The sequence below is a fragment of the Sabethes cyaneus genome, chromosome 2 (genome assembly GCF_943734655.1).
Source record: "Sabethes cyaneus chromosome 2, idSabCyanKW18_F2, whole genome shotgun sequence".
NCBI lineage: Eukaryota > Metazoa > Arthropoda > Insecta > Diptera > Culicidae > Sabethes > Sabethes cyaneus.
Window position 1 is genome coordinate 119,663,470 of NC_071354.1, and position 288,358 is coordinate 119,951,827.

General features: G+C 38.7%; 6 protein-coding genes and 1 pseudogene across 13 annotated transcripts in view; 2 read left to right on the forward strand and 5 right to left on the reverse strand.

Moving 5' to 3' along the window:
- Positions 1-7,045: 7,045 nt before the first annotated feature.
- Positions 7,046-99,632, reverse strand: LOC128738986 (uncharacterized). 4 transcript variants are annotated; one of them, XR_008412135.1, is made up of 4 exons: positions 99,530-99,632; positions 77,888-81,299; positions 7,477-7,678; positions 7,046-7,114 (listed from the first exon to the last, which is right to left on the reverse strand). XR_008412135.1 is itself a non-coding variant. In XM_053834511.1 (4 exons), exons 2-4 carry the CDS (start codon positions 81,258-81,260, stop codon positions 8,012-8,014), a joined length of 5,082 nt encoding a protein of 1,693 aa, XP_053690486.1. In that variant the 5' UTR covers positions 81,261-81,299; positions 99,530-99,632; the 3' UTR covers positions 7,800-8,011. The 4 variants fall into 4 exon arrangements, 3 of the variants coding, with proteins under 3 accessions (XP_053690486.1, XP_053690488.1, XP_053690489.1); XM_053834511.1 differs by lacking the exons at positions 7,046-7,114; positions 7,477-7,678 and adding exons at positions 7,800-8,965; positions 9,019-9,773; XM_053834513.1 differs by lacking the exons at positions 7,046-7,114; positions 7,477-7,678 and adding exons at positions 9,143-9,254; positions 9,526-9,773.
- Positions 99,633-108,397: 8,765 nt separating this feature from the next.
- On the reverse strand, positions 108,398-114,316 carry LOC128735940 (uncharacterized). Its single transcript, XM_053830421.1, has one exon. The coding sequence runs from the start codon at positions 114,314-114,316 to the stop codon at positions 108,398-108,400; it is 5,919 nt and encodes a 1,972-aa protein (XP_053686396.1).
- Positions 114,317-115,022: 706 nt separating this feature from the next.
- On the reverse strand, positions 115,023-120,941 carry LOC128735941 (uncharacterized). Its single transcript, XM_053830422.1, has one exon. The coding sequence runs from the start codon at positions 120,939-120,941 to the stop codon at positions 115,023-115,025; it is 5,919 nt and encodes a 1,972-aa protein (XP_053686397.1).
- A 20,974-nt stretch (positions 120,942-141,915) lies between these two features.
- The window catches only part of LOC128734284 (plexin-B), a 748,132-nt gene continuing 601,689 nt past the window's right edge, over positions 141,916-288,358 (forward strand). For 3 of the 5 annotated variants that reach the window (XM_053828388.1, XM_053828384.1, XM_053828389.1), the window contains exons 1-2: positions 142,125-142,376; positions 253,610-254,493. In XM_053828388.1, coding sequence (XP_053684363.1) covers positions 253,648-254,493 — 846 coding nt within the window. In that variant the 5' untranslated portion in view covers positions 142,125-142,376; positions 253,610-253,647. The other 2 variants (XM_053828386.1, XM_053828387.1) reach the window with 2 other exon arrangements.
- LOC128735942 (uncharacterized protein K02A2.6-like) lies at positions 172,494-173,546 on the reverse strand. Its single transcript, XM_053830423.1, has one exon. The coding sequence runs from the start codon at positions 173,544-173,546 to the stop codon at positions 172,494-172,496; it is 1,053 nt and encodes a 350-aa protein (XP_053686398.1).
- Positions 177,685-178,048, forward strand: LOC128734285 (histone H2A-like; annotated as a pseudogene).
- LOC128735943 (uncharacterized) lies at positions 215,792-221,119 on the reverse strand. Its single transcript, XM_053830424.1, has one exon. It carries the CDS (start codon positions 221,117-221,119, stop codon positions 215,792-215,794), a length of 5,328 nt encoding a protein of 1,775 aa, XP_053686399.1.

Genomic DNA, 288,358 nt, shown 5'->3' on the forward strand with positions numbered 1-288,358 from the left:
ATCCAATTCAAGTCACTTCTGGTGTCCCTCATGGCACTCATTTGGGACCTCTTCTTTTTATTTTGTATGTGAACGACATTTCCTTCATTCTCAAGAAACTTAAAGTGCTAATATATGCCGATGACATGAAGCTCTTTTTGGAAATAAGAAATGAAGAAGACACGTATTCTACATATGGTACACGTATTCTACACGTATTCTACATATGGTGTAAAAAAAGCCTATTAGAACTATAAATGTAAAATCCAATATCATTTACCAGATAAAAAACTACACCATTAGGAAATTAAACAGTAGAAAAATGTGAAAAAGTTAGGGATTTAGGAATTATCTTAGACTCCGAGCATTATAACCATTATAATGCAATAATATACAAGGCAAATAGCATGCTAGGTTTTATTAAACGTTTTAGCTACAATTTTTTGGATCCATACACAATCAAAATATTATACATTGCCTATGTGAGGTCAATACTGGAATACTGCAACATTGTATGGTCACCTTTTTCCATCACGCACGAAGAGAGAATAGAACCAGTACAAAAACAGTAAATTAGGTTGGATAACATTTCCTCTTCCATCATACGAAGCACGCTGCATGCTTACAATCATTAAAAGAGCGTCGTAAATATGCAATGGTCTTATTTGTAAACGATATCGTTTCGCAACATATTGACTCAGCAATACTTTTATCAAAACTGAACTTTTATACATCTACTCGGCAACTTCGTAATCGAAATTTATTTGCCATAAGCTATTATCGCACAAATTATGCAAAATTCGGTCCATTAAATCATATGATAGCCTCGTACATACTGCGAAACTATTGACTTTACAATGTCTCGGTATAGAATTAAACATTACTTTCAGTCAACACGTAATCGTAACGCGTAGCAAACGATACAAAAGAATATGAACAGGGTGCTCCACCTTTTATGTCGGTATGAAAACATTGAAAAACTTTAAGAAAAAACAACCGATTTCCCAACCATTTTTATTTGGTTTGGTTCCTTAGAATTTTCTTGGTTTAGTTTTTGAAAACAATTACAGTGACCATCTTTATTAAAAATTACAAATTGATTCCTTTTTTCCGCGTTTTTCATTACCTTTTTGAGCATTTCGGGTGTTATAGCGTCGATTTCCGTACGAATATTTGCCTTGAGCTCGTCAATAGTTTGGCGCTGGTTGGAGTAAACCTTGCTTTTCAGATAACCCCACAAAAAGAAGTCCGGGGGGGTTAAATCAGGTGATCTGGGTGGCCAAACAATATCGCCTCTTTTTGACACAAGACGGAAATTTTCGTTGGAGAAATTGAATTGTTGAATTCGCAGTGTGGCATGGTGCACCATCCTGTTGAAACCAGTAACCTTCTAGACCTTTTTCGCGCATTCGTGGGCAGACATAATGAGCCAACATGCACGATATCAATTTCCATCGACAGTTTCACGAAACTGTTGGGTCCTGAGCAACACTCTCCCTCACTGCTTAAACCAGTTCATTGGAACGTCTTGATCTTTGATGAATGGCATGTTGATGATCTCCTACTGTCCCGTGCTCAAAAAAATTCGACACGAAACGACGAATAGAATTATCAGATGGTGCCTTTTTGCCGCGATATTTTTTCCGATATACACGTTGAGTTAACACAATGGAACGACTATTTTCGATGTAAAGTGTCACTATTTCAGCGCGTTCTTTCGGTGTGAAGCGATACATGGCGAAAATCGTACTGAAATGGCGTTTCCAAAACATATCTAATGAAAGAAATCGGTTGGTAAATGTGAAAGTTTTACAGCGTTTACATACCGACATAAAAGGTGGAGCACCCTGTACACTTTTTAATCTTCATTTAATTATAAGACTTTTATATGAGAAAATTGTATATATTATACTAGTCTACATCGGTTGACGAAATAAATAAATATACCTAGATAAATGTACCCGCTTGTCAAAACAGACTCGGTAACCTTGCGGCTACGGAGCCCCCACAAGACACACATATGCCAAAACTGTCTCCGAAAAACAAGCGATAGAAAAGGAGCGTTTCGCACACACAGACTTTGCTCAGTAGGTCGAACTCTATCGGTTGATATATGTGACTCGGTTCTCCGGGCCTCGGATCAACTTCGTGATCAATTTAAACCTTTGCTGTAGTATAACCCTTACCTGCGCGTTCTTTACTACTCGCTAGTGCGATCCGTAATTGAATATGCAGCTGTGGTGTGGAGCCCTTATACAGGTTATTAGGCGTCCAGTTCGGAAGCCATCCTGCGCAAATTCGTTCGATACGCGCTTATAAATATCTTCCATGGAAAAGCACATATAATATAATATAATATAATATAATATATAATACTAGCTGACCCGACAAACTTCGTATTGCCACAAATTAACCTGTGTTGTACATAAATCATGAATCTCGGATGATCTTTGTCACTATCTCGAGTTTTGCAAGCCCCCCAGTGGGCGGCGCTTCCGACGGCGGGTCACCGGCAACACTCGCGACCGGCTCGTCCTGAATGATCTAGTGTTACTATAGATAGTTTTTGTGGTCTTGTTATTGATTAATGTTTTATGGAAGAGTCTCGAATTTCTCGAGTTGGATTAGTTTTTGAGTTTCGCAAAAATTTCTGTTTTATTTGTATGAGAGTCCATATCCCCCTACCACAGGGGTGAGAGGTCTCTAACTATCATAAAATAAATTCAAGACTCAAAAATCTCCTACATGCTAAATTTGGTTCCATTTGCTTGATTAGTACTCAAATTATAAGGAAATTTGTATTTCATTTGTATGGGAGCCCACCCTCTTAAAAGGGAAAGGGGTCGTAATACACCACAGAAAAAAAATTCTGCCATCTAAAACTCTCACATGCCAAATTTGGTTCCATTTGCTTGATTAGTTCTAAAGTTATGAGCAAATTTGTATTTCGTTTGAATGGGAGCCCCCCCCCCCCCTCCTAAAAAGGTAAGAAGTCCTAATTCATAATGGGAAAAATGGTTGCCTCCAAAAACACCCGCATGCCAAATATGGTTCCATTTGCTTGATTAGTTCTCGAATTATGAGGAAATTTGTATTTCATTTGTGTAGAAGCCCCTCCTCTTGAAGTGTGGAAGGATCCTAATTCACCGTAGAAAATATTTTTGCCTCCAAAAACCTCCACATGCCGAATTTGGTTCTATTTGCTTGATTAGTTCTCGAGTTATGGGGAAATTTGTATTTCATTTGTATTGGAGCCCCCCCTCCTAATGTGGGAAGAGGTCCTAATTCATCACAGAAAAAATTCTTGCCTCCAAAAACACCTACACGCCAAATTTGGTTCCATTTGCTGGATTAGTTCTCGAGTTATGAGGAAATTTGTATTTCGTTTGTATAGGACCCCCCCTCCTAAAGTGGGGAGGGGTCCCAATTCATCATTGAAAAAAAAATTGTCTCCAAAAACACACATATGCCAAATTTGGTTCAATTCGCTTGATTAGTTCTCGAGTTATGAGGATTTGTATTTCATTTGTACAGGAGCCCCTCCTCTTAAAGTGGGGAGGGGTCCTAATTCACCATAGAAAATTTTCTTGCTCTCGAAAACCTTCACATGCCAAATTTGGTTGCATTTGCTTGATTAGTTCTCGAGTTGTGAGGAAATTTGTATGGAAGCCCCCCCTCTTAAAGGGGAGAGGAGTTATAATTCCTCTTATAAAGAGGGGAGGGGTCTCAATTCACCATAGAATAAATTCTTGTCACCAAAAAAAACACCCACATGCCAAATGTTGTTCTATTTGCTTGATTAGTTCTCGAGTTAGGAGGAAATTTGTATTTCATTTGTACAGGAGCCCCCCCTCTTAGAGTGGGGAGGGGTCCTAATTCACCGTAGAAAATTTTCCTGGCCCCAAAAACCTCTACATGCAAATTTTCACGCCGATTGGTTCAGTAGTTTTTGATTCTATAAGGAACACAGGACAGACAGACAGACAGACAGACAGACAGAAATCCTTCTTTATAGGTATAGATTCCGTATCAATACCGCTGTCGTTTGTTGCATATGGACACTTTGCAAAGAAAACAGAAAATTAAAAGGGTCCTCTTCATTAGGAAGGTTTTAGTAGGCAAATTAGATTGCCCGGCGATCCTGGTTCAAATCAACATCGGTGCCATCCCAAGTTTTCTATGAAACAGAGAAAATGAACAGTTGCTGCTTTCAAAAGCCTTTAGTTAAGTTAGTTAGTAGAGTTTTTATTCATGTAGACAACAGCGTCAGATGAATCATTGAACAAATATAAATATAACAAAGATGAAAAAATAGGTCCTATTCTCACAGTCACCTCACGCGCCCTTGTCTTCCAGCAAAGTACGTTAAAAGCAAGGTAATGTATTCGCGGTTATTTTCATGTATTGATGAGAAATACATTCTTCTGGTCGCGGTCGCATTCCATTGGTTTGTTAGATGGCTTTTGTAGACGTTTGACTGATTGTTTCTGAAGCTTCTTGCATTTTAAATTACGGTTCAGTGCGCTTATCCTTATATACGTGCGCAATTGGACGAAATATTTAATTAGATCTTCGGGCACATCAGGATGTCTACGCTTGATTTTGGCAATATACCTCTTTGTTCATCGATTCCTCCTTATATTGATCCACTTCAATGTGCATCTCTCGAACTTTGATGCGCCATAACGAACTAAGTGTATCGAACGTTTTTGCTTCATCACATGGCTCAATCAACGATGCAACGATGTCAGAATCAAAGATCTCACTTTCATCACTTTAATTCGACGGTCACTCCGAGTGGATTCAGAGCTACTTCCAGGTTTCGTTCCCCGAAGAAAAATCTGGTACAAACTTTCATTATCGCCGGTCACCAAATCTCTCCTTCTCTTCACACGTTCCGGGTATCGAATGCTCAGTATAGCCTAAAATATTGATGTTTTTGTTAAGGTATTTTAAAATATGTACCGTCATCCGGGGATACTTGCAACACCGGGGTTACTTGCAACACTTTTGCGCATCGCGCTTTTGACAGCTCTAACGCATTTGTTGGTTAACATAACCATTTGTAGTCAATGGGGTTTTATAGAAGGGACGTTTACCTATTGTTTAGTTAGGTTTAATCCATTATATAATTGATTTGCTTGTTTTTATACGACTGGAAAGTAATTTCATTTTCAGAGTAGAAAAAATAGATGCGCAAAGTTGCGTCAGTGCATTGACATGAAATTATTTTTTATCGTTTGGTTCCTGTACACAATTAGTACATCATATAAGATAACAAACAGCAACTTTGATCTTTATTTATATTTTGAACTTGGGGAAGTGACGATGAATTCGTGATGTTACTTCCAATATGGCACGGCTTGCAGCACTTGTAAAATAGATAATTAGAGTAATAGACAGTATGTAAACAGTATGTTTGCATCTGTACGATGTTATTTTGTCTACTGCCACCTCCAGATAAATTAAAATTGTGAAAAATTCCACGTGCCTTGAAACGGCAATTTGAAGTTCGCCGACATGTTGAATTTTCTCCGAATATCTTTAAAAATCAGAGGGGTTGTGTACAAGACACGACCGTATATATAGGTGACGCAGGACTACGTAAGTCTCTTCGTAGTGATAGTAGCATATATTCATGCTTGTAATCATTCGATTCTTCATGTATATGCATGCTATATGCAACATATATACATGCTACTTGCGTTGTATGTAACATTTATCAAAATAGTAACATTGCATACGTTCAATTCTCAAAAGATTGTGCATTTGAAAACAATATAACAAAATCAAGAACACAAACTATTACTTTCCTGCTAGCTTACTGAAATTAAAGATTGTTTTTATTATCCATGGTTTCCCACGTTGAAAGGATTTTACCAATTCAATCCTATTTTATCAACAGCACATCTTTTCACTGCACTTCTAATGAAACGGCAAGCATGCGTATTCATACAGAGCCGTATTATAACCGAACACTACAGCTGTAGCACATTTTTCCAACACAGATATCAAATTCGCCTAGGTTTAATCGTCACGCAGTAAAGAATTTGCGATCTGTTTGGACAACAAACTTGTGTCATTTTTTCTGGCACACTTCCCTAACACAGACATCAGATTGGAATAGGTTTAATCGCGTTCGTAAGAAATCTGTTGGCACGAGGGGGCTTTGTCACTCTCTCTGGCGTACTTCCCAAGCAAGGACATTAAAATGGTATAGGATTAGATCATCGTAAAGAATCTTCCAACCAATCACGAAGCGAGAATTCTGGTAAAACATAGGCTCATTATTTTCAATTTTTCAATAGTTCAACATCAAGAATCCATTCTTTTCTTTATTTGGGTCAATTCTTAGAAGATTTTCCGATCGATTGGTGTAAGAATATTGAAAATCGATCGGAAAACTTCTGAGCTATTAGCACTCAAAACCTTTCATTTTTCGTGACGCTCACATTTTTTGATTTTTTGGAATGACACCCAATCTCAAAACTTGCCGTAAGACGTAGTCCTACGTCAAAAAACGATAGACAAAATTCGGAAACAAAACATGCCTCCAGTATCACTTGTTTTACTAGAAATATACTCAAAATATCTTAAAATGCTCATTCGCGGTTTGAAATCAAATTTAAAATCATAAGAAACGCAAAATCAAGAAAGTGTTGCAAGTAACCCCGTTTACTGGGTAACTTGCAACATCCCTATTTTCGGTTCATTCTACAGGCTCATTTAGTTGATATTTTTTCTCATAATGATAAATCAAAAGTACTGACCACTACACAAGTTTTGACTACTTACACTTGGATTTAAACGGTACACTTCGAAAGTTATACCAAGTTAAAGTTCAAAAGTGTTGCAAGTATCCCCGGATGACGGTATATAATTTTGCATACCTCCAGCTCGAAGACGCCGATGTGATGCCTGATCGACAACTACAAAGCAATCCGGTGAAAAGTGCCGGGAACAAATACAAAAAATTCTACGTGTCCGTAGTAACTTGTTGTCCCAAAAACTTCAACCATTTGATATTCAGTTCTTTTTTGGTCGGGAACCGATGAAAAGAAATCCTCTGCAGATCGTTTATTCCTTGGAATTATTTTGCTACGGCAACATTGGAACATGGCACTTCGACATGTTGCTAAAAGTAAACAACGAGAGGTAAATATTCAGCAAAAATACAACGAATATACTTACAATCCCAAGTAACATTTTTGTTGTATAACAGCTTATTAAACTATGCAGCTGATTCCCGTGGAACAAGTGCTTGATAAGCTAATGTACAACAAAAATGTTACTTGGGATGTGACGAACAAGACCTCCGCTATTGAAAGCACAAGTAGTAATTTTGCCACACGTTAATCACAGTTTCGCTATTTTTAACTACGTAAAACAGTTCAAAATTCGATCCGATTGCGAAAACTCATACGAATCCGGCAAATTTTCATAACTAACTAAGGTTGTATTAGTGAGTTTGTGTTTGACAGAAGAAATATAATTTACCATGCTTTTAAGGTACCTTGGTAAACGTCAGCGACAGCATGTCCGGGGCTCAAAATTTGTCAGCGGGCGCAAATCAGACTGCTGGCAGTTGAGTGAAACGCAGTGCTGACATTCTATCTCATTTTCGCACACACGAGATGTTGGCGGTGAAAACATGGTTGTCTGCCGATGGGGTGGTCAGAATCGTAAATTGTATTCTCACCTAAAAAAAGATGAGGTGAGTTGTGAATAGGGCCCGATATCTATACAGTGCAGAGTGCGTGGTATATGAATTCTTTCCTCTCTAAATGTAAAACCCAGGTTCCATTAAACTTATTATGCATTAATCGTTTAACAATAATGACAATATTAGCATTTTACATAATAATTTTTACATTTTATTGCACGATGGATAAATTTCACTACTATGATACTGAACCTGAATCTCGTTTTTGTGTTTATTCTCTTAACGTTGGTTTATTCTTTGGCAAAAACTATATAAAGTTATTGTGATGCTTTAACCATTAGCCTAACAGATATGATACAATACGATAAATTACACGCATAACTTTTGCAAATATAGACACAAAGCCCTGTGTATCAGCTCATACTGTTCAGAATTTTGAACCATTCCTCCTCTTTGTAGTCTCAAGTTACATACAATTCCAAGTATGTCGACGCAGACTTGTCTGCTTTTTTTCCAAATCGGAGGCAGATGTTGCTCATCTTCGACTGTAGATGTAAACAACATTGAATTTTCTTCTAAACAATTATTTGAATTTTCATGGTCTGTCTTGCTGCTATTAAACGAATGTCGCATTTGACTCAATCCATTCAGAATAGCGAGAAGACAACCAGTTCTCCCGATTCCAGCCGAACAATGTATAACTGGTAAAGTGCAAATTCTGTTCGAAGTGATATTTGTAACATTACTAAAATCTTTTGAACAATCTCGATCGAGTATATCTAAACTCATATCCAGTAAAACATCTATATCGTCCGGTGAGCGATGATCTGGCCAATCTGGAAACCAATAGTGATACACCATAAAAATATTCCGATGCTCTGTCATTTCGCTTTTTTGTTGAGCCCCATAAATTACTAATAGTTTGCGCATAGTATATCCATTTTTGCGGCAAATTCCTAAATTGGTAATTATAAAATAATTTTCGAAAATAGTGGGCTTGAAAACAGTAGTTTCCAAGTTGGCCAAAGTCTCCTCAACTATGCTCACGTAACTACTCGAAGGATGTTCAGTGTCACATGTCGTTCCTCTGCTGAATAATAAACTCTCATTGCATTGCAAAGGAAAATATATCGCACACTTTTGCCTATTATTTTCGACAAGATCTGTAAGCATAACTATTTTTTGTTCAACTTCTAATCCCTTTAGGCAATGTTGTTTGGCCGTATTCATGATATTTTGATGTACCATCAACCAGAACTCGTATATCGTGTTATTCATCGGACCTTGAGTTGCAATATACTTATTATTGGTATAATCCGGTCCCTGAAATAGCATAAATTGAGCAATACTTTTAACATACGATAAATTTAAAATACCTTTATTAGATTGGCATTAATGTAGGGCTCACTTGTCATTCCAGACTCTGCTGCAAGTATAAACCTGGTATTTTCGTTGGGCAAAATAGTTCTATAACGATTTTTTGGTTGCGATCCGAAAACCATCGGTTTTTCTTGGTGGTTAGTTGGCAGATCCCAAAACTCTTGATGAATTTTAAGAATCATTTTCCTTTGTTCTTCGTCTGCCAGCTCGTGACCATGATCATCTACTGGTTCTGAAACGATACACCCTGTCGAATTATCTGCTTCTTGATTCTGTGCATTGCGGGCCAAGCAATGATTCGATTTTACTTCTAGCGACGCATTTCCGTTTCTCGTTTTATCAGATCTATAATAGCTCTTTTCAAATATACAATGAAGATTTTGTATATAGTTTTCTGAAAGTAGATTCGATGCGTTTTGAAGAAACTGGATGTTGGCAAGGTATATTTTAAAATCTTCACTTGTAGTTTGAGGACTGAGCGGTTTAGTTGTAATTTTTCGTACATTGGTATTACTAATACTCATCGTATTAACAGCCTCTACTAAAGAATCTACACAGCTACAGCAACAATAATTACAGCATGTAAATTGTGTGAGGTTATTCGCTGATGCAGTAGAAACAACCGTAGATTTAAATTTAAAATTATTTTTGCAGGGTACGTTCACTTTGTCTGACACAGTTGCCTTTCCGGCCATACAGGCACAATCTATTTTATGAAAAGCGTAGTGCTTCTTCACATTTTCTGCAGAACCTGTGGATGAAATCAAAATAACCCTTATTGGGAAATTAGGTAAAACTAAATTAAAAACAATCTTATTAAAAATATATTTTTTTGTGATACTCTTAAAGAAAAAAAAAATTCACCTAGCGGATAATTACAAAATATAATTATTATTCTCTAAATATAACATAGTTATTCAAATTATTTATTAACGCAAATACTCCACAAATACGTATTTCAACTGTTACTTAGTGCTTTGGTAATTTGAGTGAAGCAGCATTGGTGTCTTTACAGAGTGTCTACTCAATTTCGAAAAAATAACTCTGAGTTTTCCAGGTTTGGACAAAAAATCCAACTCAAATTACGTTTACCCATTGTGTTATTCAAGAAACAGTTCCAGCAAACAATATACAGATATTTTTAAAATATGCGAGTCGCTCTTCAGCTGCGAACAGCACGAGACGCATATCTGGTCGTTCGTAGTGGCGAATATTGTACGGCAACGTTTTAGCGCTTGTACCGGCTATTTTAACACTGACGAACTGACGTGACACGGACGTTTCATTTTTGACTCACAAGATCTTTACTTGCTTTACAAGCGAGCGTTCACTTATGTCAAACAGCAGAGCGATGTTCAAAAGTAAAGGAGACGGTTGTACGACTTTTTCCTGAAAACTGTTTTCTCGAAAATGATTTTCCCGAATGACATTTGCTCGAGTGTATTATTTCCCCGAAAAATATTTACCCGAAGAACACCATCCCCGAACAGACTATTTCGCCGAATTATTTTTCACCGAACTGACTATTTTCCCGAATTATTTCTCTCCGAACGGACTATTTTCCCGAAGTGTTTTACCCTGAATCAACATTTTCCCGATTTGGGGTCTATTCTGCGAGGCAAGTGAGGTGAAAAGTTAAATTTCGGTGAGCATTTATTTCCGTGTTTTGCAAATCGAGTGACATGCCGCCCATGCCGCGAAAGGTCCATGTGAAAACTTCAATGTTATCCCATTCGACTCGATTAACGCCGAACGAAACGCGAGTGGCGAAGCAAAGCCTAGATGCTACATTACGTTATCGAAACTTGACCTTCTGTTTTTATATGACAGACTTCGCAGCCAGCTATTAGAGTACAGGGCAATTGCAGGGCTAGTTGAAACGCGAGTGGCAGCAAATTTTAATTTGTCGTGTCACGTCACTCGCCTCGCAGAATAAGGCCCGTTGATAAGAATATTTTTAATGTGTTCAAAGTTATTCTCGCGCGTTTTATAAGGATATCTAATAATAAAGGAAACCAAAAGCATATCGTGAAATCCGAATTTGACAACATACATTTTTAGGTGTGTTAGCAAAAATGAACCGATGAGTGTCGTTCATTATAAGAAGGTGGCATAATGGCAAATGTTTCGTAGATGATTCAGGGCGAGACGGCCGTAGGCCGCGAGTGTTCGCCGGCTACCCGCCGTCGGAAGCGCCGGCCACTGCGGGGGGCAGCCCCCCCGCAGAAATCCCCTCTATCTAGGGGCATGCGTTTTCCTAGGTTTACTGACTAGTAGGGGTTATCTCTTAGTAGAGTCCGAACGAGCGGCAGCGAGTAAGGACAGCATATACCCGACCATTGCCTAGGTCGAATTACTCCATTTCATAAACTTTAAAAGATTTTTAGGAAACTATAATGTGATAACCCAACTTATACGATCATGGAATAGTTGTCGACCAACATTTGAAAAGGGCGGATAAGCCAACTGTCAAACAGAACTAGTGAGTTTTTTTTGCAGGAGCAGCATAGGAAAATGAACTCTCACTCGTTCTGTTTGACAGTTGGCTTATCCGCCCTTTTCAAATGTTGGTCGACAGTTTTTTTCTTACACATGAGATATTATTCCACAGAAAAACGGACATAACATTCACTGTCCCGTTCTTGTTCGTTTGAACAGTAATTTAATATTTAGTGTGGGTTAGGAATGTCTCCGTATTCGTTAAAGTGGTGCTTTTTAACGAAAGAAGAGAAGGCCACTTATTAACTTATTAATAATTGCATGTTAGAGGGATATTCCATTTTTAAGTTGATATTTTGGAATGTCGATCACAAATGGTGCTAGTATTAATACTAAATGAATCGTTTGTTTGAGAAACCCCACAAACGCCATTTTTAGGAAAATTGACTTTTTAACAGTTTTCGAATCCTTGAGGATATCTACACCTTCCCTCAAATTTCCAGACAAAGTTAGTTCCACGAACCCCTTTTAATTGGGGTTGCGAATATCCGTTTGTTTGAGAAACCCCAAATATCCATGTTTCCGATAATCACCTAGAGCGGCGCTGCGATAGGTATAAAATTATCATTCAATATCTACGTGCAATGTTGTAAGTAGTATTCGCAACACAATTTAATAGTATAAAAATGTCTTCGGAATCGACAAATTACGAGTTGGAGATAGTCAAAAAGAAGAAAGATAGTGTTCGGCGGACTACAGAATACAAGGCGATAACTTTCACCTTTCGTATAAGAACGGCGTATAAAATCGAAAAGAAAAGGATGTTTTAACTGTAAAAGTTAGAGCTGATTGCAAATGCAGATAATCTTGGATTAGTTGGTCGACAAGATAAACGTAAATAAACCGTTCTTGTAATCTAGATACAGTAAAAACTGTTGCAATCGCGTTCCAGAAATCGACAGACTAAACTATCCATGCGTTTCTCACAAAAGCAGTAACCCTCCATTTACTATACAATGTTAATAATAGTTAATCTTTTTTGTTAACTCGTTGCTTTTCCTAATGTGAGTAAACCGTCGAGCACTCCCGAGTAACTGTAAAATCAATAGTTTATCCGTTCGAAGTATTTAAGGTGCTGTTCACGTATCTCCATTTCCTTTTGGTATAACGTAATTTGAGAACAGACCCTTGTTCTCAGATTTTGTTCCATAATCATAGTACGGTTGTTCTCCAAGATTATTTTATTTTCTGGTTATATCTTTAATTACTACTAGCAAAGTATCTAGGTATTCTATTCGATGTGAATTCGTGTTACTCTGGTCCATTTATGCAATTCAAAAACCGCTGTTATTCCATTTACCTTTTATTTTTTAATAGGTAAATGAAAACCATGATAAAAATTTCTATTAAAAAAATATAAAACTTTTTCTAAAACTTGTATTATTCTACTTCAATTTTTTTTATAAATAATATTTAGCGCCCCTCCCCTCTTCTTCTTCTTAGCGGTACGTACTTTTTTAACAGCCACAGTGATATATGGTAACAAATTACATACTATGATCATGAAAAGATCATAAGTCTGACTAGAAACGGCCTAAAACTATGTAAGTGCACCATCAATTTCTCGTTTGTTTGAGAAACCCCAAATATCCATTAAATGTAAAGCCTTCTAATTTTAGTTAGAATCATTGTTTTGATCAAAAGATAAGTCTACATAATGTATTTTAGATATTAGCATAGAACCTCATACCAAAAAATATAGGGGTTGGTTCAAAATTTTGAGAAAATCAGTTTTTTGTTGTTTTCCAACCATAGTGTCGAGTGGACTTGTGGGGTTTCTCAAACAAACGATTCAAATGTGCGTGACATTTTTTATCGAATTTTCTTCAAAGAGTTATGTCTGTTTGTGATTATACTAAGGGACCTGGCAATTATACTAAGGAAAAAAGGTCAAAGGCCGAAGTATTCAATTCAACCTCCCGTTGCAAACAATCCGGATACTGTCAGCAATTCAGATATTTTAGGATACATCAAATATCAATGGTCAATTTCAACAGTTTGCAAGAAATTATTTTGAAAAAAATAGTGGTATTTTTTGGCAGTTTATTTAGCGGCATTTTAATTTAATGGAAGCTAATGAAAGCGCTAACACATTTAAAACCTGGCCAACGCACTACTCGCTGGCTAAAATGTCTCGTATTAGCGGTACCCGCCTCTGTAATTACGGAAATCGTAAATTCAACTAGAAATCATATTTCTTCCCGAGCAGGAGCGAAGAGCAAAATAATACAAAAACAATATCAAACTATGGTATATTTTGTTATTGAATAGATATGGAGATACATTGATAACACTTTTTGTTGTTGAGTAGATATTTAAAACAGTGGTTGTAAGATGAGTATAATAACTGATTTTGTTATCATATCTTATTTTGGCCTTAAAATGACATTCGATATGTTTCATACAATATTTTTATTGATTAAAGAAATTTTAGATTATAAATATTTGATAAAAGGATTTTTTAATATCTCATATACTACTTTATTTGTTATTTAATATCTTAATAATACTAAAATATGTTATTCTAAACTCTGAATACAGTCATGTTATTGCTTTGTTATTCAAATAACACAAGTGGTTATTCTTTTAGCCTTAAAGGAGTAAAATTTTGATATTATTTTTTGTTATTTTACCAACTATGTCAGCCAAAACAAGACCGAATTTTGATATGAGTTATTCGACTTCCAATTGTAAGGAGGATTCTTGTAGGGTCTCCAAATACCCAGCTTTAGCGCCAGACGATCACTCGTCTGCCGGGATTACGGATCAGTTTGCCCAGGCTAGCACGTTTTCCTAACCCTACGTCAGAATCCCCTCCAAAACTGCAATTCCCGAACTCCAAAGTACCAAATCCTTTCGCTTCCTGATTTCTTCGAATAATTCGAAATTCGAATAAATTACTAAATTCTTTACTTTTCACCTCCTCTTTCTATTTCGAAAATTTCAACCGTTTCGTTTAAACCAAACTAAATTGCAGCGAAAAGTAACTATTTCCACCAATCTCTGTTTCCGGGCAAATTAGCGAATTTAAATTTAATTTTGTTTAATTTCCCTTTTTATTTTCCGATCTCCCTTTTCTCTCCTAGCTTCTTCTACCTCTCTGAGATACTATCAGTGGATCTCCCGGAGCGAACTCGCTTGCCAACGGGATCGATCGGGCTGATAATATCTCCAAGGGTCGTTTGTGACGTCACTATTTTCCTAACCACTCTTTCTCGCGTGAGTCGTCCTATCGTGTATTCTCCCACCCTACTGAACAATTTTACTCCCTACTAATGTCAATGTTGGGGGGGGGGACGCCCAGTGAGCGACACGAGGCTGCGAGATGGTGGCGTAACCTCGGCTCTGCTGGGGGCCACGGCAAACGGTAGCGACAAAAACGAGCAGCGATAGCAACCGCGTGGTACAACAGCAACGGGTTGGCTGCTTCACACGTTCAAGATCGGGACTGCAATTCCGCGTGAGCCGAGCGGATCGCACTGGCGGTTGGAGTCTTTCCCCACGTAGATCACTCGTAATCCTGACAACCACCTTAAGGGCGAGTGGTGCTTACGAGGTCGAGATCTTTTCCACAACCGATGACAACCGCTCTCTGAATGCACCTATAGAAGTACGCAACCTCAAAGCGATAGGTGCACCCAGGGGATCCGCCGAGTCCACCGATCGAACCAGATTCGTCCAGCGACGAATCGTGTTTCTCCTGACGAATTCCCAATGCACGGGACTGCTCACGTGGTCGCTGCGAACTGAGAATTTTGGTTAGCACACAACACATAAACCAACATGACATAACCCATTTACCTTTTGTCTTGGCTTATAAAGCCCACTATTGTCCCGACTCACGACTTAGCTTTATCTATATTACCTATTACGAAATTCAACTAATTAAAATTCTTTGGCATCCAATAATTAAAATTCCCTAACTTACTCGCTACTATTTTAGTTAAGCACTTGACTCACGACTTTATCTTTAATAAATTAAACTCAGCGAATTCTGGAAAATTTAAACCAAAATTTAATTTAATCCAACCAATATCACATCACTTTTCCTACTTTAAATGATTTAACGAGGAGTTGCACTTCGCTACACTTTATTTTGACTTGTTAACATCTCGACGGTCTAAGTGGGAAAGAACCGCCTTGATGTTACCCAGACTCATCTAGCCTGTAAGTTTTCTTATTCCTGATCTTGTTCTTATTTTTATTTCTTATCCTAGATTGTGTTTCCGGTTTCTTGAAAACCCATTCTTATTTCTAGTTTTCTGTCATCCATAGGTGACTGTAATCCCCTACACGAAAGAATTTCCACCCATAACCCTCAATCGTCAGTTGATAGTTCTTTCTATTGGTTCGAGCACTGGTGGCATACTTAAAGGCTAATGTCCATATGTACTAACGTTACTTATGTAATGACTCATTACACAATAACACATTTTGATATCATTTTGTTATTCGCTCCTGCTCGGGTTGTTTGACAATGACAATATATTTTATGCTTGTGTTAGTAATTGAGAAGACTGTAACAATCGGTTTTTTAAACATCCGGAATCGTTTTGGAACTGTTAAAATCAGACAGGATGTTTATGAAAATTACCCGGCATAAAGAGAATAATTTATCCAGACCCGTAGGCGAGCACAATTTACCTCTATAACGGTTCATTTTGCATTGGCTGCCGATCGTGATAACAGCAACAGAGGTGGCACGCGTCGCGCTACGGTATATCGATAAACCTATTCAGCATTGTGGTGGAAGGATAGAATCTCGAGCATAATCAATCAATGAGCTGCACGACGGTCTAATAATCTGCAGACCGCAGAGCTACGACAATCTTATATGGTCTTCAAATCGGTGCAGCATGTCCTGGCAAAATTAAAAAGATCAGCTGTAAAAGCTTTTTTTAATCGTGTTATAGGGTAGAAGTGCCAAATATAGTTATAGCACCAATCATGGTAATACACGAGAGCCTATTGATCTTTTAACATAGATAACATGCTGTTCTTAATTCCTAAATACATTTTTAGACATGAACAAACTCTCCTGCACCAATTTATCGGATTACTTTTAGGGTGGACTTGTTCTTTATGTGAAAAAACATAGTTTAAAAATTTCATGTCACTGTGATGCTTGTTTCTTAGCGATTCGGTAAGGTACACGTAATCGTAATTAAGACATTTTTGACATATAAACTACATTTTCTGAAAATAAAACCGCATGGGGGAATTAATTGCTACTTTCTTAACGTAGTCAAAGAAAAATTAACACGATTTTAACCAAGAATAGTTGATTTTATGTATTACCATGATTGGTAACATTTCATAACGGCGCGCCAATCATCGTAGTAGGCGATGCCCTATCATCGTAGCATATGAAATCTGTCTTTCTCATTGTTGTCACTTTTGGTAATAGTGCATTTTTCACAGTGTGTGATTCAAAACTAATTTGTTTGATTAGCTTTTGCTGTCAATAAAATATCAGGTATGAACAAAAAATAGCCGCATATTACCTAAATTCCTATATTCACAATATTTGATTTACATTCTACAGCAGCGTTTCCCAAATGGGGGTTCGCGAACCCCCGGGGGTACGCCAAAAATTTAGTTCGTTGCAGAATGGTATAGGGAATTCCGCCAAGGGGTTCGCGAAGCAAAATAGGTTGGGAACCGCTGTTCTACAGTATGGCTCCACAGCTAAAGCAAATTTCCCGCAAACATTACTACGAAGAAGATATTGCCCGTTGTATCGAGGTCATCGATTCCAGGATGACGGTTTACGCAGGTTGCAAACAGTTTGGGATTCCGATGTCCACTATCGTTTACAGGAGAAGTGGACATTGGAAACAAAAGTGCAATCCGGGACCATCCCCTGTGCTTTCAAAACAAGAAGAGCAGCAAATTGTGAACTGGTTGAACGGTATGCAGGATCGGGGTTTCCCTGTTTCCCGACATGCACTTCTGTTCAAAGTGAGTGAATACCTAATATCAAATGAGCGGATCACACCGTTCCGTAATAATCGGACAGGTAAATACATTAATAAGCAACTAATTCGATGTGGGACCAGCAGGGATCATGAGAGAGCACGTTGAAAAATTGTTTGAGGTAAACGGTGCTCGCGTATTACAGTCGTACTTCTGATTAATCAAAATTCTCATCATGATCATTCTACTGATCCCGAAAAGTTTCTAAACATCATACAAGCATACTAAATATGTTATTCATTTTTAGGACGCAGATGGATGGCTGGTTTTATGCGCCGCAATCCCGGATTTTCTATCCGCACACCAGAAGCGGTATCCTTAGCGAACGGTCGGTGTAACCTAGGAACCGTTTCTAATTATTTTTAATAATAAAATTAAAATGATGTATTTTTCATTACTCATTTTCGTCTATTTTAAATTATTAATCGATTTTGATTGATTAATTAGTCTTCGGTGTTCCAGTATACTACCACAATTGGTTCACATATAACGAAATGTCAGAAACACTACTACTATAATGGGTACATTGCAATGATATTTTCAAATCAGTTTTTTGATACCTTTTATCGAAAAATCATCAAATTTGGATCCTGATTTCTTTTCTACTGATCCCAAAGTACTGGAATACATATAGGTATTATACGTTTTGAGTCATAATTTGTCTTAATACGTATATTTTTCTTAATAGATGACATATCTCCACCATATTTGGTACATCTACTCCAGAACCACTCGCGTCTGTCGGCCTACTCAATTGTTAGATATATGTTGTCCTTACTCGCTGCCGGTCGTTCAGCACCACTAAGGCATAACTCCTAGACTCCTACTAGTCAGTACTATAGCCCCTCGCAGGGGCCGGCGCTTTCGATAGCGGGTCGCCGGTGAACACTCACAGCCTGCGGCTGGCTCATCCTGAATCTTCAAGGAAACGTTAGGTGTACCGTAAAACGGGGTAGCATTGATCAGTTCAGGAAAGTTGGCAGAAGTTGTTAATTTCACTTATTTATGAGATTGGTTTAACTGATCAATGTTATCCAGGTGATCAATGTTACCCCGTTTTACGGTATTAGAAATTTACAAATCAATTTCTATCAACGGTCCTCATGACGATTCAGAAGGTCCTGTTACAAATACAAAAACTAGCTGTAAAAGTTTTATTCTGAGACATCAAAGTTCATCAAAGTGGCATTTTTTTGGTTACAGGACGAGAGAAATGCCGAACAAAGTACTAGGAGCGAACTTCCACCAACACACATAGAAGGAACTTCAACCAATACACGTCTAGTCAGACAGGAAGAAGATAATACAACAAATTGAGTCTTGAACACTTGAAACTGATTTTCGTAAAGGTTTGTGGGGAACTGGCATTCGAGAAACTGGTTTTCGGGAAACTACTACTTTCCATAAACTGTATTTCGAGTAACTAGTGCTTTCGGGAAAACTGCTTTTCGGGAATTTAGTACATTCGAGGAACTAGTATATTCGGGAGAATATTTTTCGGGGAAACCTCATTCGGGGAAACTGTTTTCGGGAAAACGGGTTTCGGGGAAAAGTCGTACAATCAAAGGAGACAGATTTATGCAAAATTCAGTTTATTTCGCCGAAAATCTGTATGAATATCGGAAATAATTCGGTAATTCTTTGTGTATTGCAGAAACAAAGGATAAAGTAATTTTTATAAAGGATTTTATTAATTCAGTGTGTTTTTTATTTTGTCGTGTCGGTCACACATAGTTAGTGAATGACATTCTGCCAAACCTGTTCTCTACTTTTCCAAGATACAGCAATTGTGCAGATGGTGTTACTGTTTAAGGGGACATAAACGACTGAAAATTTTGAAGAAATCAATTTTTTTATTTCAGATTTTCAAACTTTTTATGTACCTTTTTCTCAGGAACTACACAACGTATTGGAACAAACTTTTTTTTTGTTTTGTTGGTAGCAGCTTGGCAAAGACTTCTATAACTTTTGAGGTTTGCAAAGGAAACACAGCCTGAGAAAAACGAAAAAGAAGAAGAAAAGATGGCTGAAAAAATAAAATTCTGTCTTTTTTTTTCTTTTTTCTCTGGCTGTGTTACATTTACAAACCTCAAAAGTTATAGAAGAGTTTGCCAAGCTACTACCAACAAAACAAAAAAAAAGTTTGTTCCAATAGGGGAGAGCAGTCAACAGTGAGACAACAGGAACAGTGAGTCAACGGGAATAGCTACGTCATAAAACATTCAAGATCCATGATATTTTCATGCAAAGTCAAGTTTGTGAACCTACATTGCATAATGTAGTTTCAGAAAAATTTGTTGATTTTTTAACATATTTTGCAACAAAAATTAGTTTTGGGAGGGTCAAAGTAAATTTTTTTTGAGTGGTTTTAACCCAAAGGGTCATTCACCAAAAGTAAATTTTGTTGCAATCATTTTCAAGTGATTTTCAACAACAAAATACATATTAAATTAAAACTAAAATTACTGCATGACATCACATACTAATAAGAGTAAATATTCAAAAAAAAATATGACAATCGAATTGTTTGCTAACTCCGCTAGTTCACTATTTTTCATAAAACATTCCTATTGGCAACTGTGAGACACTGAGTCGTGGGTAACACAGAGACATAGCTTTTGCCATGCAAATTTTTTTGAAATTTTTTTTTGTGTTCAATTGCAAATCAATCCATAGGAATTGACTGTAAATGAATTCTGAAGTGTAAGTTAACAGTTAGATGTCCAGGACTTGTCCTTTATATGAGCATAAATGTATGTGTGAAAATAATCGGAATTTTCAATCATGCTCATAGTAATGTATGCTTTATAGACACAATAAACAACAGGACACAATAAACATGTTCTTTATTACCCAAAAATATGGTTTAAATCGATTTGAAAGAGGTGTCGCAGTATGCAATACTCGTTGTCTCACTCTTCCCACCTATTGGTTAACAGTGAGACAAAAATACACCTCCACGTTTGTGGTTGTAACTAATTTAACTTATAATCAAAACGACTGAAACTTTTTTTCAGGTAACTAGAAGGATATACCTTTCAAATAGATTGAAGAGCGCGTTGGTAGCTATCATCAAAAAAAATTTAAAATTTTTGGAAAAAAGTGTCTCACGGTAGACGTTTCTCCCCTACGTTGTGTAGTTTCTGAGAAAAAGGTACATAAAGTTTGAAAATCGTGGTTTTCCAGGAGCGGCGTTTTATTCCGCCGAAGTTGTTCCACGCCGCACTAGAATGCTTATGTGTATGATCGTTTTTCGGCCACTTCCCTTCATTACAAATTTAGTATCAAAATAAGCAGACAAGACTGCAGAATCAAAATCTGAAATAAGAAAATAAAGATTTTTTTCAAAATTTTTGGTCGTTTACGTCCCCTTAACGTATGTTGATTCAAATTTTCGGACGCAAGCTTTTTAAGGAAAATGTATGTAAATGTATGTAGAATGTCATGTCGGTTCGTCGGTGATTTTAATTCGCGAAAGCAAGTTTTTTCCGCTCATGGTCAGATAGCGACAAACACGGAGCGTTTACGTTTGGATTTCAATAGCCAGATAAAGGAATATCGAATATCTATACTTAGAGCACAGACAAACAGACATAACTCTTGGAAGAATAATCAACAAAAATTATCGTACCTCACATTTAGCCTGAACACTAACACCATCTATGATCGACATTCCCAAATATCAAATAGCAACATGGATATCCTTCGAAGTAGCAAGTATTTTTTATGGGGAATTCCTTTTCTCTCATCAAAAAGCGCCACCAAAACGGAGACATTTCCAACTAAGCCCAAATTTGAAATGACGGTTTAATCGGTACGAAGAATGAAAAACGAGTGTTATGTCTGTTTGTCTGTGCTTAGGGTTTAATTCTAATTCCCGTCGTAGTAAGTAAAGTCACTCTAATTTTCATCATTTCTTCGATGGATTTAATGAATTCACCAAAAGTTCTTGTGCTGATTTGACAAAAACACACCTTCCGATCCGTGCACTTTGGATTCACTAAAAAGCGATTATCAAAACATTTTATTGAAATTACGCAATTGACTTTATTTCTTAAATTCGTCGTACTGTTTTAAAATCCGTCTATCAAAATTTTTCATCGTCCGAACTAAAGATCACAACAATGTTTGTGAAATTAGTGCGCATGTATTTGTGCAGGACGGCATGACAAATATTATTCTGCAAAAATTTCTGCAGGTCATGCAAGTTTTCCCGGCTGCAAAATAACGACAATGCGTTGCACGAGTCATTTGCATTTTATGAATGTCAGAAATTGAAACGATTAGTAGACATTTTCTTCTTCGTCGCACGAAAAAACGTAGGAAATTTGGCTGGCAGAAATTTTTTAATGAAAAAAATCATTTAAATAGATCTTAGCTCACTTTGATTGATCGCGTATGATAGACAGCAAACTAAAATATCAGGGAATAACTAATTTTGCATTGTGTGTCTAATATTTTTAATAATTTGTATTGGATAGAACGGGAATAGGCAATTACGACGAAGCAGCAGCATACCCTATATAATAATACCCACCATTGGCCTACCCAACCCAGTAGCAGCGTACTCAAGTAAGTTGTCTGCAAAGAAACCGAACGAAACAGCAACAAAGGTCGTACGAGACACACAGCGAAGATCGCGCAACCCTGGACACCAAAGTTTGATAGGCGTCGCGGCACGCTGGAAACCAAATAGGGGGACCCGGGGCAAGATGGGCACCCCTCCGTTTCACAGCTGCGAAACAACTTTTGGTTAAAAAACTCCCACAAACTATTAAGGCTGTGAACCATTTCGCGAAATTTTTAACTTTTTAGTTAAAATTTGACAGTTCGATGGTTATTTCTCCTCGAGTGGTTAAAATCAGTTCAGAATGCGAACCATTTCATATTTGATAGATTGATAGTTGTTTTACACAATGGGGCTGGCAAATGAGTGAACATGTGCAAATATATCACCTCTGTTTTCTAACTCCCATCTCTACCTCCACGAGGTGCCGGCTGGGGTACGGTAGCCAAAGTTGCGCACCTGGTGGTACGCAACCTTGGTTGTCGTATGCAGACAGAGAAGGTGGGACACTCGCCGTGTGGTTTCCGGCTACCTAATCATGCAGTTCGGCGCAGGTTTTTTCGGAGGGCGCGGCTGCGGGGTGTGGGCACACCGGAAAGTTATTTTCTCAGCTGGCTTAGCACAGAGAGAGAGAGAGACTCTTAATCGGTCTGTTTTACACAATCTGCAGTTACGCCCTTTGGCGGATGGTGCCGAATTGTATGTTTTGGCAAAAATTGAGCCACGGCACTTGATCCTGCCGGGAGTCGGCAAATCAGGAGCCCCTAAGTCAAGGTCTACTCCGTGCCGATGACTGAATGTCTGGAGGGGTGAAAACATGCCTGTCGCGAACGGAGTGCTTTGGGCATCTTCCCCTTACTGTGCCATGCGGGGCTCTGGTACGGTCGATCTTTGTTGTCCCTTGCGTTTCGTGGTAGTCCTGCCCGATTTCCCTTATGGGTTTTACGCCAAGTGCGTTCTGGCCAACATAATTTGCTTCGCTTACAATTTGCTGTCTGATCTGTGTTGGAGATTGTTTGTGCATATACTCCGCTAGTCAAATAGTTAGAGTCGCACAAATAAACCATCAACACAAACGGGCAGCAAATTTGTATTTATGCGAAAAACTTTTTAATGGCTCTGTCACCATCGTATTGGTTCAGGAGCCATATTTTCGCAAGGGGTACTTTCATTCGACGGATATTGGAAACCAGAACTTTGCTGTTTTCAGCAAAACTGGTATGACAAATCCTCGTTTGATGCCCAGGGCATGCATATTGTTGCATAGGTCAATAAGTGCATGCCTTATCTTTGAGTTGACTACTCGAAATATTTGTGCAGTCACAGTAGAACTCGTCGAGGATGATGTCCATAGGCGCTATGTCTACTGTTATGCATACTCACCACACGATGAACCGTCTCCCAGCGATGATTTCAGAAATGTGGTGAGATACTGCCAATCTAATGGGCTTCCGCTCATTGTAGGCAGTGATGCCAATGCCCATCACATTATTTGGGGCAGCTCGGATATCAATCTGAGAGGCTCTGATTTGATGGAATATTTGAGTAGTGCCAACCTTGGAATACTCAACATTGGCAATTGTCCAACTTTCATACGAGCTGGTAGAGAGGAAGTGTTAGATATAACACTCTGCTCTAACAGGATCAGTTATGAGTTGGCACAATGGCATGTTTCAAATGAGACACCAATATCTGATCATTGCTTTATATATTTTGATCATTTGGGTGTCTCCTTGAACGCTGCAACCTTTCGCAATCCGAGATTTTCTGACTGGGAACTCTTTGAGGAGGAACTAGCAACGAAATTTCAAGGATTCGAACCGACGATTGAGTCATCGATCGACTTGGATGTGGCTGTAGATGTCACAACATCTTTTATTGCGGAAGCTTTTGAAGTAGCTTGTCCGCTAAAAACTATTAAAACGACTAGGGGAACACCATGGTGGAACTCTCATCTCGCGGAACTAAAGAAACGATGCAGGAGAGCCTGGAATAGACGTCGGAGGGATGGCGTGGAGCCTTTCAAGCAGGCCCGGAAAGCCTATGCAAAGGCTCTACGATCTTCAGCACGCACGAGCTGGCACAGGTTCTGTAGCAACGTTTCGTTTCGGCGAGGCAAGTCGACTTAATAAAATACTGTCAAAATCGAATGATTATCAGGTTAATAACATTCGGAGTTCGAACGGTGAATACTGTTCGAATGACAATGAAATCCTGGAATATCTCTTTTATAGTCACTTTCCGGGCTGTGTGGAACCTGAAGTTCGAAACGATCCAGAAATCGTTTTAGGTGGCTTAGACTCATGGGCTTTTGCTCGGAGACTTGTCACAACTGAAGCGATTGAGTGGGCCGTGAATAGCTTCTCTCCATACAAATCTCCAGGAACATATTGAATATACCCTATTCTACTGCAGAAAGGATTTAAGTACTTCAAACACATTCTGAGAAGGATGTTTGTGTGTAGTATTGCTATTGGGTACATCCCAACTCAATGGCGTGAAATAACCGTTAAGTTTATTCCTAAAGGTGGACGCGCGACATACGAGCAAGCAAAAATTTTTAGACCAATCAGTCTAATGTCTTTCTTGCTTAAATCACTTGAGCGGATTGTTGATCACCACATCCGCGAAACAAGCTTAGTTGAAGTAACCGTAACCGATTGCTTTTTTCGTCCTTACGGCAAGCAAGCATTTGGAAGCAAAGTGTTTGTGGATGTCCACAAGGTGGCGTTCTCTCGCCTCTTTTATGGAACCTTGTGGCGGATGGCCTACTGAGGAAACTCAATGGTCTAGGCTATCCGTCATATGGTTTTGCGGATGACTATCTCATCCTAGTAGTTGGAAAGTGCATAAGCACATTATTTGACTTAATGCAGCAGGCACTACGCGTCGTGGAAACGTGGTGCCGAGAAACTGCACTTTCGGTAAATCCGAGCAAAACATCTATCGTCTTATTTTCAAGACGTAGAAATACCAATTGAGCTCGCGCTCTGCGCTTTTACGATTCGGATGTTGATGTTGTGAACGAAGTGAACGTGGGGTTGATTCTCAACTCCAAGCTTGACTGGTCCACAAATATTGATTTCTGAATTAAAAAAGCGTGCATGGCCTTTGGGCAATGTAGACGAGCAATTGGCAACTCTTGGGGGCTTAAACCCAAATACATACACTGGTTATACACGGTCGTTGTCAGACCAATACTGGCTTATGGTTGTCTTGTATGGTGGCAGAGAGGGGAAGTTGTGACTGTCCAGACAAAGCTAAACCATCTTCAAAGGATGTGTTTAATGGCAATGTCTGGTGCATTTACTACAACTCCTACTGCCGCCCTAGAAGCTATTTTCAATATTAAACCTCTACACTTCCACCTGAAGCAAGAGGCACTAATATGTGCTTATCGACTACACGCGATTGGCCTTTGGCAGTCTGTGGACGGTTCCACTGGTCATACTCGATTGTGGTCGCAAATTGTTGCTGAGGACAAGTTTGCCCTTGCTCCTAGCGATGTAACGCTCATGCGTACTTTTCCGTATAGGACTTTCTCACGTGACTTTCCTCCTAGAGAGGATTGGATGTCAGGCTACATGGAAAGGAAAATTTCCGACTATGTGGTCTGTTATACCGATGGTTCCTTGTACGAAGGTCGCGCGGGTGCTGGTGTTTACTGCCGTGAGCTGGAATTGGAGAAATCCTATTCGTTGTGTAGTTACTGCACCGTTTTTCAAGCTGAAATCTTTGCAATTATGTGCGGAGCTCAGTTTGCACTTCAGAAAGAACTGATAGGCAAGATTATCTACTTCTGTTCTGACAGTCAAGCCGCTATAAAAGCCCTTTGTGCGGTAAATTCTAAATCTAAAACAGTCATCCCCTGCCACACCCAATTAGAAGAACTAAGCAATCTAAATGCCGTTTATCTGGTTTGGGTTCCTGGCCATTCTGGTATAACCGGAAATGAATGGGCTGATGAACTAGCAAGATCTGGAGCAGAAAAGTCGGTTTTCGGACCGGAAGCTTTACCAATTGCGGCATGCTGCATAAAACAAAAGATTCGATCTTGGTTTTCATCTGAACATGTACGTTATTGGGAAAATCTTGAAACATGTCGTCAAACGCAAAGTTTCATTGTTAAGCCTTGTGAGAAGGTTGCGAAATTTCTTTTGCAACACTCAAAGGTAAATTGCAGTATTCTTGTCAGATCACTGACTGGTCACTGCAGACTAAATTATCATATGGCTACGATTCAGCGAGCTGAATCGTTTCATTGTAATTTATGTGAATCCGACTACGGTACATCATATCACGTAATTTGCAACTGTCCTGCAGTACACAATTGCGTCATAGGACCTTTGGATCCTACGTCTTAAATGAATCGGATTTTAGGAAACTAAAATTACGAGACATTTTGATGTTTCTTACCGAAAGCGGTATTGAGCTATAAGCTCTTATTTATCATGAGTATACCCCCCAGGGGGTGTACTTTTGATAAGTTAACTACCAAGGATTGCAGTATTCCCTCGGGGGTACAAAAATCTCTCGGTATATATATGTTTGTGTTTGTCCAAATTCTTGATCCACCCCTTCCTATTCCTCCTGTTTTCCTTCCCGTCCTCATCAGGTAAATGATGACACGGGCAAGATGGGCAAGGCACAAATCTTCCACATGATTGTGAGGAACGTGCTGCTCGAGCCAAAGATGCTGATTCCTGATACCTGATATTTCTCCTCGAGTGGTTAAAATCAGTTCAGAATGCGAACCATTTTATATTTGATAGATTGATAGTTGTTTTACACAATGAGAGCATATATAAGGTGAGGATGAAGATATGTTTCTATAACAGCGGATTCATTTATTCAGTCCAGGTTGGAATTGGATGAATTTTTGGTGTTCATTTGCTCCTTGATAGGTAAAATTTATCTCATTTCACTTCGGGTTGAATAAACATATTTGTTATATATGAAACATCCATACATTGCATTGGTGAAAAAAAATTCAAGGAAAAATCAGTGAAACACATCGAAGCTCTTTCTTCACCTGTGGCATGTCTCATTGGCTCTTGGAACTTGGTTAGAACTAACCATGCTCCCGAGCAGGATTATTTTCGAAAAACTATCGTACTGTCAAACTTTAACCAAAAAGTTAGAAATTTCGCGAAATGGTTCACAGCCTAAATTGTACCAAAACGAAGTAACGTTTTAGCGTTGAACATAAAATATCATGTGCTTGTTTGAAAAATTCCATAAAATAAATTATCGTTCTGACAGCCTTAATTTCTTATAACATTTTGCCATCAGGAAATCAGCATCTGAGTGAATTAAGAGATGCTCATTTATAAATTACAGTGATTTTACGATTGAACAACATGTACTTTCCCAATTGAATCGTTTAAAAGTATTTTCTAGTGATTCTTTCATATTTTAGGCCATTGCAAATCATTTTAAAAGTTTTTGTCACCACCCCGCCCCTTGGAAATTGGCTTGAAAAATCGGGGGGCAAAAAAATCATTTGTAGGATATGAATGTACTAGTTGAGTACATTCATGCTTCCAGCATGAAATACAAATGGGAATTCAAACGGCGGAATTTCCGAAAATCGGTCAAAAAAATTTTCTTTCGTTTTTGTCTTTTTGACTTTCTACTGTATATATATAGTAAGTATAAAGGTATAGAAATCACTCGGAAAACCGGAAATGGAAAGAGGGTCCTGCGGGCCGAATGTCATATACCATTCGACTCAGTTTTGAAAACTGAGCATTTTCTCTCCGTGTGTGTGTGTGTGTGTGTGTGTGTGTGAGTGTGTGTGTGCGTGTGTGTGTGTGTGTGTGTGTGTGTGTGTGTGTGTATGTGAAGCTTTCAATCTCACTCACTTTTCTCGGAGATGGCTGGACCGATTTTAATGTTCTTAGTGTCAAATGAAAGGTCTAAGTGCCCCATAGGTCGCTATTGAATTTCATACTGATCGGACTTTTAGTTCAAAAGTTATGTATAGAAATACGAAAAATATGGGGCTTCATTATCTCATAGGTCCCTTAACCGATTTGAACCAAATTGATTGCATATGAAAGAGGAGCCTTGCAACCCCTTAATTTCCAAATTTCATGACGATTGGACTTGTAGTTTGAAAGTTCAATTGTAGTTTGTTAATTCAATGTAAAACATCACACGATTTATTATCATTTGAAAATTACTGTTGAGATCTATCAAACGAAACCGAGTTATTGAAAATCGGACGGTTCATTCAAAAGTTATTCAAACTTTAACACTTAAGCACCGTATATTAAACCGTTAAAACGTGTAAAATCAAAACATATCAATCAAATGCTGATTGTATTTAATGTGTGTGATGTATGTGTGTATGTATGTATGTATGTGTGTATGCATGTATGTATGTATGTGTGTATGTATGTATGTATATATATGTATGTATGTATGTATGTGTGTATGTATGTGTATGTGTGTTTGTGATAACAATTTGTGATTGTAATTCGCATTGAAATTCAAGCAAAGTGTGAAACATGTCAATTGTCTGAAGTTTTTGAAGCCTCTTAATGGAATGTGGAATACGAACTCTGAAATTGAAGAAAAGAAAAAACTTTTTCCGACTAAATACCACTATTTACAATTTATTCGCGACAGAAACGTATACACTTCGAAATAAGACACAGATGAAGCCTGCACGTTGTAGGCGAACTACGTATCTGTCGCAAATAAATATTAAATACAGTAGCATTTCGAATTTGGCAACAAATGCGTGTCGCCAATGTTGCCAAAATCGAAACCGTGCCAAAATCGAGACCCTTTATGATATGACCAAATTGAATGTAAATGCATTAGTCGAAACATTTTATAACCGCAAACTTTTTTTCATGAACACACTTAGGGCAATATTTTTTCGTCATTTAAAGTAATGCGGAAACTGACTGATATTTAAGCATACTTTTGGAAGTAAAATATTTTGTGTTGCCAAAAACGGATACTTTTGTTGCCAAAACCGAACCATGCCAAATTCGAAATCCCACTGTAGTGGGATTCAATCGAAAAAAGTTTTTTCTTTTCTTTAATTTCAGATTTCGATTGTTATTTTCTTCACTTGCTGCAACTCGCAATTAGACAAGAAAAACAAAAAGCGAAGAAAAGCAGTTAATTTAAGCATTTAGATATAGTGGTGTATAGGATTTAATATACTAATGGATTGATTTTTCCAAATAAACTTATATAAATTGCAAACAATTTTTGCGCGTCAATAGATGCTGTTTCCAATCAATAGATACTAGAGCTTAGAAATTTTATATAAAAATAGGAGGAAAACATTGTACGGTAGTAATTTTGTACGATTTGTTTCCGTTAGTGACACTTTAAAAGACAAAAATCTAATGTCATGTATCATATTTTAATAAATAAATCGAATTGACAAGCACTGGAAATCATATCGATCATATTTCCCATTCTCAAGCATGTTTATGGCACAGCTTTTGCACTATTCGACCTCTGCTTGTTTTCCTTACCCTCTAACCCCTTGTAAAAACGATGCGATCAAGCTAATGACTAACTTTTCATGAAAGTACATTCAAAAGAAGCTTAAGTTTTGATTTTCATTTCAGCTAAGAAATAGTTCCATTTTTCTTTTTCATATCTAATGCTCTATTCAGTTATTTTTTCTAATTCAGATATATTGCAAAATTGAAGCCAAGCAAACTAATACTAAAAATTTGAGATCAACCATTTTGTAGATATCCTTTTTCTTCAAAAGCGAAATATAATAATTTTCCTGAACTCTTGTTTTTCAAAGATGCTAACTTTTGAACACATGGTATTAATATCAAAATATCAAAAAATCTGCTACGAACACATATTTCATATTGTCAAGTTTCGTATGTGGCTCTAAAGCCCGAATGTTAAGGCCGTCTGTAGACCCGTTAGAGGGGTAATTTCTAATTTTATATATACCTATATGCATTCAAGTCTGCAAAAATTATATTTTGTGTTGTATGTTTCTATAAATCACGTAAATATTATAAAACTAAATACGGTGCTCATCAAGTAACATAAATGACGCTTACAAGTATTTCAGCACCCAAGGAAAGAAATGGTTGGTAAACGGCTGGAAAATGCGGAATATAGACCCCATAGTGGTCGTTAGCCTCTTATCCAGCAACTCCGATCCCGACCTCCTCGTGGTACCAGCCGGAATACGAGCAACCTTAGCGGAGATCGGGTAACCAACCCCGGTGGAAACTAGGGTCGTATACTAACCGGGAAGGAGGTATAGTGAGTCTCGGCACTATGAGATGGCAGCCCCATCGCGAGACTCGGTAGTGTTGCCCCAGTACGGCTACACACCTAAATTAAACACAAACTAACAACATTCAAGCATATACGGAGCGGAATATTCGGCATCGACCTAGGCGACGGAATAAGGACGACGAATGGAGACTCGGGACTTGAAACTGCAGATCGCTAAATTTCGCAGGTTGCGAGCGGGTGCTGATTGAACAACTGGAACCCCGCAAACTCGGCTTCGTAGCTCTGCAGGAAATCTGTCGCAAAGGAGAGAAGATATGGAAGATCCGTGGCGGAAAGGCCCAGTTTTACCAGAGCGGTGGCGCTACCAACGAACTGGGAACGGGCTTTGTAGTGCTGGGCGGAATGCAGGATCGCGTGATTGATTGGAAGGCGATGAACGAGAGAATGTGTGTATTGAGGATAAAGGGCCGTTTCTTCAATTATAGCATCATTAACGTGCACTGCCCGCACGAATGTAGACCCGACGATGAGAAGGAAGCGTTCTACGCGAGGCTGGAGGCAACGTACGACAGCTGCTCGTCACGGGACATCAAGATCGTCATCGGGGATATGAACGCCCAGGTCGGTAGGGAAGAAATGTATAGACCGGTGGTAGGGCCCCATAGCCTGCATACCGACACAAACGATAACGGCCAACGATGTATAAACTTCGCAGCTTCCCGAGGCCTGGTGATCCGAAGCACCTTTTTCCCGCGCAAGGATATCCACAAAGCCACCTGGAGATCACCTGACCAACGTACAATGAACCAAATTGACTACGTTCTCATAGAGGGCCGGTTCTTCTCTAACATCACGAACATACGCTCCCGGCGGGGTGCGGATATTGATTCTGACCATTACCTAGTAGCAGTATATGTGCGCTCAAAGCTGTCCACCGTATACCGGACACGTCAAAGCCGCCTTCCTCGGCTGAACATCAGGCAGCTAGATAACCCACAAGCTGCCGAGAACTACGCGCGAGTACTGAATGAGGGACTGCCTTCTTCCGAGGAGTTAGGTGCTTCAAACCTCGAAGACGGTTGGGGCAGAATACGCTCGGCCATCGGAGAGGCCCTAGGTATTGAGCCTCGGAGTACACAAAACGATTGGTTTGATGGGGAATGCCAACAAGCGGTGGAGAAAAAAAATGCTTGGAAAAATTATCTAAGTATTGCCACTAGAGAGAACATGGCCAAGTACCGACGAGCTAGGAACCAGTTGACCACGATCCTGAGGAGAAAAAAGCGCCAAAAGGAGGACAGAGATCGTGAAGAATTAGAGCAACTGTTCCAAGCTAATGACACGCGCAAGTTTTATGAGAAGGTGAACCAAACTCGGAAGGGCTACACACCATGGGCGTAGCGACGGGGGGGGGGGGGGTTTGGGGGTTCAAACCCCCCCAGGAGAAAATTTGTTATACACTTTCAAGCTTGAAATTTCACAGCCAGCTGTTGTTTAAAGTATAGGAAAATGTACGGGGCTGATTGTACGTCCCCGTCGGCGTCGTGAACTTAGAGCCGGGGTGGTTTGTGCTGTTTTAAGCCCCATTTAATGCGATCTTGAGTTACTCGTCGTCCATTTCCCAGGTATCTCTGAAGTCGCAGTTTTTACTTAAAAAATAAAAAATGTCGCTTTAGACCTGGACGAGCCATCTCGCACGTTGAGTCGCTATGTGCCGGTGTCGGTGGGGTTGTTTTATAGAACCGTTTTCCTTACGACGTGACTAGTTCACTGTACTTTACTCCAAATGTACGTTGGTAATCTTCCCGAGCAGTGTATGTTGCCTTTGATTCATGCACCTCCGCTACTCTTGGCTTTCAGCTTGCACTTCGTCAAATGCCGTCCGCAAAGGCGCGTAAGTCCTCCGTGAGCATGGTCTATCGGTCTAATAGGGGGTTTGTACATTGTCAGGTTCCTAAGGTGGCTTATGCCTCTTAATCGCAGCGTTTGGCGAAGCTCAAAGTAGGCCCGTTGTCCTGCTTGAATATGCCGCTGGATCTCCTTATTTGTGTTGTTATCCGCGGCTACCAGCGATCTCACATACACGAGCTCATCTTCGACTTCTGGATCGTCGCCGTCAACGATTACCGTCCGCGAAAAAAGCACGTTCGTCTCATTTGATCCGCGTTAAATCAGACCAGACTAAATCGCAAAATTTAAAAGAATGAGTTAATGACAGCAAACGTTCAAGAATTTTCTAAGCTACATTTTACTCTAATAAGACTACATAAATGTTGCAAACAGTCAGTGTTATGAGATGATTTCGAACAATTGATAGTTACAAACCATACAGAGCAGCAAATTTTGAACGCGTTTTTCTCGAAATAAGATTTTTGTCACTTGGCTCGGTCTGACTTAACAGCGACCATTTGAGCTATTATCATTCATGTATTTGGTCTTCGACACGTTGATTTAAAGCTCAATCCTGCAAGGCTCCGCCTTCAGTCTAGCACAGATGGTCGGTGTTAAGTCAGACCGAACCAAGTGACAAAAATTTGATTTCGTGAAAAACGAAGTCAAAGTTTGCTGCTGCTGTGTAGTTGAAAGCTATCGATCGTTCGAAACCATTTCATATCTCTGGCTGTTTGCAACATTTGTTTGATCTTATTAGAGTAAAATGTAGCTTACGAAATTCTTAATCGTTTGCTGTCATTACCTTATTATTTTAAATTTTGCGACTTGGTCCGGTCTGATTTAACACCGACCAGATGGCCTTCGTCGTGGCAAAGTTTCTGTAACCTGCTTAGCCACCTGGCAAAGTCATCTGCTTAGCCAAGAAGTTTGATACATTTACTAAGAATCAAACCTCTCTTTTCGAAATCTGATCGTCGGATCACCTTACGAGCGATGTCGAGAATCATACAGCATAAGTTGTTCTTCAGCACTCTCGCTGCGTCTTGAAGAGACTCAGTTCTATGGATTTTAACAGCCTCTTCCAGCCGAGATTCGAACATACAACGTACCTCAATGCCGGCTGGGAAGCCATAACTTTAACTCTGTTATTTCAATTTGATTTTTTGTCTGATGAGCAAAGCAAAGCCGTGGGATTAAACGTCCTTTCTAAGACTTGATCCCTCTTCATCGACAGACTTCGCAGTCGGCTACTACAGTACAGGACAGTTACCGGGCTAGTACAAAAATCCTACTGACTCTATCTAGCAGCACCGCCTAGCCGAGATTCGAACATGCGACGACTGATTTGTTGACCCAGCATCGTACCTCGAAACCAACTAGGCGGCATTTGTCTGATGCAGAACACTCAATTTCAACCAAAATAGTTTTTAACTGAAAATAATACTCCATTTCCTGAATAAGCTGCTTACGGTTAGGCTATGTCAGATTTGTTTTGGTAAAACCCCCCCCACCAAGGAACTTTTCTGGCTACGCCCATGCTACACACCGAAACCTGACATGTGTAGGGACGAGGGAGGGAATCTAATTACAAACGAGCGCGAGGTGGTCGACAAGTGGAAGCAGTTCTTCGATGAACACCTCAATGGTGAAGTCGCAGAAGGAGGCGGAACGGAAATTAACCTAGGAGCGCCCATGGAAGATAGTGATGTCCTAGCACCTGATCTCCAAGAAGTCAAACGAGAAATCAGGCTGCTGAAGACCAATAAAGCCGCTGGGAAGGACCGCCTACCGGCAGAGCTTTATAAACATGGCGGAGAAACGCTAGCAAAGGCTCTACACTGGGTTATTTCGAGGATTTGGGAGGAGTAAAAGCTACCGGAGGAATGGATGGAAGGAGTGGTTTGTCCCATCTACAAAAAGGGTGATCGGCTAGACTGCTGCAACTATCGTGGTATTACTCTGGTAAACGCCGCCTACAAGTTACTCTCCCAGATCCTGTTACGCCGGCTGTCACCGATAGCACAAGGTTTCGTAGGGAATTATCAGGCGGGTTTCATGGGGGCTCGCGCAACTACGGACCAAATTTTTACTATCCGACAGATCTTGCAGAAATGTCGGGAGTACAACGTGCCCACGCATCACATCTTTATTGATTTCAAAGCAGCATACGATACAGTCGATCGAGACAAGCTATGGCAGATAATGCACGAATACGGTTTCCCGGACAAACTGACGCGGCTAATCAGAGCTACATTGGATCGAGTGATGTGTTTCGTACGCATCTCTGGGACACTCTCGAGTCCCTTCGAGACGCGACGAGGGTTGAGACCAGGTGACGGTCTATCCTGCATGCTGTTCAACATCGCTCTTGAGGGGGTGATCCGACGCGCGGGCATAGAAACGAGAGGCACGATTTTTACCAAGAGTAGCCAACTTCTAGGCTTTGCAGATGACTTCGATATCATTGCCAGGAACTTTGCGACGGCGGAGGCAATCTACGCCAGACTGAAAGCGGAGTCTAGGAGAATTGGGCTAAAAATAAATGCGTCGAAGACCAAATACATGAAAGGAAGAGGCTTAAAGGAAACAAATGCGCGCCTCCCACGGACGGTAACCGTTGACGGCGACGAACTAGAAGTGGTAGAGGAGTTCGTGTATTTGGGATCGCTGGTGACCGCGGACAGCAACACTAGTAAGGAGATCCAGCGGCGCATCCAAGCGGGAAATCGGGCCTACTTGGCCCTTCGTAAAACGCTACGATCAGGAAGCATACGCCGCCGCACGAAGCTAACAATGTACAAAACCGTTAATAGACCGGTAGTTCTTTATGGACTTGAAGCCGTGACGCTGCTTACGGAGGACATACGCGCCCTTGCCGTGTTTGAGCGGAAAGTGCTGCGGACGATATTTGGCGGAGTACAAACTGAAAGCGGAGAGTGGCGGAGGCGTATGAATCACGAGCTACAGGCACTGCTTGGGGAGACTCCCATCGTACATCTAGCGAAAGTTAGCAGGCTTCGGTGGGCCGGACACGTCGTAAGGATGACGGACGACAGTGCGACGAAAAGTCCTCTTCAACAACCCCACCGGCACCAGAAACAGGGGGGCTCAACGTGCACGATGGCTCGACCAGGTCGAAAGCGATCTGCGACTTCTGAGACGACTAGGAAATTGGCGACGAGTGGCCCAAGACCGAGTTGAATGGAGACGAGTGCTTGAAACAGCACGAGCCACCCCGGCTCTATGCTGCTGAAGAAGAAGAAGGAAAGAAAATATAATAAATTATTGTACGCAGTGACGTAGCCAGGATTTTCGTTTGGGGAGGGGGGGGGTCAAGCCATTTTTTTTATTACAGATTTTAAACCTAAGAGGTTCACTCGCCTCTGGAGGAAGGCCAAGTTATTATGGAGAAAACTATTTGTTTAACCCCTAGACATGAGATGATCACCAATCGCTATTTTGTCGAATGCTGATGTTTTTTGATATGCGACACGACATGTTTTACTGATGCTGAAATGTCCCGTTACGGGAACCGGTACCGGATTTATAGTGTCCTCCCGGATCCGGATGGCGCGCACCATGGCTCCTAACTGCGGCAAAGTAACTGATATGTCCACAGTCGATGATATGTTTACAAAATTCAACAGATTTCAAACAAATTTTAGATATTTGGCAACTTTATTTAAAAAAGCTATATCTCGGTCCCCCAAGGAACTCCGGAATAACTCTGGGACCATATGACATATGGCCATTATCTATAGATATTATGAAAATAGAAAATATTTTCGGCAAAATTCCCAAATTTGGTGAAAAAATATTGAAAAATAAAAAATTATGGCCGTTTTAGTAAATTTTGCGGTGTTAAAAATGATGTAGACCTTAGAGGGGTTAAGCAATATATTTAATGCTTATACATATTACAGAATTTTCTTTCGAATTAATTAATTAATTAATTAATTTAACTAAGTATTCATGTAACACAAGTAACTTTATAATGGTTTTCAAAAGTTTGTGTACAATTTGATTTCTGCTAATTAGTTTGCTGTTGAAAAGAATGTTTACAGGATTTTTAAAGACTGCATAGCTTCGGGCACTCTCGCATCGAGCCTACTTTTCCCTCCGCAAGACGCTTCGATCAAGGAGCATACGCCGCACAAAGCTGGCGATGTACAAAGCGCTAATTAGACCGGCAGACCGTAGTCCTATTCTTCAGCTGACGAATTTCGCACGCAGTTGTCATTTGTAGGCACTCCGAGGTTAACTTCCGTTGCGTCTCCTATTGCTATATCGCTATATATTGAGGTGCTCCTCGAAATACTGCTTTAATCTGTCGACCACCTCGCGCTCGTTTGTGATTAAATCCCCTCCCTCGTCCGTACACACGTCACGTTTAGGTGTGTAGCCCTTACGAGTTTGGTTCACCTTATTGTAAATCTTGCCCGTGTCATTAGCCCAGAATAGTTGTTCCAGTTTCTCAAAATCTCTGTGCTCCTTTTGGCGCTTTTTCCTCCTTAGGATCATGGTCAACTCATTCCGCGCTCGTCGATACTTGGCCAAATTCTCTCTCGTGGATATGCTTAGACAGTTTTTCCAAGCTCTTTTTTCCTCTCTATCGTTTGTTGGCATTCCCTGAAAACCCATTTCGTGCACTCGAGATTTCCTGTCCTAGCACCGCGGTTGCGGCCTCATTGACGGCCGAGCGTTTCATCCGTTTTCGAGGGTCGGAGTATCTAGCTACACAGAAGAAGGCAGATTCATCCAGCACACGCGCGTAGTTTTCGGCAATTGGCGAGTTGTTTAGCTGCCGAATATTTAACCGAGGAGGGCGGATTGTCGAGAGGTGCACGTGTACTGCTATTAGGTATCCTCAACACGTAGATCCTCTCGTTTGATCACTTTTCAGTCCATTACGCGATCCTGTATTTTGCCCAACACTAGGAAGCGCGTTCCCAGCTCGTTGGTCGCACCACCGCTCTGGTAAAATTGGGCTTTGCCGCCACGGATGCTCCACACTTTCTCGCCTTTTTCTACAGATCTCCTGCAGTGCCACGATGCCAAACTTTCGGGGTTCTAACTGATAGAGCATCACCCAATAACGGAGAGCTAAATAGTTGAGAATTTTCAAAGGCTATGAGAGATACAAAACGATGTCGGTTATATTGTTATTCAAAGGCGCACTTATCAAAAATATACTTGTGCTACAGCTTTAGCTTGCTGTATTGTTATTCTGCATTGATTTTTTTTAATGTAAGCCAAAATATTTCGTGAGGGGGGGGGCAAGGCCCCCCTGGCTACGTGGCTGATTGTACGCAATACGTTGTGAATTTGACTGGCAAATAAGGATTTTCAGGAATACAGAACGGATATTTAAAAATATAGTCAAGTTAATTATAGATGTTCCTGAGAAATTATATAGTGATTCTTGTGGCAGTAGAAAGGCTAGGTCACGCCGCTAGATGGAATGTTTCGGGTTTTTTCGTAGATTATTGCATGGAAATTAACAACGTATATGTTAAAAGCAAGAATAGATTTGGTTTTCATGTTTAAACCTTAAATAAAAATGCCTAAAATCCATATTTTTTTTGCTCGATTAAAAAATTCTCTTTGTTTTTTTTTCGCCCCCCCTTCAGTGACCCAACACCGGAGGGACAAAAGCTTTTTAAAATATTTGTAATGGCCTTATAACCTTTTGAAAATATTCCGTTTTGCCGTGGTAAAATGAGCACCATTTCCCGGGGCAAGATGGGCACTCTTTAATATTCAACATAGCTTGCAAAAATAAAAAATAACTCTCAAATTCAATTATTTTTATTGCCATAAACATTTTCGGGACAAAAACGGTTAATGAATAACTATCTTCCAGCTGTCATTGATGATCATAATGAAATATTATTTCATTAGAAAAAACGAAAGCAACGCACAAAACTATGACATGTAGGTTGATATCTCAAAATGCTTAAGCAGACAGTGAATATCAATCGAATGAGGTCGTTTAAGACCAGATTCAGCCAGAAACAAGAGAAAGTTAATATTTATTTTGAAACGATGATTCTACAATTGATGAAGGGACGGTAAGGGAAAGTAATGAAGAAGGATTTTTTCGGGAATGAAGGGGAAGGGTGGAAAGGAAGGTTGTGGTTCAAAGGTACACGGGTACCAGTGAGCGACACGCCCTGGCAGGTGTTGTGGGTTCAAATCCGGTTATAATCTCTGATTACAGCTTGGTTCGACCCATGCACCTTCCAGCATTGGACAAAAGATAGGAGTCACAACGACAACTTGTTAACCATAGCTACCTATTACCCCCCCCCCCTTCCTTTCCACCCTTCCCCTTCATTCCCGAAAAAATCCTTCTTCATTACTTTCCCTTACCGTCCCTTCATCAATTGTAGAATCATCGTTTCAAAATAAATATTAATATATGCCTGACCGCATTTCAAGGTCATGACTAAAGTCACGAGTTTGGTCAAGAGAAAGTGATAATCCATCACATCCTTGAAATTAAAAGTGCTCGTATGTGGTGACTCCCTTGGAGATTTGGCATTCAAGCTAGCAAAATGGAAAAGTTCTCATTTATTCGATAAAAAGCAGGACTGGCTTAGCAAATTTTATAAATAGCACAAGCAACTTTAGCCTCGAGTCTCTTAACAAACTTCAATCCCTAAAACTCGATAATTTAAAGTGAGAAACTACTCGAGTTGTTTAAAAATGTCAGCTCCATTACCAGCATTTTTTACTAATACGACGCTTTTGGAACTTATGTGTAGTAATTGACCCTAGAGCGTTTTCGAAAAATGCGAAAAAATCATCGAAATTCTAATCAAATCACACCAGGTTTTGGTTGTATTAAAAGATCTAGGGTAATTGATCTTGAATGGACCTATTTAGCGCTTTTTAACACCACCACTCGCACTCCTGCTCAATTTCCTCGTCATTCATAAATAATATGTGGTGATGATACTATTTGTTGGAAAGTACCACCTTTTTTCTACACTATCAGTACTTTAAAAATGTATAATTGATGAAACTTTTATTAAATATATCGTTTTTTGCCAAAGCCTTTTTTTGATCTTGAATGGACCCAACATGATCTTGAATTGGACCTATTTTTGATTTTGAAATGGACCTAAATTTGGATTGTCACAGTTTCTTCGATGTAAATGAACAAAATAATAACAAAGAATTTTTTTAATAGTACAACTATACTACTGTTATTTATTAATAGGACACAAGGTTGAACAGCTTTTACCTTTCTTATACTCTGTTAGAAAGGTATGAAAGTCGGTTGAAAAATTTGAATCGGTCACAGTCACCGAGGGTCTTGTTTTTATGTCAGCCCAACAATTGAACAATGTTTCAGTGACTTGATATGCGTTGTGTATGTATCTGTGTGTGACATTTGTATATTGGGAATTTATTATTACCTGTTGTTCAGATATGGTTGAAACGATTTCCACGTCATAAAAAAATTATGTCGCCTATTAGTTTCAAAAATTTAAACCATTCATTAAAAATATGTTATATAACTTGTATTAAACGTAGTTTAACAAGTACAGTGGGGTTCGAGTTTTTATTTAGTGACTACATATTTCGAAAGGTCAGACTTTTACTGACGTAGGACTACGTCTTACTGCAAATCATCTAAAGGTATGCGACAGCCCCAGTCGAACATTTTGAATATAAAACCGTTGCAATCGTGAAAAAATCGTTAATTAGTGGTAATTATTCAATTTTTGACACATTTATATGCAATTTTTTCAGTTGAAAAATGGTCTAGATTTTGCCACGGTTTCGATTTTGGCAACATAGGCGACACGCATTTGTTGTCAAATCCGAAATCATCTGGGTCTCTCAGAGTCACTCAATTCCGGTGGACAAGGAGGTATTAATTTTGTCACAAGTCAGAGGGGAGAGGTGCTTAAAGAAAACTTTACATCCCCCAAGACAAAAATCAGAGGGGTTGTGTATAAGATACGACCACGGATGACGTAGTACAACGTTAGTCCGGTTGCATGATTTTGAATATTTTACTAAACTGATTTTTAATCTATCTGTCAATCGACCAAAAGGTGATGTGAAGTCAACCTGCTTACTTATCGACGGAATATAAGGCCTTTGCAAAATATTTTTTAAGTTTTTGTCACCCCCCCCCCCCCCCCCTTTGGGAAGCCTAAAAAAATTGGAGGATATGAGTATAAAATCAATTGTCCGTGGACTCTACAGCCTGAAAAACTCGAAAAATGACTGTACTTAACACTTCTAGCACGAAACAGAAATGGAAATTCGAATTCGGAGTTTCCGAAAATCGTCCAAAAAAAATTCTCTCGTTTTTGTCTTCTTTTCGTACATTTTCGCATTGAAAATAATAACGTATATATTAAAAGCAAGAACAGATTTGGTTTTCACGCTTAAACTTTAAATAAAAATGCTTCAAACCCATGTTCACTTTGCCCCCCCTCCCCCTTTAGTGGCCCAACACCGGAAGGACAAAAACTTTATAAAATATTTGTAATGGCCTAATTTTACTTTATTCTGAGCCTCATAATTATTTTAACTAAACTAGAAAATTATCAAATACAATATTATTTTTTTAGGCATATCCAGTTTGAAAATGGTCCAGATATTGATCCAAATTTTATATTTTTTGCACCATATCATTATCCAGGCCTTTACCTAATTTCTAAATCCTCCATTGACGCACAGATGATTTTATTGCCAAACCGGGTAATTTTGTAGGACGGTTGGGCATCACAAAGTTTCACGAGGGTGAGGAAGTTGGCGTTCTTAACCATCAAAAGTGGCTGCTTCTTGTTACTCAGACGAGTCTGATTTTGTGACTACAGGATCCGGTTGAATTTTATCGGCCTTAGGGTTTTCGGTCAGCGCGCTAAAGGTGTTTTGAAGCTTTGGTATATGCTTGATTAACGTGTTTAAACTATTTCTCATCTGAGTTTTGTCAAAACTTAAACTTACAGCAAAACTTTTTGCTGTATTTATATGGAAAATACAGGACGTTTTTTTTAGAATGGGATTTGACTACTTTGTCCATTAATTTGAACTTTTGTAGTAGGCTGGACGTTATTTGTCCATGAAAGTAGTACAGGACGTTATTTGTCCATGAAAAAAATTTTGATTCCAACCATTTTTACGATGTTGCCTGTAGATAGTTAAGCAGGGATAACCACTTTAAATAGAGTTTGGAATATTAACTTCGAATTCTCAATTTGAAGTTCCAATATTAAAGTTTCCTATACAATAAAGCTATATATAAATTTTCAGAATTGTATTCTCAAATAACTTGTTTCATTCTTCTGTGCATTACTTTTAATGATACAAGAATTGTCCCGTTTAGCATAATTTGGGAATTTTTTTACATAGGGCGAATAAATTGGGAAAATTTTGCTCTACTTATATAGATTACTTATATAGATTATATAGATTACACTTTTGCTTCGTGCTAAAACAAGTACGTAAAATCCCCTACGGCCCTACGGCTCCTTGAAGATAGTCGTTCAAAAAAACCATGAATTGCGGTACCATGGATTGGCACTGGGGGGCTTATCCGAATTGAAAAATTCCAAAACGACATGAAAAAACATTAAATTATCTCGTGTTTGATCCATCCTTTTTTAGAATTCGAACACATAACAAAATGGCGGACATTGAAACATAAAAGTATGGTTTTTAAGCGAAAAAAATGACTTTAAACATTTCTAAAAAATACAAAAATTACAATATCAAGAAAAGGATGGGTCAAACACTAGATAATTTTGTTGGCTTTCAAACAAAAAAAGAATCATAAGAATTGCTTGAGCCGTTATTGAGATATTTATGGTACCGACTTTCAAAACCTGGTTTCGAGAAAAATGACGTTGAAGTTTTTACTCGTTGTTTAATCGCTCCAGACATGCGCGGTACACATAGCTGTAACTTTGTCAATATTTGGAATTCATGCAAACGACTTCAAACACATATGGTCAAAATGTTAAGCTTTCGAAATAATCAATAAAAAAATTTAGGTTTTAAAAAATTGAAAAGGTACTATGCCCCCTTAACAGAAAGCAGGTAGTATCCGTCTTATCTTTTGATCCATCTTATCTTTTAATCAATGATGGTTAAAATTTTTGTGCAATACTGAGAATAAATTAAGTTTATATTGTTTTAAGCATAAAATGACATATGTTAGCTAAATAATTAGGAGGACTTTTTAGTTTCAAAACTAGAGGCTACAGTGTACAAACACTATGAAGCAACTACGAAAAAGGATGAGTGATAGTTAGTTTTATCAACATAATTAAGTTTTTATTTAGGCTATAAATCAAGCCTACTTTCAATATCCCGTGCTTATAGATTAATTATAAACGGAGATACTATAGTGACAACAAGCAGTTTTATGGAATGTACAACGGCGTGTTCGTTAGGCAATGGCAATGATAGCTACCGCCAGTGATGTCTCGGAGCGCAAAACTAGGTCCATTCTAAAATCAATACTAGGTCCATTCAAGATCAAAAAAGGGGGTTAACATTTTTAAGGAATTTGAAGATTTTACTGGTTTTACTGAACTTTTAAATACCTAAATTGAAATTACACATATTTTAGCATCATTTTAAGAGTATTGTTTTATTTCAAACCAGAAGGGTTCCGGATAGTAACAGTTTGAAAATACTCTATGGTGACTACCAAAACGCTGAAAAACAGCTACTTTTAAATAAGCGGCAATAAAGTGGTTTTGGCTATAATTTTAATTTAATTTTAGTATATTTACGTTCAGAAAAGATTAAAGATAAACATAAAAGCTAAATACAGTACAAAGACTTGATAATTATATCCTAAAATTCTTATTTAAAAATAGGTCCATTCAAGATCAGAATTTGACTAGGTCCATTTCAAAATCATTTACCCTACTGTTCCTCGAAAACTGTGGCCGTGAATGGACGCGAAAATTTTCGTGTCTGATTGTGCTCTTAAATTTATACTTTTATTTTATAAAAAAAAAGAAGAAAATAACATCTAAAACTAAACATCTATAGTATATAAAGTGTGAATAGCAATAGTGGTGTGGAAAAGCGTGAATTTATAAGAAAAAGGAATAGTTGTGGGTTTGGACGATAAGAATGTGAAGGCTGAAGGGAGTAAAGGAGTTTTGCTATCAACGATTACGAATTGGATACGGATTGGCGTTTGAAAAGGTGTTTAGTAAGTGAATGGAATCTGGTGTTTCTGGTATGTATAAAGTGGTTGGAGCGGCATAGTAAAATCTTGTGAAAACGAGAGCGATTTACTGGATAGAGGAGATGATTCCATGAAGGCCGAATACAGAAATCAATGTGACCCTAATTTTTGTCGCAACAGGAGCGAGGGACGACTTTTGTGATTACATATAGCAATCACGTGGCGTTGATAGCCATTGTCTTGCGCTAAAGTTATTTATTGTTCATTAATTTTTGTTAAGGTTCAAACATGAATCGCCGATTTCTGGAGATCCAGATGCGATTTTTATGCTTAAAGCAACAGATATGTACACCAAAATTTATCATTGTGTTCTGACAGACGCAAAGAACACAATAAAAATATCTCGTGAACATATCTTTTATTTTGTTTTGAGCATGGAAACTGCGTTTGAGGTTCCAGAAATCGGCGATTCGTGTTTGAACCTTAAACTATTCGCTAGTTTCAATTAGAGTTGTCCAAAAATCATTCTTGTCAAACAGAAATAAATAAGTAATGGCATAGTGATTAAAATCATTGTTATCATATTTAAGAAGAATTGTTGTTTCCTTTTTGTTTTTATTCTTTACTTGTTCTCAGTCTTTCAAAAGTTTAGAGAATATTACTGCCAAACTAGATCGGATTTTGAAAAAGTTTTAGAGTATGTAAAATTCAGATTACTTAACTTTTTCTAATTTCAGATGATAATACATTTACAAGAGCGAATACAGGCGCAATAACCTAGGTTTTAACCCAGGGCAAGTAAGGAAATGTACATGTCCCATCCTCGAGGGTCCGGAGTATTATATAAACTTTACTAGCTAAATACTCCCAACGAATATATTACAAATAATCAGAGGCGGTTGGTACGAGACGTCCCCGTTTCTTCTTCCCCTGTTGATTTGGAAACGCATCTGTGTATGAATAATTTATTCACACAAGATTCATTTTATACAATCGTCTTTGCGGTAATACTTCACAGTTGGCCTGGCCGATTTAACATTTATAATATATCTCAGATATATTACAAATGTCAATACAGACAAGAAAATAATTTAAAATATTTCTATGAGTAGAAATAATTAAAATTATTTCCAGGAATCCTTTATTGTGGCTGTGTTGGTATTAATAAGAATAAGAAGAATAAGAATAAGTATTAAAAGATTTACTCTTCCTCTTTCTAATAATGCCAAAATACATCAAAATTTCTTCTTCTTTTAAAAAAAGTGATCGAAAACTGATTGTAATATAGTGTGTCTGCGCGCGTATACTCAGTACACCAGCGCGACCATTAATGTAACTTTTTCCTTTCAGAAAAGCAGTCGCGTCGTGTATTGAGTACACGGCGGGCAATAGCTCAAGTCTGTGAAGAGATAGAAGGTTGCGACTTTCGACAAAGTTAAGACACATCTGGTGACATACAACAAAGTTCGGAACTGATTCGCTAGATGGCGCTAATAATGAAGAAATTAAAATCATTTAGGAATATTTTAGAACAGTAATGAGCTGGAAGGTTGCTTTTTACTACAAAGTTGTTTGTAAAGCCAAGACGCATTTGGTAATGAACACTGAAGTTTGGAACTAGTCCGCTAGATGGAGTATACGGTGAAATTTAATTCATTTGGCGATATTTCCGAACCATGACAAGATAGAAAGTTGATGTTTTCGAAAAAGTTATTTATCAGGTCAAGATACTTCCGATGAGGGTGAATAAAATTCGGAATTAAGTCAGGTGGAGATGATGAGAAAATCAAATTCTTTTCGGAATATTGCGGAACCATGATGACATAGAACACTGCTGTTCGCTACAAAGTGGTTTCTGTAGTCGAAACACGTTCGATAACGCATCATTATCTTTTTCACCATTGATTGCGTTGTGAATTTCAGCCAATCAAGAGCTATTTTTATGGATTCCTGACAAAAGCAATTGATACGTTTTACTTCAACTTTGATCAAAAAACAAGATGAAGCGCAGCGCACAGACTGATCAAAATTCTTTTGACGAATCAATTTCGTCGTCTACATCGTCTAGCCTGAAAGACCACCAGGAAAAGATTCCTGGAAACCCGTGCTGCGTTTCATTCACATTGTTCAAAAATATTTTAGAGAGTGTTTGAGTCCCTATTCTTCCCAGGGTCGCTCATAGGTTTATTCGAAAATCTGGCAAACGCGAATAAATGTCTGGCAAAAATCTGGCGATCAATTTGACCGATGGGGACTTTTTCGGGAAACGTCTTGCCAGTTTTGTTCAACGCAGATACAAAACGTTGTCTGAAATTAGGAGTAGTCATCACTTTGCAGAACGGAGAAACAGAAATCTGGCAAAAATCTGGGACATTACCAAATATCTGAAAGATTTTGTACTTTGTCTGGCATGCAATAAAAAATCTGGTAAAATAAAGATTTATCAGCAGAGCAAAACCATGGGTATGAACATCCTTCAGAACTTGACCCTTCTTTATCGATAGACTTCGCTGCCGGTTATTAGAGTACAGGAAAATCACGGGGCTAGTGCAAATATCCCATTAACTCTGTAGCGGCACCGCCCAGTCGAGACTCAAACATACGACGACTGGCTTGTTGGGCCAGCATCGTACTCCGGAACTAACTTGCCGGGAAGGCTTAATGGCAACGTTGATGCTTGCAATTATTAACGTGTGCGTGATGATAAAACCAAAACTATTTGTTTTGCTAACGCGACAACATGACTGAAGTGCACTCTCTTGATACTCATTTGTATACAGCTTGCTTTTTTCATTGGACTCGAATACTATACTCTTTACTTGTATTACGGAAATAACACTATATGATATAAGTGACCGTAATAGGAATATTATAGGATTGTTAGGAATCTAATGCAAATTTTTCATTCTCATTATCATAGCAGGAAATAAAACAAACAAATGCTCGTTTTTTATTGTTTTATGCTAAGTGCCAACATAATTCTAACATTCTAATGTTTAAAGCATTACCTCAACATACCATAGCAAACTTCCCTAATAACATACTCATTATAAAACTGTACACCTGATTGTTATATAACTAATATGAGTCATTAATAAATTGATATAAATAAAAGTATCGTAAGTGTGCTACTTGGGTAAGTTGAATAAGTATCATGTATCTCTAGGTGAGATATGTGCATTATTCAGTTTGTCAACATTGTCGATGATTCACAAACTCTGTTTTGGGAAAATCGCCAAGAGAATACTATTTACAAACATTTTGGTGTTCTTTTCCAGACAGGATAAGCCATTTTACCGTTTATTCGACATAAGCTGAGATATCGCAAAAAGAAATATGATTTTACCAACTACGACATCTAACGGGACAGTTCCGAATTTAACCGATCATTTTCAAATTCGTCTTGTCTAGACACTCAACTTTGTCAAAACCGCAACCTTCTATCGTATCATGGTCATGAGATATCATCATAAGATTATAATTTGATCACGTGCGCCACCTAGTGAGACAGTTTCAAACTTTGTTATGCGTTACCAAATGTGTCTTGTTCGAACAAATAACTTTGTAGAACACAGTAACATTCTATCTAGTCACGACTCTAAGATATTCAAAAAAATCAATATGCTCGTGATAAGCGCCATCTATCGTATCAGTTTCGAATTTTGTTGTCCGCAGTCAGATTGATCTCGTTCAGTTCAGATAAACAATTTTGCCAAAGACAGCAACCTTCTATCTCTTCTCAGTCCCGAGATATTGGAGATTCTAGTATCGAGATTCTAGAATCATTTATTTTGGTCGCCATTTACGCCATCTAGCGAATCAGTTCTCAAACTTTATTGTTTGTTTCCAGAAGCGTCTTAAATGGATAAACAACTTTGTCGAAAACCGCAACCTTCTATCTCATGCCAGTCCTGAGTTAGGATTATTCGCCGTGTACTCAGTACACGACGCGACCGCTTACGTAACTTTTTTTAACGTGACTGCTCTAGGGTTAAGGCTTTTCTAAAAAATAGGAATGAAACTTTAAGCAAAAAACTCATTTGGTGCTCATCTTGCCCCGGTATGTTTTAGACGAGTGAAAAAACAACTATTTTCTAAGCACATTTTTTTCAATATAGTTTTAAATATTTTAAATCAAAACCGTTCAGCAACGGTCGAAAGAAAAATCGAGCTTTTCATAACAATAACTTAAGCTGAGCTTAGGGTGCTCATCTTGCCCCGGATTTCCCTATTGGTGAAGTATTCAACGTGTTAGCATTACACATATTTTTTCTTGCTTTTTTAAGTGTTGTCTTTTTATTTTATTTATTTTTTGAATTATTTTTTTATTGACCATTGCTTATTGACTCCCCCTTGTATACGAGTTCACTTCTGTATTCTGCGGGAAAGCTTGTTGCTCCCGCTCAAAATGAAGCACTCGAATGTTGATTTGATCAACGATGTTGACTCTAACGGTCTCTAACTCTAACTGGCTCTGCAATTGTCCTGCACTCTAACAGCTGGCTCTTATAAAAACAGAAGGTCAAGTTTCGATAACGGAATGTAGAACCTAGGCTTTGCTTTTGTTGACTCTAACGGTTAGGAAATGGAAAAGGAATTCCGAGAATTCCCGACTCTCGGCCTTTCCCAACTTCCTGCACCTACTCCACCGCCATCGCAACCCCCTCTAAATCAAAGGAAGAAAGCTTACCCAGATGGATCCAATGGACCGTTTGTTGTCTACTTCCGGCGCTTAAGTAAACCATTGAACATTATTCAAATCTGCAAGGACCTGGCAAAACATTTTCGGACGTAACCGTCATTACGAAGGTGAGACCGAATAAATTGCGAGTTGTCGTGAGGAGCTTGAACCTGTGGTGACCACCCTAGGGTACAACCTTGACAGAACGGTTGCTAGGCTCAGCGCTCTGAGTTCGATAAAAAAAAGTCAGTTTTAGTTTGACTGTCGAACGGTACACATCGCGTTGTTTAGTTTATCCGTATATCACGGCTTCCTGATTATTTTAACTAATTTACAGTATATAACAGTGGCGACGAGTGAGTAAATTCGAAGAAATCGCGTGTGAGTTTTGTTTATTCGACAGTGCAGTGGTGCTGAACTTTCCAGAGATTTGGAGTTTTATCACGGCGCTAAGTTTACCAGTGAATTGCATTTCCCCAGCAGTTGTGTTTGGCTGGAAGAAGTTTCTGCTAAATGAAAAGCAATTACAAAGATAAAACTGTTTGCCCCACCGTTTGTTTGCGCGGAGTGCTGTTTACGAAAAAAAAGCGGTAATTTGGTTTTCCGCAAGTGCGATAATTTTTTCGTTTGCGTTGGTTTGGTTTGTTTGTTTACGATCTGGTTTGAGCCAACGATCACATAAGTTTTTGCATGGCTTTAACCCATTTCCTCCCAGAGTTGCGAAAACGCAACGCACTTTCATTCGATTCTCTGTTTAAGATACCAACTTGGATCCTGAGAAGAAAGAAAGATTGGAAAAAAATCTAATCGACCTGTTTTTGCTCAAAGGTCAGATGTTACATGTAACATAATTACAGCTGTGACAAAACAACAGGTTTTGCTATTTTTCAGACAGTTAAGGAAAAATGCTCATATAACTCGATTCTACCTCTATTTAGGTCTGACCTATTAATCAATGTTAGTAAGAATTGGTTGCTTGCCAAAAAACACTTTGTTTCATAATTTTGATTACTTTTGTAATTTTATGAAAGGTTCTAAGCCTTGCGTTGCGAAAACGCAACGCTAGGAAGAAACGATATTCAAAATTTGCAACGGGAACGTTTGTTTTCGTTCGTTCGCTGTAGATGTTTCATTTGAAGTCGTTGCTTTTTAGTAAACAAATGAATGTAAATCTTATCTTTCTTGTTCAAAATATCCCGGAAACATTATAAAAATCCCAAGTTTGATTTAACGGTAAAAAAAGTATGAAATATTTATATGCATAATAATGAAGGTATGCAAAAACGGTATACCCTTTAACGCCCAGCGTTGCGTTTGCGCAACGTAGCGTTGCGGAACACAGGGTCAAAATTAAAAATGACAGCGGCTTTTTCTTAGTTGACCTAAAAGAGAATTTTCCTGAAAGTTTCAACTTTCTATCCCTGTTGGGAAAAGTGTGGGGCTTAATGGGTTAATTGAGTTTAGAATTTGTTTTAGTTTGTATGCGATAAAGTGCATTTGTGATCCTTTTCAATTGTTTAGCGCACAGAAGAAAGCGCTTCATTTTGTTTTTACCATGATTAGTTTGGAAGAATAGCCATTTTGTATTTGCCAAAAGTTTAGGTTGCACTAATAGGTATGAAATATCAAACCGCAGCATTTTAGTTTCGCTGACAAGTTTCGTTTGATGCACATTGATACCATTCAACGACGGTACGGTAGTTTTCATTTGTTTGTATTTTGCACTACCAACAGTTTTACCCAGCAAACGGTGGTTGATCGTTCCCGCACAACACGGAATACGAAGACTACAAGGTATACAGCCCTAAGGGTTGTACGAAAGGGTGACGTAGGATTATATCAGATCATTAGATCAAAGACTAATGTAAACTGCATTTCTGGCAATATTCAGATACAATTCCTCATTGAATACAGTGGCGGTTTTGAAAATGCGTGGACGGGGGTTCATAAGTACAACGCCTGCAAGCATTGAGACATAGAGATTTGTTTTAAAAATCACTTGTGTGTATCATAAAGGTTGAAATAGTAATGAATTACCAGCCCACAGATTATTGTATTAAATATGATAGTATCATATGTTTCATGATGATAGACATATTGACATGTTTCAATAATTTTACTTTAACTGGCTTGTAGTCTTTAAAAGGGCCTTTGGTTACAAATAACATTAAAGCACGTTCATCGCTAATATGACGTGCCATTCGAATGTCCTCTTTTGACATGAATGGCAACAGGCACGTAAGTTAGCGGCGTCGATTCACTGTCTCTTGCTCCGAGAAGGTTTTACTAGTTTACTTTCACAGCTTACTGCTTGTTACATAGCAGAAAATATGCCACATGCGCAAAAATTTCTTTTTTTTGTATGAATCCTTATCCTCCTACCACAGGGGTGAGGGGTCTCAAACCATCATAAAATAAATTGATGCCTCCATAAACCCCCACTTGCAAAACTTGGTAACATTTGCTTGGTTAGTTCTACAGTTATAAGGAAATTTGCATTTCATTTGTATGGGAGCCACGTCTCTTTTTTAAGCCAAGTGTCCACTATAGAGTTTTTCAGGTAGAGCTAGAGAAAAATCTCATGTAGAGTTAGGTAGAGTAGTGTATACACTCTGTAGAGCTCACTGGTAGAGCTCTACAGCAACTCTATAGGAGAGTTCTCTATTACAAAAAACTCTAAAGTGTATACACGTTCGTTTTGTGTTTTGTAGAGCTCTACATATACTCTACACTTTATCTAACCTGCTAGATAGAGCTGTAGAGAACTCGGTGGAGAACGATTTCGTTTTTGAAACTATTTCGCAATATGACGCCATATTGGAAATGGAAATGGAAATTTAATTGAAAATTATATTCTTCTTTGAAATTAGAAGAAAACGGCCTTTCAGTATCCGGAAAAGAATTTTTCATTCAGAAAGGCCTTTCTTTTGATATAATTGATGGTTGGGGTGGTTCTAATTTTCGCAATGATTGTATAACAATTCCCGGAAAACGATTCCCCAGAAAATAAAACGCCGAAGCTTTTTTCCTAGAAAACCAAACCCCGGAAAGCACCAATAACCAGAAAACCATTGACCGGAAAGCATTAATCCCCAGAAAACTAATATCCAGAATGTACTAATTTCCAGAATACTATTCTCCAGAAGGAACTAATCGCCAGAATACTATTTTCCAGAAACAATTATATATTCCTGAAGACGAAATAACAGTTACAGTAAGCGCGCCTAATTCTGCGCACCCCGCATTTAAGTTAAAACTTTCCAATTTCCGATGAATTTTTATCTTATTTAACGCAAAATATGTATACATTTTGTTCTTAATTAGAGAATATTTCAATTTTTATTTAAAATATGCGATGCGCACAATTGGGAGCAAGGCGAAGGATTTTAACGTTCTTAGTTTTTCTGAAACTCTGGTTTTCGAATAAAATTTCTTTTTAAATGACTGTTAACAAATTCCCAATAATCAGTTAAGTCGTAAAGCAGTATCTTGTGAGTTATGGAATACAGTACCACCCCGCTAATCCGACAAATTCATGGCCGGATTATCGAATTTTGACTCGATAATCCGGCAGTCAAACTAATGTCAGTGGGGTACTGAAAGGTCGTGTTGTTTACACCCAGACGTAAACAACTCTGGAAATTTCCGAATTTTTTTTCGCAGATACGAAATTAAGGTTGTGTTGTACTGAGAAATGCTCAATTTATTTTATAAAATGCTTTTAAATTCTTGTTTAGCTTAGAATTGCGCAAGAACATTAATCTTTAGAGAAGAGTGATGAAAAATGGAGCTCCTGGCAAAATTGAACGCAGTTATAAGGAGCGCCATTTACCCTTTCCATTTAGTTGGAATGAGTAACATCTTGACTCAAATAAAAATCCCCAATGAGGGCAGTGTTCGGTTGAATGAAGCTAAGTACAATGCTTTTTAATTCGTCATCCGGACTAGCGAATCGTCGGATTATTGGGTGTCAGATTAGAGGTATACTGTAGAGTAATACGGGTTATTGGATTTAACTATTACAGTTGGAAAATTTAAACAGTATGTCATAGAAACCTCCCAGTTGGCTTCGAGGTACCGTGACCGCACATAATTGCGATCAGCTCCTAATTCCGATCACTCAACCTAAATGGTCAATTTTTAGAAAATTGAGCCAAAACCTGTAGTAAATGAGCACGCTTATTTATTGTGCTATGTGTTTATGTGTCAGTTGTTGAAAAATGACTGCCTTTGGGGCACCATGCACTTCAAAATAAATTAAATTCGACAGGCAGAAGCAAAAAACGCCCTCAAAATGTATTTTCTTAGCCGAAGTGCTAAGCGCACGATCAAATTTGCTAAGATCATAGCAACGTGAAAACATATTACCTTCTTCGGCATTCTATGATAACTAATAGATACAAGCATATATAATCGTTCTGTATCAAATTTGGCTGAAAAAATGCTGAATTTGCGGAATTTATTCCATTAAAGTAATTGATCGGAATTATGAACATCATTTTTTTTCTACTTCTAATTCCGATCACTATATCAAAGTTATAAACTGGCAAAATGCAAGCTAACGAAGTTACTATTTGGATTTTGGGATTGATTGCAACATGATAACATGGTAGGATTATCGAAATTTTTGACGTAGGACTACGTCTTACGTCATCTACGTCATAGGTGTCAACCAAAATTTGGAGTTAAGCCACCGTCACGAAAGAATGAAAGATTTTGAACGCTAATAGCTCTTCCAATTTCAAACGGATTTTGATCATAAACGATGCAGCAGTTGTATGGCTTTCTTGAAAAGATTGTTTGCCAATCGCTAAATAGTGAAAATTAACGAAAGCTTTCAAGCTAAAAATTTTCCATACATTTTCCGTACGATGGTCTTGCTTCCCAGGCACGGACGACCATTACACATACCAAGCTTGTGGCTTGTGCTGATTAGCATAAGCAAGCATAAGCATAGGCACAAGCATAGGATTCCGCCCGTGTGCTGCTACTCCGTTATTGACCAGGACCGATGAAAATTACAAAATGATGGCTGGAAAAAGCATGACAGCACACAGTCCCTGCGTGCTGATCAATACAAACGCCGGCCACGTCCGAATGCGGGTCCTGGTGGGATGGGAAGGAATGTTAGTCCAATACTTGTTGCTAATAAAGACCAGGGAATCCTCTGCATCTTCACAAGCATCAAGCTTATTTATCAAGCAGCAGCAGCCACAAGCTGCTGATTCAAGACAAAGAAGCAAAATAAACTTGCGTGTTTTTTGCTTACTGCAAAGCACAGTATAGCCTAGGTGCTACATTCTGATTTGGAATTTTGACCTGTTTTTATACGACTTCGTAGCGTGTAAGAATACGGGACAATTGTGCTAGAAATCCTTTGACTCTTTCAGTCGAGATTCGAACATGTGACGTCTAGCTTCCTGATCAGATGATTTTAGCAAAAATCTTACAGAATTGTTGCTCAAGTTGATATTTCTATCAAACTTTGTAATAAACGTTTCTACCTTTGTCACATTTGGTTATACAGCAAGACAGAATACTGATTTTTGTTACTCATATGGATATAAACTAGATAAAATTATATCATAATTTGATATATTTGTGATATGCCTTAAGCATATTTTGTTACAATTTTAGTTATTTCAACTGCTAACGAGACCAAGTTTATAACAAAACGCAAAGGAGACTTTGTTATAAAATACTTACTATCTAGAACTCATCCTGTTATAAATTTGATATATTCATTTGATCGGGTTATTAAACCAGTGGCTGCTGGTCAACTGAAAGGCTCAGACGTTTTGCTTTTCTAACGCTGCAAACAAGCGACAGCGCACTTATGCACTATCTTATTAATGCGTGTTCTTTTAATATAACAATAACATATTATATTGAAGACTTAAGTTTTCTCCTAGAACTTTGTTAATAACTAGATGCGTAAGGCAAATTTCTATACCGAAATACTCCGATTATGGCACTGGTAAAAATATTCGTTTTTGATATCACAAAATAGCTCACCTGCCATAAAAACGGTACAGCAAGATAATATTATTATTATATTGTTTGTTTTTTCTCACTTTACGCTACACATATACCAATATGGTGTAAAAAGTTTTCTTTAATATTCGAGGTTTCTTCGCGAAAACCAGCCTCACGTAGTTCTACACCAACTACGCGGTCATGTCTGGAACACAACCTTTCTGATTTGATTTTTTACTATTATTTATGATCAAAGCTTTATGAAAACGTCGAAGTGACCCAATTTTATTGTAATTGTAACAGTTGAACAAAGATAAAAGAAGAGGAAAGTTTTATAATCCGCTTGTCGATCTTTTGAGTACACAAATTTTATGAATATTAAGCTAATGGTAATAATGATCATTAACGCAAGCAGAAGACGACTGGTAGGGGGATTGTCGTCAAACTACATAAAAGCAATACATTTCAGATCCATTTTGTACGAGTTGACAAAAGTTTTTTGCTTTAACAGCTCATTATGACGTGGTCGGAATTAGATACACCTGTGATCGGAATTAGAATCACCCCTTATAATTGATGATCGGAATTAGGTGCACTGATGCATCATACTATGATGCATTTTTTTAACTTTCGGTAAATAATTTAGGTATTTTAGTATTTTTCCATGAAACATAATTGAAAATACTTGCTAAAGACATATACAGTATTAATAAATATCAAAGCTATATTTTTCAGTAGGGACTCAAAGATGACTCATACCTTAGGTGATCGGAATTAGGTGCTTTCACGGTACGACGCTGGCCTAATAGACCAAATCATCATACCGTCAATTGACAGATACTGGCGCCCTTGTTTACATTTTTGAAAATTTTCCTTTTCGTTTATAGCGAATGTAACGTGTGTTTTAACATTTTACAGGCATAATGGTGTTTTAAATTTAGTCCTAATGCTGTTTAAACAACAAACTTGCCGTTTAACAGCTGAAACTTTTTTGGACTCTGCGGTCTGTTTGTAAACAAGGGCGCCAGTATCTGCCAGATGACGTCACCTTGATTTGGTCTATAAGCCAGTCATCGTATCTTCGAATCTCGACTGGGAGATGCTGTTAGAGCCAATAGGATCGTAGCAACTGGCCCTGCAATTGTCATGCACTCTAACAGCTGGCAGCGAAGTCTGTCGTATAAAAAACAGAAGGTCAAGTTTTGATAACGGAATGTAGCACCTAGGCTTTGCTTTATCATAGAAACTATTCACAACTTTCGGCCTACTCAATTATTGGGTAATTATATGCTGTCCTTACTCGCTACCGCTCATTCGGATTCAACTAAGGGATGACTCCTACTAGTCAGTAAACCTAGAAAAACGCATGCACCTAAATAGAGGTGATTTCTGCGGGGGGGCTGCCTCCCCGCAGTGGCCGGCGCTTCCGACGGCGGGTCGCCGCGAACACTCGCGGCCTGCGGCCGTCTCGCCCTGAATCACGATAAAATGGGGGCCACATCTTGTAATAAGTGTAACTCATTTGCGAAAAAAGAAGTGTAATTTACTTACTCGTTACGGGTTACTCGTAAAATATTTCTCTGGATATTGGTTCTTTCTTGTCAATAGCTTTCTGGCAAATGGTACTTTCTGGGAATCGGTTTTCTGGAATTCAATACTTTCTAGGAATTGGTTTTCTGGAATTTAGTACTTTCTGTGCATTGGTTTTCTGGAGAAAGATTCTTTCTGGGGAAAATCCAGTCGAGCAGGCGAGTCAAGCCGTCGAATCAAGCAGTCGAGTCAAGCAAATGAGGCGAGCAGTCGAGCCGACCAGTTGCATCAAGCGGTTCAGTCAAGTAGTCCAGTCGAGTAGTTAAATCGAGTAGTGTAGTCGAGAAGTTGAATCGAGCAGCCGGGTCGAGCAATTGAGCCGAGTAGCCGATTCGAATAGTCGAATCGAGCAGTTGAATCGAGGTTCAGTCGAACAGTTGAGCCGAGTAGTCCAGTCGAGCAGTTGAGTCGAGTAGTCCAGTCGAGCAGTTAAATCAAGCTGTCCAATCGAGCAGTCGAACCGAACAGTCCAACCAAGCAGTTTAATCGACCAGTTCAGTCCAGTAGTTGAATCAAGCTGACCAGTCGTGCAGTTAAGTCGAGAAGTTTAATCGAGTAGCCTAGTTGAGAAGTTAAATCGAGCAGTTGAGTCGAGCAGTATTATTGGAGAGTCCAGTCAAGCAGTTCAATCGACCAGTTCAGCCGAGCAGTCAAGTCGATCAGTCCAATCGAGCAGTCGAATTCAACAGTCCAGTTGAGCAGTTCTGTCGAGCAATCAAATCGAGCAGTGTAGTCGACCAATCCAGCCGAACAACCTAGTCGACCAGATGAGCAATCGAGCAGTCCAGCAGTCGACCAGTAAGGTGACTGAGAATAGAGCCCATGCTACGAAAGCATGACGTCCTGTCAAGTTTTGCGTAGTTTTGCAATCATTGTGTAAATTACAACCACCCTACCTCTCAATTATTACCAAAAAAACGGCCTATCATAATGCAAAATTACTTTCCTGGATAATAAAAAGCTGCCTCATATAATTTCACTTAAAAATAAAATATTCACTTGAATTTCCATTTGGCCTGTGAATGTGCTATATTTCTGACATTTATCTTATGCACACTTTGCTGTACATACGTAGGTACACAATTTGTTCGCAGCAGTTGCATCAGAAAAATATGGCGTCATGTTGCGAAATCGGTTCAAAAGCGAAATTATTCTCTACAGCTCTATCTAGCAGGTTAGATAGAGCGTAGAGCTCTACCAAACGCTATGTTGACATAGTGTTTGGTTGAACTCTACGCTCTACAGTTTCCCCAGTGGACACACCCCATAGAGTGCGTGGTAGAGCTCTACATAGAATTTCTCTACGGCTTCTCTAGGTAGAGTGGTAAAGTGGTAGAGATGCCTTATAGTGTATACACAGCTGGTAGAGTCTCTACGCTCTACGCTTTTTACTCTACCAAAATAACTCTATAGTGGTTGGTAATTAGGTTGATTTGTCTATTTTGGATAGGCTTTACGCGTACTTTATTTTGGTCACTTCTATTTGATTTTGCCGTAAATGTCCAAAATAACGTACGCGCAACGTCTGCTTAAAATAGATAAATCACTCTACGGGGCTTGTACAACGATCCTACTGATTTTGGCAGCACCATCCAGTCGATATTCGAACATACGACGACTGGTGTCCACCTTTCATATAATGTGTCCGTTTTTCTGTACAATGTCTAAAAAATATGATTACTAGGTAATGTTTTTGATGTTAAAGTATAAGTTTTGAACAAAATTTAGAAGTAGTATGGCTATATCAAATTGTGTAGATATTGAATTTTAATCTCGAGGTGCCCGTCTTTACCGCACATTCCTTAATATTCTGTTTCTGTTTCTGTTTGCAGCACGAGGTGGGGCAGTTAGAGCCAAGTCTGTCCAGAGCTGAGATAAGGTGGTTGTGATAATGATAAAAGAATCCTTGCGGATAACGCTAGCGCCATAATGCGTTGGTGATTATGGATTAATGAGGCGGAAGAAGAGTGACAGAACTTGGCTCGTTATAATTGTATACTTGGTCAATATAGAATAAGATGGCTTGTACTTATCTTGTTTTCTCCTTCCTTTGTTTGTTTCCTCGTCTTGCTCGACCCTTTCTTACTTCGAGTTTATTCACGGCACCACGGCGTCGTCATCCATCGTTGTCCCCAGTGTAGTTATCTGTGGCTGATCTCTTGCCGCCCCTCACGGCAACATTATTGTTGCCGTGAGAAGAAGCGATAGAGATCAGGCAGAAAAGAAAAGAAAAGTGGAAATTTTTAGTCAACATGTTGATTGCAATTTTCGGGTTAGTAATATCACGAGAATTCTATGTCTGTCCATCACCTATGCTGCCCATGGATGCATAGTTGACGCAAAAACCAAAATGACCAAAATGTACTTTTTCGGTCCTACGCACTCCCAACCATGCTGCTCACATGCCCAACACCCAAACAACATATGTTTGTTCGAAAACACTCGAGAAATTCAGAAAAATTGAGCTACTCTGCTATTGGTTTCACGTAATGCTAATGGTTGACGTGATTCCCTGCATAATCAATCAGCACAGCAACCTATTTGTTTTTGTAGCTTTACGCCAAGTTATGTGAATAATCGTTCAAAAAAACAGTCTGTTTATTCGCATAAACTGGCGTTCGCATTTTTCAAACACAATAAATGAGGAATGAATCATAACCCATCATGAATGAATCACCCCATCAGTCCTGTCTCGATTAATAACCTCTACTAAATTGACAGATTATTCGATTGAAAAAGTTCATAGCAAAGATTATATGGCTTTAAACGTTTTTCACGACAAAAATGCGTTTTCTCAACAATCATAGTGCTGGTCGCTACGTCGACCATGCATCCATGGGCAGTATGCTACTACCAACTAACTACTCGCTAGGATGGCCGCTACTCATCTCTCCAACTACCCATGTCATCACGGTTGACCCAGCGCTGTTCAACCACCTATGCTCATTAAAAGCCACAGCCGCTTCTTTATCTACCATCTTTGCAGTATTGTAGCTGTTGGCGTAAATTTTCGAATATTTTGTGCGGAATATTATTTTTGGAAGCTCCTGGTTCCTCTAACCCAGTCCTGCCGTTTCCCGCAAGTATTCAGCTAAGTCGTCCCGGAACTGTGGCTAGATGTGGATCAGGAGTCTTCCAACTTGCTTCCTCTGGCAAGTATACTCGAGAATCAGTTCATTCGCTGTCTGATGTCAATCCAATTCACAGCACTGCGGGCAACGTTTATGTCAGCGTAGACAGCTCCGTCTCAGCCCGGCCTTCTACTGAGGCGAGGATAACGCAGCCTAACGACGGCGACGGGGGCTCCTCCAGCTCCGCTAATGGACAGCATTCTTCCGACACATTCGTAATTATCGAGGAAAATGGTACTCCGACCCCAAGTCGCAAACAAGATGTCCTAGTCTTCTCTCAAAACGCCGGTGGAATGAATTCCGATATTGAAGACTACCGACTAGTCGTATCGGATTGCTGCTATGATATTATTGTCATTTGCGAAACGTGGCTTAACTCTCAGACGATTTCCATGCAAGTCTTTGGTTCCGAGTACGAAGTTTTCCGTTGCGATCGAAACCCTAACAACAGCCGCAAATCCACTGGCGGTGGTGCTCTGATAGCTGTTCGACGTGGATTGAAAGCAAGAGCAATTGAGAAGGACTCATGGAACTGCGTAGAACAGGTTTGGACGGCCATCAAGCTGAGTGATCGCTTCCTCTTTTTGTGTGCCTTATACATCCCACCTGATCGTGTCCGGGACAACGATCTAATTGACGCTCATTTCCAGTCAGTTTACTCAGTTATGATGGACGCTACGCCGCTCGATGAGATAGTTATTTTGGGCGACTTCAATTTGCCAGATATATCGTGGAAACCTGCCCATAGCGGTTTCCTCTACCCTGATTCTGAAAATTCTACGATCCATGCCGGTGCAATTAATCTTCTTGACAACTATAGTGCTGCAATGCTTCATCAAGTTAATCATGTCGTCAATGAGAACAACCGTTCGTTAGACCTCTGCTTCGTGAGCGCACAGGACAAGGCCCCATTCATCTCAGCGGCTCCATGTCCGTTAATCAAGAGAGTTCCACACCATCCTCCTCTGATCGTCTGTATAGAAGATAAACTCCTTCAGGACTTCGATGAATGTCCAGTTGCTATCTCATATAATTTCCGTAAAGCTGACCAACAAAGCATCAATGATTTGTTGTCTAGTATTGACTGGGCAAACACACTAGATCCCGATGACGTCGAAGCCGCTGCGCAGACCTTCACTCATGTCCTGATATATGCTATTGATCGACACGTACCCAAAAGTAGTCTCCGCAGTACATCTCATCCCTCTTGGCACACGAATGAGCTACGCAGGCTGAAGTCATACAAAAGAGCAGCATTAAGACGATTCACGAAATTTCGTACACTTTCACTAAAACTCCACTATACGAGGATAAACAATTTATACAGGCAAGTCAGTCGCCAATGCTTTTCGCAGTATCAACGCAGTATTCAACGAAGATTGAAGCATCACCCGAAGTCTTTCTGGAATTACGTAAACGAGCAACGCAAAGAGTCCGGGCTCCCATCATCAATGGAATACAACGGGGAAGTTGCTGCCACTCCTCAGGATACATGCCGTTTCTTTTCCAGGAAGTTTGCAAGTGTTTTCTCCAACGAGGTATTGAGCGCGGACCGTATTGCCCTAGCAGCCAACAACGTTCCAATATATGGTCAAACGCTGGGTGCCATCGACATCAATGTTGAGATGATTTCAAAGGCTGCGAACATGCTCAAGTTGTCCTTTAACCCTGGACCCGATGGACTACCTTCCGTATTCCTGAAGAGACACATAGACTGCTTACTGACACCGTTGCTTCGTTTATTTCGAATGTCCATTTCCAGTGGGATTTTCCCGTCGTGTTGGAAATTTGCACATATGTTCCCTGTACACAAAAAAGGAAGTAAACGAGATGTAGACAACTATCGAGGCATCACATCGTTGAGCGCAGTCTCGAAACTATTCGAGCTGGTGGTCATGGAACCTCTGCTTTCCCACTGTAAGCAATATCTAAGTGCTGATCAACATGGCTTCACATTCCAGCGTTCTACCACTACTAATCTGCTGTGTCTTACATCATACATAACGGAGGGTATGGCACAACGAGCGCAAACAGATGTTTTGTACACAGACCTGTCGGCAGCCTTTGACAAGATAAACCACGCCATCACAATTGCCAAACTACATAGACTGGGTGTTAGCGGTAACCTTTTGCAATGGTTTCAGTCGTATCTCACTGACCGACAGCTGGTGGTTGCCGTTGGAGATTGTCGATCCGATAGCTATCCAGCTTCATCAGGTATACCTCAAGGAAGCCATCTAGGTCCTCTGATTTTTCTGCTCTATTTCAACGACGTTAATTTGGTCATTAAGGGCCCACGACTCTCGTATGCAGATGATCTTAAAATGTACATCCGGATCCGCTCGACTGACGACTGTCACTTTCTTCAAAATCAACTCGAGGCCTTTGCCACTTGGTGCGACGTGAACTGTATGATAGTGAACCCGGAGAAGTGCTCAGCAATCACATTTTCCCGTAAGAAAGATCCGATCCTGTTTCGTTATACGCTCGAGGGCACAGTAATTGAACGTGTTTCGCATATTAAAGACTTGGACGTTGTCTTAGATTCGCAGTTAACGTACAAGCATCATATCTCGTATGTTGTCGCTAAAGCCTCAAGGTCCTTAGGCTTTATCTTTAGGATCGCGAAAACTTTTTCTGACATATACTGCCTCAAATCGCTATACTGTTCGCTGGTGCGGTCAGTTCTGGAATACTGTTCGTCTGTTTGGAACCCTAACTACAACAACAGCGCTGAAAGAATCGAGTCCGTTCAGCGTCGATTTCTTAGATTCGCCTTGCGAAAATTGCCATGGAGAAACCCGTTCCGTCTTCCCAGCTATGAAAGCCGCTGTCAACTGATCGATCTAGAACCTCTCCGTGTTCGTCGGGCTAGCTCCAGAGCACTGTTTATCGCGGATAGCTTACAAGGGAGAATTGACTGCCCCGCGCTGCTGGAACAAATTAACATAAATGTTCAACCACGAGCGTTGCGGAACAATGCAATGTTGAGATTGCCACCTCGTCGCACTAACTACAGTATGAACGGCGCTATCGGCGGTCTACAGCGGGCCTTTAATCAAGTATCGTCGTTATTCGACTTTCATCTGCCACGACGGATACTACAGGGCAGTTTCATTCGCTTTTTTCGGGAGAGGTAAACCTCGAAGATACAGTTATTTTAAAATCTGTTTGTATACGTTTGATAGAATCTTACTCAATTCGACTTGACTATTTTTATGTTAACCTGACAATCATTGGGGCCAAATCGAGCCCGTTGATTAATAATAATAAATAAATAAATAGAATTAAGAGCGCTCAGAACTATCGAAAAACTACTTGAACTTCCGAAAAATAGAGCAGATGCGATATAATGGGGACTGGTACTCGCTCGTATTATTCCCGGTGGCATTAATTGCATATTTGTAGCGGTCAACCGATTTGTCGGTATGCTCTTCAGACCGTGGTCAAATTGAAGCAATTCTGTAACTAAGAAAGGATGAGGTGGATCATGTAGAACTTCACTTGGAGATATGTATATATGCCGTGTTAAGTCTTAAGTGCTAGCTGTCACTAAAGCAAGACTTAATAATATGTTAACGAAGTTGCTAATTCTGTAAGGATGGTATTGAATCGAAAAAATCCTCATACCATGGCCATATATTATGTACTACGACCATATTTTAGGAAGTGGGAATGATAGTATATTGAGGACAGCCCTTCACTATCGCTTGAATCAGCCAGAGAATCGAATACCTGTTTTTACTTGAAGAACTATACTTTAAAAAGATTTAGTTGGAAATGGAATTCCAGTTGAAGTCTGCCAGGATTGGGCAATGGACAGAACAAAATATATATCGAGGCTATAAAGCTTTTCGAGAGATCCACTAAGTCCGACCGCGACGACAGCAGCAAGAATGGAGAGGAGCAGGCCGCCGGTGAGTTGCCACCGTCCGACTTGATGCACTCTCCGACAGAGGCTCATCAGCATTAGGAGGGCCCTTGGGAGATAAACAGCGTCATTCCTGATCATTTTATGTTGTTAGTTGAATACCGTTAACGCGGTTAGTCACAAGACATGCAAATCATTCTAATAAAGGAGGGAAATAGGAATCTAATAATTATAATTAATTACAGACCGGAGGTAGTATATTTTAAAAGGTTGTACCTTAAACTACTGGACAATAAACAATAAACAATAAACAATACATCCAAAACAATACAATAGAGGTGACAGTAACAGCAACGATAGCAATATTAGTAATAATAGTAAAAACTTAGGAAACTGACACAGGAAACACAGCTACTAATTATAACTTCCTGCCCATTAATAATTGTAGTTTGGCAGCATAGGTATAAGAAGAAATTCCGACTCATCATAGAACACTCAAACATATATTCATTCGTACCTATACACCCATGCACACTCATACATGCATACACATGTATACATGTACGTGTGTGTGTATATTTTTCAGTGCTGTGCTGTCCATAATCGCATAACAGCCACAAATTCTATGGCAATCTCATAGAAAATGTCTCGATTACGCAAATAAAGACATCACATCGTTTTTGAACACTCGTTCGTTCTAACTAGCGATAAATTTTAATTTTCATGAGTAAGTCAAAATCTCATGAATGGTGGGTAGGATTTGGTTTCAGTTTTCTAGAGAAATTTCATCTAGGGAACTGAGTAAGCCCTCCCGGTGCTTCGGCCCAAACGGATTGAATTTAAAATCAAATCCGTTCGATTTCACTCCATTCCGCTTTACGAGCCACATGCTACACATAAAGCTAAATTATGCAATGCTATACTACATACTACACATATATCTAACTTAAACTATATTACATTCTACATGCGGAATTAAATTTAGGAGTCTGCCGAAGTGCGCGACAAACCACCTACCCATGGGAGGGCTTTACCGCACATTCCTTAATATTACAATATATTATTATATTGTAATCATATTTATACATACTTATAGTAAATACATATTTACTTGCATTCGGTCATCAAAATAATAGATTTGTTATCGTCGATAAAGATTAGTTGTAACATGACACTTATCACAATAAGTGCTTTTTCATTCAATTACTTTTTGCGTTAAACAAAACGTTACGGGACACCATTTTGAAGCACCTATTTTATTTTACATATAAATGCTTATCAAAAGTCAAGCACAACGCGATTTTGATTGTACATATATGATTAAAGAAAATCTATAGTTTCAAAAAATTCGGATTTAAATTCTCTGGTATATGGAAATAAATGCAAAATTTTCGTTACGGGACACCATTATAAAAGTACCTGTTTTTAAAGGCCGCTTATCTGGAAAATGCTTTCATTTTTCAAAAAACTCTGTATGAACAAAATGTTACCCTAGTAATGAAACATGTTTTGACGATATACAGTTTTAAATTATTTTGGCTTAAAACTATTGACAGAGAATTAATTGTAGCCTTGCCTAAATGATGAAAAATCTATATTGTTAACCTCCCACTTGTAAGGTGCATTTTAGCATGAATTGTCAATAAACAATATGACAAATCACGATTTTTGTAAGCTTTATAGTATGTTTGAGCATACTACATACAAATATTTTTAATATTACTACTTTCAAAATTTGCTCTCATGGGATAGATGCGCTTGGAATGTGTCTTCAGTGAACAAATCTTGAACGAAAACAATTTTCAAGTGGCTTGGAAATTATTGGAAGAGCGATTTGAAAATAAAAGGACAATAATCGACATTCACGTAGGCGGCCTCCTTAATCTGCGAAAAATACATAGAGAGAGTGCTTCAGAGCTTCGACAATTAGTAGAAGAGTGCAGTCGACATGTCGATGCTCTAGAGTTCCATGATCAGCCGATGCAGGGCATGTCAGAGCAGCTGGTAATATTGCTCTTACATCCAAGTTAGATAAATCGACAATAGGCCATTGGGAAGACACGATTAAACCAAAGCAACTTCCAAACTACAAGCAAACAATAGAGTTTTTGCAAAATCGGTGCTTTGTGTTGGAACGCTGCGAAGCATATATAATGCAAGCAGGCAGAGTGACATGAATAAGCAAAAGGGACCTCTCTCAATCTCTCGCACACCTCAAAGTAAATTGATATATATCAGGTATGTGACCATCGAGGGTTGCATTAGTGTGTGTAGAAAGAAGAAGAAATAGTTCTGAAATATGGTGGAATTTGCATGAAAATTAAAACTAAATTAATTGTAATTAATGAATGCAGCTATATTATTCCAGAGAAATATTTGAACATTTACAATGAAATGTAAGGAATATATTTTAAAGTCATTTGCACTTGTAGCCTTCTTTATTATGCGTAAAAAATTTGAGACCATGGGTGACTAACTATTTCGATGTGCAATTGAAAAATGAATTAATGTTTCTAATACTTCACGATCAATACGGTATACGGTTGCTTAAATTAAAACACGTTCCATCCAACATTTTGCTTGCATGATGCTCTTGAATATCTGCCTTTGATGTCTTCTTTTAAAAAATAGTTTTATTCGAATAGATGCTTGTACTACTGCTTGAAAATCCTTAAGTTGAAGTCACTGTTCCAAGATGATACCTTTTTATCATAAATTTACCCGTCTCAACACTACGTAGAAAACCATAAAAAGTAATCTTAGATTGCTACAAAATGGTCTTAGAAGATAATTACCACTTTAAAAGCTTACCAGAAATCAGACGAAAAATATCGCGGGCGGATAACAATGTTGCGCATGCTGCTTATTGAAAAATCATGTCCGAGCATTTTAAAAAAATTCTTTTTTGTTTTACTACTTGTAGGAAAGCGATATAACGACATTTCTTTGAGACATCTTGATACCGTTTTGACGAAAAAATTTCCGCTTGCAATTTGGAATGTTGCACTTCATTGTATTCATGAAAATACATACTAGAAATAATGTTCTAAGCATAAACATAAAAATTGTGAGAAAAAAAATAGACAAATCTTGCGTATCCAACGATTTTTTTGAAAAATTAACTAATTTTCCATACAAAATGCTCGAAATCTCGAGACTAGTGTAGATGTGTTAGTGCAAAGTGTATATGACAGCTCGCATTGTCATATACCTGGTATATATCAATTTACTTTGCGCACACCTATTGTCAAGGTTCATGCTGCGCTGCAAACATCTGAACAAGTGTGTGTTATTTGTGCTGAATTCCATAACGTAAATAAGTGCAACGTTTTCTAACAAATGATAGTATTAGAAAAAACCCGAATTAATCCACCTAGCGGTGTGACCTAGCCTTTCTACTGCCGCAATAATGATTTTTTTATTTCTCAGGAACATCTATAATTAACTTGAGTATATTTTTAAATATCCGTTTCTTATATTTCAAACTCCATATCCAAAAAAAACTGAATTTGAAAAAATAACTGAGTAGAGCATTAGATATGAAAAACAAAAAGAGAAATGGGACTTTTTCTTAGTTGGCGCTCTTTCAGTTAATTATTTTTGCATGAAAATCAAAACTTGAGCTTCTTTTTGATAAACTTTAATGAAAAAATAGTCATTAGCTTGATCGTATCGTTTATACGTTAGATGTTTTAGGAAACGATGAGATCAAATAAACAAAAGCGGCGCCGTACACATGCTTGAGGATTGCGAATATGATCAATATTATTTCTGGCGCTTGTTATTTTTGCTGTTATGAGTGGACTCATATTCATTTATTTATTAAAACATGATACATGATACATGACTATTATCTTTTAAAGTGCCACTAACGAAAACAAATCTTACAGAGTTATTAGTAACCTTTTCTTCCTTTTCATATAAAATTTCTAAGCTCTAGCACCTATTGATTGGAAAAGCATCTATTGATGCGCAAAATTTGTTTGAAATTGGTATAAATTTATTTGGGAAAATCAACTCATTAGTATTTTCAATCCTATACACCGCTATATCTCTATGCTTGAATCAAATACTTTTCTTCGCTTTTTGCTTTGCTCGTCCGATTGCGAGTAACAGCAAGTAAAGAAAATGACAATTGAAATGTTTCATACTCTTCTTGTATTTCTATGCAAATTTTAAAATTTCAAATCGCATATACATACATACACGCATGCGTGCATACATACACATACATAACACATACATTGAATACAATCGACCCTTGATTCATTTATTTCGTTTTATACATTTGAACGATTTAATATACGGCGCTTAAGTGTTAAAGTTTGAATAACTTTTGAATAAATCGTCCGGTTTCCAGTAACTTGACAAAACTTGGTTTCGTTTGATAGATCTCAACAGTAACTTTCAAATGATAATAAATTGTAGGATGTTTCCTTTGAATTAATGCTTATATGTAACAAAAAGCAGTTTTAAATACATTTTTGCCACATTTCTTTATGTAACTTTCAAACCACAAACCCATTCGTCATGAAATCTTGAATTTAAGGTTCTGAAAGACTCCCCTTTCACATGCATTCAATTTTGTTCAAATCGGTTAAGGGACCTATGAGATAATGAAGTCCCATATTTTTCGTATTTTTATACATAACTTTTGAACTAAAAGTCCGATCAGTATGAAATTAAATAGCGAACAATGGGACACCTAGACCTTTCATTTGACACTAAGATCATTAAAATCGGTCCAGCCATCTCCGAGAAATGTTGGCTCAATCAAAAGCGTTCCACACACACACATACGCACACACAGAAAATGCTCAGTTTTCGAAACTGAGTCGAATGGTATATGACACTCGTCCCGCTAGGCTTTCTTTCGATTTTCAGTTTTTCGAGTGATTCCTATACCTTTATACTATATTTTCATATTTTCATATAGTAGAAAGGCAAAACGGCAGCTGTGAAAGATAAACAGCTTTGTTTTAACTGCTTGAGACGCGGACACCAAGTAGGACAATGCAAGGCGCAGCGAAGCAGCGCAGAAAGTGGAAGCAAACAATCAGCTCTCTTCATCGAATTTAACTACCCCTCCTACCGTCACCGTAGTGATGTCCCATGATGTTGGAAACAAACAAGTGATTTTGTCGACAGCTAGGTATAGTAAATGCAAAGAATATGCATGGAGCATATTATCCTTGTCGAGTATTGCTAGATACAGGCTCTCAATCTAATTTTCTCTCTGAGCATATGGCAAATATTCTCCAGCAAAGCCATTCGAGTTTCCGTTATTGGCATTAATAATGAAAAGCTTGTCGCTACGCTGCAAAACATAGCAGAAATCACATCGAATTACGAAAAATCATACTTTATACCTAGGACTAACGGTTTGGGCGTAATTACTTTTGTCCACCTAGATTTGGGTTTCATCCCACGGTACGCCAGGTTATTAAGAATTGCGTTCAATGCTTTCGTATGCACCCTCCAGAAGTCACTCAGTTCATGGGCGAACTGCCTGCTTGTCGAGTAAACCCTTCTCCAGTTTTTAGCAAGACCGGTGTTGATTATGCGGGGCCCTTCCTCATCCGACAAGGTTTACGTCGTCCCACAAAGGTAAAAACATAGGTGGCTCTTTTTATATGTATGAGCACCAAGGCCATACATCTCGAATTAGTTTCGGATCTCAGCAGCGAAGCGTTTGTGGCGACACTACAACGATTTGTGGGTCGGTGAGGTTATTCGGAGCAAATGATGTCAGACAACGCAACATACTTCCGTGGAGCTCATTCCCAGTTACATGAGCTTTATGAATTGTTCCTGTCTCAGCAAGCAAATGAAACTATCAACCGTTTTTGTTCTTCAAGGGAAATCTATTGGTCCTTCATACCACCTAGATCCCCGAATTTCGGGAAGATTTGGGAGGCTGGAATAAAGACAGCTAAATCTAATCTGAAAATCATTTTATGTAATGCGTTTTTAAGTTACGAGGAAATGAACACTGTATTAGTACAAATCGAAGCCGTGTTAAATACGAGACCGCTAACTCAACTTTCTACGGATGCAAATGATCTCGGTGCCCTGACTCCCGGGTGGCAATACCTGCAGAAGCTGAAGCAAGACTCTTGGTCGGCAGAATACCTTAGCCAATTGCAGCCAAGAAGTAAGTGGTACAAAAACAAATTAATCATCCGTCCTGGAATGTTGGTGGTTCTCAAGGAGGACAACATCGCTCCACAGCAGCGGCGTTTGGGCCGTATAACTGAAGTACACGAAGGTTGAACTGAAGTACGGGCGGTAAAGGTGAGAACTGCTAACGGAGAAGTTTGCCGTGGAGTGAGTAAGATTTCTATTTTACCGATCGAAGATAATGAAATCAATTGACAGTCATGTCAACTGGGGGGAGGATGTTAAGAAGTTTGGAGTGCCCCTCGTGTTATTTCTATTTTTGAAAATATTCCTTTCTATATTTCTTGTTACCAACCTTGTCATAAAGAGAATAAAGGTTTGCATTATGCAGAACACCCGAGAAATATTCTGATTCTCAAAGCTTACTAAACGGTGACTATAATCAAACAAAAAAAAACATTGACACTCTAGTTATAAGAAGAGATGTTTCGAGAGCGACATTTGCTGCTAAACTACTGAAGGGAGAAATTGATGTACCGGAAATTTTGTCGATGTTGAATGCGAATAGTGCGCCTAAACCTCTCAGATAACGATTTCTTTTGACCCACATTCCTTCGTACCATGTATGGTACCGTCATCCGGGGATACTTGCAACACCGGGGTTACTTACAACACTTCTGCGCATCGCGCTTTTGACAGCTCTAACGCATTTGTTTGTTAACATAACCATTTGTACCTAATGCCATTTTAAAGAAGGGGCGTTTACCTAATGTTTAGTTAGGTTTAATCTATTACATACTTGTTTTGCTTGTTTTTATACGATTGGAAAATAATTTCACTTTCAGAGCAGGAAAAATGGCTGTGCAAAGTTGCGTCAGTTCATTGACATGGAATTATTTTTTATTGTTTGGTTCCTGTACACAATAAGTGCATCATATAAGCTAACAAATAGCAACTTTGAGCTTTGTTTATATTTTGAACTTGGAGAAGAAACGATGAATTCGTGTTGTTACTTCCAATACGGCGCGGCTTGCAGCACTTGTTGAAAGGAAAATTATCGTAATAGACAGTATGTACAAAGTAAGTTTGCATCTGTACGATGTTACTTTGTCTACCACCATCACTAGCAAAATTAAAATTTTGAAAAATTCCACGTGCCTTGAAACGGCAATTTGGAGTTCGCCGACATGCTGCATTTTCACCGAATATCTTTAAAAAGGCGATAGACGAAATTGGGAAACAAAAAACGCCTCCAGTATCTCTTGTTTTACTATAAATACATTCAAAATATCTAAAAATAGTCATTCGCGGTTTGAAATCAGATATAAAATCATAAGAAACGCAAAATCAGAAAAGTGTTGCAAGTAACCCCGTTTACTGGGTAACTTGCAACACCCCTATTTTCGGTTCATTCTACAGATTCATTTAGTTTATATTTTTTCTCATAATCATAAATCAAAAGTACTAACCACTATACAAGTTTTGGCTACTTACACTTGGATCTAAACGGTATACTTCGAAAGTTATACTAAGTCAAAGTTCAAAAGTGTTGCAAGTATCCCCGAATGACGGTAATCATAAGCCGATGGAAGCGATATGGCGTATTTTTAATTCTGTTTACCATCTGTTTGATTGTACGTACCCATCTGACCAATTTAAATAAGGAATTCGTGAGAGTGACATATTAGGTTAAGCTTGTGATTGTTTATCTAGCTAGGTATATTTGTATTATGTAAAATGTAATGTTAATGAGTTTTTATGCCGATTTAAGAATGGACCTTTTGTCAACTCAAATAGGGTTTTCCACTAACATCCGTGTCAATTGAAGTTAGAGAAATAAAATAAAATTAAAATAAAATGATATGTTCCGGCATAACTACAGAACGTCATCAAACGTCGTTTGTCAAACACATGTTTTGCCTTTCTACTATATGAAAATATAGTATAAAGGTATAGCAATCACTCGAAAAATCGAAAATCGAATGAAAGCCTAGCGGGATGAATGTCATATACCATTCGACTCATTTTCGAAAACTGAGCATTTTCTGTGTGTGTGTGTGTGTGTGTGTGTGTGTGTGTGTATGTGTGTGTGTGTGTGTGTGTGTGTGTGTGTGTGTGTGTGTGTGTGTGTGTGTGTGTGTGTGTGTGTGTGTGTGTGTGTGTGTGTGTGTGTGTGTATGTGTGTGTGTGTGTGTGGAACGCTTTTGATTGAGCCAACATTTCACGATTTTAATGATCCTAGTGTCAAATGAAAGGTCTGGGTGTCCCATTGTTCGCTATTCAATTTCATACTGATCGGACTTTTAGTTCAAAAGTTATGTATAAAAATACGAAAAATATGGGACATCATTATCTCATAGGTCCCTTAACCGATTTGAACAAAATTGATTGCATATGAAAGGGGGGTCTTTCAAAACCTTAACTTCAAGATTTCATGACGAATAGGCTTGTGGTTTGAAAGTTACATAAAGAAATGTGGAAAAAATGTATTTAAAACTGCTTTTTGTTACAAATAAGCATTAATTCAAAGGGAAACATCCTACAATTTATTTATTATCATTTGAAAGTTACTGTTGAAATCTATCAAACGAAACCAAGTTACTGAAAATCGGACGATTTATTCAAAAGTTATTCAAATTTTAACACTTAAGCGCCGTATATTAAACCGTTAAAATGTATAAAATCGAAATAAATCAATCAAGGGTCGATTGTATTCAATGTATGTGCTGTGCATGTGTATGTATGCATACATGCGTGTATGTATTTGTTTATTTGTTTATTTGTATAAAAAATATCAACAGGCCTACTGGCCCTACTGATACACTTAACCTAGAATCTACGTGCTAGTGCCAGGAAACGAGTTTTCAGTACCTCGCGGCTGATGTTTAAGTCGAAGCTATGTGTGAATCGATTGAAATGGCGTTGCAGACCGATGATTGTGCTAAATGTGCTATAGTTGGTTCGCCGATGCGGTACACGCAGAAATGGACCGTTGCGTAGAACACGACTTTGGACGTATATGTTGAGGTTCGCGAGTAGACATGGGCAATCCACTCTCGAGGTCAGCATGTCGGCGACTGCCATTGCTCTGATCACGTCGCGACGAGTGGTCAACGGGTCAAGATCGATGAGTCTGCAGCGTTGTTCATAGCAGGGCAGCTGAAAGGGGTCGTTCCAGGGCAATCTTCGAAGTGCAAAACGTATGAATCGGCGCTGCACTGACTCGATTCGGTCAACTCCATTTTGGTAGTACGGACTCCACACAGGAGCACAGTACTCAAGGTTGGACCGGACAAGAGCACAGTAGAGAGCTTTGAGGCAGTAGATGTCGTTGAAGTTCTTGGCGATCCGCATGATAAATCCCAGATTCCTGCAGGCCTTATCGACAATATATGCGATGTGCTGTTTGAAGTCGAGCTTAGAGTCAAGCAGTATTCCCAAGTCCTTAACACAATTTTCGCGGCGTAGATGCACGTCTGATAGAATGTAGTCGAAAACGAGAGGGTTCAATTTCCTTGAGAATGTAATTATTTCACATTTGTCGGAATTTAGCAGCATGCGGTTGTCTGTGCACCATTTTGCAAAAATCAGCAGCTGCTCTTGCAGGAACGCGGCGTCGGACGGACTATCGACTTTAGCATACAGCTTCAGATCGTCGGCAAAAGAGAGTCGCGGGCATTTAAGCAGGAAGTTGACATCGTTGAAGTAGATGAGGAAAACCAAAGGTCCGAGATGGCTACCTTGTGGAATTCCAGAACTAGCAATGAAAGGTCTGGAGGTGAACCCGTCGATACTAACTTCTAGGTGGCGATCGGAGAGGTAGGAATTAAACCATCGTAGCAACGAGCCTCCGATTCCGAGTTTGTCCAGTTTGGCGATGGCGATTCGATGGTTCAATTTGTCGAAAGCAGCGGAAAGGTCCGTGTAAATAACGTCCGTCTGCGACCGGTCGTCGAAACTTTTTATCACGTCGGACGTAAGAGTTAGAAGATTGGTTGTCGTGGACCGCTGGGGCATAAAGCCGTGTTGATCGTCTACGACATATTGCTTAAAGAATGCAAATACAGGTGCATACACAACAAGCTCGAACAGTTTTGATATTGAGTTTAGTGCAGAGATGCCGCGATAGTTATTCACATTTCTCCTATTCCCCTTTTTATGAACAGGAAACATGTATGCCGATTTCCATATTGTTGGGAAGACACCTGTACTGATTGATAAACTGAACAGGTGGCTCATCGGAGCAGCCAAGGCGTTGATACACTGTTTCAGCAGAACAGACGGAATACCATCCGGTCCAGAAGAACGAGAGGATTTTAGCTTCGCGGCGGCTGATATGACCATCGCGTCGTCGATGGAAAGGTGAGTTAAGCAATTGCTAAGTACGGGGACGCACTGGATGGCTGCGGAAATTTCTTCTCTTGTCAATCTTTCGTCAGTAAATACGCTGGAGAATTTCCGCGCGAATAGTTGGGAAATCTGTTCTGTGTTACTGGCAGTTTCACTACCCAGGAACATTACCGAAGGAAGCCCGTTGTCCTTCCGCTGTTCGTTGACGTGCTTCCAAAAGGATTTGGGATTCCTTTTCAGTCTACGTTCGATGTTGCTCAGGTAATTCCGGAAACAGGAGCGACTCAATCGTTTGTAACGCGTGTTGATCGACAAGTAGTGGTTACGGAGTGGCAACGTTCGATATTTTGAAAATTTCTTGAGAGCGGTCTTTCTCTCGGATTTCAGACGTCGTAACATAGCGTTTACCCAGGGTATCTGCTTCAGAGCGGGCATGGTTCTTTTTGGGACATGTCGATCGATAGCGTAGTTCAGGATGTTGGAGAAAGTCATTGCGGCAGAATTAACATCATCCTTGTCCAAAACTGCATCCCAATTGATGCTAGTCAGGGTTCTTTGGATTTCCCTGAAGTCCGCACGGGCGAAATCATAGTAGACGATCGGTGGTGCACTAGTCGCGTCAAGACGTATTTGTTGACGGATAGTAACCAGCAAGGGTGGATGATGTGGAACGTCCTTAACTAGAGGGGAAGGAGCCATCGCTATTTCGGGAGCCTGAACTTGCACACTAGCAAAGCATAAATCGAGAAAGCGACCGTTTTCGTTGGCAATGTTGTTAACTTGTTGCATGGTGGCAGTGCTGTAGCAGTCGAGTAACTCGTTAGTGAGTGGGGATAGAGACGACGAGCTAGAGTCAACGTATATGAAACCATTGCCTCGTCCGCGCCACTTTAACCCAGGCAGGTTGAAATCGCCCATAACTATTATCTCGTCTACTGGAGACGCCATTGAAGCTATTGCAGTAACTGAATTCATGTGAGCATTCAAAATAACGGTATCGCGGATGCGATCAGGAGGCAGATACAGTGCACACAAGAATAACCTCCGGTCTGCAAGCTTTACCGTCACCCACACTTGCTCGACGGGCAGCCAGTTGTCATTTTCGACGATAGACGCTTTGAACTGGTGATGGACTGCTATCGAGACGCCACCTCCTGTGCTTTTGCGACTATTGTGTATGCTGCGGTCGCAACGGAACACCTCATAATTAGGCCCAAATATCTGCCGAGAGCACGTACGATTGTCAAGCCAGGTTTCGGTCAATACGATTATCTCGTACGGACTGTCGGAGCAGGCGAGCAGATAGTCAACAGCACTCGTGTTCATGCCACCCACATTTTGGTAGTAGCAGTGAATATGTTGGGGTTCTGTGCGGTTGTACGGTTCCTGGTTGCGAAGCGAAGGATTGCCTGGCAGGGGGTTTTGGACGCCCCGTCCGCTGCTCCCGCACGCAGGACCGGGACGGCTGCTGGTCGCTGGCTGGAATGGCTCGACTGCGGCAGGGAGGTCGGGGGCGTCCATGGTGCCAACAACAGTGCATCCCGGTGTTCCGGTGTAAGTTGTTTGACTAAAACTGGCAGGAGCGTCGAGCCGGCGGAAATCTGCTGGCTGAACTTCGAGGATCGGTAAGCCGGTAGTTGAAGAACTGGAAACGTAAACTGCATCAGCAGAGAAATAGCGGTTCAGCGTGATATACTTGCCGAGGGTGGGTGCGGGGGGGTTGGGGGCTTCCATGATGCTGTACTCGATGCATTCCGGTATCGCCTGAATTTCAGCAACTAGGCGTCTGAAGTCGACGGCTCTAAAGGGGCTGGAGAGTCCAGCGCCATCGGAGTCACGGATAAGGTGTCGACAGCAGAGTTACCGGGTGGTTTAACGGCTGGAGTTGCAGGCGGAGCGGTGGGAATAGGGGGAAGCCATACCGCTGAATTCGAACGAGCGTCGTCGAATTCCCTAAAAGCGATTCCTTGTGGCCAACAGTCGGGGGTCAAGGCCGCAGCTTTGTATTTCAAGGGAATGCCAACCTTGAAGGACACGAAATTTAGCGACTGGAGGTCAGTACCCTTTTTTACTAAGGGAACAACTCGAATGGCATCCCGAATCTGTATGAAAGTATGTATGTATGTATATATGTATGCGTGTGTGTATGTATGTATATGCGATTTGCATAGAAATACAAGAAGAGTGAGAAACATTTCAATTGTCATTTTCTTTACTTGCTGTTACTCGCAACCGGACGAGCGAAGCAAAAAGCGAAGAAAAGTATTTGATTTAATCATATAGGTATAGTGGTGTATAGTATTGAAAATACTAATGAGTTGATTTTCCCATATAAATTTATACCAATTTCAAACAAATTTTGCGCCTCAATAGATGCTTTTTCAATCAATAGATACTAGAGCTTAGAAATTTTATATGAAAAAGAGGAAGAAAGGTTACTAATAATTCTGTACGATTTACGAATACGAATAAGGCCATTACAAATATTTTATAAAGTTTTTGTCCTTCTGGTGTTCGGACACTGAAGGGGGGGGGGGGGGTAGCGAAAAAAAACAAAGTGAATTTTTTAATCGAGCAAAAAAAAAGATTTTAAAAATTTTTATTTATGGTTTAAACTTGAAAACCGAATCTATTCTTGCTTATAATATATATGTTATTATTTTCTATGCAAAAATATACGAAAAAAGACAAAAACGAAGGAAATTTTTTTTGGACCATTTTCGGAAATTCCATTGTTCGAATTTCCATTTCTGTTTCGTGCTAGAAGCGTTAATTCAACTCGGAGACTCATTTTTTGAGTTTTTCCAATTTTGCCAATTTCCAAGGGGGGAGGGGGTGACAAAAACTTTAAATATGGTTTGCAATGGCCTAAATATGGGTCCACCCATACCAGCAAAAATAACAAGCGCCGAAAATTATATCGATTATATTTTCCATCCTCAAGCATGTTTATGGCGCTGCTTTTGTTTCTTTGATCTCATCGTTTCCTAAAACATCTAACGGGCAATATCGCATAAACGATACGATCAACCTAATGACTATTTTTTCATTAAAGTTTATTCAAAAGAAGCTCAAGTTTTGATTTTTATGCTAAAATAATTAACTGAAAGAGCGCCAACTAAGAAAAAGTCCAATTTCTCTTTTTCGTTTTTCATATCTAATGCTCTACTCAGTTATTTTTTCAAATTCAGATATTATCTTTTTTCTTATATTTAAAAATGTTAAGTTAATTATAGATGTTCCTGAGAAATTAAAAAATAATTATTGCGACAGTAGAAAGGCTAGGTCACACCGCTAGGTGGATTAATTCGGGTTTTTGACATAAAAGCACAGAGGAGAGGAAGGTTCAAATGGGAAAAGGGGTGCGCTTCTCTTGCATTTACAACGATAGCAGGCCATAGGCGGAAACAATATTTGGCTGGATTTGTGTCTATTTCTACACTGAGAAAACTTTTCGTATAGTTTCTATGTGTCCAACATATAGATTTTTGCAATGTGCCCAGTAAATGATCTTTATTTGCCAAGCAGTTATCATTTATGTGCAAGCGGAAAATTAGCACATACTATTCATATGCGTATAATTTTTATGTGTATTTCTGGAAGGATCGTGTTTATATGCGGCTCATGATAATCATATGGATTTTCATATGGAAAGTTACTATTAGTTATGTGCAGAATATTTTGAGTGTAGAGATTACCGAGACCCGAGCAGGAGCGAAAAGCAAAATAATATAAAAACAATATCAAACTGTGTTATAATGGTATATTTTGTTATTGAATAGATATGGAGAAACATTGATAACACATTTTGTTATTGAGTAGATATTTAAAACAGTGGTTGTAAGATGAGTTTAATAACTGATTTTGTTATCATATCTTATTTTGGCCTTAAAATGACATTCGATATACCTAAATCATACAATTTTTTTATTGATTAAAGAGGTTTTAGATTATAAATATTCTATAAAATGATTTTTTTAAATCTCATATACTACTACTGCATTTGTTATTCAATACCTTAATAATACTAAAATATGTTATTCTACACTCTGAATACAGTCATGTTATTGCTTTGTTATTCAAATAACACGAGCAGTTATTCTTTTGGCCTTAAAGGAATAAAATTTTGATATTATTTTTTGTTATTTTACCAACTATGTCAGCCAAAACAAGACCAAATTTTGATATGAGTTATTCGATTTCCAATAACATATTTTGATATTATTTTGCTCTTCGCTCCTGCTCGTGGAGGAAGACAGATTTACAAGAGGTTGTGGACAAAAAAAGGGGAACTAACAAAAGGAAGTAGACACATTCAGATGAAGCAAGCAAGTTTCTTGCATTAGGAGAATTTTTGTGACAATAACAGATGTTCAACTAACTAACAAAGGGGCCCCGAGTAAGATCGGGCTATCGGCTAGTAGCGCCATAAATAAAATTGATAAAACTATACTCTATAAACTATACTCTGAAATTGACCCTTCCACTACGTTTCTGAATTCCGTTTCGCTAAGAAGCTGAATATAGTTAAATAAGCATCTACAGGGCAAATAATCGAAAATGAAGCCTGCAAGAAGTACAGTTATGCCAAAAAAGCATACGGATAAAGCGCACCGCAGGGTTATTAAAGAAGGAATTCATAATAATCTATTGTGGTAATTATTTTTCAACAAAAAGGTCACATAAAGTCATATAGATTGATTTTTTTTACAAGGGGACATTTCCTATGGAATATCATCCGGAAGTTCACGGACAATCGTGGCAAATCCCATATTTATTTGTAGGTACTATACTTACCACAACAATTATCTGTAGGTTCTTTGTGAAATATTTGTAGATTGTTCGCATTTGTTTCTCTTTGTTGACAGCAATAACCAGCTCGCGAATCTGTTATATCATTAAGACCATCAGTACTAAGAAATTTTCTCCTTCCGCCGTACTGCTGACATTTTGGGGTAAGATGCGATTCATTCAATGTATTAGCTAATGACCAATGTTCACAGTTAATATTTTCATGATGTTCAGTTGCTTCCAGCATAAGCTGCCCGTTTTTCGAATGATAAGTTGAAATGCTGTTTAAACTGCATATTGAACCCGGCAGATTACTATTTGACTTTGATAGTTCACGGTTCTGTACGTTGAATAATGCTAAATTACTATTTGAGTTGCGGCGTTCTAGTAATCCTTTTTTGGCAGGACGAAAATTTTGTTGGTTCTGAATATTCAACGAGCCCTGACTAGTGTAATGATTTAGACTACTGCTTGAGCCTTTCAAATTTAATATTAGGCTTGTATTTGAACCACGTCTTTGCAATAAATTTTTTTTTGACTGAGATGTCTGCACGCTTGATAAGTTACTGCCATGCATTTGTTGGGGCTGTTGCTGGAGATTGAATGAAGACCCTACTAAACTCAGCCGAGAGCCTTTATAATTTCCTAAACTATAATTGGAAGCAGAAAGTCGCTTAGATAGATTGTCACTTACAGCAATGATATCTAGATTAAGCGTGAGACTATGGTTTGAGCCCCTCCTTTGTAGTATACTTGATCGACTTTTGCTGAGTGCTTGAAGATATGGTTTTTCAAGAGTGTTTGAATCTGCGAAACTTCGAACAGGACAAATTTCTGGCAGAGTTTTAAGATTTACGTTAGACAAATCTTGCTCTCTTCGTTGGCTTATGTCGGATGATAATGTTTTTGTACTACTTGTTTTGTGTCCTATATCTACTGAGTTGGAAAAAACATCAAATATTTCCTCGGAACTTTTTATTTGTTGTTGAAAACCGCAGAACAAGTACTTTTCAGCTGCTGGGCTATTGTTTATGTTAAGCGAACCATCATCATTATTGAACAAGTTCGATTTAAATTTTCCGCTGTGTTGATGCAGGCGATAAAATTGGCGTTTCGGAGTCGTAGGTACTGACAGCGAGAATGTACGTGTCAATGACGTACGAGAGTTCAATGCGCGAGCTGTTTTGTGTTCCTCTTTATCCGGAAACTTATAGGTAATATCCTGTGGCTGCACGTAACTTACAGAACGAGCTGAATCTAAAGAGCACGCTTTTTGGCGAGTGTGTTTTAGTGGCGGTATTTTTGATGTTTGTAGTTCAAAGTGTTGTTTTATGCGCCTGTCAGTATAAACTTTAGTAGTCGTTTGGGATTGTCCATCGTATTTTTCGATTTCGTCGTCATTATCGTTATCATCCTCGTCATCGTCGTCATAATCATAGTATTCGACATAAAATTCGTTGAGTTTGCAGTCATTGTCCGTGATCAATGTGTCATCTCTATCATTAAGATCTAGAGTCAGATTAAATATATTTCGTTTTTTGCCTAATACTTGGTCATTATCATCCCTAGTGCCTAATATTTTAAGCTGAACTTGCGATTCATTCTGAGATGAGTGAGACTGATTGGCAACTATTTCAACTAATTCTTCAACTGGGATGCTTTTGGTGAAATTTTCCTCTACCAAGCGAGCTCCTTCTGAATCAAGTGAAATTGATTTTAACCGACTTCGTCTATCAACGCGGTTTGTAAAAAAAGCATTATTAGTGCTAGGCGTGGGTGTTGTGATATTCGAATCTTTTTTTGTTTCAGTCAGAGTTGAACGGTCATAAGAATTATGTACAAGTTTTGCACTTCTATCATATACATCTATAGTTGGATATGGCAACAGAGCTAGAGGATTTATAGATGATTCCTCTGGAGAAATACTCATGATTATGTTAGAAGTTATTTCTACCTCGTTTTCTTTTTCAATTGAATTTTGATTGACGACTTGTTCTTTGATCGGCGGAGTAAATATATCTACTTCAGGAAAACGGAAATAGGAATTTTCGATTTTGCTATTATCGTTGATTCTGTACAGTTGTGAAGATTCGTCATGTTGAACGGGTTTTGGTAGAAGTATGAATTCTCTTGGTACACCAAAGGCATTGGTAACATTCGGTGTTAATGCAGTTTTAACCGACGCAATAGCAAGATTTTTTGTAAGATTAGAAGATATATCATGAATATTGCGCGAGTTTTCTTCGTTAGCGAAAACAATAAATGACTGTGACAACACTGTTCTGAAGCAATCATCATTTACTTGACTTCTATTTTCATCGTTAGTAGACAAATTTATGTGTCTTCTATCACGATCAAATGCGGATTTTTTTTTTTTGTCATTTGAAGCGGGCAATTCGTTTCTGACATTTTCAACGTTTTTATCATTAAATGGCTTCCTTTGTAATAAACAAGTATTTCGTATTATAGACGACGATTCTAATGTGAATATCTCCGAAATTTCTGGTTTGCTTAGATTCTCGTTTTGTGAAGGTTGAATACTATTTGCACTACCTTGCCCAAAAGTAATTTTACAAATAGGATCCACGTTTGATTCCCGGTAACGTTTGATTGCTCCATATTTGTGTGGCTCATGAGAGAAAAATTGATCGTTATAACACAGTTCATTTGCTGATGGTAATGTTGAATTAGGATGTGTCAATGAAGAAGATGTAGTGTCAGCAACAGATAAATTGAACTGCTTTTTATCACATATTCGGTATTGACGATGAAGTTTCTCAAATGAAGAGCTGTTGTGAATAGCATCTGCGGATGATGTCCTTTTTATATCTTTCAAATAATATGTAGATGGTTTCTCATGCTCAATACTGCTTTCTTTTTCATCTACTGTCAAATAGCTACGTTGAATTCCATGAACATGTCCTCCATCTGTCAAATGAGGGAATTTATTATCCATTTTCTCGAACTTATATGTTGATCGAGTTTCAATCGTAATTGTTTTATCTTTGATTAAGAGTTTGCGATAGCGCTTTAGACTATTCTTAAGTAACAGTAGAAGTAATGCTACGACAATTCCAAACACAACTACTGTAAGAAGCAGAATAAGAAATGTAACTTCACGACAAGTATTTTTGAAGAAAGCACTTTGAATTAACAAATTGTAATTTTTTTCCTGTTTACAACTCCGATATGCAGAGCCTAAATAATGCTGGTTTTGATTTACACATGATGATATTCCTGAGCTTGATTTGGATTCAACCGAGATATGATCAAACTGGTTTACTTGTTTCTGGGAAAATAATGATAACGAGTTTGAGTTGAGATTCATGCGACTTGAATATGATGATTGCTTGCTGATTTTAGTAGCATCCGATGCCATTGTAATCTCCTATAGTCCCAAATATTGAATATTAGGCATCTGAAAAAATAGAGAACATTGTTATTGACAATTTTACAGTTTTATTAACTTTATTTAGATATGAGTACCGTGCCGTATCGAAATCCGTACACCTAAGAGCTAGACAATTTTAAATGGTCAATAAATGGTCAAAATTATGATATTGTAATAAGCAATTCGTCATGTTTTCTTTTGACAGTATAATGCTTATTTTAACGTTATTTGGAATAACAGGAAGCTAAAATTAATCCTAGTTATAAAAAATCGAGATCAAAATGTGCAGCTCTTGATTCAAAATCCGTACACTTTTTTATGCCTGATTCAAAATCCGTACACCTGTGACTCAAAATCCGTACACCATGTTAATCAAAGTCCGCATAATTTTGAATCTAAATCCGTGTAAGCTTGATCGAAATGAGTTTAAAGTTTGAAGCTAAGTTGTTTTTCTTTATTTGACTAATTGCTTTATAAAATATGCTTTTCTCGATAATTGACGCATTGTATTTTAGTCCTGCTCATCTGAGAGTCGTTCACACGCACAGTAGGAACACTACAAGGAATCAATCTTTTTGTTTTTAAGCCAAATTATGGGTAATTGTTCATTTTCGGTCGGAAAGTTAAAATATCAGGTTTGGTACTGATTAAATATTGCCTCTATCCATCCCACTTGTAACAAAACCTCGTTTGTGTTAAATGTTCTTATTCTTACATTCTTTTCCTTATGCCTCAGGAAATATTAGGCTTAGAAACAAACTTTTTTAACATTTTAGAGTAAATTAACTTCACTTATAAACAATATATAACATTTTTTACCTTTGTTATACTATAACAAAGGTTTAAAAATTGGTCGAAAAACACGAAATTGATCCGAGGCCCGGAGGGCCAAGTCACATATACCAATCGATAGGGTTCGACGATTTGAGCAATGTCTGTGTGTGTGTGTGTGTATGTATGTAATGATTTTTTCTATCGCCTGTTTCTCAGAGATGGCTGAACCGAATCGTTCGCTATTACTTTTGTTTGAAAGGTATTATTGTCTAGTAGATCACTATTGAGTTGTTTCGTGATACGACGTTTCGTTTAAAAGTTATAAGCAAAAATGTGAAAAATACGTGACACGGGTTTCTCCGGAACTACATGACCGATTTCAACGATCTTAGTATCAAATGAAAGCCCTTATTAAAGCTAAATTGTTCAGGATTTTTTTATTGAAAACAAACTAGTAGTTTAGAAGTTAGCCTTAAAAAACCTGTTTTGACAAGGTAATAATTATCGCCTGTTTCTTAGAGATGGCCAAGCCGATTTATGCGCTATTAGTCTCATTTGAAAGATAATATATCCTAATAGATCACTAAAGTTATGAGCAACGGTTGTATGACATTTGCCCGAAAACCATCCCCCAGAATTTTTTTGCCAGAATGCAATTTGCCCGAAAACCATTCCCCAGAAAGTATCATTTCCCAGAAAAAATTTTCCCAGAATGTACTATTCCCCAGAAAGATTTTTCCCAGAATGTACCATTCGCCAGAAAACCATTCCCCAGAATAGATTATTCTCCGAAAAATTTAATAAATGGAACCACTTTTCGCATTTTGGTGAAAATCATCTTGCGGAATATATCAATCTGCAGAAGAGTCGTACGACTTTTCCTCGAAAACAATTTTCTATTTTCCAGAGTATAGTATTTTCCCAAAAAACCTTTATGCGTAGTACAAAGCAAAGCCTTAGATTACAAACTTTATAAGACTTGACCGTTCCTTATCGACAGATTCCGCAATCGGTAATTGGGGTACAGAATAATTACGGATCTAGTGTAACGATCCTACTGTCTATATAGCAGCGTTACGCGTAGTACAACCCTCCCGAATAGACTGTTCCATCTCTTTGCCCCGTTTTCCCGATATTTTCTTTTCCGAAATTATATTTTTCCTGAAAACTTTTCTCGAATAATATCATACATTAATAAGAATATATTCTTAAGGTTAACATTGACCGTCATAAAAACAATTCAAAGTTAATCTTTTGCGTATAAGCAGGATATGGGATAACGAAGGAAAGAAAAAAGCATTTTTCAAAATCGGCTGCTTATGGTATATGGTTTATTATGGTATTTATTTGCATTGGTTAGCGGGACATTGGATTTTACGTGGCCATACATAAAAGAAAATCAGCCTTATTCTTGTTTTCGTTCGAATGACATTCGTTCGAAAGTTAAGCCGATTCTTATTCTTGTTTTCGTTCGAATCAATTCGAACGTTCGAACGCCCCTTCCTTTTGCTCATTCGAATATGAGCTTCCCGATTCGTTCGAAAAAACTATTCGTACGAATGCAGGATACGGTCGTAAACATGAATAAAGGTGAATATATTACTTGCACTACAAATCCTTTTTTCTTTCCCTTAAATGCAAATAAGTTATGCTCATTACAAGGTGTGAGTTATTTACCGTCTTAGTAGCCAGTGTTTCCTAGATGATTCAGGGCGAGACGGCCGTAGGCCGCGAGTGTTCGCCGGCGACCCGCCGTCGGAAGCGCCGGCCACTGCGGGGGGGCAGCCCCCCCGCAGAGATCACCTCAATTTAGGTGCAAGCATTTTCCTAGGTTTACTGACTAGTAGGGGCTATCCCTTAGTTGAGTCCGAACGAGCGATAGCGAGTAAGGACTGCATATACTCAATAAGTAGGCCGAACATGCTGTCGTAGTTTCCGAACACTAATAGTTAAACGCAAATTACTACAAGCTGATTTTAGGGAAACACAAGACAGCAAGAAACATTTTTGTTTCAAGTATTTATCATACACCTGATCCATGTATCCAGCTTTTTACGAGCCATAATGGCGGACATGTTCGTAACATTTGAACGGCATTTTTGACATTTCAGTAATACATCACACGTCTTGTTTCCGCATATTCACGGTAAAACTAAAGGAACTTGCGGAAACAATGTACTCTTCTTCGGAAGTTTCCTTCTTACTCCATACCATATCACGTATGGAGCCTTAATCCCAAAACGGTCATTGGCTTTATAAACCACGTAGTACCAAATTGGGGCACAGGATTACAACTATCCCGCTCAACTCCATCAATGGCTATGAGCGGTACGTAAACTGTGTACAGCAATCGGGGCCTGCCATAAAAGACGATAATTAAGACTGTCGCAGTGGCCTTTTAACCCAATGCCCTTGACATACAAAAAAAGAGTCAAGAATCAATAAAACGCTTCATTGTTTCAAATTTCTCGTAAGCTCATGCAAATACATGTATTTTGGGGTATGGTCCATTCTGGTGAAGTTTCCTTGGAGACAGAGTATAATTTTCTGGGAAATGGTCCATTCTGGGGAATGGTTTTCTGGGAAATGGTTCATTCTGGGGAATGGTTTTCTGGGAAATGGTTCGTTCTGGGGAAGGGTTTTCTGGGAACTGGTTCATTCTGGCAAAAAATTTCTGGCAAATAATTTTCTGGCAAGTGGTTTTCGGGCAAATGTCATACAATCATGAGCAACCGTATACACCACACCAAAATTAACAATAATTTAGAATTATTTTAAGAAGAAAATTTACCTAATTTCAATTATTTTAATATCAAACGAGAGGTTTTCACACTACGAATATATATGCAAAATTTCATAAGAATTGGTTTTACCGGTCAAAAGATATTAACCCTCGAACACTCGCGCCAACTTTTGTAATACAGTTACTCGCGCGCAAAATAGTCCCAAACCAAAGAAAACGTGTGCAAGGGAGTTTTGACTGGGAAAACTTGGTTTTAAGTTTATTAAACCATTGTAAGAGTTTCTTGAAATTGAAAGCTCTATCGTCTGGTAGAATTTAAATTTTGATTAATCCCCCTAAAAGTGAAATAAAAAATCAGAGGGGTTGTGTACAAGACACGACCGCATATATAGGTGACGCAGGACTACGTAAGTCTCTTTGTAGTGATAGTAGCATGTATTCATGCTTGTAATCATTCGATTCTTCATGTATACATGCTATATGCAACATATATACATGCTATATGCGTTGTATGTAACATTTATCAAAGTAGTAACATTACATACGTTCAATTCTCAAAAGATTGTGCATTTGAAAACAATTTAACAAAATCAAAAACAAAAACTATTGCTTTCCTGCTACCTTACTGAAATTAAAGATTGTTTTTATTACCCATGGTTCCCCACGTTGAAGGGATTTTACCAATTCAATCCTATTTTATCAACCGCACATCTTTTCAATACACTGCTAATGAAACGGTAAGCATGCGTATTCACGGGAAACTTGCAGTCATTGACTTTTCGTCGGAAAGCCCAATTTCGGAAGCAGTTTTTCGGCCCAAAAGCGGGATTGTGTTTATAAAAATGTATATACTGCATTCTAGTCTCTCAGCGTCATGCAAGCTATTCGAAATAATTGTAAGCTCTGTTATTCTCTCTCATACGAAAAGTTATATCTCGGTTGATCAACATGGATTTATGCCAGGACGATCCGTTTGCACTAACCTTATGGATTTTACGTCGACTTGTATCTCGCACATGGAACAGAAGGCCCAAGTCGATGTAGTGTACACCGATTTAAAGGCAGCTTTTGACCGTATTGACCATCGAATACTTTTACGAAAACTTTCTCGACTTGGTGCATCACAAAACTTTACTGAGTGGTTAAGTTCCTACTTATGCGGACGAACTCTACGTGTACAGCTCAATTCCTGTTTATCCACCCCATTTTCAAATAAATCGGGCGTACCACAAGGCAGCAATATGGGCCCATTGCTTTTCTCGCTGTACTTCAATGACATCGCTTTGCTTCTGGGTGACGGTTGTAAGTTAGTGTACGCAGACGATCTGAAATTGTATCTTGTTGTACGGTCAATTGAAGATTGTCTTAATTTGCAAAAGCTGCTGGATATTTTCGTGAATTGGTGTTGCAAGAACTGGCTGATCGTTAGTATTTCAAAATGTCAGGTTATGACTTTCCATCGCATTGCTAACCCTGTTATTTTCGAATACAACATTGATGGTCAAGCACTTGAAAGGGTTGAACATGTCAATGATCTTGGCGTTATTCTCGATGCCAAACTTAATTTTAATCTAAATCGCTCGGCTATTATCTCCAAAGCAACTCGGCAGCTCGGCTTTATTTCGAAAATTGGACGAGATTTCAAGGAACCATACTGCTTGAAGGCTTTGTACTGTTCCCTGGTGAGACCTCTATTGGAAAACGCGTGTCCTATCTGGACTCCATATCAACTAACCTGGAATTTACGAATTGAACGAGTGCAGAAGAGGTTCATTCGTCTTGCATTACGTAATCTTTCCTGGCGAGATCCCGTGAACCTGCCTCCGTATCCTGATCGCTGTCGCCTTATTGGGCTTGACACATTAGAACGCCGTAGGAAAATTCAGCAAGCCATATTTATTGCCAAAATATTGAATGGAGAAATTGATTCAACGAACATTCTTTCAACGTTGAACTTCCGTGCTCCTCAGCGTTCTCTCCGCTCTGCTGGACTGCTACAACCTCTATCGCACCGTACAACTTTCGGATTCAATGAACCTATGTCAGCGTGTATTCGAACGTTTTCTTTAGTGGAGCACATGTATGAATTCGGAGAACCATCGCACAAATTCTTCCAAAAGATTTCTAATTTTAGTATTTTATAAGTGACCATGATTTTTTGTATTTAGTTTAAGTTAGTTACTCACTTGACAATTAATGTTTATTTATTATGTAGTATGTGATGTGAATTGTAATTATGTATTTTTGTGAAGATGATGGGGTTTTTATGCCTACGTGAGGATGGCCTCAGCTTGGCTTTTCCCCATCCAACCATTGCTCCATGTAGACCTATTAGGTCGGATGGATAGAAAATTAATAAACAAATAAATAAATAAATAAATTCTTCTTGCCAATCTGAACATAGCGAATATATTTTCATAAACCGAATTTTTGTTTCAAACAAAAAAACTGCTTTTGAAATTAACAGAATCGATGATGACTAATTTCACCTTCATACAGAGTCGTATTATAACCGAACATTACAGCTGTAGCACATTTTTCCAACACAGATATCAAATTCGCTGAGGTTTAATCGTCTCGCAGTAAAGAATTTGCGATCTCGGGACAACGAACTTGTGTCACTTTTTCTGGCACACTTCCCTAACACAGACATCAAATTGGACTAGGTTTGATCGCGTTCTTAAGAAATCTGTTGGCACGAGGGGGCTTTGTCACTCTTTCTGGCGTACTTCCCATGCAAGGACATCAAAATGGTCTAGGTTTAACCGCGGTGTTAAGAAATCTTGTTGAAATAAGGAAACTTGGTCACTTGTTTTGGTTTACTTCCCAAGCACAGATATCAAATTGGTATAGGTTTAGATCATCGCAAAGAATCTTCCAACCAATCACGAAGCGAGAATTCTGGTAAAACATAGGCTCATTATTTCCAATTTTTCAATAGTTCAACATCGAGAATCCATACTTTTCTTCATTTGGGTCAATTCTTAGAAGATTTTCCGATCGATTGGTGTAAGAATATTCAAAATCGATCGGAAAACGGCTGAGCTATTAGCGCTCAAAACCTTTCATTTTTCGTGACGCTCGCATTTTTCGATTTTTTGGAATGACACCCTATCTCAAAACTTGCCGTAAGACGTAGTCCTACGTCAAAATTTATTTTTCTTCAGTGTCAATATAATACATTGATGTGTTCTGCAAAGTTATAGAACATATTATTACAAGAAATTTGTTGAAGACTGTAACGTTCTATCTCTGCAGCGAAGATAGAAAAATCTTATTTATTGTATATGAATTTGTAAAATCAGTTTTTCTATTTTTGCTCTTTTTGTAATTGTTGTATAACTTTTATATGTACTACAAAATTGTACAAATAATAAAAATACACAACTTTGCTGAAAATAGTATACATGTATGTTTGCTTGTTTAGGAACTGTAGAACTTTGATTACAAAGAATGCCCCAATTTTGACTCCGAATTACTCGACTACCAGCAGACGGATACATTTTAAACATTTTACATTTGCTGATAGTTTTGCTGCATACATTTCCCAACAGTTTAAATTATTAATGCATTGAATAATTATGACATTTTGCGCACAATAAGTTTGTTGAAGAATATACGTTAGTTAAACAACGTTTTGTAACTTTATAACAATATGGCGTTGGAAAATCTACACGTGTTGTATCAAATACAACAGCGTGAGTAACCGAAGGTTAATAAAAATTGATGAAAATTATACAAGAAAACTCTACTGATGTGATTCAAATAGAATAGCCACGAATAGCATTACAGGAAACTATGCATAGTTCAAAAACCTATAAACTAGACCTTTACTAAACAATGTATATGTTAAAGAATAAGATTTCCTCTTACAACTTACTTTTATTTGCACTTACTCAGATTAATAACAACAGATTAATAATAACTTACTTATCCTTACTCAGCAATTTCATGAAAAAAGGATCTATCAAAATTTAAAAGTGTTCTTATTTTGATCAAATTTTGTAAACTTATTCAATTTTCAAAAATTTTATGTAAACCAACGCACTGCGTAACGATAACCAATAGATGAATTATGTTCCGAAGCCGTGTCTATTTCTATCTCAAATAGCAAGTAAGACCGTATAACAAAGGTTCCTTTCACCACTAGGTGGATTAAATCGGGTTTTCTTGATTTTTGTTGCAAATTATACGGAAAGCTGAAAAATTGCAGAGACTCTGGTATTTCGAGAGTACCAATTCAATATAGTAGCTCTTATCGTAGTGACCGGAACTTAAACTATCTCGATGCTTTTATTAAAGGATTATCCACCATGTATTATCGTAATTGCCATCTTCCAGTTTATCGGCATATATTTAGCTTTAGTTATTTCCATTTTGTTTGGCAAAACATAGAATAGAGTTGGATCACTAAGGATACTGCACAGGTGTACGGATTTAGATTCAACTAGTAAAACTGTTTCTGTTTCTGTTTGCAGCACAAGGTGGGGCAGTTAGAGCCAAGTCTGTCCAGGGCTGAGATAAGGTGGTTGTGATAATGATAAAAGAATCCGTGCGGATTACGCTAGCGCCATAATGTGTTGGTGATTATGGATTAATGGGCGGAAGAAGAGTGACAGAACTTGGCTCGATATAATTGTGTGCTTGGTCAATATAGCATAAGATGGCTTGTACTTATCTTGTTTTCTCCTTCCTTTGTTTGTTTCCTCGTCTTGTTCGTAGTCGATCTTAATTAAGCCTAAAGTAGGCTCCACGCCGGCCGTCCTCTCCATCGTTGTCACCAGTGCAATCATCTGTGGCTGATCTCTTGCCTCCCCTCACGACAACATTGTTGCCGTGAGAAGAAGCGATAGAGATCAGGCAGAGAAAGAAAAGAAAAGAAAAGAGAAGAAGAAATTTTTAGTCAACATGTTGATCGCAATTTTCGAGTTAGTAATATCACGAGAATTCTATGTCTGTCCATCACCAATGCTACTACCGACTAACTACTCGCTAGGCTGTACGCTACTCATCTCCCAAATACCCATGTCATCACGATTGACCCAGCGCTGTTCAACAACCTATGCTCATTAAAAGCCACAGCCGCCTCTTTATCTACCATCTTTGCAGTATTGTAGCTGATGGCGTAAATTTTCGAATATTTTGTGCGGAATATTATTCAAGAGCAATATTATCGCTCAGAACTATCGAAAAACTACTTGAACTTCCGAAAAATAGAGCAGATGCGATATAATGAGGACTGGTACTCGCTCGTATTATTCCCGGTGGCATTAATTGCATATTTGTAGCGGTAGTCAACCGATTTGTCGGTATGCTCGTCAGACCGTGGTCAATTGAAATGATTCTGTAACTAAGAAGGGATGAGGTGGATCAAAAAGAACTTCACTTGGAGATATGTATATATGCCGTGTTAAGTCTTAAGTGCAAGCTGTCACTGAAGCAAGACTTAATAAGATGTTAACGACGTTGATAATTCTGTGAGGATGGCATTGAATCGAAAAAAAAAAATTCTCATACCATGGCCATATATTATGTACTATGACCCCATTTTAGGAAGTGGGAATGATGGTATATTGAGGACAGCCCTTCGCTATCGCTTGAATCAGCCAGAGAATCGAATACCTGTTTTTACTTGAAGAAGTTTTAACTCTAAAAAGATTTAGTTAGAAATGGAATTTCAGTTGAAGTCTGCCAGCATTGTGCAATGGACAGAACAAAATATATATCGAGGCTATAAAGCTTTTCGAGAGATCCACTAAGTCCGACCGCGACGACAACCGCAAGAATGGAGAGGAACAGGCCGCCGGTGAGTTGCCACCGTTCGACTTGATGGACTCTCCGACAGAGGCTCATCAGCATTAGGAGGGCCCTTGGGAGACAAACAGCGTCATTCATGATCATTTTATGTTGTTAGTTGAATACCGTTAACGCGGTTAGTCACAAGACATGCAAATCATTCTAATAAGGAGGGAAATAAGAAAAAAAAATTATAATTAATTACATCCAAAACAATACAATAGAGGTGACAGTAACAGTAACGATAGCAATATTAGTAATAATAGTAATAACATAGGAAACTGACACAGGAAACACAGCTACTGACTATAACTTCCTGCCCATTAATAATTGTAGTTTGGCTGCATAGGTATAAAAAGAATTTCCGACTCATCATAGAACACTCAAACATATATTCATTCGTACCTATACACCCATACACACTCATACATGCATACACATGTATACATGTACGTGTGTGTATATTTTTCAGTGCTGTGTTGTCCATAATCGCATAACAGCCACAAATTCTATGGCAATCTCATAGAAAATGTCTCGAATACGCAAATAAAGACATCGCATCATTTTTGAACACTCGTTCGTTCTAACTAGCGATAAATTTTAATTTTCATGAGAAGTCAAAATCTCATGAATGGTGGGTAGGATTTGGTTCAGTTTTCTAGAGAAATTTCTGTGCATACCAGCAATTCATCTAGGGAACTGAGTAAGCCCTCCCGGTGCTTCGGCCCAAACGGATTGAATTTAAAATCAAATCCGTTCGATTTCGCTCCATTCCGCTTTACGAGACACATGCTACAGGTAAAGGTAAATTATGCAATACTACATACTACACATATATTCAACTTAAACTATATTACATTCTACATGCGGAACTAAGATTTTTAGATCGTTTAGCCGAAGTACGCGTCAAACCACCTACCCATGGGAGGGATTTAGATTCAACTAGTAAAACTGAATCAAAATCCGTACAGTACTAATTATGATGAATAAATATTATTTCAATGCCATAATGAATGAATAACGATAAACACCTTTAGTTCAAATTGATTTTCGGGATTTTAAATAGGAAAATCATTTCAAGTACGCTTTACACTTCATTTTATTGGAAGTTATTTTCTTAGCAAATTGCTAACAACACAACCAATTTAGAGGGAAATCTGATAGGCATTAACGTTTTAATTTTTATTACTTGTATTTTATGGCCTACTACCTATATTTTGACATTGACGTAATGCTAATAAACCACGGGTCTAGGCCTATTATTAATATTTTGCATTTAGACTTTTTAATACATACAATCAAGCAAATTATATTAGACGTACGGATTAGGAAGCTGTACGGATTTCGATACCGCATGGTAATAAAATTCCTAGAAGTTAAGTTAGACTAAGCCATTTTAAGGATTTATGAAAAATACAAGAACTACTTTTAAGGCGGGTATAAAATGGGGAAGGCAAACGAGAAAGCGACTAACATAGTTCTCATCATCCCAAGGTCCTACCTAGCGCCTCCACGCGGCCATACCCGGTAATATTCTATTGAGTAGCTAAGCTATAGGACGTGCCTATCTGAACTGAGACTTTGGGCAAACGACATAGCCACACGGTCTTGTTAGCAGGTAAACTTAATGGGCCCTATTCTCACAGTCACCTCACCCTCCTCACTTCTCTCACGCCCCCTATTCTGGCAGTCAACTTCACCTCACCTAACAGCTCCCCATTTGATTTGTACAGTTATCCAGGTGAGCGGAGTCACCTAGGTGACTCAGAGAATCGCAAATAGTGCTCTCACTTAAAAAATTGATTGATAAAAAATTTATTTGTTTCGTTTTAGCTCATCAAGCACCACCTATTGTACAGTGGAAACTGTACGTAACAAATTTAAACTCAAATGACGCTGTTATGGCAGAAAAATCATTTATCACTGTAGTAAGAACCCACCCAGATACAAATAGCCTAATACAGTATAGTAGCACAATAGCATTATCACTCTATCGTTCTATATAGAGGACAAGCAATAGGCTTTTTCTATATGCTCGACCTGCCTCCGCTGCATTCTACAGTAGCGGAGGAGATCAGTTACAGTTATCACTCGAATGCGATCAGTCGCAATAAACTGTGCCGCTATAGTGCCAATCGAATATAGGTGTTTCTTTCAAGTACCTTTCCGCGTGTGCTTAACTTTAGTGATCATCACCCCCGAACACCGAATGCATCCGAGGACACATTTCCAACCCGTGCATTTAGATTTTGGTCCTTCGAGCCGGATGTGCCTCTGTGCCGGTGTTCGGGGTGATCGTGTGTGCAAATCGCGCGATAAAATGAACAATTGCAACAATGGTGATAAGAATAAAGTGAGCACGTGGCAGAGTGCATGACTAGGCATTGTTGAATTCGACATTGTTGTCGAATCAATAATCGGGACAACCGATGTCACCAATCGGAAGGCCAGAACTAGATTGCACCTACACCGGGTGGCCTAGAATGGATTGTTCCTGCATGCGAGCATCTACGAATCATAAGGAAAGTAATTCGTTGCATGTAGGATGGATTCTCGTTGCATGTGGAGATACATGTGGTTTGTTGAATAGCTTCAGTGGTGACAAAATGGCGCTGTAGAATAATGAATAAAATTTGCAAGCTAATTGTGTTTCTATCGATTGTGGATTGGTCCCTCGGTTAATTAGTCGTCGGTCTTGTTCTGCTGGCTTATGATTCAGTCGAATTTTCAATTTTCAAGGGACCTTGCTGCTGTCAATTTGGGTTGTCTGTCAAGCTTGTCTCGTGACGCGTGAATCGTAAGGTAAAATCTGTTATCCGTGATTAAGTGTTCAGTAACTAAAGTGAATTAAATCGCAGTGCAAACGAACTCAATTAAAAATCTAATACTTTTGACAATAAGTGTGAAAATGGTGAACGATTTAAAAACCCTCCTGAAACAGGAGAAATTCTGTTTCTGTTTCTGTTTGCAGCACGAGGTGGGGCAGTTAGAGCCAAGTCTGTCCAGGGCTGAGATAAGGTGGTTGTGATAATGATAAAAGAATCCCTGCGGATAACACTAGCGCCATAATGCGTTGGTGATTATGGATTAATGAGGAAGAGTGACAGAACTTGGCTCGTTATAATTGTGTACTTGGTGAATATAGAATAAGATGGCTTGTACTTATCTTGTTTTCTCCTTCCTTTGTTTGTTTCCTCGTCTTGTTCGTAGTCGATCTTACTTAAGCCTAAAGTAGGCTCCACGCCGTCCTCTCCATCGTTGTCACCAGTGCTGTCATCTGTGGCTGATCTCTTGCCTCCCCTCACGACAACATTGTTGCCGTGAGAAGAAGCGATAGAGATCAGGCAGAGAAAGAAAAGAAAAGAAAAGAAGAAATTTTTAGTCAACATGTTGATCGCAATTTTCGAGTTAGTAATATCACGAGAATTCTGTCTGTCCATCACCTATGCTACCGACTAACTACTCGCTAGGATGGACGCTACTCATCTTCCAAATACCCATGTCATCACGATTGACCCAGCGCTGTTCGTCAACCTATGCTCATTAAAAGCCACAGCCGCCTCTTTATCTACCATTTTTGCAGTATTGTAGCTGTTGGCGTAAATTTTCGAATATTTTGTGCGGAATATTATTCAAGAGCAATATTATCACTCAGAACTATCGAAAAACTACTTGAACTTCCGAAAAATAGAGCAGATGCGATTTAATGGGGATTGGTACTCGCTCGTATTATTCCCGGAGGCATTAATTGCATATTTGTAGCGGTAGTCAACCGATTTGTCGGTATGCTCTTCAGACCGTGGTCAATTGAAATGATTCTGTAACTAAGAAAGTATGAGGTGGATCAAGTAGAACTTCACTTGGAGATATGTATATATGCCGTGTTAAGTCTTAAGTGCAAGCTGTCACTGAAGCAAGACTTAATAAGATGTTAACGACGTTGATAACTCTGTGAGGATGGTATTGAATCGAATAAAATCCTCATACCATGGCCATATATTATGTACTATGACCATATTTTAGGAAGTGGGAATGATGGTATATTGAAGACAGCCCTTCGCTATCGCTTGAATCAGCCAGAGAATCGAATACCTGTTTTTACTTGAAGAGCTATACTCTAAAAAGATTTAGTTAGAAATGGAATTCCAGTTGAAGTCTGCCAGGATTGGGCAATGGACAGAACAAAATATATATCGAGACTATAAAGCTTTTCGAGAGATCCACTGTACTGAGTCCGACCGCGACGACAGCAGCAAGAATGGAGAGGAGCAGGCCGCCGGTGAGTTGCTACCGTCCGACTTTATGCACTCTCCGACAGAGGCTCGTCAGCATTAGGAGGGCCCTTGGGAAACAAACAGCGTCATTCATGATCATTTTATGTTGTTAGTTGAATACCGTTAACGCTATTAGTCACAAGACATGCAAATCATTCTGATAAAGAAGGGAAATAAGAAAATAATAATTGTAATTAATTACATCCAAAACAATACAATAGAGGTGACAGTAACAGCAACGATAGCAATATTAGTAATAATAGTAATAACATAGGAAACTGACATAGGAAACACAGCTACTGACTATAACTTCCTGCCCATTAATAATTGTAGTTTGGCAGCATAGGTATAAGAAGAATTTCCGACTCATCATAGAACACTCAAACATATATTCATTCGTACCTATACACCCATGCACACTCATACATGCATACACATGTATACATGTACGTGTGTGTATATTTTTCAGTGCTGTGCTGTCCATAATCGCATAACAGCCACAAATTCTATGGCAATCTCATAGAAAATGTCTCGATTACGCAAATAAAGACATCACATCATTTTTGAACACTCGTTCGTTCTAACTAGCGATAAATTTTAATTTTCATGAGTAAGTCAAAATCTCATGAATGGTGGGTAGGATTTGGTTTCAGTTTTCTAGAGAAATTTCTGTGCATACCAGCACCAGGGAACTGAGTAAGCCCTCCCGGTGCTTCGGCCCAAACGGATTGAATTTAAAGTCAAATCCGTTCGATTTCGCTCCATTCCGCTTTACGAGACACATGCTACACATAAAGCTAAATTATGCAATACTATACTACATACTACACATATATCTAACTATACTATACTAACTATATTACATTCTACATGCGGAATTAAGTTTAGGATTGTGCCGAAGTGCGCGACAAACCACCTACCCATGGGAGGGAAAAACCCTCCTGAAACAGGAGAAATGAGTACAAAATACACTGGCCGGTGTCAGCGAGTTCGTGGATAATTATACATACGACTCTAACGATGAAATTGTAAATGTAAATTCCGCCAATATGTTTGCCATCTTAATTCATGAATGTGTGCTAGCCCTTTCGCTGCTGATGTTTTCTCTGGTGGTTAATTCTGTCTCGCTCTCTAGTTCGTTGTATGAAATGCCAGCTGTGGAAGAATTAAGCAAAATGCTCACAGCTGAATTTGGTTCACATCGCATAGCAACAGAGACATCGCGTATAATAGCGAGAGAAATTCATATGTAAGTTCGGCGCTTCTGATCAAGGTTGAAATTTCATTGTGCTTGAAATCTCATTGAGTTTTTTGCTGCTAGGAATTTGTCAACACTGCCGGAGGCTGTTCTTGTATGCACTGTATTTGCCTGCTGATCGCATCCGCGACCCCGTAATCTTGAATGCTCATAAGAACTCAGTTAATGCAATAGCTTCAATGCCGTCTTCAGTAGACGAGATAATCGTTATGGGCGATTTCAACCTGCCTGGGTTAGTGGCGCGGACAAGGCAATGTACGTTAGTTTCATGTACGTTGACTCTAGCTCGCCGTCTCTATCTCCAATCACTACACGGACCTTTCCGCTTCTTTCAACGAATTGAACCATCGAATCGCCATCGCCAAACTGGACAAACTCGGAATCTGAGACTCGTTGCTACGATGGTTTAATTCATACCTCTCCGACCGCCACCTAGAAGTTAGCATCGACGGTTTTACCTCCAGGCCTTTCACTGCTAACTCTGGAATTTCACAAGGTAGCCATCTCAGTTTTCCTCGTCTACTTCAACGATATCAACTCCAGGAAATTAAACCCTCTCGTCTTCGACTACATGCTATCAGACGTGCCTCTACGCCGCGAAAACTGTGTCAAGGACCTAAGAATACAGCTTGACTCTAAGCTTGAACTCGCAGTGTAAAATGTACCCAACAAGGAAAAAAAGCTTGACTTCAAACAGCACATCGCATTTCTTGTCGGCAAGGCCTGCAGGAATTTGGGATTTATCATGCGGATGCGTGCAACGCAGATTCATACGTTTTGCTCTTCGGAGTTTGCCCTGGAACGACCCCTTTCAGCTGCCTTGCTATGAACAACGCTGCAGACACATCGATCTCGACTAGGGTTAGGACGATATCGATAAATCCGATAATATCTATATTATCGCACGTATTTTATCGATACGATACTCGATACGCAGCGTCAGAAATATATCGGATATCGATAATAAATTTCGTATGCTGTGAATGAGAGTTATACTTTGTAGGCGAAGGAAAATGAACTCTCATTCCTTTTGCTTAAATTTGCATCTTAGAGAAGTAACCGAGAAATAATGGTTGATTTGGCAATGCTTTCTATTTAAGCCATTGTTAAAGAGTTATACTCGTTAACTAAAAAATCAAATGTCGGAGGTTTGGTGTCGTACTTTGTTAGAACAAGATTTACGACGTAGAATCGGTGCATGTTCTTTTGAAAGGTAACACAGTAAATTTTTAGATTTAGATTTAGATAAACAGTTAGATAAAAAACAACTCGGAGACCCGGAAATGTTGACTACCTTCTACAAACTCGAAGCTCCTGCTTCCGTGTATGTCGTAAAACTTGCTGCAATTCAATACTCTCTTGAGATCATCGAAACTATGCGCGCAGACCACTACTTCACCTTCACAGATAGTCTCAGTGCCATTGAGGCTCTGCGATAGAAGAAGATGGTAAAGCACTCCCCGTATTGCCTGGGGAAAATACGGGAGCTTTTGAGTGCTTTAACTGATAAAAAAATTTAAGATTAGCTTAGCCTGGATCCCTTCTCATTGCTCCATACCGGGTAATGAGAAGGCTGATTCTTTAGCTAAGGTAGGTGCGATTGATGGCATTATTTACGATAGACCAATTGCTCATAACGAATTTTACAGTACCTTGCGTCAGAGGTCGCTCATTAGTTGGCAATCTTCATGGGATACAGATGAGTTGGGACGTTGGCTACATTCCATCACTCCTAAGGTATCGAAGAAAGCATGGTTCAAGGGATTGAAAGTGGGTAGAGATTTGATTCGCGTGATGTCTAGACTTATGTCCAATCACTACACGCATCTCTTTCGTATTGGGCTTGTAGAGAGTAACCGTTGTGTTCGTGGCGATGGCTTCCACGACATCGAGCATGTTGTTTGGTCGTTTGCCGAATTCTGTGATGCTAGGTCTATGCTAACTGATTCCCTTCGGGCCCGAGGAAGACGAGCTAACGTCCCCGTACGAGATATTCTTGGTAGCCGAGATCTCCAGTATATGAGCCTCATATACCAGTTTCTGAAAAATATCGACGTAAAGGTTTTAAACGCTTTCTTTAATTCGCAGACCGCCTATCCTACCTTGATGAGCTTGTGTACTGACGATATGGTCCGTAAGCAGAAAGTACAAGAACAACTACTCAGCACCGATACCACATGATACCGTTGCACAAGACCATTGAAAAAAGAGAAGAAAAAAAAGTTGCACAAAAAAATGCTCCAAACAATGCTGTTTATAAAGCCTACTAACCCCAGCAAATCGGGCGTAACCAAGGTTAGTCAACTCACCTTGGGCGTAACGATCACACCTGCTAGCAAAATATTAGACAGTACAGTGGTATTTTTAAGAATACTGTAATAAGAAAAGTGACATACGGCTCCTCTAAGCTTCCGCACCTGAACCTAATCGAATAAAAAAAAGTCGTTAATGGCCGGACAGGCTCCTATGCCCGGACACTGGCGATTTCTCAGAAACAAAATATTATAAAAATATTTGGAAAAAATGAAATTATAGTACTTTAAAGCTACTATGGTTCTATTTTTTCCAAATAATTTTATTATTTCTTGCTATTGAAAAATCGTTGCTGTCCGGCCATACACTTCCCCCTACGAATTCAATACTCAAAACTCAACAAGATTTGTTTAAAATTAAATTGCAACGAAACTAAAAGAGATAGGCGTTTCACGTCTTAGAACGAAATGTAACGGTACAAAAGCAATCAAATTTATCATGCTTTTTAAGGAGAAATTTGGTGAAAACACAATGAGAAACTTATTTCAAGCTTCTGAAAAGTTACTAAATTTCATTGAATAAAAAGTTTAAGGACAATTTTCAGTACAAAATTTTCTCAGCATGCGAATTATATCAACAGAATTGAGCTCACAAACTACATACTTTTAGCTTTGGAACTGATTTGAAACAGAGTGAACCGAAAACTAAAAACTAACACAACACAATTTCGCTTATTTTCTGACATTGTAAAAACTTTTTTAAACCGATTTTCAATCTTCTGTACGATTACTCTAATTGAAGAGATTCACTTAAAAGTCAGTTCACTTAGTCAGTTGCTTTATATTAGGTATAGTGCAATATTCTCATCCCTCAATGTTTCTTTAATCCTCGATCATACAGGTCGAGTTTGTAAATGCATCTGGCGATATTACATTTCGAATGTATGTCGACATTCAGTAGAAATTTTTCAAGTGCTGTAAATTTTGGTTTTTAGCATATGAACTCGCCAAATGTCGAGATTTTTACGCATAAAAAACTACACTAACGCTGAACAAAGTTGTTAACTGAGTGGTTAACGTATATCCAATAAGTTACAATTACACTAAAAATACTAAATTCTGCACTGTAAAATCATAATTGTGCATGAGTTTTAACATACCTTAGACGTTACAGCTATCATTTTTTTTACTTTGATTTCATTTCAAACTTATCTATTCAAAATCATTCATTTTACCGCACTTGGCTATCATATGAATACTATTATTTTGTTTATTTACACGAAGAAAACATTAAGCACTAATCAAATTTCGTAAATATGTAACCAACCTTTTATTTAACACCATTGTTTCAATGTGATATATACGGGTGTGGCAATGTTGGTTAAGTGGTGTTAGCACAGAGAACAGACATCCATTCAGGAAAATTTTTTCGGAAGTCCTTGGATAAAATTTCAAATTAAAATCACCTAATATGGTAGCGACACCACCACTATAGTTTCCCAACTAAATGATTCATTTGATTTGCACACTGACAACCTTTGGCTCCTTTGGCGCTAGTATATCTGGACTATATGCGTTATGCTACCACAGGGAACAGACATCCAAGCGAAAGGTCCCTACTTGGATAAAACTTATGTCAAATTAGTTGGGAAACTATAGTGATGATGTCGCTGAAGGCGCATGAAATTCTACACTAAACTCACAACAGCTAGCTTCTGGCGCTAGCATAACGCTTATTGTCCATATATACTAGCGCCAGAGGAGCCAAAGGTTGTCAGTGTGCAAATCAAAAGAATCATTTAGTTGGGAAACTATAGTGGTGGTGACGCTAGCATATTAGGTGATTTTAATTGGAAATTTTATCCAAGAATTCCCAAAAAATTTGTTCCTGAATGGATGTCTGTTCTCTGTGGTAATACTTTTTCTTACCTTTATTATCCATTTTTATCATTCCCACTGTCGTTAATTCAGTAAAATATTACTTTTAAAGTTGAGCTCCATATAGGCACATTATTAAACAGTATTAAACAGAAAATGTATGTAGAAACAAATTTAATGGGATTAATATTTTGGATAGAGCGTCTAATAACGAAAATTAAAGACCAACAAAAACAAATCTTAGACTTACTACTAGGAAAAAGTAAAACACAAGTCATATCCTCAATTTTGGGACCAACTTTTATTGAAACATATCTCCACAGAGAACAGACATCCATTCAGGAACAAATTTTTTGGGAATTCTTGGATAAAATTTCCAATTAAAATCACCTAATATGCTAGCGTCACCACCACTATAGTTTCCCAACTAAATGATTCTTTTGATTTGCACACTGACAACCTTTGGCTCCTCTGGCGCTAGTATATATGGACAATAAGCGTTATGCTAGCGCCAGAAGCTAGCTGTTGTGAGTTTAGTGTAGAATTTTATGCGCCTTTAGCGACATCATCACTATAGTTTCCCTACTAATTTGACATAAGTTTTATCCAAGTAGGGACCTTTCGCTTGGATGTCTGTTCTCTGTGATATCTCGACGAAAAAATTTTAGACTTACCAGATGACTTAAATATTCCAAATGGCACAAATGGCGGTATAGACGCTGCAATAATACAGCTCATTGATTTCGACTTCTCTTTAAACCAGAAGTTTGGAATTAAAATTGTATTCAAGGTGGCACTAGTTAAAAGACCCAGGTAACCAATAAGCATTAACATAGGCAGTAAATCAATCGTTTATTAGCATCCCTGGCGTTTTATACTGCAGGTTGCGGTTTATCAGCTTTCTGGCTGCATAACTGTTGTAAATTGGCATCCACAATTCTATTTAAATTCTCCTTGTCGGTAACAAGCTGCAAATAAGCATTGTCAGCACTATAAGAGGGTTAGCAATAAAGTAGCCGCTTATTTTGCCAAAATAGCATTTAAGTAGCATTTAAGGCAACTTAAATGCTTATTGGCTTGCATTTAAATTGCATTAGAAATGCTTATTGGTTACCTGGGGAGAACCACTTACAACCAGACGGGTGATAATAGAGCCGCAGGTGAACAGGTCAATTGTCACAATGGTAGAAATAAATAAAGATACAATCCTGAACATAAAGGATTCAAATTGGGGTTACATACTAAGCTACGATGAATGGAACAGATGTACAAAACTGGGAGATATAAAAGTATGCAATTCACCAGCTAAAGAAGAAAATCTCAGGGACAGCGATGAATGCTTGGCAAACATAATCGTTAGGAACAATACAAGTAACTGCAAGATAAAAAGCTTCAAGACTAAGCATGATCTATGGTTCTCGACAGGGGACCGAAAAATTTGGAAATATATAAGCCCACAGACAATCGTTGTAAATATCTCACAAGGAAATAATTCAACAAGTATTAAAGTAACCGGAAACGGGGAATTTCAGTTTAAACCAAATATGAGTATCCAGATGGAAAGCGTAAAATTAAGCTATTTTAATGAATTTAAAAAACCCAAAACTATATTAGAAATACGAAGCAAACTTGGGGAATTTAATAGTAGAAGAAGGGAAGGAAGACTCACTCCCCATTGTTAACTTATCGGAGAAAGGGTATTCCAACAGAAGGATCAAAATAATAGTCTCGCTTATTTTTAAAATTAATGTTGAAAATAAAAATTATTTTTAGAAATTTTGAGAATAAGTAAACTTTACATAATTTTGAGCGCTAATAAAATGACAGATGGTAGCTGAAACACAGAGAACAGACATCCAAGCGAAAGGTCCCTACTTGGATAAAACTTATTTATTTATTTATTTTATTTTTATTCATATTTTGTAACTTAAGACCTACGTCTTTTTCATGTTACATTGATAATATTGTAGTAGAACAGGCGTCACATAAAACCAACACATGGTAACGAATTTCTTGACCAAAAACTAAATTTCTAAATTATACTTAATCCAAAAAACCAATCAATTGAAATGCTCTATACACCCTCTCTTAAATGCCGCGTAAGACTCAACCACAGAGAACAGACATCCATTCAGGAACAAATTTTTCGGGAATTCTTGGATAAAATTTTAAATTAAAATCACCTAATATGCTAGCGTCACCACCACTATAGTTTCCCAACTAAATGATTCATTTGGTTTGCACACTGACAACCTTTGGCTCCTCTGGCGCTAGTATATATGGACTATATGCATTATGCTAGCGCCAGAAGTTAGCTGTTGTGATTTTAGTGTAGAATTTCATGCGCCTTTAGCGACACCATCACTATAGTTTCCCAACTAATTTGACATAAGTTTTATCCAAGTGGGGACCTTTCGCTTGGATCCCAAGTAACAATTTCAATTTTAAGGTGCACTTGAAGAGGTTTCCAGCATTTGCTGCTTAAAACCGATCTCAAAACTTGTAATTCTACAAAACTGCGATAAAACAGCCATAAAACCCTTATAAGGCGAGGGAGGCCCACACTAAAGAAGGTTCTCAAGAAAATTTCCAAAGATCCTTTTAAAACTTGTAATTCTTATCGATATCTATTTATAATGACTTCTAAGAGTCGCTTGAAACAAAAAGAAAACCGCCACAAGTGTTGATGATTTTATGGTTGCCTCTTCAAAGAACACTTGCAAGACATCATACACTTTTCACAGCCTTAAATGTTTTAAATTGACCAAGAGCTATAAGCTATAAGCATTCACAGATATTGCTATTTCGAAATGGGTATAAATGAAAATTGAAAATAAAAATGGTAATAAAAGCAGCTGCTTTGTTGCCATAAATGAGAAATTTTTGATGCCACGCTCGATTTGTCGGTGTTTTGTGACATGAAAGTTAGAAAATTTTAACGCGCGAGTTATTTTTGCTAGATTATTGAAAAATTAAATTAATAAAAAAAATTAATGATTTCATGAAGAAGTTGATAGCTACCAAATTTTTAACTAATTGTGGCAAAAAGGCTTTTATATGTCTAAACATTTATTTAAAAAGATAAGATCACTAATGGTATTGCACAATACCATCTTTATAAGCCCCCATATGCCATTGCCTACAATTTCAAAAGTAATCAAAATAGCCCTGTTCGCCATTTTTTCAATGGTTTTATCCAAATCAACCCGAAAGCGCTTATTAGACTAACATTTCTTGCACAAGACAAAGAAATTTTTTCCAAGAGCGCGATAAGTTCATCAATACTTATTGTATTCTTGAAGAAGACACGTTGCGCTTGAATAAGAATTGTTTGAATTACTTGAGGGCACCAAGTTTTTGCAAGGTAACGATTCTAGTATAAACAAAGAAAACATCAACGAAGTACCGACGTAACGTGTTTTTGTGCTGTTTGGACTGCACGTCAGTTCCAAGCGTTTAATTTACAATCGGTACAACTGTTTTTAAAAATTATGCTAGAACTGCTTCAGTGCCTTCAAACATTTTCCACACAAAGACATCTGACTTCTGATCTGATACGAAAAGCTCTAGAGAAAACCCGCACCGCCTCTGGCAAATGCATCATTACCGGCACTGTCCTTCCCCAGTTCAGTTAGGCCTGAGATCTTTATTGTTTTGTGACTTCGCTATCTGTTCATATGAAAGAGTTTTCAAAATATTACACAGATTTTCGCTTAATTTTCGTTTAAAAGATCTGTATTCTTCAATTTTCTCCAGGTTCAGACGCCCATTTTGACAGATTAGTTGTTTACGTTAGAATGTTCTTATTCAAGCGTATAATTTCTCTTTTAAGAATATACGATTTTAAGAGAGTTTTATGGCAGTATTGTTAAGATAAACGAATCTTGCAGAAGAATATCATAAGTTTTTGTCAAAACTATTGTTAAGTTTTAAAGAGCGTCGTTTATAAGCAAAAAGGAAGTATCCTTTAAAACCTCTTATAAGGTGAATTACACTTGTTGATAATTTAGTTTTATGGGTGATTCTTCAAGTCTCCTTCAGTCATACTTCAGAAATGTTAGTCAAATAAGATAAAATTCACTTGAGGAAAAACATTATAAAACCTAACAGACTTTGAAATGCTCTGATAAAACTACTATAAGAAATGAATAAGACCAATTTGCTATTGGATTGTTACTTGGGATGTCTGTTCTCTGTGACTCGACTTTAGTTAGATTGTTTGGTAAATAATTCCAATGTACTACACCTCGCACGAAAAATGAATTCCCGTACTTAGACGTTCGGTGTCTTGGCAAAATATATTTAATAGACCGATTGCTTTGCGTCATTTGTAATTTACTATATAAATATCCGGGTTGTTTTGTTTTCGAGAGGCTATGTAAAAATAAGCAACAACGCAGCTTGCTTAAGTTCATTATTGGACATCCTATAAGTAGATGTTGTAGATGTGAAACATGGGAAAATCTATTTAAATTAAACACAAAACGCACACATGAATTTAATGCAACTTTTAATTTATTGAAAATGGACAAGGATATATCATCAAGAATGAAATCACAAGCCAAAAAATGGGGAAGAATAAGGCTCTTGAATATTTTTAATTTAATATCGGTTTTGAGAAACGATGCAGAGGTATACAGTGAACGCAAGCAAGCATAAATTTTTCCACATCTCGATAATACATATTTATCCCATCCAAAATTCGATTGGATGCAAATGCCTAGGCTCGTTGCATTGTCTACAAACTCGACAATATTATTGCCTAGAAGCAAAGATGGTTTTAGGCTATGATAATGAGCATTATTAGAAATAAAAATAGCTTTTGTTTTAGTGCAGTTTAATGCCAAAATTGAAATTTTATCCAAGAATTCCCAAAAAATTTGTTCCTGAATGGATGTCTTTCTCTGTGGCTGAAATTCGGAGTAAAAGTAGTAAATTCAAAATTTTAAAGTCGTAAACGAAATCGAAACATATATATTGAACACATCAATGGAAATAGCAGTACGAAATCTGTGAAAGAAATAGTACAAGCAAATTCAAAGCTTTATCCAGGTTGTTGAACGAACCGTATACCTATACGTAGGGTGTTCTGGTAGTAGGCGAAATTAAGTACCTCGTTTTTAAAGCGGGGTACGCTGCTGAAAAGAAAACAGCTCAAGAAAAAATCTTGTTATTTACCGAAGAAATTTTGACAACTCCAATGCAAGCAACCACCTGTCATTTTTTCTTATGGTAATAATTGCGCCGGATATTATTCCGTACGGAAAAGTGACGTTTTAATTCACTTGCGTGTAAACCAACGTCATCTGGACGTGAAATAATATTTCTTATGAGGTGCGTACTGCTTAATACCCTAGACAGACATACAATTGTACCAGCGTTGTACGTGTACAGCGTTGTACATGTACAACGGAAGGGTGACAGACATACTGCTGTACGTTGTACGTGGTTGTGCTCATCACCGATAATCTCTAATTGCATGGTCTAAGCGTTGGTTTTTGTTCCTATTCACGAAATGTTAACACAAATTTCAAGATGCCGAGCGTTTAGCGTTAAATCTTTGCCAAAATCTTGCAAAATAATAATTAATTTAAAATTCTGCCTAGTTTTTGTTATCACAACTACCAGTCATTGGCGCTGCGCGCAGTAAAAATCGAGCAGTTGTAGCCATGTCAAATTAGTTGGGAAACTATAGTGATGATGTCGCTGAAGGCGCATAAAATTCTACACTAAACTCACAACAGCTAGCTTCTGGCGCTAGCATAACGCTTATTGTCCATATATACTAGCGCCAGAGGAGCCAAAGGTTGTCAGTGTGCAAATCAAAAGAATCATTTAGTTGGGAAACTATAGTGGTGGTGACGCTAGCATATTAGGTGATTTTAATTTAAAATTTTATCCAAGAATTCCCAAAAAATTTGTTCCTGAATGGATGTCTGTTCTCTGTGGTTTAGTATGTTTCTAAAATTGTTCATTAGCTGCATACAGCGGCAGGCTGGTTCATTGCGCGCGTAGTTAGTTCGACGGTGGTTACAGTGAAGGGCCTTGGTCTCCACAGAACTACTGTACTCTGGTTAGCAGTTATCCTGGATTTCAAATAATCACTGTCGTATCGTCATCTCTGCGAATGGAGCTCAGCACTAGCTGTTTTTGATAAATATCTGTCTTACAATTTTCATTCCCAAGGAGCAAAACGGCAGCAGTTAAAAGAGCAGGTGTGGAATAAGAGTTGCGTGGTAGCATCCGGTGCTGAATAAGCGAATTTGCTGAAGTACGTGTTGTTTAAACGTTATATCCCACATTTTTCCTAGCTTCTAATCAACATCTACATGTTGTTATTTAAGTGTGGAACGAGAATCGAATAGGCATTGTGCAAACGTATCAGCAGCACAGCTAAGAGCAGGTGTGGAATACCGGTCGCTTAAAAGCTACCGCATCAGCTAAGAGCAATTGTGGAAAAAAAATTAGAATAAGAGTGGAATAAGCATTGTGCAAACGTTTCAGCAGTATTACAGAAAGCACGTGTGGAATAGTAGTGGAATAAGGATGGAATAAACGTGGCGCAAACGTATCAGCAGCATTGCTGACAGGATGTGCAGAATAAAAGTGGGATAAATGTTGCGCAAACGAATCAGCAGCATTGCTGAGAGCAACTGTGGAATAGTGATGGAATAAGGGTCGAATGAAAGTTGCGCAAACGTATCTGCTGCATTGTTGAGAGCAAGTGTGAAATATGTGTCGATTAATCGTCGTACAAACGTATCAGTAGCACCACCAAGAGCTGGTGTGGAATAAATAGTGCTTGATGGCAGCCAATAACACCAATAACTTGAATGACACTTTATACTTTACACTTTATAATTTATATAAATAAATTTATATTAGGTACACTTTATTTCTTTTTTTTATAGATTAAGAATAGAAAAAAATTGCATTACCACTTTTAGCAGAGACAAGTCTTTGCTGGTCGTGGCAATCCTTTTATTTGTTGTTGTCTGGACGGTATGTATCTTCTCCCTCGGCGTGTCGTTATCCCTCGTCCAAGGTAACCAGCTCTGCTTGACGCTTTGCGAGTTACTCACAATAGATTTGCTCAGCGAGATGAATTGCGTCGGGCTAAAGCCACCAGAATTGTTATGGTCGGGTGGCATAGTGGCGATTCCACCGCTGCTGGTAGCGCCGTACCGTAATCGCGTGACCAGCTCCCGCTGCCGGTGCGCAAAAAACCCACTTCTGCTCTTGCCATCAACTGCTGCTTTTTGTTTTTTAGATGAAAAAAACTAAATCCGATCCAATGACAAATATACGTAGCGTTTAGCTCAGGAAGCAGTACTCTCTGCGTAAACTAATGACGGGGTGACAAAAGTACTATTCCTCTGCGGTACTGGCACGAACCACTTCTGCTGTTAACTAATCACTACTGCTGCTAACTAATAACATCACTGCTAACTAACTGAACAATCGCACACAATGTTCGCAGCTACTGTGTTCGGATTTACCTTGAAGAAAATGCACCACGTTTCCTTAGCAGCTTCAAAAGCAGCTTAAACTGCAATCAATATTTATTTTAATAATTTGGATATTAAATCAAATTTGTTTCACTTACAATTAATAGTTTTTTTCCTACGACCTCGTACTACAAAACGGTTGGCGAGTTTTCCGAAACGCTTTTTAATCTAAACATAGTTAAATTTTTTCTCTTCTTTAGCTTTAGATATTCACATTAATAATATATTGTATTAATATACCTTTGCTTTGGATGGCGGCTTAACTGCGCGCACCCTTTATGTAATAGATTCTACGAGCGAAACAGTTTAATTCAATCGAAGATAGCTACTTGCACTTTAACCTGAAATTTGCACATTCTTTTTTATTTAACTAGCCTAAGAGATAGTTAGATGAATAATTTACCGCACAGATACGTAATCAATACCGTTATTATTTTGCGGACGAACTTCGATAAAATTATTTGCTTCACTAGTATTTTAATTTAGGAATAAATTATACCTAATCGGAGAACAAATGAATCTAAACTTTTCAACAGATCTTTTGTTTATACTTTCGTTATGCTACACTAAAGGCTGTCAGCTTATCAAATCATCACTATCTGCTGGATCGGCGCTCTTCGCTAAGGGCATGTATACCGGTTTTCAGCACACCCCAGCCCGTAACTTCGGTTCCGGTCCATCACCGGAAGTGCCGGATTTACCAGAAATTTCGATAACCGCTAAATTAGCCACAGCTCTCTTGAAAACACCTTTAGCCGTTCGAACTTCTACCTGCCGTATTCTGCCATCGCCGCTCAAACAAACTTGTTCGACGATTCCCCGGATCCACTGCTTCCGGTGTTTTCCATCGACGATAAATACCAAATCTCCTACCTCCATTTGTTTTCGGTCTTCGATCCACTTTGGTCGTTTATTCAACGTTGGCAAGTACTCTTTAACCCAGCGCTCCCACATCTTATCAGCCAAATGCTGCGATTGCTTATACGCGTTCCGCAGAGCCTCTGCGAAGTCCGTAGAACCGTCCACGACCAGGTCCGCCCCCTTTACAGCACCACGAAGGAAATGATTTGGTGTAATTGCCTCGGATTTTTCCGAGTCCTGAGGCAGATAAACCAAAGGACGAGAATTGATCATGTCTTTTGCTTCAGACAACGATGTCAGTAGGACCTCGTCCGTCAACTTTCGACCGTCTTCCAGCGTCCGCAATATCTCCTTCACCGATCGCACCATGCGTTCCCAAATACCGCCCATGTGCGGGGTACCTGGGGGAATAAAGTTCCACTTCATCGTTGGACTGGTAACGGTTTCTGCGCATTCATATTCGACTCGTTGCATTTTCTCCCATTCATTTTTCGCTCCTTTGAAATTTGTGCCATTATCGGAGAAAATTTCATCCGGCACTCCCCTGTCGGTCATGAACCGCCGGATCGCCATTTGGCACGATTGCGTTGTCAAACTGTGCACTACTTCAAGGTGGACTGCGCGCACCACTAAACAGGTGAAAAGCGCCACCCATCTTTTTTCACATCGCCGACCTACGGATACTTCCACGGGTCCCAGGTAGTCCACGCCTACCGAACTGAACGGGCGAAGTCGTGGCGTCACGCGTTGTACAGGCAGAGGCGCCATCATAGGTACTTGTGGTTGACAACGGTTAACTCGACACCACATACAACATTTCGCTACCTTCGCTATCGCCGACCTCAGCTTGGGGATGTGGAATCGCTGGCGCAGTTCATTGAACACTGTCTCTCGATTACCATGGCCGAGCTTTTCATGGTAAAAGAGAATCAGTTTATCGGTCACCGCGTGATTTTTAGGCAGTATAACGGGGTGTTTAACGTCGAAAGAAGCACAGTCCGCATACTGCAATCTACCACCAACGCGCATAACATTTTCAGTGTCAAGAATTGGACACAGCTTGTAGACGGGGCTGGTTTTAACAATTCGATCAGGAGTTTGTTCCGGTTTTCTGTCCCGGTTTCTTTCGAGCGTCCTCACTTCCTCCGGGAATACATCGTGTTGAGCCTGCCTCCATAAGATAGTTTCTGCCGCATGTAACTCGTCCTGCTGAAGAGGTTGCTGATAGAACTTTGGCTTAGCTTTGAGCAGACGTTCCTGGGCCGGAGACGCCATGGACACTACAATTGGTTGACCCGCCTTCTTCCTACGACAGTTTGCAATAAATCTGAGCACACTAGCCGTGATTCGAAGAAGTCGAACCCAACGATACGTAGAATCGACGTTGACCACGGAAAACGAATGAACTGTATCGTGATATAGTAAACAGGCACGCATTTCTTCCTCGGTATCGACATCCGGTAACGTTCTGATCGGCCATCGAGTCTCGGGCTCCAACAAAAAATCTGGTCCCTTGAACCAGGGACTATTTGATTCTAACGGCGGTCCCTGTCCCCACTTTGTCAATACATCGGCAATGTTTAATTTCGTTGGGACCCAGCGCCAGTCGGAAACGTTCGTATTTTCCCGTATTTCACCAATACGAAACGCCACAAACTGTTTGAATTTGAATTGGTCGGAGCGGATCCAACTAAGTACCGTCTGTGAATCTGTCCAGAGAAACTGTTTGCCAATAGGAAGAGAGTGGTTGGCTTTGGCGGTACACGACAGTCGGGAACCTAAAACTGCCGCCATTAACTCAAGCCGTGGAACCGACTGTCGTTTCAACGGAGCGACTTTATTACGAGACATTATCAGACGACACGTTACCCTTTCATTCACTACGACCCTCAGGTAGGCAACGCAACCATACGCCTGCTCGCTTGCATCCATAAAAATGTGCAGTTGAAGAGAGTCGATATTGGAGGAATGATGATCGCCCAGATAGCATCGTGGAATACGAACGTTCTCTACTTGCGACAAAAGACTAGTCCAGCGTTCCCATTTTTGTAGCGATTCAGCATCCACTTCTTCATCCCAACTACAACCTGCACGCCAAAGATCCTGGATGAGCATTTTCCCGTGGATGGTAAATGGAGCAAGAAGCCCCAGCGGATCAAAAAAACCCATCACGCAACTTAGCACCAGTCGTTTAGTTGGTCGTTCACTGCCATCAAAATATGGCTTAAGATGGGGACGATGGTCAGTAGCGAAAGAGAAATTATCTTGCCGTGGGTTCCATATAATTCCAAGAACCCGTTCATTTTCTGTAGACTTGTCGACGTTAAAATGGATAGCTGGAGCCTGATCATTTTCACCTAAGGAACGGAGCACTTCCGCAGAGTTCGAGACCCAATTTCTAATCTCAAAGCCTGCTTTCGAATGTATATATTTTACCTCTTTTGCTCGACGTACTGCATCTTCAATCGTATCTACACTATCAAAATAGTCGTCAACGTAGTGTTTGTTGATGATTGCTGACGCTGCCTCCGGATATTCTGCTGAGAACTCTGATGCATTAAGATTTTTGACGTATTGGGCCGAACATGGAGAACTGGTCGACCCAAACGTGGCAACATCCATGATGTACACACTCGGTTCATCCTGTGGGTTTTTCCTAAACAGAAATCGTTGTGATTGCTTGTCAGCCTCGCGTATTTTCAGCTGGTGATACATCTCGCGTATATCTGCCCCGAACGCTATGCGACGCTCACGGAAAAGACTGATTACTGATGTTAACGGTGTCAGCATGTCAGGCCCTTTGAGTAACTGGCTATTGAGGGACACCCCGTTCACCGTAGCTGCGGCATCCCACACGAGACGTATACTTCCAGGCTTCTTCGGTTTTACAACTGCGTTGAGGGGAAGATACCACCGCTTCCGATGATCGGTTTCCGCTAATTCTTTCGACGTCGCCAGGTGAGCGTATCCCTTCTGCAGATATCCGTCTATTTGTTGTCGAAACTTCTCATAAAGCTCCGGACACTTTACCAAGCGCTGTTCTAACTGCCTTAGCCTTCGACGGGCCATCGGAAGACTATCAGGAAACACAGGATCATTGGTACGCCACAATAAACCGGTCTCAAATCGATCACCAATTCGTACTGTAGTGCGCTGTAGAATTTCCCTGGCTCTCTTCTCATCTTTCGTTTCTTGAATTACAGCCGCCATAGGTTCCTCCAGCCTATATTGGGTTTTCAACAGATTGTATATATCCTCGTTGCTCACTTCACCATGGTGCCCAATGGTGTTTTCACTACTTGTTCCGTTGGGCAATGGACCGTAAACAGACCACCCCAACTTCGACCGAACAGCTATTGGCTCTCCTACATCCCGAATCCTAGCTTCTATTGGAGCAATTGCATGTAGGTTGTTCAGACCGATGAGCAAGCCAGGATGACTGTCAGTATACGATGCGATAGGCAGGTCGCAGAGATGGTTATATTTAGTAGTCACTTCGTCGACGTTGAGTGCCTGTTTTGGCAGCAGAAGTTTTGCGACGGTTTGGACAGATTTGAGCAATATTTTCCCATTCATTCCCGGAGCGGAGGTCCACAGGTTCAGCTTTCTAGAATCAGGTTCAGTTCTCGTGACATCAGCAGTCCATTTTATAGTCAACGGTTGCTTGACTCCTTCAGCACCTAGTTGGTCAGTTATCGAGCGCTCTACCAGGGTGATAGAGGCACCTTCGTCGAGAAACGCTAGCGTTTTTACGCTCTTTTCTCCGCAATGCAGAGTCACTGGAATGATTCGAAATAAAATTGATCCCGGCGATCGTATATGTGTATTGATGACAACTTCGTTATTAGCTGAGTGTAGCAGCGGATGATGGCGCTGTCGGCATTCCCCAACGTTGCATTTTATTTTAAATTTACATGGAGCGTTACCATGTTCGTTAAGGCAAATTTTGCACAGCTTGCATCTTTCGACAATCTTCATGCGATCGGCGAAGGCTAGTGCTTTAAAGTCTTGGCAGAATCTAAGACGGTGGTCCGTTCTTTTGCAGACTTTACACGGTTTTGCGCTAGATATCTGGTTATTCGTCGGATTTTCAGCGTAACTATGGTTGAACACCGCTCCCCTTTCCTTGGACCTTTCTTTTCTGGCACCCCTATATTTGTTACTGGATGCTGGCACATACTCGACGGCTACGTTGGCTTCACACGCTTCTAGCACGATTTTGGCTAGAAAATCCGAAAACGTTCTTAACGTTTGAATTTTTCGTTTGTTGCGGAAACGCACCCACTCTCGCTTGTCTCTAGCCGGCAGCTTGTCCACCAAATCCTGAATTAGAAGCGGATTAATTAAATGTTGGTTCAGCCCTGCTGCTTCCAGGTGGTCACATAACTGTTCCACCGCATTCCCGAATGGGATAAATGTTTCTAGCTTTTCAGCTTTTGGGGACTCCAATCTTTTCACCTTCTCGAGATGACAATGCAACAGCTGCTCCGGACGGCCATAGAGTAAACGCAATTTGCTAATTACTTTTGGCACCGACTTAGGCAACAACAGTTGGCCACGAACGCTTTCTAAGGCAGAGCCTTTCAGGCTCTCCTGCAAGCGGACTAAATTTTCCACGTCGTTGAACCCACAAGCTTTGGTAGAGGCCTCGTAGCTGCCAATGAACAAAGGCCACTCTTCAGGCTTTCCCGTAAAAATGGGAAGTTTTTTCGTAATTCCGCTACGCGCAGACAACTGAGCTTTGGTCGGCCTAGTAGGATTTAACCCCAGCCCGTTTGAGGCTAACTTCTTCTTCCGCAATTTTGAACTTTCTTCCGACGATTTCAACTCTTCGTCGCTTTCCGAATCGGGTGTCGAATTAACGCTTTCGACCTCTTCATCATCGCTATCATCGTCGCTGCTTTCTCCAGTGGAACCGTACTCATCCTCCGAACTTTCTGATTCCGCGATTTCACGTCGTTTTCTTACGCCAGCTGTTTGTCGCTTTTCCGATACATTGTGTACTGTGACTCTCGGATTGCGCAACGGTGTAGTGGTATTTTCCTTCTCCAATGCTGACATGCTCTTATCGACATTCGGTTCATTCTGCGCCTTTTTATTTTGATGACGCGCATCAGCATTGCTCGCAACGTCTATCATTGCATTTTTATACGTATCCCGCATCTTTTGCATACGATCAGCATGAGCTTGCTGGTCTCGCAGCGCCTTTTCCAATAATTCCTTCTCCTGCAGCATTTCCTTGTCTCTCAACTCGTTTTCCATTTGCAGTTGCTTTTCCTTCAGGGTTCGGTCCATTTGCATCCGCTTTTCCCTCAGTACTCGCTCCATCTCTATTTCCTTTTCTTTCGTCTTTTGCTCCTTCTCCAACGCTTTTAGTTTTTTATCCAGAGTGGAAATCGGTTGACGGTCGGACTTGGTGCTAGACTTGTCCGATTGTTCATCAGGTACGGGCAATTTCTTCGGCTTGGCTCCTTTGCTGGCATCGTCTGCCTTTTTGAGGTACTCTTCACCTGTCTTTTTGCAGGTCTCAGACGGACAAAACCATTTCTCTTGGTGTTGAAGTGATTCCTCAGTTTCGCGTACACAACGATAATGAAACCACATATCACAGTTGTCGCAGGCAACCATGCCTTCGTCGATTTCCGACGTATTCCCACAGCTACTGCACGGGGTTAACGTAAAGTTTCCAGCTCTCACCATCGTTAGAGGTTAGGTACAAATCCGATTATTAATTTTTAAGTTTGTTCGGATTTACCTTGAAGAAAATGCACCACGTTTCCTTAGCAGCTTCAAAAGCAGCTTAAACTGCAATCAATATTTATTTTAATAATTTGGATATTAAATCAAATTTGTTTCACTTACAATTAATAGTTTTTTTCCTACGACCTCGTACTACAAAACGGTTGGCGAGTTTTCCGAAACGCTTTTTAATCTAAACATAGTTAAATTTTTTCTCTTCTTTAGCTTTAGATATTCACATTAATAATATATTGTATTAATATACCTTTGCTTTGGATGGCGGCTTAACTGCGCGCACCCTTTATGTAATAGATTCTACGAGCGAAACAGTTTAATTCAATCGAAGATAGCTACTTGCACTTTAACCTGAAATTTGCACATTCTTTTTTATTTAACTAGCCTAAGAGATAGTTAGATGAATAATTTACCGCACAGATACGTAATCAATACCGTTATTATTTTGCGGACGAACTTCGATAAAATTATTTGCTTCACTAGTATTTTAATTTAGGAATAAATTATACCTAATCGGAGAACAAATGAATCTAAACTTTTCAACAGATCTTTTGTTTATACTTTCGTTATGCTACACTAAAGGCTGTCAGCTTATCAAATCATCACTATCTGCTGGATCGGCGCTCTTCGCTAAGGGCATGTATACCGGTTTTCAGCACACCCCAGCCCGTAACTTCGGTTCCGGTCCATCACCGGAAGTGCCGGATTTACCAGAAATTTCGATAACCGCTAAATTAGCCACAGCTCTCTTGAAAACACCTTTAGCCGTTCGAACTTCTACCTGCCGTATTCTGCCATCGCCGCTCAAACAAACTTGTTCGACGATTCCCCGGATCCACTGCTTCCGGTGTTTTCCATCGACGATAAATACCAAATCTCCTACCTCCATTTGTTTTCGGTCTTCGATCCACTTTGGTCGTTTATTCAACGTTGGCAAGTACTCTTTAACCCAGCGCTCCCACATCTTATCAGCCAAATGCTGCGATTGCTTATACGCGTTCCGCAGAGCCTCTGCGAAGTCCGTAGAACCGTCCACGACCAGGTCCGCCCCCTTTACAGCACCACGAAGGAAATGATTTGGTGTAATTGCCTCGGATTTTTCCGAGTCCTGAGGCAGATAAACCAAAGGACGAGAATTGATCATGTCTTTTGCTTCAGACAACGATGTCAGTAGGACCTCGTCCGTCAACTTTCGACCGTCTTCCAGCGTCCGCAATATCTCCTTCACCGATCGCACCATGCGTTCCCAAATACCGCCCATGTGCGGGGTACCTGGGGGAATAAAGTTCCACTTCATCGTTGGACTGGTAACGGTTTCTGCGCATTCATATTCGACTCGTTGCATTTTCTCCCATTCATTTTTCGCTCCTTTGAAATTTGTGCCATTATCGGAGAAAATTTCATCCGGCACTCCCCTGTCGGTCATGAACCGCCGGATCGCCATTTGGCACGATTGCGTTGTCAAACTGTGCACTACTTCAAGGTGGACTGCGCGCACCACTAAACAGGTGAAAAGCGCCACCCATCTTTTTTCACATCGCCGACCTACGGATACTTCCACGGGTCCCAGGTAGTCCACGCCTACCGAACTGAACGGGCGAAGTCGTGGCGTCACGCGTTGTACAGGCAGAGGCGCCATCATAGGTACTTGTGGTTGACAACGGTTAACTCGACACCACATACAACATTTCGCTACCTTCGCTATCGCCGACCTCAGCTTGGGGATGTGGAATCGCTGGCGCAGTTCATTGAACACTGTCTCTCGATTACCATGGCCGAGCTTTTCATGGTAAAAGAGAATCAGTTTATCGGTCACCGCGTGATTTTTAGGCAGTATAACGGGGTGTTTAACGTCGAAAGCAGCACAGTCCGCATACTGCAATCTACCACCAACGCGCATAACATTTTCAGTGTCAAGAATTGGACACAGCTTGTAGACGGGGCTGGTTTTAACAATTCGATCAGGAGTTTGTTCCGGTTTTCTGTCCCGGTTTCTTTCGAGCGTCCTCACTTCCTCCGGGAATACATCGTGTTGAGCCTGCCTCCATAAGATAGTTTCTGCCGCATGTAACTCGTCCTGCTGAAGAGGTTGCTGATAGAACTTTGGCTTAGCTTTGAGCAGACGTTCCTGGGCCGGAGACGCCATGGACACTACAATTGGTTGACCCGCCTTCTTCCTACGACAGTTTGCAATAAATCTGAGCACACTAGCCGTGATTCGAAGAAGTCGAACCCAACGATACGTAGAATCGACGTTGACCACGGAAAACGAATGAACTGTATCGTGATATAGTAAACAGGCACGCATTTCTTCCTCGGTATCGACATCCGGTAACGTTCTGATCGGCCATCGAGTCTCGGGCTCCAACAAAAAATCTGGTCCCTTGAACCAGGGACTATTTGATTCTAACGGCGGTCCCTGTCCCCACTTTGTCAATACATCGGCAATGTTTAATTTCGTTGGGACCCAGCGCCAGTCGGAAACGTTCGTATTTTCCCGTATTTCACCAATACGAAACGCCACAAACTGTTTGAATTTGAATTGGTCGGAGCGGATCCAACTAAGTACCGTCTGTGAATCTGTCCAGAGAAACTGTTTGCCAATAGGAAGAGAGTGGTTGGCTTTGGCGGTACACGACAGTCGGGAACCTAAAACTGCCGCCATTAACTCAAGCCGTGGAACCGACTGTCGTTTCAACGGAGCGACTTTATTACGAGACATTATCAGACGACACGTTACCCTTTCATTCACTACGACCCTCAGGTAGGCAACGCAACCATACGCCTGCTCGCTTGCATCCATAAAAATGTGCAGTTGAAGAGAGTCGATATTGGAGGAATGATGATCGCCCAGATAGCATCGTGGAATACGAACGTTCTCTACTTGCGACAAAAGACTAGTCCAGCGTTCCCATTTTTGTAGCGATTCAGCATCCACTTCTTCATCCCAACTACAACCTGCACGCCAAAGATCCTGGATGAGCATTTTCCCGTGGATGGTAAATGGAGCAAGAAGCCCCAGCGGATCAAAAAAACCCATCACGCAACTTAGCACCAGTCGTTTAGTTGGTCGTTCACTGCCATCAAAATATGGCTTAAGATGGGGACGATGGTCAGTAGCGAAAGAGAAATTATCTTGCCGTGGGTTCCATATAATTCCAAGAACCCGTTCATTTTCTGTAGACTTGTCGACGTTAAAATGGATAGCTGGAGCCTGATCATTTTCACCTAAGGAACGGAGCACTTCCGCAGAGTTCGAGACCCAATTTCTAATCTCAAAGCCTGCTTTCGAATGTATATATTTTACCTCTTTTGCTCGACGTACTGCATCTTCAATCGTATCTACACTATCAAAATAGTCGTCAACGTAGTGTTTGTTGATGATTGCTGACGCTGCCTCCGGATATTCTGCTGAGAACTCTGATGCATTAAGATTTTTGACGTATTGGGCCGAACATGGAGAACTGGTCGACCCAAACGTGGCAACATCCATGATGTACACACTCGGTTCATCCTGTGGGTTTTTCCTAAACAGAAATCGTTGTGATTGCTTGTCAGCCTCGCGTATTTTCAGCTGGTGATACATCTCGCGTATATCTGCCCCGAACGCTATGCGACGCTCACGGAAAAGACTGATTACTGATGTTAACGGTGTCAGCATGTCAGGCCCTTTGAGTAACTGGCTATTGAGGGACACCCCGTTCACCGTAGCTGCGGCATCCCACACGAGACGTATACTTCCAGGCTTCTTCGGTTTTACAACTGCGTTGAGGGGAAGATACCACCGCTTCCGATGATCGGTTTCCGCTAATTCTTTCGACGTCGCCAGGTGAGCGTATCCCTTCTGCAGATATCCGTCTATTTGTTGTCGAAACTTCTCATAAAGCTCCGGACACTTTACCAAGCGCTGTTCTAACTGCCTTAGCCTTCGACGGGCCATCGGAAGACTATCAGGAAACACAGGATCATTGGTACGCCACAATAAACCGGTCTCAAATCGATCACCAATTCGTACTGTAGTGCGCTGTAGAATTTCCCTGGCTCTCTTCTCATCTTTCGTTTCTTGAATTACAGCCGCCATAGGTTCCTCCAGCCTATATTGGGTTTTCAACAGATTGTATATATCCTCGTTGCTCACTTCACCATGGTGCCCAATGGTGTTTTCACTACTTGTTCCGTTGGGCAATGGACCGTAAACAGACCACCCCAACTTCGACCGAACAGCTATTGGCTCTCCTACATCCCGAATCCTAGCTTCTATTGGAGCAATTGCATGTAGGTTGTTCAGACCGATGAGCAAGCCAGGATGACTGTCAGTATACGATGCGATAGGCAGGTCGCAGAGATGGTTATATTTAGTAGTCACTTCGTCGACGTTGAGTGCCTGTTTTGGCAGCAGAAGTTTTGCGACGGTTTGGACAGATTTGAGCAATATTTTCCCATTCATTCCCGGAGCGGAGGTCCACAGGTTCAGCTTTCTAGAATCAGGTTCAGTTCTCGTGACATCAGCAGTCCATTTTATAGTCAACGGTTGCTTGACTCCTTCAGCACCTAGTTGGTCAGTTATCGAGCGCTCTACCAGGGTGATAGAGGCACCTTCGTCGAGAAACGCTAGCGTTTTTACGCTCTTTTCTCCGCAATGCAGAGTCACTGGAATGATTCGAAATAAAATTGATCCCGGCGATCGTATATGTGTATTGATGACAACTTCGTTATTAGCTGAGTGTAGCAGCGGATGATGGCGCTGTCGGCATTCCCCAACGTTGCATTTTATTTTAAATTTACATGGAGCGTTACCATGTTCGTTAAGGCAAATTTTGCACAGCTTGCATCTTTCGACAATCTTCATGCGATCGGCGAAGGCTAGTGCTTTAAAGTCTTGGCAGAATCTAAGACGGTGGTCCGTTCTTTTGCAGACTTTACACGGTTTTGCGCTAGATATCTGGTTATTCGTCGGATTTTCAGCGTAACTATGGTTGAACACCGCTCCCCTTTCCTTGGACCTTTCTTTTCTGGCACCCCTATATTTGTTACTGGATGCTGGCACATACTCGACGGCTACGTTGGCTTCACACGCTTCTAGCACGATTTTGGCTAGAAAATCCGAAAACGTTCTTAACGTTTGAATTTTTCGTTTGTTGCGGAAACGCACCCACTCTCGCTTGTCTCTAGGCGGCAGCTTGTCCACCAAATCCTGAATTAGAAGCGGATTAATTAAATGTTGGTTCAGCCCTGCTGCTTCCAGGTGGTCACATAACTGTTCCACCGCATTCCCGAATGGGATAAATGTTTCTAGCTTTTCAGCTTTTGGGGACTCCAATCTTTTCACCTTCTCGAGATGACAATGCAACAGCTGCTCCGGACGGCCATAGAGTAAACGCAATTTGCTAATTACTTTTGGCACCGAATTAGGCAATAACAGTTGGCCACGAACGCTTTCTAAGGCAGAGCCTTTCAGGCTCTCCTGCAAGCGGACTAAATTTTCCACGTCGTTGAACCCACAAGCTTTGGTAGAGGCCTCGTAGCTGCCAATGAACAAAGGCCACTCTTCAGGCTTTCCCGTAAAAATGGGAAGTTTTTTCGTAATTCCGCTACGCGCAGACAACTGAGCTTTGGTCGGCCTAGTAGGATTTAACCCCAGCCCGTTTGAGGCTAACTTCTTCTTCCGCAATTTTGAACTTTCTTCCGACGATTTCAACTCTTCGTCGCTTTCCGAATCGGGTGTCGAATTAACGCTTTCGACCTCTTCATCATCGCTATCATCGTCGCTGCTTTCTCCAGTGGAACCGTACTCATCCTCCGAACTTTCTGATTCCGCGATTTCACGTCGTTTTCTTACGCCAGCTGTTTGTCGCTTTTCCGATACATTGTGTACTGTGACTCTCGGATTGCGCAACGGTGTAGTGGTATTTTCCTTCTCCAATGCTGACATGCTCTTATCGACATTCGGTTCATTCTGCGCCTTTTTATTTTGATGACGCGCATCAGCATTGCTCGCAACGTCTATCATTGCATTTTTATACGTATCCCGCATCTTTTGCATACGATCAGCATGAGCTTGCTGGTCTCGCAGCGCCTTTTCCAATAATTCCTTCTCCTGCAGCATTTCCTTGTCTCTCAACTCGTTTTCCATTTGCAGTTGCTTTTCCTTCAGGGTTCGGTCCATTTGCATCCGCTTTTCCCTCAGTACTCGCTCCATCTCTATTTCCTTTTCTTTCGTCTTTTGCTCCTTCTCCAACGCTTTTAGTTTTTTATCCAGAGTGGAAATCGGTTGACGGTCGGACTTGGTGCTAGACTTGTCCGATTGTTCATCAGGTACGGGCAATTTCTTCGGCTTGGCTCCTTTGCTGGCATCGTCTGCCTTTTTGAGGTACTCTTCACCTGTCTTTTTGCAGGTCTCAGACGGACAAAACCATTTCTCTTGGTGTTGAAGTGATTCCTCAGTTTCGCGTACACAACGATAATGAAACCACATATCACAGTTGTCGCAGGCAACCATGCCTTCGTCGATTTCCGACGTATTCCCACAGCTACTGCACGGGGTTAACGTAAAGTTTCCAGCTCTCACCATCGTTAGAGGTTAGGTACAAATCCGATTATTAATTTTTAAGTTTGTTCGGATTTACCTTGAAGAAAATGCACCACGTTTCCTTAGCAGCTTCAAAAGCAGCTTAAACTGCAATCAATATTTATTTTAATAATTTGGATATTAAATCAAATTTGTTTCACTTACAATTAATAGTTTTTTTCCTACGACCTCGTACTACAAAACGGTTGGCGAGTTTTCCGAAACGCTTTTTAATCTAAACATAGTTAAATTTTTTCTCTTCTTTAGCTTTAGATATTCACATTAATAATATATTGTATTAATATACCTTTGCTTTGGATGGCGGCTTAACTGCGCGCACCCTTTATGTAATAGATTCTACGAGCGAAACAGTTTAATTCAATCGAAGATAGCCACTTGCACTTTAACCTGAAATTTGCACATTCTTTTTTATTTAACTAGCCTAAGAGATAGTTAGATGAATAATTTACCGCACAGATACGTAATCAATACCGTTATTATTTTGCGGACGAACTTCGATAAAGTTATTTGCTTCACTACTGTTTTACCTGACTCACTGCGAATATGCGTGTTATTGAAATAAAACGTCACCATGCGTTTTATTCGTTTATAACGCATATGCAGCTAATATCGATAACAACCGATTTTTTATAAGTTGTGCTTTTGTTATTGCATTTAACTTGTAAAAAGTTGCATAAATAACAATTCAGTTTCACAATACAATTATTGCGTACTACTAGCACTTGCAATATAATGTTTAAGTACGTTATTTTTAGTGATCAAAATCAACGATATTTTCGATACAAGGGCGATATTTTTCGAAACCTTTCGAACCAACACGATACCGCGAATACAACGCTATGCGCAGTGAGTCAGGTAACACAGTAGTATTTTAATTTAGGAATAAATTATACCTAATCGGAGAACAAATGAATCTAAACTTTTCAACAGATCTTTTGTTTATACTTTCGTTATGCTACACTAAAGGCTGTCAGCTTATCAAATCATCACTATCTGCTGGATCGGCGCTCTTCGCTAAGGGCATGTATACCGGTTTTCAGCACATACTGTGTTACCTGACTCACTGCGAATATGCGTTGTGTTCGCGGGATCGTGTTGGTTCGAAAGGTTTCGAAAAATATCGCCTTTGTATCGAAAATATCGTTAATTTTGATCACTAAAAATAACGTACTTAAACGTTATATTTCAAGTGCGAGTAGTACGCAATAATTGTATTGTGAAACTGAATTGTTATTTATGCAACTTTTTACAAATTAAATGCTATAACAAAAGCACAACTTATAAAAAATCGTTTGTTATCGATATTGCCTGCATATGCGTTATAAACGAATAAAACGTATGGTTACGTTTTATTTCAATAATACGCATATTCGCAGTGAGTCAGGTAAAACAGTAGCCGAAAGTTCTGGATTTCCAGTTTCCAGTGAATTTCACTCAGTAGCACCGCTCACCGTCGTCAATATTCAAGAGAAAAAAAACTTTGCGTTGTGAGTGTGTTATGTTGCTGGTATTGCTGGTGGTACAAGCGAAATACTTTAGCACAAATAGTTTATTAAATGTTTAACATGTGACGAATAAATACTTCTAAAGCAATCTTGTACAGCAGATGCCAAACATGATTTAAGAAACTACTCTTCAGCGCTTAAATGTATTTTAGCCCATTTTTGTTCCATGCTTGACAAACTTAAACTGGTAAATACACATCGGCTAAAAACTCGGCGCCTGTCATCTGTCAGATTATCTCAGATGTGTTCGTCGATGGCTTCCGATCGTCAGGATGTAAGTTCGAATCCGGATGAATGAAAAAAGTATAATGGCAGGCTTGATAAATTTTGAGTCAACCAACGATTTCCTACTAAGTCTCTCATTAAATAATAAAAATACGAATACAAAAGTGAACATGAAAATAACGAAACCCACAAAATAAAATAACAGTAGCTACTTCCTGCATATTTTATTCTTTTTGCTTGTCTAAATATTGAACTGCTGTGGAATAAACGTAGCTTCAGTGTCATCAGGAGCAGTTTAATAAACATCTCTATGCGTACTGAATAAACGTTTTACTATACGTTGATTAACAGTCATACAAACGCATCTTCCACGTCCATATTCAGCACTGTGCTGTTTAAATTCTCCAAAACCAACTGTATAAGCATTGAACAGAGGTGTTTAGATATATTTTAAAAGCAGCTATACAGCATGTGCTGAATAAAAGCTGTCGGTGAAACGTTTAATAAGCAAAAATTGTTCCTTGGGTTATTTTACAAATAGTCATGGAAATCTTCATTTGGATATATGCACATGAAATTTTATATTGATATTTCTGATTCTAGTCTAAAGTAATCTTTTAAATTGCTTTAGTGTCAGAAAGCTGAGAAGTCAAAATTAATGTCTTATACGTATTCAGGAACAGGAACATGACTATGATCGTAGTAAAAAAGGAGGAACATTTTCAAGCAAATCCTTTTAGAGTCCTGGAGTTTTTTTGTCAAAAGATTTGAGGGTAGCGTTACTGTTATTTTAAATTAGTATCTAAAATGTTCGTGAAAGTAATTCGGTAGTTTAGGAGATTATTTCCCATTCAATTCTATATTAGCTATATAATGTTAGTACACGGCGCAGATATTATTAAGGCCACGGCACAACTCATAGGGTTATGAAGCGAAGAGGTACAGGAAACGCGAAATAAATGTATTTGTAAGTTCAGGGAATTTCACGTCAGAAAATTTAACCGGATTGCTAATTTGGAGGATGTGTTCAAACGCCTCCTGCTGTCGTCCGATCCAGTCATTGCAATACAAAATCGTTCTTATTGTACACGTACTCTGGCTTCCACCAAGCGCAAACCAATTATTAATATAATAAATTATTATATTGCTAACAATAATAAAATATTTCGAAAACCAAACATTTATTGAATCTCTCAAATAAATGACTACGCTTTTTTTCCAAATCAACGATATACTGATACAAGGTGGTTGAAGTTCGAAAAGGATCTATAGGTTTTTTTCTCTTTTACCTCTTTGCCTGTTTTGATATACTTACCTGCTATTAAAAAATGGCATAAAACTAAAATAACAGTTAACAATATTACGTATGAAATAACCAATATTTTTTGCTTTTTTATTGAAAATAATTTTAAAACATTTTTGATGGTAGATTGAGCATATTTGCAAAATAATGAAAATTGAAAGATAGATATTTATCAAAAACAGCTGGTGCTGATAGAAAACTGATGTCATATCTGGAGTTCGAAGACTATTTTACGTGACAAGCAGAAGAAATTGTGTCAAGATACGACAAATTTCTTTTTTACTATTGACATGTTGACTTTAATCGTCTTCAAGAAGATATTGGAAAATACTGCATTGTAGAAAATGGTCAAACATGAAATAATTAAATTGAAATTACTCGAGTTAGAGAAAAAACCAGTTTTTTATTTTCACATATGCTTGAGATAAAACTCCAAGCTTTCAGAAACGGCCAAGTTTGATTTTTTTCGTTTGCCCCTTTTTGAGATATTCTATTCCAAAAAAGACTAAAAAAACACAGGAAAAGTGTTAGAACTCGTTATACGTATGAGTTTTCAACATACAATGTTCTACAAAAATATGTCTTGATAAGATAACCAACTTTGTAAAACATTATGATGCAATAAAACCACAGAGAACAGACATCCATTCACGAACAATTTTTTTGGGAATTGTTGGATAAAATTTCAAATTAAAATCACCTAATATGCTAGCGTCACCACCACTATAGTTTCCCAACTAAATGATTCTTTTGATTTGCACACTGACAACCTTTGGCACATCTGGCGCTAGTTTATATGGACTATAAGCGTTATGCTAGCGCCAGAAGCTAGCTGTTGTGAGTTTAGTGTAGAATTTTATGCGCCTTCAGCGACATCATCACTATAGTTTCCCAACTAATTTGACATAAGTTTTATCCAAGTGGGGACCTTTTGCTTGGATGTCTGTTCTCTGTGATAAAACCACTGCATTTGAAGAGATCAGCGAAAAAGTGATTTTTGAGAGGTCTTGTTGTAAAACATCCTGTAAGTTAGAAACGCCTAAAAATACGCCTACTATGTCTTTGGCAAAGTTACTTATAGAATCTTTAGCTACAACTTTGTCGAAGAAATTATTCTTCTATCTCTATCTTATAAAAAGTTATTATGGATTATGTGTTTACAAGCCAAACTGGAACTTAGTCGTTGATTTCGCATCAATTGTCTTTTAGAGTTGGACAACTTTGCTGAACATCATAGGGAGCTATTATAAAACGCTTAGCCGCAAAAGTAAGTTTCCATTTAACTTTCGTTTCTGGACCACTGTGCAATGGTAGAAATAAATAAAGATACAATCCTGAACATAAAGGATTCAAATTGGGGTTACATACTAAGCTACGATGAATGGAACAGATGTACAAAACTGGGAGATATAAAAGTATGCAATTCACCAGCTAAAGAGAAAAATCTCAGGGACAGCGATGAATGCTTGGCAAACATAAGCTTTAGGAACAATACAAGTAACTGCAAAATAAAAGCTTCAAAACTAAGCATGATCTATGGTTCTCGACAGGGGACCGAAAAATTTGGAAATATATAAGCCCACAGACAATCGTTGTAAATATCTCACAAGGAAATAGTTCAACAAATATTAAAGTAACCGGAAACGGGGAATTTCAGTTAAAACCAAATACGAGTATCCAGACGGAAAGCGTAAAATTAAGCTATTTTAATGAATTTAAAAACCCAAAACTATATTAGAAATATGAAGCAAACTTGGGGAATTTAATAGTAGAAGAAGGGAAGGAAGACTCACTCCCCATTGTTAACTTATCGGAGAAAGGGTATTCCAACAGAAGGATCAAAATAATAGTCTCGCTTATTTTTTTTAAATTAATGATGAAAGAAAATTATTTTTAGAAATTTTGAGAATAAGTAAACTTTACATAATTTTGAGCGCTAATAAAATGACAGATGGTAGCTGAAACACAGAGAACAGACATCCATTCAGGAACAAATTTTTCGGGAATTCTTGGATAAAATTTCATATTAAAATCACCTAATATGCTAGCGACACCACCACTATAGTTTCCCAACTAAATGATTCTTTTGATATGCACACTGACAACCTTTGGCTCCTCTGGCGCTAGTATATATGGACTATATGCATTATGCTAGCGCCAGAAGCTAGCTGTTGTGAGTTTAGTGTAGAATTTCATGCGCCTTTAGCGACACCATCACTATAGTTTCCCAACTAATTTGACATAAGTTTTATCCAAGTGGGGACCTTTTGCTTGGATGTCTGTTCTCTGTGGCTGAAATTCGGAGTAAAAGTAATATTGTCAATTTCAAGGAAAATTGTACCATACAAAGTGCGATATCGCTCATAAAAGTGCTATTTTGCATTAAATCGTTTCGGTATCTTCGGCGCACTTATTGCTTGGAATATAACGAAAACGTGCGCCGAAGATACCGAAACGATTTAATGCAAAATAACACTTTTATGAGCGATATCGCACTTTGGCTGGTACAATTTTCCTTGCAATTGACAATAAATTCAAAATTTTAAAGTCATAAACGAAACATATATATGGAACACATCAATGGAAATAGCAGTACGAAATCTGTGAAAGAAACAGTACAAGCACAGAGAACAGACATCCAAGCAAAAGGTCCCCACTTGGATAAAACTTATGTCAAATTAGTTGGGAAACTATAGTGATGATGTCGCTGAAGGCGCATAAAATTCTACACTAAACTCACAACAGCTAGCTTCTGGCGCTAGCATAACGCTTATAGTCCATATAAACTAGCGCCAGAGGAGCCAAAGGTTGTCAGTGTGCAAATCAAAAGAATCATTTAGTTGGGAAACTATAGTGGTGGTGACGCTAGCATATTAGGTGATTTTAATTTGAAATTTTATCCAACAATTCCCAAAAAAATTGTTCGTGAATGGATGTCTGTTCTCTGTGGTGCAAGCAAATTCAAAGCTTTATCCATGTTGTTGAACGAACCGTATACCTATACGTAGGGTGTTCTGGTAGTAGGCGCAATTAAGTACCTCGTTTTTAAGGTGGTAATACCACAGAGAACAGACATCCAAGCGAAAGGTCCCCACTTGGATAAAACTTATGTCAAATTAGTTGGGAAACTATAGTGATGGTGTCGCTAAAGGCGCATGAAATTCTACACTAAAATCACAACAGCTAACTTCTGGCGCTAGCATAATGCATATAGTCCATATATACTAGCGCCAGAGGAGCCAAAGGTTGTCAGTGTGCAAATCAAATGAATCATTTAGTTGGGAAACTATACCCAGGTAACCAATAAGCATTTCTAATGCAATTTAAATGCAAGCCAATAAGCATTTAAGTTGCCTTAAATGCTACTTAAATGCTATTTTGGCAAAATAAGCGGCTACTTTATTGCTAACCCTCTTATAGTGCTGACAATGCTTATTTGCAGCTTGTTACCGACAAGGAGAATTTAAATAGAATTGTGGATGCCAATTTACAACAGTTATGCAGCCAGAAAGCTGATAAACAGCAACCTGCAGTATAAAACGCCAGGGATGCTAATAAACGATTGATTTACTGCCTATGTTAATGCTTATTGGTTACCTGGGTAGTGGTGGTGTCGCTAGCATATTAGGTGATTTTAATTTAAAATTTTATCCAAGAATTCCCGAAAAATTTGTTCCTGAATGGATGTCTGTTCTCTGTGGTAATACGGCAGTGGTCAAATTCAATGGTTTAACGTAATAGTACGGAAAGTATCGTTATGGAGAAAGAATTTCATACGACGATAAAATTCTTGTGACAGTTGCGCAAAATGCAATTGATAAGATAAAATAGGAATATAAATATCTATAAAGTAGACAATTACGGGATGGACAAGCGCGAAGAGAAGCCGAAACCGGATAGATAGGAACGAACATATAATAATGGCTTAACCTTCACGAGAAGGGGGATTTCAAACCTTTCTATTCTTTTACTAACAGTTTATATTTTCCAGGAAATCCTCAGAGTAGGGAAGCGGACGCGCGAACCTCTGATCGGAAGGGGGAGAGAGAGATGCAACTATGCAAACGGAGAAGAGTAAGTAAGTCTTTCCGGCTAAGGCTAGAAAAGGAAGGTAGAGTATATTTTGGCATAAGGAGAAAAATAAATTAGTTAGAGTTAAATAGAACTGAAGCTAATTTGTTTTAAGGTTATAAAGTTTGAAAGTTTAAAATAAGATAGTTTGTTTTTCTCCGAAGCCTCATAGTTTGCATCCTTTTTTGTTACTCTTTTATTTTTTTCCCATTTTTTTGTTGTTTAGTAGATTGGAAAAAAAAATTTAGCAAGTTACAATAATATTTTAAAAGTTAAAGTTAAAACATACTCAGAAAACGTAAAGATTAAAGAAAGGAGAGTAACAAGTATGGCTCCATAGAAGAATTAAAAGAAAGGAGAGTAACAAGTATGACTCCGTAGAAGAATTAAAAGAGGGAGAGGAACTCCCGATAGAAAATCAAAAGTGCTATTACGGTTAGTGACATAAGAAAGAAGTTCAATAGGAACAGTAGATAAAATGTAAGAGTTCATTCGGTGAACAAATTGAAAGTAATAAAGAACATAAGTAAATTATATCAAAGGCGTGAAGAGTACGATAAAACAAAAGTCGCCATAAAACATTAAGGAAAAAGAAATTAAATTAATTGCGTAATTCCATTATTAACGTTTAAATGTAAACCAATCGCAGAGAAAAGGACAATAAAATTCGGTGCGATCGAAGCATCTCAGCAAATTCAGAAACTTTTAACTTTTTTTTGTGATTGGTATAGATTTTTCTTTTCGCGAGTGTAGATATAAGAAATGAAGTATTATTAAAGCATGAAGATCAGTGAGACCAGCAGCCGGAAGACGACCCGAGACGAAGGAAGACAGCCTGCAGTAGTCCACAATAGGGAAGTTTTTAACACCGAAGAAGAAAGAGAGAGAGAGAGAATTAAAATTTTCCAGCTAACGTACCCTCGCAAAATCTGTTGACAAATTCTGCGACCTCATTCGGAAGGGGGATTTGCAGCGTCAGTGCCCAGTACGGGTAACATTGACCACCGGTGGCAGCGACGGTTACCATTGACCGAAGCTGCGCGACAGCGAAAGTTTTACCTTTCTGTGCGGCTGTAAGGTTTATTTCTATGCCAGTCTCAGGGGCAAGCGCAAATGTTTGCACATGGAAAATAACAAACATTGTACGTCGAACGTGCGAAGGGAGTTAGCTTAGTACATGTGTGAGGGGTTTCGCGCGCCAACTGAAACTCTCATAGAACTTAAGTTCCGCTCTAATCTCTCTTTGTTTTTCTCAGCAGCTGTTCTAGTACTTCTTGCTACGAACAATTAAAAGCTGTTATAAATACGGGCGGCAACGCCACGAGGGGATTCGAATTAAAAACTCAAGTGAAAAGTGGATCCCCCGGTGGGGGGGATTCAGATGAAGATTTTTATTGAGGAAAACTTGTAGATAGATTTGTCCGTTCGTTCGGACATTTTTAGTAATAAGCATAGGGTTTAAGCTCCATATGTGTAATGTGTAGATAGTTTGCTGCCAAAAATATATTTATAGTTAGCTGCCAAAATTTAACTTTGCTTGTTAGCTACACACCGTTTAACTTTGCAGATTCAGCTACAGTATAACTCGTCCATTCTATCTCTTGCAGATGGCCATCGTATCCTACACTTTCATTCTTCCTCAATCTTTCAGTTTTCTCATACTCTTACATCTACCTACGTGTCTATCTTAATTAATATCCTTGAAATAGATTTACTTCCAGGGACCTGTTTCTCTGAGGCAATCGTCGACCTCAGATCATGTGTTGTTTCTTAATAAATATGACCAGCGAATAAAACTTGAGCAATTCTTTTATAAGAAAAGTAAGTGTTTCGCGGTATCTTAAGGAAGTGTAACCACAGAGAACAGACATCCAAGCAAAAGGTCCCCACTTGGATAAAACTTATGTCAAATTAGTTGGGAAACTATAGTGATGATGTCGCTGAAGGCGCATAAAATTCTACACTAAACTCACAACAGCTAGCTTCTGGCGCTAGCATAACGCTTATAGTCCATATAAACTAGCGCCAGAGGAGCCAAAGGTTGTCAGTGTGCAAATCAAAAGAATCATTTAGTTGGGAAACTATAGTGGTGGTGACGCTAGCATATTAGGTGATTTTAATTTGAAATTTTATCCAACAATTCCCAAAAAAATTGTTCGTGAATGGATGTCTGTTCTCTGTGGTGTAACACCGAGCTATATTGAATTTCTCTTTTAAAAAGAAATAATCGTCGCGGTTTTTTTTACCAACTAGCGGCACTTCTCGAAAACGAGATGCAAGTGGATGTGGCGAAATAAAGCTTTATCCATTTTTTTATGAACGCAACTGAACAAACAGAAGCGAAAATAAACGTCACGACGGATTTCATTACACTACACTATCTTTGTAAGCTGGAATTAAGTATATTTTGCCAGATATGGTATCTGGTTAATTTTTACCACTTAATGGAGATCTAACTAAGACCTAAAGGGGAAACGTCCCAAGTGACATTTTTGTTGTATAATAGCTTATCAGGCACTTATTCCACAGGGCTTAGCTGTACAATAGTTTAATAAGCTATCATACAACAAAAATGTTACATGGGGTTGCCGTGCCGCGTCAAGCTGTTCGAATAGCGATAAGTATTTCGTTTCTTATCGAAAAACATAGAAACTGTCTTTTTTTTTTCTTTCTTTTTTTTAGCCTTTCCATGCGGTTCAAAATTCGCCAAAGTTTACCAATGAAAGCTACTGGTCACAGATCATACCCTATGGAATAAACAGATTGGGTTTAAGGAGAATCTACACTTTGATTGTCCGAACAATTGTTTTCATCCAAGAGGAAATAGAATGCGGAGGACCTATTTATCCCGGTTTTAAGTGAGTGGAAGGCCATATTCCCAAGGATTTGCCATCCAGGTCTACAAGTTCATACGACGAAGAACCTTTCTTTTGCACTACTCTAGCGGGCAAATACTGAGGGCCGTATTTAGCGTTATAATTATCGAGGGCACTAGAAAGGTGCATATTCCGTCTGTAAACTATCTGGCCTGCCGTGAACGGTTGGCAATAGTTTCTATGTCGAAGATTATATCGTTTCCTGCCTTCGTTATGGGCATTTGCAAGGTTTTTCTTAACAAGTTCGCGAATTTTATTAGTTAAATCATTTTCCAAATGGAAACGTTTATCTGGATCCGCGTTTTCATCTAATAAAGAACGATAACTCGACCCGTAAAGTATCATTTCATACCTGTGTGTAACAAAATATGGTGTGAGTTCCGTGGCAGTGTGCACGGCAGAATTTAGAATGGTTTCAATTTCAGAGATTCGGGTGTCCCAGAGTCTCTGATCTTGCTTAACGTAGGTTCTTATTGCCGAGTTAACAGTTCTATTAACTCGCTCAAAAGGGTTGGCCTGTGAGTGGTATTTAGAATTTAACCAGTGCCGAATTTCAAATTTATCTAGCAAGTTCTTAAATCCTTTGGATAAGAAATAAGTCGCGTTGTCCGTTATGACGGCTTCCGGGACTGAATTGCGGAAGAACCACTGATCTCTCAATGCCGCACATAGTGAAACACTATCAATTTTTCGGAAAGGAACCAGCATGATCCATTTACTAAATAGGTCGACAACGGACAATATATATTGATTCTGTTTCATACTTCTGGGCAATGGTCCTATGAAATCTAAGGCAATAATTTGCCATGGAAGGCTCGTTATTCGCTGCTCACCCAATGGTGGCGCTAGAGCAATGTTTGGCGCTTTAGACTCCTTACATATCGTGCATTTTGAATATGTTCACAAACGTCTGTCGTCATACGTGGCCAGTAGTACTGTTGACGTATGCGACTTAAGGTTTTGTCTACTCCCAAATGCATGGCATCGTGACATTCACGAATGATAGCTTCTCGTCCAGTAGGATCGGGAATTCGCTTCCAATCAAACCTGCGAGCATGCGGATTATCAGAGACCGAAACATATTTATACAGTTCTCCTTCTTTTACTTGGAAATCAAAATAATTATCAGGATTATGTTGGACTTTTTCTACCAGAACATCATACCAAGAAGCGGGAACGGTTTTTACTGCGGCCACACTTCTCGACAAGGCATCCGGAACAACGTTTTCCTTTCCTTTTCGATGCCTGATAGTTATGTCGTGCTGTTGAAGGGACAAACACCGACGACTGCATCTGGAAGCGGTCTTCCACTTAGTCGTCATGATGTGGGATAAGGTCGAAGAATCGGTTATCAAAGTGAAACGCGATCCTTCGATATACCCTCTAAATGCTTCAATAGACAATAGCACCGCTAAACATTCTTTCTCGCAAGCGTGATAATTTCTTTGTGGGGTAGTTAGCTTGTGGGAGAAGTAGGCAATTACCTTCTCATTTTCATCCTGCATCTGAGTAAGTATCCCAGCCACCGCAACATCACTGGCGTCGGTTTGTACCACAAACTCTTGGGAAAAATCTGGACAGGCCAGGATCGGAGACAAGATATTCTTCTTCGGCAGAATCATTCCAATTTATAGTTTTTGTCTTTGTTTTTAGCGTCAGTCAGCGCAGAAGCGCTACTAAAATCTTCTATGAATCGGCGATAGTAATTCGCCATTCCAAGGAAACGACGTAGCTTAGTAACGGAGCAGGGCCTCTCGTAATTTTCTCCGGATTGGCTCGTAGCCCATCAGTGGAAAGTAAGTAACCCAGGAATAGCAATTCACTAACGCCGAATTTCGATTTTTCTAGATTGATTGAAAGATCTCTCGGCAACTTCACAAAGTAGTCGCAAATGGTCCTCGAACGTCTCCGTTACCACGACTATATCATCTAGGTATACGAAGCTGTTCGGTCCCAATTCGCCATGACCGAGAACACGGTCCATAAGGCGTGATAGGGTTGCGGGGCTATTAACTAGTCCGAAAGGCAATCTTCGAAATTGAAACATCCCCTTTCTTGGAATGCTTAAGGCCGTATATCGCCTTGATCCTTTTTCTAAAGGGATTTGAAGGAAAGCTTCGGATAAATCGATCGTGCTTAGGTATCGGACTCTCGGTAACTGACCCAGTATCCGACCGGGATGCGGTAAGGGGTAGGCGCACAGAGAACAGACATCCAAGCAAAAGGTCCCCACTTGGATAAAACTTATGTCAAATTAGTTGGGAAACTATACCCAGATAACACAAAATCGTAATAGAAAGTTCACTTTATATCGTTTTCATGTCAATTTCACATTGGAATTATATAATGATTAGAGTATGTCAAATCGAAGTGAACAATAAGTTGTTTTGCAGTCGTGCGTGTCTTCATATACAATTCATGACTATGAATTATAAAGCAGGATAGACAATTGCAATATTTGATTATATCTTAATCATATATTCAGGAGTATTTAGTTGCGTGCTATAAAAACTGCGCAAAATAGAATTACAAATAGTTGTCAAAATTTTCGCACGTATATCGCCTCCACTTTGGTACATATATGTTCTTATATGGCGTGAAATATAACTTTTTCGTTCAGATATGAGTTCGTATACCTCAGTTGCAATCGAGATATACAAATCAAATGGTTTACTGGGTAGTGATGATGTCGCTGAAGGCGCATAAAATTCTACACTAAACTCACAACAGCTAGCTTCTGGCGCTAGCATAACGCTTATAGTCCATATAAACTAGCGCCAGAGGAGCCAAAGGTTGTCAGTGTGCAAATCAAAAGAATCATTTAGTTGGGAAACTATAGTGATGGTGACGCTAGCATATTAGGTGATTTTAATTTGAAATTTTATCCAACAATTCCCAAAAAATTTGTTCGTGAATGGATGTCTGTTCTCTGTGGTAGGCGTCACGAATGGTACGCTCATTGATCTTACGGGCATCCAAGCACAGGCGGACTTTCCCGGTTGGCTAGATTACGGGTACAATATTAGCGGACCAATCGGAATGCGCGCGTTCTATTATACCTAGTTTCATCATTCTATCTATCTCGGCTCCAACCTTTTGCTGGATTTTAGGCGATAAATTGTACGGGTATTGACGAGCAGGTGGTTTGCTTCTCCACTATTCGGCAATCTCAATACGATGTTGAATCAAATCAGTTTCCGAAAGAAAATCTGGATTTGCAATCTTGAAAATTCGTTTGACTGTGTCTAACAATGCTATTTCATTCTCAGTTAGGATACATTCTGGTGGCGAAGTTTTTGGGAAATCTTCGCTTTGAACCAAAGCACTATGCTGCACCGTAGGCCAAATATTGAACTTAGACCAGAAGTCCATGCCAAGGATACAATCCACCGAAAGTTCTTTGATGACAACCCAGGTAACCAATAAGCATTAAAATAAGCAGTAAATCAGTCGTTTATTAGCATCCCTGGCGTTTTATACTGCAGGTTGTTGTTTATCAGCTTTTTGACTGCATAACTGTTGTAAATTGGCATCCACAATTCTTTTTAAATTCTTCTTGTTGGTAACTAGCTGCAAATAAGCATTGTCAGCACTATAAGAGGGCTAGCAGTAAAGTAGCCGCATATTTTGCCAAAATAGCATTTAAGTAGCATTTAAGGCAACTTAAATGCTTATTGGCTTGCTTTTAAATTGCATTGGAAATGCTTATTGGTTACCTGGGAAGTGTGGGGATTACCTTAATTTGGGCGCCAAGTTTTAAAAACATTTTTTCACTAATTAACGTTAGCTGGCTTCCAGGGTCTAAGAGACCTTGAGCGTTCGCGCCATATATTTTAACTTCGGCGTAGGGCCGGTTATCGTGAGATTCAGAGAGTGAAATGTTAAGAATTTAGAAGCTTCGTACGATTCTTCGTACCATTCTGGTCGAACCGGTTCCCAATATTTAGCAAGGGTGTTTTCTTGCAGCGGTTCGGTTACGCGAAATTCGCGGACGGTCGGCGGTTTTCGATCGTCTGTAAACCGTTTTTTCGGCAGTACGGACAATGTTGCGTCTCCCATCCTTTGAAACCACATACAAGGTGTGAGATACATGTATGTGAGGTGCATGAATGACTCTATATATAGTCACTCTACTTCCCCCTTAACGACGAAAGTGTTGGCAACGCTGTCATGTGAAGCTGTCACAGTGCGCGATTATCATTGGCAACATTGCTCGCGTATCGGCTTCTCCAGCAGACTCTTGGACAGGTAAAACGTACTTTGTTCACACAGCGCTTCTCCACGTCGAGTGATTTCTACAGTGCGATTTATAATGACGTCTGGCATGAAACCTGTTATGCCATTGAGTATTCACATTGGCGATTCCTGCCTACTATTTCGAACAGTTGATAGTTCTTTTTTACTCTCGTAGAATCACTCGACATGGAGGTCTGTTATAATTATCCAAGTGACGTGTAACGAAAACCGTCTAAAATATGGTCTGTAAGGAAAACGACCAAAGATAAAATGGCGTGCCGAGACGACCGCCGTGTGTGTAATGAAAACCACATGAAGTATGACGAGTAAAGAAAACCGTCAAACTTGAAGGTGTGTAATGAAAACCACCTAAAAAAAATCGGCGAGTTGAGACAACTGCTGGGGGGTAAAGAAAACCCTCGTGAAAAACTCGTTGAGTTGGGATAACCGCTGGCGGGTAAAGAAAACCCTCCTGGGAAAACTGGGCGAGTTGGGACAACCGCTGGCGGGAAAGGAAAACCCTCCTGGAAAAACTCGGCGAGTTGGGACAACCGCTGGCGGGTAAGGAAAACCCTCCTAAAAAAAACCGGCGAGTTGATACAACCGCTGGTGAGTAAGGAAAACCCTCCCGGAAAGAAAATCGGCAAGTTGAGACAGCCGCTGGTGTGTAAGGCAAACCACCTAAAATAGCAATTGCGTGAGTAAAAAAAAACAAACAAAAAAACAGGTGCGTAAGATAAACCGCCTGGCTTAATTAAATGGCGTGTTGGGGACGGCCGCTAAGAAATACATGTGTTGTCATAAGCGCCAGTTATACGTCAGTATTGTTACCACAGAGAACAGACATCCAAGCGAAAGGTTCCCACTTGGATAAAACTTATGTCAAATTAGTTGGGAAACTATAGTGATGGTGTCGCTAAAGGCGCATGAAATTCTACACTAAACTCACAACAGCTAGCTTCTGGCGCTAGCATAATGCATATAGTCCATATATACTAGCGCCAGAGGAGCCAAAGGTTGTCAGTGTGCATATCAAAAGAATCATTTAGTTGGGAAACTATAGTCGCAGAGAACAGACATCCATTCAGGAACAAAATTTTCGGGAATTCTTGGATAAAATTTTAAATTAAAATCACCTAATATGCTAGCGACACCACCACTATAGTTTCCCAACTAAATGATTCATTTGATTTGCACACTGACAACCTTTGGCTCCTCTGGCGCTAGTATATATGAACTATATGCTTTATGCTAGCGCCAGAAGTTAGCTGTTGTGATTTTAGTGTAGAATTTCATGCGCCTTTTGCGACACCATCACTATAGTTTCCCAACTAATTTGACATAAGTTTTATCCAAGTGGGGACCTTTTGCTTGGATGTCTGTTCTCTGTGCTATAGTGGTGGTGTCGCTAGCATATTAGGTGATTTTAATTTGAAATTTTATCCAAGAATTCCCGAAAAATTTGTTCCTGAATGGATGTCTGTTCTCTGTGTTGTTACTTCTAAACATATCACCACGATTAAAAACAAACAAAAAAATCAGCAATCAAATATGTTGGTTTTCTGTTTAGTATGTCGTAATGATAGGCGAATTCGAGCAAAACTAAGAGCAACCGTTCGCTACTTGGTTGTGATTATTGAGTTGAATCAATATATATAAAATGCCAGTGTCGCTGCAGTGCTCGTGGTAAACATCACACATTTGAAAATTACGTATTTACACTGTATGCGCATATGTGTGAGTTAGAGTGACTATATACAGAGTGGCGACAATGTCAAAATTGGAATGATAATTATCTGTCAGTGTCATTCCAATCGAGCAGACGACCTATCCAACGCGTATGCAGGAAAGAGAAAGAAAAACCTTGGAAAAACCGCATTGCATACATTTGGGATGACTTGTCGCCACTCTGTATATAGTCACTCTAATTGAAGGATGTGCTTTTGTACAGAGCTGCCATACAAATAGATTAATTTTTATTGTTTAGATATTTGCAACCCCTTTCCGTACTTCTTAAATTGTGTTACTATTTACACATATTTTTATACTTATGATATTCAATGGATTTATATAATACATATTTTTGAATGTAAAAGGTTAAAAGACGTTTTTTTTATGTATTTTTAGTTGCTAAAGCATCAGTAACAATTGCACATATAAACCAAAAAATATTTGGCCACCTTTCCTTGTTCTCTTTGCGGTGATTGACGATGCGGGTTACCGCCGCAACAGGATGAAAATTTATGTAAATAACCGCAATATTGATTATACTGATTATTGGAACTACAAAAAAAGTGCAATTCCCAAAATGCTTGCTGGCACCTATATGGACTCGACTTTAAATGTAATATTTTATTGAATTACCAACAGTGGGAATGGTGAAAATGGATAATATTGCGATTATTATCTAAAATTTTTCTTTCGTAGGTTAAGTTGTGCGCCTAACAGTTGCGCGCAGCTCTGTTCTGGTTGCTCGCAGTCAAAGTATCTCTTTTACACTCACACGAAATCTCGTAAGAAACTGTCAACGCAAGAGTGATGAGAAAAGCAACAATATTTCTCTCGCTCATCAGCTGAATGCTAGGGTAGCTTGCTTCGTGTTTGTCCGTTCAAACATGGACCAATATTTTACAAACGCAATCAGCATTTAAATTTTATTATTTTCGGTTAACGTAAGACCACAGAGAACAGACATCCAAGCGAAAGGTCCCTACTTGGATAAAACTTATGTCAAATTAGTTGGGAAACTATAGTGATGATGTCGCTGAAAGCGCATAAAATTCTACACTATACTCACAACAGCTAGCTTCTGGCGCTAGCATAACGCTTATTGTCCATATATACTAGCGCCAGAGGAGCCAAAGGTTGTCAGTGTGCAAATCAAAAGAATCATTTAGTTGGGAAACTATAGTGGTGGTGACGCTAGCATATTAGGTGATTTTAATTTAAAATTTTATCCAAGAATTCCCAAAAAATTTGTTCCTGAATGGATGTCTGTTCTCTGTGGTAAGACATTGTAACTGTGTTGTTTGTAAGTCTGTACGTAATAGAACAAAACAAATGTTATCTAAGCAAAGAATAAGAGCATAAACATAGAAAACTTACACGTGCTTACACTGTCAATAATACATGATTTACCTTTGCGCACAACTATATAAAGCTGAAAAACGAAATATTTTCTCGGGAAGCACAATATTTGTAATTAGAAATGTGCGTGGATTAAATTTATTCAAGTGAAATAATCAATCTCCAATAGTTTTAGGTTCTGCTGGTTTCATCACCAGAAATATAAACAAAAAAGCAGCACGCAGAACTTGTTAGAAACTAAAGTTACTTCAGAACTTCATGTAGCATCATAATAGCTTTGAAGTATCTATGAAGTACTCGCAGCACTTCTTAAAGCATTTAGTTCCACGTATACTTGATATACACTACTAATCAGCAAGAAAGTTCCACGGAACTGAATCTGAACTAATTATGAACTTTCGAGTTCGCGTGTCAAGTAATATTCGAACTTTTGGTTGCTTGGGAGTGGCGACAATGTCAAAATTACTATATTGAGCTTGCTGACGTTTGCCGCACGCACACATAGGCGCGCGATTTGTTGTTGCTGTTGTTAGATTTTACATGGATTTTACACGTTTGTTTTTGTTTTCCCCCAGTTATACCCCGGTAAAAAACATACGTTTGAGTGAAAAACGATAAGTTTTTGTAGCCTTTTGCACTGGGCTAAGCAAGCTCTATATAGTTTCCTTGTGTCTGACTGTAACGCTAGATCCAAGCAAGCTGTTGAATAAAAAATTTTCTAGACTCCAACACGCGTTGTGGAGGTAACAATGATTTCAGTGGGTGGGTGGGTGAAATAGGCAATTTGATGGGTTGCCACATAATGCGATACTGATTTCAACAAGTCCTGCGCTTGAATAAAAACATTTGATTTTAAGGGGAAACCGAAAGTGGCTCAAAGATGGCTGGATAAATGGCTACCATTCGAAGCATGTATTGTTTTTCGCCTTAAAAATGCATCTGTATTGGCAGAGCACGCTTTCGCCACGTAATCAGTGCTTCCAGCGCTGTTATAATGTCCTAAAACTTGTAATTCAATTTATCGATCTGCTGTGTGTCAATAAACGCTCAGCAAAACATAATTGCTAATAGAAAATAAATTTAACTGAACATATCGATCATTACGTGTTCATAAAAGCGACCAATGTGTAATTTGGAATTAGTTAATAGATATTTGGTTACGCACATATTTCGTTGAACTAGCGATTTCCGAAAAAGCAGCAACACAGTATCAAACTTTCGCCACATCAATGAGCTTTTAAAGAGCTTTCAACTTTCGCCGCATCGATGAGCTTAGAGTAAAATAAACAAACAAAACGCAAACGCAGGAATCAAAAACGCAATCCGATGCAAGCGGATTAATTAAACATCCTAGTGATCCTACGCATTATTCAGTTGCTGCTGTTAATTTTTATTGAATCGGAATGCCTTGATAAAGAAAACAAACCCTTTTTCGGGATGTTTGTAGTCAGTGCGGTTGACTGCGGATCAGCTGTTTATGTTTACAAGCTCCGCTATTTGACATATATTACCAATACTAATGCAATATTCAAATAAACGTTTAGGTTTTTAACGAACACATGAGATGTACAGTACAGTGTTTGTCGCACTAACACAATAACGTTAGCCACTTTCGGTTCCGCCTTAATACAAATTTTTGAAGCAAACGTCAACCGTTTGAGATTGATGGAGTAAACGTGTGATTTGGTACGTGATGATAAACCTATGATTTATTCAAGCTATAATTGATTATCAGAAGCTGCCAAAGTAGCGCATATTCAATTAAAGCGCGAAAACGCATATCCTGTTGAGTATCTTTATACCTACATTTGCTTCTTTAGGAGTTTCTGACGAAAAGCGTAGCTAAACCCCTTCCCGAATTAGGTATGGGATGATGATATCTGAATCACACAGAGGTGATGTAGCGTGTTTTCTTAAACAGTCTGGTGTTTTATCAATGAACACATTCAAACTTTGATGATAAAAAAGCAAGAATTCGCCTAAATGTGGTTTATATGGAACGTGTTGTTCCATGATTTTGTCACAGAGAACAGACATCCAAGCAAAAGGTCCCCACTTGGATAAAACTTATGTCAAATTAGTTGGGAAACTATAGTGATGATGTCGCTGAAGGCGCATAAAATTCTACACTAAACTCACAACAGCTAGCTTCTGGCGCTAGCATAACGCTTATAGTCCATATAAACTAGCGCCAGATGAGCCAAAGGTTGTCAGTGTGCAAATCAAAAGAATCATTTAGTTGGGAAACTATAGTGGTGGTGACGCTAGCATATTAGGTGATTTTAATTTGAAATTTTATCCAACAATTCCCAAAAAATTTGTTCGTGAATGGATGTCTGTTCTCTGTGATTTTGTTGCTAAACTGACCCGACCTGAAATATCTCAATATAAAGTGAATAAATATTGAAGTCCGCAAATTTAGGTTCTAACTTTAAGAATTTAGTAAAAGTAGCTTTAGACATTTACTGTAAAGTATTTTATTTCAAGTATATTAAAAGCACAGAGAACAGACATCCATTCACGAACAATTTTTTTGGGAATTGTTGGATAAAATTTCAAATTAAAATCACCTAATATGCTAGCGTCACCACCACTATAGTTTCCCAACTAAATGATTCTTTTGATTTGCACACTGACAACCTTTGGCTCATCTGGCGCTAGTTTATATGGACTATAAGCGTTATGCTAGCGCCAGAAGCTAGCTGTTGTGAGTTTAGTGTAGAATTTTATGCGCCTTCAGCGACATCATTACTATAGTTTCCCAACTAATTTGACATAAGTTTTATCCAAGTGGGGACCTTTTGCTTGGATGTCTGTTCTTATAAAATTTAAGCCAAATTTGCTTCCTTTTTAGAGTACATGTGTTTTAATTAATAGAAGGTTACCGGGGTCAGTCCCGGCGTAGTGGTTAACATTCACGAATCTCACGCCGAGGACCCGGGTTCAAATCCCAACCCCGCAGAAGTCACGAATGACCCAAGCTGTTAAAGTGACTATCCAGCTTTTTACAAGCCATAATGGCGGACGTGTTCGTAATATTTGAACAGCATTTTTGACAATTCCCTAATACATCGCACGTTTTCTTTCCACGCGTTCACCGTAAAACTAAAGGCATGTACGGAAAGAAACGTGCGATGTATTAAGGAAATGTCAAAAATGCTGTTCACATCTAATCTGTACTGTACTGAACTGTAAACCACAGAGAACAGACATCCATTCACGAACAATTTTTTTGGGAATTGTTGGATAAAATTTCAAATTAAAATCACCTAATATGCTAGCGTCACCACCACTATAGTTTCCCAACTAAATGATTCTTTTGATTTGCACACTGACAACCTTTGGCTCATCTGGCGCTAGTTTATATGGACTATAAGCGTTATGCTAGCGCCAGAAGCTAGCTGTTGTGAGTATAGTGTAGAATTTTATGCGCCTTCAGCGACATCATCACTATAGTTTCCCAACTAATTTGACATAAGTTTTATCCAAGTGGGGACCTTTTGCTTGGATGTCTGTTCTCTGTGTGTAAACCATATTACATTTTCAAATGTTTTGGTATCGTGGCTAGCCACGACGGGTCAACCTAGTAGGAATGATAATTATCTGTCAGTGTCATTCCAATCGAGCAGACGACCTATCCAACGCGTATGCAGTAAAGAGAAAGAAAACCTTGGAAAAACCGCATTGCATATACATTTGGGATGACATGTCGCCACTCTGTACATAGTCACTCTATATGGGACGAACTTTTGGTCGAGACGGGTAAAATGCAGCCCATAAAAAAGTAGCCGGTTCTTACCGTGTATGGTTTGACGCCGGTCGTTCATCGTTGTTTGTATATTTAACCAGTTTGTGTCAAAACATCGTCAGCAGGGAACAGTTTAGATTCATTTTGTTTATTAGTTTCAGTGTTGAAATGGTGAACTTAACATGACTTGGAAATGGTTTTATATTATTGTCATAGGTGTATACATATGTTATAAAGGAAATTTGAAGATAAATAAGTGTTTGTTATTTGAAAACTATGGTTCTCTACTAGCTTTGCATCAATACAACATGGCTGCCCAATGCAATACAAATTAGAATGATATTACAAAGTTAAGAAAGCGAAAAGGTAATACTAGAATATATTACATATATACATACATTCCAAAAATCATATTTAATAGAATAACTCGATTTGAATTAACCCGAATCAGCCCAGAATTACCCCGCAAAATTAGTCCAATTTTCAACATTGAGATGCCATTGCATTAGAGTACAACACTCAAATGCTAAATCAGATATTTTTTGTTAAACTGTATCAATTTGGCTTCGAAAAGATATTACTAAAGGTTGGAAATATCAATCTGTTTTTATTTTATGGCGAACAGTATAAAATATATCAAGTGATACCATATGGCATCATTGGGCTGATTCGGGTTAAGGACAAAACAGAAATCGCGAAAAATTTAAAATCAAGATATACAGTCAGTCAAAAAAGTTCGGTAGCAGCGCATAAATTTTTCGGTTGTCCGACTTTCTCTAGAAAACTAAACACCAGAAAATAAAATACCGAAGGATTTTTCCCAGAAGCAATCCTTCTTCAGAAAACCAATGCCCAGAAAGTACTAAATTCCAGAAAACCATTTCCTAGAAAGTACTATTTGCCAGAAAGCTATTGACAAGAAAGAACCAATATCCAGAAAAATATTTTACGAGCAAGTAAATTACATTTCTTTTTTTCGCAAATGAGTTACGCTTATTACAAGATGTGGCACCCATTTTATCGTGTTAGTAGCAAACGTTTCCTAGATGATTCAGGGCGAGACGGCCGTAGGCCGCGAGTGTTCGCCGGCGACCCGCCGTCGGAAGCGCCGGCCACTGCGGGGGGCAGCCCCGCCGCAGAAATCACCTCTATTTAGGTGCATGCGTTTTTCTAGGTTTACTGTGTTATTATAATAGAAATTCTAGTGAGAAGCAGAGATGCAGAATTGAAAAAAACTTTGATTTGTTGCGTTGCCTCCTACTGACTAGTAGGAGTTATCCCTTAGTTGAGTCCGAACGAGCGGTAGCGAGTAAGGACAGCATATAATTACCCAACAATTGAGTAGGCCGAAAGTTGTGAATGGTTTCTATGACAAAGCAAAACCAAAAGCCTAGGTGCTACATTCCGTTATCAAAACTTGGCCTTCTGTTTTTTATACGACAGACTTCGCAGTCAGCTGTTAGAGTGCAGGACAATTGCAGGGCCAGTTGTTACGATAGAGTCAATAGACTCTAACAGCCTCTCCCAGTCGCGATTCGAAGATACGATGACTGGCTTATTAGGCTAGCATCATACCTCGAAGCCAACTATGACATACTGTTTAAATTTTCCAACTGTAATTTGCGAAAAAATTTTCGGAAATTTCCAGAGTTGTTTGTCTGGATGTAAACAACACAACCTTTCAATACCCTACTGACATTAGTTTCACTGCCGGATTATTGAGTCAAAATTCGATAATCCGGCCATGAATTTGTCAGATTAGCGGGGTGGTACTGTATTCCATAACTCACAAGATACTGCTTTACGACTTAACTGATTCTTGGGAATTTGTTAATAGTCATTTATAAAGAAATTTTATTAGAAAACCAGAGTTTCAGAAAAACTAAGAACGTTAAAGTCCTTCACCTTGCTCCCAATTGTGCGCGTCGCATATTTTAAATAAAAATTGAAATATTCTCCAATTAAGAACTAAATGTATACATATTTTGCGTTAAATAAAGATAAAAATTCATCGGAAATTGTAAAGTTTTAACTGAAATGCGGGGTGCGCAGAATTAGGCGCTTACTGTAACTGTTATTTCGTCTTCAGGAATATATAATTGTTTCTGGAAAATAGTATTCTGGCGATTAATTCCTTCTGGATATTAGTTTTCCGGGGATTAATGCTTTCCGGTCAATGGTTTTCTGGTTATTGGTGTTTTCCGTGGTTTGGTTTTCTAGGAAAAAAGCTTCGGCGTTTAATTTTCTGGGGAATAGTTTTCTGGGAATTGTTAAACAATCAATTTATTTTATAATAATGCTCAGTATATTTTTTCCAAAGAATGGTAACACATATTTTTTAAAACAATTTTTAACTAAAGCATATTTAGATACATGGTAATAATTAGGGGTTTTGAATATTTTGTTGATAGTGTCCATGTAGTTTGATTTGCCTGAAAATGCAGTTTTTTAACTTTGTATTCGGACACTTAACGATTCTTCTTATCAGATTAAAACTGACTTTTCGGTGAATTATTAAGTTAACTTTGTATTGTTAACTTTTCCTCTTACTTTATTTCGCCATCCTCAGAAATTTATGACAAAACAACTTATAATTATTTCTTATCTTATTAATACCATCACAGCCACAATTAAGGATTCCTGAAAATAATAGTAATTACTAGAAATACTAGAAATTACTAGAAATACAAATTATTTTCTTGTCAGTATTAACATTTGCAAAATATCAAAGATATATCGCAAATGTTTAATCGGCCAGGACAACTGTGAAGTATTGCCGCAAAGACGATTATACGAACTGAATCTTGTGTGAATAAGTTATTCATGCATAGATGCATTTCTAAATTAACAGGGGATGAAGAAACGGGGTCTCGTACCAACCGTCTCTGAGTAATTTTAACTATGTTTTCGTTGGAAATATCTTGGCTAATAACACGGTGCGACAAAAACAATTTTCTTTTGAATATACTTTGCAAGTGACCTAGTGTACGTTGTTAGTCGCACCTAGTAGGGTAAGGTGGGGCAAGACGGGTCACGGGGCAAGATAGGTCAGTTGCATTAACATGAAAGTTTCAGCCAACGATTTTTTCATATAGTACCTAAAGTAACGCTCTTTGGACCGCGAAAGGACGTGAAAATTTTTCATGACAATTTTTTTCGTTTTCCGTAGACCAAAAATGATTTTGTATTTAAATGTTTACATGTATTGTTTTTTGAAAATGTGAATTTAGTGTTACTAGCTGCGAAGGTATTCAGAAAAAAGTGCGTTTAGGCGTGAGAATTTTCCGGTTTAAAAGTAGTTGTAGCATTGAATAAAAAGGGCAGAAAACGAAAGGTGTATATGTTCAGCATCCCAAGCCCGTGCAAGACAAGATGCAGAAGAATGTAGTTTGAGGAAATGTGAAACAAGAAGAAACTGTCGCCGGTGAAATAACTGAATTTGAAAGCTGCTATCTTGTCCATCATTCAACAATCAATGGAAGCTCACTGGAAAATGGTGGAGCTGCTGTTACAAGAATTAACCAGAAGCAGCATCAAAATAATTCATGTCATGTCCAACAGAAAGTTAAATTAGTTCCATCCGGAAATAACCTATCTAGTGGATAAATTTTCAACACTGACTGGGGGAGTAAATAATTTCCTCTTATTTATTTATTTGATCATTTCATTAATATTCTAAATAATCAAAACAATTTAGAATATTATTCCTTGCAGAAAGGGATTGTCGTCTATTTTCAGAAAGCGAAATAAGGCGCTATAACCTTGGCCTATTGCAGCCGGACTTTTGGTCTAAATACCATAAGTTCATCCCAGAGGGTCCGGAGTATCACTTAACTTTTATTAGCAAAGATACTCCCAACGAAAACAAAGCTATAAATACTCAGAGACGGTTGGTACGAGACGTCCCCGTTTCTTCATTCCCTGTAGATTTAGAAATGCATCTATGTGTGAATAACTTATTCACACAAGATTCATTTCGTATAATCATCTTTGCGGCAATACTTCACAGTTGGCCTGGCCGATTAAACATTTGTAAGAAATCTCTGATATCTTGCAAATGTTAATACAGACAAGAAAATAATTTAAACTATTTCTATGATTAGAAATAATTAAAATTATTTCCAGGAATCCTTTATTGTGGCTGTGACGGTATTAATAAGAATAAGAATAAGAATAAGATAGTACCTAAAGTAACGCTCTTTCATAATCATCATAATTCGTAATTTATCTTTTACCCGCTTTCGATAGAAAAATTTGATTGTAAAATCGCTGCATTTCTTACGCGATACATGAAACGATACAAAACGAAGCAGATCCAATGATTTGTCAGCATAAAATATAGCAATATGTTTTTTGTGTGCTCTTTTCATTTGTAAAACCACATAGGATAACAATATTTGTTATATACTACAAAAGTTTTAATAAGAAATTAGCCCTCAGTACGTAATGATGATCACGATGATTACTTTAGGTGTGTTAGTAAATAAGTTTTCGTAGCTATATAGTTGGAATTCTTGAAGTTTAGCACGGTAAATTCACTAAGATAAATGTTATTTTGTCTTACCTTATTTATAATCTTTCATATGCAATTTGACTTTATCGAAAAAAAACCCTCCCATGGGTAGGTGGTTTGTCGCGCACTTCGGCACAATCCTAAACTTAATTCCGCATGTAGAATGTAATATAGTTTAAGTTAGATATATGTGTAGTATGTAGTATAGTATTGCATAATTTAGCTTTATGTGTAGCATGTGTCTCGTAAAGCGGAATGGAGCGAAATCGAACGGATTTGATTTTAAATTCAATCCGTTTGGGCCGAAGCACCGGGAGGGCTTACTCAGTTCCCTAGATGAATTGCTGGTAAGCACAGAAATTTTTCTAGAAAACTGAAACCAAATCCTACCCACCATTCATGAGATTTTGACTTACTCATGAAAATTAAAATTTATCGCTAGTTAGAACGAACGAGTGTTCAAAAATGATGTGATGTCTTTATTTGCGTAATCGAGACATTTTCTATGAGATTGCCATAGAATTTGTGGCTGTTATGCGATTATGGACAGCACAGCACTGAAAAATATACACACACGTACATGTATACATGTGTATGCATGTATGAGTGTGCATGGGTATATAGGTACGAATGAATATATGTTTGAGTGTTCTATGATGAGTCGGAAATTCTTCTTATACCTATGCTGCCAAACTACAAATATTAATGGGCAGGAAGTTATAGTCAGTAGCTGTGTTTCCTGTGTCAGTTTCCTATGTTATTACTATTATTACTAATATTGCTATCGTTGCTGTTACTGTCACCTCTATTGTATTGTTTTGGATGTAATTAATTATAATTATTATTTTCTTATTTCCCTCCTTTATCCGAATGATTTGCATGTCTTGTGACTAACCGCGTTAACGGTATTCAATTAACAACATAAAATGATCATGAATAACGCTGTTTGTCTCCCAAGGGCCCTCCTAATGCTGATGAGCCTCTGTCGGAGAGTGCATCAAGTCGGACGGTGGCAACTCACCGGCGGCCTGCTCCTCTCCATTCTTACTGCTGTCGTCGCGGTCGGACTTAGTGGATCTCTCGAAAAGCTTTATAGTCTCGATATATATTTTGTTCTGTCCATTGCCCAATCCTGGCAGACTTCAACTGGAACATTTCTAACTAAACCTTTTTAGAGTATATCTCTTCAAGTAAAAACAGGTATTCGATTCTCTGGCTGATTCAAGCGATAGCGAAGGGCTGTCCTCAATATACCATCATTCCCACTTCCTAAAATATGGTCATAGTACATAATATATGGCCATGGTATGAGGATTTTTTTCGATTCAATACCATCCTCACAGAATTATCAACGTCGTTAACATCTTATTAAGTCTTGCTTCAGTGACAGCTTGCACTTAAGACTTAACACGGCATATATACATATATCCAAGTGAAGTTCTACTTGATCCACCTCATCCTTTCTTGGTTACAGAATCATTTCAATTGACCACGGCCTGAAGAGCATACCGACAAATCGGTTGACTACCGCTACAAATATGCAATTAATGCCACCGGGAATAATACGAGCGAGTACCAGTCCCCATTATATCGCATCTGCTCTATTTTTCGGAAGTTCAAGTAGTTTTTCGATAGTTCTGAGCGATAATATTGCTCTTGAATAATATTCCGCACAAAATATTCGAAAATTTACGCCAACAGCTACAATACTGCAAAGATGGTAGATAAAGAAGCGGCTGTGGCTTTTAATGACCATAGGTTGTTGAATAGCGCTGGGTCAATCGTGATGACATGGGTATTTGGGAGATGAGTAGCGTCCATCCTAGCGAGTAGTTAGTCGGTAGTAGCATAGGTGATGGACAGACATAGAATTCTCGTAATATTACTAACTCGAAAATTGTGATCAACATGTTGACTAAAAATTTCTTCTTTTCTTTTCTTTTCTTTCTCTGCCTGATCTCTATCGCTTCTTCTCACGGCAACAATGTTGTCATGAGGGGAGGCAAGAGATCAGCCACAGATGACTGCACTGGTGACACCGATGGAGAGGACGGCCGGCGTGGAGCCTACTTTAGGCTTAATTAAGATCGACTACGAACAAGACGAGGAAACAAACAAAGGAAGGAGAAAACAAGATAAGTACAAGCCATCTTATTCTATATTCACCAAGTACACAATTATAACGAGCCAAGTTCTGTCACTCTTCTGCCTCCTCATTAATCCATAATCACCAACGCATTATGGCGCTAGCGTTATCCGCAAGGATTCTTTTATCATTATCACAACCACCTTATCTCAGCCCTGGACAGACTTGGCTCTAACTGCCCCACCTCGTGCTGCAAACAGAAACAGAATTTGACTTTATAGAAAAAAAAGTTCCTCTGATGAGAAAACTGTTTATGAAAATATGCACTTGAAAATCACCTCAGCATAAAACATAAATCATATAATACACACACAACACTAATCTTATTCCGTATCGCAGCAACATAAGCCTTTTAAACAAAACCGGCGACAGTTCTTCACTTGAAATTCAGTATTTAAATATATTTTACTGTTGCAACCATATCTAGAAAATTTTTCATCAATATATAACCGAAATTGATAGATATTTGCAAAACATCAAAGCACCTAATTTACATACGCACGAACGAAACAGACCCAACATGCACCGAGGCATGCACTCAAGAAAAATATGTACGTAAAGCCTGCGTAAACTCTTGCGTAGTTTTCATCCACCGAATTTTTCGCGAAAGTTTGCTTTTCAGCTGTTTTAACTCATATGAGTCGTTTGATCGGAATATCTAGTAAATTTTATTTATTTTACTTTCAAATATAAAGTGAAATGCATGCCGACTACAAATCAGATGTTTCCATAATTATTCCGGTAAACGAACGTATCGATTTTTAGAGTGCGTTTATCTCTTGCGGCAGAGGCGATATTCGGTTTCTTTCTTTCACCCATTCCTTCTAGTATAATGTCCGAATTCGTAATTTTTTCAGTGATGCCATATGAAACACTAAAATTATTGTTGTTTCCCTATATAAAATTAGAAATCCAACTGAGGGTATGGCAACATTGTGATGTTGTGTTAGGGTTCTGTTGTGCCTAATGTGTTAGGGTAAAAACCAACGGATTTTGGTAAAGCTCTCGAGTGACTCAAGTTTTAATGTTTTTGTTCATACTTGAAAGATTAGCAAAGCAAACGTATGCGACAAGTACGTCGTATGCTCGATTCGCGTCTATTTGTTTACAATTTTTTGCAGTTGTGTATTGTTATGCTATTTATTTGCCGGTGCGAATAAGATTTATTAATACAAAGTGAAAAGGGACGGAAAAGGAAAGCACAGCGAGCTGCTCTTCTGCGTGAGCGAAAAAATCGCACATTGGCAATTGAAGAATATTCTAAAGATTATAAACCTTGTGTGTTGGTTTCAGGTATGTTTAAAACATATTTTTAGTGCTACTGTCCGTTGTCTATACATATATGATTCGCGAAGCTTACGTGTACCTAATATCTATACACTCAAGTCACTTTTTACGCGGAGGATACGTCCCGCGTAAATCAAAACCGCGTAAATTCCGAAAACCGCATAAAAAAACGCGTAAATTCCGAAAAGCGCGTAAAAAAAACCGCGTAAATTCTGAAAACCGCGTAAAAAAACCGCGTAAATTCCGAAAACCGCGTAAAAAAAAACAAAATTTCGCATAAAAAAACTGTGGATTTCAACAGTTTTGAGCACATCCGCGTAAATTCCGAAAACTGCGTAAAAAAACCGCGTAAATTCCGAAAACCGCGTAAATTTCGAAAACCGCGTAAAAAAACACGTAAATTCCGAAAACCGCGTAAATTCCGAAAACCGCGTAAAAAAAACCGCGTAAATTCCGAAAATCGCGTAAAATAGTCGCGAAAAAAAAACCACGTAAAAAGCGACTTCAGTGTAATCTCTTCAATAGTATTTGCGTTCAAATATTTGTCTTCATCGTTGTTAAACGTATACAAAGTACATTTTTAAATATTTTTCTATGTACCGTGAACGTACCATATTCTGCGCAGTTAAGACATTTGTATGATTCTTCCGCTATTCTAAGTATTCTAGATTTAAATTAACTACGCGGATAGCAGCAACGTGTAGTGCTACGGTCTATAATATCCGGTAAAAAATATGGGAATTATAAGTCGACCAACAATTGAGTATATTTTTCGTTTTGTAAACTTATCCACGGTGCCTAATTCTGCGCACTTTCTTACCCATGTTCTTAATTCTGCGCATGTTTGCTCCTAATTCTGCGCACCCAAAAAGTGAAAATAAATACTCCTGCCATGCTGTTTATGTCTTTATACGCTGAAAGCACACCAAAAAATCCGACATTAGCCATTACCATAATTAAATCCCACGATCCGGCCTTCTTGTGCTGTCCGGGTGGCAAAGGAATATTGTTAGCATTTTGATTGCTTCATTTTAAATATTTTATTCTCGATAACGTGAAGGGCGAATTGACTCGGGTTTTCTGCATACTGAACATTACACTTTATACTAATACCAAAAATTGTGTTTTCATATAGAAACCACTGCCCTGCTCTCTAACAGCCCCTTGAGGTTGAACATTAAAAAAAATAGATGACATGGTTTCATGAATTGGCGCTCGTGAGTTCGGAACCCGAAACACAGCACAGAATTCCAATCAATGGAAGTTAAAGATTCTACTTGAATTTTCATGCCTCCATACCTCAGCTATTTGGGTGAGGTTCCGTATTCTTTCGCGCTTTCTTCGTAGGATACATTTCTGCGCAGAATTTGGAACAAGAATAAAAAATCTGTGCCTAAATCTGCGCATTATTGCATCACATTTTTTTAAGGAAAGCAATGCATGCAATCACTCTTTTTATCTAAAACATGACTAAAACTAATTATTCTTTCTAATTATGCTGGGTAATTTGATCATTGCAAAGAATTTCGATCATAAATTTGTTAATTTTCTAGCAGGACAATCTTAGCGTTGGTGCTAACGACCACCATTTCTGCCACATAAAATACTTTCAGTTTCACGTTAAATTATTTCGCTCTCAAATATTATGGCCCATTTGTGAATAATGGCGTAATATTCAACAGACATTTATAAAAAAATAACGCAATGATCATAGTTATGCCCAATGTTAAAAAATGCTTATACAAAGAAAGCGCAGAATTAGGAGCTGCGCAGAATTAGGGGCGGTCACGGTAAATGAAAACTAAATTTTCGAAAATAGTAATCTGATTAAAGTCTTAAGAATGCAATAGAACTCTGTTATATTCACTAGTTCATTTTTTTTTACATATATATGATTACAATACTTCCCATATCAATAACATAACTTTTCAATATACATTGTATACATACCACGCATTTAGTTATTTGTCGTTTGTTTACACTTCCTACTCTGTTCGGGAACCAATACAATTAAGAAGTGATGATTTCACTAATTTCACCTTAAATAAACATGTAAGGTACCCCGGGGCAAGTCCCTGGGTTTGGTGGATCAGCCTTTGGGGGCGTACTTCCGGTTCGCGGATGGGAGTGGGAACTAAATAGGAGTCAAAGTCTTTTTTTTTTTTTGACTTTGCTTCTGATTAGTCTCTTATGTGGGCGGCGTTTATACGATTCTATATGTATGCAAGTTGACCTCAGTAATTCTTGGGATCTAGAGTTGAAGAACACTGTCTTGCACGTCGACCAGACCACCCGTTTTTAGTTCGTTTTTTTTAAATGTATATTGCTTAGTATACGTTATTATTTATTATATTTTACTTATCCCACTTATTTACTTATTTTATATTAGATGCATATTTTTTTTTTTTGAACAAAGATTAAGTTAACAAACTCACTATTTTCTTTCTTTTTCTTTTTCTTCCTTTTCAATCCCGGTAACGAGAATAACTATAGAGGAGATAGCTTCGAAAGAGAATGGAGACGAACAATGTAAGCGATGTCGAGGATAAACGGATCTAAATAAATAATAACCGGGGTGGGATAAGAATAAGGATAAGTATAAATAACAACAGGTATGTTGGAAAGAGAAAAGATCGTCAATATCTATCATATTATATATACATATATTTACTATATGGTATGTATATATGTTTATCATATGTTATATGCTTATTAACAAAACCTAGGGAAGAATAGGTCACAGCTCGCCACGTTTTAGAGCATTTGCAAACCACGGATTTTTGACTATTAGTTGCAATACGTCCCCAGAGAGTGCTGGGTTTAGGGTTGTTCGTAGACTGACACATTACAAGGCACCTAGATATGAAGTTGTAGATATGAAAGAGGATGGCTGTGGCGTTTTTAGGTTAAGACGAATAGACGGTAGCAAGACTGCATGACGAACTATGACACAATGACCTCACTGAGCAATCTTGGGTGATATTGGTCCTCTTGGTCCGAGGAACGGCGTTCAATTGACCGAAGTGTGTTAGTTGAGCCGCCCAATACCTACTCAGCTTGCTCGCGAGCCGGACCGAGACCCAATCAGCAATACGCTACAGTCCTTCAGCTCGCTGAAAAAAAAGGTACCCCGGGGCAAGTGGGAATACGGGGTAAGTGGGAACGAAGATCATAACAACCTCATTTAAACCTACCAAACAACCTCATTTTCTCCTACCAAATCTTTCTAGAAATGAAAGATACAACTCAAACGCATGTATTAAAATTATAGATTATTTATAACAGGCATTCCAAACATCAAAATTGGACTTTCAATTTGAGCGTTATTTTCAATTTGCGTTGTAAGTTTGATGCGCCTTTCTATAAATGATATTTTGGCCACAGGCTTTAAGTAAAAGTACATGTTTTTCTGACAGTAGGTAAACATAATGAGTGTGTACAAATTACACCCTAAAACCAGTTGTTTAATTTGACAAACGGCATTAAAAAAATGGGTCGAAATAAGGTCGGTACTTCAAAGCACCCGGGGCAAGTGGGACCTATTAAAAATAAAGTGTTTCAGCACAAAACTTCCTGTCTTAATACATTTTTAGAAGAACTATCGAACATCGTCAGTTCAATTACATAATATTTATACCAGTAAAGCTTTAAAATAGAACCGAACAGGACTAAACCAAGGGGCCCCAAAAAAGAAGCCCATATGCACAGCTTGTGAGGGTACAAACAGTTTGGTCACATTTTGGTTACATCTAAACGATGTTAATTGAATTTGGAAAGTCAAATTTGGTATAATTAAGCAAATCTGCAACTGGAATTGAAACAATAAAGTGTTGTGGTTATTATAACGTAACTATATCTTATGAGTAGCTCTACCGAATTGGGCATGATAGAACAAACAGATCATAATCGTATTTTCGAGCTATTAAACAATGGTTAATCCTAAATTACGTGTCGCAAGAATTGGATACAACGACTTATTCAACTACATTTCATTACAATAATGCTTTACAGCGTAATTGCTCACGATCTGTGTTTTATATAAATTATAAAGTCGCCCGTTGTGATCTGATTTTGTTACGCTATTTTTGAATGAACCCTTCGTATAAATATTGTTTTTGATTGCTTCTTGTAATGCTTTAACATTGATGTATATTAACTTACATAATTAACTATTGTTTTATGCTTTTTAATCAAATTTGAATATAGGTCCCACTTGCCCCGGTAAATGGGGCAAGTGGGACCTATCGCCATAATTTTGAAAATTCTCCTCCAGATTCATTTCATGTAAATTGATAGGCCTTTTTCGTAATTAATCCTTCGAAGTGATACCACTGAAGAGTTTCTGTGCTGAAAGAATTTTGAAATAATCATAGGTATAGAAAACACAGTGGAATAAACCCAAACTATGCATTTTTTAGGTCCCACTTGCCCTGGTGTACCTTATATTGTTCTACCAGCTCAAGAGGGGCAAGATGGATCACATTAAAAAAAGCTTGTGTGGCACCCTATGTTTGTCCATATATCTGTATTTTTGAGTTTCTTTATTCTTGTAAATGACTATTTTTAGCTGACCCGGCGTATATTTTATCCACAAAACAGTTAATTCGGGAAAAGGTTAGTTTTTCAACATTTCACTTTTTATTTTTATTTAATCACATTTTTTTGATTTGGCCTGTTTGCGTTAGCTTAGAGGAGCCGTAAGGCTTTTATAAAAATGGTACACGAGAAGCACTGCTTATATCTATGTTAGGAGGTATGATCGATACACCCGATTTACTGGGGTTAGTAGGTATTTACAGTTTTCTTGATATAGAGGGGGCTAGGAAAGGAGGATTAAGGATTTGTATTTGTATCAGTGGCGATATTTATTTATTTATTTATTGGTCATTAAGGTATAGGCTACAAGCCCGTTGCCAAAAAAAAAACTTGAACACAATGAATACAAATGAATACAATGATTAAAAGGAATGCAGTTGTCCCCTTAAATATAAACTAAGCCTATTTTTATTGGTAGCTGGTGGCATTAATGTAACCTGTTACTACTGTGGCAAACCGGGCCACATTTTAAAAAACCCGATTTAATCCACCTAGTGGTGAAAGGAACCTTTGTTATACGGTCTTACTTGCTATTTGAGATAGAAATCGACACGCCTTCGTCTATTAGTTAATGTTGCGTAGTGCGTTGGTTTACATAAAATTTTTGAAAATTGAATAAGTTTACAAATTTTGATAGATCCTTTTTTCGTGAAATTGCTGAGTAAGGATAAGTAGGTTGTTATTAATCTGAGTAAGTGCAAATAAAAGTAAGTTGTGAGAGGAAATCTTATTCTTTAACATATACATTGCCTAGTAAAGGTCTAGTTTATAGGTTTTTGAACTATGCATAATTTTCTGTAATGCCATTCTATGTGAATCAAATCAATAGAGTTTTCTTGAATAATTTTCATCAATTTTTATTAACCTTCGGTTACTCACGCTGTTGTATTTTGTACAACACGTGTAGGTATTCCTACGCCATATTGTTATAAAATTACAAATCGTTGTTTAACTAACGTATATTCTCCAATAAACTTATTATGAGCAAAATATCATAATCATTCAATGCATTAATAATTTAAATTGTTGGGAAAATAGATCAGCATAAACCGCCATCACAGAAACGAAGCAATCAGCATGTGAGGTGTACCAGAATTTCGCCCCAACTGGAATTTTCTCTTGTTTCTTCATATGGAAAAATGGTGTCTGTATGCAGCAAAACTATCAGCAAATGTAAAATGTTTTAAATGTATCCGTCTGCTGGTATTCAAGTTATTAGAGTATTTTTTATAATCAAAGTTCCTAAACAGTTCCTAAACAAGCAAACATAGAGGTATACTATTTTCAGCAAAGTTGTGTATTTTTACTATTTGTACAATTTTGTAGTATATGAAAAAGCCAGACAACAATTACAAAAAGAGCAAAAATAGAAAAACTGATTTTACAAAATCATATACAATAAATAAGATTTTTCTATCTTCGCTGCAGAGATAGAAGGTTATTGTCTTTAGCAAAATTTCTTGTAGTAATATGCTCTATAACTTTGCAGAACACATCAATGTGTTACATTGACACTGCAGAAAAATATTTTTTTATTTCACTTTTAGGGGGATTAATCAAAATTTAAATTCCACTAGACGATAGAGCTTTCAATTTCTAGAAACTCTTCCAAAGGTTCGATAAACCTAAAACCAAGTTTTCTCAATCAAAACTTTAGTTCGCATGTTTTCTTTGGTTTGGGGCTATAGTGTGCGCGAGTAACCGTGTTACAAAAGTTGGCGCGAGTGTTCGAGGTTTAATATCTTTTGACCGGTAAAACCAATTCTTATGAAATTTTGCATATATATTCGTAGTGTCAAAACCTCTCGTTTGATATTAAAATAATTGAAATTAGGTAAATAATCTTAGTTAAAACCATTATAAATTATTGTTAATTTTGGTGTGGTGTATACGGTTGCTCATAACTTTCAAATTAAACGTCCTATCAAAAAATCAATCAATAGTGATCTATTAGGATATATTACCTTTCAAATGAGACTAATAGCGCATAAATCGGTTTGGCCATCTCTGAGAACGAGGCGATAATTATTACCTTGTCAAAACAGGTTTTTTAAGCATAACTTTTAAACTAGTTGTTTGTTTTCAATAAAAAAATTCTGAACAATTTAGGTTTAACAAGAGCTATCATTTGATACTAAGATCGTTGAAATCGGTCATATAGTTCCGGAGAAACCCATGTCACGTAGTTTTCACATTTTTGCTCATAACTTTTAAACGAAACGTCGTATCACGAAACAACTCAATAGTGATCTACTAGACAATAATACCTTTCAAACAAAAGTAATAGCGAACGAGTCGGTTCAGCCATCTCTGAGAAACAGGCGATAGAAAAAATCATTACATACATACACACACACACACACACACACACACACACACACACACACACACACACACACACACACACACACACACACACACACACACACACACACACACACACACACAGACATTGCTCAAAACGTCGAACCCTATCGATTGGTATATGTGACTTGGCCCCCCGGGCCTCGGATCAATTTCTTGTTTTTCGACCAATTTTTAAACCTTTGTTATAGTATAACAAAGGTAAAAATGTTTTAAGTACCTTAACAGTCAACGGAAACCGACTATTCGTTTTGCTGACGAACCGCATCTTGGTACCTGCAGCAGTTTGGAACAATTTTTCAACAGATTAAAGCCAACAATGGATGAATTAGGTGATTTTACTTGTATGATGGTATCTCACAAAACTAGATTGAATGTACCATGTTTAACTGATGCGTTACTTTGATAGGAAAACAATTATATTGTAAATTTTTTGACATGCCTCTGCAAAAATGCTCAAGGAAATTGATTGTTGTTAATGGATCTGAACTTTCAATTTTGGGGTAGGTGTTGGTTGATGTTGTTATTAACGGAATTCATAAGCGTTTAGAGTTGATCGTTTTGCCTTTCTACTATATAAATATATAGTATAAAGGTATAGAAATCACTTGGAAAACCGGAAATGGAAAGAAGGTCCTGCGGGCCGAATGTTATATACCATTCGACTCAGTTTCGAAAACTGCATTTTCTGTGTGTGTGTGTGTGTGTGTGTGTGTGTGTGTGTGTGTGTGTGTGTGTGTGTGTGGTGTGTGTGTGTGTGTGTGTGTGTGTGTATGTGTGTGTGTGTGTGTGTGTGTGTGTGTGTGTGTGTGTGTGTGTGTGTGTGTGTGTGTGTGTGTGTGTGTGTGTGCGTGTGTGTGTCTGTGTGTGTGTCTGTGTGTGTGCGTGTGTGTGTGTGTGTCTGTGTCTGTGTGTGTGTGTGTGTGTGTGTGTGTGTATGTGACGCTTTTAATCTCACTCACTTTTCTCGGAGATGGCTGGACCGATTTTAATGTGTCAAATGAAAGGTCTAGGTGTCCCATTGGTCGCTATTGAATTTCATACTGATCGGACTTTTAGTTCAAAAGTTATGTATAAAAATACGAAAAATATAGGACTTCATTATCTCATAGGTCTCTTAACCGATTTGAACAAAATTGATTGCATATGAAAGAGGAGCCTTGCAAACCCTTAACTTCCAAATTTCATGACGATTGGACTTTAGTTTGAAAGTTACATAAAGAAATGTGAAAAAATAGTGTTTAAAATATTTTTTTGTAACATATAAGCATTAATTCAATGAAAAGCATCACACATTTTATCATTATTTGAAAATTACTGCTGAGATCTATCAAACGAAACCGAGTTATTTAAAATCGGACGGTTCATTCAAAAGTTATTTAAACTTAAGCACCGTAAGCACGCTTAAGCACCGTATATTAAACCGTTAAAACGTGTGAAATCAAAACAAATGTTGATTGTATGCAATGTGTGTGATGTATGTATGTATGTATGTATGTATGTATGTATGTATGTATGTATGTATGTATGTATGTATGTATGTATGTATGTATGTATGTATGTATGTATGTATGTGTGTATGAATGTATGTGATGACAATTTGCAATATTAAAATTTGCAATGAAATTCAAGAAAAGTGAGAAACATGTCAATTGTCTGAAGTTTTTGAAGCCTCTTAGTGGAATACGAACTCTGAAATTAAAGAAAAGAAAAAACTTTTACCTACTAAATTCCACTATTTAATATTTATTCGCGACAGATACGTATGCGCTTTGAAATAAGACACTGATGAAGCCTGCACGTCGTAGGTGAACTACGTATCTGTTGCAAATAAATATTAAATAGTGGGATTCAATTGAAAAGTTTTTTCTTTCTTTGATTTCAGATTTCAATTGTCATTTTCTTCACTTGCTGTTACTCACAATTGTACAAGAAAAGCAAAAAGCGAAGAAAAGCAGTTTATTTAAGCATGTAGGTATAGTGGTGTATAGAATCAAAAATACTAGTGGGTTGATTTTTCCAAATAAATTTGTACAAATTCCAAACAAATTCTGCGCATCAATAGATGCTCTTTTCAATCAATAGATACTAGAGCTTAGAAATGTTATATGAAAAATAGGAAGTAAACGTTGCACGGTAGAAATTTTGTAAGATTTGTTTTCGTTAGTGATATTTTAAAGGACAAATGTCTTATGTCATGTATCATGTTTTAATAAATAAATCTGCTGAGCACCTTATATATATATATATATATATATATATATATATATATATATATATATATATATATATATATATATATTTTACGAGTTGGGAAATCTGCTGAGCACCTTAGAAGATACGGTACTATCAGACACCTGAGAAGATAACTCAGGGAGTGGGGTTTAGGTATCCCGACCCCCCTAATGGGGCGTGAGGATCCCGACCCACTAAAACCCTACTCGAGTCTCCAGCCTCAATCCCCCCTGGCACCACCTTATCGGTATTACTTCAGGGAGGGGCTATTGTGCTTAATGCACTCGCTTAGATAACTACTGGACTATGGTAGTTAGGCTGTTTATTCGCCGTTGATCGGCTCTCCAGTGGTTTTGTAGCTCGAGTACAATCTGGGTAGCAGCCGCATTGACCGCTCCCCAGATGTCCGAGCTGGAACACATCTTTTGGACTAAGTTATCCGGGGTAGTGTCCTGTCCGCTCACTGCCATCATGCTGCTTCTCGCGCCCGCGAAACGAGGGCATATGAAGAAAGCATGTTCTGCCGTTTCCTCAACATCCACGCATTCGGGACACGCGGGGGACTCCGCATGCCCAAACTTATGCAGATACTGTCTGAAGCAATCATGCCCTGACAGAATCTGTGTCAGGTGGAAGTTGACTTCGCCGTGGCGCCTGTTGACCCACCCAGATAGTTCCGGGATAAGTCGGTGTGTCCACCGACCTTTTGTGGAATTAGACCATGCCCGCTGCCATGTGGTCATCGAGGCCGATCTTGTGGTACTCCGTATGCCTCTAGTTCCACGTTGGTTGAAGCACTCTACGTCTTCGCTGATGATAATGTCAATAGGCATCATACCTGCTAAGACGCAGATTGCGTCATGTGAAACTGTGCGATACGCACTCGCCACTCTCAAGCACATGAGACGATAGGTGCTTTCCAGCTTGGCTAGATAGCTTTTGGTACCTAACGCCGATGACCACACCGGTCCACCATACCTAAGTATAGACTGGACCACGTTGGCTAATAGCCTTCGCTTGCTGCCATATACCGCAGAGCTATTAGACATCATACGAGACAATGCCGAAATAGCTGTGGAAGCCTTCTTGCAGGCATAGTCGACGTGGCTCCCGAACTTGAGCTTGTCGTCGACCATGACTCCCAGAAGTTTTAAGGACCGCGTTGACGAAATAGTGCAGTCCCCGATGCTGATCTTTGCTTGCTGTACCGACTTGCGGTTGTTCACCACGATAACCTCCGTTTTATGATGCGCTAGGTCCAGTTTCCTGGATCGCATTCAATCTTCAACAATGCTTATAGAGTCGGCAGCCGTCAACTCAACCTCTCTGATAGATTCACCATAGACTTCCAAGGTGATGTCATCCGCAAAGCCGACAATCACCACCCCTACCGGGAACTTTAGCTTCAACACCTCGTCATACATGACGTTCCACAACACCGGGCCCATTATGGAACCTTGCGGAACCCCTGCGGAGATTGGAACGCACTTCTGACCCTCCTCCGTATTGTAGCATAGCACACGATTCTGGAAATAATTTTCCAGGATCCTGTACAGCGACACCGGCACTTGGACGTTCCGAAGCGAGTTGGCTATGGAGTCCCAGCTAGCGCTATTAAACGCATTTCTCACGTCGAGCGTGACAACTGCGCAATAGCGAATACCTGTCCTCTTGCGCTGAATCGCCACCTTGGCTGTCTTAGTGCCAGACAAGATGGCATCCACCGTAGATTTGCCTTTTCGGAAGCCGAATTGGTTCCTTGACAGACCGTTTGTACCCTCAGTGTACTGTACGAGTCTGTTAAGGATAACCCTTTCCAGCACCTTGCCGGCAGTATCGAGCAGACAGATCGGCCTATATAACGAGGGGATATCCGGAGGTTTTCCCGGCTTCGGCAGTAGGACTAGATTCTGTCGTTTCCATCTGTCCGTGTTCCGTCTGTGATGTGTTTAGCAACGGTTTATAGTACAGCATTTGTTGATGTAGCCTTCCGGAGTACTGCAAAAGAGACATCAGCTGCTGCATCAGCTAGAATGCTTGAGAGATCCTCTTCTAGGGTAAGTGCCGCAATCACATATTCTTCCTCAGGTTGTTTAGTTCGATCAATCAATCTGGATAACAGGTCTGCACATCCGAACTCGTTCGTTGAAACATGGTGGATTTCAAAGTCGTAGTCCAGCATTGTGAGTGCCCAGCGTTGCAACCTGTTTGCAGTGTGTAGTGGAATGCCCTTTTTGGAACCAAAAATGGAGAGTAACGGCTTGTGATCAGTTAGCAATGTGAAGTGACGTCCAAGCAAATATTTATGGAACTTTGTTACTGCATAAACCAACGTAAGTGCCTCCTTTTCAGGTTGTCCATAGTTACGTTCTGCCGGTGCAAGCGTTCTTGAAGCATGTTGGACAGCTTTCATTTTGCCATCCGGAAACTGGTGAAAGATGACTGCCCCAATTCCGGTGTTTGATGCATCAGCAGCCACAACAATGGGTAACTTCGGGTCGTAGTGCGTTAGTAGTAACTTTGATTGAAGCGTTTCCTTGAATTGATCAAAAGCTTTTTGGCACTCAGGAATCCACCGCCACTTTGTTTCTTTCTTCAGTAATTGGTCCATCGGATGACGCAGTTCATGTAAGTTACGTACGAATCTTCCGTAAAAGTTGATGGCGCCTAGATACGAACGCAGTTCGGTGATGTTGGTTGGAGGTGGAATTGCAGCAATACTCTTCACTTTCTCAGAATCTGGATGGATGCCTTAATTATCCACGATGTGTCCCAAGTAACGAAGTTGTGGTTGGAAAAACCTACACTTTTCAGCTTCAATATGAAACCAAATATACTATATTAACAATATAGTTCACTCCTCTATAATCCTGAAGACACGACTACTAGCGCCATTGCGGCATAAAAGGTTACGAAAGTACACCGTAAATTGAATACGTCTATCGGAAACAACTCAACTTTCAGTATAGAGTTTAGCCATTTCTAGATAGAATTAACAAAAGGGCGAATGTCACAAATGTAACCCAAAAGGATGAGGTATTTTCTGCTGGACCAGTATAAGAAAATCAGCTCTCGCTCGGTTTGTTCACGTTTGCCACATTCTCTGGGTTGCTGGTTCTATCTTCAATTCAATTCAATTCAATTCTCCATCATCCCTTTTATGGCCCAAACACAATGCATACGGATTTTACTACGTTGCGGATATTTGACAGAAAACCCATGGAAAAACTGTCAAATTGCCGCAACATAATAAAATCCGTATGCATTGTGTCTGGGCCTCTACACTCATGGAATTGCGCATATGAAGATAGAATCAACAAAAGGGCGAATGCCGCAAGCGTAAAAAACCATTTGAGAGTTGATTTTGCTCAAGGGGTCGGTCACTTGGCACAGCCGTTTTTATGTTAGGCGACTTGAAACGAGCCGAACTGTGCCGATGCTGTACCGAAAGCAGGGATCGGCAACTACTCAAATCTCTTCGAGTGCTGCACCCGATCTTCGGAGACAGCACCCTAAGTCTTAAAGAGACGTGCGGGTGCAGTAGATTAGCTCAAGTGTGCTGAGTCTTTTTTGTGTCGGAGCTCTCCCGCTCCACAGAAGCCAAACGTGCAGTCTCGCAAATTGCGACACATTTCTCCATGTGCATCGTCTCTAACGAGTGTTTGCTTTGATGGGAATAACTCAGTATCGCATGACGCCTGTACGTTGATCGGAATAGCGTAGGAGATACGCATAATTATGCGAATATTATTCTGTTTACTTCTGTTAGTTCTCGTTCTGTTGCGTATCACAAACCGAAAAATGGAGGTTAGTTGTGCTACTCCGGTTACTCCATACTGTAGAGCATATATTATGGTCATTTCTCTCGTCCTGTCCAAAATTCAAGCTCATAGTTTAAGAATATGCGGGCATTCATTCAAGCCAGTAGCAAAAGAAATCACTCCGTACCGTTCTGATTCAAACGTGGAACAGTCTCAAACTTTGAACACTTAAGAATAAAATGCTCGTTAGTATCGCTAATATGATTAAATATTATGCTTATTATACACCGCCGTGTTGGTTAGAATGTCCTCTATCCGGTGAGGTTTGACATTGAATTATAGGACTCCTTGTAAGAAATCAGCAGGCGCTGGAAAAAAGTGAGAACTCAGATTTCAACTTGGTTCGCATACTCTTAGCGTTTCGTGCAAAAGTGACTGTTTTTTCGTTCGCATTATTTACCAATTTTAGAATGGTTACCTTTCCACTTCGCGATTACATATTAGGTAAGTGCAAGATATATATGGACTAAGGCATAGTTAAAATACAATATTTCATGCATTATTTCAAAGATATTAGATAAATTAAAGTGTTCGAAGTTTGAATCACGTTTTGATGAGTGATTCAAAATTCGAACAGCCACGAATAATATTAGGTTTATCCGGGTTTTCCTTCGACAAAGTGAATTGTCTGCATTGTAAAGCTGTACAAAGTCAATTTGTTTTAGATGTGGTACATGGAGTTCGAAAGTATTACACAGGTAACCAATAAGCATTACCATAAGCAGTAAATCAATCGCTTATTAGCATATCTGGCATTTATACAGCACGTTGCTGTATATTAGCTTTTGATGAGTGCTTAGGTGTTGTAAATTGCCACGCAAAATTCTACTTTAAATCTTCTTGTCGGTAATCAGCTGATAATAAGCAATGTCAGCATTATAAAAGGGTTAGCAATAAAGTAGCCGCATAACCGCCATATGCTATTTACATGCATAGCCGCCAAAATAATATTTAAGTAGCAATTAAGCTGACTTAATTGCTTATTGGATTGCATGTAAATAGCATTGATAATTCTTATTGGTTACCTGGGTAGCAATGGCCTACAGAAGTATGGATTGAAACTAATTATTGTGTGAAAAATTTAAATCGTACTGTAAGGTGGATTTAAAAAGAGTGTTTAGAAAAAGGATAAAATTTAAGTTGAATGGCACTTGAAACATTAATACTTATTAAAGTAATACAAGTGTTCGATATCTGAGTCTGAAATATTTGAGCTTTGAATGTCGACCATGAAAGTGTTCGAAGTTTGAATCAAAACCGAACTGCAGTTTTTTAGTATTTTTCAATGTGAATTAACATTTTAGCTTTATTTTTAAAATTTTTAAAATGTCCTACGCAATGTAAAAATTTTTATTTTTAAAATGTCCTACGCAAATCCGTTTTTTGATAAAAATTATCCTGTGCTTACTAAATACACTGAAACTACGCTTGTCAAGCAAGGAGGGGTGCAGTAGGGAGGCAAAAACGAAAAATTGATGGTTCAAATCGTTAAATTGCAAACATGTGTGGTAAACGCAGAAAATGACCACGCTAATAAATTTCGCGTGGGACTCTAAATAGGCGCAAACTCCGCAATACCAATTTTCATTTTTTCCGCCCAGTGACGTAAAAAACTAATCCACTGTGGTAGAGCGCATAGTCCACAGATTCAATTCAATGTAAATTTCCTTTTTTTGGTTTACGAAAAAGAAACCAATCCTCCTTCCCTCCTTGCTACATATCTGAGACTGGGTAAAACTAATAGCACTAAAACATTCCTCGTGGCGAAAAGCCCCTGTACGTAAATTTTTATGACGATCAATGCAATATTTTTTGAGCCTATAGTTGACTAACAGACAGACATTGCCATTTACATAATAGATTTATATAATAAAAATATGTAGCTGACTATTCTATACATTCATTTCAATATTTAACATAGGTGATCATATCACAATTAGAAATCAATACGAGCGAAGCAACTTATTACAAGCGTTATCCCACCACGTCGTTATCGGTTCTATTTTGCGTCCCCCTTCAAGATACATGCGAGCGGCTCGCATCAGAACACGCGTGCTACTCAAACGTGCTGTACTCAAGCACGAAAGTGTAAAAAAGTCTCCTGCCCTTTAGACAGCCTGTAGCTCATTCGTCGTACGTCTCCCGCACATTAGGCATATAGTCTCCGGCTCCGTCTCTCTTTCTTTTTGCCAAATCGGAGACAAACTCGTTCGCTTGCGAGTAGCACCGATTTTTTCGCACCGCACCGAGTAATTCGACGATCCCTGACCGAAAGTGCCGAACTGCAAGATTTGATAAATTCGTTATAATCTGATAGATCTGGCAACCGTGCGAGATGATTTTGACAACTGGCAGTGCTCCCATTTCATATGTAAAATTGAGTCGGAGGTGTGTAAAGCCCTATAAATGTTATTTTTATAAGGCTTTAGAGGTGTGCCGCTTGATATCTCTGCAGTGCCGCGGCACTATGTGCTGAGTATCCGACCCCTTGATTTTGCTACTGTTTTACCTGACTCACTGCGAATATGCGTATTATTGAAACAAAACGTAACCATACGTTTTATTCGTTTATAACGCATATGCAGTTAATATTGATAATAAACTATTTTTTATAAGTTGTGCTTTTGTTATTGCATTTAATTTGTAAAAAGTTGCATAAATAACAATTCAGTTTCACAATACAATTATTGCGTACTACTGGCACTTGAAATATAACGTTTAAGTACGTTATTTTTAGTGATCAAAATTAACGATATTTACGATACAAGGGCGATATTTTTCGAAACCTTTCGAACCAACACGATCCCGCGAACACAACGCATATTCGCAGTGAGTCAGGTAACACACTAGGCTCGTCCAGCAAATAATAACTCACGCGTTTTGTTTACACCTGCGGCATTCGCCGTTTTGTTAACTCTATTGAGATATGTGAGTGTAAATGAAGAATTATTGTCAAAAATCTTTCTGTTCCTCACACCCTTTAATAATTTCCTGACCTTGCTTGTTTTGAAGACTAAACTTTTACTGGTGGCAGCACCTTATTTTCGTAGCCGCGTATTAAGTGAAAACTTATTTACTAGACGGTTTAAAATAAAAACGTTGCTATAATTTAAACATTTGGTTGGATCGCTAAAACCAAGACTCAATTTTTCGTATAACAAACTAATCCGGTTAGTTTTATTATTGTTCAAGTGCTAAATTTGTGAAATGGGTCGCATATACTGTGCAGTTTCTGGATGTTCCATTTCGATTTCCAGTTATGTTCCTATTTTATTATATTGTCAATTGCAAGGAAAATTGTACCATCCAAAGTGCGATTTCGCTCATAAAAGTGCTATTTTGCATTAAATCGTTTCGGTATCTTCGGCGCACTTTTTCGTTATCTTCCAAGCAATAAGTGCGCCGAAGAGACCGAAACGATTTAAGCTAAAATAGCACTTTTATGAGCGACTTATTGCACTTATTGTTTGGACAATTTTTCTTGCAATTGATAATATCTTTAGGCAAACGGATACGTGGGCAAAGTTTTGTCGCAAACCGCCAATCAGCAAAAGTAGTCTGATTTGTTCCCTACATTTCCATGAATCCGATTTTTTCAATCCTGATAACAAACGTCAAGGGTTAATACAACAGACCATGAATGAAAAATTATGACAATAATAAATTAATTGTTTTTAGTCTATCCAGCTTTCCACGAGCGATAATGGCGGATATTGAGCACAAGTGTGCACAATCTTTTGACATGCATTGGAGGAGCGTCGAGTTCGCCCTGACGGAGTTACTATGGATACATTCAAGATTGTTTGTTGTTCGAATGTAAAAATGTAAACATTGTTCAATTTTGCAGATCAGCTAAAGAGGAACATAATTGAACGGACAACAAGTTTTATGGATTGTGGCTTTGCAGTTTTCGCAAATTTCAGGGAGAATGTTCGAATACGCAACGGAAAGTTTCTTATCAAGTCGAGACGCTGTTCTAGAGCAAACTTGACAACGGCTCGACCAACATGAAGTTAATGTTTGCGTTAATGTGTAGTGTTTCGAATATTCAATTCGCACGATTGTGAAAAAGTATTCTGAGCCAGTGCCTTCAGCAAATTATGGCCGCAAACCACTATAAAAGTTTGAATCCATTTAGTTATGTTCCGCTTCAGCTGATCTGCAAAATTAAACAATGTTTTTTTTTTAATTCTATATTAGAGAGGTTTTCAGCCTGCGGCTGGTTCGCCTCTTTAAACAATGTTTACATTTTTACACTCGAACAACAAACAATCATGAATGTATCCATAGTAACTCCGTCAGGGCGAACTCAACGCTCCTCCAATACATGTCAAAAGATTGTGCCCACTTGTGCTCAATATCCGCCATTATCGCTCGTGGAAAGCTGGATTCCTGCACGCTACTGAAATGTCAAAAATGTTGTTCAACCATTACGTACACGTCCGACATTATGGTTCGTGAAAAGCTGGATAGTTTCTAGTATTCACAATTAATTTTTATATCTAATGTTACAATTTAGAAGAATGACGTCATAGGGTTATTTATTTATTTAGTCGTCAAATCATAGTAGACCTTTTACATTAGTTGTTACATTATATTAGTTCTATCACTACAACACAGTCTACAAAGAAAACTGAACAGTGCAACTTTTAAATTACATAATATTGCTTACATTTTTTGCATCTAGCGCGTAGAATTAAAGTATTGTTTTAATTTTAATTTAGACATAGTAAAGTCAATATTTTCGCAATGTTGGTTATAGGCGATCATCATCTGATTTAAAGGCCCGAATTTGGCATAGTTTGTGCGACAGTGACTTATGCTAAATATATTTCGGTTCCGCAATTGACGGTTCGGTACATAAAAGCTGAGTTTGGATAAAATTTCCATAGAATCTATACGGTGTGAAACAATATCGTTTACAAATGACACTTTGGCGAACTCACGTCGCTGTTTTAGTGTCTGTATATTTATAAGCAAGCAGCGGGCTTCATAAGAGGGAAGAGGAAAGCTTGTCCAATTTAGTTTACGCAAAGCAAACAGCACGAATTGTTTTTGTACTGATTCTATTCGTTCCTGGTGTATTAATGAAAATGGTGACCAGACTATGCTACAGTATTCTAATATTGACCTCACATATGCAAGATATAGTGTTTTTATTGTGTATGGGTCACGGAAGTCGTAGCTAAATCTTTTTATGAATCCTAGCATACTGTTAGCTCTGTTGATAATTGTGTTATAATGTTCAATAAATGTTAGTTTTGAGTCTAATATAACTCCTAAATCTCTGATTTTTTCACACTTTTCAACCAAATTATTTCCTAGAGAAATTGTAATGTTTGGCATGTTTCTTTTTCTACTAAAGGCTATTGATCTACATTTATGAGTGTTAAGTTGAAGAAGACTTTTGTTACACCAAATATAGAAAACCTGTATTTCGAGCTGGAATACTCTGACGTCCTCCTCGTTTGTTATTTCTAAAAAGAGCTTCATATCATCGGCATATACTAATACCCTAACATTTGTCAGTAAGAAAGAGATATCGTTCACAAATAAAATAAACAAAAGAGGGCCTAAATGTGAACCTTGGGGAACTCCAGAGGTTACTTCTAGAGGGTTTGACTTTTTCCCTTCAAATTTGACTATTTGCTGACGATTAGTCAGATAGGATTCGATCCATTTAAGCAGATCTGATTGGACTCCTATTTTTTGTAATTTAAATAATAGCATGGGTATATCAACGCGATCAAATGCTTTGCTGAAATCAGTATATAATGCTTCTACATAGCTCCCTTTGTCCATTGCATTCAGCGAATAACTAACGAATTCAATTAAATTTGTATTAGTTGAGCGGCCCTTAAAAAACCCATGTTGCATATTTGATATTCTATTTTTGACTTGATTGAACAACGATTCATTAATGATTGCTTCAAAAACTTTGGGAATACAAGAAATAATAGCAATACCTCGATAGTTACTTATATCAGATTTTTTACCGCTTTTAAAAATTGGAATGAGGTATGAGGCTTTCCATGCCTTAGGGAAATTGCCGGATTCTAGTGACATGTTAAAAAGCCAATACAATGGAGCTGTAAGTTCTAATGCTAACTTTTTCAAAAACACGGGAGGAATACCGTCGGGTCCGCAACCCTTGGAGGCATCCAACTCAGTTAAACCTTCTAAAATAACATGTGCTTCGATTTTTTTGATAGTGATATCAGTAGTAAATTCTGGGAGGAAATCGAAATATCTGTAATCCCGATCTGTTTCCGAAAAAGCAGTATAAGTTCCTTGAAAAAAAGTTGAAAATAGATTGCAAATTTCATCTGGGTTATCAGCAACCGTTTCGTTGAGATACATTTCTGTCGGATAATTGTTCGATTTCAATTTAGTTTTTACATAATTAAAGAAATATTTTGGATGACGTTTTAATTCACTTTCGGTTTTGGAATTATATTGCTCGTATGCTGTATCAATGGCTACATTTAGTTGGTTACAAATATCTAAGTAAAGGGCGTTACTGCCATTATTCTTGTACCTTTTATGGGCTTTTTGTTTGCGATTTTTCAAGTTTTTTATTTGTTGGTTAAACCAAATAGGATATTTTGAATAGCCATGTCGCCTTACTTTCTTTAGGGGGACATGCTCATTTATAATTTCATTTAATAATTTGTAAAAGATTTCTACAGAGGTTTCGATACCTTCATCACAATTGAAAAGGGTTTGCCAATCTAATGTGCTAAGACAACATTTAATGATATCATAATTTGCCAAATGAAACTGGTGGACATCTTCATATTCCCAATCAAGGGGTCTCTTATTTTCATGTACGAATATAGAAAATTCAATGGCTGTATGGAATGCTTCGTTTTTCCATAGTGGAGTCAATGAAGCGGTTACACAAAAGTCTTCATGCATGTTTGTTAACAATAAATCTAAAAAGCAATTTTGCTGATTCTTCACATGATTGATTTGATTAAGTCCTAAACTAGAAGTTTTGTCAAAAATAAACTGTAGCGTTTCATTTTCACCTACAATTGGAAGTAAGATGTCCTCATTTTCAGTGTCTGGAATAAAACCGGCATTGCGTTGATTGAAATCACCGTATATATGAATTTTCACTTCCGGGGGAAATTTGGAAAAAATTTGTTCAGCAACCTTGAAAAAATTTTCATAAGCAGATTTAGTTGCGTTATTTGGAGGGAAGTATACTGAGCAAAAAACGTGTGTTTCGCCCGCTACCAGTACTTTTACCCATATATACTCAAATTCTTTGAATTTCGTGGTAATAATAATGTCGGAATCAAGTTTAGTTGAGACAGCAATTAAAACACCACCACCGGACTTCTTTTCAGAAACCTGAAAGTTTCGGTCATCTCTGTAAACATTATAAGCATTTCCAAAAACTTCTTCACTTCTAACACTTTCATCCCAACTAGTTTCATTCGCCAAAATTATTAGAAAGGAACAACTTAAAATTTTATTACAAATATGTCTAATCTTAGACGAACCTCTCATGCGGTTGAGGTTTTGACAGTACACTACAATTTCTGTTTCTGATTTTGATTGTACTACTGAGTTCACGCCAGATGGTGTTAAATCTTCCTCTAGGGAGTGCGTCGGATGTTCGTAAAACACGAATGTCGGCAGGAGCATGCCTCACATGCTGTAGGTAGAGAATTCCTTGGGTCCATAAGATTATAAGAGCGCGACGGTAATTCATTAGGTGGATGTGGGTTTAAAATTTCACCTCTCTGGAATTGTATTGACGGATGATAGTTAGCTGGCGGCCTGGAAAACTGGTCTTTCGCTGCCGCAAGAAGCTCTCTATCAGGTGGCAGCCACATGTTTCGGTTTTGAATGCCAGTGAAATTAGAGTTACGTTGGTTAATGTAATGGTTTCTACTATTACTGGGTTCGTGGTTACTTCTGTTATTACGATTACCAGTCCTGTAGTTGTTGTTGTTGTTGTTGCTGCTGTTGTTGTTGTTGTTGTTGATGTTATTGTTGTTGTTGTTGTTATAATTGTAATGCCTGTTGTTATTACCGATGATTCTATTATTCCGGTTGTTACTGTTCCTGCTATTCCGATTGTAGTTGTTTCTATTACTCCTGTTGTTATTGTATCTGTAGTTATTGTTGCTTCTATTGTTGTAGTTGTTATTGTTGCTGTTATTGTTGTTATGGTTAAAAGCGTGATTCTGATTGGAGTTACCGTTATCCACATTATTAGAAACATTGTGTGTATTATTGTTTCTTGCTCTACGCTGCCTTCTGCGTCTTGCATTTATTGCCTGCTTTTGCTGATTTAAACGACCTAATTTACGTGCGTCGTATTCCTCCCAGTTAGCTTTCCATACCCTCTTCGTACCCAAAAATCGCCATCCTGAAGAATCAGTTTTTTCGTTATTGTTTAATTCTGTTGACAAACTGGGGAATGAGTCAGATACCATTGACGGTGGCACAGTATTTTGCATTGCTGTGAGGTTTGCTGACAATGACTTTAACTCATCGAGAATTTCCAGCCCTATTGTTGGGTAGTGCTGCATGGTTGATTCAGCCGCCATATCAATCGTCACGGTAGAAAGTCTTTTTATTTCGTCATTGAGTTCCGACATCCCTGACGACATCGATTGCATCGAAGATACTACATTTTTATTCGATGTCTGCATTGCCAAATCGACCAATGACGTCAGGTGGTTTTTTATTCCACTAACTAGGCCAGTAGTAACAGCACTCCTATACGTCGTCAGCTCTTTTTTCACGTCACCGAGAAGCGCTTCAATACGATCCATCGCTTCTTGAATTAGGTGCTCATTATTTTGCTGACTCGTGCGATGAACGACCTCGGTGTTTGTGTTTATATTTTCGCACAGCTGGGATTGTTGATTTACCAGCGCTTTGATATCAAAATTTAAGGTGATTAACGCTTGGCAAGTGTTGCAGCAAGACAGGATATATGACAGCGGATCTATAATTTTTTTTCTCTTCTTCGTAACGAGCCGCGCTGAACCGAAACACCTACACATGCTGCATGAAAGCCACGATTGCAGCCAATGCAAACCCACAAAACTTCTTCAGTGGTTGAATCTGATTGGCAAATTTCACAGATCATTGTCACTTCACTTCACTTGACTTCACAATCAAATTAATTAAGCTCAAATTTATTACGCAGGTCTGTGTTATCCAAACTTAAACCTTAAGCACGGTGAACGTTCGCGACGGTTATTAAAACAAACAAACTAAAACACGACAAACCGGGAGTGAATTTAAAATGCGACCGTACTGCTTGGCGACTCGAACGAACTGATTAGAGAGGTTAGAGATAGCATATTCAATCTACCGCACCTTTTACTTATGCATTGGTTGCACGCTTAAAAATGTTTGTTACAAAAAGCTTTTAGTCACCTTTTTAACCGTTAGAGGGTGTTACTTTTGCGTCTTTTCGGTTATATATGAGATTTTGCGAAGTGAACTATATTGTTAATATAGTATACTTGATGAAACCCATACTCCTTGAGTCATTGAAAAAGCTGATTGAGTGATGCTGTATGCGACTTCATATCCTTCTCAAACACGATGACGGCGTCGATGAGAGAGCGAACTCCTGGTATGTCCGCGATCATTCCATCGACCAAGCGTTGAAATGCTCCCGGAGCTGACTTCACTCCTGGAGCAAGACGATTAAATCGGAACAAACCACGATGCGTATTGATGGTGAGAAGCTTTTTTGATTCTTCATCACCTTCAAGTTGTAGATATGCGTCTGAGAGATCGATGATGCTAAAAACGGTGCTGCTATTAAGTTGGGCGAAAATTTCCTCTGGAGTAGGAAGCAGAAAATGATTAGCTTCCAGTGCTTCGTTAAGCCCAGTTGAATAGTCCGCGCAGATGCGAACTTTTCCATTAGGTTTGCGCACTGCCACGATAGGAGCGGCCCACTCGGAGAAGTCGACTGGATCAATGATGCCCAGCGATTGCAGTCGCGTAAGCTCGGCATCAACCAATGATATCGTATTGAAAGGAACAGGTCGTTTTGGACAGAAAATCGGTTTGGAATTTGATTTTAGAAAAAGCCTTACCGTCATTTTCTTGCAGTGTTCAAGTGAGTCTTTGAAAATGTCTGCATGCTTCGCTCGGAATTCAAGAATTTGTTGATCGCTTTTCACTTGTACTTGATTGCAGATGGAGTCGATGGGAACTGACCATAGTCCAAACATTTCTATCCATTCAATGCCCAGAAGGTTGAGGTTTGGAGTTGTTGTGACGAAACATCTTCCTTGATAGGTTTTACCGCTGATCTGCATTTCGCACTGAAACTCGCCGATTAGTTTAAGTGGCTGACCTGATGCGTTGACTGCTTCAATCGTCGGATTATTGATTGCAGGTTTACCCAAATTGTTCCAGGTCTGCTTCGAAATTACCGTGATATCGCTTGCTGTATCGAGTTGAAGTTTGGTTTTCACACCGTTGATGCTGATCGCTATAAACTTCCGCTTGCTGGATTGGTGAGCGATTTGATTCACAACGAAAAATCCTCTTGATTTGGCTTTCTTTCCCTCCAATACAGGCATTGCTTTTTTCCCTCTTGTTCTGACTTAGAGTTGCTAGCTGACTTGGAAATGCAACTACAGTAGCCTAATCTTACAATTCTTCCACACGATTGTGAAGAACGTGCTGCTCGAGCCATAAATGCTGATACAGTAGCTTTCCTTATGACCAACACGGTTGCATGTCTTACACTGATGACTCGAAAACGGACAATCGCGAACGTAGTGCATTTGACCGCATTGCCAACAAGGTGTGCGTCCAGATTTACCAGCCGTTGGGTGATTCTTCGAAGTATCTTTATCACGAACTGTGTACACCGTTTGCTTCGAGCTTGATGGTTGCTCGATTAATGTGGTGTTCGCTTTGAGATTGACCACTCGCTGATACTCCACGACAAGATTTTCAAGTTTTACTGGTGCTTCAGCTGTCTCGGTTTCAATGCGGGAAAGTAGTCTACCGCGTATGTCTGCATAGTGTGGCACTTTGAGACCACAAACGAAAATCAGACATTTGAATTGATCTATCGTAAGTTTTTCACATTCGAAAGCTTCACAGGCGCAATTCACCTTCCCTCCGTAGCTGATGATGTCGTCTGCTTCGGACTTCAATAGTTGTAAATACAGGTAACGTTTGTTGAACACGCTTGTCTGGGTGCCGAAAATTTTCTTCAACGTTGCTATGGTAACGTCAAAACTTTTCATGCCTGGCTCTTCCGGAAGGATGAAATTGATGTACCGGATGTGCGAAGGCGTGTCCAATTTTCGTAACATGAGTTGTACCTTTGCTGGCTCGTCCAATTTCGCAGCATCATGTTCGAAAAGGTCCTTCTAACGATTGTACCACCGGTCAAAAGTGATTTCGTTTTCGGGATCGAACGAAAATTCGGTAATATTGCTTGCAAGATTTTCGAGAATTTGTTCGGCATTGATTCGTGCTGGAGCTGGTTCCGCCAATTTTTGAAGTAACTCCGTTATCCGCAGGATCGCTTTTTTAATTTCAGCCATTCTTCCGGAATTTTGCAGGCTTTATCCTCGTCGCCAATTTGTTGTGTCTTGATTGAATGAAAGACTGTTCAAACTATAACGTCTAATGTATTTACGTCTATTCCTATGACAAACCAAGAATGAATCGCTGTTATTTGTTTGCTAGTCTAGATTGCTATGATCTAACAATATGTATGTATGTATGTATGTATGTATGTATGTATGTATGTATGTATGTATGTATGTATGTATGTATGTATGTATGTATGTATGTATGTATGTATGTATGTATGTATGTATGTATGTATGTATGTATGTATGTATGTATGTATGTATGCGTGTATGTGTGTATGTATGTATAAATTTGCAATTTTAAAATTTGCATAGGAATACAAGAAGAGTGAGAAGCATTTCAATTGTCATTTTCTTTACTTGCTGTTACTGGCAATCAGACGAGCAAAGCAAAACACGAAGAAAAGTATTTGATTTAATCATATAGGTATAGTGGTGTATAGTATTGAAAATACTAATGAGTTGATTTTCCCAAATAAATTTATACCAATTTCAAACAAATTTTGCGCATCAATAGATGTTTTTCCAATCAATAGACGAATTTATAGACATTTTATATGAAAAGAGGAAGAAAGGTTACTAATAATTCTGTACGATTTACGAATACGAATAAAATATGGGTCTACTCATACCAGCAAAAATAACAAGCGCCGAAAATTATATCGATCATGTTTTCCATCCTCAAGCATGTTTATGGTGCTGCTTTTGTTTCTCATCGTTTCCTAAAACATCTAACGGGCATTATCGTATAAACGATACAATCAAGCTAATGACTATTTTTTCATTAAAGTTTATTCAAAAGAACCCAGCAAACACCAACTCGTATATCAATGTACGAAAATTATCGTTATTGACTTTTAATAAATTCAGTATTGTAAATATAGTCTAATGAAGCGCACGTAAGTTTATATTCTATCGACGATTATGACGATATGAAGTGATTGACCTACGACTTTCAGTACAGAATTGTATAGCATAATAAAACCAATCGCTTTGAGTCGGATCTTATCCCATACAAAGACTTATAAAGTTGAATTGTTAACGTATATATTGTAGTACGTATATGGCCTCCAAATTAGTACGCATATGCAAGTTTTGTACATCAGATACGATTATTCAGGGTATATATAGGTACTTATAACTCATTTATTGCTCTGATATGCATATGAAAATGTTTACTGGGAAGCTCAAGTTTTGATTTTCATGCAAAAATAATTAACTGAAAGAGCGCCAACTAAGAAAAAGTCCCATTTCTCTTTTTCGTTTTTCATATCTAATGCTCTACTCAGTTATTTTTTCAAATTCAGATATTATCTTTTTGGGATAAGGATTTCGAAAAATAAGGAACGGATATTTAAAAATATAGTCAAGTTAATTATAGCTGTTCCTGAGAAATTAAACAATAATTATTGCGGCAGTAGAAAGGCTAGGGTACACTGCTAGGTGGATTAATTCGGGTTTTTTGAAGTAGGACTACTTCTTTGATTTCTATATTGGGGTGCACTTTAAAAAAACGAAAAGGGAACATGTAACGAAAAGTGGTTATAGTTTGCACGCCTATAACTCAGTCATCCCTCAATAGATTCTAGAGACATTGGTATTAATCGATTGGAAATTTTTCAAAAAATCCATTACAACACAGTAGATTACATGTTTCCCTAAAATAGAAAATATTAGATGAATATTCATTAATTCAATATTTTCATTTTTTTGGCTTCCCACGTCAATGCTTCCCAAGCACAGATGACAGAAATATATACGAGATGAGCTTTAAGCTCCCTTAGATTGTATTTAGTTTACGCCTTATAATAGAATCCGCTCGAAAATTGTTGGGCTTCAGCTGTTGCTGTTTCCCCGGAATAAGGCATCGAAGACATCCAAATTCACCAAGCGAGACGCCAACAAACCGAAGAAACCATCGACTCGTCCGCCTGCGAACGATATGGTTTTCGTTGCTATCAATACTCTGTATAATCAACGGGTCCTCGCTGCATGCCGTCTACAAGTAAATTGTCGCTAGCCAGAATTGTGGTCATATTCGTGAAAAAGGTTTTGAAATTAGCTGTCGAAAAGCTGGTCCAAACAAAGAGAGCAGGCGCTTCTGATTTGTTCAAGGTTGATAAAACGGACGATAACAAATTAACTTTGCTAACTGCTGCAAAGGCGGCTCCGATTAAAGCTTACTACTGGAGTAAATATGCGGTTGCCCCCAAACAAAAATCTACTAAACCAATGAAAACCGTAGCAAAGGCACCGAAAGCCCCAAAGCCAAAAGAAGTCGTTCCAGCGGAGAAGGTGGCTCGAAAAAAGCTGCTGCCCAGATGTAAATTTCCTTGATTTGCAGAACTAGTATCTGGTAGAACAATCAACAATCAGTTCTTTTAAGAACTACTGAATAAGTATACGAAGCAGTTAAATTGATTTTTCTCACATTTTTCCTCATTTTAAAATGAACATGACAAATTGGCAGTTTATCAAGTATGCGCGTACGAGCCCGCCAGTCATGTTTAAACTGTATTACATGGCAAAATCCTCTGAAAATCAAACTGCGCCACTTCGTAATTCGAGAATAAGCGTTTAGTGAGAAAATCGAAGTGCATCTTCAATTACATATTTGGCCCTTAAAAGGGCTGATTGTTGTATAGTTACAGAAGCCTGACCAGATACATTTACTATAGGTCGATATATTTTGGTACCTTCCGAGACGGCGCGCTTGGCAAACTCACCCGGCAGCCAACCACACTCACTATAACTTGTTGCAATTATGCTTGACTGAGCGGTTACAGTCAAAAGAGCAAAACCACAACCACACACAACTGTGAGTGCCGTCTGCCGTGCTAATGTGCCATCCCTGTCGATCCACGTTTGCTTGCTTACATGAAAATTATGCATGCGCGGTGAGGTAGCGCTTTTTATTCGAACAAAGCACGATTCAGTAGCTCCACCCTTTTTTCCTATTCTGCTATTCCATTACCTACGTGGCACGGCCTTATTGTCGATGCTTATGGCTTGCTCAGATATATAACAAGAGGTAAGTCGGCGAACGGCATTATTTAGACGCTGTTCGAATTATTGTAAACATCCAGTCGAAACACAAAATCTAATCATGTCTGGACGCGGTAAAGGTGGAAAAGTTAAGGGAAAGGCAAGTCCCGTTCATATCGTGCTAGGCTCCAGTTCCCAGTAGGCCGTATTCACCGTCTACTTAGGAAGGGCAACTATGATGGAGCAACCGTCTATCTGGCTACCGTGATGGAATACTTGGCAACTGAAGGTTTGGAATTGGCAGGAAATGGCAGGAGGCCCGTGACAACAAGAAGACCAGAATCATACCCCGTCATCTGCAATTGGCCATCCGCAATGACGAAGAATTGAACAAACTCCTTTCCGGTGTCACCATTGCTCAAGGAGGTGTTCTTCCGTACATTCAGGCTGTACTCTTGCCTAAGAAGACCGAAAAAAAGTCATAGATTTCCAGCTGTCGAGTTAATTATCAAAATACCCCGTCCTTTTCAGGACGACAAACATCTGTTTATGAAGATTTACTATATTTCGCTCGCTGATTCTCGATTCAACCTTTCAGGTAATAGCATACTGATTATTACAATGAACCAATTCTCATACTAAACAAACGTCTGTTGGAAGTTTATTTTGTCGTGATTAGGGGAGAGTAGTCAACAGTGAGATAACAGGAACAGTGAAACATCGGGAATAGCTTCGCCATAAAACATTCAAGATCCATGATATTTTCCTGCAAAGTAAAGTTTTTGAATCTATATCACATAATACAATTTGAGAAAAATTTGTTAATTTTTTAGTATATTTTTCACCAAAAGTCGTTTTTGGAGGGGTCAAAGTAAATTTTATTGCGATCATTTTCAGGTGATTTTTAACGGCAAATCGAATAACTAATCCAAATTAAATTTACTACATAGCGTCTCATAGGAATGAAAGATTCAAAACCTGGTTTCGAGAAAAACGACGTTGAAGTTTTTATTCGCTGTGTAATCGATCCAGACATGCGCGGTACAAATAGCTGTAGCTTTATCAATTTTTGGAATTCATCGAAAATACTAGAGCTTAGAAATTTTATATGAAAAAGAGGAAGAAAGGTTACTAATAATTCTGTACGATTTACGAATACGAATAAGGCCATTACAAATATTTTATAAAGTTTTTGTCCTTCCGGTGTTCGGACACTGAAGGAGGGGGGGGGGGGGGAAACAGAGTAAATTTATTAATCGAGCAAAAAAAACATGGATTCTAAGAATTTTTATTTAAGGTTTAAACGTGAAAACCGAAGCTATTCTTGCTTATAATATATACGTTATTATTTTCTATGCAAAAATATACGAAAAAATCAGAGGGGTTGTGTACAAGACACGACCGCATATATAGATGACGCAGGACTACGTAAGTATCTTTGTAGTGATAGTAGCATGTATTCATGCTTGTAATCATTCGATTCTTCATGTATACATGCTATATGCAACATATATACATGCTACATGCGTTGTATGTAACATTTATCAAAGTAGTAACATTGCATACGTTCAATTCTCAAAAGATTGTGCATTTGAAAACAATTTAACAAAATCAAGAACACAAACTATAACTTTCCTGCTACCTTACTGAAATTAAAGATTGTTTTTATTACCCATGGTTCCCCACGTTGAAGCAATTTTACCAATTGAATCCCATTTTATCAACAGCACATCTTTTCAATACACTTCTAATGAAACGGTAAGCCTGCGTATTCACGGGAAGCTAGCAATCATTGACTTTTCGTCGGAAACCCCAATTTCGGAAGAAGTTTTTCGGCCCAAAAGCGGGATTGTGTTTATAAAAATATATATACTGCATTCTTCTTGCCAATCTAAACACAGCGAATATATTTTCATAAACCGAATTCAAACAAAAAACTGCTTTTGAAATTGGCAGAATCGATGATGACTAATTTCACCTTCATACAAAGTCGTATTATAACCGAACACTACAGCTAGCACATTTTTCCAACACAGATATTAAATTCGCCGAGGTTTATTCGTCTCGCAGTAAAGAATTTGCGATCTGTTGAGACAACGAACTTGTCATTTTTTCTGACACACTTCCCTAACACAGACATCAAATTGGACTAGGTTTAATCACGTTCGTAAGAAATCTGTTGGCACGAGTGGGCTTTGTCACTCTTTCTGCCGTACTTCCCAAGCAAGGACATCAAAATGGTCTATGTTTAACCGCGGAGTTAAGAAATCTTGTTGAAATGAGGAAACTTTTTCACTTGTTTTGGCTTACTTCCCAAGCACAGATATAAAATTGGTATAGGTTTAGATCATCGCAAAGAATCTTCCAACCAATCACGAAGCGAGAATTCTGGTAAAACATAGCTTCATTATTTTCAATTTTTCAATAGTTCAACATCAAGAATCCATACTTTTCTTCATTTGGGTCAATTCTTAGAAGATTTTCCGATCGATTGATGTGAGAATATTGAAAATCGATCGGAAAACCGCCGAGCTATTAGCGCTCAAAACCTTTCATTTTTCGTGACGCTCGCATTTTTCGATTTTTTGGAATGACACCCTATCTCAAAACTTGCCGTAAGACGTAGTCCTACGTCAAAAGACAAAAAACAGAGGAAATTTTTTTTGGGCGATTTTCGGAAATTCCATTGTTCGAATTTCCATTTCTGTTTCGTGCTAGAAGCGTTAATTCAACTCGGAGACTAATTTTTTGAGTTTTTCAAGTCTGTAGAGCCCACAGACAATTGATTTTATGAAAAGAAATTTGACTCATCCTAAAAATTATTTTTTTGCCCCCCGATTTTTCAAGCCAATTTCCAAGGGGGGGGGGGGGGGTGACAAAAACTTTAAATATGATTTGCAATGGCCTAAATATGGGTCCACTTATACCAGCAAAAATAACAAGCGTCGAAAATTATATCGATCATATTTTCCATCCTCAAGCATGTTTATGGCGCTGCTTTTGTTTCTTTGTTCTCATCGTTTCCTAAAACATCTAACGGGCAATATCGCATAAACGATACGATCAAGCTAATGACTATTTTTTCATTAAAGTTTATTCAAAAGAAGCTCAAGTTTTGATTTTTATGCTAAAATAATTAACTGAAAGAGCGCCAACTAAGAAAAAGTCCAATTACTCTTTTTCGGTTTTCATATCTAATGCTCTACTCAGTTATTTTTTCAAAGTCAGATATTATCTTTTTCCTTATATTTAAAAATGTCAAGTTAATTATAGATGTTCCTGAGAAATTAAAAAATAATTGTTGCGACAGTAGAAAGGCTGGGTCACACCGCTAGGTGAATTAATTCGGGTTTTTTTACAATGATTAATTGCTTATTACCAGAATAGTTGGTCTAAGAGAATAGACAAAGACTTGATGAATATTCACTCTAATAGACACGATCTGAAAGTGGTTGACGGGTGTCTATTTTTCCAGATTTTTTTTCCATGTGTGGACTCATCACTGGCTAACAAGAAGATATCTTCATGCGTTTCACTACCGTTGATTTAAATCACGTCGAGTCAAACTATCGGACAACTCCTGTCTCTTCCACAGGTCAGGTCAAAGTGAAAGATCAGAACAAGGTGATCCTCAGATAACCGTCGATGATCGAAACCTGCCTAACGAAATTCGTTATCGCCGTGTTCGAAAGTACGAAGTTGCACTTTTCGGTTAAAATCATCTTCTTCAAGCGCACGGCTTGCATCTTGCCAACACGACCAACCCCAACGATAGAGAAAAAAGTGAAACACTCTCGATTGCGGGCGGGTCATTAGCCTTTATCGACAGGTCAACCTCCTCGATCGAGTTTGCGATGATAGGCAAATTAGGCAACGTAAGCGAGCGTCTGGGATATTATTCTGATAATAGCACGTATGCAGATTTGATTTGATTTTGTGTATCGGCGCGCGGCATTGCCGACCACAGATTTTTATAGAAAATTTACTTGGAAAAGTAGCGATATGAAAAATGAACTAATATCTAAATTTACAAATAATACTAATAATACTACCGTGAAAGCACCAGTCGCCGCGCAGTTTCAGTGGCCGCGCACCCGGCAATATTTTCATTAATTACATAAAATTAAGATAAAAACATATAGTTTTATGCATACAGTTCTGTTGTTACACTTTTTCTGTTTATGTTAAAGTAAAATAGACAACCAGGCGACGCCTGAAGAAGCAAAGGAAAAATAAATTCAAGCGGGTGATACTACAAGACGCCATCTTGGCAAATTTGTTAGCTGACAAACTAAAAAAGTGCATTCTTGAATTTAAGAGTTTTTTGGGACGCGTAGCAAAAATATTCCACAAAAAGTACAAAGGTCCATGCCTAGTGGCATGGGCGCAGGCTTGAAGTAGGACTACGAATGTAGCGCAATTCGTCTCCCAATGCTAAAGCCGGTGATTTTTGTATGAATTTCATATATAGATGCTCAAGTTGCGCATTAAAAAATTGTGTTTTCACACATGTGAGAAATTCATAATTTCAACTCTTCAGCTAATTTATATGGTGGACCTGAAAAGGTCCGTTTGTTAATCTCTAATTCTCAAATTTCTGACTCGTAGTGTCCATTGTCAACTTTCGTCCTTCAGATGGGCTTAGTGATGTCCGTTAATCGTTCGATTAATTCAACTAATCGAATAACACAAGGAATATTCGAATAATTTTTAATCGAATAATGCCAGCACGAGTAGTTGAATTAATCGAATAGTTCAATTAATCGATTAGTGCAGACAAGGCTCACCGATTAATCGGTAATCGAATAATTGAAAATTTCGGACATCACTATTCCCACCAATTTAAACCCTTTGCTTCCGCGACCAAAATTTGGGTTTTCTAGCTTATTTAATATTCTATTATAGCAGCTTATTGTCAATTGCAAGTAAAATTGTACCATCCAAAGTGCGATATCGCTCATAAAGTGCTATTTTGCATTAAATCGTTTCGATCTACGGCGCACTTTTTCGTTATCTGCCAAGCAATAAGTGCGCCGAAGAGACCGAAACGATTTAAGCTAAAATAGCACTTTTATGAGCGATTGCGCACTTATTGATTGGACAATTTTCCTTGCAATTGACAATAATAGATCGATGTTTCGAATCCTACACGGTCGGCGTAATTTACACTCCACACCAAATAATAATTGGCTGCTGCCGAGTTTTACCACCTTTGCCGCGTCCGGATCCGGACAGGGAGATAAAATCGTAACTCTCATTATTATTTGTAACCCAAACAACGCGAAAATGATGCCGTTCACAAAATCAATTCAACTGCTTCATATACTTATTCAGTAGTTCTTAAAAGAACTGATTGTTTTCTACCAGCTGTTAATAATACAAATCGAAGAAATTTACTGCTTGGCAGTAGCTTTTTTCGAACCGCATTCTCCGTTAAAACAACTTCTTTTGGCTTTGGAGTTTTCGGTGCCTTTGTTATGGTCTTCTTTGACTTAGTAATCTTGCTTCTCGCTAGCAAGTTTGGTAGGCGAAAGAACCGGAAGCGCCAGTTCTTTGTTTGGACCTGCTTTCTCTTGTTGAAAACTAACTTCAAAACCTTTTTCACGAATGTGTCCAACCTTGAAACGTCACAATTGTAGCTGGCGGCGATATACTTCTAGACGGCTTGCAACGAGGATCCGTTGACTCTTCGGTTTATTGGCGTCTCGCTTAGTGAATTTGGATGTCTTCGTTGCCTTATTCCGGAGAAGCAGCTGAAGCTCAACGATTTTCGAGCGGATTCTATAGAGCGTAAATTAAATACAATCAAACTTTGATCCCTTTGATTCAAAGGGAATTTAGTCCATAGCTCTTCTCCTATATATTTCTGTCATCCGTGTTAGGGAAGCATTAGCGTGAGAAGGCAAAAATTTTTAGCAAAAATAAAATTAAAGCAACGTCATGAGTTAGAAGACCGCATGGTGAGTCACCACATATTTAACGTTTTATAGATCAAATCAGAAGAAATTCTTCATGATTTAAAGAATCAGCGACATTTGGAAATTTAATTAAAGAAATTTAGTATACAGAAAATTTTCATCTCTTCATAAACAAATTCCTTCGTCCTAAAAAGGACGGGTTGTGGTAAATTATGTGGTTGAAAATCCGGCCAGCAGAATGGCTTGAATGTTTGAAACAACACCTCCCAGGGCAATGGTGACAATGGTTACCGAACAGAGCATTTTCCATTGATTCAAGCTCTTCCGCTCCCGCAACCAAATATTCTAATACAGCTGATAATAGATCAATGCTCCTGTACCAACGCGTTCGGCGCACTCTACACCAAACAATGATCCACTGCTGCTGCTGCCGCTGCGCTGCGTTTTACCAGTTTGCCGAGTCCAGTGAGGGAGATATAACCGCAACTCTCTGCTGTCTGCACTGTACCGTACCGATGCCAATGCGAAAATGATGCCGTTCGCCGGCTTACTTCTGATTATATAACGGCAGCAAGTTGTAACAAAGGCGGATCAACGTAGGGCAGAGAATCATAGACACGAAAGAAAGGCGGTACAACGAAACCGTACTCCGTACATTGTTTGAACAAAACCGGTGTCCGGTGCTTCCTTAATAAAGAGCTACCAGCTTCTGCAGAGCAACCTAATATGTAGCATCGTCTTCATGCCACCGAAAACCAGTGGAAAGGCCGCAAAGCGCGATAGGAAAAAGAAGAAGAAGCCACGCCACTAGAAGAGCAACGCTATTTTCTTTCATTTAATGCCGACAGGGATGGCACGGCAACGGGCATGGCAGACGTGCACTCACAGTTGTGTGTGGTTGTGCCGGGTGAGTTTGCCAAGCCCGTCTCGGAAGGGACCAAAGTATACCGGCCTATAGTAAATGTATCTGGTCATGCTTCTGTAACTATACAACAATTAGCCCTTTTTAGGGCCTAATATATAAATGAAGATGCAATTCGATTTTCTCACTAAACGCTTAGTCTCGAATTACGAAGTGGCGCAGTTTTCTTTTGCCAGATAATGTGGCTTACTCGTTTCATGCTTTTAGAAAGAATCTTAAATTCGTATTATTTTGCATGTGTAGGTATATGAACAATTTTGTTCAGAAATATTCTTCGGAAGGTTTGTCTTAATACAGTTTAAACATGTAATTTCTGACGAGCTCATACTTCGAACGGTCATACTAAACTGCCAACATCACTTTAAAATATGAGAAAAATCAATTTAACTGCTTCGTATACTTTTATTCAGTAGTTCTTAAAAGAACTGATTGTTTTCTACCAGATATTAGTAATGCAAATCAAGGAAATTTACATCTAGGAAGCAGTTTTTTTCGGGCACCTTCTCCGCTGGAACGACTTCCTTTGACTGGGGCTTTCGGTGCCTTTGCTACGGTTTTCATTGGCTTAGTAGATTTTTGTTCGGGGGCACCCGCATATTTACTCCAGTAGTACAGTTTTAATCGGAGCCGCCTTTGCAGCAGTTAGCAAAGATAAATTGTTTTCGTCCGTTTTATCAACCTTGAACAAATCGGAAGCGCCTGTTCTTTTTGTTTGGACCAGCTTTTCGACAGCTAATTTCAAAACCTTTTTCACAAATGTGCCCAACCTTGGAACGTCACAATTGTGGCTATCGGCGATTTACTTCTAACGGCTTGCAGCGAGGATCCATTGATTTTACTGGGTATTGATAGCAGCAAAAACCATATCGTTCGCTGGCGGACGAGTCGGTGGCTTCTTCGGTTTGTTGGCGTCTTGCTTGGTGAACTTGAATGTCTTCGATGCCTTATTCCGAGCAAGCAGCAACCGCTGAAGTTCAACAATTTTCGAGCGGATTCTATAGAGCGTAAATTAAATACAATCAAAGGTCAGCTTAACCCATAGCTCATTTCGTATATATTTCTGTCATCTGTGCTAGGGAAGCATTGGCGTGGGAAGGCAAAAACATGAAAATAATGAAATAATGAATATACGTCTAATATTTTCTCAATTATTAAACGTCTGTTTGGGAAACATGGAATCTATTGTATTGTTATGGATTTTTTGAAAAATTTCCAATCGATTGATACCAATATCTCTAGAATCTGTTGACGGATGACTGAGTTATAAGCGTGCAAACCATAACCACTTTTCGTTACATGTTCCCTTTTCGTTTTTCTAAAGTGCACCCCAATATAGAAATCAAAGAAGTAGTCCTACTTCAAAACGGAAACGAGAAGTGAACTAAACATTTCTTCATATGAAATGCTGCACATTTTGATTGTTGTTGCATTGTTGCTGGTATTTTCGAGTGTGCGGCCATTGGTACAGCTAAAATATTACCTTATTCTATCACCGCGCATGGGTCTTTGGAAGATAGCATCTACTTAAAGAACCTGGAAAAGGTTATGGAGAATGTTTTAATGTTCTATTGTATAACAGTTTTTCTAAAGGGAGGGATTGTTTTTCATTTGGATGTATATAGAAGTATTTTTCATATATTTTATTTTAAAAGACAAATAATAGAAAAGAACTATTGAAAAACATGTTTATGGTAGTAAAATTTATAACATATTAGCAGTTGAATCTATACCTATAAAAAGGATTTCTGTCTGTCTGTCCGTATGTTCCTTTTAGAATCGAAAACTACTGAACCGATCGGCGTGAAAATTTGCATGTAGGGGTTTTTGGGGCAACGGAAGGTTCTCTCGAAGAGAAAAGTCCCCTCCCCCCACTAAGAGGGGGGGCTCCCATACAAATCTATGCCTAAAAAATGGATTTCTGTTTGCTTTCTGTTCCTTATAGAATCGAAAACTATTGAACCGATCGGAATGAAAATGTGCATGTAGGGGTTTTTGATGCCAGGGAAGGTTCTTATGGTGGTTAGAGATCCCTCCCCCCACTAAGAGGGGGGAGGGTTCCCGTACAAATCTATACCTATAAACATGGATTTCTGTCTGCCTGCCCGAATGTTCCTTATAGAATTGAAAACTACTGAACCGATCGGCGTGAAAATTTGCATATTGGGGTTTTTGGGGCCAGGGAAGGGTCTTATAATGGTTAGAGACCTCTCCTTCCACTAAGAGGGGGGGCTCCCATACAAATGAAACACAAATTTCTGCTTAACTCGAGAACTAATCAATCAAATGGAACCAAATTTGGCATGTGAAGGTTTGAGGAGGCAAGAATTTGTTCTATGATGAATTAGGACCCCTCCCTTTTTTAGGAGGGGGGGCTACCATACAAATTAAATACAAATTTCGTCATAACTTCAGAACTAAAAACAAAACAAAAAAAAGATACTGGCATCACTGTTGTGTTGTGTTTACATTTTCGTTTGCTCTTGATATTTATTTCAATTTTTGCTATCATATTACGCTGCATAAACTCCAAAACGATACGTTTTCATCCGCAACTTGACCACAAACCCGCTGCATATATTATTTTTGCCACCTGAGTACTGGTAGGTCTGAATACGGTAAATACGTTGAATCGGAATCATCTACGTTCAACCAACCGCCCAAAAATTATAACCATTCGCACCGCTACAGCTACTGCTGCAACTGCTGCGCTTCAGCCTCAAAATATCTGCATATACTTGCCCGCAAACGCATATAAATTGTCATCAATCAAATCGCCTTGTACCGTTGACGCTGCAATAAATAGGATTCATTTCGACCATCCGAAATACCCTGCTGGAGAGTGCATTCGATCAGCAGACTGAGAGAGATAGCCTACCCGCCTTCGCTGTACAGCTAACTGGACGATCGCCAACAACTATAACCCGACGCAAAAAGCTATAGTGTAAAACTCTTAGACAGACAGAGATAGGTTCAGTGCTAGATAAATATTGTTTTGACATTCCGAACGCTCTTTCAACGGACCACAGCGCCAACTGTGTTTTGAACAGAGCAACTAAATTAGTAGTTATCCAGTGTTGCTAGTTTTTTCGCAATGATGCTAGTCTGCGAAAAATGTGCAAAAGACATCATCGGCGATTCGATTAAATGTGGTGCTTTTTGTTCATCGACAGTTTGTATGCGCTGCACAGGTATTGCTGACGCTGCGGTCGCTTCAATCAAGGCAAATCCTCATTTGGTTTGGATGTGCACTTCTTGCAAAAATCTGTTATGCAAAGCCCGTTTTGCAAATATTTTGGTGTCGGTTGATAAGGCAAGTGAATCTATAATTGAAGCGATGATAACCGAAATTCGCGACGGTGTACTATCAGATATTAGGAACGAAATCCGCACGAATTTCAAAACGCTGATAAATTCTGTCCCTCGTACACCTGTGTCTGTCTACCAAACGCCACTTCCACCTTCGAGTAGGACCAAACGGATGCGTGAGAACTACGGTGACGATGATGTTTCTTTCCATCGACCAGCTAAGGCCATGTGTGGCGTTGGCACCAGTGACGATGATACAAATCTGGTTGTCCCGGAAGCCGTACAGCAGGATTCCAGTAAATTCTGGTTATATCTGTCAGGAATTTTACCAGAAATTCCCGAAGAAAACGTTTCCAAATTGGCGGAATCTAGACTGAAAACTTCCAACTTGCGGATAATCAAGCTCGTTCCTCGCGGAAAAGACACAAAATCGCTAACATTCGTGTCGTACAAAATCGGAATGCCGTCTGAACTGAAGTCTGTTGCACTTGCAACTGACTGCAACAACTGCCCCGGGGAATTCGTTTTCGTGAATTTGAAGACACTGGTAACAAGAAGCAGTTTTTTTGGAATCCGGCAACTGCGAGCCTCAGACCAACCGTTGTAACCGAGACGCCGAAAGCACCTTCCGTCTTTCAACGACAACCCCAGTAGTGTTGACTACCAACGGTTTAAGAAGCACTCCCATACTAGCTACCTACATCTCCCCTCGTCTTACTGCTGCAAGCCCCTTGCCGAGTACTACCGAACCGCGGTCGACCGACAACTCGTCACCACGAAACCGAGTGAACGCGCCACTGACTATTTACTATCAGAACGCCGGCGGAATGCGCACGAAGACAAATGACTTTTACCTAACAACTGCTTCTAGTGACTATGATGTTATCGCAGTCACCGAAACGTGGCTTCGGAATGACGTGAAAATTGCTGAGCTGTCATCTAACTATAATATCTTCCGCTGCGATCGCAGCCACGCTTCTAGTCACTTACAAAGAGGCGGTGGAACGTTGATCGCTGTTAAGAAATCTGTCTCCAGTACTCCCGTACGCCTAGGTGATTGTGACGCGCTCGAGCAAGTCGTTGTTAAACTCTCTCTTTCGACCAAATCGGTCTATGTATGTTGAATCTATCTGAGGCCTAACAGCGAACCGGATAGGTACATCGCGCATTCTAACTGTGTGCAACAAATCATGACCAAAGCAGCTCCCGAAGATTCAGTGTTAGTAGTTGGTGATTATAATTTACCTCGCCTGATCTAATCTTACGACCTCGATGTTGATTCATACATAGCGACAAATGCCTCTTCCGAACAAGAAATGGTTTTCACAGAAAACATGATTGCCAGCGGACTGCAGCAAATTTGCAACGTGCGTAACACGAACGGTAGGACTCTTGACTTTACCTTCGTAAGCAATAGCGGCGAGGTTGAACTGATCGAACCGCCATCCACGATTTTACCCTCTGACCGTCACCACAAACCGCTTGTCTTACGCTTAAATGCACAGCGAAGCCTCAATTCCTAGGATACCTGGAGTTCGCACATCGACTTCAACCGATGTAATTACGATGCTGTTATTGCCGAACTAAGCTTACTGAACTGGGAGGAACTTCTCTGTGATGCAGATACCAACACAGCAGTTACCATTTTTTACGATGAGGTATTCCGAGTTGTTATCAGACACACTCCTCTTCGTATAATTGATATCAGACGCTCGAACAATCACCCCTGGTGGAACCCTGCACTTCGTAACCAACGCAACGTTCTCCGCAAAGCACGCCGTCGCTTTCTACGTCATCGCACTGCAGATAATAGGGATGTTCTTCGCAGACTCGAGGCAGACTATGACGAATGTGTATCTTCTTCTTTTCGTGAGTACGTTTCTAGAATTGAAGATGATGTTAAGTCGGATCCATCCTCTTTCTGGCGATTTTTCAAAAATAGAAAAACTACTCAGTCGGTACCACAAGATATGTCCTTAGAAGGCAAAACGAGTAACGACGTCGAAGGCCCGGTCGAACTCTTCGCTACTTTTTTCAAATCCGTTTACAATGATAACTCTCCGGTTGCTTTCCCGGAGCTGTTAGGTTCTTTGCCTTCGTACGATATACACATGCCACGCCCAACATTTACCGCAGCACAAGTCACCAGCACATTGAAGTCTATTGACCCGTCCAAAGGTCCAGGATCCGATAGGCTACCTCCCGGATTTGTTCGTCGTTGTGCCGATGTGCTTGGACCACCGCTCTGTCGAATATATAACTTGTCGATCTCGGAGAGTGTCTTTCCAGAGGCATGGAAACTATCTGCTGTTACACCTATTCTAAAAGCTGGAAACGCCCACGACGTCAAAAATTACCGACCGATTTCGATTCTCTGTTGTCTGGCGAAAACTCTCGAGCTTCTGATACACGATAAACTGTATTCTGCGGCAAAGCCCGTCATAAGTGAATATCAGCATGGCTTCATGAAAAACCGCTCTACTACTACAAATCTCATGACATACACTAGCGCGCTCAACTCAAGTTTGGCGAAGCGATGTCAAGTAGACAGTATCTACGTGGATTTCGCCAAAGTGCCCCACGAACTAACACTGAGAAAGTTTGAAAAGCTAGGTTTTCCTCACTGGCTCATCTCGTGGTTGAAGTCATATTTAATTAATAGATCTGCCGTTGTGAAATTGGGATCAGTTGTGTCAGGCTGTTTTTCAACACCATCCGGCGTGCCACAAGGCAGTCACCTCGGTCCTCTAATTTTCATCTTGTTCGTGAATGACTTGAGCCACCGAATTAACTCGCATCATCTTATGTACGCCGACGACTTGAAGATATACCGAACCATCAGCTCGTTGGTCGATTGCGCTGTTTTACAGCAAAACATTGACATCGTAGTCAGTTGGTGTGCCGTCAATGGAATGGAGATGAACGCAACGAAGTGCAAGGTAATAAGTTTTACTAAAGCACGGACGCCGCTAAAACATGATTACAGAGTAATCAGTTTCAGAATGGATCGCGTTACGTCGATCAAAGACTTGGGTGTGATAATGAACTACAAACTATGTTTTAACGAGCACATAAATGCGACAACTTCTAAGGCTTTTGCCATGCTTGGATTTATCCGCCGTAATGCACGAGAATTCCGTGATGTGTATGCATTGAAGACGCTGTACTGCTCACTCGTACGAAGCGTTCTCGAATATGCAGTTCAACTCTGGGCACCTTACCACGCAACTCAGATTGCTCGTATTGAAAGAGTACAGCGTTGTTTCATTCGTTTCGCGCTACGGCGACTGCCTTGGAGTGAGCCGCAAAGATTACCATCGTACGAACAGAGATGCCTACTAATAAGATTAGAGCTTTTGCAGTAACGTCGCATATATCTCCAACGAATGTTTGCTTTTGACATACTGAACAACCAAATTGACTGCCCAGAGCTATCGCGATTGGCAAACTTTTCCGTTCCGGCCCGACGATCTCGACAACGTCTGCTATTTCTCACTGTAAGACATAGAACTGTATTTGGACAAAACCATCCACTTGAGAAATGTTTCAGTTTGTTAAATAATCTGAGTGTAGTTTTCGATTTTCACGTAACCAGAGACCGTTTCAGAGTAAGCATTAGACAATAGGTCATAAGCATCCAGCCTGTACAGTTTTAACTGAAGACGTAGTAAAATAAAATAAAAAAACCCGATTTAATCCACCTAGTGGTGAAAGGAACCTTTGTTATACGGTCTTACTTGCTATTTGAGATAGAAATCGACACGTCTTCGGAACATAATTCATCTATTGGTTAACGTTGCGTAATGCGTTGGTTTTCATAAAATTGTTTGAAATTGAATAAGTTTACACAATTTGAACAAACTAGCAGCACTTGTAAATTTTGATAGATCCTTTTTTCATGAAATTACTGAGTAAGGGTAAGTTGGTTGTTACTAATTTGAGTAAGTGCAAGTAAAAGCAGGTTGTAACAGGAAATATTATTCTTTAACATATACATTGCGTAGTAAAGGTCTAGTTTATAGGTTTTTGAACTATGCATAAATTCCTGTAATGTCATTCTTTTTGATTGACATCAATAAAGTTTTCTTGAATAAATTTCATCAATTTTTATTAACCTTCGGTTACTCACACTGTTGAATTTTGTACAACACGTGTAGGTTTTTGAGGTTTTGCTATATTGTTATAAAGTTACAAATCGCTGTTTAACTAACGTATATTTTTCAATTACCTTGTTATGAGCAAAATGTCATAATTATTCAATGCATTAATACTTTAAATTGTTGGGAAAATAGATCAGCATAAACTGACATCACAGAAACGAAGCAATCAGCATGTGAGGTGTACCGCAATTGACCCCAACTGGAATTTTCTCTCGTTTCTTCATATGGAAAAATGGTGTCTGTATGCAGCAAAACTATCAGCAAATGTAAAATGTTTAAAATGTATCCGTCTGCTGGTAGTCGAGTAATTCGGAGTCAAAATTAAGGCATTTCTTCTAATCAAAGTTCTACAGTACCTAAACAAACAAACATAGAGGTATACTATGTTCAGTGTATTTTTACTATTTGCACAATTTTGTAATACATGAAAAAGTCATACAACAATTACAAAAAGAGCTAAAATAGAAAATACTGATTTTACAAATTCATATTCAATAAATAAGATTTTTCTATCTTCGCTGAAGAGATAGAGGGTTACTGTCTTCAGCAAAATTTCTTGTAATAATATGCTCTATAACTTTGCAGAACACATCAATGTGTTATATTGAAACTGAAGAAAAATAATTTTTTTATTTCACTTTTAGGGGGATTAATCAAAATTTAAATTGCACCAGACGATCGAATTTTCAATTTCAAGAAATTCCTCCAAAGGTTCCATAAACCTAAAACCAAGTTTTCCCAGTCAAAACTCTAGTGCGCATGTCTTTTTGGCTTTGGGCCATTGTGCGCGCGAGTAACCGTATTACAAAAGTTGGCGCGAGTGTTGGAGGGTTAATATCTTTTGATCGGCAAAACCAATTATTCTGAAATTTTGCAGATATATTTGCAACATTAAAATCTCTAATTTGATGCAAAAATAATTCAAACTAGATAAATCATCTTAGATGAAATGGTTATAAATTATTGTAAATTTTTATGTGTTGTATTCAATTGCTCATAACTTTCAAATTAAACGTCCAATCGAAAAACAAATCAATAGTGATCTATTAGGCTATGTTACCTTTCAAATGAGACTAATAGCGCATAAGTCGGTTTACCCATCTCTAAGAAACAGGCGATAATTATTACCTTGTCAAAACAGGTTTTTTAAAGATAACTTTTAAACTACTTGTTTGTTTTCAATAAAATTTACCCGAAAAATTTAGCGTTAACAAGAGCTTTCATTCAATACCAAGATCGTTGAAATCAGTCATTTGGTTCCGGAGAAAATCGTGTCACGTAATTTTTACGTTTTTACTTATAACTTTTAAACGAAATGTCGGACCTCGAAACAATTCAATAGTGATATACTAGGCAATAATACCTTTCAAACAAAAGTAATTGCGAACAAATCGGTTCAGCCATCTCCGAGAAACAGGCGATAGAAAAGTTGCGCCCCGCACATACATACACACATACACACACACACACACACACACACACACACAGACATTGCTCAGTTCGTCGAACCATGTCGATTGGTATATGTGGCTCGGCCCTCCGGGTATATCCGGGCCTCGGATCAATTTCGTGTTTTTCGACCAATTCCTAAACCTTTGTTATAGTATAACAAAGGTAAAAACTAATCAAGCAAATGAAACCAAACTTGGCATGTGGGTGTTTTTGTAGGCAATTTTTTTTCTATGGTGAATTGAGACCCCTCCCCTCTCCCTTTTAAGAGGGGGGGAGGGGCTTCCATACACATGAAATACAAATTTCCTCATAACTCGAGAATTAATTAATCAAATGGAAACATATTTGGCATGTGGGTGATTTTGGAGGCATGAATTTTTTCTATGATGAATTAGGACCCCTCCCTTTTTTAAGAGGGGGGGCTCCCATACAAATGAAATAAATTTCCTCATAACTCGAGAACTAATCAATCAAATGGAACCAAATTTGACATGTGAAGGTTTTAGGAGGCAAGAATTTGTTCTATGATAAATTAGGACCCCTCCTTTTCTTAGGAGGGGGATGAAATACAAATTTCGTCATAACTTCAGAACTAATCAAGCAAATGAAACCAAACTTGGCATGTGGGTGTTTTTATAGGCAGTTTTTTCTGTGGTGAATTGAGACCCCTCTCCTCTTTAGGAGGGGAATAATGACCCCTCTCCCTTTTAAGAGGGGGGGGGGGTCCATACACATGAAATACAAATTTTGACGTAGGACTACGTCTTTGTTTACTATACTGGGACTGGGTAGCACTTTGTAAAAACGAAAAATAGAAGTGTAACGTTTGAATGAAATATTTCAAACGCTAATAGCCACTATACTACTGAACGAAACATAACAGTTAATATGTCGTTGGATAGATAAAATGTCCAGCAATTTTATAGTAACATATTAATAATAATTTTTTATACGCTAAATAGTGAAAATGTGTGTAAAGTTTTAAGGTCGAATTTTCCCATACATTTCCCTTGTGATCGCCTAGCTTCACAGGCACGGACGACAATTAGATACACCAAAGGATTTGGATCCAAATGATAACCTTTGAGACCACTTTGTAAGCCACACCCCTTTTCCAATCCAATTGCCAACATCGATGGCTATTGACGGCAACACCGACCCCGAAAACAAGCGGAATCAGCGGGCAATGGCCAACGTGAATCCCACACGATGCACTTTACGTTACATTTTGTATTATCCCCATCGCAGACATGCGAAATTGTTCGATAGCTTGCTCAATCAGTGTCGGACAATCATTTAAGCAGCAGCAGCCGATATGGTTTCCCCCACCACCTACACTAGCTTACAAGTAGCAGCGGCAGTGCCAGTGACTATAAAATGCTACACTTGGTTCGCCGCCTGCTCATTTATCGCACGATCGCACTGCGGGCGGTCAGTATTTTGATAAAACTAATCCATTTCTACTTTACAGTGATTTGGTATTTCCTATCACTCCTGTATTAGCGGGCAACCATCATCCTAGAGTCTAAAAGACCGAATAGCGACATGCATCTATATATTGGCAACAGTAATTATAGTACTAATTTTTAAGAAGTGCTATCAGCTCAAACATAGTTCTTTTCAGGGCCACCAAACAATTTCAAACGGTTTTTTTCAAAACCACCATTGATTCAATGAAGAATTAAATCAGAATATTTCGCTCTTCTTTCACAAATAAACACTCAAACAATGATACTCACAGATACTCAAATATACATATGCCATAAATGCAGTTTGCATTAGTCTTTGATTAGTCTTTGACATAAAGTTATACTTCATCGATTAAAACATGTTATCAATGTAATGAGTATTATATGACACAGTCCTACGTCACCCTTTCGTACAACCCTTAGGGTTGTATACCTTGTAGTTTTTTCATAACTCGAGAACTAATAAAGCAAATAGAACAAAATTTGGCATGTGGGGGGTTTTGGAGGCAAGATTTTTTTTAATGATGGTTTGAGACCCCTCACCCCTGTGGTAGGGGAATAAGGACTATCATAGAAATAAAACAGAAATTTTTGCGTAACTCAAAAACTAATCGAACTCGAGAAATTTTAGACTCTTTCATAAAACATTAATTAATAAAAAAACCATCAAAAACTATCAATAGTAACATTAAATAATTAAGCGCGAGACGGCCACAGGCCGCGAGTGTTGCCGGTGACCTGGCGTCGGAAGCGACGGCCACTGCGGGGGTAGCCCCCCGTAGAGATCACCTCTATCTAGGTTTATTTATTTTTCTAGATCTACTGACCTCTATTACTCTCCTTCAGTTGGGTCAACCCTGCGAAATGGTAATTTCTACGAAAAGATTTTCCATGAAATGGTACATCCCGCGTAAGGTTTTTTGCGAAATGGTATTCTGCGAAACTCTATATTCCGCGTTATGGTCAACCGAGAATTGGTGTTTCGCAAAATGGTATTCGGCGAAATGGTTTGTATTGACTGAATTGCGACTGGTGGTTTTACTCATTCTTTGTTGTTTTCTTTCCGAATTTCCGGAACTGGCCACTTTAGTGAAGTTTCTTCCTAGTCACTTGAGCTATACGTAGCTATTCGACCAACTTTGGTACCCTCAGTGCCAGTAGTTTTCACCACCGACACGAGTCCGTCAAAGTGGCTAGATGCTTGAACCCTTTCGGTACTTTCTCATCGTAATCTGTGGTCACTCCTTACGGAGGTTCATAGCTGAAAAAAGCTTATTGTTGGCTTAGATGAGAATGCATCTTCTTCAATTTGTTCGCGAAATAGACCCCTAATCTTTTCCCCGCGTCGTCTTCTGGTTCGTAGGTATTGGATCCAAGCACATTTCGAACCACGGCTGGCTCGTATTTTGGAGCTAATTCCTTGCAACACCCCCCTTATCTGAAAGTTCAAAAGTCTGCTTCCATACTCTTTCCCCCACCTCGTAGGTTGCACATTGAGCCTTAGACCGGAGGTTGTAGGTTTTGGCGTATTTCTGGTACGCAGAGATGCCACATATAATTCTGTGTTTTTTGTTGGAAAAATCTGACAATCTGTACGGCGAGGAAAAATATCTATGCAAAAATCTGTCCAATACAAAACAATGAGAGTGATAGAGTCATTTTGCTATTTCCGTCCCTTTCACTCTCATGTAAAACCTCAAAAATCTGTTTAATCTGTGTAATTTGGCGAAAATCTGTATTCTATGCATACAGATTCTGTACAGGCGATTTCTTTCAAATATCTGTTAAACACAGAATAATCTGTGCATGTGGCAACCTTGCTGGTACGCTGCTGACAGATTCGTTTTGATCTCGTCGAACAATTTCTTCGTCTCCTCTTTCGCATTCCCTTCTTCCCCGCTTGATTCGTAATTGTCTCTTAACCAGCTGTATTCCCGACCGTCAGACACTTTGTTTCGACCGAATACTACAAAGTAGGGATCGTACTTCGTAGAGTTATGTACTGCAGTTCTAATTGCGTCTACAATTAGCTGTATTTTGTCGGTCCAATGGCTGTGGTCCTTTTTATCGTTGCGCGAATAGCGGTGGTAATAACGCGATTCACCCTCTCGGTGTTGTTTACTTGGGGGTGGTAAGCGGGTGTTAGCCAATGGGTGACATGATACGAATCGAGAAGCGCTTTTAAAGCTTTCGATACGAACTGTGAGCCGTTGTCCGTTAACATTATCTCCGGTACCCCAAACAGACGGAAGATCATGTTCTCAACAAACTTTACTAGTGAGTTTGCTTTAGCTTCGCGAAACGGTTGTACAAGAACAAACTTGCTGAACACATCGATGGCAGCTAACAGGCACGTGTTGCGATTCCGCCCAGAGGGTGGCAATGGGCCAACGTAATCAAGAGTCACGAATTGCCAAGGATATTGCATCGGTTTTTGTATTCCCATCGGTGCGGTGGGGTGACGTTTTGGCTCCCCGATTTACTCGATTGACACTTTACGCATTCGCGACAGAAATATCGAATGTCTTCGTTCATTTTTCTCCAGTAGAAAAGCTGTTTCAACGCAGCCAATGTTTTGGCAAACCCAAAGTGAACTTTCTCATGCTCCTTTCGCATGATTTCCGTGCACTGTCTACTGGGAGGGCAATATTTCCACGCGAACCGTGAGTCACTTTGTCGATTTAGACTTTAACGTACCGGTACAACTTATCGTCTATTATTCGCCAGTCGTTGTTTTTGGCGGGGTCTTCTCGAATCATCTCCATCAACTCGTCCTGGATCTGAATGGGATACTGCGATCGTGTCAATTTCCACTGCTCGTGACAATCAGCCAGGATGTTGCTCTTTTCCTTTCGGTACTCGAGGTCAAAATCGTAAGTCTGTATGCGAAGTGCCCATCTAAGCAATTTCGCATTCCCAGTCTCTGTGCCCAGATTAAAGAGCCACAGCACTTCTGATATGAGTTATTACTCGAAACTTCGTTCCTTCGACGTAGTGCCGGAAGTGGTGGATAGCCGAAAATACCCCTAGGCATTCTTTCTCCACTGCTGCATATCGACGTTGTGTTCGGTTTAGCTTTTTACTAAAATAACTAATTACTAATTGCTCTTGGATCAATGCCGCTCCGACGGCTCGATCAGACGCATCCGACTCGATGGTGAACATTTTCGTAAAATCCGGGTTTCCCAGAATTGGTGCTGACGATAGCACCGACTTCAGTTCGTTAAACGCTTCCTCCGCTTCTTTCGCCCATGTAAAACGTTTGTGCTCCTTAGACAGCAAGTCCGTAATAGGGGCCGTGATTTTACTATAGTTTTGTATAAACCTCTGGTAAAATCCGGCTAACCCCATTAGCCTCCGAATGTCCTGTTGCGACTTGGGCCTCGCATAGTTTAAAATCGGTTCAATCCTGCTGCTGTCTCTCGCTACTCCGTGCTCGTTTAAGGGGGGACCCTACTCTGGAAGACCGAAAAATAAAAGATTTTTTTTGTAAAAAATTTTCAGCTGCTTGAATTATAATTAAGTGTTGGGGTATTTTTGTTATTGGTTAAGGTTTATTCGAAGATATATATTGTATTGTTTGGATACCAAAATAGTGATTATTATGCTGGTGGCAGATGTGCGCGTGAATGCCCTCTAGAAAATAGTTCCTTGCTGCCGGTACGTGCCGGGAACCAACGGAGTGTCGTAGAACGGATCTCAAGGATGATTTTGAAGCTTTAGGTTAATACCTAAATTGTTACGTAGCGGTTTTTGAAAATTCGAAAAATGGCCAAAATGGCGGTAATTTTTCCAAAAGAAAGGTGATTTTTCATCAAAAATCGCCAAAAAAAAGCTCATAAAAAATTGAAAAATTGAGATATCAAAAAACGGCTACGTAACAATTTAGATAATTCATTTTCACATGCTGAAAAAAAATTTCAGCCAAATCGGTCCACTAGATTCTGAGATACACGTACCGCCAGCTAAAGAAATATGGTTTCGGGGATAACGCGTTCAAAGTTACGTACAGCAATGGACTTCCCTTGCGATGACTTCACAATATTTGCCGTAAGTTTTCAACGAAATCAGATATCAAAAATCCTTTTGACATGATATTTCTGAAGGTGTAAGCGTCTCGAAAATGCAAAAAAATAAAATGCAATTTTTCCGACTTTCCAGAGTAGGGTCCCCTCTTAAATGCTTCTGACGCGATCACTATGTCGTCTAGATATACAAATACCTTGGGTTCTAAGTCGAAACCCAATACCTTCGCCATTAGACGAGACATAGTGAATGGCGCATTCGTTAAACCGAATGGCAACACCTTGCAGCGGAACACACCTTCAGCAGTTTGGAGTGCTGTTAAATTGCGACTGCCTTCTTCCAGTGAAATTTGGAAATGGGCGTCTTTGAGGTCGATCACCGAAAAATCTCTTCCAATCGGTGGAATATGTCTTGCATATTTTTCATTGGATTGGATAGGTATCCTTTACCGTCAGTTTATTGATCTTCCTCGAGTCTAGACAAACGCGCACTTTGCCATTCTTTTCAGAACCGGCACTAACAGGTTTGTCCATTCAGACTAGCATTCCTCAATCGCGTCCAATTTCCGAAACCGTACTAATCCCGCGTTCACCGCTGTTTGTACGTAGGGTGAACATTTGTAAACTGAACGATTACGTGGTATGGCACCTTCTGCTCTATCAGATGCGTTCGACCCAGTACTCCTGTAGATGTAAGTTCGAAAGTCTTGATCAGGTCCAGCAGATTTCTACGTTCTTCCGCGGACAAATTATGCTTCCGTATCCGGTGTGGATTCAGTCGGCCCTTCGTCTACTGGGATGTCGAGGGTATCGTCCTCTTTGTCTACTACTTGAGTTTAACCGTCCGACCGAACGGACGTTCTTTTTTGACTCGCGTCGTAGTACCGCGTATTTTAACTTTTAGTAATATTGACAAACGTGCATGCAGGCAATTTTTTATTTACAAACATATTTATTTTCGTCGCTTAAACTGTACCACCGCGCGTGTAATCATGAAGTGTGGCATCAAAATTGCATCGCCAACGACAGTCGTGACCTGTGGAAGTTCGAAGGAAATTGCAATCGCTTTTTCCACGGAATTTGCGTAGGCGCAGCTAGAAATAAGGAAGAATTGCTGCGGTCATTCATGCTGCCCTTATGTGCTGACTGTCAAACGCAGTTCAATGCTGAACTCAACTTTAAAGCAATCACACAATCGTTGTCACAAATTTCAGACAACATAGGAAAAACATTGGAAGCAAATCACAAATTGCTTACCAACTTAAAAAATTTGAGCGCCACCCACGACGAAACTCTAGAGCACTTTGAAAAAGTACTTCTAGACATCTACAGCAAATTATCGACCGTCGAAAAAACCAACAAATCCAGCGCATCAGAAATCAAAAACAGAATATCATCACTTTTGGACGTCCAGCCTATAGACCCGCTTGCAGTAGAAGCAGTTGCTAAATCTGCAGCGACAGCAGCAGTAGCAGCAATAACAAAAACAGTTGACCCACTTCCAGAATTATTTACTGCTCTTAGAAATGACCTGATAGACTCGCATACCATTCTGGCCTGCGAAGTCAAACCGCAAATTGACGAAATAGCAAAGACAATCGCTACTTCGCCTACCCAAATCACTGAAAAAACTACCTGCGTCATAATTCCGGACGAAATCAAGGAATCAAATAACAAAGAACCAAACTCCGGCTGGCGCTTTATTGGAAACAAAAGACACTGGAGGCCGGATTGGAGTTCATACGATTCCAAGCAGCGCTCCCGTCGTCTACAGGAAAAAAAGGAAGACAAAGCTAGACGCAGGCGTAAAAAACGGAAAAGGAACCAGCAGAAGACCTTGTCGGTCAATAGCACACAAAGGCCCAGAAGTAATACACACGCGGTAGACAGTTATAACTGTAACTCTAGACCCGGCAACAGCTACAACAACAATAACATCGTCAACAGTAGCAGCAGCAGCTCCAATGCAAACATATTCAAAACGAACGTCGAAGCCAATTCAGCACTTCTACCTTTGGACAAAGACCTTTCGGCAGCTGGTTCGGATAAACAGTTACTGGCCACCGCGAAATTACAATTTGCTGGTCCACCATCAACCACAGACCATCCAATTGCAGGCCTTTCAGTACGAAAGTTCATTGACTTTCAAAAGGGTGAAACCCTAAATCCTTGCCGCACAGGCCACCACACATTACACACTGAAATTGAGTCATCACCAGCGGAAAATAGCACTGCACCACCTTTGCAAGCGCACCCAACACGTACCTGGACACTCGACCCAATGCGCCCACCTATCGTCAGCTTAACGCAACAATCAGCTGGCGCAGACGGACGGTTCCTGAAGGCGCGACTGCGAGATCCGAAAATTATGTATCTCGTTCGCCTTTACCTGGCTTACATGTACGACAAGGAACCAGTGTTCTGCTACGAAGGTATGACGAACACCAGCATAAAAATGAATTTAGCATCTGAAGGACTACCCGTCGCAGCGCAGGATCTCCTGAAAATCTTTATAGAGGTGCATGAGGAACTTGGAGTACCGAAACAGGCGGCATCTGACGACTTGGAATCTTACCGGCGGTATCTCCAGAAACAGCGAATTCAGTATCTGCAACGCGCAAGGGAAAGCGCCGACAAATTCAACAATCCGGTACGAATTTCCAGACAGAATTTTCGGAAGTAACGACTCCTTTCGATGAGAAAGAGGTAACTAATTTAATTATTTCTTCAACCGACCCAGACCCACTTCCATTCATTTTTTCACTAAGACAGGATGCGACTGAAATTTTAATTTATTGTCAAAATTTCAATCGCATGAAAAGTCCAGCAAAAATGAAAGAAATCTATAAAAATTTAAAAAGTTCATTCTTTTCTATTATTCTGGCAACTGAAACAAGCTGGGACGCAAGCGTAAAAAGTGAAGAAATTTTCGGAAGTGCCTTTAACGTATTCAGAGACGACAGAAATTTTCTTGAGTCTCAAAAGAAGTCGGGTGGCGGGGTCCTCATAGCTTTGTCGTCTAATTTCAATTCTGAAATTATAATGACAACAAAATTTAAAGAATTTGAGCATGTCTGGGTGAAATCACGTATAGCAGGTGAAACACATGTATTTGCCTCAGTGTATTTTCCTCCAGACCATGCTCATAAATCGTCTTACGAAGCATTTTTACAAATTGCCGAACAAATCTTATCACAACTGCCTCCTGAGGTTAAAGTTCACATCTATGGAGACTTCAATCAACGCCATGCAGCCTTCATTCCGGACTCTGAAAATGAATGTATCTTACTTCCAATCGTTGGGGAAAATGAAACCTTGCAGTTCATTTTTGACAAAACTGCTAATTTGGGTCTGAACCAAATTAATAAAATTAAAAACCAACAAAATTGCTATCTAGACTTTTTGTTCACAAACATTTACGAAGACTTCTGTGTGACTGAATCATTAAACCCACTTTGGAAAAATGAGGCATTTCACACAGCAATTGAATATTCTTTATTTATACACCAATACCAAAGACCCAACGATTGCGAATATGAAGAAGTTTTTGAATACGATAAAGCTAACTATGAAAGTATTAGAGGTAGATTAAACTGTGTTAATTGGCAACATATTCTCAAGAATGAAGAAAATGTCGACACTGCTGTAGACATATTTTATAAAATTTTGTTAGAAATAATGATACAGAACATACCGTCAAAGAAAAGAAGACGTCACAAAAATTCAAAAAGCCCAGTCTGGTATAACAGCCAAATTAAGAATCTAAAAAATCGCAAACAAAAGCCCATAAAACTTATAAAAAACACGCCAATAGTGAAAATTTAGCAATATACTTGGACATATGCAACCAGCTTAATTTAGCAATCAGCAATGCATTTGAAGAGTACAACTCAAAAATTGAACTTGAAATAAAGTTTAGTCCTAAAAACTTCTTTAATTACGTGAAAACCAAACTAAAATCTGACAACTTTCCATCCATAATGCATCTTGATGAAAGTGTTGGGGATAACTCGGAAAAGATTTGTAATCTGTTTGCAAAATTTTTTCAAGAAATCTATACAACATTTTCTGAAGAAGATCGCGATCGCGACTATTTTGCATTTTATCCGGAATTTTCAGTGGACATAGGTGTCAACCAACTTCATGCCCAGGACATTTTGCAGGCCCTAAAAAATTTAGATGCCTCAAAAGGCCCTGGACCCGACGGAATCCCTCCAGTTTTCAAAAAAAATCTTGCAATGGAGTTTACAGCTCCTTTGTTTTGGCTTTTTAACTTATCACTGGAATCCGGAATCTTTCCAAAAATATGGAAAAGCTCTTTTCTAGTACCTGTCTTCAAATCAGGTAGGAAATCTGACGTACGTAATTATCGTGGTATTGCCATAATCTCTTGCATTCCAAAACTTTTCGAAGCAATTATTAATGAAAAATTATTCCTGCAAATTAAAAATAGAATTACAGAAATGCAACACGGTTTCTTCAAAGGACGCTCGACTACGACAAATTTACTGGAATTTATTGACTATTCATTGAATGCAATGGATAATGGAAACCATGTAGAAGCACTTTATACGGACTTTAGCAAAGCATTTGATCGCATTGACATACCAATGCTGCTTTTCAAATTGCAAAAAATTGGAATTCAACCAGGGCTCCTGAAATGGCTTGAATCGTATTTATCTAATCGTGAACAAATAATTAAATTTAACGGAAAGAACTTGAATCCAATTCAAGTCACTTCTGGGGTCCCTCAAGGCTCTTATTTGGGACCTCTGCTTTTCATTTTGTATGTAAACGACATTTCCTTCATTCTCAAGAAACTTAAAGTGCTAATATATGCCGATGACATGAAGCTCTTTTTGGAAGTAAAAAATGATGAAGACATCAATGTATTCCAGAATGAAATACACATATTCTACACATATGGTAAAAAAGCCTATTAGAACTCAATGTAAAAAAATGCAATCTAATAACATTTACCAGAAAAAGAACTACACCAGAACTCTCAATCAGATTAGGAAATCAAACAGTAGAAAAATGTGAAAAAGTTAGGGATTTGGGAATTATCTTAGACTCCAAGCTAAATTTTATCGACCATTATAACGCAATAATACACAAGGCAAATAACATGCTAGGTTTCATTAAACGTTTTAGCTACAATTTTTTGGATCCATACACAATCAAAACATTATACATTGCCTATGTAAGGTCAATACTGGAATACTGCAGCATTGTATGGTCACCGTTTTCCATCACGCACGAAGAGAGAATAGAATCAGTACAAAAACAATTTCTCTTATATGCCCTTCGTAAATTAGGTTGGACAACATTTCCTCTTCCATCATACGAAGCACGCTGCATGCTTATAAATATACAATCATTAAAAGAGCGTCGTAAATATGCAATGGTCTTATTTGTAAACGATATCGTTTCGCAGCATATTGACTCAGCAACACTTTTATCAAAACTGAACTTTTATACACCTACTCGGCAACTTCGTAATCGAATTTTTTTTGCCATAAGCCATTATCGCACAAATTATGCAAAATTCGGTCCATTAAATCGTATGATGGCAGCGTACAATCAATACTGCGAAACCATTGACTTTACAATGTCTCGGCATAGACTTAAACATCACTTTCAGTCAACGTAATCGTAACGCGTACCGAACGATACAAAAGAATAAGTACACTTTTTAATCTTCATTTAATTATAAGACTTTTATATGAGAAAATTGTATATATTATACTAGTCTACATCGGTTGACGAAATAAATAAATAAATAAATATCTGCGCGTTACTATCACCCGGTTCGACTGTGAAACACAACTGTGTATTTGTAGTTTGATTGACCGTTTCTAATTCCTCTTCCTCTGGCCCGCGCCCCAAGTCGATCATGGGTCTAATGTTAAACGCGTCCCAAAAATTTTCACCTAAAATGAACTGTCGGGAGATTTCCGTAACTACGATTATTGGAATGACTCGTTACATTTTTGTACGTCAAAACATTCATAATTCGTTCCATCAGCGGTGGATACCCGTATCGCTGCTGGCTAAATTTTTAAGCTATATCGATCTATTATTTCGAGAGAGTTCAGAATGACGTCGTATGATGTAAATAGCTTTTTAAATATTTAAAAAAATATACTTGATTCAATTGCTGATACTCGCTCATGTTTCCTTGTCGGTGATGTCAATATTCCAATCAATTCTAAAAACAACAATGTGGTTATAAAATATAGATTACTTCTGGAGTCATTTGGATTTGCATGCCTGAATACCTTTCCAACCAGACCGATAAGTTCGAACATACTTGATCACGTTATTTGCAGACTTGATGATATCCCACGATCAAGAAGTTATACTGTTCTTACTGAAATTAGTGACCATTGTATGCTCATACTGTCCTTTGAAATTCATGGTGAAAGGGAGAGAGTGACTTTAACTAAAAATGTCATTACCCATCGAAAGCTTGATTCAGACTTTAAAAACTACCTAAATAATTTCGGAACCGTACAGAATGTTGACCTATGTCTAACCGAAATCATCTCTACATACAATTCGTTGTTAATAAAACACTCGAATGTTATTAGGAAACAGGTTAATATAAAAGGCAAGTTTTGTCCGTGGATGAGTTTTAATCTGTGGACGTTGATCAGAATGAAAAATAGCTACATTAAGCGAGTAAAGAAGAATCCCAACGAGCGAGACCTTCTTAAACATGTATCAAACAAAGTCATTGCGTTGAAAAAAATTAATAAAAAATCGTATTATTATAACCTTTTCGAATAACACCCCTCACACAAAGATGTGGAAAACTATAAATCGTATTTTTGGAAAACCGCTAAAACTGAATCGTTGGCGCTTGTTAGGAATGGTGAAAAAATTACCGATAATCTGGAAATTTGCGAAATTTTCAATGATTTTTTTGCTAGTATAGGACATGAATAACCGACAAAATTTGTGTTGATCCTTCGGCAAATCCTCTTTTGATCCTCTTACTACGGGTTTCTGAAACGATTTTTCTTGCTCCGGCTTCTGCGAGTGAGGTCGCATTGCTGATAAATAATTTAGAACGTAATAAAAGCTGTGGCTGCGATAATATATCAGCTGGCATTGTTAAAAATAACTCTGCTGCTTTTTCTCGGATTCTGTCGGAAGTGTTCAATAAAATGTTGGAAATAGGCTATTATCCAGATGGTTTGAAAGTTGCTAGGGTTGTTCCTATTTTCAATATCCAATATCGACGTTGTCAGTTTTTAATAAAATTTTAGAAAAATTACTTGTTAACAGAATTATACCTTTTCTTGATAAACACCAAGTACTGTATAGCTTACAATACGGTTTTCGGCAAGGAAGCTATTTGTCAGGAAGAAAGCAGTCGGTATCGATAGAAACGTTTAAAAGTTTGTTGCGACCGATTGGTGTGGGTGTACGTGTACCTCAAGGGAGTAACATAGGCTCGTTGTCGTTTCTCCTGTATATTAATGATTTGCACAGACTCCAGTTGAATGGTATTCCACGCTTATTTGCAGATGATACTGCTCTTTTCTACACACAAATTGATGTTGAGCTTATAGTCCGTAATATGAACAATGATTTGAAAATTCTATCAAAATACTTTGCAGCAAATCTTCTTTCCTTGAACGCCTCTAAAACTAAATGCATGTTTTTTCATTCTCCAAGAAAGTCTGTTTCACAGCATGGCAGCGTTTTACTAAATTCATGTGTGATCGAAGAAGTCAAATCATTTAAGGGGACATGAACGACTAAAAATTTTGAAAAATCCATCACTTTTTTATTTTAGATTTTGATTCTACAGTCTTTTCCGCTTATTTTGATAAGGTACACCAGGGCAAGTAGGACCTAAAAAATGCATAGTTTGGGTTTATTCCACTGTGTTTTCTATACCTATGATATCAAAATTCTTTCAGCACAGAAACTCTTCAGTGGTACCACTTCGAAGGATTAATTACGAAAAAGGCCTATCAATTTACATGAAATAAAGTGGGACCTATATTCAAATTTGATTAAAAAGCATAAAATAATAGTAAATTATGTAAGTTAATATACAGCAATGTTAAAGCATTACAAGAAGCAATCAAAAACAATATTTATACGAAGGGTTCATTCAAAAATAGCGTAACAAAATCAGATCACAGCGGGCGACTTTATAATTTATATAAGGGGGCATACATAAAGTACGTCACGCTTATAGGGGGAGGGGGGGTTGACCTAATCGTGACGATTTGTGACGTAGGGGGGAGGGGGGTATGAAGTTATGTGACGTCACATGAAAAAAAATCAAATGGAAAATTTATTTGGGAAATTATAATCATTTTAAGATACAACTATTGAAGGCTTCTATAAAATTAACGTACTGATGGAAATAGTTAATAGCTAAATGTTTTGAATGAACACTTTTTTTAACATATATGTGTGAACAAAACTCATTTATTCTATGTAAAATGAACTCTCCATCAAGGCTTTACAGAATATGCAGTACACCGCTGAAGAGCTGCTTGAGTACCGTCCTGCCTAAAAGATTTTTGCAACCGCAAATAGCAGTCGCACAAACTCCTGAAGAGTTACGGGATGCTACCAGAGACCCATGGAAATGTTTTCCCTTGATATTCGTGCTGAACTCAATCGATGAACAAAAACTCATACCGAATCTCCACGGCTGCTTTTAAGGTTTTTCGGTATAATTTATACTGCCCCAAACTCAAAAGCAAAAGAGTTTAAGCCACTTGCGGATTAAATTTCGCATCTAAGGCAGTGTTGAATGATTGCACGATTGAATGAATACACAAAATGATAAAATCCGTCAGAAAAGTTCTTCCAAGGCGTGTTGCTGCAAGACGTCAGCAGCAAGTCCTGATTCTTTCAACTAGATCAGTCGAATTTGAGTGGATGGATGTAAAGGGCGTGCATATGCGCGTAACATCAATCGACGAGACATCAGCGACTTCCGAAGCGTATCCGATTGCAGCAATTGGAGATCATTTTCAAAATCCGTGAATCGATGACTTATAAGTTCGAAAATGTTCCTTTTTTTATTTGCAGAAATTCATTGGATAGCTTTAAATAAAAAGGTTGGAATGAATATTTAATTTTTTTGTTGTGAAAGGGGGGGTTGCTGTGACGTGACGTACTTTCTCAGGGGGGGGGGGGGGGTCAGGAATGTGTCACAAAATGTGACAAGGGGGGGAGGGGGGTTTGATTTTGGTCAAAATTTGCGTGACGTACTAAATGGATGTCGCCTAAAACACAGATCGTAAGCAATTACGCTGTAATTGCTATCTCTTTCTTATAAAAAGTTATTATGGATTGTGTTTACAAGCCAAACTGAAACTTAGTCGTTGATTTCGCATTAATTGTATTTTAGAGTTGTACAACTTTGCTGGACATTGTGGGGAGCTATTTTGAACCACAAAAAATTTTCCACTTAGTTTTCGCTGCTGGACCACTGTGCATTGTTTAATAGCTCGAAAATACGATTATGATCTGTTTGTTCTATCATGCCCAATTCGGTAGAGCTAGTCATAAGATATAGTTACGTTATAATAACCACAACACTTTATTGTTTCAATTCCAGTTGCAGATTTGCGATTAACATCGTTTAGGTGTAACCAAAATGTGACCAAACTGTTTGTTCCCTCACAAGCTGTGCATATGAGCTTCTTTTTTGGGGCCCCTTGGTTTAGTTCTTTTCATTCTATTTTAAAGCTTTACTGGTATAAATATTATGTAATTGAACTGAAAATGTTCGATAGTTCATCTAAAAAATGTATTAAGACAGGCAGTTTTGTGCTGAAACACTTTATTTTTAATATGTCCCACTTGCCCCGGGTGCTTTGAAGTACCGACCTTATTTCGACCCAATTTTTTAATGCCGTTTGTCAAATTGAACAACTAGTTTTCGGGTGTAATTTGTTAATACACTCATTATGTTTACCTACTGTCAGAAAAACATGTACTTTTACTTAAAGCCTGTGGCCAAAATATCATTTATAGAAAGGCGCGTCAAACTTACAACGCAAATTGAAAATAACGCTCAAATTGAAAGTCCAATTTTGATGTTTGGAATGCCTGTTATAAATAATATATAATTTTAATACATGCGTTTGAGTTGTATCTTTCATTTCTAGAAAGGTTCGGTAGGAGAAAATGAGGTTGTAGAAAGTTATGATCTTCGTTCCCACTTACCCCGTATTCCCATTTGCCCCGGGGTACCTTACTAATTTCGTAATGATCCGACCACGGGAAGTGGCCGAAAAACGATCACACACATAAGCGTTTCAGTGCGGCATGGAACAACCTCGAAGGAATAAAACACCGCTCCTGAAAAACCATGACTTTCAAACTTTATGTACCTTTTTCGCAGAAACTACACAACGTATTGGAACAAACTTTTTTTTTGTTTTGTTGGTAGTGGCTTTATAAAGACTTTTATAACTTTTGAGCAATGTTAATGAAATACAGCTTGAGAAAAACGAAAAAGAAAAAGACAAGACGGCTGAAAAAAACAAAATTTTGTCTTCTTTTACTTTTTTCTCTGGCCGTGTTTCGTTTACAAAGCTCAAAAATTATAAAAGTCTTTGTCAAACTAGTACCAACAAAACAAAAAAAAGTTTGTTCCAAAACCTTGCATAGTTTCGGAGAAAAAGGTACATAAAGTTTGAAAATCGTGTTTTTTCAGGAGCGGCGTTTTATTCCGTCGAGGTTGTTCCACGCCGCACTGGGATGCTGGGATGGTCGGATCATTACAATATTAGTACCGTCAAACGGGGTAACTTGCAACAGTTCTCAACTATGAGTGCCAGTGAAAACTTATCTGTAGTACATTTGAGGACAATTAATTAATACAAAGTTATTAGGTCTACCATAGAACAATTTCACATATTGAGAAAAAATATGCGATCAATATTGGCTGTTGTAGAATTTTTTAACTAATTTGTTACTAGTAACCCCTAAACGGGGTAACTTGCAACAAACAATATTTTTTGGAAATTGAACGAATTTAAAGATTTGTATGAGTTTCTTTTGACTTGAATATGCAAATGATAATCCGACTTGAGATTTTTAATTGCATTTGCTATGAATATACGCATAAATGTCCTATGTCACGTTGGTGAAAAAAAATATGAGCCCCGTAACGGAAATTACAGAAATAACGTTTTATATCATTCATGCAGTTGATATTCCTTGTCTGGATCCGATAGAGCTGCCTTCTTTAAGGATCATTCACATATTACGTAACGCACTTAAGGAAACGGGAGTTGTGTAACAACGCATTACACGTCGTATATCCACTATGCAAAATCGCGTCATGAAGTGAAGCGGGAGAGTTAAAAATCATCGATATCTCGGTTACGTAATATATGAATGTTCATTACGTTACGAGTGATCGTAATTAGACACATATTGTCATATTGCTGGTCGATTCTCTCAGTAAGGTTATTTTCGTTTTGGCCTCTTCTATGGCCATTTTCAGTATATCCAGAGAAAAACTGGCATATTTCCGACTTATCGAAAGTATCTTACACTCTTTAGGCATGCTTTAGTATTGTTTGATGCAAAATTAAATGATAACGTGCCTCTTGAAGGTAACGGAACACAGCTTTTTATATCTACCAGCTGTTGCAAGTTACCCCGTTTAAGTACTTGTTTTACGAATAACGTGGTAACAAGTAAGATAAACAAAACTAGTCATCAAAAATCAATTATTTTGTTACCTTATTATTTATTTTACTATAAATAATGTATGTTAGGCTTCTTTTATTTGAAGTGCCTGTGAGCGACACAAACGTTTTATTGACGAAAAATTGACGATGAACTTGACACCAACTTGTGGGATTTTTTAAAAATCACCAAAACAGCAGATCATCAACATAACAGTATTTAAGGCTTCTTTGAACTGTAAACAACAAGATTCAGTGACTGATATAGATTACAACTTGAAGTAACAGATCAAAAAGTATAGTAAATTGGATCGATATTGCGTTGTTGCATGTTACCCCGCTGTTGCAAGTTACCCCGTTTGACGGTATCAAAATAAGCGGAAAAGACAGCAGAATTAAAATCTGAAATAAAAAAAAATATGAAATTTTCAAACGTTTTAGTCGTTTTTGTCCCCTTAAATACTTAGGTTTGGTTTTGGACTCAACACTTTGTTGGTTTGACCATATTAAATATAGACTAATCTCAAGTTTTTAGTCTTGACCTTGAAATACGGTCATACATATATATTAATATTTTTTGAAACGATGGTTCTACAATTGATGAAGGGACGGTAGGGGAAAGAAACCCCCCCCCCCCCCTTCCTTTCCGCTCTTCCCCTCCTTCACCAAAAATGTTCATTTCTTTCCCCTACTGTCCCTTCATCAATTGTAGAACCATCGTTTCAACAAAACATATTAAATATGTTGAAAAAAAAATTTCATCACTATGCGGAATAATACGCAGAGTACGGTATTTTGTTTCACGTTCACGTTTCTTTTAAAATCTTATTTTGCACATTCATTCGTGCCTAAATTATCTTATTATAGGTAGTGATGTCCGAAATTTTCAATTATTCGATTACCGATTAATCGGTGAGGCTTGTCTGCACTAATCGATTAATTCAACTATTCGTGCTAGTGGTGTTCGATTAGAAATATTCGCATATTTCTTTGAATAATTCGATTAATCGAACGATTATGAACGATTAACGAGCATTATTCGGGGATTATACGTACTGATGGAACTATTCGATTAATTCAACTACTCGTGCTGGCATTATTCGATTAAAAATTATTCGAATATTCCTTGTGTTATTCGATTAGTTGAATTAATCGAACGATTAACGGACATCACTAATTATAGCCTGGGGTCGGGCTTGTAAATCTTCCCTAAAAAAACTCCAAACTCTCAAAACAGATGCGTGAAAGTTATTTTCAATAAACCAGTATTGTTTCCTATCTTGCAACTTTATTCCAATAACTCTCATAACATTCTTCCAATTAATGGCCTTTGTGACTTTCAATCAATAATTTTTGTTCACGACACGCTGCATAATAGTTGCTTCCATCATTCCGTTCAACTGCTTTCTATTGATCATAGGTATTCGACTAGAAATGCCAACAATTTACGGTTATCGAGAGCTTACACAACGCTTGCTCAAAAGAGAATTTCAACTGTTGGTCGAAAAAAGTATAACGCTTTACCCATTGAACTGAACCAAATTAGTAATCGCGGTATATTTAAATATGAGCTTAAAATATTTTTAAAAGGTAATCTAGCCGACATTCTTTGTTGAGTGAATCACAATCTATTACAATCTATCAGAAAGAACTCAATTTCTCCCTTATCAATATAATTTATTATTATAATAATTATTATTATTTTTAAATGTATGTATGTTTTGCAATTCAGTGAGTCCCTTAAAAATAAATTTGTTTCCACTGGGGCATCACACCCTTTCTTTGCTTTTGTTTCTCAACTCATTAATGTTGGTTTATTAAATTTGTTTTTTTTATTTTGTTTGCTGCGCAGTTTGAGTTGAGATAGTTGCGTCCATTACTAGGGAGCTCGCTTGAGCTGTTTGGTGTGGGGGATAATGAAGGGTTATTAAAAAAAATGCTGATGCCCGCTCCTGAACCAAGTAAAGCTTCGATTTCCGCATCGAAAATCTTAATTTTGATGTGTGGACATTTGCGGATTTAGATCTTAATATGATAGACTTGTGTGAGCGGGTCAAATTGAAATGTATTGAGCGTACTATTCGGAATCTTATTTTTCGTCGAGATGAACGAATTCCCAGGTTCACATCCCGTTATGCGTTTTTCTGCTGCCGATAGTTGACGTTAGGGTCCGCCTTTGCGCTACAGCGCTCGCAATTACGGATCGTCCTCCCCAAACTCCCACAGCCATAACAGAAAATCAGTTTCGGCTTCACACACTGCCGCCAAGAATGCCCCTTAACAAAGCTCGCCTCGGCACTCCCTCTCTTTCCGCTAATTTCTTGGCTTTATACAAAAAACTGTCAACCGACATTAATCTAGGATCTCCGCTGAACCGCAGCTTCCACTTCTCTACTTACCCGTAGCCTTCGGTCCGTCTGCGATGATGTCTATCTCGATCCCCATCTCGATCGCGATGATCGCTGCATCTGCTGGCCGCGTGTACCTCCGAGCCACCCGTGTCACTTCTCTACCTGTGGTCATTTCATCGTAATTCGTGTAGCCGCGGTACATCACGCCTCCTATCATCGTCATTCGAATCTGAATCCCTGTTCCGAATTTGGTACCTTGGTGTAGGATTCCATTGACCATGTCTCGGTCCCACGCTGGGCGCCAAATATAACAGGTCCGCTGGCTCGCTACCCTATTAATAAGCGGGTGGCTTAAGCGCCCCTTTCCGAAGGAGAGACCACCCACTGAGATTAACGGTTGCCCAGCCTGAGACCCTCGCAGGGAGAGGTTCACTTTTATCCTGAGTTCGGGAAGCGGGTTGGCAGACTGAAACACGGGCGCTATACTCCGTATGGCCACGTCGGAAGATTTTACCTACAGTACAAAACCTGGCACTTAAAAAGGAATTTAAATTAGAATTAAATCAAAATTATGTTGAGTTTGAAAATTAAAATGAAAATCAAAATCAAATTAAAATAGTTCAGATTAAATAGTTGTAAGGTTATTTTATGTTTGTTTTTTTTTTTCACCAAAAATGTGGTTCGTCCAATTGTAGAAAGTAATAAGAAATAATTCTTATTCTAACAAGTATTAGTCAAATAAATAAATAAATAAAAACCCGAATTAATCCACCTAGCGGCGTGACCTAGCCTTTCTACTGCCACAATAATCATTATTTAATTTCTCAGAAACATCTGAACAGAACATTTTTGCAGACTTGAATGAATATATATAGAAAATTAGAAATTAACCTTCTAACGGGTCTACAGGCGGCCTTAACTTTCGGGCTTCAGAGCCACATACAAAACTTGTTTTGAATTGATATAAAAGAAGAAAAACAAAAAGTTATTTATATCCTTTAATTCTACTACTGTGTTTTATTGATAAATACGTATTTCGGTCTCGACGTGTGACCTTCATCAGTATCTAACTAACTTAGACTGTTTTGTTTTGAATTGACAATATGAAATATGTGTTCATAGCAGATGTTTTGATATTTTGATATTAATGCCATGCGTTCAAAAGTTAGCATCTTTGAAAAACAAGAATTCAGAAAAATTATTATTATACTTCACTTTTGAAGAAATAGGATATCCACAACAAAATGATTAATCTGAAAATTTTACTATTAGTTTGTTTGGCTTCAATTTTGCAACATATCTGAATTAGAAAAAATAACTGAATAGAGCATTAGATATTGTTTCTGATTGGACGGGAACTGGAACGCCTTCGATAGCGTTTGAGAAAGAAGTTTCGACCGCGGGAAATAATCACTTAGCACGATGGGTTTCAAGCCCAAGCATAGGGCGCACTTAGCTCTTCTAATGGATTCTTAGCGTTCGGATTGCCTGTAGTTAATATCACTTATGTTAAGCACAGATTTAGGGAAAAACCGCGAACTTTATTCTTAATACTTTATTGCACGTCTATCTAGCGCAGGTTAGATAGATTGTTTGCCTCTGAACGATCTGAGTTCAACTGATTTGTTCTGCCACTGTACAAGCGATATGATGATGTATGCAGTGGTGAATTTGGGGTACGATCGTGTACGATCGGTTTCTAATTTCTGTCCCTATCCTACTGCCGCTGATAAGCGTGATGGCATGATAAGAGCGCATTATAGCAGGAGATTAATTTTTGTGGATCTCGTCTGTGCTGCCAATCTGATCGTGAACATGCCGGCCGCCTTGAAACCAGCCGGGTTTCAAATTAATTCTCCTACCTACCCTATACTGAGCATAATTTTATGCGGTCGTGATTGTAAATTTTTCTTAGCTTCTATGATTATTTCATTTTAGATATAGATTTTGATTGATTTAGCTTCACTTTGTGATTCGCTTGATCTTCTTCTTTAATTGTATGTTTATTTTCCGGAACTGCTTTGGTTGTGCTTGGTGCCACCGAACCCTTTCGGTAGGCCTTCTCCCTCGTGAGATGCGATGAGGATGCATTTCAGCTACTAACTCTGGTACTTTCGGATAGTAAAGATGCGATGAATTCTGGTTGCTTTCGGACAGTTTAGATGCGATGAACTCTGGTTGCTTTCGGATAGTTTAGCATTTACGATGAATCTTCTTCGACGAGTTCGGATAATAGATGACAAGAGTTGTTGCATGCGCTGCATGCGGATGCATCGGATGACACATAGACTTCCTTCCTTCTTCGACTCGTTGTGCATGACGTCATGAGTGGTAGTGAGATTCGTTTGATGATTTCCTCGAGATAAACTGGATGTAGTATATTGACATAATTTTTTGTAAAACCGGAACAACTTACCCCACAGGTAAATTACGGCGCCCAAGCAATGCTTTACAGTGAGAGTATGGGAAATTCTCGAGGATGATTTGAGTGCGATGGTAGTTGAAACTTCTCTTTCGTAGAATCCGGGAAGTTGATTGACGGATAAGGGTGATCAGACCCAACGTAATCCCAACTGTCAACGAGATGATATGATTAGCTTGCCTTTTGACTCAACCATAGCCACAACGGTTAATGGAGACGCTTTATGCGCCAAACATGATGCTGCCACACAGCATGATAAAACTGGACTTTTATAGTAGATTCCTTCACCAAACTTATATGCATGCACAAACGAGACGGACTTCTTCGACAAACGATAGGCTGACGGATGGAGGAGCGCAGCTGACTTCAAATGATGACTTCTGACCCGGGAGACCGGGCAGACTGACCTATGGAGAACGAACATTCCTTGAGCTTTTTGAATTGTAATATGAAACAAAAACTTAACTGGGATGCGGAGGCACTCACTTGTGAGACCTCCGCACTGATGCAGCAGTGGGTCTAGTTTCCATCTGCCGTAGATTGCTGAGCGTTGTCTCGGATTGGGAGCACGCAAATTTTGCTGATCCCTCTATCGAAACAACCATCCTTCGTGCGTACGGTGACTACTCTGATGTTTTCATCTGAGCCATGGTAAATCTTGACGACTCGTGCTAAATTCCACTTCAGCGGTGGTGCGTTGTCATCCTTCAGTAGAACCATTGTTCCGACTGAAATGTTGTCTCGTTGCTTGGTCCATTTTGTACGATTGTGGAGATCAGACAGGTACTGAGTGCTCCACCTTTTCCACAGTTGTTGTGTGATACTCTGCGCTCGCTGCCACATGGACTGTCGGTTTATTGGAATAGCTTGTAGATCAGGTTCAGGAATCGATGTTAATGAGCGATGCGCTAAGAAGTGTCCAGGTGTGAGCGCTGTAAAGTCACTAGGATCGCTGCTAACCGGTGTCAATGGACGAGAATTGAGCACAGCCTCGATCTGTACTACAGCGGTTTGCATTTCGTCTACGCTGAGTGTCCTGAGTCCAATGGTTTTCTTGAAGTGACCTTTGAATGATTTCACCTGTGCCTCCCACAGACCTCCAAAATTCGGTGAACGAGGGGGAATGAAGCGAAACTCGATACCATCCTTTGCGGAGTCTTTCGTGATCGTGTCTTGGAACTGCTGGGTGCAAAACAGTCGGTGTAGCTCGATTAATTCTCTCTTGGCACCTACGAACGTAGTAGCATTGTCGCACATTATTGTTTGAGGTTTTCCTCTTCTGGCAATGAAACGTTTTAGAGCCGCTAGAAACGCTTCTGTAATAAGATCGCTGACTACCTCTAAATGAACTGCCTTTACAGCCAAGCAAACAAATATTGCAACATAACATTTCACTGGTTTAGCACGGCGGTTTGGATAACTAATCAGGAATGGACCACAATAATCCACTCCAACCTTCAAAAATGGTGATGACGGCGTCACTCGTTCTGGTGGGAGGTCTGCCATTAGCTGTTCCAAAACCTTCGGTTTGTTTTTGAAGCACGCGACACATTCGTGAATGACTTTCCTAGCCAAACCGTGAATAGAAGTTGGCCAGAACCTTTCTCTGATAGATGCGATTAGCAATTGCTGTCCAGCATGAAATAAACGCAGGTGGTAGTGTCGCATGATTAATGTGGCTAAAGGATGGTGATGGTGTAAAATGAATGGATGTTTTCTGGGTTCAGGAATTGAAGCATGCAGAAGCCGGCCGCCAACACACATCACTCCCTCTTTAGACAGCTGCGGATGTAGGCTTGTAATCGACGAACTTCCTTGAGTGTGGCCGTATTTGGACAAGCTGAGTAGCTCTGCTGGGAAACACTCCTGCTGCGACAACCGAACCAGTAGACATGTTGCTTGCTCTAATTCTACGAGTGTAATACTTCCTAACTGCCTTTGTTGTCGGTTACAAACTCGAGCATTATGCCGAAAACGTAAAAGTAATGCAACCAATCGGACAAGTTCTGGGTATGACGACTTGAGAGTAAAAATTTCGTTTGGTGGTAGTGTTTGGATGGTAAATACTGATGACGGTCTTTCTTCTAAGAGAGCAGGATCAAATTCTTCCTGACTGCGTTCCTCTTCGCAAGGCCAGTATTCTGGATCTTGAGATAGCCAACGGGGACCGTTGAACCAGAGATTTTGATATTGCAATTGAGCAGGGGACATTCCTCTTGAAATGAGGTCAGCCGGGTTCTCGATACCAGGCACATGCTTCCAAACTCCATCTTTAGTGATGTGCTGAATCTCGGATACGCGATTTGCAATGAAAACTTGCCATCTCGATGGCTGCGATGCCAGCCAGTGCTTAACTATCATGGAGTCAGTCCAGAAAACTGCGTTCTTAACTGGTGCGTTTCGGTGAAACTTCTCAAACAAATGGCTTAATAGGAGAGCGGAGGATAATTCTAGACGTGGGATAGATATTTTCCTTTTCTTTGTTTTAAGGTTTTCTAGTGGTGCCACTCTGGACTTAGATGCTATGAGGCATACTGAAGTATTTCCGTCCGATGACGTGCACCGTAAATATAGACATGCTCCATATGCGACATTTGAGGCGTCGCAGAAACCGTGTAATTGAGCATCAGACCAGTCATTGGTGCAGCCGATCCAACGTGGTATAGATAGTGACTCTAAAGCCATTAAGTTCTGTTTATATTCTTTCCATATTGATTGAAAACCTTCTTCCAAGGGATCATCCCAATCGCACTTTATTCTCCACAGTTGTTGAATAAATATCTTTGCTTGCACGACCACTGGTCCCACTAATCCTAGTGGATCGAACAAGCATGCTGCATCGGAATGAACGCTACGTTTTGTGATAGTTGATGCATTATACCTCCATTGGGGAAAATTGAACTGAAAGCTATCTGATCTGGTGTCCCAGCGAAGTCCCAACGTTTTTACAGTGGAATTGGACAAGTCAAGGTCCAAAGTCGATCGATCATCTCGCAAATGTTTTGGAAGATTTTGCAGGAGTTTTGGGAAGTTTGAATTCCACTTCCTGAGTGTAAAACAAGCCGAATTGGTCACTTTTATCACCTCTGTAATCAGCTGATTTGCTTCATCGATGCTGTCAGCTCCTGATAGCATATCGTCTACGTAAAAATCCTTTTGGATCACTCTGGCAGCTAACGGGTACGTTGACTGACAATCTCTTCCTAGCTTCGTAAGACACTTTGTGGCGAGATATGGAGCACACGAAGTGCCGTATGTAACGGTTGTTAACTGGAATGTCTTAACAGGGTCGTCAGGCGAGTCTCTCCACAGAATCCTCTGCAGGTGTTGATCTGAAGGTTGCACTTGTACCATACGGTACATTTTCTCCACGTCGGCGACGAGAGCGATTCGGTGCAGACGAAACCGTAGTATTATCGAGATCAAGTCATCCTGAACCACTGGCCCTACCATTAGCGCATCGTTCAAGGAGACGTTAGTTGATGTGCGGCACGATCCATCAAAAACTACACGGAGCTTTGTAGTGGTACTATCTGGCTTTATCACTGCGTGATGAGGCATGTAGTATGCCGGTTCCTGGCATGGTTCCTCAGTAACCTCTTTCATATGTCTTTTTTCAGCTATGCGTTTCGATTCTCCTAGTTTCGCCATCACTATCTCCCTTTTTGGCAAAGTAACAATAAATCTCCCTTTAGAATCTCGTACGGTTGTACGTTCAAATAGTTCCTCGCATGCAGTCTCTTCAACTGAATGAGTACTGCTGACATGGCAGGCCTCTAACTCCCAGAACTTGGCAATCAACTCTTGGAGATCCACAGTAGAGGTAATGTAGGTTGCTGCACGTGCACTGCAGTGTTGATCGGAAACTCGTCCGGATATGATCCAACCAAATACAGTTTGTTGCAATGTTGGGCCATCTTCGCTTAATTTCTTTCTACCTTGTTCGAGGAGATCATAGTAGACTTCAGCTCCGATTATCATGTCTACCGGTCCTGGTTTGCCATACGATGGATCAGCCAGTACTAGATCGGTGGAAGCATTGCTGAGATCGACTTCTACAGGGCTGATTGGTAAAGTTCTTGTGATCCTTGGAAGTACATAAAACTGAATGTTCTCCGCAAATGACGATATCGTTGGTAACCGTGGTTGAATGTTGGCATCGACGAGCTTAGTTGATGACACGCTACCACTTCCAATGCCTTGTACTCTCACAAAGGCAGGTGACTCCCGACATTTCAGCTTATTTGCAAAGCCGCTAGTCATGTAGCATAATTCAGAACACGAATCTAACAATGTTCTAGCATAAGACACGTTTCCGTACTGATCTTCAACCCGAACAATTGCTGTCGACATGAGAACTGGTCTCGGGGAGGAATGACCAGCGGCCTTGAGAGTGACCGACGTATGTTGGCCTACAATGGGTGGAGGGTGAATAGTTTGTGATAATGTGCGAATAGTTGTGTATGAGGTTGAAGGTTTTTGTTGTTGTAGTGGTTGAGGTGTTGTGTTTTGTGTCTGATCTTGTGGTTTTGGGTGTGTTTGTTGTGGTTGTGGTGTTGCTGTGTCTGGTCTACCTTGTGCTGCGATTACTGGACGCGGGGAAGCTGGGCTGTGTTCGTAATGCAACAAGGTATGATGTCTTTTACCACACCGATTGCATGAACCCCTGGAACATCCTTCAGCAAAATGACCGTTACCAAAGCAGTTACGGCAGAGGCGCTTCCTGTTAACCTCCTCTACTCGCTCAGTAAGTGACATGGCTTTAAATTTATCACATCTGAACACTGGATGGAAGGAGTCGCCACAAAATATACACCTTCTTGCTAATTGCACCGTTGCATGTGTTGCAGACTGACGGAAACGCTTTAATTCATCTGAATTCGATCTCACTGAGCTGATTGACTGTAAAACAGCACATTGACCACGTAGGAACTCGATCAAGATTTCATATTTCGGCACATCCTTCGAATTGTGTTGATTCTCCCAATTGCGTAGCGTTGCCATATCCAGGCGGGAACAGACCATATGGGCGAGAATTGTAGACCAATTGGAAGTATTTTCCCCAATCTTTGACAGCATCTGCAAATTCCTGTCAAATTCGTTAATCAGATAGTTTAGACCCTCACAGCTTTCTTTACGCATTGGTTCGATCGCGAAAATAGCATCCAGGTGTGCCTTCACAATAAGCTTTTTATTTTCGAACCGTTTCTCCAACTGTTGCCACGCTACCTCATAATTGTCGGCCGAGAGTTCAATAGAATCGATTTCTTGTCGGGCATCAGCAGAAACCGAAGACCGCAAATATGTAAACTTGTCAATATTATCAAGCTGGATATTGTTGTGTATCAAGCTTCGGAAGGTGTCTCGAAACGTGACCCAATCTTTCACATTGCCAGTAAATGACGGAAGCTTGATGTCTGGGAGCTTCACTTTGGACATTGATGGTTGCGTTGCTATAGCAGTATCATCCGGGACAGGTCGCCTGCATGCTACATCCGTAGGTCGCAGAACGATGAGCGATGATTTGATTTCGTAGTATTCTTCTTCTACAGCGCGTGTAACCTCCTCAAATTCCATCTCACGTTTATCCGACAAAGCTTCGAGACGCTCAATTCGTTGTTCAGGCGATTCTTTCGTGTCCACTTTCTCGTCTTCCTCCTCAACGATCAATTCAATTTTACGACGGACTGTGTAGAATTTTCTCATTGCATTTTCCAGGGTTTCCAGTCGAACCTCGATTTGCTTCTCATGCGCTTCCTTACGGAACGTTTGAACAAATTTTCCGATAGTCTTGATGGATGTCCGCAGCTGCCGCTCCTGCTTCTTCAGATCCTTTAAATCCTCCATTATGCACTTAACTTCACTTAATCACTTGTTTGCAGTACTGTTGATTAATATCACAAACCAACGGCAATGAAAGAGTTATTCGTTTAATTTATCAGAGTTCACTTTCACTTTATAAGCACTTATAGTTACAGAGTTACTTTCATATCAAACAGAACTGCAAACTTATAGTTTTATTTAGGTATCACTTTCAGCCTTGGGATTGCTAGAAGATTTGACCGACTAGACGTACCGGAATTTACGATCGCGCTTGACAAGGGACCAATAATCAATTGACAGCAGCAGTGGACCAACGAACCAAGAATAAATCCAACAAGTCAGCAAGGAATCACGCTCAAACCAACCTTCAGAACTCAATAAGAAAACGCACATGCATTTTAATAATCTTTATTTCGCACATATCACCCTCGCCCAACCAACAAAGCATGCAAATGATCTAGAATCATGCAGATTTATACTTCCCAGCAGATTGACGAATGTCCAGGAAGAAGCACACGGGTTAATCTTAGCTGAAACTCAGCAAATCATCAATCGACGAGCAGTTCCATAGAAGCATGTGGTTTACATGCGGTGTCGATCTCACAGCGATGGCGATCGGTAGCTTCAGGCACTGACGACAATGGCGGCACACAATAGATGGTAGTTTCTTTTATCTTCCAGATAGACACTTTCGCAATCCGTAACTCGAAATATCACAATTTAAATGTTCCGCAGAAAAGTTTTTGTCACTACACGTTTTAACTTCGCACTCGTCCAATCAGAAAATCCGGAGTGCATCCGGCTCGAAGGACCAAATGTTTCTGATTGGACGGGAACTGGAACGCCTTCGATAGCGTTTGAGAAAGAAGTTTCGACCGCGGGAAATAATCACTTAGCACGATGGGTTTCAAGCCCAAGCATAGGGCGCACTTAGCTCTTCTAATGGATTCTTAGCGTTCGGATTGCCTGTAGTTAATATCACTTATGTTAAGCACAGATTTAGGGAAAAACCGCGAACTTTATTCTTAATACTTTATTGCACGTCTATCTAGCGCAGGTTAGATAGATTGTTTGCCTCTGAACGATCTGAGTTCAACTGATTTGTTCTGCCACTGTACAAGCGATATGATGATGTATGCAGTGGTGAATTTGGGGTACGATCGTGTACGATCGGTTTCTAATTTCTGTCCCTATCCTACTGCCGCTGATAAGCGTGATGGCATGATAAGAGCGCATTATAGCAGGAGATTAATTTTTGTGGATCTCGTCTGTGCTGCCAATCTGATCGTGAACAGATATGAAAAAGAGAAATTTCTTAGCTGGTGCTCCTTCAGATAATTATTTTTGCATAAAAATCAAAACTTGAGCCTCTTTTGAATGTACTTTCATGAAAAGATAGTCATTAGCCTGATCGCATCGTTTTTACAATGTTGAAAACAAGAAGAAGTCGAAAAATAGTGGAAAAACTGCGCCATAAACATGCTTGAGAATGAAAAATATGATCGACATGATTTCCAGCGCTTGTCATTTTGGATTTATTTATTAAAACATGATACATGACATAAGACATCTGTCCTTTAAAATGTCACTAACGAAAACAAATCTTACAAAATTACTACCGGGCACCGTTTACTTCCTATTTTTCATATAACATTTCTAAGCTCTAATATCTTATGATTGAAAAGAGCATCTATTGATGCGCAAAATTTGTTTGAAATTTGTGTAAATTTATTTGGTAAAATCAACACACTTTAATCCTATACACCACTTTACCTACATGCTTAAATTAACTGCTTTTTTTCGCTTTTTGCTTTTCTTGTACAATTGTGAGTAACAGCAAGTGAAGAAAATGACAATTGAAATCTGAAATCAAAGAAAGAAAAAACTTTTCGATTGAATCCCACTATTTAATATTTATTTGCAACAGTTACGTAGTTCGCCTTCGACGTGCTGGCTTCATCAGTGTCTTATTTCAAAGCGTATACGTATCTGTCGCGAATGAATATTAAATAGTGGAATGTAGTCGGTAAAAGTTTTTTCTTTTCTTTAATTTCAGAGTTCGTATTCCACTAAGAGGCTTCAAAAACTTCAGACAATTGAAATGTTTCTCACTTTTCTTGAATTTCAATGCAAATTAGAAAATTGCAAACTGTCATCACATACACACGTACATACATACATGCATACATACATACATACATACATACATACATACATACATACATACATACTTACATACATACATACATACATACATACATACATACATATATACATACATACATACATCACACACATTGAATACAATCAACATTTGATTGATATGTTTTGATTTCACACGTTTTAACGATTTAATATACGGTGCTCAAGTGTTAAAGTTTGAATAACTTTTGAATGAACCGTCCGTTTTTAAATAACTCGGTTTCGTTTGATAGATCTCAGCAGTAATTTTCAAATAATAATAAAATGTGTGATTTTTTTCATTGAATTAATGTTTATATGTTTCAAAAATATGTTTTAAATACTATTTTTTCACATTTCTTTATGTAACTTTCAAACTACAAGGTCAATCGTCATGAAATTTGGAAGTTAAGGGTTTCCAAGACTCCTCTTTCATATGCAATCAATTTTGTTCAAATCGGTTAAGGGACCTCCCAAGGAGAGAGTCCCATATTTTTCGTATTTTTATACATAACTTTTGAACTAAAAGTCCGATCAAAATGAAATAGCAACCTATGGGACACCTAGACCTTTCATTTGACACTAAGAACATTAAAATCGGTCCAGCCGAGATGTGAGATTGAAAGCGTTACAAACACACACACACACATACATACATACACACACACAGAAAATGCTCAGTTTTCGAAACTGAGTCGAATGGTATATGACATTCGGCCCGCAGGACCTTCTTTCCATTTCCGGTTTTCCAAGTGATTTCTATACCTTTATACTATATATTTATATAGTAGAAAGGCAAAACCTAATAACCAAAACGAGTTCCTAATTACGAAACAGCAAAACTGCCGGGTGATTCTCATCACTGGCCAAGTCCAGCTTCCACCTGAAAATGACTGCAAAGCGATTCGAGAGTGTCCTTGACTGATTTCGGAGTCAGCCTCCCCGACAAAAGAATGCCCAAATAATAGAAACGGAAAACCGAACACATGAGAAAATGCCTTCTAGCCTACAGCATGGAGGCTCGTCGCATGGACTTAAACGCTTAATTCATCCGTACTACTGCAGTTTATATTCAAATTACCATTTGTCACACTACAGTTCGGTATGGGAAAGCAGAGAGATCGGACGCTTGTGTGTTTTCGCGATGCGTTGGATCCTTGGATCGAAGGATCGGTAGTTTTCGCTTTGATTTAATATACGCGAGTGCCTCTAGTTGAAGTTCCTATAAGCAAGAGTGACTAGCGATGAGTTTGTACCCCGCGGATCGGAATGAGTGATATTTTGAGCTAATTGTGATGCGATGTGATGCGAACCAAGCTATTTCAGCTTTTTCCTTCGTCGGTTATGCATGTCTGTGTATTCGAGCAATGATATTGCCCGCGCAGCTGTGTGCTCAGCGCAAGAAAAATTCCGTTTCGGCAGTTCGTATAATGTGTATCAAATGCAAAGTGCATGTGTGTTAGTGAAGCAGTTGGGGCTTGTTAATTTTTTGCCAGCACATAGCTTCGTGCTTTCTGTGTGTGCATTTCGCTGCTGCGCTACTTGCCGTTGAAGCCGCTGACGAATAAACCGTATCATCGCCGTTCGTGTTTTCGTGTTTTTGCATGCTAGTGGTGGGAATAAAAGACCATCATGCAAACAATCTGTACATAGTGTACGGGTCCCCCATGTGTAAGGTCTGATATGTGGAGTGGTCAGAGGACGTTGCGACGAGTGCTTAGATAAGTAGTGGTTTGGCTGTTTGTTTTTTAGGATGAAGACTGATGTGTGGCGATGTCTTTCATGTGTGCTGTCCGTTTTAAACCTTACACAGTCGCAGACTTTGCTGGCCCATCGGAAGGCTGACTCGGTTAATAATACAGTGTACAATTCTATACAATTGAATGAACTTTTAAAATATAGTTTATTAATTAGTATATGACTGCGATACATAAACAAGTGAAGAATCATTGCCACTATAATAGATATTCTTTATATATATTGTATATTCATATTACTCATTATTTAATACATTTACATATACATCATTAAAAGGGAGGGAAGGGAGCATCAGGGTATCGAATGAATCAAAGACTGGATGAGGGATGTGGTAACCAGCCCAAGTCATATAAGGTCGGAGAGGATTTTGACGCGCCCTTCTAGCACACAAATCATCACGCAAGATAAGTTTGCACGGCGAAGTTATGTATCTAAAAACCGGAGGTCTATTCTGGAAGGAGTGTCTTATATTCCCGTGGAATCATATAAGCGACATTGCTTATAGATCCACCCAACCCCTTTTGGTCCTTCACGAACAGCATTGACATGAAAGTTACTAGGTAGATAAATTCGATACTGCAGTAATTCTACTTGCATACAATGGGAAACCCTTGAGGTGATGGTGGCTATCCCCGTACACATACATACAAATTACCATTTGTCACACTATTTGCATTTTGCGTTTCTATACATCATTTATTGGATCAATTTCATTTGCCTAGGCCTACTCGTTTCCTATCTTCTATCCTTTCCCATTCTCTTTCTACTAGCTAGCGGTGTGTGCAATAAAAGATACGCTCACTGTGCGGTGCGGTGGGCTGCTACCAACCGGCTGCTGTTGGTTTGGTTAGGCCCGTATACTAGTCACATGCGCATGGATAATAGAATTTAAAAAAAAAACTTTATTCTACATTTTCATGGGAAATCACCTGAGGAATCTGAAAAAAATATAAGTTTTTGCGGCAGTGCTGCCAAATACTTTTATTTTTAATCTGAAAACTAAATTTGTAGTTTTCTCTCAATGAGTACAATTTGATCTCAAAAATTTCAACATCATCGTATTCTTCAGACTTTTTTACATAAGAATCACTCAAAACCACGAGGTGTTCCGTCCCGTTCTCGAGATATAGCGCTTTGAAGCAAACAATTCCCAATTTCTCATGTAAAACTGTAAACAAAATAAAACTTCCTAGCAATAAGCAAATAACAAAAAAAGCAAAATTAATCTAGTTTAGTTTAAAGCAACATTGCGCTGTTGTGGAAGCACATAAACAGTATATAATGTAACAAAAGTTTGTTTTTGAACGTCTTAGCAGAATACGAAAGTTTAATGAAAGAAAAGTCAAACCTATTTTCACAATAAAATTCCACTAATAGTTTTAATTCAACAGATACGCTTTTCACCTTTTACTTGAAGGCTTCATAATGTCTGTGTTCGAACTGTTTTTATAGTTTCGATTTCTCTTTGAGAGAGCGAGTCGAGTCCTCGAGTGATGTACATATCATTTATATCGTCCGAAAAAATCATTGTTTTTAATGTGTTCTTTTGCGTAAAAGTGCATCAAAAGTGTCGAGCTTATTAACAAAGATGTGGTGTATCAGAATATTGTGAAGTGAAAGTGGTTTTCCATCGAGCGTCTGTGAAAAAAAACATTTTTTCATATTGCGAGTTATTCATTTGCAAAGCTTGTGTGATCGAGAAAAGGAAGCTTAAAAGATTGCTGTAGGGGAAATGTGGGTAAAATGAACAGGGAAGGTAAAATGAACAGGCAGCCAAATGCCCAGTAAACCAATTAAAATCTGTTCCAGATCAATACGTATCTTCTCCTAGAATTATTTCATGCTGTTCAAGACAATATGTGGTGATCATAAGCTTTCCAATGTGAAAAAAATGGAAAAAGTAAAAAATATTTGCAGAAATCTGACGCGGATGGTAATTTCCACTATTAGTAAATAATCTATTTTAACGAAACAAATTAAATTTCGACTATTGGTATCATTCAGTGTTGTTTGCTTATCAGTATCATACGGATCTGTCGAAAATTCCAAATATTTTTATCAACTGTTTGTTTATAATAAACACTTGAAAACAATTGGTGTTTTGGGGGTAAAATGAACACCTCACTATGGGGGCAAAATGAACAGTGTGTATCATGATGTTTTACTTTCCATTTATCAGCAGCTACGAAATAATTACAATTCAAGCAACAAAAATGATCGAGTCTCTCGAAAAATGACGGAAAATGACCGAGTGCTGGAAAATCCTGCGGGCTAAAAGTCAAGCATTGTATGAACTTGGGCGAAGATACATTATGTTAACTTGGTGGACTCCCATTTTAATTCCAACAGCCTTGTTGAATACCTACGGCTTATTTAGCACAATAATAATGTAAAAAAATGTTTAATTTATCCAAACTGCATGTTAACTTTAGTTTTCTATGACATGTTCATTTTACCCACCTGAAAAAAATCAGGCTCGAATGTGACGCTTTCGAAAAAAGGGAATTTTTCATGACAAATAGTCCTTTTTTAAACATCTTTATATATTGCTACGTGGAATATGAATCCAGCTTTCAATTCATGTAGTGCGATCAGCATTTGGTTGGTTCCTGGGGAAGAAAATGGCGAAATTGCTAAGGGTGTTCATTTTCCCCCCAGTTCCCCTATAGATGCGTGCGACGGTTTGCCGAGAGACAGCTGAAAGCGATCCAGAAATACCACTACACATAAATGATTCTGTAAAATGGCTACTTGCTGTGGTTTTCGAAAAGTGCCTTTGGAGAAGTTACCAATATCTACCAACGATTATGTAAAAGCTAAGTTCAAGCATTTTCCAATTTCTGTTTAAATTTTTAACCTTAATTCTGCTCTCTGCTCTTTGATAAATGTCTCATAAAGCTCATAATCGAATGGTTCGTTGCCGTTCCGCCACATGCAAAGGTGTTTGTAAATATTGAGCGCACCGACTTGCTGTTGTTCTGACGCTCACAGCATGCCTATGTGGTGTTTCGCACAAATACTACGGGAATCAGGAATCAGAATATTTTGGCTCAAACGGCACGCTCCCCATACTTATAAGGAAATTTGTGCCTTGCCGCACTCTCTCATCATTTTCCTGATGGGAAGGGAAGGATAGGGATAGGTAGTAAGGATATGGGAATAGTGAGGACTAGGAAAACGACGGCACATACATATATCAGAAGTGTTTTTCGCTTTCGAGTCAAAAACTTCAGAGAGAACTAAAGTTCTTTCCCACATTGGTTCAAAAACATAAGAATGTCTTAATATTTTTTGAAACGATGGTTCTACAATTGATGAAGGGACGGTAGGGGAAAGGAATGAAAATTTTTTGGTGAAGGAAGGGAAGAGCGGAAAGGAAGGGGGGGGGGGGGTATTGGTAGCTATGCTTGACAAGTAGTCATTTTGACTCCTACCTTTTGTCCAATGCTGGAAGGTGCATGAGTCGAACCAAGCTGTAATCTGAGATTATAACCGGATTCGAACCCACAACACCCGCCAGGGCATGTGGTTCGCTGGTACTTGTACCTTTGAATCATAGAGGCGCTGGACATATATATTAATATATATGTATGACCGCATTTCAAGGTCAAGACTAAAAACTTGAGATTAGTCTATAAGAATGTCTTTTAGTTTCAACTGTCTAACAGTATGATCCTCTATATAGGGTTGTCCAAAGACCCGTAAACGCAATTGCATTTTTGTAGGACAGACACATATCAAATGATATGAAGTTCCATAATCGGACTCACAAAGATCACAAGAGTAATACTTTGCACGTTGAATAGTGGCCATACGGTAATTGAGTTTACAATGGCCAGTCAATGCTCTAACAAGAATCTTCATATTTTGCTTAGAAAATTCTAATAAATTCGTTGAAAACGCTAGATTGGGCTCTGCCAAAAATACTTTAGTTTGACGACATGTTTCAGAATTTCGCCAATAGGAGGCGTGTTCAGCTGAAGCCCAGCAGCGAATCTTTTGCTTTATCCAACAGCATGAAATAGGCAAAGCCGGTTCTGGACCGATGAAGTCGATTTCTGCTCCGGCTCTTGCTAATTCGTCAGCAAATTCATTTCCAGATATACCAGAATGACCAGGAACCCATATAAGGTAAACAGCATTTAAGATGCTCAAAACTTCTAGTTGAGTCCGACATTCAACTAAAGTTTTTGATTTAGAATTTGTCGCATTTAGTGCTTTGATAGAAGCCTGGCTGTCAGAACAAAAATAAATTCTTTTGCCAGACAGGTTTTGTTGAAGTGCCGATTGTACTCCGCACATGATCGCAAAGATTTCAGCTTGTAAGACCGTGCAGTACCTGCCAAGTGGGTACGATTCTTCCAATCGCAATTCATGACAGTAGACTCCAGCACCTGCTCTACCGTCCAACAGTGGTCCATCTGTATAACAAACAATATGTTGTTCCAGTTCTCTTTCTAAGTAACCAGGCTGCCATTCACTCCGGGCAGGAATTTTAGTATAAAAAGTTTTATATGGAAAACTGCAATTTAGTCCAATATCACTGGGAGCAACAACATATTTGTCCCAGGGAACTAATTGAGGCCACACACGAGTATGACTCGTATTACGAGATAATAAATTACTATTCCAGTGTCCAGTTACCTGCAAACGGTAGGCACATAACAGTGCTTCTTGTTTCAGAAAAACATGAAGAGGTTTGATGCTCAAAAGTGCTTCGAGAGCGGCAGTTGGAGTTGTAGTGAAAGCACCAGTCATTGCCATAAGTACCATTCTCTGAAGGTGATTTAGCTTTGACTGTATGCTAGCAACTTCTCCTTTCTGCCACCATACTAGGCAGCCGTACGCCAAAATAGGTCGAACAATGCTTGTGTATATCCAATATATGTACCTGAGTTTTAGACCCCAAGTTTTCCCAAATGCTCGTCTGCACTGGCCAAATACCATGCATGCTTTTTTGATTCTGGAATCGATGTGAGCAGACCAGTTCAACTTTAAGTCAAGAATGACCCCAACGTACTTAACTTGGTCTGTAATGACGATTTCAGAGTCAAAAAATTGCAGAGAACGAATACCAGTTATTATTCTTTTATTTGTAAAAAGTATCATCGAAATCTTGCCCGGATTGACTGAGAGTCGGATTTCCCGACACCATTGTTCAACAACATGCAAAGCTTCTTGCATTGCAAGTCAAACAGTGTGCTTTCGCACAGACCGGAGATGAATATATGATAATCATCCGCAAAGCCATAAGTTGGATAACCCAGAGCATTTAATTTGCTTAGTAAGCTATCCGCAACTAGGTTCCATAGGAGTGGTGACAGAACACCACCCTGAGGGCAGCCACAGATGCTCAGCTTCCTTATTCCTGCTAGTCTCAATGATGAGCAAAGAATCCGGTTGCTAAGCATTTGGCGTATCCAGTTTATTATAGTAGATGGAACTCCATGGTTTTGTGCTGCTTCCAGTATAGAATTGAAAGATACGTTATCGAAAGCTCCTTCGATATCGAGAAATACTCCTAGACAGGAGTTTTTGTGAGGAAATGCTTTCTCGATCTTGTAAACGACATTATGTAACAGCGTTACAGTAGATTTACCACGTGGATATGCATGTTGCATATCATGAAGTGGATAATCACTCAGGCTAACATCACGAATATGGTGATCAATAATTCGTTCTACAATGTTGAGAAGAAAAGAACTCAAACTGATAGGCCTAAAACTTTTCGCTTCTTCATAAGACGAGCGACCACCCTTGGGGATAAATTTCACAACTATTTCCCACCACTGTGTCGGGATATAACCGGTGGCAATACTGCATGTAATGATCTTTTTCAAAATATGTTTGAAATGTTCATACCCTTTCTGAAGCAAAGCAGGGAAAATTCCGTCTGTTCCAGGAGTTTTATACGGAGCAAAACTCTCGATTGCCCATTTAATCGATTCAGTTGTTACGAGTTTCCTGGCTAATGCCCAAGACTCGTAGTTTGCAGAAAAGATTTTACAATCAATCGTTGGAGTTAGCTCCGTACAACCTGGAAAATGAGTGTAAAACAAACACTTAAGTACTTCATCTTCATCCGATGAGTATTCACCATTAGCAGTTTTTAGTGAATTTACATTAAAATCCTTCGTCTTGGAGAGAATTTTATTAATTCTAGATGCTTCATTTGTACTCGAGACATTAGAGCATAGGTTTCTCCACCCAGTTCTCTCAGAGGCCCGAAGCGCCTTTTTGTAAGCTTTGCGAGCTAACTTGTAGGCATCCTGACAATCTCTGTAACATCGGTTCCAAGCCCTTCGACATTTCTTCCTAAGTTTCGCAAGTTCTGCGTTCCACCATGGGGTAGCTCTTGTAGCACTCACTGTTCGAAGCGGACAAGCTTCTTCATATGCTTCTATTATTAGGGAATTTGTTTTCTCAACGACCTCTTCTAAGTCAGCTGGAGAAACGATAGACGGAAAATAGCCATGGAATTTAGTTGCCAGTCCTTCATTGAAGAGTTCCCAATTCGTTGATTTGGGATTACGATGAGTTGTAATACTTAGTGAAACAGCTATGTTTATTTGTTTATTTATTTCGTCAACCGATGTATAATATATACAATTTTCTCATATAAAAGTCTTATAATTAAATGAAGATTAAAAAGTGTACTTATTCTTTTGTATCGTTCGCTACGCGTTACGATTACGTGTTGACTGAAAGTGATGTTTAAGTCTATGCCGAGACATTGTAAAGTCAATGGTTTCGCAGTATTGATTGTACGAGGCCATCATACGATTTAATGGACCGAATTTTGCATAATTTGTGCGATAATGGCTTATGGCAAATAAATTTCGATTACGAAGTTGCCGAGTAGGTGTATAAAAGTTCAGTTTTGATAAAAGTGTTGCTGAGTCAATATGCTGCGAAACGATATCGTTTACAAATAAGACCATTGCATATTTACGACGCTCTTTTAATGATTGTATATTTATAAGCATGCAGCGTGCTTCGTATGATGGAAGAGGAAATGTTGTCCAACCTAATTTACGAAGGGCATATAAGAGAAATTGTTTTTGTACTGATTCTATTCTCTCTTCGTGCGTGATGGAAAACGGTGACTATACAATGCTGCAGTATTCCAGTATTGACCTTACATAGGCAATGTATAATGTTTTGATTGTGTATGGATCCAAAAAATTGTAGCTAAAACGTTTAATGAAACCTAGCATGTTATTTGCCTTGTGTATTATTGCGTTATAATGGTCGATAAAATTTAGCTTGGAGTCTAAGATAATTCCTAAATCCCTAACTTTTTCACATTTTTCTACTGTTTGATTTCCTAATCTGATTGAGAGTTCTGGTGTAGTTCTTTTTCTGGTAAATGTTATTAGATTGCATTTTTTTACATTGAGTTCTAATAGGCTTTTTTACCATATGTGTAGAATATGTGTATTTCATTCTGGAATACATTGATGTCTTCTTCATTTTTTACTTCCAAAAAGAGCTTCATGTCATCGGCATATATTAGCACTTTAAGTTTCTTGAGAATGAAGGAAATGTCGTATACATACAAAATGAAAAGAAGAGGTCCCAAATGAGAGCCTTGAGGGACCCCAGAAGTGACTTGAATTGGATTCGAGTTCTTTCCGTTAAATTTAATTATTTGTTGGCGATTAGATAAATACGATTCAAGCCATTTCAGGAGCCCTGGTTGAATTCCAATTTTTTGCAATTTGAAAAGCAGCATTGGTATATCAATGCGATCAAATGCTTTGCTAAAATCCGCTATAAAGTGCTTCTACATGGTTTCCATTATCCATTGCATTCAATGAATAGTCAATAAATTCCAGTAAATTTGTCGTAGTCGAGCGTCCTTTGAAGAAACCGTGTTGCATTTCTGTAATTCTATTTTTAATTTGCAGGAATAATTTTTCATTAATAATTGCTTCGAAAAGTTTTGGAATGCAAGAGATTATGGCAATACCACGATAATTACGAACGTCAGATTTCCTACCTGATTTGAAGACAGGTACTAGAAAAGAGCTTTTCCATATTTTTGGAAAGATTCCGGATTCCAGTGATAAGTTAAAAAGCCAAAACAAAGGAGCTGTAAACTCCATTGCAAGATTTTTTATGAAAACTGGAGGGATTCCGTCGGGTCCATGGCCTTTTGAGGCATCTAAATTTTTTAGGGCCTGCAAAATGTCCTGGGCATGAAGTTGGTTGACACCTATGTCCACTGAAAATTCCGGATAAAATGCAAAATAGTCGCGATAGCGATCTTCTTCAGAAAATGTTGTATAGATTTCTTGAAAAAATTTTGCAAACAGATTACAAATCTTTTCCGAGTTATCCCCAACACTTTCATCAAGATGCATTACCCAAGCAACAATGTGAGTTTTAATATACTCTTACGGCGGTCTTCAAGACTAATTTTGGTCTTGAATGCCATCATAAGAGTGCAATAAAACCCAAAATGTTACTTGGGTATGGATGGAAAGTTGTCAGATTTTAATTTGGTTTTCACGTAATTAAAGAAGTTTTTGGGACTGGACTTTATTTCAAGTTCAATTTTTGAGTTGTACTCTTCAAATGCATTGCTGATTGCTAAATTAAGCTGGTTGTATATGTCCAAGTATATTGCTAAATTTTCACTATTGGCGTGTTTTTTATAAGTTTTATGGGCTTTTTGTTTGCGATTTTTTAGATTCTTAATTTGGCTGTTATACCAGGCTGGGCTTTTTGAATTTTTGTGACGTCTTCTTTTCTTTGACGGTATGTTCTGTATCATTATATTATGTTCCACCAAATCTGCGCAACGAACATGACGTATTCGAACGCCACATTTTATCCATTGAAAAGGCTACCGTTTCGATAGGTCCATGCGACGACTTGTTATTGTTTGGAGATTATAATCGTGCTAGTCTCTCCTGGTCGAAGCAGCCTGGTAGTAACTATTTAGTCGTAGACGCGTTGCATTCCACAATTAATGTTAGTAGTTCCTGCTTGCTTGATGGAGTTGCTTTAAGTGGATTATACCAGATTAATGAAGTTCACAACCAGAATAATAGACTTCTCGATCTGATTTTCGTCAATCAGCATACTTTGCCTGCCTGTGATGTCTGTCCTGCACCAGACATCCTGAGTATTATTGACGCTCATCATCCGCCTGTAATGGTTAGTTTCTACCGAAATTTTCAACAGACATTTATTGACGAATTTGACCCGTCTGAATTTGATTTTCGTCGAGGCGATTTCGATGCTATGAACGCATACCTAATGACAATTAATTGGATATCGATCTGTAATTGTACCGATTTAAATGAAGCTGTACATAAATTTACCGCAACAATTCATCAGGCAATTGCTGACCACGTTCCAAAAGTTCGTCCACGTCGTAAACCCGCTTGGGGAACCACTGAGCTCTCCCGCCTGAACCGTAAGCGAAAGTCTGCTCTTCGTGCGTACCATAAAAATAGAAATTCTTTTAATCGTATACGTTTCACAACGACAAGTCGGAGATATAAAATCCTAAACAAGCAGCTCTATCAGAGTTATGTACAAAACACGGAGCGTAATCTTCGGCTTAATCCAAAGAGTTTTTGGAAGTTTGTAAACTCAAAACGTAAGGAACATGGTTTACCTTCCAGCGTATTTCTAAAAAACGATGAAGCTTCTACCGTCAACCGAAAATGTGATTTGTTTGCTGAATATTTCTCGGGAGTTTTCAGCCTTGAATCAGCTTCGTCGGAAAATATTGAAGCAGCATTACGTTTTGTTCCGAGTGACGAGATTGCAGCTCAAACATTCACGGTTACTGAAGTTGAAGTTGCTGAAGCCGTTGGTAGAATGAAACAATGCTATTGCCCTGGGCCGCATGGCATTCCTGCCGTGCTGTTGAAAAAATGCTGTGAGACTTTGAAATCGCCAATCGCTTCATTGTTCAGTCTCTCTATGCAATGCCATCAATTTCCTCGGAGCTGGAAGACCTCCTTTATGTTTCCTGTTTTTAAAAAAGGAGACAGGCGTAATGTCGAACACTACCGCGGAATTACCTCTCTGTGTGCTTGTTCGAAGGTTTTGGAGGCAATTGTTTATAAGCATCTCTTGTTCCATTCCAAGAACTATATATCTACGTCGCAGCATGGCTTTTTTCCTGGAAGATCGGTATCAACTAATCTGTTGGAGTTTACCTCTGTATGCTTACGTGCAATGGACCAGCGTCATCAGGTTGACGCAATTTACACAGACTTAGAGGCAGCTTTTGATCGCGTCGACCACGGAATTTTACTCGCTAAACTCAATAAATTGGGCGTCTCCGCTGGTTTAATTGCTTGGTTTGAATCCTATTTACGAGACCGCAGAATGGCTGTTAAATTGGGTGCATCACTGTCATGTTGGTTCTTAAACAATACTGGAGTACCTCAGGGCAGCACTTTAGGACCGCTATTGTTTTCTTTGTTTGTAAACGACATTTCTCGTCTATTGCCACCGGGCACGAGATTACTATACGCGGATGATGCCAAAATCTACATGATTGTTTGTAACAACGACGATTGCCTGAGACTTCAAGAACTGATCAACCGGTTTGCAGAGTGGTGCGATTGCAATTGTATGACTATAAGCATTCCAAAATGTGCCGTTATCAGTTTCTCTCGAAAAAAACATACGTTGTTGTATGATTACCGCATTAATGGTCAAATTCTACAACGTAGTGATAGTGTTACCGACCTTGGAGTTGTTTTGGATGAATAATTAACATTTAGACTGCATTATGAACTGATCATCAACAAAGCATCACGACAGCTAGGAACAATACTTAGGATTGGTAACGAGTTTCAGGACCCTGGAACATTGCGCACTTTATATTGCTCGCTGGTACGCTCGGTTTTGGAAACAAGCTGCGCTGTTTGGGACCCCCATTTTGAGAGTTGGTCTCTTCGTATTGAAAGAATCCAAAAACGTTTCGTCCGAAAAATATGCCGCATGTTACCTTGGAGGAATCCTGATAATCTGCCATCGTACGAGAACTTGTGCCTTTTAATTGGTATTGCTCCGCTTCAGCAACGACGGAAAGATATTGTCGCTAATACGGCACACAAAATATTAGTGGGGAAATACGACAGTCCTGCTATACTCTCATCACTCCTGCTACACTGCCCGCTGCGACCTCAACGACACCAACAGCTCTTACATGTGGGAACACACCGCACCAACTATGGCCTGCACGAACCGATCCGTCATTTGGCAACGGAATACAACCTTAGAAGGCAGAATTTTAACTTTTGACACTTGACCAATGTTATTTTGATTTGTATTGTATTTATGTTTTACGTATATTGTACACAAGAAAAGATGTTGGGTTTTTGCGCCACCTAGAGAATGCATAGTTTGTGCAACTCTAGGTGGCTTTTCCCAGCCTATTTCATTCAGACCACGTGTCGGTTGAAATTAAAATGAATAAATAAATAAATAAATAAATAAATAAATCATTATTTCTAACAAAATTTTATAAAATATGTCTACAGCAGTGTCGACATTTTCTTCATTCTTGAGAATATGTTGCCAATTAACACAGTTTAATCTACCTCTAATACTTTCATAGTTAGCTTTATCGTATTCAAAAACTTCTTCATATTCGCAATCGTTGGGTCTTTGGTATTGGTGTATAAATAAAGAATATTCAATTGCTGTGTGAAATGCCTCATTTTTCCAAAGTGGGTTTTTAATTTTATTAATTTGGTTCAGACCCAAATTAGCAGTTTTGTCAAAAATGAACTGCAAGGTTTCATTTTCCCCAACGATTGGAAGTAAGATACATTCATTTTCAGAGTCCGGAATGAAGGCTGCATGGCGTTGATTGAAGTCTCCATAGATGTGAACTTTAACCTCAGGAGGCAGTTGTGATAAGATTTGTTCGGCAATTTGTAAAAATGCTTCGTAAGACGATTTATGAGCATGGTCTGGAGGAAAATACACTGAGGCAAATACATGTGTTTCACCTGCTATACGTGATTTCACCCAGACATGCTCAAATTCTTTAAATTTTGTTGTCATTATAATTTCAGAATTGAAATTAGACGACAAAGCTATGAGGACCCCGCCACCCGACTTCTTTTGAGACTCAAGAAAATTTCTGTCGTCTCTGAATACGTTAAAGGCACTTCCGAAAATTTCTTCACTTTTTACGCTTGCGTCCCAGCTTGTTTCAGTTGCCAGAATAATAGAAAAGAATGAACTTTGTAAATTTTTATAGATTACTTTCATTTTTGCTGGACTTTTCATGCGATTGAAATTTTGACAATAAATTAAAATTTCAGTCGCATCCTGTCTTAGTGAAAAAATGAATGGAAGTGGGTCTGGGTCGGTTGAAGAAATAATTAAATTAGTTACCTCTTTCTCATCGAAAGGAGTCGTTACTTCCGAAAATTCTGTCTGGAAATTCGTACCGGATTGTTGAATTTGTCGGCGCTTTCCCTTGCGCGTTGCAGATACTGAATTCGCTGTTTCTGGAGATGCCGCCGGTAAGATTCCAAGTCGTCAGATGCCGCCTGTTTCGGTACTCCAAGTTCCTCATGCACCTCTATAAAGATTTTCAGGAGATCCTGCGCTGCGACGGGTAGTCCTTCAGATGCTAAATTCATTTTTATGCTGGTGTTCGTCATACCTTCGTAGCAGAACACTGGTTCCTTGTCGTACATGTAAGCCAGGTAAAGGCGAACGAGATACATAATTTTCGGATCTCGCAGTCGCGCCTTCAGGAACCGTCCGTCTCCGCCAGCTGATTGTTGCGTTAAGCTGACGATAGGTGGGCGCATTGGGTCGAGTGTCCAGGTACGTGTTGGGTGCGCTTGCAAAGGTGGTGCAGTGCTATTTTCCGCTGGTGATGACTCAGTTTCAGTGTGTAATGTGTGGTGGCCTGTGCGGCAAAGATTTAGGGTTTCACCCTTTTGAAAGTCAATGAACTTTCGTACTGAAAGGCCTGCAATTGGATGGTCTGTGGTTGATGGTGGACCAGCAAATTGTAATTTCGCGGTGGCCAGTAACTGTTTATCCGAACCAGCTGCCGAAAGGTCTTTGTCCAAAGGTAGAAGTGCTGAATTGGCTTCGACGTTCGTTTTGAATATGTTTGCATTGGAGCTGCTGCTGCTACTGTTGACGATGTTATTGTTGTTGTAGCTGTTGCCGGGTCTAGAGCTACAGTTATAACTGTCTACCGTGTGTGTATTACTTCTGGGCCTTTGTGTGCTATTGACCGACAAGGTCTTCTGCTGATTCCTTTTCCGTTGTTTACGCGTCTAGCTTTGTCTTCCTTTTGATTGTATAACATTTCGCCGAATACCATTTCGTGGAAAACCAATTCGCGGATGACCATAACGCGGAATATACTGTTTCGCGGAAAACCATTTCGCGGAAAACATTTTCGCGGAAAGTACCATTTCGCGGAAAACATTTTTGCGGAAAGTACTATTTCGCGGAAAAAATTTTCGCCGAAAGTACTATTTGGCAGAGAACCACCGCTCATTCAGTTTGGAAGCCGCAAAACGCGGCTTCGCCGCTTTGTATTCAACGAAAGTTAAATTGATGCGAGGACTAGGGAAAACTAACTAGAGGTCAGTAGACCTAGGAAAACGAATAGACCTAAACAGATGTGATCTCTGCAGGGGGGCTGCCCCCCCGCAGTGGCCGGCGCTTCCGACGGCGGGTCACCGGCGAACACTCGCCGTTGCCTGCGGCCGGCTCGCCCTGAATCATCTAGGAAACGTTTGCTACTAACATGGTTTTCCGCGAAACAATATTTTCCGCCAAATGGTTTTCCGCGAAATTTTTCTTTCCGCCAAACGGTTTTCCGCGGAATAGTCCTTTCCGCGAAAGGGTTTTCGGCGTTTTGGTACATTCCGCGAAATAGTGCTTTCCGCGAAAATGTTTTCCGCGAAATGGTATTTCGCTAAATGGTACTCCGCGATATGGTCTTCGGCGAAATGTTATACAACCCTTCCTGGTTGTATAACATTTCGCCGAAGACCATATCGCGGAGTACCATTTCGCGGAATACCATTTCGCGGAAAGTACCAAAACGCCGAAAACCCTTTCGCGGAAAGGACTATTCCGCGGAAAACCGTTAAGCGGAAAGAACCATTTCGCGGAAAATATTGTTTCGCGGAAAACCATGTTAGTAGCAAACGTTTCCTAGATGATTCAGGGCGAGCCGGCCGCAGGCAACGGCGAGTGTTCGCCGGTAACCCGCCGTCGGAAGCGCCGGCCACGGCGGGGGGCAGCCCCCCGCAGAGATTACATCTGTCTAGGTCTATTCGTTTTCCTAGGTCTACTGACCTCTAGTTAGTTTTCCCTAGTCCTCGCATCAATTTAACTGTCGCCGTACAAAGCGGCGAAGCCGCTTTTTGCGGCTTCCAAATTGAATGAGCGGTGGTTCTCCGCCAAATAGTACTTTCGGCGAAAATTTTTTCCGCGAAATAGTACTTTCAGCAAAAATGTTTTCCGCGAAATGGTTTTCCACGAAACAGTATATTCCGCGTTAAGGTCATCCGCGAATTGGTTTTCCGCGAAATGGTATTCGGCGAAATGTTATACAATCTTTCAATCTATAGCCGTTAGATGTCTCGTTGGTCGTCGATACTAATGCTCGTGTTCCATTGGTCACTCGGTTGTTTGATACACACTTTGTCTACAATATATTTAAAAGCACCTCTCGGCTTGTACGTCTATACTATTCGACGTTTTAAGCATAAGCATAAGCATAGGATACCGCCCGTGTGCTGCTACTCCGTTATTGACCAGGACCGATGAAAATTGCAAAATGATGGTTGGAAAAAGCATACTTGGGACAGCAGGCTATTTTTCATTGTGCAACATTATCAGGTCCCTGCATGCTGATCAATACCGACGCGGGCCACGTCCGAATGCGGGTCCTGGTGGGATAGCAAGGAATGTTAGTCCAATACTTGTTGCTACTAAAGACCAGGGAATCCTCTGCATCTTCACAAGTATTTCGGGAAAGGAATTGTTGTTAGTAGATGGGCGGAGCTAGATGGATAATGTAAGTATGTAAGCATCAGTCATATGAGACTAACCTGGATATTCGAAAATTTTCTTGTAAAGCCAGTAACTACGAAAATTGAGATATAAAAAATACCTTTTTAACAAATTTAATATAATGCCAATGGTGCTCATATACAACCATAATTTAATTTATATCGAAAAATACTATGCACATGCGAGATTTACGGCTCAAAAACCACGTAACAACTTGAACTTATCCGCGATCAGGGAAATCAGGGATAATGAAACGAGTCAATATAGTCCCTAAGTTGATAAGCATTTTCTCTTACCAACGCTAATATGCAGAGATATAGCGCCCTACACGCTTACGTCTATACTATTCGACGTTTTATTACAAAAGTAATTATGTATCGCAAAAACAAGTCTTTGTTTATACCGACAATTATACATTTCGAAAAAGACTGGTAGTACGCGACATTTTTAGTTGTCGGTGCAGAAGTACATATCGCGAAACAAATCAATTCGACATTATAGATCTTTAATTTAAATGTATCTTAAAATATATTAAACAGGCTTATTCTGACAGTCGACGTGAAAATGTAAAAATGTGAAAATATAGAATAATTTTCCTGACCATATTAAAAAAATTAAAAAATAAGCCAATTTTAGCAATAATGATCACATCACTTATCAAGGTGAATCCCGATCCAACGAAACCTGCCTTACTTTTGCACAGTGAGGATGATCGGTCACTCCCAACCCCATTCACTTGATTCATTGTGCAATTGCACTGATTCGGGTCAATCACTGAGTGCAACCATTGATATGTGCAATCAGTCTAAGCTAAGCTAAGCTAAGCGGTTTTTATAGTTTCGATTTTTCTGTCATTCAAGAATATAATATAGTTTTTCCTAACAGTGATGCCAACTTTACAGTTTTTACTAGTATTGGAACATTATAAATCCATATTAATATTTTATATCAGTATTAACAGTATTATTATATTTTTATTTCTCCAAATAATTATTTCCTTGTGCCTTTTTTGCTTTTTTTTGATACTTTATATGTAGTCCCTGAATTTGATTCGGAAACCGTTTTCATTGTAACAGAGTTGGTACTAACGGGAATTGCGGATTGCATAGATCGGATAGAGTGACTATATATAGAGTGGCGACAATGTCAAAATTGGAATGATAATTATCTGTCAGTGTCATTCCAATCGAGCAGACGACCAATCCAACGCGTATGCAGGAAACAGAAAGAAAATAAGCTTTGCTAGAGCATTGCATACTTTTGGGATGACATGTCGCCACTCTGTATATAGTCACTCTAAGATCGGATACCAGGAATAGATGCTGCTGACAGGAAGCGATCTTTCAATATTTCCTTTTCTTCGCTACATTCTGCGGTCGACACGAATTTTACATTTAGGTTATAATTATTTAGCGCCCACTCATGAAGTTGTTTGGGCGTCTGTATGGTTATACCCTGCAGACTTGCTCGTTTTGCTAATCTTTTGAGAGTTCCTCCTAATCGGTCGCTCGGTCCTTTTCCATGTGCTGTAGCGAAGTAGTAGCCACTCGGCAGGAACACCAAAATCTTCATCAAATTTGTAACCCTGCTCTTTAATAATTCAATGAAGTGAAGCTGAAAAACGTGGAAAGTATTTGTGTTGTACTCTAAAGTGTCTGAAATTATGACACAATTCAGAGGTCGAACAACTCCTTCCTGTACTGTATATGCCGCGATAAAAGCGATTAGGCATTGATAATATTTTTTATATTTTGCTTTGCGCAAGTGAATGGTATTGTTTCACAGTTGACATTGTGTCACCTCTGCTGCTAGCCATCTCACATGGTTGAAGGCATGAGAATCTAGGAATTGTTTGTTTGACTTTTCGTTCACTTAATTTTCGTATTCTGCTAAGACGCTCAAAAATAAACTTTAGTTGTATTATATACTGTTTATGTGCTTTCACAACAGCGCAATGTTGCTTTAGATTAAACCAGAATAATTTTGCTTTGTTTTGTTATTTGCTTATTGTTAGGAAATTTTATTTTGTTTATGATTTTACTTGAAAAATTGGGAATTGTTTGTTTCAAAACGCTATATCTCGAGAACGGGACGAAACACCTCGTGGTTTTCAGTGATCCTTATGTAAAAAAGTCTGAGAAACACGATGGTGTTGAAATTTTTGAGATCAAATTGTACTCATTGAGAGAAAAATACAAATTTAGTTTTCAAATCGAAAATAAAAGTATTTGGCAGCGCTGCTGCAAAAAACCAATATTTTTTCAGATTCCTCAGATGATTTCCCATGAAAATGTAGAATAGTTTTTTTTTTCTAAATTGAATATTTACGAAGATATAAGCAAAAGAAAATAAGCGCATATGACGAAAATGATGCTTTTTCTAATAAAAGGGGGGTTCCCAAAAATCGAGGGAAAGTCCAATCGGCACCAAACTTGGGATTTTTGCTTCTTGACCCAAAACGAACAATTTGCTCGAGTTTGGTGAAAATCCGAAAAGGCCGATTACAAGTTTGTACTTTTTCTCGGTCACTTGACGTGGAATGACCCACCTTTGATTTAAATCACGTCGCGAGTCAAACTATCGGACTACTCCTGCCTCTTCCACAGGTCAGGTCAAAGTGAAAGATCAGGACAAGGTGATCCTCAGATAACCGTCCTTGATCGAAACCTGCCTAACGAAATTCTTTATCACCGTGTTCGAAAGTATGAAGTTGCACTTTTCGGTTAAAATCATCTTCTTCAAGCGCACGGCTTGCATCTTGCCAACGCGACCGAGATAGGATAGAGCAGTGATGACCAAAGCGTGACCCGCGGCCGCGTGCGGCCTTTCGTGATAATTCGTGCGGCCCGCGGGCTAATTTGAGGGATGGCAGATTTATGAATAATTTTTTTGATGACAGGGGTCACTCAGTTCAGTCGTAGTATCTCGTGCATATTGTAGATTGCTCTGCGGTTTAAATCTTGTGGTGATTGCCAAAAATCGGCTTTTGCTGCCGCCTATTTTACATTTTGGTATGCGAAATAATTGTAGAGTTTTGTACTGTACATTTGTGTCAGTTTTCAAAATAAAGAACGGTTTTACTCCAAACTACCTAAAGGAAAATGTGAGATATATCTCAGACGTACATTCGTATAACACAAGAAGAGTGCCTGATATTCGTCTGCCAAGATACACAAAGCAAAATTCGTTGTTCTTTAAAGGCTTTAAAGCCTTGAATAATTTACCAGGAAGATTAAAGACAGAAACAAACCTGACGACGTTCAAGAGAGAATGTTTAAATTTTATAAAAGCAGGTCATTTAACGTAATATTTCAGGCAGATACGCAAGAAAATAAAAGGTTGTAAAAAAACAAAATGTTAAAGGTGTCGATGGGCACAAGCTGAAAAACAAAAATATTAATAATTAAAAATTATATAGGGTTTATTTATAATTCCCGTCGTAGTAAGGAAAGCCACTCTAATTTTCATCATTTCTTAGGTGGATTTAATGAATACCCCAAAAGTTCTTGTGCTGATTTGACTCAAACACATTTACCTTCCGATCTGTGCATCTTGAATTCACTAAAAAGCGATTAGTAAAGCATTTTATTGAAATTACGCAACTCCTCGTACCGTTTTAAAATCCGCCCATCAACATTTTTCATCGTCCGAACTAAAAATCACAATAATATTTATGAAGCTAGCGCGCATGTATTTGTGCAGGACGGCATGACAAATGTTATTCTGCAAAATTTCTGCTGGTCATGCAAGTTTTCCTGGCTGCAGAATAATGACAATGCTTTGTGTGAGTTGTTTTCGTTTTATAAATGACGGAAATTGAAACGTTTAGTCGATATTTTCTTCTTCGTCGCACGACGACGAAAAAAGTAGGAAATTCGGCTGCTAGGAATACTTTAATGAAAAAAAGCATTTAAATAGAATTCAGCTCACTTTGATTGATCGCGTATGATAGTCAACAAACTAAAATATTAGAGAACAGCTAGGTTTGCATTGTGTGTCATAAAAATCGCTGATATTTTTTATAATTTGTGTTGGATAGGACGGGAGTAGGCAGTTACGACGAAGCAGTACCCATACATACATACCCATACATACCCTACAAGCAAAGTATAAAGGTGTCAACGGGCACAATCTGATGAAGAAGAATTTTATTAAACGAAAATTATGTATAAAGTAAAAAGGTATCAACGGGCATAATCTGAAAAAGAAAATTTTATTGAGCAAATTTTATATACAAACAAGATAGAAAGGTGTTATAGGACACAATTGAAAGTGAAAATATATCGACTAAACCTCCTAGGTAGCTGCGCTTGTCAAGTTGTCGTTGTCACTCCTACTTTTTGTCCAATGCTGGAAGGTGCATGGGTCGAACCAAGCTGTAATCTGAGATTATAATCGGATTCCAACCCACAACACCCGCCAGGGCATGTGGCTCGCTGGTACCCGTGTACCTTTGAACCACAGAGGCGTCTCCTGAGGCGACAGAGTGCAGTCTCCTTTTGTCTAGTGCATCTCTTACTTTCGGTCGTTACAGTTGGGACCATCACCGGTACTCTCGTGGTTCGTTAATAAAGTGGTCAAATTTTGAAAAAAAGTGGACATTAGCAATTGGGTAAAAAATGCGTAATTTTTCAAGGGTGATGTGTTCGGAGAAGTTTAATAATAAAATATAGCTCATCTTTCTCCACTATTAGGGTGACCGTGAATTCACCTATTAGGGTGATACAAACTTTTGTTTTTTTAAATTTCAAAAAAAAAATTTTTCTTCAAAAAGTTGCAGAACATACTAAAATAAGCAACTTTGCTGAATACATTAACTATCTATCTCTTACTGGTTGCGAAATATAATAATGTGTTAAAAAGCAGCGCTTAAAAATGTAGAAAATTATTGTGGGGTTGCTATACAATCGGCTATCCCGAAACTTTTCGAATCATTAGTTTATTGTCACCTTTATGACAATGTAGTCGGACGTATTTCTTCTGTGCAACACGGATTTTTGAAGAAGAAATCAGTTGTAACAAACCTGTGTGAGTTCACCTCAATGGTTACGGACTGCATATCGAAAGGTTTTCAAGTGGACTGCATATATAACGATATGAGCAAAGCGTTTGATACCGTTACTACAGTGGACCCCCGTTCGTTTGAACGATTCCTCATGCAAACTAACGGGGTTAGCTTTTAATTTGAACAACTGGTAACCCTGAATATGTGAGCTGGCTACCCTGTTCTTTGTTATTGTTTTGGTGGATTGATTCAGTTGGCAGTTGCAAGCACCGAATATTTCATTCTCCGATCAGATTTCTACCATAATCGTTGAGAAAACGCATTTTGAAACAGATTAAACACGCTAGATCTGTCCAAACAAATCGTGTTTATGTGCATTGTCTGCATAAGCAAATGCTGTCATATTGAGAATGACATTTGAACCATTTTTAATTTGCACGTCGTGCAAACCAACGGGGTTCAAATTAAAAAGTGTTCAGATTAAAAACGGTCAAACGAACGGCGGTCCACGGTATTAATAGCATCTTGGAGGCAATTGAAGAGTTTGGCGTTCGAGATCCATTGTACAGCTGGATGATATCGTATCTGATGGATAGAGTACAATTTGTTAAAATTCGCGGCAACAAATCTTCCTCATTTACCGTACATTCTGGAATACCACAAGGTAGTCACTGTTCGTGATTCTAATGAACAAATTGCCTGATGCTATTACCCACGCAAGAATTCTAATTTATGCAGACGATATAAAAATCTTCTTTCCTATCAAGTCCACGGAAGATTGCCTGAAATTGCAGCTCGGCCTAGGCCACGTTGGAAGGTACTGCGAAAACTTAGGATTAAAAGTAAATGCAGACAAGTGCTCAGTAATGACATTCACCAGAAAAGTTAACCCCGTGATCTTCGATTGCGGGTACCGAAATAGAGTAGTGCCGCGCACAAAATATGTTCGTGACCTGGGTATAACATTCGACCGCTCGCTCTCCTTCAATAGATACATTGATAATGTAGTCAAAGAAAGCCTGAATATTTTCTCGCTCATTAGAAGATTTGGCCGTGTCCTCAAAGGTCCTTATGCTATATTAGCAGTCTACAAAGGTCTTGTTAGAAGCAAATTAGAGTTACTTACTTTAGTGGCAACGGTCCGTTACCGATCCTGCGCCGAACGAATTATGGTCCTCCAGTGCCGTCGGTCCTGGGCTGCCGTTCTCCAATCCTCACGAACACCGGCTGAACGTGTACCGTCTTCGACAGCACACATCCTCCGGGTGCGGGATCTGCCTCGGAGTCTACGGCCTCTTCCTGGTTCTCTGCTGAAAATAGTTGTGGCTACTCTTTCATCGGGCATTCTGGCCACATGTCCAGCCCACCGCAGCCTACCACATTGCACTACCTTCACTATATCAGCATATTTGTACACTTGGTACAGTTCGTGATTCATGCGTCTGCGCCACACTCCATTTTTCATTTTGCCACCAAGTATAGATCGCAGAATTTTACGCTCAAAAACCCCAAACACTCGCCGATCAGTTTCCTTTAGCGTCCATGATTCGTGTCCGTAAAGGGCCACCGGGAGGATTAGTGTTCTGTAGAGCGCCAGTTTTGTGCGAATTTGCAAACTACGGGACTTCAGCTGGCTGCGTAATCCGTAGAAAGCTCGATTCGCGCTTTCAACTCGTCGTTTCACTTCGCGGCTTACATCGTTGTCACATGTCACGAGTGTACCAAGGTATATAAATTCCTCCACTACTTCATATCGTTCCCCATCTAACTCCACCTCGGCACCACTTGGGCTCCCAGGTTCCCTACCAGCAACCATGTACTTCGTTTTGGCGGTGTTAATGGTTAGTCCCAATCTCGCCGCTTCCCTTTTAAAGGGCCTGAAGGCCTCTTCCACTGCTCTACGGTTGATTCCGATGATATCGACGTTTTCCGCAAAACCAAGAAGCATGTGAGATTTTGTGATGATAGTTCCTTTCCTTTCCACGTTTGCCCTTCGTAATGCACCTTCCAAGGCAATGTTAAATAGCAGGTTAGAGAGTGCATCCCCTTGCTTCAGTCCATCCAACATCACGAAAGCAGCTGAGGTCTCACCCGCTATTCTAACGCATGATTTGGATCCGTCCAGCGTCGCACGAATCAGCGTAACTAGTTTCGTCGGAAAACCATGGCCTAGCATTATCTGCCACAGCTCATTTCGTTTAACTGAATCGTACGCCGCTCTAAAGTCCACAAACAGATGGTGTGTCTGCAAGTTGTACTCCCGGAACTTGTCTAGCAACTGATGCACGGTAAACATCTGATCCGTCGTGGAGTGACTCTCACGAAAACCAGCTTGGTACTCGCCAACGAAGTACTCCGCTAACGGTCTCAGTCTGCAGAACAGGTTACGGGAAAGCACCTTGTAGGCAGAATTGAGCAATGTAATTGCTCGATAGTTTTTACTCTCCAGTCGATGTCCCTTTTTCAAATTGGACTATGCTAGTGTAATATGGAACCCGCAATACGTAACTCACATTTAGCGAATAGAAGGAATCCAAAAGAGATTCGTTAGAGTTGCTTTCAGAAATCTCGGATGGAACGGAGAAGAGCTACCACCTTATCAGGACCTGTGCTGCCTGGTAGACCTTGACTCGGTCCTCGCGAGGCATAAGATAGCCGACATCGTGTTCTTCACGAATATTCTTGCAGGACGAACTGTCAGCCAACCTCTTGCCAGCCGACTAATATTGAACAATAGTCCAGTCTCGCTACGGCGAAGGAGAACCTTCGAGCCACCGCACAATAGTCGGAGAATTGCGACTTTTGGCCAAAATTATTTTTTAGTTTCAAATTGATTCTAGCATATACAAATATAATGTTATAAAAGAAATGGTTTAAACTTATAAGAACTCATATTTAGGGTGATTTGGGGAAAAATGATTAAATGTTTCCGATATAAATATTTGCTTGACAAAAAAAATTTTTCTCTCTCGCGGGGATTCTCCCATTTTCTCATTGAAACTCTCTTCAGGTACTAAATAAATTTAGTAACAAAGATAATCAAATTTGTTGAAAGAATATTTAAAATTTTAAAGACTTGCTAAAAAGATGACAATTTTAAAATAATTTTTGTCGGAAAACGTCAAATTATAGCAAACTTTTAATTCATATTTTGATACAACATACTTCGAGCTTTCAGGCGCACTGTAAGAAACTGCGGCGACAAGAGGCGTCAAGAGTTGTTTTTTTGATTAGAGTTTATGAGAATTTCATTTTTATTATAAGTAGCCTATAGTGCACCTCATTGAGTTTAATTTTTGTTTTCATTTCATTTTTAAATATGCTAAGATATCAGTTTTAAAATGATATATAACAATAATATTTACATCCGCGATAACTATTTAATTTTTTGACTTTTTTAAAATGACCTATTTTTCCAACTTTTAGAATGGGCAACTTTGACGGCTTATTTCTACATGATATTTCTTTTATATCAAAATTTTATTCGCGAATCATAAAAATATAGACAATTTACTCCCTACAATAAAACTGAACCTTGTCGTGGTGTAGGGCTTTTTAACTAATCAGTAAATGAACAGCGGTCACGTTTACTTCTGAATGTGGGTATATATCAAAATACTTTTGTGATTTCAAGTGGGACTCGGGGTAAAAATTTACCAAATGTGATTGTTGCGTTGTTCAGAAAGTGCTTTTATTCCGTTTAAGAATAAGGCCAGTATGGGGATCTCTGACAATAGATGAAGTTTTCTGGGATTCATCCCTATTTATCACAACTGTCACAAATATCTCCGAAAAATGTCGGATTGATTGAGTTGGTCGGGGGCTTAGGGTTAGCAAGGGTATGTAAGCGGGATACCAGATCCGATTGGATGCCGAAGGACCACTCTGTAATGATTACGGGTAATAGCACTTCTTAGGTAGCAGATGGGAAAATTAGGTCAATTCGTGTCGCGTGTTCGAGCTTCGGCTGGGCGGTGCTGCTAGATAGAGTAGGATTTTTGCACTGGCCCCGTGGCTGTCCTGAGCTCTGATGGCCGCCCGCGGGCTCTGTCGATGGGAAGGGGTCGAGTCTTAAAGAGACGTTTAAGCCCAGAGCTTTACAGCACTTTGGTCTCGAGGGTTGGAAGGCGGGCGAGTCTATATTTTGAAGCTTCTGTCGACTACCGCGAACGTCCAGCTTGTGTTGCGCTCAATTTACTTTGTATCGTAAGAATACACTGTGAATGCTAAGGGGATGAAAGATTAAATTTGCCCTGATAAGTTGATAACCACTAATGCTCCGAAATTTGTCTTACCTATTGGTTCATTTATGGTTGTTTGTGTTGGAAAACTGAAAGCGGGCGCGCGGTTGAAGACCGGTGTCAGGCGGGGCTGACGAATCCTCCACTTCTTCACTATACCACATATTGCAACACGAGTGATACAAAAAGTCCAAAGCTCATTTACAAATTCGATCTATTATTTTTCTTCTCATCATCATCATCATCGTCATCATTATCATTATCATCATCATCGTCATCATCATCATATATTTAAAATATGACATTCCGGCCTTTGGCAGAGAGATCTTAGAGTCAGTTCGTGGAGTCCGCGCAGGGCCGAAACGCCTCCGCCTGCGGGTATAGGCGTGACGGCTATGCTTGGGGCTCTACCTGTGTTTTAGTGGGCGACAGTGCCTGTCTCGTCAGGTAGAACTGATGTTTGAGGTCTCCCTGACACTTTGTTGACATCACAAAAGGGCCCAGCGCAGAGTTTTATACGCTATTAAGCGACCAGTTGGATAACCCGAAAAAAGGAAAAAAGGATAATAAATAATCAAGCCCTTGTATAATATTCCATCAAGAGTATTAGCTAAACAATTGTGGAATGATTTGCTGAATGTATATCACGATTTGAAATTCGAACCAAATTAAAACTTTGCCTAAAACCCGATTTAATCCACCTAGTAGTGAAAGGAACCTTTGTTATCCAGCTTTTTACTAGCCATAATAGCGGACGTGTTCGTAACGTTTGAACGGCACCTTTAACATTTCACTGATACATCGCACGTTTGCTTTCCGCGCGTTCACGATAAAACTAAAGGAATGTACGGAAAGAGAATGTGCGATGTATTAGGGAAATGTCAAGGATGCTGTTCAGGTGTTACGCTCACGTTCACCATTATGGCTCGTAAAAAGCTGGATACGGTCTTACTTGCTATTTGTGATAGAAATCGACACGTCTTCAGAACACAATTCATCTATTAGTTATCGTTGCGTAGTGCGTTGGTTTACAGAAAATTTTTGAAAATTGATTAAGTTTACAAAATGCGAACAAAATAGGAACACTTTTAAATTTTGATAGATTCTTTTTTCATGAAATTACTGAGTAAGGATAAGTAAGTTGTTATTAATCTGACTAAGTGCAAATTAAAGTAAGTTTGGAAGAGGAAATTATATTCTTTAACATATACGTCGCCTAGTAAAGGTCTAATTTATAGGTTTTTGAACTATGCATAATTTCCTGTAATGCCATTCTATTTGATTCAAATCAATAGTTTTCTTAAATAATTTTCATCAATTTTTATTACCCTTCGGTTACTCGCGCTGTTGTATTTTATACAACACGTGCAGGTTTTTCAACGCCATATTGTTAGTTACAAATACAGTTACAAATCGTTGTTTAACTAACGTATATTCTTCGATAAACTTATTATGAACAAAATGTCATAATTATTCAATGCATGAATAATTTAAATTATTGGGAAAATGTATGCAGCAAAACTATCAGCAAATGTAAATTGTTTAAAATGTATCCGTTTGCTGGTGGTCGAAAACTGATTTTACAAATTCATATACAATAAATAAGATTTTTCTATCTTCGCTGCAGAGATAGAACGTTACTGTTTTTAGCAAAATTTCTTGTAATAATATACTCTATAACATTGCAGAACACATCAATGTGTTATATTGACACTGAAGAAAAATATTTTTCTTATTTCACTTTTAGGGGGATTAATCAAAATTTAAATTCCACCAGACGATAGACCTTTCAATTTCAAGAAACTTCCAAAGGTACGATAAACCTAAAACCAAGTTTTCCCAGTCAAAACTCTAGTGCACACGTTTTCTTTGGTTTGGGGTTATTTTGCGCGCGAGTAACTGTTTTACAAAAGTTGGCGCGAGTGTTTGAGGGTTAATATAATATCTTTTGACCGGTAAAACCAACTCTTATGAAATTTTGCATATATATTCGTAGTGTCAAAACCTCTCGTTTCCGTTTGATATTAAAATAATTGAAATTAGTTAAATTATCTCGGTTCAAATCATTATAAATTATTGTTAATTTTGGCTTGGTGCATACAGTTGCTCATAACTTTCAAATTAAACGTCCAATCAAAAAATCATTCAATAGTGATCTATAAGGATACATTATCTTTCAAATGAGACTAATAGCGCATAAATCGGTCTGGCCATCTCTGAGAAACAGGCGATAATTATTACCTTGTCAAAACAGGTTTTTTAAGCATAACTTTTAAACTAATTGTTTGTTTTCAATTAGAAATTCGTGAATAATTTAGTTTTAACAAGAGCTTTCTTTTGATACTACCCTACGATAAAACTGAACCTTGTCGTGGTGTAGGGCTTTTTAACTAATCAGTAAATGAACAGCGGTCACGTTTACTTCTGAATGTGGGTATATATCAAAATACTTTTGTGATTTCAAGTGGGACTCGGGGTAAAAATTTACCAAATGTGATTGTTGCGTTGTTCAGAAAGTGCTTTTATTCCGCTTAAGAATAAGGCCAGCATGGGGATCTCTGACAATAGATGAAGTTTTCTGGGATTCATCCTTATTTATCACAACTGTCACAAATATCTCCGAAAAATGTCGGATTGATTGAGTTGGTCGGGGGCTTAGGGTTAGTAAGGGGATGTAAGCGGGATACCAGATCCGATTGGATGCCGAAGGACCACTCTGTAATGATTACGGGTAATAGCTCTTCTTAGGTAGCAGATGGGAAAATTAGGTCAATTCGTGTCGCGTGTTCGAGTTTCGGCTAGGCGGTGCTGCTAGATAGAGTAGGATTTTTGCACTGGCCCCGTGGCTGTCCTGAGCTCTGATGGCCGTCCGCGGGCTCTGTCGATGGGAAGGGGTCGAGTCTTAAAGAGACGTTTAAGCCCAGAGCTTTACAGCACTTTGGTCTCGAGGGTTGGAAGGCGGGCGAGTCTCTATATTTTGAAGCTTCTGTCGACTACCGCGAACGTCCAGCTTGTGCTGCGCTCAATTTACTTTGTATCGTGGGAATGCACTGTGAATACTAAGGGGATGAAAGATTAAATTTGCCCTGATAAGTTGATAACCACTAATGCTCTGAAATTTGTTTTACCTATTGGTTCATTTGTGGTTGTTTGTGTTGGAAAACTGAAAGCGGGCGCGCGGTTGAAGACCGGTGTCAGGCGGGGCTGACGAATTCTCCACTTCTTCACTATACCACATATTGCAACACGAGTGGTACAAAAAGTCCAAAGCACATTTACAAATTCGATCTATTATTTTTCTTCTCATCATCATCATTATCATCATCATCGTCATCATCATCATTATATTTAAAATATGACATTCCGGCCTTTGGCAGAGAGATCTTAGAGTCAGTTCGTGGAGTCCGCGCAGGGCCGAAACGCCTCCGCCTGTGGGTATAGGCGTGACGGCTATGCTTGGGGCTCTACCTGTGTTTTAGTGGGCGCCAGTGCCTGTCTCGTCAGGTAGAACTGATGTTTGAGGTCTCCCTGACACTTTGTTGACAACACAAAAGGGCCCAGCGCAGAGTTTTATACGCTATTAAGCGACCAGTTGGATAACCCGAAAAAAAGGAAAAAAAAGGAATATTTCTTTTATATCAAAATTTTATTCGCGAATCATAAAAATATAGACAATTTACTACAAAACCGCGTTTAAGCATGTGCTAAAATGTGAAATTTTACATTCGGCAATTTTGGCCGCTACTTTATATGGAGCCCTTATGTGCACCGTTGTGAACCAGGAACTACACACAGAATGAGCCTACGTCCCGCTTCATGAATGCCTACAAACTACAATACACTGCAGGAAATTGTCACCATTGATATGAGCCCAGATACAATTAGACATAAGCTTAGATTATATTTTAGAGAACAATTGTATTAATGTCTTTATTGTTTATATGTTTTATTCATTTTAAGAAGTGTGTTTTATATTTATGTTTTGTAACTAGGTTAAGATTGGGTAACGGGCTCAAAGTCTATATTCAAATACATACAATACAATACAAGTTAGTTGAGCGCTTTATCAAATAGCTATTTTTATGTCTTTTGTGCTGGTTTGTGGCTTATTAAACAAATATAGTAAAGTTCAGATTCAGATATAAGTTAGTTGAATATACTTCATCATGGGATGAAACTACAACATGCTGTTATTTACAATTATTGCTGTCAACAATAAACAAGACATTCGTAATGTAATAGTTCAAATATTAATCCTTTTATTTCGAAATTTTCTTGTATTTTCAGGCATTTCATGAAAAATAATTGAACACATAGAAGCCATTATGTCCGTCCTTATTTTGTTCTGTTGGTTTTTTTTCAACGATCTATCATCTGGAACACAAGCAAAAAATAACGATTATATAGGACAACAAAATATATACCAATTGCAGAATGTAATTGCTCAGTTCTCATCCTATAATAATTCGTGCTTCAGTCATTTGACGTATGATATACACAGAAATATGCTGTATGCCGGCGCGACCAATAGAATATATCAACTGGATTTAAATTTGAAGCTAGTCAAAGAAGCCATTACAGGCCCTGTACGTGACTCTCCTCAATGTCATGCGGGAGGATGCTCTACAGATGATATTGAAACATCAGAAACTAACAATCATAACAAATTGTTAATATATAACAACGTAGGCGACACACTGATAGCGTGTGGAAGTATTCATCAAGGAGCCTGTAATATCTATTATCTCAGTGGACAATTTCCGACTTCTGTCAAATATATGGAAGTGCCGTTAGCCGCAAATGATGAATTTTCATCAACATTTGCATTTATTGGGCCAAGCAAATATCAGTCGTGGAAAAAAGAAGACATATTATATGTTGGGACGACATTTACTAACGTTGGTGACTATCGGCACGATGTTCCCGCTATCGCATCGCGAAAATTAGATGATTTAGGCTATGCCGAGTTTTCCATTCAACAATCCAATATTAATATTGATGTAAAATATCGTGATCATTACATCGTAAATTATGTGTATGGTTTCAACAACTCGGAATATGCTTATTTTGCGGTGGTACAAAAAAAATCTCATCTAGCAGATGAAGCTGGTTTTATTACGAGGCTAGCTCGCATTTGTGTCAACGATCCTAATTACGATAGTTATACGGAGGTAAATTAACGCAAAATAATTTCAATACAGTTTTGTTTTTCCATTTTTCACAAATATACTGCCGTGAATCGCATATCAGCTTTATGTTATTTTTTAGTGATTTTATGTTTGATCGCTAAGCCCTCCCATGGGTATAGGTGGTTTGTCGCGTACTTCGGCACACTCCTAAACTTAATTCCGCATGTAGAATGTAATATAGTTTAAGTTAGATATATGTGTAGTATGTAGTATAGTATTGCATAATTTAGCTTTATGTGTAGCATGTGTCTCGTAAAGCGGAATGGAGCGAAATTGAACGGATTTGATTTTAAATTCAATCCGTTTAGGCCGAAACACCGGGAGGGCTTACTCAGTTCCCTAGATGAAATGCTGGTATGCACAGAAATTTCTCTAGGAAAATGAAACCAAATCCTACCCACGATTCATGAGATTTTAACTTACTCATGAAATTTAAAATTATCGCTAGTTAGAACGAATGAGTGTTCAAAAATGATGTGTGTGTGTGTGTGTGTGTATAACCTATCTATCTCCCACTGTCCGGCAGTGATATTACGAAAAAAAGGTAACTGCATTGATGGTGTCTATACAATTATCTTAGTTTCGGGTTATAGATGGTGTTAGCTCTACTGATTATCCAAAGACCCATGAAGAATGACTGAGTACCGTGTTAGTACCATATTCTGAACACTTACGCAAGGCTAAATATACTAAATTAAAAATAAGGGTTTCAATCGTTTCTAACTGAAAGTCTTCATTACCATTTCATTTACCGAACATCTGACTAGATGTCTGAAGTTAGGTTGGTTTTAAAATAAATGGAAAACATATCAAAAAATAATTTCTTGAACATCGGGGTTTGGTTTCCTTATTATGGACACTTTTAGCAAGATGGTTCCTAATAATAGACAAAAATGTTCCTAATTATGGACAGTAAAAACATTGTATATTTGAAACAAAAATTATATATTTATATAAGATTTGTTACAAAATTTATCTAAGTAACACTTTTGCGGTTTTATCGGCCTTTTTAATTGCTCTTATAGCTTTCCTCGCTTCTATGTTTTTCTCCTTAGCTAGCCTCTCTGCCTCAAGTTGTTCGTAGTACTTCTGGTACTCCTGGCTGCTAGCCACTACCGGAGGACGACTACGGATGGTTTTTAATGTACGACGGCGCGTGATGTTCGTCTTCGTTGGAATACGGAATGCTTTATCGAAAAAGTCATTTTGAGCTTCAGTTAAAATTTGAAGGCCACTTATAGTACTAGTTGTAGTTAATAGTGTGGGTGATAGATTTCCGACACTATTGGAGATATCATGTAAGGCTGTGCTTGTTGGAGGTGTTGTAATTATCCAATCCTTGCCCGGTTTTTTTTCCTTTGACAGTTCTTGGATGATTTGGTTAAGCATGGATGCATGATTGGTATTATCTGCAAAAGATAATATTTAAACAAGCACAATAAGTACTTATTCATGTATGAAGTAATTGTTTCCGGAATTTACCTATTATTTCAGATTCTTCGAAGCCATAAAACGCTGTTTCCAATGGATCTGCCTGCAGAAGCTTTTCATCTGCTATTTTTTTGATGTGTTTCCACATATGAAATAAATTGATATCGCTGGTAGATCCAGTCCATGAGACCGTTTTTTCCTTTTCTTTAAATGTCTGGCTCTGATCGGATGTGAGCAAAGATTCTATAACTTCTAGAGCAATTTTAGCACGATCAATGTCACCCTTAGTGTATGAAGTAGGTGGTACTTCTGAAGTATCACTTCCACTTACGTTTTTTTGGAAAGGCATTTCGTAGTTGACTGCATCCGGATTAAACACATTTTCTAAATCCATTTTGGAGATTACTTGCCAGGTTGTCGATGCCATCAATAGCTTGCTTAAGTAAAGGTGCGAAATCTGTGCGCGTCAGTGGGTCTCCAGCCCGTTCAATCCTCCAATCGATGAATTTTCTGTTCTATCCGACCTTCAGTCCTCTAAAAAACGATACATCCAAAGGTTGTAGTACGTGCGTAGCATTGGGGTACAGGCATATGAGAACGATGTCATTCTCCCGGCAAAACTCGTTTGATAGCACACGTGAGATCTGTGGCCATCTACAAACACAATAACCGGAAACGAAGTCTTGCACCGTACAAGCCATGGAAGAAAAATGTTTTTCAAATAATAATAAAATGTTTCTTGGGTCATCCAACCACTATCACTTTTACCCGCTGCCCAGTCATCCGGTAAGCTTTTCACTATTTCGGCGGGTAGACGCATTTTGTACATATTTTTCACCACATTTAGCCAGAACTGACTCCTTTGTTGGTACTAAACGTATGCCGGTTTCATCCATGTTGAACACGGACGCAGGATTTCGAAAAGTATTCTGTAGTTTTTCGGAGCAAATGTAAGTTGATATTTCGGCGAACCATTTCTGAATTGATTGCTCTATTATGCATGTTCTTTGTTTCGATAAAGCGCTTGGGACACGTCTTGAAATTTGCGGATGCCGTTTTAGAAATAAGGACGTCCATTTTCTACCTGGGAAGCCGTTCGGAAAAAACATTTGTTCTTCCACAAAGCTTCATATATTGTCCTACGGATATCCTCAGACGATTCGTATCAATGGGCAAACCAGCTTTGCAAGACCGATCGATAAAATCAATTATACGATTTTCATCCTCCTTCGAAAGTATGGTTGGTTTGCCTGGATGACTGTGAACAGACGGCGTTTTTAGTTTCGAGTGGAGGGTGCTGACGGCAACACCGTACAAAGCAGCAGCATCCCTTATTGACATACCTCTACCAACCAACATAATGGCCTTCTCCATTTTCCATCCGGTGTGTACGGTGATTTTGTTTTGTCGCAACATACCTGTTCAGAATAAGGAACCATTAGTGAAAATCGGTGCCAAAAACAAGACACTTAATTTGAGAAACAAATTCATGAAAAATAGCTAATATTTTTGTTCACGTACGATGCACGGTACTTACTGATGAATTTTCAGTAGATTCTGCGGAAAAACCCGATTTAATCCACCTAGTGGTGAAAGGAACCTTTGTTATACGGTCTTACTTGCTATTTGAGATAGAAATCGACACGTCTTCGAAACATAATTCATCTATTGGTTAACGTTGCGTGGTGCGTTGGTTTTCATTAAATTTTTGGAAATTTAATAAGTTTACAAAATTTGAACAAAATAGCAGCACCTATAAATTTTGATAGATCCTTTTTTCATGAAATTACTGAGTAAAGGTAAGCTGGTTGTTTCTAATTTGAGTAAGTGCAAGTAAAAGCAAGTTATAAGAGGAAATATTATTCTTTAACATATACATTGCGTAGTAAAAGTCTAGTTCATAGGTTTTTGAACTACGCATAAATTTCTGTAACGCCATTATTTTTGATTGACATCAATAAAGTTTTCTTGAATAAATTTCATCAATTTCTATTAACCTTCGATTACTCACGCTGTTGCATTTTGTACAACACGTGTAGGTTTTTGAATGCCATATTGTTATAAAGTTACAAATCTCTGTTTAACTAACGTATGTTCTTCAATTACCTTGTTATGAGCAAAATGTCATAATTATGCATTAATACTTTAAATTGTTGGGCAAATAGATCAGCATAAACTGACATCACAGAAACGAAGCAATCAGCATGTGAGTTGTACCGCGATTGGCCTTGGAAGTTTCTCTCGTTTCTTCATATGTAAAAATGGTGTCTGTATGCAGCAACATAATTAGCAAATATAAAATGTTTAAAATGTATCTGTTGGTAGTCGAGTCATTCGGGGTCAAAATTAAGGCATTTTTTTAATCAAAGTTCTACAATACCTAAACAAACAAACATAGAGGTATACTATATTAATCAAAGTTTTGTATTTTTACTATTTATACAATTTTGTAATACATGAAAAAGGAATGCAACAATTACAAAAAGAGCTAAAATAGAAAAAACTGATCTTACAAATTCATATACAATGAATAAGATTTTTCTCTCTTCGCCTAATAGATAGAAGGTTACTGTATTCAACAAAATTTCTTGTAATAATATGTTCTAAAACTTTGCAGAACACATCAATGTGTTATATTGAAACTGAAGAAAAATAATTTTTTTATTTCACTTATAGGGGGATTAATCAAAATTTAAATTGCACCAGACGATAGAACTTTCAATTTCAAGAAATTCTTCCGAAGGTTCCATAAACCTAAAACCAAGTTTTCCCAGTCAAAATTCTAATGCGCATGTCTTTTTGGCTTTGGACCATTGTGCGCACGAGTAACCGAATTACAAAAGTCGGCGCGAGTGTTGGAGGGTTAATATCTTTTGATCGGCAAAACCGATTCTTCTGAAATTTTGCAGATATATTTGTAGCATTAAAATCTCTAATTTGATGCCAAAATAATTCAAACTAGATAAATCATCTTAGATGAAATCGTTATAAATTATTGTAAATTTTAATGTGTTGTATTCAATTGATCATAACTCTCAAATTAAACGTCCAATCAAAAAACAAATCAATAGTGATCTATTAGGTTATGTTACCTGTCAAATGAGACTAATAGCGTCTAAATCGCTTTAGTCATTTCTAAGAAACAGGCGATAATTATTACCTTGTCAAAACAGGTTTTTAAGCATAACTTTGAAACTGATTGTTTGTTTTCAATAAAATTCATCCGAAAAATTTAGTGTTAACAAGAGCTTTCATTCGATACCAAGATCGTTGAAATCGGTCATTTGGGTACGGAGAAAATCGTGTCACGTAATTTTTACTTTTTTACTTATAACTTTTAAACGAAATGTCGGACCTCGAAACAATTCAATAGTGATATACTAGGCAATAATACCTTTCAAACAAAAGTAATAGCGAACAAATCGGTTCAGCCATCTCCGAGAAACAGGCGATAGAAAAGTTGCGCTCCGCACATACATACACACATACACACACACATACACACACACACATACACACACACACATACACACACACACACACACAGACATTGCTCAGTTCGTCGAACCCTGTCGATTGGTATATGTGGCTCGGCCCTCCGGGCCTCGGATCAATTTTGTGTTTTTCGACCAATTCCTAAACCTTTGTTATAGTATAACAAAGGTAAAACTTGAAAAACACGGCAAAAATAGCGTAAAATATTTGCACTCACATCTTAGCGCAGCGGCTAAGCGGCCATGTTTTTTTACGTTTATCGATTTCAGCACATTGTTTATATTTTTTTAGCGCATAATATAGTGGAAAACGGACTTTTTCATGACGATTACTTCGTAAAAGATGTCATAAAATAATGTTTTGCAGCTTTCTATACACAATTACGCGTCTTCAAATTGGAATGACTATTTTTAATCCGAACCGTTCAGAATATGGAGCCGTTCACAATATGGTACTGGCACAGTACTTGCAGCGCATTCTGGAATCATTTTCTAGTCAGCAAGCCCCGCCAGAAGGTAATACTAGAATCATATGGATTCTACTATTGACACATTCCGGCCGTGACGTTACAACGTTTTGACTTTTCTTTGCACAGTATTTATGTTTTAGCTGGGAAAATTGTTGAGACACCCCAAATATTATTATATATTTGGAAAGAACATAAAATTTCATATTAAAAGCGAACAAATTAATAGCATTTGCTTTGCCCAGATTGTTTTGGAAAGCAAATATGTAGCGTGACGTTACAACGCGCCAGAAATACGTCTTTTGGTTCTTCTGTTAAAAAACATGAAAACTCTGTTCTCTTTCAAATTTTATCTAAAGATTTTCTTCTAAGATTTGATAAGAGATGAATACTGAACAACTTGCCGTTTTCAGAATTCCAATAGTTAGTGAAGTTAATTTTTAAACAGCTTTTACTTTTCGTGACGTTACAGCGCTCTGCTTTGCCCGCTCCGTTGTAACGTCACGGAAAATCTGTTCATTTAATATTCGTTAATTATCGCTGTTGCTGCCCTCTGTACATGAGGGATAATCCAAAAATGTGTTGTTAATTTGTCTTTCACTATTTCGCCTACGTAATTGTGGAGTTGTTCACAAATTACGTCGCGCAGTGGGAGGGATGTTAAGAAAGTGAGACATAAGTAATAGCATCGAAACCTTAAGACATAGCATAATACCGTATAGTCGCCATCTACCACTCATTTAAAAACGATTCTAAGTTAGTTTGTCCATAACAAATCTAAATTGAGGTCAATCGAAACGCAATTTGCGTCATAAGCTAGAGAATACAATTGTGTTTACAAGAAAAATTCACTTGATTTCTAAATATTTAATGATAGTGACTTCGTTTTAAAAAAGTAATGCACTCTCACGACCCCTTTTACCGCTCACCTCAAATACGATGATCCATTCACCGCTCATATGGGAGCCATTTACCGCTCGGATTTTTTTTATTCTAATCGATCGAATAAAATCCAAATTATGGTTGAATTCGCAGCAGATCATTATTTTATTTATATTTCTTGACAAACATTAAATTTTGCTAATGAAGTTTCTTTTTCAAATTTAAACTATCATTTAATTTGGATTCGCGTTCAAGTTTTTGCTTTTTTGTTTTTTCTTTTTTCTGCATTTCTTTTTGCTGCTTGTTGTTTTCCTTCAATTCGCGTTTTCTTACTTTCTCGTTTTCAATTGCCTGTTTTTCTTTTTCTTTAGCATCCAAATATGCCATAAAAGTTTGACTCGTAGCTACAACTGGATAACGGGTAACTCCTTTAGTGGGTGGTGGTTTTATAATGTTTGGATGCGTAAATAATTCCTCAAGTAAATGCTTTTTTCCATAACCTCTGTGTCCGTATTTGCATTATCATCTAATGGCAAAGAATGGCAGCGTTCTTTTAATGTTGACGTTTCCTCGAATATATCCTTCACTGTCGCCAGGTGTATTGAACACTTCTGATCACCCTCGGAAGACAGAAAATGATGGGAACCTGTTCATGGAATTATTTCAATATTATAAAAAAAATCGTCAATAATTTGGTGCTTACCATCAGCTATTTTAGATTCCGTTTCTGGGAAACCCAGGAATACACTTTCATCATCTTTTACCATACTATCAATCTCGTTTTTCCATTTTCGAACCAGACCAACCTGGAGGATCCTTCTGCTTGGAAAACTCCGCTAACTGATACGGTGTTAGGCGTTCCTCGAAATCAACGAAACCGGTTTTCTCCACATTGTTTAGCTCGCTGACACAGTTGTTGGCTGTAGGTAAGCTTTCACTAGTCGGCATTGAACCGTAGTTGACGGCATCCGGATTTCAGGGATATAGTCCGCTTCTACGAAATCCACTTTTTATTATTTCTTCCATATTTTCAAAATTGTCGAGGGTGATCAGCGGACAAACTTCCGATTTTGCAATAGCTCGCATTCCATGTTTTGAACGGAATTCAAGAAGAGTATTTTCCCAGTGCTTTTTCATCGGTCCAAAAAAGCTAACATCCAGCGGCTGTGTCAAATGGGTTGAATTTGGGTACAAGCAAATGAGTATTATTTGATTTTATTTACAGAAAAGAGTACTCAGCAACGTCACGTGGCTTCTATGACCGTCGATCATCCACCCATTATCTGTTTTTCCGATTCCCCAGTCTGCTGGAGCCGTCCGGATCACTTCTCTAGGAAGCCGGCATTTATAGGGGAACAATACTAATGGAGGAAACATCTTTCCATTTGCACTAGCTGTGAAGAGAGCCGTATAGCTTTCTTTATCACCATTTCCGAACACTGAATAGAATTGTTTGGTGTTCTTCAGAGCCACACACTTTCGTTTCCTGACTACCAGTTCGCAGGCTGTCTCGTCCAGGTTAAAAATTCTTTGTGGCTCTTCTAAAAGCTGTTCCAGGCCTTCCTGCTTTAAATATTCACACACTTTCGAGAACCACTCTGCAATCTGATCCTTTTTAATTGTTGCTCTGATTCGTGCCAGAACACTCGGTTTTCTTAGCGATACTTCCGGGTGTCGTTTTAAAAACAGCTGTACCCATTTTTTCCTGGTATACCGTTTTTGAAAGGACTGCGCTTTTGAGAAAGCCTAATAAAATTTCCAACATTGATCCGAAGCTGCTTCAAAGTGACAGGAAAGCCAGTTCGAGCTAATGTAGTTAGCCACTTAACGATTTTTGACTCTTCTTCGTTTGTCAAGATAGATACCTGACCGGGTTTGGACCCCTTGGGATATTTTCCACGTAATTTATCACGCAACGTTCCAGCTGGAATTTTATGCATTAATGCCGCCTGCCGTATAGATAAGCCATTTTTCGCTACAGTCATAGCTGCTTGTAGGGCATTTTCGGAATATAATATTCTTTTGCGGGTCGGAATCATTACACGCACTGGCGACGAGGGTCTTCGAACATCAAAATATCAATGTGTCCCAGCGGAGCACTAAACACAGCTTCTGGTGAATCAGTTTCTGAAAATGTAAACAACACTTTAATGAGCGCTAAATGGATTCGCACAATAAACAGTAGCACCAATTGCCGCTCGTAATGTTTTTGCATTTTGCACTAGTTTATGTAGTGTTTTTTAGAAACATAATGCAAATATGATCGCTACTTACCTGCTTCACTTTTTCGCGAACAAAAATTAATCAATAGTTGATGAAAACCATACTGTATAATAAAAAAATGTTTAGGCCATTCTCAGCCGACCTGAATAATAAAACAAACAAAATGGCGTTTTTTTGCACCACACTGTAAAAAATAATTATTTTCGACATTAGATATCATTCACACAGTGAGAATATATATCTAATTTATATCGTTAAGCATACGAAATTACTGTTTGGTAATATTTTTTCCAATAGTATGCTGCGTTTTTATTTAATAATGCATTTTGGTTTGAAATGAGCGGTGAATGGAGCTGAGCGGTGAATGGCGATCTTAAGGTAGTTGCTTCAGAAAAGTTTCTTCATTTAAAGAGCACTTGCTAGTGGTGAAAAAATATTCGGACATTGGGGTGTCTTCAAGCAGATACAAAAAATATTTTCTCTATTTTAAGTCAGAAATGATAGCTGTCTACAAAACATTTGAATCTATACCTATAAAGAAGGATTTCTGTCTGTCTGTCTGTCTGTCTGTCTGTCTGTCTGTCTGTCTGTCTGTCCTGTGTTCCTTATAGAATCAAAAACTACTGAACCAATCGGCGTGAAAATTTGCATGTAGAGGTTTTTGGGGCCAGGAAAGGTTTTAGTGATGGTTAGAGACCCCTCCCCCCACTAAGAGGGGGGGCTCCCATACAAATGAAACACAAATTTCTGCATAACTCGAGAACTAATCAAGCAAATAGAACCAAATTTGGCATGTGGGTGTTTTCGGTGACAAGAATTTATTCTAGGGTAATTTGAGACCCCTCCCCTCTTTATAAGGGGAATTATAACTCCTCTCCCCTTTAAGAGGGGGGGTTTCCATACAAATTTCCTCATAACTCGAGAACTAATCAAGCAAATAGAACCAAATTTGGCATGTGAAAGTTTTCGAGGGCAAGAAAATTTTCTATGTTGAATTAGGACCCCTCCTCACTTTAAGAGGGGGGGCTCCTGTACAAATGAAATACCAATTTCCTCATAACTCGAGAACTAATCAAGCAAATGGAACCAAATTTGGCATGTGTGTTTTTGGAAACAAAATTTTTTTCTATGATGAATTGGGACCCCTCCCCACTTTAAGTGGGGGGGGGGCTCCTATACAAACGAAATACAAATTTCCTTATAACTCGAGAGCTAATCCAGCAAATGGAACCAAATTTGGCATGTAGGTGTTTTTGGAGGCAAGAATTTTTTCTATGATGAATAAGAACCTCTCCCCACTTTAGGAGGGGGGCTCCTATACAAATGAAATACAAATTTCCTCATAACTCGAGAACTAATCAAGCAAATAGAACCAAATTTGGCATGTGGGTGTTTTCGGTGACAAGAATTTATTCTATGGTAAATTGAGACCCCTCCCTCTTTATAAGGGGAATTGTAACTCCTCTCCCCTTTAAGAGGGGGGGCTTCCATACAAATTTCCTCATAACTCGAGAACTAATCAAGCAAATGGAACCAAATTTGGCATGTGAAGGTTTTCGAGGGCAAGAAAATTTTCTACGGTGAATTAGGACCCCTCCCCACTCTAAGAGGGGGGGCTCCTGTACAAATGAAATACAAATTTCCTTCTAACTCGAGAACTAATCAAGCGAATTGAACCAAATTTGGCATATGTGTGTTTTTGGAGACAATTTTTTTTTTCAATGATGAATTGGGACTCCTCCCCACTTTAGGAGGGGGGGTCCTATACAAACGAAATACAAATTTCCTCATAACTCGAGAACTAATCCAGCAAATGGAACCAAATTTGGCGTGTAGGTGTTTTTGGAGGCAAGAATTTTTTCTGTGATGAATTAGGACCTCTTCCCACATTAGGAGGGGGGGCTCCAATACAAATGAAATACAAATTTCCCCATAACTCGAGAACTAATCAAGCAAATAGAACCAAATTCGGCATGTGGAGGTTTTTGGAGGCAAAAATATTTTCTACGGTGAATTAGGATCCTTCCACACTTCAAGAGGGGGGGCTTCTACACAAATGAAATACAAATTTCCTCATAATTCGAGAACTAATCAAGCAAATGGAACCATATTTGGCATGTGGGTGTTTTTGGAGGCAACCATTTTTCCCATTATGAATTAGGACTTCTTACCTTTTTAGGAGGGGGGAAGGGGCTCCCATTCAAACGAAATACAAATTTGCTCATAACTTTAGAACTAATCAAGCAAATGGAACCAAATTTGGCATGTGAGAGTTTTAGATGGCAGAATTTTTTTTCTGTGGTGTATTACGACCCCTTTCCCTTTTAAGAGGGTGGCCTCCCATACAAATGAAATACAAATTTCCTTATATTTTGAGTACTAATCAAGCAAATGGAACCAAATTTAGCATGTAGGAGATTTTTGAGTCTTGAATTTATTTTATGATAGTTAGAGACCTCTCACCCCTGTGGTAGGGGGATATGGACTCTCATACAAATAAAACATAAATTTTTGCGAAACTCAAAAACTAATCCAACTCGAGAAATTCGAGACTCTTCCATAAAACATTAATCAATAACAAGACCACAAAAACTATCTATAGTAACACTAGATCATTCAGGACGAGCCGGTCGCGAGTGTTGCCGGTGACCCGCCGTCGGAAGCGCCGCCCACTGGGGGGCTTGCAAAACTCGAGATAGTGACAAAGATCATCCGAGATTCATGATTTATGTACAACACAGGTTAATTTGTGGCAATACGAAGTTTGTCGGGTCAGCTAGTATAATATAAATATATGGTACTACCACCTGCCTTAGCAGAACATCCGTTCATAGCAATGAGCCTATCATGTCAAAAAGAGTTGAACATATTCAATAATTGGTCATGCTTCCCAACTCTTGTATGAAGAGCCAAAAGGGAATTGGTCGATAAGCAACATCACTTACCAGGGATTTAGAGAATCTCCTTCCAAGAGCTAAGTCGCCTGAGTCAATCGTTGAATGAACCGTCTTAATGCGGAATGACTCCAGCAGGTGGGGAGAAGAGCCCGCTCATTATCCACGATGTGTTGTTAATCGGGCGAAGATTAACCCCAGAAAGTTGACTGTTTCACTCTCCCTAGGCCCACCGCTTCAAACAAGTGCTCTGATGGTCCCTCCCTCTTCCCCATTCTAGTTTATTTATTAAATGTGGTATATATGGATAAAAATAGAACAACCTCACCAGCAGTCCTTCGAATGGAATAGAGTTGCGTCCTTTTAGTTTCCATAAGTGCTTCCAATAATTAGTTTAATTTTTTCTTCTGGTATCCAATAATCCATGTGCAGTATTAACACTCGTATTGGCCAAAGTTTTATATAGCAGGAGGTACTTCATAAACTAAAACGAAAAAAAAATAATTGAAATAACTTATTCTATGCTTACCTATTAACAAGGTCGTGTGGCTCCGCCGTCTGCCCAAAACCTCGATTTTGAACTTTGTTGAATACTGAAGATTTATATTTCGTACATGAAAAAAGTTATAGAGCCAAACTCTTAGAGACACCCTTAAAAATGTTCTAATAAATTGGTACTCTAATTAAAGCGCACATTTTTGTCGAAAATAGTAGGCTCTATCTTTTTCCCTTTAGAAGCTATTACTGGCTTTTTTATTTTTACATGTGCTCTTTAATGTACTGTATCTCGGGGAAAAGCAGCTATAAGCAGCTAATCTCACTTGTTTTTTGTGAGTCAATTTATGCTGTATTCCACCATGTACAGTATAGGGTAGAACACTGCGGAATATCTAAAAAAAGGTATTATGAAGGCAACCGTAGGTGAACATAAAGTCGAAATAAAAGAAACAAGGGATAGCACCTAAAGGGAAAATGATAGAGCTCTAGTATCATCGACGAAAATGTGCAATTTAATTCGATTACCAATTTATTAGAACATCTAAAAGGTGTACGAAGCGTTATTAAAGATCTAGATCGAAAAACCTGTTTTTGAAGATATCCCTAAGAGTTTGGCTCTATAACTTTTTTCATGTAAGAAATAGAAATTTTCAGCATTCAACGAAGTTTCTTGAAATTAGTTTTTTTTCTCAAATGTTCTGTAGACAGCAATCATTTCCGACTTAAAATAGAGAAAATATTTTTTTATCTGCTTGAGGACACCTTAATGTGCGAATATTTTTTCACCACTAGTGCTTTTTAAATGAAGAAACTTTTCTGAAGCAGCTTTTATGCAATGCCTTAAGGTTTCGATGTTATTACTTATGTCTCACTTGTTTTGAATCCGTCCGGCTGACCACCATGACGTTACAACGCGAGCTTCAATCAGTTGTAACTTAGGTTCTACTTTACTTATCATCATTCTTTAGACACCGTTTTAAAGGTATTTTTGAGGACAAAGAGCATACGGATTATTAGATTGTTCGAATTTGTACTTTTCTGCGAAAGCGAAAAAGTACGCCTTTTTCGTGACGTTACAACGCAAGAAAATGGCCCTATTTCATCCACTTGAAATACGAAATAACTGCAAAATTACATTCAAACTATTTTTGGAATAGATTCAACATATATTTATTTGTAAGTTGGTCGAAAACAAGTGATATTATGAAAAGTTTTAGCGCACTGTAGCAGAATTTTCAAAAATATCAAGAAAAATCATTTATTTCTTGTAAATTTTATTTATTTTCGATACACGTTTTATATAACTTCCGAAAATGCTAGGATACCAGTTATGGCAGTTTTGAAAGGTTCAAACATTGCCAAATCATAGAAAAATAATCAACAATGCAAAAAGCATGTTTTATAAAATGTCTGATTGGTATACCGGCCCGCAGAATGTGTCTATTACATTCGGACTTTCAACTCGTTTGGTATGTTATTACCAAAAGAGTCGACCCGTATATAGTGGCATGTAGAAAAATTCGACTTGAAACGATCTTACCAAATTGCTGATTGGGTCCATATTACATTTTCTTACTTATCGCGTCATTTGAGTTTCCATCAGTGCGTCTAATATCCAAAAATTAAATTAATTTTTCCATCTGATATCCATGTGCATTATTTAAACTTATTAAGGACAAATTTCTACTGTATAGGTGCTTGATGAGCTAAAATGAAACAATAATAAAATTAACATATTAGGTTTACCCGATAACCAGGCTGTGCGGCTCAACCGTCTGCTTATAATCTCAGCAGGCATCCGGGAACCGCGCAGCATCGCACCTCCTAGCTTAGCTACTCAATAGAGTATTACCGGGTATGGTCGCGTGGAGGCGCTAGGGAGGAACTTGGACTGGCGAAAGCTATGTTGGACGCTTTCTCGTTTGCCTCCACATTTCATACCAAACGAGTGTTCAAAAATGATGTGATGTCTTTATTTGCGTAATCGAGACATTTTCATGAGATTGCCATAGAATTAGTGACTGTTATGCGATTATGGACAGCACAGCACTGAAAAATACACACACACGTACATGTATACATGTGTATGCATGTATGAGTGTGCATGGGTGTATAGGTATGAACCCAAGTAACAATCCAATAGCAAATTGGTCTTATGCATTTCTTATAGTAGTTTTATCAGAGCATTGCAAAATCTATCACGTTTTATAATGTTTTTCCTCAAGTGAATGTTATCTTATTTAATTAACATTTTTGAAGTATGATTGAAGGAGACTTGAAGAAACACGCATAAAACTGAAATATCAATAAGTGTAATTCACCTTATAAGTGGTTTTAAAGGATACTTGATTTCTGCTCAAAAACGACGCTCCATAAAACCTAGCAATAGTTTTGTCAAAAATTTATGACATTCTTCTGCAAGATTGGTTTGTCTTAACAATACTACCATAAAACCGTCTTAAAACCGTATATTCTTGTAAGAGAAATCATACTCTGAAGAAAGAACATTCGAGCGAAACAACTGATCTGTCAAAATGAGCATCTGAACCAGGAGAAAATTGAACAAATACGGATATTTTAATCGAAACTTTAGCAAGATTTCATATGAAAAATCAGCGAAATCAAAAAACAATGAAGATTTCCAAATGAGCTGCGGAAGGACTATGCCGGTAATGATGCATCAATGGTTGATTTGTATGTTATTAAAAATTTGGTTGGATTGTATTTTGACGGAGGCGGTGCCGGTGCCGGTTTGTAGAGTTGTTTGTATTTTTTAAACTAAATAAGGTCATTAGCCGGTGTTGGGAAAATGTTCGAAGGGGTTGAAGCAGTTGAAGCATATTTGATTTAAAGACGGTTGTAACGACAAAGTATATAAACAATTTTGCAGATTAAACTTTACGCATGGAACTGCCGTGCAGCCCTCGTTTAATTTTTAAAATCAATTTGTATTGGTACAGGTATACCGATATAAGACAGCCTCGTTATAAAACAACCTCGATATAAGACAATTCGATATAAGACAATTTTGTCTTATATCGAAACAAATCCCTTTGACATAGCTGATAACGATACCAGAGCTGAAATCGGTGTCATGAAGATGTTCATTATTTCAAAATAACCCCAAAAATAGTAAAAAACTAATAGTTCAAACAATAATAAATAGTTCAATAACCGTAAACACATAAGACAGAGCAAAACTGGCGACCGCTAATGCAATTTTTTTTTGAAAAAACCATGTTTCGATATAAGACAAGCTGTAAGCTGCGATATAAGACAATCGATATAAGACAACTTTTAGAAATTATAAATTGTCTTATATCGAGGTATCCCTGTAATCATAATGACTGCTGTACTTAAAAAATATCAAACTCAACATAAGTAGGTGAACCTCCAGCACAAAAAACATCTTACATTGACACTTTGTTGACGTTTTCTTTGTGATTATCTATGATTATCTTGCAAAAAACTTGGTCCCCTTAAGTAATTCAAACAATTCTTATTCAAGCACAACTTGTCTTTTTCAAGAATACAATAAGTATAGATGAACTTATCGACCTCTTGGAAAATTTTTCTTTGTCTTGTGCAAGAAATGTTAGTCTAATAAGCGCCTTCAGGTTGATTTAGATAAAACCATTGAAAAAATGGCGAACAGGACTGTTTTGATTACTTTTGAAATTCTAGCCAATTGCATATGGACGTTTATAAATATGTTGTTATACAATACCATAAGTGATCTTATATTTTTAAATAAATGTTCGGACACTTAAAAGACTTTTTGCCGCAATTTGTTAAAAATTTGGTAACTATCAACTTCTTCATGAAATTATTGAATATTTTTTTATTAATTAAATTTTTAAATAATCTAGCGAAAATAACCCGCGCGTTAAAATTTTCTAACTTTCATGTCACAAAACATCGACAAACTGAGCGTGACATGAAAAATTTCTCATTGATTGACAACAAAGCAGCTGCTTTTATTTTCAATTTTCATTTATATCCATTTTGGAAAAGCAATATCTGTGAATGCTTTTTCTCTCATAGCTTTTAGTCAATTTAAACAAATTAAGACTGTGAAAAGTGTATGATGTCTTGCAAGTGTTCTTTGAGACGACAACCATAAAATCATCAACACTTGTGGTGGTTTTCTTTTAGTTTCAACCGACTCTTGGAAGTCACTATAAATACATATCGATAAGAATTACAAGTTTTAAAAGGACCTTTGGAAATATTCTTGAGAACCTTCTTTAGTGTGGGCCTCCCCAGATTTATAAGGGTTTTATGGCTGTTTTACCACAGATTTGTAGAATTGCAAGTTTTATATTCGGTTTTAAAGAGCAAATGCTGGAAACCTCTTCAAGTGCATCTTAAAATTAAATTTGTTACTTGGGAATGAATATATGTTTGAGTGTTCTATGATAAGTCGGAATTTTTTCTTATACCTATGCTGCCAAACTACAATTGATAATGGGCAGGAAGTTATAGTCAGTAGCTGTGTTTCCTGTGTCAGTTTCTTATGTTATTACTATTATTACTAATATTGCTATCGTTGTTGTTACTGTCACCTCTATTGTATTGTTTTGGATGTAATTAATTATAATTATTATTTTCGTATTCCCCTCCTTTATTAGGATGATTTGCATGTCTTGTGACTAACCGCGTTAACGGTATTCAACTAACAATATAAAATGATTATGAATGACGCTGTTTGTCTCCCAAGGACCCTCCTAATGCTGATGAGCCTCTGTCGGAGAGTCCATCAAGTCGGACGGTGGCAACTCACCGGCGGCCTGCTCCTCTCCATTCTTGCTGCTGTCGTCGCGGTCGGACTCAGTGGATCTCTCGAAAAGCTTTATAGCCTCGATATATATTTTGTTCTGTCCATTGCCCAATCCTGACAGACTTCAACTGGAATTCCATTTCTAACTAAATCTTTTAAGAGTATAGCTCTTCAAGTAAGTAGTTCCCACTTCCTAAAATATGGTCATAGTACATAATATATGGCCATGGTATGAGGATTTTTTTCGATTCCTCACAGAATTATCAACTTCAACTTCGTTAACATCTTATTAAGTCTTGATATATATATATATATATATATATATATATATATATATATATATATATGTATATATATATATATATATATATATATATATATATATATATATATATATATATATATATATATATATATATATATATGTATATATATATATATATATATATATATATATATATATATATATATATATCTCCAAGTGAAGTTCTACATGATCCACCTCATCCTTTGTTAGTTACAGAATTGCTTCAATTTGACCACGGTCTGAAGAGCATACCGACAAATCGGTTGACTACCGCTTCAAATAGGCAATTACTGCCACCGGGAATAATACGAGCGAGTACCAGTCCCCATTATATCACATCTGCTCTATTTTTCGGAAGTTCAAGTAGTTTTTCGATAGTTCTGAGCGATAATATTGCTCTTGAATAATATTCCGTACAAAATATTCGAAAATTTACGCCAACAGCTACAATACTGCAAAGATGGTAGGTAAAGAAGCGGCTGTGGCCTTTAATGAGCATAGGTGGTTGAACAGCGCTGGGTTGCCGACCGTGATGACATGGGTAGTTGGAGAGATGAGTAGCGTCCATCCTAGCGAGTAGTTAGTCGGTAGTAGCATAGGTGATGGACAGACATAGAATTCTCGTGATGTTACTAACCCGAAAATTGCAATCAACATGTTGACTAAAATTTTCCCCCTTTTCCTATTCTTCTCTTTTTCGTTGTCTGATTTCGGTCGTTGTTCCTCACGGCGAGCCTAACGTTGTCGTGGGAGGCAACGAGGGATCAGCTACAGGTTGAAGACGTTGGAGCGGACGACGTGACGACGTGAAGTCAACGTATGCCATAAGTTATTACGAATGTACGAACAAGTCTGACACATACAGAGAAGCGGATAAACAAAAGGGAGGAGAAGATCAAGATAAGTGCATTCATTGTTATTGCTTATACAATTGTAGCGGATCTGCATAGAGTCAAGTTCTGTCATCTCCTTTTCCTACTCATTAATTCATCATCATCAACGCATTATGGCGCTAGCGTTATTCGCAAGGATTCTTTTATCACTATCACAACCACCTTACCTCAGCCCTGGACAGACTTGGCTCTAACTTGGTCGTGCTGCGAACAGAAACAGAAACAGAACAGATTTTATGTTTGATCGCTAAGCAGTCATAATTAACAATTGTAAAGAAATAGCTTGCTTTAAATTAATATAAAAAAATATCAGGCCAGCTGATTCCATCTTAAAAATAATTGCATACCAATCCCATAACGGTGCCAGGGATGTTCCAGTCACTCTGACTTAATTTTGATTCATTTGACAGTGCCATCTCATCCGAACAAGATTTAAAAAAGTTATATATGGAACATTTGTAGAACTAGTTATTGCGACATTTGCCCCTATTTAGACTATCCCGATTTACACGATTATCACAGTCGAATATCGCACACGATTTCGCTCAAAGAAAATGAAGTGAAAAAGGAGGGGAAGAAGGAAAAAGAAGTCAAACTCATTAGTAGATCAAACTAAAAGCCACTCTAGTGTCAGATTAACAGTGCAAAATGCGGTATGTTGCAATAAATGATTATCACGGTAGTCTAAATAGTCATAAAAGGGGCAATATTATCTATAATTTTGCTAAATAATATCTTTTGTATCTTTTGTAGTTACGGAGCTACAATTCTAGTACCTCATCAGTAACTAAATGAACAGTTCAATTGGTTCAAAGTGATCGGACCATCTGATAATCATAAGAAGAAGGAAAAAAATGACTAGCATTTAAATGCTTAAAGGAATGATAACATAACATGTTGGGGTCAATCCCGACATAGTGGTTAGCATTCACGCCTCTCATGTCGAGGACCCGGGTTCAAATCCCAACCCCGCAGAAGTCACGAATGACCTAAGCTGTTAAAGTGACTATAATAAAAAAAAACATGATTTTATTTACCTACTCTTATTCTTATCTATATCCATATCTATATCTAGACATACAAGAATGAATTTCTTTCTGTCTGTCTATCTGTATGTTCCTTATAGAAACGAAATCTACTGAACCGATTGGCGTGAAAATTTGTATGCAGGGGTTTTTGGGGGTTGTCACATTTTCTCTAGAAAACTAAACACCAGAAAGTGGAGTACCGAAGGATGTTCCCCAGAAGGAGTCTTTCTCCAGGAGGTCAATGTACAGAAAGCGCTAAGTTCCAGAAGGCCAGTTCTCGGAAAGTGTCAGGTTCCAGAAAACCGATTCTTAGATGGTACTATTTGCCGGAAATCTGTTGGTAGGAGGGAACCAATATCCAGAAAAATATTTAACAACGAGTATAAAGTTAAACATAAGTGGACCGTTTATTTAACAGAATTTATTTACATCAGGAGCAAAACCAAATTATTCAGCAGTATTAAATATTACTAATACCTTTACTTCCAACCACATATTGTGTATCCAGCACTGTCCCACCGTCACTTAAGGCAGAACCGTCCAAACATTTCGGAGTCTTCCCCTTGTTACTCCCCCCTCTTTTGTCAACCCCTTTCAGTTACGATTCCCTTATATCAAGGAACATGTATGAAAGTTTGATAAAAACGATCAAGGCGTTTCGGATTTATGGCCTCGCCCTATTAGGGACCCTCTCCCCTGTCAGGAAACCTCCCACCCCCTCGTTTTTGCTAACCCCCCAGTGCTGATTCTCTTTATCATGAAACATGTGTGCCAAGTTTGATGACTAACCGTCCAGGCATTTCGGAGTTATGGCCTCCTCCCCTGTTACGAACCCCCCCTTTAGTCAACCCCCCAGTGCTGATTCTCTTATATCAAGGAACATGTGTGCCAAGTTTGGTGGAGATCGGTCAATGCGTTCTGGAGTTATGGTGGAACATACAAGCATACTCACGCTCACTTTTATATATATATATATAGATATGCGATGCGCACAATTGGGAGCAAGGTGAAGAACTTTAACTTTTTTAGTTTTTCTGAAACTCTGGTTTTCGCCACAAAATTTCTTTATAAATGACTATTAACAAATTACCAAGAATCAGTTAAGTCGTAAAGTAATACAGTGGTTTACCGATTTTATCTACCCATCCGCAAATTTTTGGTAGATATATGTGAAAAGTAGACAAATTTGGGGAAAAATAAATTGCTCCAAAATAATTTAAATGAATAAAAAGTATTGTTATTATTGATCATTTTCTTCAATTATGTATTATTTTAGCGTAATTTTACGCACAGGGCTCATTTTATGCATATCAACCATTTGCCATAATGCACTACAGTACCACCACCCCGCTAATCCGACAAAATTATGGCCGAATTAACGAATTTTGACTCGCTAATCCGGCAGTCAAACTAACGTCAGTGGGGTTTTGAAATGTCGTGTGTTTTACATCCAGACGTAAACAACTCCGGAATAAATTTGTGTTGTACTAAGAAATGCTCAATTTATTCTATAAAATATTTTTAAATTCTTGTTTAGTTTAGAAATAAGCGCAAGAACATTAATCTTTTGTGAAGAGTAATGAAAAATGGGGCTCCTAGCAAAATTGAACACAGTTATAAGGAGCACCATTTACCTTGTCCATCTAGTTGTAATGAGTAACATCTTGACTCAAATGAAGACCCCCAATGAAGGCAGTGTTGAATGAAGCTAAGTACAATGCTTTTTAATTCGGAATTTTCGGAATATCGAGTCGTCGATTATTGGGTGTCGGATTAGCGGGATACTGTAGTAGGTACGGATTATTGGATTTAACTGTTACAGTTGAAAATTTTAAACAGTGTATCAGAAACCATTCACAACTTTCGGCCTACTCAATTGTTGGGTAATTATATGCTGTCCTTACTCGCTACCGCTCGTTCGGACTCAACTAAGGGATACCTCCTAATATTCAGTAAACCTAGAAAAACGTATGCACCTAAATAGAGGGGATTTCTGCAGGGGGGCCGCCCCCCGTATTGACCGGCGCTTTCGACGGCGGGTCGCGGCCTACGGCCGTCTCGCCATGAATCATCTAGGAAACGTTTGCTACTTACACGATAAAATAGGTGCCACATCTTGTAATGAGCGTAATTTATTTGCGAAAAAAAGGAATGTAATTTACTTACTCGTTACGTGTTACTCGTTAAATATTTTTCTGGATATTGGTTCTTTCTTGTCAATAGCTTTCTGACAAATAGTACTTTCTGGGAATCGGTTTTCTGGAATTTAATACTTTCTGGGAATTGGTTTTCTGGAATTTAGTACTTTTTGGGCATTGGTTTTTTGGAGAATGATTCTTTCTGGGGAATATCCTTCGGTATCTTATTTTCTGGTGTTTAGTTTTCTAGAGAAAGTCGGACAACCGATCGAATTTGGGGATGATACTTCTGCAATTTCACTGTCACACAGTGATAAAATTCTCAGCATTGTTCGACGTAGTAATCATCGGAAGATACGATAGCTGAAAAGAGGGGCCATTGTGCTGTAAGTTGCTTCAAAAATGTCTTAACTGTGGGAAGAAAGGCAAGTAGAACGATCCGAGATGTTGAATCCGTTTCAAATATCAAGTCCACAATATCAGAGAACTTCAAAAATCCCTTTCCCGATTTGATCTCTGAATGTGAGTTCAATGGTGCACTGGAAAGCGGTGGGTACTCCTGACTTGATTTCAAATTTTGCAACCCTGAAGGTACCTGCTTCGGATTTTTTCACCGCTTCTCTTTGAGTTTGATGTATTTTCCGTTCCGTTCGGGGATATCATAAGTCCTTTGCGAGTAACTCGAGGAGAGTAAATCGTTTTTCTCTTTCTAGAGCTTTCTTGCATGACAACGCGTGCAGGATGCTATATCTCTGCATGTTAGTGTTGATAGGAGGAAATGCTTATCAACTTAAGGACTATATTGGCACATTTCATTGTGCCTGATTGTTAATTTCAGGTACCTGTAATAAATTTAAGTTTGTCACGAGGTTTTCGAGCCACCGTAAATCTCGCATGTGCATAATATTTCTCGATGAAAATTTTCAAACTATGGTTCATTATGTAGTACCGCTTTCATTATATTTTATTTATAAAAAAATGTGTATTCTTGATCTTTATTTTCTTAATTACTGTCTTTACAAGAAAATTTCCGAATACCCAGGTTAGTCTCATACAACCGGTGCTTACATACTGAGAATCGTTTCGTATGGTAATTCAGAATCGTTTGCTTTCGCGTCTCGCTCGTTGCATTTTTCCGACGGCGGTTGTTTTAGAAGGCCATTTTGAATTCATTTGAGCACACTTAGTAATGGTGCGTTTACAAACCGGAACTTTTATTGAAATTTCATAAACGTACATTTTAACCTTCCTAGTGCATTGGGGTCGTTTTCGACCCATCGGCATACTTACAAAGCTTGTAACGGAACGAGCTAGAGACTTGAAATTGTCTGACTTTTTCTAACTTTGGAAAACTAGCATTGTGGGGGAGTTTCAGCTTTCAGCGACATCTAGAAGAGCCACAGCAAAAAAAGTTTCATATTATGCATAGGATTGAGGTCGAAAACGACCCAAGTTTTGAAATTGCTCTCGTTTGAAAGGTATGGCCAAGGTATATTACGGAATATTTGTTGGTCATTTTTATACTTTGAGCCAATTCATTTTGCGGCACATCAAATCCCATTAGCTTGATAAAATAAGACTAGTGAAAGTACAATGGCGACATTTTGGACCCGAATGGCCACTTCACCATCGGTTCCGAAACATCCGGTACCCAGTTTTTGTGGACAATTTTGAATTTTAGGATGATTTATAATGCTGCACGTCAAATTTCATCAGATTGATAACATAAGACTATTGAAAGTATAATAACGACATTTTGAAGGCAAATGGCCACATCAGCATCGGTCCTGGAACATCCGGTACCCGGATTTTGGGAACATTTTTGTATTTTACGATAATTCAATGCGACATATCAAATCACATCGGCTTAATAAAATAAGACTGATGGATGTAAAACAGTGTCATTTAAATGCCAAATGGCAGCTTTACCATCGGTGCTGGAACATATGGTGCCAGTTTTGGGAGGCATTTTTGGATTTTGAGATAATTCATCAACTTTTGTAACTTTTTACCTTTGTTATACTATAACAAAGGTTTAAAAATTGGTCGAAAAACACGAAATTGATCCGAGGCCCGGAGGGCCAAGTCACATATACCAATCGATAGGGTTCAACGATTTGAGCAATGTCTGTGTGTGTGTATGTATGTAATGATTTTTTCTTTCGCCTGTTTCTCAGAGATGGCTGAACAGAATCGTTTGCTATTACTTTTGTTTGAAAGGTATTATTGTCTAGTAGATCACTATTAAGTTGTTTCGTGATACGACGTTTCGTTTAAAAGTTATAAGCAAAAATGTGAAAACTACGTGACATGAGTTTCTCCGGAACTACATGACCCATTTCAACGATCTTAGTATCAAATGAAAGCTCTTGTTAAAGCTAAATTGTTCAGGAATTTTTATTAAAAACAAACAAGTAGTTTACAAGTTATGATTTAAAAACCTGTTTCGACAATGTAATAATTATCGCCTGTTTCTCAGAGATGGCCAAACCGATTTATGCGCTATTAGTCTCATTTGAAAGGTAATATATCCTAATAGATCACTATTGAATGATTTTTTAATTGGACGTTTAATTTAAAAGTTTTGAGCAACCGTATACACCCCTTCAAAATTAACAATAATTTATAACGATTTTAACTAAGATAATTTACCTAATTTCAATTAATTTAATATCAAACGAGAGGTTTTCACACTACGAATATATATGCAAAATTTCATAAGAATTGGTTTTACCGGTCAAAAGATGTTAACCCTCGAACACTCGCGCCAACTTGTAACACAGTTACTCGCGTGCACAATAGCCCCGAATCAAAGAAAACGTGCGCACTAGAGTTTTGATTGAGAAAACTTGGTTATAGGTTTATTGAACCTGTGGAAGAGGTTCTAGAAATTGAAAGCTCTATCGTCTGGTGGAATTTAAATCTTGATTAATCCCCCTAAAAGTGAAATAAAAAAAATATTTTTCTTCAGTGTCAATACAACTCATTGATGTGTTCTGCAAAGTTATAAAGCATATTATTACAAGAAATTTTGTTAAAGACAATAACCCTCTATCTATGCAGCGAAGATAGAAAAATCTTATTTATTGTGCATGACTTTGTAAAATCAGTTTTTCTATTTTTACTCTTTTTGTAACTGTTGTATGACTTTTTCATGTACTACAAAATTGTACAAATAGTAAAAATACACAACTTTGCTGAACATAGTATACCTCTATGTTTGCTTGTTTAGGAACTGTGGAACTTTAATTATAAAAAATACCCTAATTTTGACTCCGAATTACTCGACTACCAGCAGACGGATACATTTTAAACATTTTACATTTGCTGATAGTTTTGCTGCATACAGACACCATTTTTCCATATGAAGAAACAAGAGGAAATTCCAGTTGGGGCCAAATTCTGGTACACCTCACATGCTGACTGCTTCGTTTCTGTGATGGTGATTTATGCTGCTCTATCTTCCCAACAATTTAAATTATTAATGCAGTGAATAATTATGACATTTTGCTCATAATAAGTTTATTTAAGAATATTCGTTAGTTAAACAACGATTTGTAACTTTATAACAATATGACGTTGGAAAACCTACACGTGTTGTACAAAATACAACAGCGTGAGTAACCGAAAGTTAATAAAAATTGATGAAAATTATTCAAGAAAACTCTATTGGTGTGAATCAAATAGAATGGCATTACAGGAAATTATGCATAGTTCAAAAATCTATAAACTAGACCTTCACTAGAGAATGTATATGTTGAAGCATGAAATTTCCTCTTACAACTTACTTTTATTTGCACTTACTCAGATTAATAACAACTTACTTATCCTTACTTAGCAATTTCATGAAAAAGGATCTATCAAAATTTAAAAGTGTTTCTATTTTGTTCAAATTTTGTGAACTTATTCAATTTCCAAAATTTTTGTGTAAACCAACGCACTATGCAACGTTAACCAATAGATGAATTATGTTCCGAAGACGTGTCGATTTCTATCTCAAATACCAAGTAAGATCGTATAAGAAAGGTTCCTTTCACCAATAGGTGGATTAAATCGGGTTTTTCTAATGCATTAGGAAGGTTAATCGTGAAATCGGTTACTTAGGAACATTGCGCGTTATTTCTATCATATGATTATACAAAATATCAAAAGCTTGATGGCTTTTATACAGTTCAGTAATAAAGTATTTGAGTTTTTAAGCCAATTCTATGATCGAAGGATGTCAAAAGGTATCTCGCGCAGTCTCTGTTTTTGATGAATTGTCAAATAGACACGTTTATCTCAGGACAGCTTTCGAGCATAGCAACAAATGTCTATCATAACATAACTTTCCGTGGGGTAAACTGATTTCTCATTTTTTTTCTTATTTCGGTATGTCGGATCTCCACTACCTGTTGGCCACGTAACCAAAAACGTCCTCAAATCGTACGCGAGCTCGAATGACAGTGATCGCATCATCTGCCTCGGTGGATCCAGATCAATTTCTACTAACAATAACTCCTTCCTGTGAAACTTGTGGATGATGTAGAGTATGTCTTGGTCTCTAGCAGCAGCAAGTGTCGGACTAACATTCCTTTCCCTCCCAAATTGACTTGCATGGACGTGGCCAGCTTTGCTGTTGATCATCACAAAGAATTAGATCACCAGAAAATGCACACTGAAAATGATCTGCTACTCCCAAGCATGATTCTGATGGTTCTTTGTGCAATTTCAGCTGATCTAGATTAATCGCGGGCAACTCAGGCGCGGTCAAACTATGCTATGCTATGCTATGTCTAGAGCTTTCTTGCATGGCATAAAAATATCCCTCGAGCAGTTCGTTAGAAGTACCCTCATCGGTTGGCAAAAAGGTATATATATTTTCGTTGGTCAAGGGCTCGGCTCTCTCAAATATTTTTGCATAAAAGCGCTTGGAGCGTTCCCTAAGAGAGCGCTTAATTTTTTCCTCGCACTGTTTGCCCGTGGGACATGCCGCAAGATCATTCAGGGTTCCCTCGCAGTCAGGACATTTCTCAATATTCTCATTGCAAGCGTTCCAGGGATGGTTCGATCACTTTGACTCAATTTTGATTCATTTGACAGTAGCGTCCTAACCGAGCAAAATTTGACAAATTGATGTATGGGACATTTGTAGATAATAACTAGATCTACAATTTTGCTGAATAAAAGGTTGCTGTATCTTTTATAGTTACAGTGCTACAATGCTAGTACCTCATAAGTAACTAAATGAACGTTCATTTAGTTACTAAAGAGGTACTAGCATTGTAGCTCCGTAACTACAAAAGTTACAGCAACACTTTATTCAGCAAAATTGTAAATAATAACGAGTTCTACAAATGTCTCATACATAACTTTGTCAATTTTTGCTCGGCTGAGACGGTAGTGTCAAATGAATCAAAATTGAGTCTAAGTGATCGAACCATCCCTGAAGCGTTCTTCACATGATTGCCGTCACATTTGCTACAGCGTGCCTAATTGCAACAGTAGGTGGCTGTATGATCCAACTGCAGTTCTGGCAGTTCATGACCCGCGGTACGAACAGGCGTACAGGCAGACGAACCCTATCCAGAAGGATGTACTTTAGCAATGCAGATCCGGCGAAAGTTACCCGAAAGGATTCCGAGGGAAAAAATATTTTCTTTCCGCCTTCGACCGATGCTGACTACACCGTCAATCTCTACATCCTTGGCAGGGATGTACGCGCGATACTCGCTCGTAAAAAGTTTCCAGCTAGCAATTGCGTTTGTTTGCTTTAAGCTTTTCGCGGTAACTCGCAGTTTATTCGGTCTCACCTTTGTCATTTCGGTTACGTCCGAAAACTGTTTTGCCAGGTCTTTGCCAATTTGTATAATATTGAAGGGTTTCATTTTGGGCCGGAAGAAGACAATCCGTTGGGTAATCTATTGGTCTGGGGCTAGCTGGCCGGGCGGGGCGGGGGACCAGACGCGACTGAAGGACTGGGCGGAAAGTTCAGAGGTCAGCTAGGCGGTGTGATATCTAGCTCATCTATTTCCATCCTCATTTCGACGTCGACAAACATCGCAACGTTTAGGTTTTCCATTGCTTTCCATTGCTCATGAACTTAAAAAGAATTGTTGGATGTAGGGTGGGGAGGTATCAATTTAGCGGGGAAGCAATTTATTAAATAAGTAAAAAATAAATAAAAATAAATATATGAAGATATCAATACTTCGCCGAACACAATCCAAACCGGCTGGTAGATGAGTTGATCTTTTCCTGCCTAAGCGATGCGTGCGCCAACAATAGAGCACCAAGTGATGTCATCCGATGCCTCTGCTGGGCGCGCGTGTACGACGCAATTGTTACTGGTGGCGGTAGGAAATAACAATGCCCGTTGCTGTGAATGCTATGTCTGTAGCTCACATACGGGGCAATAGCACAAATTTTCGGGATGCTAAATGGAGTTTCAATTGTGTCGTGTCGAAACGAACGGCACTATGCACAAAGCAACAATTTAACAACCTTGAACGCGAGCAAAAAAAATACTTTTAAGAGCGATCAATTTGTGTTGTCTTGTCAACGGTTGCTACTCGAGTTTCAAAGAATGAATATATCAGAATCATATACTGGGAATCTTGGCTCATTAGAATGTCTCGTATAAGGTCGTTAGGTCGGGCCCGAAGAGAATCAGCTTAGACATAGCTAGTGATGCTCGAAATTTTCAATTATTCTATTACCGATTAATCGGTGAGCGTTGCTCTAAACGATTAAATCAACTATTCGTGCTAGTAGTATTCGATTTAAAATATTCGAATATTTCTTTTATTTATTTATTTATTTATTGTTCTACAGTCATCGACACAAGGCAGTACAGACTAATTGTATCTTAAAACTAATTTACATTTTCAAATAAAGTTTTAAATTTAATTTTGCTAACATTAAAATCCAACACATTATTTACCTCGTTGAATAATCTACAGCAATAATGTAAAGGTTTTTTCTGGCCATATTGGGTTCGATGAGCTAAAGTCCAGAAAAGCGTTCGGTTCCGAAGAATTTGACGAGGCTCGTGCATATTTATTTCTTCTAAGAGATAACTACTATCGATAATTCTCATTAGCAGGTCGTAAATATGTAATCTCTATGACATCCGTTTTCTTTAGGCAAGCGTACTAAGTTTTATCAACTGACAACGATTTTCGTAAGCTGGAAGGTGTAAAGGGTCCTGCCAAGGCAAACGACGCAGGCAAAACGTATGAAACAACGTTGCACTCTTTCAATTTTATTAATTTTCCCTGTGGGATACGGTGCCCACACTGGTGCTGCGTATTCCAAAATACTTCGAACTAAGGTGAAGTAAAACATTTTTAAAGCGTAGATATCATTGAAATCCGAAGCGGTCCGCGAATGAAGCCGAGTACAGCATACGCTTTCGACGTTATTATGCTAATGTACTCGTCGAATTTTAGCTTGCAGCCAAGCGTGACTCCCAAATCTTTAACAGAGCTATAACGTTTCATTTCGCGTGAGCTAATTAAATTTTTAAAATGTTGAAGGTTATGAAGGCGGGAGAAAGTTATGGCGGTACATTTTAATGCATTTGCCTCCAGCCCATTTATGAGGTACCAGTGCAAAAGGCTATTCACATCACGTTGTAAAGCGTCGAGATCGCGAGCAGTTGTGACAGCACGGATGAGATCATCGGCATATAGCAATTTTTCGGACTTTAGGCTATCACAGATATCGTTTGCGAAAAATACAAAAATCAATGGACCCAGAATACTGCCTTGTGGGTATATCGAAACAGGACAATTTAATTCCGTGTTCACGAAAGCAGTGCGATCGATTAAATAAGATAACAGACAGTGGTTATCCATTTCAATAAGCCAATGCGCTTGAACGTTTCAGTTGATAATAAATGCGGTCCCTTGTCGAATGCATTGGAGAAGTCTTCATATATTGCAGGTATCTGTTGACGTTTCTCTATGCGTTTTAACATATTGGTTACAAAACTCATCACGTTTGAGACGGTTGATCGGTTTCACACAAATCCATATTGATAGTCAGTTAGAAAGCGTCCAACATAGCTCCAGCCATCCCAAACCCCTACCTAGCGCCTCCACGTGACCTTACCCAGTAATGCGCTATTGAGTGTAGTGCAGTAATTGCGCTAGGAGGTGCGATGATGAGTGGTTCCCGGCTGCCTGATCCCAAAACTGCGGGTTTGGATGGCGGCTGAGCCCCACGACATTGTTAGTAGGTAAGCTTAACATAAGTTATTTTAATTATTTGTTTCGTTTTAGCTCATGGAGCAAGCATCTCCTACTGTACAGTGAAAACTCGGTTCGAAGAAAGTTTAAATAATGCTCATGGATACCAGAAGAAAAATTAAATTAATAATGGAAGCACTCATGTAAACTCAAATGATGCAACAATATTCCATTCGAAGGACTGCTGGTGAGATTGTTCTATTTTTGTCCATATATCTTCATATAATGTATATTCATATAACACATATCTTATTACATTGCCATATACCATCATTATCGTAAAGAGGAAGGAGCATCAGGGTATCGAATGAATCGAAGATTGGATGAGGGATGTGTTAACCAGCCCAAGTCATATAAGGTCGGAGAGGATTTTGACGCGCGGAAAGATAAGTTTGCACGGCGAATTATATTATTCGAAGATTATTCATATTCTTACTGTTCCATTTGAACTATTCGAATAATTGAATTACTTGGAAGTATTCAATTAAAAATTATTCGAATATTTCTTTTGTTGAATTTTGTTGATTAGTTGAATTAATCGAACGATTAACGGACATCAAAGAATTAGGTAGGGTAAAGAACTAGTTTTAAGCAGTCTAAGCGGGTCACTGATTGTTTTACCTTATTACAAGCGATGGGTTGACTAAGTGGGGGATATCAGCATACCAATCTTCTTGCTATCTTTAGTTCTTCAAGCTGTTACCATTGGAAGACACTATTGTTGAGCTAAACTTTTGATTTTTCGCTTTAAAAGTTGGAGCGGCGGAACTAATTTTGAACACACCGAACCCATTTTCACCCGCAAGGTGCTTTTTTAAGCAATCCTGAAATCTGAATTTTTTTACGTCCCGTTAAAAAATCCCTCGAACTTTTCCCCCTATTCAGTAAGTTCGAGTTCCTATCCGTGACCTACTAATCGGCATCTGATGCGTAATCGGCATAGCGTATCGGCATAGATGCGTAAAATGCCATCTGTCTAAATTGTTTATCGGGGCATACACTCACCGCACCGTTCGGCAAACGGTATTCGTCGTCTCTTTTATTCTCTGGTGTTCTTATGGGAAACTGCGAGTTTGACGTCTCACTCGCTGTTCATAAGGATGGTGGGAGAACAAAAGAGGTAAACATATAGCAGTACAAACGATCCGACTCAGAACAGTGTTGTCAAAGCAAATAACATTGAAACACATCGTTGCTTTATTAAATCACTGAGAAAATCTTCGAAAATTATTGAAAAAGCTGTCTTTTGTGTTGTTTTTAATTAGGAAAATTAATTATGAACATACATTTCTCTTGAAAGTATTGAACCACATTTTCACCATAGGAGGTTTCAGTTAATTTCAAACTTAAAATTCTTATTTCCAGAACCGAAACAGTGTCTTCGCAACACGATAGTTCATCAGTTGTGCTGCAGCTGCTGCTAGCGGTGAACAGGTTCCGTCAATTCAGAATTTGTTTTCAGTTTTGTTAGAAAATAATAAAACTTTCGGCTAGTGACAAAGCCTTAGATAATAGAAAAAAAGAGTGTGAATAATATGGTATGTGACAATTGAGTGCTTGACTTTCAGAGTGGTTGTAATCAGTGCTGAAAATTTGATGAATTCGTTAGTAGCGAGCTGGCGATTGCTGAAGAGCAGCTGAAAAATGTACGTTTTTGGACAACAATTTTTAATTCATCATATTTCTTGTCGGAAACCCAGTAAATTGTGTTTGTGTGAATCAAATGTATGGTTAAGTGATTTGTGAAGATGATCCTATCAAAAGATTTTGAAAATATGAATAAAAAAATGCATTTTCGGATCATTTATGTTCAACTGATTAAAATAGGTAACACTGCTTAACTCGTTCCTTACCCTACATGTTAACCGAAAAGATTGAAAGAATTGGCCTTTGGAAAATTTGTGGGTGAATCATGAAAACGCGTACGAACAGGTGTAAGAATTTATTCCAACTGAACTTTTTCTTTAGTACATATATGTATGAAGATTATGACGGGGGGTCGTTCAATTTATTTAGAACACGGCATCATACTCCCCCTCGTTGATTCCACCGGATCAACAGTAGGAAAAAAGCATACTTTTGATACAGCTCGGCGATATTCCTTGGTATCCGTAAGAACCGTAACCACTCGTACAATTCCATCTTGTCCAGGGTGGGTTGCAACGATGCGTCCAAGAGACCATCGATGTGGAGGGGCATTGTCGTCCTTTAATACTTCCACAGATCCTATTTCGATGTTGATAATTTCACTGTGCAATTTCAGTCTAGACTGTAGGTGATGCAAATATTCAGCCGACCAGCGCTTCCAAAAATGCTCCTTCATCAACTGAATATTTTGCCAACGGTCAGGCTTGATTTGCTTTTTACTTTATTTTTGCTCTTTTGACTACAGCGTCCCAGTCGAACAAAATTCGAAACAGTGATGCATAGGCCAATTGTAGAGTTGAATATTATCTACAATATTGTTGAAGAAAGTATAGTTTAATCTTTTATATTTATATACTTTTATTTTATATTTATATTAAAGAGCACTCTTTTTGCTACCAATGGCTTTGCAGCTCTGTAACGCTATAGATACAAAATATTAAACTATACTTTCTTCAATAATGTTGTAGATAATAAGTAACTGTACACTCGTCCTATAAAGCACTTTTTCGAATTATGTTTGGCTGAGGCGCTGTAGTCAAAAGAGCAAAAAAGAAGTAAAAAGAGCAAATCAATCCTGCCAACGGTTAAGTCGATTTACTTTCACTCCAGCATACAATAGTTCCGGAATACTCAATGCTAATTTCCCGGTCAGAAAGTGCGACGGCGTCAAAACCTTGATGTCGTTTGGGTCATCCGAAATTGGAAACAGAGGGCGACTGTTCAAAATAGCTTCACATTGCGCTAAGAAAGTCATCATCTCCTCAAATGTAAGCTTGTGTCTCCAACGACGCGTTTTAAATGATATTTGGCTGATTTTACACCAGCCTCCCATATCCCACCAAAGTGGGGGCTGCGCGGCGGTATAAAATGCCATTGAATGCCTTTCGATGTACAAAAATCATTTAAAAAATCATTAAAAAAAATCATTTACCTTTCGTTGATATATTTGATTCTCAAGCATATTGCGTAACTCTACCAGATAACGATTTGCGCCAACGAACGTTGTTCCGTTGTCAGAGTACATATTAACCACCATACCACGTCTGCTAATAAAACGCTGTAGAGCTGCGATGAAGTTTTCTGCAGTCAGATTAGATACTACTTCAATATGAATGGCCTTCGTGGCCATGCAAATAAACAGTGTTATATAACCCTTGTATACTGACTTGTTTCTACTCGCTTTTTTGAGTAACACCGGACCAGCATTGTCGACTCCGGTATTCGAAAACACATCTGATGGTGTAAATCTACAATCTGGTAGATTACCCATAAACTGATTTGTTGGCGGTGGATTGTGACGAAAACAAACGTAACACTTCGAGACGATCCTTTTAATTAGCATTCTTGCATTGATTGGCCAGTGCCGTTCACGCACAATTGACAGCAAACCCTGCTTCCCAACATGGAAATAATCGTTATGTAATTGGCGCAAGTAAAATTTGATGCTTGCCATCGTAAGGAATGGACGAGTACTTGAGACGACCGCCAACCCTGATAAGTCCATCCGTATCGATAAATGGAGCTAGGCTTCGATATTGTTTTAATTTTCCTTTCCCCTTTTTCAGATCTTCGTAAAGTTCCTTAAACGATTCCTGCTGTACAAGCCTCATGATGACCTTGTCGCCTTTGCGATTTCTTGTGTTTGGCACTCAGTTATACTTTCGTGGCACTTTCGTACGAACATTCTCGATGAATCGCAACACATACGCCCACGCTCGTTGAAGACGTCGGAAATTGCTTACTCTTGTTAATTCAATGTACGGTTCCTGCAAAGTAATAGCGACCACTGTAATTGGTTTTAGTTCAGGCAATTCATCATTAGTCAAATAAATCTCTTCTTCGGTAGAAACGGAATTTTGTAACCATAAATTCGGAGTGCCATTGAACCACTGCTCCATCATAACAAGTTCCGCTGGCTGTACTCCACGCGACATTATATCGGCGGGGTTATCCTGAGATCGCACATAACACCAGTTGTAGTTTTGAGTTAATTCGTGCACAGTTGCGACGCGATTTGTCACAAACTGATTCAAAGCAAACGGCGACTTTTTAAACCAACTCTAACACACTTGTGAATCGGTGCGAAGTGTGACAGTTGAAAAAGAATTTTTCATAGCTGCAATCGTTTTCTGCACTAGACGGGCAAAAAGTAGTGTTCCGCATAGTTCAAGCCGAGGAATAGTCATCGGTTTTAAAGGTGCTACTCTCGACGTACTACACACCAGCTGGACATCAACTCTACCATCAGGAAAAGTACATTTCGTGTATAAAACTGCTCCATATGCACGCTTGGAAGCGTCCGAAAAACCGTGCAATTCAACTGACACTGCTTCGCTGGAAATCACACATAGTTTTTTACGCAGTTCATTGTTAGCTGGAAATTGTTCTCGGAAAGTAGTCCACACTTCGTGTTCGTCAGGCAATATGTCATCC

Excerpts from the sequence above, each read along its gene's own strand:
- LOC128735943 (XM_053830424.1), bottom strand. The coding sequence starts at position 221,119 with ATGGAGGATTTAAAGGATCTGAAGAAGCAGGAGCGGCAGCTGCGGACA.
- LOC128735940 (XM_053830421.1), bottom strand. The coding sequence starts at position 114,316 with ATGGTGAGAGCTGGAAACTTTACGTTAACCCCGTGCAGTAGCTGTGGG.
- LOC128738986 (XM_053834511.1), bottom strand. The coding sequence starts at position 81,260 with ATGGCATCGGATGCTACTAAAATCAGCAAGCAATCATCATATTCAAGT. Across the intron at positions 9,774-77,887 it reads ACCTACAGATAATTGTTGTG|GTTCTGCAGAAAATGTGAAG; the intron begins GTAAGTATAGTA and ends TTTCATCCACAG. Across the intron at positions 8,966-9,018 it reads TTAATGCCAATCTAATAAAG|GGACCGGATTATACCAATAA; the intron begins GTATTTTAAATT and ends ATGCTATTTCAG.
- LOC128735941 (XM_053830422.1), bottom strand. The coding sequence starts at position 120,941 with ATGGTGAGAGCTGGAAACTTTACGTTAACCCCGTGCAGTAGCTGTGGG.
- LOC128735942 (XM_053830423.1), bottom strand. The coding sequence starts at position 173,546 with ATGCCTGTATTGGAGGGAAAGAAAGCCAAATCAAGAGGATTTTTCGTT.